The 282,160-nt window shown below is 34.3% G+C and overlaps 34 protein-coding genes, 1 long non-coding RNA gene and 1 other non-coding gene across 58 annotated transcripts in view; 21 read left to right on the top strand and 15 right to left on the bottom strand.

Annotated features, from left to right (window-relative positions):
• The window catches only part of LOC100266444 (uncharacterized), a 2,759-nt gene extending 2,474 nt beyond the window's left edge, over positions 1-285 (top strand). The window contains exon 4 of the mRNA XM_002285114.5: positions 1-285. This exon is cut by the window's left edge and continues 870 nt beyond it. Coding sequence (XP_002285150.2) covers positions 1-44 — 44 coding nt within the window. The 3' untranslated portion in view covers positions 45-285.
• A 2,847-nt stretch (positions 286-3,132) lies between these two features.
• On the bottom strand, positions 3,133-6,817 carry LOC100264556 (uncharacterized). Its single transcript, XM_002282656.5, has 4 exons — positions 6,400-6,817; positions 6,147-6,299; positions 4,583-4,972; positions 3,133-4,210 (listed from the first exon to the last, which is right to left on the bottom strand). The coding sequence occupies exons 1-4, from the start codon at positions 6,721-6,723 to the stop codon at positions 3,287-3,289; spliced, it is 1,791 nt and encodes a 596-aa protein (XP_002282692.3). The 5' UTR covers positions 6,724-6,817; the 3' UTR covers positions 3,133-3,286.
• Positions 6,818-22,240: 15,423 nt separating this feature from the next.
• LOC100242272 (G-type lectin S-receptor-like serine/threonine-protein kinase SD2-5) lies at positions 22,241-26,318 on the top strand. Its single transcript, XM_002282648.4, has one exon. The coding sequence runs from the start codon at positions 23,229-23,231 to the stop codon at positions 25,674-25,676; it is 2,448 nt and encodes an 815-aa protein (XP_002282684.1). The 5' UTR covers positions 22,241-23,228; the 3' UTR covers positions 25,677-26,318.
• Positions 26,319-27,301: 983 nt separating this feature from the next.
• Positions 27,302-35,797, top strand: LOC100247405 (L-ascorbate peroxidase-like). 3 transcript variants are annotated; one of them, XM_010650368.3, is made up of 11 exons: positions 27,302-27,567; positions 28,420-28,534; positions 29,114-29,241; positions 30,457-30,527; positions 30,714-30,756; positions 30,850-30,946; positions 31,221-31,304; positions 34,046-34,167; positions 34,308-34,442; positions 34,544-34,610; positions 35,231-35,276. In XM_010650368.3, exons 1-9 carry the CDS (start codon positions 27,405-27,407, stop codon positions 34,319-34,321), a joined length of 837 nt encoding a protein of 278 aa, XP_010648670.1. In that variant the 5' UTR covers positions 27,302-27,404; the 3' UTR covers positions 34,322-34,442; positions 34,544-34,610; positions 35,231-35,276. The 3 variants fall into 3 exon arrangements, with proteins under 3 accessions (XP_010648670.1, XP_059592236.1, XP_002282677.1); XM_059736253.1 differs by having other exon boundaries at positions 34,046-34,176; XM_002282641.5 differs by lacking the exon at positions 34,308-34,442 and adding an exon at positions 35,520-35,797 and having other exon boundaries at positions 27,304-27,567; positions 35,231-35,407.
• A 9,073-nt stretch (positions 35,798-44,870) lies between these two features.
• On the top strand, positions 44,871-53,045 carry LOC100244101 (protein WVD2-like 5). Its single transcript, XM_019219370.2, has 9 exons — positions 44,871-45,720; positions 46,583-46,858; positions 46,947-47,189; positions 47,332-47,393; positions 48,079-48,147; positions 48,353-48,449; positions 48,540-48,611; positions 48,713-48,823; positions 52,244-53,045. Exons 1-9 carry the CDS (start codon positions 45,703-45,705, stop codon positions 52,613-52,615), a joined length of 1,320 nt encoding a protein of 439 aa, XP_019074915.1. The 5' UTR covers positions 44,871-45,702; the 3' UTR covers positions 52,616-53,045.
• A 1,810-nt stretch (positions 53,046-54,855) lies between these two features.
• On the bottom strand, positions 54,856-59,294 carry LOC100249270 (EIN3-binding F-box protein 1). The gene is made up of 2 exons (XM_002285090.5): positions 58,919-59,294; positions 54,856-57,649 (listed from the first exon to the last, which is right to left on the bottom strand). The coding sequence occupies exons 1-2, from the start codon at positions 58,941-58,943 to the stop codon at positions 55,671-55,673; spliced, it is 2,004 nt and encodes a 667-aa protein (XP_002285126.1). The 5' UTR covers positions 58,944-59,294; the 3' UTR covers positions 54,856-55,670.
• A 12,590-nt stretch (positions 59,295-71,884) lies between these two features.
• Positions 71,885-78,894, bottom strand: LOC100254371 (uncharacterized). Of its 11 annotated transcripts, none has more exons than XM_010650363.3 (6): positions 78,730-78,865; positions 78,418-78,552; positions 73,932-74,193; positions 72,618-72,729; positions 72,161-72,227; positions 71,885-72,066 (listed from the first exon to the last, which is right to left on the bottom strand). In XM_010650363.3, exons 2-6 carry the CDS (start codon positions 78,493-78,495, stop codon positions 72,013-72,015), a joined length of 573 nt encoding a protein of 190 aa, XP_010648665.1. In that variant the 5' UTR covers positions 78,496-78,552; positions 78,730-78,865; the 3' UTR covers positions 71,885-72,012. The 11 variants fall into 11 exon arrangements, with proteins under 11 accessions (XP_010648665.1, XP_010648668.1, XP_010648667.1 ...); XM_010650366.3 differs by having other exon boundaries at positions 72,642-72,729; XM_010650365.3 differs by having other exon boundaries at positions 73,932-74,188.
• LOC132253623 (uncharacterized) lies at positions 73,046-73,807 on the bottom strand. The gene is made up of 2 exons (XR_009465480.1): positions 73,565-73,807; positions 73,046-73,445 (listed from the first exon to the last, which is right to left on the bottom strand). It is a non-coding gene; the product is annotated as an uncharacterized LOC132253623 (long non-coding RNA).
• A 1,595-nt stretch (positions 78,895-80,489) lies between the features above and the next one.
• Positions 80,490-84,455, bottom strand: LOC100257647 (phospholipase D alpha 1). The gene is made up of 5 exons (XM_010650360.3): positions 84,080-84,455; positions 83,894-83,996; positions 83,340-83,411; positions 81,376-83,248; positions 80,490-81,287 (listed from the first exon to the last, which is right to left on the bottom strand). The coding sequence occupies exons 2-5, from the start codon at positions 83,987-83,989 to the stop codon at positions 80,851-80,853; spliced, it is 2,478 nt and encodes an 825-aa protein (XP_010648662.1). The 5' UTR covers positions 83,990-83,996; positions 84,080-84,455; the 3' UTR covers positions 80,490-80,850.
• A 977-nt stretch (positions 84,456-85,432) lies between these two features.
• On the top strand, positions 85,433-86,475 carry LOC100259484 (ethylene-responsive transcription factor SHINE 2). Its single transcript, XM_002285071.5, has 2 exons — positions 85,433-85,712; positions 85,806-86,475. Exons 1-2 carry the CDS (start codon positions 85,630-85,632, stop codon positions 86,305-86,307), a joined length of 585 nt encoding a protein of 194 aa, XP_002285107.1. The 5' UTR covers positions 85,433-85,629; the 3' UTR covers positions 86,308-86,475.
• Positions 86,476-91,896: 5,421 nt separating this feature from the next.
• On the bottom strand, positions 91,897-112,715 carry LOC100262771 (RNA-dependent RNA polymerase 6). 2 transcript variants are annotated; one of them, XM_059736246.1, is made up of 4 exons: positions 112,497-112,715; positions 106,602-106,877; positions 94,011-96,786; positions 91,897-93,013 (listed from the first exon to the last, which is right to left on the bottom strand). In XM_059736246.1, the coding sequence occupies exons 3-4, from the start codon at positions 96,723-96,725 to the stop codon at positions 92,135-92,137; spliced, it is 3,594 nt and encodes a 1,197-aa protein (XP_059592229.1). In that variant the 5' UTR covers positions 96,726-96,786; positions 106,602-106,877; positions 112,497-112,715; the 3' UTR covers positions 91,897-92,134. The 2 variants fall into 2 exon arrangements, with proteins under 2 accessions (XP_059592229.1, XP_010648660.1); XM_010650358.3 differs by lacking the exon at positions 106,602-106,877 and having other exon boundaries at positions 112,497-112,567; positions 112,654-112,715.
• A 13,319-nt stretch (positions 112,716-126,034) lies between these two features.
• LOC100264658 (SPX domain-containing protein 1) lies at positions 126,035-129,699 on the top strand. The gene is made up of 3 exons (XM_002285058.5): positions 126,035-126,518; positions 128,531-128,654; positions 129,011-129,699. Exons 1-3 carry the CDS (start codon positions 126,237-126,239, stop codon positions 129,457-129,459), a joined length of 855 nt encoding a protein of 284 aa, XP_002285094.1. The 5' UTR covers positions 126,035-126,236; the 3' UTR covers positions 129,460-129,699.
• Positions 129,700-130,214: 515 nt separating this feature from the next.
• On the top strand, positions 130,215-130,287 carry TRNAR-CCU (transfer RNA arginine (anticodon CCU)). The gene has a single exon. It is a non-coding gene; the product is annotated as a tRNA-Arg (tRNA).
• Positions 130,288-132,319: 2,032 nt separating this feature from the next.
• LOC100242373 (probable carboxylesterase 17) lies at positions 132,320-133,676 on the top strand. The gene has a single exon (XM_002285054.5). It carries the CDS (start codon positions 132,415-132,417, stop codon positions 133,477-133,479), a length of 1,065 nt encoding a protein of 354 aa, XP_002285090.3. The 5' UTR covers positions 132,320-132,414; the 3' UTR covers positions 133,480-133,676.
• Positions 133,677-134,580: 904 nt separating this feature from the next.
• Positions 134,581-135,733, top strand: LOC100247510 (probable carboxylesterase 17). The gene has a single exon (XM_002285052.4). It carries the CDS (start codon positions 134,675-134,677, stop codon positions 135,605-135,607), a length of 933 nt encoding a protein of 310 aa, XP_002285088.1. The 5' UTR covers positions 134,581-134,674; the 3' UTR covers positions 135,608-135,733.
• A 1,253-nt stretch (positions 135,734-136,986) lies between these two features.
• Positions 136,987-138,107, top strand: BIG8.1 (serine hydrolase-like). Its single transcript, NM_001281193.1, is given in 1 exon segment — positions 136,987-138,107. A coding segment is annotated over 1 exon segment (933 nt). The 5' UTR covers positions 136,987-137,033; the 3' UTR covers positions 137,967-138,107.
• Positions 138,108-140,678: 2,571 nt separating this feature from the next.
• LOC100257754 (probable carboxylesterase 17) lies at positions 140,679-142,080 on the top strand. The gene has a single exon (XM_002285049.5). The coding sequence runs from the start codon at positions 140,970-140,972 to the stop codon at positions 141,897-141,899; it is 930 nt and encodes a 309-aa protein (XP_002285085.1). The 5' UTR covers positions 140,679-140,969; the 3' UTR covers positions 141,900-142,080.
• A 929-nt stretch (positions 142,081-143,009) lies between these two features.
• Positions 143,010-144,536, top strand: LOC100262880 (probable carboxylesterase 17). Its single transcript, XM_002285047.4, has one exon. The coding sequence runs from the start codon at positions 143,101-143,103 to the stop codon at positions 144,031-144,033; it is 933 nt and encodes a 310-aa protein (XP_002285083.1). The 5' UTR covers positions 143,010-143,100; the 3' UTR covers positions 144,034-144,536.
• A 7,570-nt stretch (positions 144,537-152,106) lies between these two features.
• Positions 152,107-154,115, top strand: LOC100268028 (probable carboxylesterase 17). Its single transcript, XM_059736245.1, has 2 exons — positions 152,107-153,762; positions 153,902-154,115. The coding sequence occupies exons 1-2, from the start codon at positions 152,850-152,852 to the stop codon at positions 154,009-154,011; spliced, it is 1,023 nt and encodes a 340-aa protein (XP_059592228.1). The 5' UTR covers positions 152,107-152,849; the 3' UTR covers positions 154,012-154,115.
• Positions 154,116-155,015: 900 nt separating this feature from the next.
• Positions 155,016-155,720, top strand: LOC132253605 (probable carboxylesterase 6). The gene is made up of 2 exons (XM_059736105.1): positions 155,016-155,039; positions 155,160-155,720. The coding sequence occupies exons 1-2, from the start codon at positions 155,016-155,018 to the stop codon at positions 155,718-155,720; spliced, it is 585 nt and encodes a 194-aa protein (XP_059592088.1).
• A 2,279-nt stretch (positions 155,721-157,999) lies between these two features.
• LOC100245713 (probable carboxylesterase 17) lies at positions 158,000-159,061 on the top strand. Its single transcript, XM_059736244.1, has one exon. It carries the CDS (start codon positions 158,042-158,044, stop codon positions 158,972-158,974), a length of 933 nt encoding a protein of 310 aa, XP_059592227.1. The 5' UTR covers positions 158,000-158,041; the 3' UTR covers positions 158,975-159,061.
• Positions 159,062-159,304: 243 nt separating this feature from the next.
• LOC100854903 (protein BUNDLE SHEATH DEFECTIVE 2, chloroplastic) lies at positions 159,305-161,201 on the bottom strand. The gene is made up of 5 exons (XM_003631747.4): positions 161,044-161,201; positions 160,897-160,949; positions 160,703-160,769; positions 159,763-159,859; positions 159,305-159,532 (listed from the first exon to the last, which is right to left on the bottom strand). The coding sequence occupies exons 1-5, from the start codon at positions 161,165-161,167 to the stop codon at positions 159,454-159,456; spliced, it is 420 nt and encodes a 139-aa protein (XP_003631795.1). The 5' UTR covers positions 161,168-161,201; the 3' UTR covers positions 159,305-159,453.
• Positions 161,202-163,360: 2,159 nt separating this feature from the next.
• LOC100250852 (DEAD-box ATP-dependent RNA helicase 15) lies at positions 163,361-173,522 on the top strand. The gene is made up of 12 exons (XM_002285036.3): positions 163,361-163,467; positions 163,561-163,681; positions 164,637-164,737; positions 166,768-166,940; positions 167,065-167,296; positions 167,426-167,544; positions 168,145-168,201; positions 168,283-168,467; positions 170,260-170,404; positions 170,510-170,593; positions 170,678-170,741; positions 173,062-173,522. The coding sequence occupies exons 2-12, from the start codon at positions 163,566-163,568 to the stop codon at positions 173,070-173,072; spliced, it is 1,287 nt and encodes a 428-aa protein (XP_002285072.1). The 5' UTR covers positions 163,361-163,467; positions 163,561-163,565; the 3' UTR covers positions 173,073-173,522.
• A 1,480-nt stretch (positions 173,523-175,002) lies between these two features.
• On the bottom strand, positions 175,003-176,124 carry LOC100854866 (putative clathrin assembly protein At1g25240). Its single transcript, XM_003631746.1, has one exon. It carries the CDS (start codon positions 176,122-176,124, stop codon positions 175,003-175,005), a length of 1,122 nt encoding a protein of 373 aa, XP_003631794.1.
• A 589-nt stretch (positions 176,125-176,713) lies between these two features.
• On the top strand, positions 176,714-180,139 carry LOC100245599 (probable L-type lectin-domain containing receptor kinase S.7). The gene is made up of 3 exons (XM_002282593.5): positions 176,714-177,722; positions 178,285-179,004; positions 179,128-180,139. Exons 1-3 carry the CDS (start codon positions 177,305-177,307, stop codon positions 179,973-179,975), a joined length of 1,986 nt encoding a protein of 661 aa, XP_002282629.2. The 5' UTR covers positions 176,714-177,304; the 3' UTR covers positions 179,976-180,139.
• Positions 180,140-181,044: 905 nt separating this feature from the next.
• LOC100250732 (lysM domain receptor-like kinase 3) lies at positions 181,045-184,790 on the top strand. Its single transcript, XM_059736104.1, has 10 exons — positions 181,045-181,630; positions 182,006-182,209; positions 182,342-182,496; positions 182,613-182,702; positions 182,829-182,934; positions 183,239-183,390; positions 183,784-183,881; positions 184,012-184,162; positions 184,284-184,373; positions 184,650-184,790. The coding sequence occupies exons 1-10, from the start codon at positions 181,045-181,047 to the stop codon at positions 184,788-184,790; spliced, it is 1,773 nt and encodes a 590-aa protein (XP_059592087.1).
• A 3,851-nt stretch (positions 184,791-188,641) lies between these two features.
• On the top strand, positions 188,642-190,209 carry LOC100255990 (probable sugar phosphate/phosphate translocator At4g32390). The gene has a single exon (XM_002285029.5). The coding sequence runs from the start codon at positions 188,785-188,787 to the stop codon at positions 189,835-189,837; it is 1,053 nt and encodes a 350-aa protein (XP_002285065.1). The 5' UTR covers positions 188,642-188,784; the 3' UTR covers positions 189,838-190,209.
• A 6,189-nt stretch (positions 190,210-196,398) lies between these two features.
• Positions 196,399-202,509, bottom strand: LOC100255899 (pentatricopeptide repeat-containing protein At4g21065-like). Of its 2 annotated transcripts, none has more exons than XM_010650353.3 (2): positions 197,228-202,509; positions 196,399-196,869 (listed from the first exon to the last, which is right to left on the bottom strand). In XM_010650353.3, the coding sequence occupies exon 1, from the start codon at positions 202,507-202,509 to the stop codon at positions 200,620-200,622; it is 1,890 nt and encodes a 629-aa protein (XP_010648655.1). In that variant the 3' UTR covers positions 196,399-196,869; positions 197,228-200,619. The 2 variants fall into 2 exon arrangements, with proteins under 2 accessions (XP_010648655.1, XP_019075101.1); XM_019219556.2 differs by lacking the exon at positions 196,399-196,869 and having other exon boundaries at positions 197,043-197,742; positions 197,923-202,509.
• Positions 201,433-214,909, top strand: LOC100266182 (uncharacterized). 6 transcript variants are annotated; one of them, XM_002282563.5, is made up of 14 exons: positions 201,890-202,817; positions 203,887-204,023; positions 204,138-204,280; positions 204,969-205,114; positions 205,530-205,609; positions 206,496-206,753; positions 208,539-208,649; positions 208,952-209,074; positions 210,732-210,853; positions 210,932-211,001; positions 211,553-211,645; positions 212,405-212,532; positions 213,426-213,567; positions 214,600-214,909. In XM_002282563.5, exons 1-14 carry the CDS (start codon positions 202,688-202,690, stop codon positions 214,732-214,734), a joined length of 1,818 nt encoding a protein of 605 aa, XP_002282599.1. In that variant the 5' UTR covers positions 201,890-202,687; the 3' UTR covers positions 214,735-214,909. The 6 variants fall into 6 exon arrangements, with proteins under 6 accessions (XP_059592224.1, XP_002282599.1, XP_010648657.1 ...); XM_019219557.2 differs by lacking the exon at positions 201,890-202,817 and adding an exon at positions 203,452-203,569; XM_010650355.3 differs by lacking the exon at positions 214,600-214,909 and having other exon boundaries at positions 202,547-202,817; positions 213,344-213,437.
• Positions 214,910-215,044: 135 nt separating this feature from the next.
• On the bottom strand, positions 215,045-216,586 carry LOC104879020 (EG45-like domain containing protein). The gene is made up of 3 exons (XM_010650352.3): positions 216,140-216,586; positions 215,427-215,706; positions 215,045-215,320 (listed from the first exon to the last, which is right to left on the bottom strand). The coding sequence occupies exons 1-3, from the start codon at positions 216,243-216,245 to the stop codon at positions 215,314-215,316; spliced, it is 393 nt and encodes a 130-aa protein (XP_010648654.1). The 5' UTR covers positions 216,246-216,586; the 3' UTR covers positions 215,045-215,313.
• Positions 216,587-217,724: 1,138 nt separating this feature from the next.
• On the bottom strand, positions 217,725-218,469 carry LOC104879019 (EG45-like domain containing protein 2). Of its 2 annotated transcripts, XM_010650351.3 has the most exons (3): positions 218,308-218,469; positions 217,940-218,219; positions 217,725-217,845 (listed from the first exon to the last, which is right to left on the bottom strand). In XM_010650351.3, exons 1-3 carry the CDS (start codon positions 218,408-218,410, stop codon positions 217,839-217,841), a joined length of 390 nt encoding a protein of 129 aa, XP_010648653.1. In that variant the 5' UTR covers positions 218,411-218,469; the 3' UTR covers positions 217,725-217,838. The 2 variants fall into 2 exon arrangements, with proteins under 2 accessions (XP_010648653.1, XP_059592064.1); XM_059736081.1 differs by having other exon boundaries at positions 217,725-218,219.
• Positions 218,470-227,329: 8,860 nt separating this feature from the next.
• Positions 227,330-232,742, top strand: LOC100261079 (adenine nucleotide transporter BT1, chloroplastic/mitochondrial). The gene is made up of 4 exons (XM_002285014.4): positions 227,330-227,844; positions 227,986-228,604; positions 231,639-231,800; positions 231,923-232,742. The coding sequence occupies exons 2-4, from the start codon at positions 228,047-228,049 to the stop codon at positions 232,394-232,396; spliced, it is 1,194 nt and encodes a 397-aa protein (XP_002285050.1). The 5' UTR covers positions 227,330-227,844; positions 227,986-228,046; the 3' UTR covers positions 232,397-232,742.
• A 472-nt stretch (positions 232,743-233,214) lies between these two features.
• On the bottom strand, positions 233,215-243,275 carry LOC100266288 (uncharacterized protein At2g34160). Its single transcript, XM_002285010.4, has 5 exons — positions 242,988-243,275; positions 241,916-241,964; positions 235,119-235,181; positions 234,957-235,021; positions 233,215-233,486 (listed from the first exon to the last, which is right to left on the bottom strand). The coding sequence occupies exons 1-5, from the start codon at positions 243,105-243,107 to the stop codon at positions 233,391-233,393; spliced, it is 393 nt and encodes a 130-aa protein (XP_002285046.1). The 5' UTR covers positions 243,108-243,275; the 3' UTR covers positions 233,215-233,390.
• A 561-nt stretch (positions 243,276-243,836) lies between these two features.
• LOC100254408 (cellulose synthase A catalytic subunit 1 [UDP-forming]) lies at positions 243,837-252,741 on the bottom strand. The gene is made up of 14 exons (XM_010650350.3): positions 252,404-252,741; positions 250,753-250,948; positions 250,467-250,648; positions 249,848-249,968; positions 249,552-249,738; positions 249,031-249,297; positions 248,559-248,904; positions 247,718-247,855; positions 247,467-247,592; positions 246,583-246,795; positions 246,211-246,475; positions 245,794-245,990; positions 245,312-245,662; positions 243,837-244,818 (listed from the first exon to the last, which is right to left on the bottom strand). Exons 1-14 carry the CDS (start codon positions 252,482-252,484, stop codon positions 244,234-244,236), a joined length of 3,255 nt encoding a protein of 1,084 aa, XP_010648652.1. The 5' UTR covers positions 252,485-252,741; the 3' UTR covers positions 243,837-244,233.
• A 4,462-nt stretch (positions 252,742-257,203) lies between these two features.
• On the bottom strand, positions 257,204-260,339 carry LOC104879018 (transcription factor HY5). 3 transcript variants are annotated; one of them, XM_010650348.3, is made up of 6 exons: positions 260,156-260,261; positions 259,929-260,019; positions 259,744-259,818; positions 259,419-259,602; positions 259,137-259,293; positions 257,204-257,416 (listed from the first exon to the last, which is right to left on the bottom strand). In XM_010650348.3, the coding sequence occupies exons 4-6, from the start codon at positions 259,598-259,600 to the stop codon at positions 257,345-257,347; spliced, it is 411 nt and encodes a 136-aa protein (XP_010648650.1). In that variant the 5' UTR covers positions 259,601-259,602; positions 259,744-259,818; positions 259,929-260,019; positions 260,156-260,261; the 3' UTR covers positions 257,204-257,344. The 3 variants fall into 3 exon arrangements, with proteins under 3 accessions (XP_010648650.1, XP_019074928.1, XP_010648648.1); XM_019219383.2 differs by lacking the exon at positions 259,744-259,818; XM_010650346.3 differs by lacking the exons at positions 259,744-259,818; positions 259,929-260,019 and having other exon boundaries at positions 260,156-260,339.
• Positions 260,340-265,895: 5,556 nt separating this feature from the next.
• On the bottom strand, positions 265,896-274,734 carry LOC100254226 (protein OVEREXPRESSOR OF CATIONIC PEROXIDASE 3). The gene is made up of 4 exons (XM_010650345.3): positions 274,404-274,734; positions 268,787-269,200; positions 267,460-267,786; positions 265,896-266,221 (listed from the first exon to the last, which is right to left on the bottom strand). Exons 1-4 carry the CDS (start codon positions 274,599-274,601, stop codon positions 266,072-266,074), a joined length of 1,089 nt encoding a protein of 362 aa, XP_010648647.1. The 5' UTR covers positions 274,602-274,734; the 3' UTR covers positions 265,896-266,071.
• Between the last annotated feature and the right edge of the window lie 7,426 nt (positions 274,735-282,160).

The following is a 282,160-nucleotide window of genomic DNA, read 5'->3' as shown; positions in this document are numbered from 1 at the left end:
CATATAACTACCTTCCTGGAAGAATGAGAAATGCAGGTTCGTAAACTAACTTTTCCTTTAGTATGTTTCTCCAAAAATTTGAAATGGCTCAGCAAATATGTATTGGAGAGGCTTTTGTTGTACTTGACAGTTCTATTCATGTAGTGATGAGTTGCTTGTTGCAATGTTGCAAATATGGGAAATGTAAATAGAGACTCAATTTAAATTAGATGATGTGATTGCTGACCATCTAGGAACCGAACAGTTTGATCTACAATGTATAAAGAAATGTTATATTTAACTAAATGCTACCTGTGGAACTTAAGTCCTTATGATGCTGCCTATAAAAAAGATGTTATACTCGTCAGTAGTATCTGCTTGATTAAAATTTGGGTGAATAAATAAATTTAAACAAATAGAAAAGGATGAATAAATTGAAGTGCCTTTGTGGGTCATGTGAAAATAAAAGGAAATACTGACAAGTAGATGAAGGGAGGCAGATCAATTGGGGTTTCCTTCGGCATAAAGAGAGGTTAATGAGTGTAGTAATGATAATAGTGGTGGTAGTAGTAGCTCCAGCTGTGTGGGTCAGACTCCAAGATGGAAGCAATGCTGCTTAAACTTGAAAGGCAAATGCATGCCCAGAATGGTAGTTTGGAAATAAGAGAAGAGGAAGGCTGGAACATCTGAGTTTTATGAGAAATGAATTCCACAGCTTGAGTGGAAGATGCCATACCAGTGTGAGGAATGTAGGAACTAAAGTAGTATTTGAAGTCAATCTCACCTTTAACGGGGTACATACCCTTGAACAGCCTATTCAGCTGTTTGTTTGAAATTGTTTGCCCTTCAGGTATGCCTTGACAATTTGCAATCACACAGATCTAGTTTCAAATACGGTCTGGGGTATTCTTTACAGGTATAATATTAAGTACCCTGTGAAATAGTCTAGCAGACGTGTTTGTGTGAGTAACCTTGAACTTTAGGGCAGTTAGTTCTTGTAGATTTGTAGTTTAAAGTTTGGGTTGTATGAGTTGTCGATCTATTCAAATGATTTGGGAGTTAGGTTCATTAGTCTCTTCCAGGCAGTGCTTGGGATATTATTTATGGTATGGAATCTATCCTTTATGTGGATTCTGGAAAGGAAGGCAACAGATGTACTTTCTTTACCTATCCTTAAACTTGGCTGTTAAAAGAAATAATTTTGTGTCAATGGACATGGGAGGATCAGTGGAGCCCAGTTTGATTGTTCTAATTAAGAAGTGGGGAGGAAATGATTAATGATCAATTGGATTGTGCTTTTTTGCTTGTGTGGAATGGGGGGCAAGGAGGCATCCCTTTACCCATTACCCACTTCTAACTGTTATCTTATGTCAATCGGCCTGGGGTCTGTGGACCCCCATTCTACTTGATCTAATTGAGAAAGTGGAACAAATGATTAACCCAATACTGGATAGAGCTTTTTTATTTTATTAGTGGTGGACAATGTTTGTAGAGGCTGTGGATGTCATCAGCCATAACCAAGGATTTATCATAGAATGGCAATATGGGCCTCTGGCTGGAGGAGGTTCAAGGGTTTGAACCATGTCAGTTTTGGTTTGAGGAGGGTAGTTAAGTCCAAAGCAATGAAAGGTGCTGAATCTATAAAGAAGGAAATTCTCTGGCTTGGAAAGAGGTGTTTATCAAAGGTTTACAGGAATAATATTGTTTTTTAGTCAAGGCTTAAGATGATGACTTTTCTCTTTTTCATAAGATGGTTTTTAGTAGAGAAAGCGGCCAACATGCTTCTGGCTACTGCGAGGCAGAGCAACATGCTGCTTTTGACCCCACACTTATTCCATTTCCATTTCAATAAAGGGTCCCTAAAAGAGAAGCATATGAGTTCGGACAAAGGCAATCCTCTCTATCTGCCACCCATGTTTATTTTGGCAGGAGAAGCTTTATTTCTTTGTCTTGCGCATAAGCAGAAGAGGATGCAAATTTTAAAGGTGTTCCTCTGAAAATGATAGTTCCATGTATTGGGATTGTATTCCCCGAAATGAACTATTTATTTTGAATTTCAGTGTATATCTTGGATAAGATGTATCTATTTTAATGCATGAGCTTGTACGGAGGACTTCATGGTCATCGATTCCTTCCAAATTTGAAAAATTAGTTCATAATTACAAAAGAAAGTAGATAATCCATTTTGGTTTATTGCAAAACATAGTTGTTTTAGTGTGGTTTTATTTACATGGTTTTGGGTTTGAATCTTATCACTAATAATACTTTGAATTTACTTGGTATTGATTGTTGCAAGGCGGTCAACACCCGAGATTTAGGTCCCATGGAGAGTCCTATGGGCTTGACCATGGAATGTTATCAGTTAAAAAAAAAAAAAAAAAAAAAGACACATAGTTGCGTGTTCTTATTTAATGTGGTTTGACTAGTTGAGCTTACAATTTAATAGTTGCTTTATTATTTAATGTGGCTTGATGAATTGAGCTTACAATTTACGCATTGGCACATGTCATGTTGAATAGGGATCGTTGATTGTTGACTAGACGACGATGTTAGATGATTGTTATGAAGTGTTATACTTGACTAGTTTTGTTAGGAAGGATTAATGGATTCGGGGTGCGTTTTGATTTACTAATATCATATGTATGATTTTAAAATCTACAACAAGAGTACAATTGGGTGTATAGTGTATTGGGTTTATGGGTTCAATAATTCAAGCAAGGAATTCATGTGGAAAATACATTCCTGGTTGTCAATGTATAACCACAAAAATCTTAGCTTAATGGTCTCATTCAAAGAAAATGACTTGAAAATTTTCTTTTCATTCAAAGATTCGAGAAGAGTACAAGACAAACTTCCTTGAATCGATCATTGTCATGTAAGACTCGCTTATCTACTAACTAACAAGTTTTTTATCTTAATTATATGTTCTATTGTTTGGAGTGTAGTCATAACAAAAGCAGAAGATTGCTTTTGTGTTTATAAATAATTTTCAAAATTAAAAAGTCGAGATTTTTCATCAAATTTCCGCCTTTGTTCCACCCTCATCTTCTTCACGGCTTCACCATGTACCCTTGAAAATTCCAGGCAACATCTTAGATTGTGTACAGCATCTGAATAGGAGGAAATTGGGAGAAATTAATAAACAGTGTCAGATTTGAAGCGTGCCAAAACCATCTTGTGACGAGCACAGGAACTTTTCTTTTATTTTCATTTGAACCTTTGTGTGATCACAAGAGCGTAAAAAAAAATAAAAATTACACTCGAAAAATATACAATTAGGCTGCCTAGCTACCATAGCTAAATGTACTCACTCCTTTGAGGAGAGTGAGGAAGTAGAAGAGGTAGCAGGAATAGAAGGAGAAAAGGACGATGAAGGTGAAGATGAAGTAAAGTGGAAGTCGATCTGCAGTCGCCTATATAGAGTGACAAGTGAAACTGTCCCTTTCTTCTGTTCCACCTCAAGCTCCCCAACTGGTATAGCTGCAAGAAACCTTTTAATGAACTCCTTACAGCACTCTTTACCCCTACAAATTATCTCTCCTTTCTCATTGTTAATGGCACCATCTTTCTTTGCTTTTCCATACATTACAGCAGAGCCATCAAACTTGAGTATATATGCCTGGTTGCACCCTTCAAACAAGCGCTTCCCCAATGAGTCAATGATGTAACAAGCCTGGGCTTCCACCTTCAAAACGAAAAAATGATCATTCCAACTGACTATATAAACTCTTGGTTCCTGATCTTCATTCTGGCCATTGATCTCATTCCATATACCTTCAAATGACACGGTTCCCTCCAAGGACACAAACTTTTCTGGGCTAAAAAACCCGACTAAAGATTTATCAGGCAAGACGGATAGAGGCCGAAGATCAGCCTGTAGAACTGTTTCAAGATCAAAATGCTTGTCAGGGAAGCAGCCCTGGTAGATGTGGTTATTACAAAGCTTCCGCCACTCTGAAGAACCCTGTGTTAAGAGATTGTCGAACTGGGACCTTGTTGGCAGGATGTATTGGTTGGAATGAAGCCAATGGGCGACAACCGCAACTAAAGCGGTGCAGGCGCTCTGTCCTGCTGCTTGCACACTGCATTGGTCGAAGGAAGCAAAGAAGACGCTGGCTTTGAGCTTGGCTTGGCCATCTCGACTCTCCACTTCCTTCACTTCCCAGCTGCCTGTATTGCATTTTGGGTACTGAGAATCTGATTGAAAAGTTGGCTTCTCAGAATCTGTTTTCTGCACACAAAAAAAAAATATGGGGCAGAGCATTAACTCACGAATTCTACCTATAAATTTCCCTTTCCATCAGTTTTTCTCACTAGAGCGTTTGATGTTGATTTTTGTTGATTTGTTAACGTATTCAATTTAATAATCAGAAACAAAATGAAACGGAGTCTACTCGGCGAGTCATGTAAAACGTGAGACTTTGGGTTCGGATGTTTTCAAATTCGAAGTCAAAGATGAATGAGCCTGAAAGGGCAAACTGGTCAAGAAAGTCAACTAATCCTGACACGCTCAGTCACACGCGTCAACCAAGTAAACTACAGATCGTAACTTATTAAAAATATAGGGTTATTTTAGGTATTTTATTGAAGCGACAGTGCGTACCCTTGTTGAACCGCTGTTCGTCTCGTTCACATCCTTGACTACTCTAGTATTCTTTATCAACGGGTCTACTTTCGTTCTCGCCGGTGTAAAACACCGCCTCCTCTTCCACGACCCAGTCATCCGGACCGGGTCCGACTGAGTATCAGAACTCGGAGACGATCCCGACTCAGTCGAAGAGCTCGATTCCATGCTGGGATCGTCCGAGTCAAATAGGGCCGACTCGTCCGAATAATCCGTACTCACCTCTTGATTCATCTTTTGGTTATTCGCATTGGGGTTCAGGCCTTCCAGTCTTCTTGAGAACCTGTCTCCATGGTCTGACTTGGTCGGGTTTTGACCGAGTTGGGTCGAGTCTTGAGCATTTCTGAGCTCCATGAAGCTCACAGATACCTACATTAAATTCTACATCAATATCTACAAATATAATTTTAAAATACAGAGATGAGGGAGAGACACATGACAAGGTCAATCCCTAAAACTATGAATTCGTCTAAACTTAAGAGTTCTAACTAGAGTTGAATATAACTTCTTCTCTTTCTTTTTTTAATTTAATAATGATAAATTGGAATTTGTATAATTTTCTTTTTCTTATCTTACCAAACTATAATACTTAAATTATATTAATTAATTAAATATAACATGAGATAGGATGTTTGATGAATGATGAATACAGAAGTTATTCTATTAATTATCTTATTTTATGTTAAAAAAATAGTGAAATATATTATTCATGGTATTTTTTTATATAGGATATATTAATTCTAAATTAAACATAGGATATATATATTACAAATTTATTATTTTTATTAATATTTTATTTTTTACATTACTTATATCGCAAAATAAAAAAATTTATTATAAAATTTGTGGTTAAAAAAACTAAAATATATGTTAAAATAAGTAATAACATATATAGAATTTATTATTGAATAACTATTTATAAAGTTTAATTATGAATATTATTAAATGTAAGATGAATTATATATTTTTAAATAAAAATATTAAAATATTATATCATTTTTATTTTAAATATTAAAAAATATTAAAATCATATCCTAAAATATATATTTTCATATGATATTTTAAATATATATTTTTTTTATCATATTGATCAAACTAAGATAATTTGATATGTATCATTTATATATCTCTAATTATTATTTTTTATTTTAATAAAATAAAAAATAAAAATGCCTCTAGCTTAAAAAGAAAAAATCTTCAATTATTTTTCTTCTTTATTGGACTATATGCTCTTAATAAAAATTTATGCAAAATACGTATTTTTCAAAGATGTTGCCTACCATTAATAACCTAAAAGAAATTTCTTAAATTCCATTACTACGAATCGGACAAACAAAAGCCTTCGTGCGAATTCATGCCCATGTCGTATTACACCTAAGAAACGAAGGACTTAATTAACAGACTCCACCCACACGATCAAAAGCGTGACCAACACTCTCCAATTACGTCTCCCACCCACGCTTTTTCCTAGAAGAATATTTCATAACATCGCAGAAAAACAACAGGCGCTAAAGAAGTAAAAAAAATGTAATTCAAAACTTACCGAAAGCGTAGCTTCCATGGCAATTCCGGCGACCTGCAAAGAAATCGGAAGCTTTGTTTGAATATCCGTCTCCATCTTTGATGCCAATTCCGCTAAATTCAGCGAAACCTTCCCCAAAACCACTGACTTTGCCTTCAATTCTCGGCCCTCTCCCTGTATTTCCCCCAAATTCGTCATGAACTCGACTAAAAACTAGGTATTAACAGAGCACCAATGCTGCCTTAAAATGGAGAGAAGGAAAAAAATAACTTACATGTAAAATACTAAAGGAAACGTGGCGCGGTCGAAGGGAATGATCCTTTTGGGAGACAGAGAGGCTGCAGACAGCATCGAACTCCTGGTGCCATTCAATGGATTCAGCTCTTGTCAAGAAAACTTGGCTGCTAAATTTTTGGTATTTTCGATGAAATGAGAAGAGTCCGGAATTGCAAGGGCGTTTGAGCTTCATCGCAAGTACCATAAATTTGTCTTGTGAAGATTCTGTATCCTGTAAATTGAATCCTTGGAGCTTGAATCCATGGACCTTCACTTGGAAGTTCCTGCTTGCGGAGGTTGACGGCCATGGCAACCACTTCATCAGCTCCACTGCGCGCTAGCTACTCCGGACTTTAATTCATAAAGGAGAAATGGAAATGAAGCTGTGAGAGAGAGGGTGAAGTTTAGGAGTTTTTATGAGTGAACGAAGAAGAGGAAGCGGAGAAGGAGGGCGACGCGTGAACGCGGTCAGGGAGTAGGACAGGAAGAAGACGCGCTGTGGGAGGGTGGGCTTTGCGCTTAGGTTTCCAGAGCAACCAATAACCACCTGTTTTCATCGTTGCCACGCGTCCTATGACTTGTTACTTTCATTCCAGCCAATTCATGGTTTAATGGATCCCATTGGATAAATTCGTGGAGTTGGGGCCAAACTGACCTTCCCAAATTTAGTATCAAACTACCCATTCTATGCCACCTCAGAGCCACATAATTTTTTTATTTTCTTAAATTTAGGTTAAAATGACTCTCAATTCTGTACTCCGACCATATTTTGAGAATACGACTTTTGTTTTTTAACTAAAGGGTACTAAATATAATATATATATTTTGACTCAGCTAAGGTAATTTGATTTGTCCCAAAGCAGGACATAGGATTAAGTTAAGACCTCTTCAAAACGTCCTATAATCCTACAGTCATAATTCATGAATGAGTCTTGAGCTCCAGCAATCTCTATTAACTATTTTTAATCATTAAATCATTGGACTGTTCAACTTACCTAAATTTCAAATTCTACCCTTTTACTTTAAAGATTTTAGTCAAAAATAAATAAAGAAATGCATAGGATGAGTATATAGATATTAACATGACTATATTTAATTTCTCTACCTATGTTAATGAAAGAGACGGTTTTTTTTTTTAATATACATATATATGTTTTACAAAATTACTGCAAAAAGGCCCCGAGAATTTGTGGCAGCAGACTGCAACGAGGCCCTTTTTACGAAATCTGAGGTACATATGAGGTTTGGGCCGGTCCATATCCATATCAGACCCAGTCGAATTTTCTTGGGCTATGTAGCCCAAAGTATTACTATTGCCCAATAACAAGACCACTGTTTGAAAGCTTCTTCTTATTATGAAAATATGGTAAGTAGGATTTCATGAAAATATCGAGAAATATTCTCATAAATAATATTAAAAATATTCAAATTATATTATTTTACAAAATAATATATATATATATATATATGAGATATTAGGATATTTTTTGAAGTGGGTTAAATGTATCGTGTGCTCTTTTATACGCAAGGACAAAGTTGCCCCAAAGGTATGGGGCCGCCTTTGTTCCAACATGGAGTAGGGTTCGAGCCCAAAAGTCACCATAACTCGGCGATTCGCCGTGGGCCGACATTCTATTCCAAAAATCGTATGAGGTGCGTTGATTGACCAAGATTTTAATCGCCAGAGGCATTTGGTTGAATAACATTTGTACCCTATTTATTTAATAAATGAGTTTGATTGAATCATGTTTATTGAAATGGATAAGCTATTAATATGATTTTAATCTATTAAAATTGAAAGTTTAACTTCTTATATCATGGAAATACTTAGAGGGGTGAATTAATATTCTTTAAATATTAATTCAAAATTTTACGATCTATTTGGTCATTTTTTTTATGCTTGTTTTTAAAAACTGTGTTAAGTTAATAAATAAATAAATAAACCGTTTTTTAGTATTCTATAAAAATAAAAATACTTGTTAAAATAAGTTGTTTTTAAAAATATTTTTTTTATTTTGATAAAAATGTTGTAAATTTAATTTATATAATATTAGTTAAATTTAATTCAAGTCTTATTAAAAATAAAAAATAGATTTATAATTATAAATAAATAATTTTCTGTAAAATATGAATATTAATATTACAATAAAATCATAAATTATATTTTTTTTTAAAGAATATACTATTTTAGTATATATTAGAAACATAAAGATATTTTTTATTAAAAATAAATAATAATTGTTTTCTACTTGTTTTGTAAAATTGTTTTATGTTTCACTTTATTTTTAAAAATTGAAAATAAAGAATAACAATTTTTGAATTTTTTAAAAACAATGGTTTAATCGCACAACCAAATTGACTTTTAATTCTTATTTTTCATATGTTTGATATAATTAATCAATAAATAAATAAATAAATAAATAAATAACATTCAATCACAGATATGACATATGATTTGCATGGAAAGGACTATTGAAAAACTAAATCCATTGGAAATGAAGAATACGTAATAGTTTTACTTAGTAGTTACTAAATCCATATTTAATTTATTTTAATTTTTTATATAAAGGCTAAATAATTTAAAATTGTATAAGTTTCTTATGAATTTTAATTATATTTAATTTTCTTTAAATTTCAATAATATAATCAAATATGATAAAAACATTTTTCTCAATATTTTCTTTATTCTGTTATAATTTTTTAAGAGTCAAACATAATTTAGTTTTCTACACAACTTAAATCATATGAAAATATATAAAGTCTTAAACTAGGATGAATAGTATAAATTTAATCTATGAGTTTGTTTAATACTAATTTTAGGAAGCGTTTATGATCTTTTTAGCACTTGAAAATGACTCTATTAATAAAAAAATTTAAGTGTTAAAAAAATTAGAAACGTTTTTTAAAATCACTATCAAACAAATTCTAAAATTTTATTTGATAATAATTTTGAAAAACACTTCTAACTTTTCTAACATTGAAAGTTTTTTTATTAAAAATTGTTTTCAAAGTGTCAGAAAAACTAAAAATGATTCCCAAAATTATTGTCAAATAAACTCTTTAAAATGTGTTTAATAGTGATTTTAAAAAGTACTTTTAATCTTTTTAATAATTAAAAATTTTTATTTATCAAGTATTAAAAATGTTAAAAACACTTCTCAGAATTACTACCAAACGCACTCTTAATAACCCATATTCTAAATAACCTAACACCCTAACTAAATCTATTAACAAAAGCATCCAAAGAGACTAAATAGAACAAGTGTTTTAACCGATATTTTGGATTGTTTGGTGGGGGGCCTTTGTCTAAGCCCAATTATTAGTTGGACCAACTTTTATTACTGGCCCACTCCTTTATGATTTTGGCAAACCATTTAGATATCAACTTCCAATGTCTACAAGCCTGGCCTTATTCAAGCCCAAATGAAATAAATAAATATATGTATAGGATTGGGAAGCATGAGATCACAAGAGTCCCAAGTGACAAGGTATAAGGACGTGGACATGGATGATGTAAAAGTTTATTGGCCATGGGCCCATGTCATATTACTTTTAATGTATTTGTTAATTTCTTTCCTTGATCTTGGTCAGTGGTCACTACATTCAATGATCTTGGCCACTCCCCATCTGCTCTCAAAATCCCCGTTTACAGTAATATTATTAATAAACCACCTTGAAATCATGTTATTAAAGCAATTAGGTATGAGTTGATGGCCTTAAAGTGCTTTCCTTTCACTTTTGTTTGTCGGATATGTACGAGAAGTCGTCTACAAATAATAAGATTATAATACATAAATATATATAGATTTGAAAAAGTGGTTATGGATCCGAAATTTGGATTTGGATAGACGTGTACATTGATATGGTAACGTATTATATGAGTAATTTAGTACCATGGTTATACAATCTCGTGGTCCATAATGACATTCCTAGACAGCTTAGAGTGGGATGAATCATTTCGCTCACAAAGTCTTCCTTAAGATCAATATCTTCATGTCAGCAAATTAAAATTGTGAGATGTAGTCGATATGAATAAATGATCCCATGTGGCCAGCCCATAGAATGCTGTCACATAGCCTCATGTGCCCTAAGTATAAATAATTCACCTTCTTTTATTATAGAATGAATGTGATGCACAAATTCTATTGGTTGTTGATTTTTTTTTCCATGTTTTTTGTGTAGCAGACAGTTAAAGCACGTTAGGTGAATAATATCACCTTTCTATTTATTTGTCTTTGATTTTGTAACAAAGAGAGATCCCAAAAAACATCATATATCAATGTAAATCCTTATAGAATTTGCCTCCTCTCTTCCTTTTGCCTTGGGATTATGTTTTGATTTTTTGTTTAAATTATCCATTGGTTCATCAAAAAATTCTATTAATTAATTAATTAAATTAATTATTCAAATGAAAAATGTTATTTAGCACAAATCACTTTTAAGATTACTTAGTTTTCAATTTTCATTGATTATAAACCATTATGATCCCACTGATATCGATTTTTGAGAATTCAAAAAAAAAAAAAAAAAAAAATTGAAAATAGCTTTTATATCTGTTTAACTAATTTTATTCCAAAAAATTTATGATTTATAAAAAAAAACAAAACAAAACAAAACACTTAATATAAAAACCCGAAACATATTGTTGTGTTTAAAAACTATATTTTAATTTATACAAGAAGGGTTTTTAATATATGAAAGATATGAAGTTCATATTTCATATCTTGCCCTAGCTCCACCACTACTCAAAGCTTGATATAATTGATTAATTTTGATTTGATTACAATTGACATATCATGATTAAATTACTAAATTGTGAACATTATTTTCTTTATTACCATATGAACTTCTATCAAAATTAATCAACATAATTACGAATGTTGTGTTAATGGAAACTCTTATACCACTTCTGCATATGGAGGTTTTAATGTTGTTCAATGGTCCATCTTTATATATATGAATGAGAGATAATTATTTTATTTTGATAATAGAAATCAAATATAACTATGAGGTCTTAAACATCTTGTATTTCTTTGTTTCTTGTATCTATGTCTCGAACCATGACCCTCACTTCACAAGATTTCTCCCACTCTTTTTAATATATCTATCATATATAGTCTTCACGAACTTATCATCATTTCATAACTTTGTCTCATTATGACCTAACGATATTTATAATGGTTTTTATTATTTTGTAAGTAAATTAAATATTACAATGACATATTAACATCAAAGGTCCATATCAAGGTTAAGAATTAACTTTGATATTATTTTAAACTAACGACTCTCTATATATTAATTACTTTGAGCCTAATAAGCTTTTGTGCCTTTAAAAACGTGTCTACATTTCATGCAAACACGATATCCTCATCATATACTTGTGAGGCCAAACAAAAAGACATCATTTGTAGACCCAAACAAACAACTTTGATACCATTTGTAACAGTCCACCCCCTTCCATTTAAATATTATATGTTTTAAACCCAAGTGATCATCATGACTTTAAAACACATCTATAAAATTGAATAAAATCCATATATATATTTATCATAAACTTTTTTTTTTATCTAATGTGAAATATAACAATTACCCCTAATATGTTGGGATTACCAAATTAAACAAATAAACACTTCTTGTCAAACAAAAACACATATTAGGGTTGAGGATGAGGTATAATATCATTTACAATGACTCACCCTCTCTCATGTAGATATTGTCCACTATGAGTCGTTAAAAGGAGTTTATGCATACATTAGGTCATGAACTTTTTCACCTATTTAATGTGTGATATCACAATCACTAATAATGTATTTATTGTGTCTCACAAGATTGTAATGTCAAACAGATAAACATCCCTATGAAAGCCAAACAAACACAGACACATGTTAAGGTAAATGATGGACTTTGATACCATTTACAACAACCCACCCTTTTCCATGTAGATATTGTCCATTTTTAGCCTAATAGGTTTTTATGATTTTAAAACTCATTCACATAATTAGAAGTTCATACATGTATAATGTCATAAACTTTTTCTTCTAAATGATATGAGATATCACAATCACTCATCATGCAAACACGACATCTTTGTTATGTCTCACAAGATAAGGATTGTATGACCAAATAAATAAACATCTCTTGAGGGTCGAATAGATAAAGGCTCACATTGAGGTTCATGATTGATTTTAATACCATTTAAAATGACTCACTTCCTCTCATGTGAATGTTGTCTGCTCTGAACCTATAAACCCTTATAACTTTAAAATATGTTTATATATATATATAGTGTAAGATATCATACCACTCCTTATAATATACTCTCAACCACGAGTCATCACTGTGTTAGATATTTTCCACTTTTTAACACATCTTTGTACATCATGTATAATTTTTATCACTCATCTTCATTTCATAATTTTTTTCTTCTCGTAATTTATAATATTTATAAATATATTCATACTAATTTTTCCAATAACGTATCAACATTAGAAATATTCTATTTAATATTTTTTACAACAAATAAAATTTTGAGAGACTTTCTAATAACCACATTTAAATTGATTTTATATGGACGAAAAAAATCAGGCATGCATCACATTACGTAAAAGAAAATGACCTTACAGTAATTGGCTGGACCGTCCCTGTCACAATTAAAGCTGTGGAAATTAACCGGAGGTAGGGAGAAAGGCAGGTTGACTTGAGCGTCCATGGTTGATGGTCAAAGGGAACAGAAAGGCAGGTTGACTTGAGCCTCCATGGTTGAAGGTCGCTATTAAAGAAAATAGCAAGGGTTATTGTTGGAATTGGAAGGTGATGAGGGGCTTGGTTTTGAATAACACCATTTCTCATGGAGTCGGTGGCAGAGTTGGTTGCAGGACCTTGACCTTCCTTCATTTCCTTCCAACTTTGCATTTAATATTTTTCACGGCATTTATTTTGGACTGCCCCTCTAACTTCCTCATATAAATTCAATTAATTTGTTTCAATTGTTTTTTTTTTTTGGGAAAAAAAATATAATATATATATGTGTGTAGGCCCTTTTGTACAAGGACGACGTCACCCCCAAGGTGTAGGGCCCACCTTGTCTCAACATAGAGCAGGTTCACGATCAAAAAGTAAAAATAAAATAAAAAATTGATTTAAAATCAACATATTATTTTTATATGTGACTTCAGATTTAATTAAATTTTTTATATAAGAATTAAATAATTTAATATTATATAAATCTTTTATTAAATTTAATTATATTTGCTTTTCTTTAATATTTTTAATAATACAATCAAATAAACAAATTATTTTCCTAACAACCAAACGTAACCTTAATCTCAATAACCTATGCCCTAACAAAATTTATTAAATAGAACAAGTGTTTTAACGGATTATATGGATTCCGTCATGGACAAATCCGATCATCCCTCAAGGGCCACTTTCTGTTTGATGGATGGTGTCAGTTCTACTAGGGGCCATTGTCTAAGCCCAATTATTAGTTGGATCAATTTTTGTGACTGGCCCACTCCTTTCATCATCATCCCATTCCCTAAACAATTTAGATTTATTTACTACAGATTTCAACTCCCTACCCCGACAAGCCTGGCCTCATTCAAGCCCACATGAAATAAATAAATAAATATGATGGACTTTTCTCAATAGTACAGTAATTTAAAAAAGTTATTCTTAAATTATTGTAGTGGAAGAAGTTATTACAAATATAGGGTAGTTTTTGCCACATAGGAGAGAGGAGAGAGGGTGAACGGTAAAATTTTTAAAAAAAGGGAACTCGTCTCTTGAAGAGACGAGTTCCATGAAAAAAATATATATATAATTTTAAAAAAATTCTCAAATCAAATTAAAAAAAGACAATTATTCAAGGAAACTCATCTCTTCAAGAGACGAGTTCCCATTAAAATATATATATATATATATATATATATATATATATATATATATATATATATATATTTTAAAATTTCACAAATTAAAAAAAAAAAAAAAAAATTGGAACTAAAGGGAACTCGTCTGAAGAGATGAGTTCACATGGGAAAAAAAATATATTATTTATTTAAAATATATTTTTTATTTAAAAAAAAATCCCAAAAAAAAAAAAAAAATCCTAAAGGGAACTCGTCTCTTGAAGAGACGAGTTCCCTGGGAAAAAAAATATTTTTTTTTAAAAATATATTTTTTATTTTAAAAAATCCCAAATTAAAAAAAAAAAAAAAAAAAAAAAAAACACAATTCCAAAGAGAAATCGTCTCTTGAAGAGACGAGTTCCCTTTAGGAAAAAAAATAATTTTTTTTAAAAATATATTTTTTATTTTAAAAAATCCCAAATTAAAAAAAAAAAAAAAAAAAAAAAAAAACACAATTCCAAAGGGAACTCTGAATTTTTTTTTTTAAATATATATATTTTTAAAAAAAAATTATTTTTTTTACATGGGAACTCGTCTCTTGAAGAGACGAGTTCCCTTTAGGAATTTTGAGGAATTGTTTTTTTTTTTTTTTAATATATATATTTAAATTTTTTTTTTTTTACAAGAGACGAGTTCCTTTGGAATTGTGGTTTTTTTTTTTTTAATTTGGGATTTTTTAAAAAAATTATTTTTTTTCCTAAAGGGAACTCTGAATTTTTTTTTTTAAAATATATATATTTTTTTAAAAAAAATATTAAGAGACGAGTTCCCTTTAGGAATTTTGAGGAATTGTTTTTTTTTTTTTTTTTTAATATATATATTTAAAAAAAATATTTTTTTTTTTACATGGAACTCGTCTCTTCAAGAGACGAGTTCCTTTGGAATTGTGTTTTTTTTTTTTTTTTTTTTTTTTTAATTTGGGATTTTTTAAAATAAAAAATATATTTTTTAAAATAAAAAATATATTTTTAAAAAAATATATATTTTTTAAAATAAAAAATATATTTTAAAAAAAATATATATTTTTTAAAATAAAAAATATATTTTTTTAAAAAAATATATTTTTTTAAAAAAATATTTTTTTTCCTAAAGGGAACTCGTCTCTTGAAGAGACGAGTTCCCTTTACTAAATTTTTTTTTTTTTTAAATATATATATATTTTTTTACATGGAACTTGGGAACTCGTCTCTTGAAAAGACGAGTTCCTTTAGGAATTTTGAGGAATTGTTTTTTTTTTTTTTTTTTTAATTTGGGATTTTTTAAAATAAAAAATATATTTTTTAAAAAAATTATTTTTTTTCCTAAAGGTAACTCGTCTCTTGAAATTTTTTTTTATATATATATATATTTTTTAAAAAAATTATTTTTTTTACATCCCTTTAGGAATTTTGAGGAATTGTTTTTTTTTTTTTTTTTCTAATATATATATTTAAAAAAATATTTTTTTTTTTACATGGAACTCGTCTCTACAAGAGACGAGTTCCTTTGGAATTGTGTTTTTTTTTTTTTTTTTTTTTAATTTGGGATTTTTTAAAATAAAAAATATATTTTTTACATGGGAACTCGTCTCTTCAAGAGACGAGTTCCCTTTGGAATTGTTCTTTTTTTTTTTTTTTTTTTTTAATTTGGGATTTTTTAAAATAAAAAATATTTTTTTAAAAAAAAATATTTTTTTTCCCAAGGAACTCGTCTCTTGAAGAGACGAGTTCCCTTTAGGATTTTTTTTTTTTTGGGATTTTTTTTAAATAAATAATATATTTTTTTTCCCATGGGAACTCATCTCTTCAGACGAGTTCCCTTTAGTTCCAATTTTTTTTTTTTTAATTTGTGAATTTTTAAAAAATATATATATATTTTTTAATGGGAACTCGTCTCTTGAAGAGACGAGTTTCCTTGAATAATTGTCTTTTTTTAATTTGAGAATTTTTTTAAAATTATATATATATTTTTTTTCATGGAACTCGTCTCTTCAAGAGACGAGTTCCCTTTTTAAAAAAATTTTACCCGTTCACCCTCTCTCCTCTCTCCTCTCTCCTATGTGGCAAAAACTACCCTATATTTATAATAACTTCTTCCATTACAGTAATTTAAGAATAACTTTTTTAAATTACTGTACTATTGAGAAAAGTCCTAAATATGATTGGGAAGCATGAGATCACAAGAGTCCCAAGTGACAAGGTATGAAGATGTGACGTAAAAGTTAATTGGGCATGTCATAGTGATGATTGATGTGCCCACTCTTGAAATAAACCCCCTATTATATTAAATTTAAGCAATGAGACATCCATGGATACTTCTAAAATTATTAAATTTTGCTTATCCCATACATTTGTCACCATATGTAACTAAAGTTGTACCATTTATTCACTTTTGTCCTTTTTAAGTCATTATAATGACACACCAACTTGCAAGCAAAGTTGATCCAAACTTTGATTCTCACATTATTATTATTTTAATTAAAAAAATAAATTTTAATTTATTAGTTTGATCTTGGCCACTACTTTCAATTCCAAATCCAATGACCTTTGCCTCTCATCTGCCTTCCTGTTCTCAAAATCCCCATATTAAATAATATTATTAAATAAACCACCTTCAGAATCATGTGATTAAAGTAATTGGATTTGGGTTCATGGCCTCTAAGTGCTTTCCTTCTTCTTTTGTTGCCACCAAAATCAAGACTTTAGAGACAAACTATGATTAATTATTTATTAATCCTAGTTTGCTTAGAGCCTTCAAAGCTACTTTTTAGACTCAAAAATACGTTTAATAAAAATAACTTTTTGAAAGTTTATTTTAAAGTATAATTTCTTTAAAAACATATTTTAATTCTTTTAATTTATTTTTTTAAATAACTATATCGATGAAAAATAAAGTGTTACATATAAAAATCATTTTTAAAAACATAATAAATATGCGGAGAGCATTTCAAGTTTACGAGCAAATTTTTATTTTTAAAAACATTACAAATTTTTTTTCTAAAAACTATTAATAATTTATAATTATTTTTCTAATATGATATGGTAATGTATCATATTAGTAAAGTAGTACCATGTTTATATAATCATTGCTACATGTTTAAAAGTTCTAGTCCATGCATGACTTGGTACAAAATGTGTGCCAATACCCCACCACAAGAAAACTTCAAAATTTTTCTGATTTTTTTTTATTTAGAAATAATCAAATCCTTAAATGTAAATAAATTTCGATTCATGTGTCAAGAAACATTAATATATATTTTTCGAACAAATCAAAAGATAAATAAATCTCATGGTCCATTGTAACATTCCTAGACAACTTAGAGTGAGATGAATCATTTCACTCACAAAGTCTTCCTTAAGATCAAGATCTTCAATTTTTAATTTTTTTTAAATTTTTAAATAAAGTTAGGAGGCAGTGATTATTAAATAAAAAAATGAATAAATGATCCCATGTGGCCAACCCATAAAATGCTGTCACATTGTCCCATGTGCCCTAATAATAAATAATTCACCTTCTTTAATCCTAGAATGTGATGCAAAATTTCTGTTGTTGTTGATTTCTGCCATGTTTTTTGTGTATCAGACAGCTTATGCATGTTAGGTGAATAATATCACCTTTCTATTTATTTGTCTTTGATTTTGTAACAAAGCAAGATCCAAAAAAGACAACATATTTCAACGTAAATCCTTATAGCAATTGCCTCCTCTCCTCCATTTGCCTTGGGATTTTGTTTTGATTTTTTTTTATTTATTAAAATCACCTATTGGTTCATCCAAAATTTATATTTAAGTAAATAAAAATTAAAGTAGAATATTTAGGTTGTGTTTATTTTTTAACAGAATAAAAAAATTAAATATAATTGATCTGTTGATATCAACTAAAATAATTTAACTAAACCTATTCATAATAAGTTGATTTTAGTTATGTCGATTGATACAATATGTTATTTTTAGGTTAATAGGAAAAATAAAATATTTTGAATTTTTTTATTTAACCAAAAAACAAACATCATTTAGTACATACCGAAAATTTTGTTATTTAATACAAATCAGTTTTAAGAATATTCAATTTTCAAAGGTCATAAAGTATCATGTGTTAAAAAATATGATATGAATTTTGAGTTCAAATTCTATAAATTTAAATTTTAAAAAAAATTAATAGTTTAATATGATATTGGAATTTTGTTTTATGAGAGTTTGTGGATTTGAACCTTTTTCCACGTGTGGGTATGGAACCCCACGTGAGGGAGGGTATCACATGGGTATTAAGCTCAAATTATACAAATTTAGACTTTATACAAATTGATAGTTTTACATTATGATCCTATTTATATTGATTTTGAATAAGTGAAAACTATATTTTTTTTAATATCAAGAATAACTTTTATATCTGATTAGTTAATTTTATTAAAAAACCTTATAACTTATAAAAAAAAAGCTTAATATAAAACTCCGAAACATATTATTATTTTTAAAAACTATATTTTAATTTATACCAAAAGTTTTATTATTTAATAAAATTTTAATAATATCAATATTATCCTCTAAAAATTATAACTTTAGTTTCAACTTCAATTTCAATTTTCAAGTAAAACTAAAAATAATAAGTTATCTCATATGAAATCTCTACTCGTTTTTGTTTGTTTTAGTACAAATTATCTAAAATTTGATTCATCATTTAAAAAAAAATGTAAAAATCATTAAACTTGTTCAAATCCTTAGATCAATTCAGAAAAACAATTACCTTAATCATTAAATTTTGAAAATACAAGATAATAGTTTCTTGGATTGTAGAATTAGTGGTCCCATGGGAAGCAAAATATCAGGATCTTCACCTATCCCATATGAGCTCACGTTGAATAGTAGTATTTCACGTCTCTTGGATGATTATTTTGGTCAACCCATTGATTATTTGCTGGATGAAAACCCTAAATAAGTTTGATTTTCACAATAATGATCTATCACGGGATGATGAGATTTGCATACATTTTGATGCCTTGTCTTGACTGGCAGCTACAATTTTGTAGCCATCAAAATGAAAATTAGCAAAATTAAAGAAAAAAAAAAAAAACCTTCTAGAAGCTTGACGCCGACGGGCTTGTGACCAACCTCTGATTTGATTGTTATGTTGATGTTCATAAAAGTTTTCCTCTTTTATGAAAGTATGAAGACGACCTTTCTGGTGGGGAAAAATGTCAATCGAAGGCGGCTAGTCCGATGATAGGCATTAGGCACCCTCCCTCATTGCTTGTTTTCTAGGATTTGCTACATTAGTCACATGATTTTTATATTAAAAAAAATAAAAATAAAAATAGACAGACATTGATATTGTAAGGGAATACTACCTTGATGAATTAAGTGAATTAGACTAAAGTACAACTAGGGTCACATTTCGGATCCATGAGAATCCTTTGATAATGATTTTCTAAAAATGACTTAAAAATAGTAAATCAAATAAGTAACAATAGACCGCTTTAAGACAATGAGAAGTGAAAGAAAATACATAAAATATTATGTGTTATTATGACAAAATGATTGATCTACATGTATCTATTATTTACAACAATGTTCACGAACCCATCATCATTTCATAATTTTTTTCCCTTATGATCTATAATATTTATACTGATATTTTTAATAATTTGCATTATTTTATAAGAGAATTAAATATTATAATGATATATTAACATCAAAGGTAAATATCAAGTTGAAAATCGACTCTCATACTATTTATCACCCACTTATTTCTATATAAAAATTATATGTTTTGAGTCCTCTCTTAACCTAATGAATCGTCACAATTTTAAATCACTTTTACATTACATGCAAACATAACGCTCTCATCATAGAATTACAAAGCCAAATAAAAAAACATCCTAGGCAAATAAAGGCCCATATCCTCAAAATTTATATATATATATATAGTGTTAAAAACTTTTTCCCATATTCGATTGAGGAATAAAGTCAAAACTTTTAAGTTTATGAAATCATCCCATCTTAAAAACGTGTGTGTATATATATATAATACAAAAAACTTTTTTCTCTTATAAATATCCTATCATTCCTTTCATTGTACTCTCAATTATGTGCTCTCGTTAAATTATATATCTTTCATTTTTTATCACATCTTTATATACCTCGTGTAATCTTCACAAACTCATCATCCTGGTCTCATAATATTTTTCTTCTCATAATTAAAAAAAAAAACAAAATAAGCTTAATAACTTTTCTTATACAACGTATTATAATATTTCTAACACTGTTACGGTATTGTAATATTCGATATTTTTTATATCAAATACAAATTTGAGAAACTTTCCCTTAAACAACACTTAAAGCGATTTTCTGTGGACGTAAAAATCAGTCGTGCTTCACACTTGATCGACATGTCACATCAACGCAAACCGTACGATAAAATTGTGAACAACCCAGTGGTAGGGGAGATGAACCATGTGGCCTAGCTGAGCCGTTGTTTAAAGGTGGGTTGACCAACTCCTGCAAGGGGTGAAAGGCCAAAGAAAACAGGGGTTCATATACCATTAAAGAAAATAGTAAGGGCTATTGTTGGAATTAGAAGGTGATGAGGGTATTTGTTTTGAATAGCACCATCTCTCATAGACTATGTGGTCATGGGTGGCAGGGTTGGTTGCAGAACCTTAGACCTTCCCAAACTCCCATCCAACCTTTCATTTAATATTTTGGGTTAATTTCGTTGACCTCTCACATGTCATGGCTAAATATATCTAGTTGCATAAATTTGAAATTTCATCACAACACCTCATTATTTTGATTGAGAAGAGAGATAAGTGAAACTAAAATAATAATAATAATAATAATTAATTAATTAAAATAAATGAAATAATATTTGTATTTGTGATTATAATTTATTTTATGTTTTTTTTTTAAAAAAAGTAATCAATTTTTGATGTAAATGATCTTAATTATTTTAAATATTTACATGTATGTTTAAAAAAAATGATTTATTTTACTAGAAAAAAATAATGATATTTTAATCAAACCGTGACAAAAAATTGTGAAAGGTTAGCTTTCTAAAATTAGATTTTCAATGGTAATTTTAATCAAATAACTTAAAAAAATTTGATGAGGTATTTGATGAAATTTCAAGTTTATGAGGACCAAACTTATTTAACCGAAATTTCATGGAATGTAAATGAAATTAACCCTAATTTTTTTCTCCTGCCTTTATTTTAGACTGCCTTCTCTAAATTCCTGGTATAAATTCATTAATTTGTTTCTAATTATACAATAATCCTAAGATGAGAAAATTGATTTGACATAAAAGTATTTTTTGGAGTATGTTTGAATATAATAAATAAAAATAAAATTTATGATTTTGGTAATATCTTATATGATTTTTGAAACCCTATTTAAGAATTATTTCAAATTATTTTTCTCAATTTTTAAAATTTTATCAAAAATAAAGTTTTTATCTAAATACTAATAAATTTTTGTTAAAAAAGCATGAATGACAAAATTGCTGTGGATAAAAGTCCAATGTGTAAAAGCCCTTTTTGGAAGCAACCCAACTTTCAATGGAATTCTTATTTCAGCATAAAATGCAAAAATAAAATATTTTTGAAAATGAAAACATCTGTTTTGAAAAAGTATTATGATATTCCCAAATGAGCAGAGGTTGTTCAGACTGCTTTAATACCTTGATGGGTCCAATTTGGTTGCTAGCCCTTGACCTTCTCTACTCTTTCATAAAGCTTTGCATTAAATAATGCCAACTTGCTTTCAATTTGGCCACCCTCATAAACCTCCCCCATAACTATGAACTAAAATAATTTTAAAAAAATTAAGAAATAAATTTAAAATTATGTCAGTAAAATAATAAAAAAATAAAAAAATAAAAATAAATTCACTGTATAAATTATGCTTAATCCATAATTTGAGTAGAAATCATCTTAATTACCATACAATAGTTTCTTCAAGACATGAGGACTTCTGCTACAATTTGTATGACTCAGGTTCTAATATCAAACACATAAATTTATGGATCTGTCATCCATATACAAAGGAAGTCCTGTTCTGACAGCTCTTCGTGAAGCTTTTTGAGGTTCAAGCCCACCCAGATCTCTCCAATCTTTTGAGAAAAAGAACAACAGATTCCTATGATTCTCTTTGGTGTCAACATATATCAGGATAAGGCCAGACACCCATGTCTCCCCACCCACATGTTTCTGCAACCTTAGAAAAGAAATGAAGTGGGAGCTTCCTTTGTATGGTATGTGCTTTCTGTATTCCTTCATCTGAATCCTGCTCCTTTCCACATAATCCGCAGAGTTCCTGCAACTTCCCCCACATTTCATGCCCAAATGAAGAGTGCCCGTCTGTTGTCATTGTTGATTCTCTTCTTTCTTGCCTGAATTCTGCTGGGTCTTTGTCAGTTTTTTGTGTTTTTTTCTTTGAGTCAGAAAGATATAGAAGGTATGTAATCGCTGTTACTCAGCTTGCCATATCTCCTTATCTGCTTCCTTAGTTTTGTAATTTAGGTTTAATTTTTTCTTTTTTTCAGTTTCTGCAATTTTCTCCCATTTCATGGCGGAAGGAGTACATGTTAGTTTTCATATAGATCTCTTCTTTTGTTACCTGAATTCAACTGGGTTGTCGTTAAGTTTGCTGTGCCTGTGATTAATTTTGCTTAAGTCAGCTCAATATAGTTGACAATTTTGAGTTCTCTAGCACTGTAAATTTCACTGCACAGTTTCTGAAGATTCAACTGCAACTGGTTGGCTCAATTTCAAAATTTACAGTTTGTTTTCTTCTAGTTCAATTGTAAACAGTCTCTCCTTTCTCATCTTTCCCCTTCTGGTCCTTTTATTGTCAGAATTCGGTCCCTTTCATTCTCTCTGATTCTTCTGTCGCCACAAATCTTCCCAAGTTTAGCTGAATTTGGGTTCTTAATAGGTACAGCCATGGTAAGTTTTGGTCTCATTCATTCTATGGGCTCCTCCTTGTGTTTGTTTCTTCTCCTGCTTTCTGAAACTTGTATGGCTAGTGTTCAACGTCACGGGAAGGTTGAACCTGGCTTTGAAGGGTCTCAAATGAATTGGATTGATAATGACGGGCATTTTCTTTTATCAAACAACTCAGATTTTGCTTTTGGATTTGAGGCCACGAATGATGTCCAATTGTTTCTACTAGTTGTTATCCACCTTGCTGCTAAGAAAATAATTTGGACTGCAAATAGAGGGTCCCCAGTTCAGAATTCTGATAAGTTTGTATTTGATGACAAGGGAAGGGTGTTCCTCCAAAAGGGGAATAGGACTGTTTGGTCCCCAGATACTGCTGGCAAAGCTGTTTCTGCAATAGAAATGCAGGACTCAGGAAATTTGGTTTTGGTAGGGAATGAGGGTCAACCAATTTGGCAGAGTTTTGATCATCCTACAGACACTCTTTTATCCTACCAGAATTTTAAAGAGGGAATGAAGCTTGAAAGTGATCTTACCAATGATAATATCAGCTATTATCTCGAAATCAAGTCAGGTAATATGATTCTTTATGCAGGTTACCGAACTCCTCAGCCTTATTGGTCTATGAAGAAGGAAAACCTAAAAATTGTAGAAAAAGATGGAGACCCCGTTTCAGCGTCGATTGAAGGCAATTCTTGGAGATTCTATGATAGAAACAAAGCCTTATTGTGGCAATTTGTTCTCTCACAAAATGGTGATACAAATTCCACTTGGGCTGCGACTTTAGGAAGTGATGGCTTTATCTCTTTCACTACTTTATCAGATGGGGGAATTTCGCAAGTACAGAAACAGATACCAGGGGACTCTTGCAGTTCGCCAGGATTTTGTGAAGCCTATTATATTTGTTCCAGTAACAGGTGCCAGTGCCCTTCAGTTCTTAGCTCCAGGCCTAACTGCAACACGGGGATCGTCTCTCCATGCAAAGATTCCACAGAGCTTGTAAATGCTGGGGATGGATTCAACTATTTTGCAATTGAGTTCATCTCACCCTCTCTTCCAGATACCGACTTAAATGGTTGCAAAAACTCTTGCCTCAGTAACTGCTCATGCCTTGCATCGTTCTTTAAAAACAGTACTGGGAATTGCTTTCTGTTTGACAGTGTAGGAGGTTTGCAGAGCACTGATGGACAGGGTTTTGCTATGTATATTAAAGTCTCAAGTAGTGGAGGTAGTGATGTGAACCCTGGTGGGGACGGGGGTGGAGGCAGCAAGAAACACTTCCCATATGTTGTGATCATAGCTGTTTCTACTGTACTTGTAATTATTGGCTTAGTTTATGTGGGATTTAGATACTCAAGGAGGAAGAAGTCGCCTGAATCTCCTCATGATCATACTTCAGAGGAGGATAATTTCTTGGAGAGTTTGTCTGGGATGCCAATCCGTTTCAGTTATAAAGATCTCCAAACTGCAACTGATAATTTCTCTGTGAAGCTTGGGCAAGGAGGATTTGGATCTGTATACCGAGGGGCGCTCCCTGATGGGACGCAATTGGCTGTGAAAAAATTGGAAGGCATTGGTCAGGGAAAGAAGGAGTTTCGAGCTGAAGTTAGCATCATTGGCAGCATCCACCATCTCCACTTGGTCAAGCTAAAAGGCTTTTGTGCTGAAGGAAGTCATCGGCTTCTTGCTTATGAGTTCATGGCCAATGGGTCTCTTGATAGATGGATCTTCAGGAAAAACAGAGAGGGCTTCATGTTGGACTGGAACACAAGATTCAATATTGCATTGGGCACAGCAAAGGGACTGTCTTACCTTCATGAAGATTGTGATGCCAAGATTATTCACTGCGACATAAAACCAGAAAACGTGCTTCTGGACGATAACTACCATGCCAAAGTCTCAGATTTCGGTTTGGCAAAGCTGATGACTCGTGAGCAGAGCCATGTTTTCACCACTCTGAGGGGCACCAGGGGTTACCTTGCACCTGAGTGGATCACAAACTATGCCATATCAGAGAAGAGTGATGTTTATAGCTATGGGATGGTGTTGCTTGAGATCATTGGAGGGAGAAAGAACTATGACCCCTCCGAGATTTCAGAGAAATCCCATTTCCCCACTTATGCCTTTAAGATGATGGAAGAAGGGAAGCTGAGAGATTTACTGGACTCGCGGCTGGAGGTCGATGAAGAAGACGAGAGGGTGTCTACCGCAATTAAAGTTGCAATGTGGTGCATACAGGAAGATATGCATCAGAGGCCATCAATGATGAAAGTAGTCCAAATGCTAGAAGGCCTCTGTGCTGTTCCTCAGCCGCCCACCACTTCCCAAATGGGATCCCGATTTTACTCCGGCTTCTTTAAATCAATCAGCGAAGAGGGGACTTCATCAGGACCATCAGACTGCAATAGTGATGCATACCTCTCTGCCGTGAGGCTTTCAGGACCAAGATAACAGTTGCTCAAGAGTTCCATTCGAATTCAGAAGGCCTTCTTGGAAGATTAGTTAGGAGTCTTATACTCATTTTGATCTACCTTTTCTTGTATAATTTTTTGGAATTGTATGTGCTATAATCACTCAAATTTTGTTAACACCCAGTTCACCACTTGTTTGCTTAGGTGCTTGCTCTGTAAATGAAGAGTTGTAACAATGCTTCTGCTTGTATGAAGTGCCATGATCATTCAGTATGAGTTTAGCTGTCTTCTAGTTCTCTGTATAATCTGCTTTCAAGGCTCCAATCCACATATCCAATACATATTCCAGAAACTTGAAAGTATTTTTAAGGAAGAAAGATGTCAGGGATTCAAGTTATCAAGCCTCGATACGATTTTAAGGTGATATATTAAGGAGTATGAGGAGTGCTTCGTCAAAGACCTGACAAAGATGTGTAGGTGGAAGTGGAACATCAATACAAGACTATAGGGTAGTTGCGTCCAAACCAGGTAAGACTTAGAGGCTACTTTTAAAGTTGGTAGAATTTTATTAAGGTCAATAGACTTGTGGCCTTACATTGTTGGGTTGAGATATCTCTACGTGAGATTTTTTGTATTTAGTATCTCCCAAGTTGATGGAATATTTTTGAATTATCATGACTAATATCAATTCTCATAGAGCTAATTAAAAAACCAAAATAGTTTATTTAATTTAATCAATTTCACTTAGCACGTACGATTAAGGGTGTAAGCAAATACAAAAAAAATCGATAAACCGATCTAACTCAATCAAAATCGATCATATTAGTTCGGTTTTAAAAAATAAAAAAGGTCGGTTTGGTTTTTGATTTTCTTGTCTCTTGACTGATAAAAATCAAATCAAGCCGATATCCTAAAATTTATATATAATTATTTGATATTTGATAAAAAAATTTATATTAGATTCTATTAAAGTAATTCATTCTTTTTATATTATGATCAAATTAATTTTAAATACATTTAATATATTTTTAACATCAAATTCAAGTTAGTTTCAATTAATTTTAAAAATAAATTAAAAAACAAATAGAAATCTATAACTAGGTTTAGGACTAAAAAAAATTAATAAGTTAGGTCAAAATCGATTCACAAAAATTAAACCAAACTGATCTAAAAAGTTTGATTTAATTCAGTTTTTTCACTTCAAATATAATTAGTTCGATTTTTATCATATATAAAATTGATTATATTAGTTTGATTCATTTTATTTTTTTTAATCTAAAAAGTGATTGAACCAACCTTATTTACACCCCTACTTACAATCTTGGATTTAGACATGATACTTAGAACTTGTTGGACAAAGTGATTTTTTTAAAAAAATTATTTTTAAAAATGGATGAAAACAACTTCTATTTATTATTTAAAAACTATTTTATATTTTATTTTATTTTTAAAAATTGTTTTTAGAATAAAGTTTTTTAAAAATATTTTTTTATTTTAAAAAATTGAAAATTACTTTTAAATTGCCGTGTGAAACAGGCTTTAAGTTTTGAAAGTAATGTAAAAATATTTTTTATTTAATTAAAATTTTAGCATGTTAAAATTATCTACAATTTTCAAACAACTGGAATTTGTGGTGAAGCACATAGACTTGGGCCGACCTTATCCGCCATTTTTCCGTGGACTTGACCTCATCTGATCCTCTCACCTATCGACTTGGAAAAGACTCCCAGCAAATGGGGAAGCACTCTCAACAGCCCGTTTGTTGAAGATGGCTTCCTATGGCTTTGACCACTCTCTCCTTTGCCCACTCTCCCCATTCTCCTGCTCCGGCAAATTCAAATTTCCCGCCAAAACTCCACTCTCAACTGTCGAATTTTGTGCCAAAGCCTCCAAGTCTTCCTCCGTCGCCACCACCGCCATCGAAGATTCGAGTAAACACTATCCCTTTTGGTTTCTACATACTGTGTTTGGCTGCCGAGAAAATCGAAGAAAATTAATAATTCATACTTTTGTTTTACCTTTTCTCAGCCACCAAACTGGTTGTTAACGTTGTTTGGTTTTAAAATTTGAATCTCATTTTATGTGTTGGTTTGGCTTTGTGATGCAAGTCAGCCAAATAGTTGTATGATTGTATTAGACATGGTTAAATGGAGTCTTTTGAATAAAATAAAATATTTAAGATTTAGTGTTTTCTTTTCTTTTCTTTTTTCCTGCTTTTTCTTAGCAAACGATTAAGGCATTTATTAAATTGTTTGCCTTCTCAATGGAATTTTTATGAAAAAATATTCTCAATCCCAGCTGCATACTTCTTAAAATGATTTGAACTTCAGAAATAGTCAGACAATGTCTCAAGTGGAAAAATTGTCCCTTCTAATTTTTACCTTGTTGGGGTTAGTTTTCCCTTATATTCTGTTGGTTCCAGAGAAAACTCTGGAGGATAAATTTTGAGTTTTAGGTTTTGGTTGTTGAGTTTCTTATGAAAAGGAAAACCTCTTTGTGAGCCAAATAATGATACAATGTGTAATGGGTGATTGTTTCCTTCCTTTTGGTTTCTCAGCAACTAACATGACATTGTTTCAATTATTTGTATTTTTTCTGAAACATTCTTCCTTTTCTATGCTCACATTCTTGGGTCAGTTTGGAGTTTTAAACATAGTGGGTTGATTATAAGAACTTGTTAGGGTTTCTGAATTTGCCATTTTAGATTCTTCATCATGAAATAGGAAAATAAAGATCTTCATTTTGACTTGTGTATTTATTGTGTTTGTTTTATTTGATCACAGATCAACCCTGCTTTGATGTTTCATATGGACGAAGGGAACTTATACTCATAGCCACACTACCATTTCTTCTTCCCGTGCACGAGTCTATGCAGAAATTTGGTGTAAAGGCTGCAGAGTAAAAATTAAAGAAAATCCTGCTTTTCCCAAATTTTATTACTTCAGTTTGAATAATGGCTTAATTTGAATGAGAAACAAGTTATTTATTTACTGTTATAGATGGCTCAAATAGATGTATGAAATATCACTTCCTTGGTGTTACTTAAAGTAATTCCACTGGTCAAACGGCTATAGTTTGTAAAGGCTTTTATGAGCACCCTTTGCTGTGGGCTTATGGGAGCTCCCTCAAAAATTGGTCTTAGTGCCATAATCTAATCCACATACCACATCATGATGTCAGACCTGGCTCTAGGTGTTCAAATTTTACATTTGGGACCAACTCGTGGTCCTTAAATGATACCACGGTCTCCATTAAGAACTATGCCAAAATCATGCTGATGAAAGTGAAAGCTTGTAGTGTGACCATGGAAGCACCCTCATGGTAGCCTCCTCCTCTCTCATTATTGCCTACTTGCTTTTGTTTGTGTGTGTGCGCACGCATACATGTGTGTCATGTGGAGGGTGGGATGCATTAGGTTTACAATTGTAGGCATTTTGTGTTACTTCATCAACTTCTTTTCCTGAATTGACATTGTAGGTTAGGTACTACTGAATATCTGCTAATGAAAGAGGAGGTAAGGAAGGTTTTGTCGAAGGGCAAGGCTGCTGGTGTACTTCGCCTTGTTTTTCATGATGCTGGGACCTTTGAAATGGATGATAATTCAGGTACTTCTTTGGTGGTAATGATGTTGGGAAAAGATGCTGATGTTATGATAATATGTTTGATGCTTATGTTATCATATACTTGGTGTGGCCTGCCTTTAAAACACTTTATTCATTTTAATTTAAATCCTTTGTCTTGTTAGTCTTAACTGTTGGACCTAGTTTGTTTGCATTAAAAATTTCAATTTGGCATTCAGGCTAAGTTGGTTGATCTGAACTTGCATCATATTATATAGGTTCTTTAAATTTCAAGAACTTGAAACACCCAATAAATAATTGATGAATTTCCTGGATTTCATGATGTCAGACTAGCCACAACATCTAACCATGAAAGAAACAAAGAAAATAGGGCAAACAATCTTACAAATAAACAAGACTTTTGTTATTCAGCGGTGCATATACATCCTTGGATGGTAGGAGAACAAATTTACTATCTTTGAGAATTAGGATTGTTAGAGTCTCTCACCTCTCCTCTCACTTTTTGACTTCCTTCATTTGCTAAGTACTAGAAGATCCTCAATGGGACTCTGGTCAATGCATCAAACTGGATCAATTAATCCATTTCTTCATGGTATGTGACACTGTAATCTTGTTGGTGTCTTACATTCATGGAGGCTGTGGTGGCATTCACCTGCCCAATGACATATTGTGTTTTGCCTTCTTGTCTATGTGCTACTTTAATACCTCCCATATGGCACTAGGTGCAATTCTTAAACTAGCCTGACATCCCTGGACATATCTCTTCTAGTTACCACCAATCAAGGCTAGTGAAGTGAAGGTGGCAAAGACCTATGTGAGCGTTATTGAAAAGGCCCCTTACTATGAATAGGTTATTTAAATAGGGTATTAGAGGCTTATTAATAACAAAGAAAGATTTTCTACAATCTTAAGCAGGCTAATTGCCATTAAACTACAAGATCTTATTTCAGTTGTCTCATAGAGGCACTGAATGGGAGTGCCTATTAATCATGAGTCATGACTCTCATTGATGCAAAGCCGTGGTAATAACTGATTGTGGGACAAAGAGCACTGAACTTTTTGTGGTTGAAATGTTTCCAAATCAAAATTGTGATATAAGATTTCATGTTCCATTTTTTTTATGTTTCATATTTCTATTGGTTCTTAGTCCAATTATTATTTGCAGTTCATCTTTTGTCAAATTTCTATTCATTTTCTTGTTCCGTTGTCTAGTGATCTGCTCTGTTATTTCCTCTGCAGGTGGCATGAATGGTTCCATTGTGTATGAACTTGATAGACCAGAAAACACAGGTCTAAAAAAATCTTTGAAGGCATGCTCTATGATAAACCTTTTGTTTTTTATGCACATAATTTGTGTCCACATGCATCCAGCCATCTCAGTATTTTTCTTTTCTCATGTTTCAAAGTTCTAAAATTACTTGAACATATATCCAGACTGGTCAACTTTTATAGGATCTCCTACCAGCTAACTCCTAGGTGGATGCATTGTTGTTTAGATTCTAGAGAAAGCGAAGAGTGGAGTGGATATGGTACAACCAGGTTGTTGTTTTCTGCAATGGCATCGTTAAATCGTCTTAATGTTAATGGATGATGCAATCAGAAGCTAACTTCTTATGTTTGCTCCTTAATTAGTATCATGGGCAGACATGATTGCTGTGGCTGGAGCTGAAGCAGTTTCAGTATGCGGTGGTCCAAAAATCCCAGTTCAGTTAGGCAGATTAGACTCAATGTAAGGGGCAACCTTTTAACATACAATTTGACAAGGAATACAACTTACTTAGCTCAATTAAACTGGGTATCTTAAGATGGTATATGTAAATAATCCTCAAACTTGAGCTTTGAATGCGTATTGGAGTTATTAACCAAGCATGGCTAATTTTGGTGGAAAAACTGTCAAAATTTCTCTCTATCAGCCCTGCAAAGTTGCTACTCAACATTATAGAACTTTGAAGAAAAAAACATGGAGTTCATATCTTAAGTAACTACTTTTGTTTTCCTTATAGGGCACCTGATCCTGAAGGGAAACTTCCTGAAGAATCTTTGGATGCTTCTGCCTTGAAGCAATGCTTTCAAAGAAAAGGCTTAGCGTGAGTTCACATATTTAACATATATTCTTAATTCACATGTTTGACATATAAAAGCTGTTTAATAAATTTTTCTCTTGTTTTTATAATGAGCTCAATTAGAATTGCTATAAATAGTAGTATCCTAGTGTTCCCAACCAGATCTTATGCCCCCATACAAAATAATTTTGTTGTAGAACACTGATGTTAATGATTTAGAAACTCTTCTTTATTATTAGATGAAGGCTATCATTTTTATCATTATCTTTTTAGATTATAAAACTGTGGCTTCCTGATTCTCTTGTTGTTACTTCATTTTTTTCTACTTACCCACTATAATTCTAGCACCTGCATGCTGTCAAGTGATTGGTTCTTATTTCTTATATCATGGTTTGACTCATTTATTTCTGGAATGGACCTGACATTTATTTCTTGAGATCTGAATAGATCATTTGGAAAATAGTATAATACCTCCAGCAGTATCAGTTGTGCGATGTTTGAATGCCAATCTCAATTGTTGAATTTCAATGATTAGGATAGCTTCACTTTCACGCTATGGTCCAGGATCCAACCCCTGCCATTTCTCCAAGCATGAAGGAGGAAGTTAAGCATTTGAGAAGTTCTATGGTATCGAAGTGGTATGATACCTCCAACAATCTCAGCCATTCGATGTTTTAACATCAATCTCGACTGTTAGAATTAATGACTAGGTTTAACTCACCTTCATCATGGTCTATGGTAAGGAGGTATTGTACTTCCACTGTGTGGTAGCATGACCCTAAGCATTTCTAAGAGCTTGTATAGTTAGCTTTTTAATAGAAGCATGAAAACTCTCATTTTTATGTTTGGTCTTTAAGCTTCAGCATTGTTATCCACTTTCTTTGACAGCCTCCATTTCCACACATAAAGAATGGAAAATGATCTCTTTAAACTTCAGGGTAAGAACCTTCATGTAAAATATTCTTCTGTTCATGTCTCTTCAAATGCTCCAGGCCACACAAATGGGGGGTTTCCTCCATTTCTTCCTTTCCTTTTGAGTAAATTGTGAAGCCACACCATCTTCATTTCTCCCTATTCTCCAATAACAAGTGTTAGCCCAAGGGTTCTCCTAATCAGGTTTCGATGATTACAAACCATAGTTAAGTTATTAATTGGTTTGAATTGTAAAGAATCTCAGGTATTAATTTGGAAATTCATCAGGACCTAATGGATACAATATCAAGACATTTGGAAGACCTTTAATCATAGGAAACAAATGTAAGATGAATGCATGGGTGCACTTAGGTTTTACATATCATTTTATGCATCTTTGGAAAACTCGGTTTATTCTTTAAAGTTACAATTTCATTAAAACCCAAGTTTTATCAAATGTACCTTAGGTAAAACGTTTCAAAATTGGCATATTAATTTACCTAAAGACCTTGCCTAAGTGTTAGAAAAGAAAAGAATAGAAAAAGATAGGTTTTCGGGGCCAAAAGGTTGAATCTATCGAGGCACTGGGCCAACCGGCTCAACTGGCCAGGGCACCGGTCGACCAGTTCCCCTTGCCCGATCGAGGTCCAGTCAAGGAGTGCTAAAAACACTCTCTCTCATCCAGTAGTCTTCCCTTCCCGGTTGAGGTATCCTTCTTCCTGGTCGATCTCTGGTCGCGGCCTGGTTGAAGTAACGGTAACCTGCCAAAACATTAAATGCTCCAACGGCTAGTGAACCGGTCGACCCCCAACTCGACCGGTTGAGGCTGATTTTTGTTTTTCTTGACTCTCGAGGTTAGAAACCTATAAATTGAGAGCTCCACTTCATTTATGACTTAGAGAACACTTGCATTTAATTGTCTACCTACTTGTTCTTGCCTTAAAAGCTCTCGTTTCTTTCTTGGTGCATTAAATCTTCACTTGTATATCCTTTAGTGCACCTTTGTGTTTCATCCTAGCTTTGATTTGTATTTGAGCCATTATTGAGCTAGGTTGAGAGAAGATCATTCTTGTAAAATTGAGTGTTAAAGCCTTCAAGTCAGTTGAATCTTGAAAAGATTGTGTAAGAGCCCTTTGGAGCCGGAATCCAAGTGTAAAGAAGATTAGAAGCTTGGTTGAAGCTTCAAGTTAGTGGAACCCTCACTTGGTTAGGAGCTTGAGGAGAGTGAACGTAGGCAAGGAAGTGCCGAACCACTATAAAATTTGAGTTTGATTTCTCTAACTCTATCTCTTTATATTTGCTTCTATTGTGCTTGGATTTGTTGTGTTGAAAAAAATTTTGAAAAACACAATTCACCCCCCTCTTGGGTGTTTTTCTCATTTAAGATTAACCTTTATTTTCTCAACAAGGATAGGTATTCTTTTGGTGGATGGCTGAGTTGTATATTTATTCCACAAGTGCTGCATTAAAATTAAGGTGTTTTTGTAATGCCTATATCTAAGCTATATTGCTTACTAATCGGTGAAACCATATCAAATTGTTTGTTACATGCTGCAGTACTGTGCCCATGATGTTTAAGATATGTAGGTTTGGCAATTCTGACTCTTAGATTCATACATGCACTCAAAGATCTGCACCAATGTAGCATAGTTTAGAAATTATGACTACTAGAAACCAGTATGGTGGTTAGTGAGTTGTATATATGAATGAAACCTGTCTAGTCTGTCAGAAACCAGTATGGTGGTTAGAGGTCTTATGTCTCAGGCATGTTTTTCCATAATTAACTTGTCAGAGATATCTTGTTTTTAGACTTACATGCATGATGCTGTGGTTTTTTTTTTTTTTTTTGGCAGAACACAAGAACTTGTTGCATTATCTGGAGCTCATACTCTTGGAGGTAAAGGTTTTGGAAATCCCACTGTTTTTGACAACTCATATTTCAAGATACTTCTGGAGAAGCCATGGAAGTCTTCAGGTGAATAATGTAATTTGCTTGTCATTATATCAAAGAAATGTCTTGGAAATATGCTGGTCAAAGGGACTTATAGGAGCAGTATTGGTTCTACTAGCTGCCTGCTGAAAAAGGAATTTTGATAAATGATATAATTGGAACAGGGGAAGCAAGATAGTGATTTGGAAAGCCAGGAGAGAACTCCAATACTTATGTTTGTTCAAGTGAAAAATGCTGCTTTCTTTGTCTAAAAATAGTGGCCATTTACCTTATCAGTTTTGCTGTCTCTGATATATTCTGTATGTATCCGCCTACAGTATTTCAAGTGCATCAGTTTGCTCTTGTTCTTATCAATTTCTTTGTTTCTCAAATTTCATACGTTGATTCTATTCTGATGCAGATGGTATGTCAAGTATGATCGGGCTTCCTTCAGACCGTGCACTTGTTGAGGATGATGAATGCTTGAGGTTGTTCATCTTCAAAAACCTTCTAAACTTGCCCTTACTCATGCATCATGATATTTTCTTTTCCCTTTTTCTAAGCCCTCTGATTGGGGTGGAAAGAAAAATTCTGAAGCATGCACAGTTCCATATAAATCATTTGATTGGTTCCCACTTAAGATGTCCCTTTAATTACTAAGCATGGTTGCGGATAATCCAAGGAAGTAAATGGAATAGGTTAATACTTCTGATCAGGGCTCCTCTTTTTGTGTGTGTGGACAAAATTATATGATTTGATCATGGTAAGGTTGACTGCAGTTTCCTGACTAAGAATGCCATTGCTTTTTGTCTGCCCAACCAAAGTCATTCTTGGAAGTGTCCCAATTTATTGAGAATTTCCTCCCGATTAACTGAAGCTTTCCCAGCTTTCCCAGCTTTGAGTAACTCATGAATCCAAATTTGTTTGTATAATGAGCCTGATGCGGATGGCCCAACACAATGATTACATGTGTAGAGTGTTCCATAGTGGGATTCATGGTGGCTTCCTGCTGATATAATTCCTAAGTAATCTCATTTTACTTTTAGAATATTCATGTTGGCCCATTTATCTTTGTTTCTCAACTAAAAGCAACTTATATTATGGACAGATGGATCACAAAGTACGCCAACAATCAGAACATGTTTTTCGAAGATTTCAAGAATGCCTACATCAAACTTGTGAATTCTGGTGCAAGGTGGAAGAATTTATGATTATTCCTGAACAACAACGTTTCAACAGAACTCAAACTCATAACAGAGGCTGCCTCCACACGGTATAATGAAAGGTATTCTGGAACGATTATAATTTTGTTCATTCCTGTCATTTGAAATACATGTATTACGCGTATCACAGAAATAAACTAACATTAATAAGTCGAAATTTTTTCGCTTTTTCAGGAAGCTAGAAGAGCTGGAAAGTGGTTATTAAGCAAGTATCCATATTATGCAGCAGAGTGATGGTATGTACCAATCTTGAACCATTTTTGATACCCACTTGAATTGAGCTACTAATCTTGATTGTTATAAAGGGTTTTGAATGTTGTCCTTGCCCACAAGAAAAATGAGAATGTCTTTTCCCACCAAATATTTGGTGCAGCATTTAGTAAACAATCATACCTATGTGCACATGCTTTTATTATTATTATTATTATTTTGACCTTTTTTTGCATTTAGCAAACAATTATGTCCATGCCCACATGGTTTTATTATCAATTTCTGAACTTTTTTGTCTTAGGAAGAAACTAGGAAGAGCTCTTTTTCATGGCCCTGAACCCTGATGGAAATGGCAGTCAATTCTAGAAGTCCTGATACAAATCCCTAGTGAAATCTATTTGTTAGTTTTAGCAGGAGCCATTGATAACTCTTTTTATCTTAATGGCTCCGAAACTGGCTCCATTGAAGGGGTTTTGGTGCTTCAGTCACCATCAATGTTGGAATCTATCATAGTCCGGAAGTCATTTAGATGAGACTTAGCAATCTCTTCTGCTTTTTTTATAGCTGTCTTATTTGTTTTTGCACTCAACCCCAAATGTAGATTTGAATCAAAACCAAGGGAGTGGGAGCCAGCAGCCATGGATCAGCTGCGGGCTAGCTTGGGAATTTGTTATTTATAAAAAGTTTAAAATAAAAATAAAAACATTGGAAAATAGTAAGGCTCTGTTTCATGACTAACCGTTTTTAAAAATAGTTTGTGTTCTCCATAACAAAAAGAAAAATGGGAAAACGCTTTTAGTCATCATAAAACAAAAACGGTTTTATGTCATTAAAAATAAAAAACATGATGTTTTTAGTGAACATTTTTTAATTGTTTTCACTCATTTTCTAAGGGATTTTTTGAAAAATAATTATACAAATATGAAAATTGATTTAAAAATAAAGCACTATATATAATTTTTAAAACATATTTAAAGACATAGAAAACAAGTTGAGAATATTTTAGGTTTCCAAACATAATTTTGTTTTATAAAACATTAAAAAACAATTTTAAAAATCATTTTTAAATATATTTTTCAAATAGAGCCAAAGATATTAAATCGATACCTACTACACTATCTCAATTATGGAATGTGGCACAAATAAATGGAATCAAGATACGAAGTTATAAGAACGAAAGTGTATCTATAATTTTACTTGATTGATGGTATCTTATTGATGTCAGTGAAAAAATGTGTCTATAATATTACTTGATTGATGGTATCTTATCGATGTCGGTGAAAAACATACCGTTGATTATAGTATTATAGTAGGACAGGATGTTAAAACGTAACAATTTTTATAAATATAATATCAATAAACATCCAATAATGTCATCCAAGATGGATATTTAAATCTAAAATCATCCCTACCATAACTTATCTAAAGAAAAGTGAATGAATGTGATATCAAATCATGTAAAAATAATTAGCTTTATCTTACTAGCAATTAATTGTTTTTTAGATAAAATAATTAAATCCTTGATCTTAAGACATTGCATTTAGATCCAACCCACCAACCCATTAAATTAACGTTTAAAAACATTTAAAATTCAGAAACATGAAAATATATTTTAAGTTGCGTAAGAACCAATCTGGCAGATGTCAACCAACAGGGCACAGATTTAAATCCCTTCCCTGTAAGGTCTGAAAATCCCATAATAATCACTTGAATTCAATATTTTAAAAAATTTAAAGAATTCCCAGAATTCGAAGGTTAAATGCTATCTCATCCAATTAAGTTTTAACTTTTTTTTAATTATTTTTTAAAAATAGTTTTGGGAAAATAAATAAAAAATATTTTATTAAAAAAATTATGAATGTGGAAAGATAGACATGAGAAGATGTGGGTGGGTTTCGTTGTTGATGACTCCATCGCCTTTCAATTATGGCGAATATGTCCATTCATGAAACGTAAACAAATGGGAAAGTAATCACACAAAGCTATGGACGGAATGAAATGAAAAATGAGAGGAGGCGACACAACATAAATAAAGAAATAAGTAAAATGTGAGCAAAATAAAATATTTTAAAATTAGAAAACACTCAGGATTGGAATTTCCCAATAATAAAAAAAAACCTGACTTAATATTGGGGAATTAAAATTGCAGAATTGATTGGGAATTTAGAGCTGCCCACTAATTCATGAGGTTTTCTATGAATAGGATAGTTAGAATGGACAGTAGGGGTTCAATCACTTTGGCCTGGCCTTGCCTTTTCAATCTTTTAATGTTTTTTTACTTTATAAGCTAAAGAAAAAAGCAGTCTCTTAATCAAGTCCCCAATGATTTTCAAAGTTAAAAAGCTTCTGTTTGTCAACATTTTCAAAAACAGTTTTTAAAAATAATTTAAAATAAATAAATAAATAAATATGAAACACAGTTTTTTTGGGTTTATTCTGTCAATGTCTCCTTAAAGATACTGTTCTTCATAGCTATAAGCATAAAAGAAAAGTTCTAAGAAGTATTTTTTATATTTTAATGATTTCTTATGGTATTTTCCCAAAAAAAAGATCTAAAATACTTGAAAATGATTCAAAAAGATAACATGCTTTAAAATAAATTTGAAAAAATAAAAAACCTATTTTCGATTAAAATTTTAACGAAGCATGTTTTCTAAATGAGAAAATTATTTTTTCAAATAAATCACACCCTTTTTAAATTTAAAAATACTTTTTATCTTAAAAATGTTTCTTAAAATCATTGTCAAACGAATTCTAATATTAATCTAATTATCATTTCAAATAATTTTGTAAATGATAAAAAATAATTTTTAAAATATATTAAAAAGACAATTTTAAGTTATAAGTTATAACCCTCTTAAAATACTCACAAATACACACTCTTAATGTATCCTAGTAAAAGGAAAACAAAACCCTAGGCCTTTATACAGAAGTCTTATAATTCCTTCTAAGGAATAGGAAACTACTAGGGTGTTAGGGATCATAACTTTAAATTGGATACATAGAGAAATGAATAGAAGTGGGTTAAAAGAGGTGGGCATAGATGCAAAGGCATGGGGACAGAGTAATTGATTTGGGCATAATGATAAAAGCAACAATATGTGTCCAAAGATGTATGCTTGTGGGTCTAGCTTATAATTTCCTAATCCTCAACTCTTTATGTCCTAATCTTTGGCTCCCTTCCTTCTCAAGCTTATCCAAATACACCTCAATACAAAGCCACATACAATTTATATTGTATTCTTCGCCTTAGATTCTTCTCTTTCATCATATTTTCATTTGACCACCTTTTTTTTCGGAAGTATATGTCTAAAACTCAAACAAAATAACCCTAACCAACAAAACTACGTATATAAAATTACAATCATCAATTTTATCTGATGTAGAAACTGTTTATTTTAAGTCTAATAAGTTTTCATATATTTAAAATATTGATGAAATATTTAGAATTCACTGAATATTTAATTGATAAATGTATTTTAAAGTTGTAAGCGTAAGAATAATATCTATAGAAATATTTTTGCTATTATTATTATTATTATTAATCAAGAGCACAAGGGACATAGGAGATGGGAGGGTGTATAGGAGTGATGTTTGAGGGAAAGTGACTGGTCTATGAGTGGTGGTCTGGGATGAATTGTTCAATGTATCCCTTTCCAACATTCCAAAACATGCATCTAACAAAACAAATGGATATCCTTTATCTTTCTTTCGGTGTTTTTTTGTTCTTACTCACAAAAAAGAAAAAAAAAATTAAAAAATTTATGGGGTTGATGTGTGCCACTTATTGATGATTCTGATCCCACATTTGCTATTTTTTTTTAATCTTATAAATATTGTTTCTTCTATTTTCCTCAAATTTATAATATTGGAAAATTCCAAGTTATATACTTGAAATCATATTTCCATTTCATTTGAACCATTCAAAGCATGCTTGAGACCTTTAATAAAAGATAAAAATGAGAAATTTATTTCATTTTTTACTATTAATATAAAGTGTGTTTTCATGTGTAAATAGATATGAATATGGATAGGGATTGAGACGTTACCATAATCGCAACTTGTCATGTTTAATTATATCTACTACCATCTTCATCCCAAAAAAATATTTAAATAGGACAAGGTGAGATGGGTGAGTATAAGAAATTCTCATACCCACTCCATTGGTTTAAAATTTTTTAACATTTTTCAAAAAAATTTAAAATTTTATTTAAAATAATGTAATTTATAAATCCAAATATTATAAATATTTATAATTTAATTTTATGAAAAGTAATATTTTATTTATGTTCAAGTTGAAAATGACAAAAAAAAAAAATCAAGTAAAATAATTTTTTATTTAAAATTATATATAATGGAATAAGACAAAATTATACTTGAACCACCTCAAACTCATCTTAGTTTTTAAAAACTTTTCAAACTCGCCCAACACATTTATCTTTATTCCAAACTCTTCCTATTAAAGGGGCTGGTACAGGTACCGAGCAAAACTCGTCTTATTATGTTATATCAATATTAATATTAGGAAAATTAATATACATGCATACTTATACCTAAATTATTATTACATAAATTTGTATTTATATGGTTTTATAATTTTAAAAAAAAAAATTATTGTCTTCCATTGGTTAATTTAATGTACATCCTCATCTATTTTAATAATCCAAGCTTTTTAAATAATCGATTATCTCACATAACATGTAGCACATTTAGGAATGATTCTAGGAGTGTTACAAGCACTTTTGCATGTTCCAAAAAATTTTCATAGAAAAATGATATTTTTAGCAAAACTTCAAAAAAAAGTTTCAAAAGTATATAAAATCACTTAAAATAATATATTAGATTAAGAGATCGTTCATAAATTATTTTGGTAAAAACTCTTTGGAGTGATTTTGTTAATAATATTTTTAATAGAAACATCTTTAAAAATGATCATTATATTTGACAGTATTTTAAAAAAATATTTCTAATGTAAAAAAATTGTTTTAAAAGAAAAATCAGACATTTGATAAAATTTAGAAAATATTTTTAAAATTTTTTGAAAAATCAATTATTTCTTCAAGAAGCAGTCAATAAGTAATTTTCCCTTTAAAAAAATAATTATTAAAAAATATTTTTATTAAAAGCACTTTAAATACTTGTTGAATAACAATTCTAAAAAATATTTCTAATTCTAATACATAGAAATAACTTTTTTTATACAAATTTTTAAAAGCCAAAAAACTTAAAAATGTCTATTAAAATTATTATCAAAACCAATTCATAGTTTTTGAATATAAAAAATATGTTTTCAATATTATTTTTGATAATATGCTAAAAAAAAATAGAAAAATCATATTTAAAGTGATTGTCAAAAAATCACTGTCAATATTTATTTTTTCGAAAGAAATTATTTTCTTCATATTATAAAAAATATTCTTTGTCTACATCCAAATATGGAAACATTTTCCCACATTGTTATTATCAAAATTGGTACAAGTTAAAAGCATTTTTACAATAATTACTCTTAAAAGTTCTTCATAATTTCAAATTAATTAATTTTTTATTTCATATATATATATATATATATATATATATATATATATATATATAAATTCTACTGGCACTCAAATATTTTAAATAAGAATCTAGTCCATACCCTTTTTCTATTTAATTTGCCCAATAACTTTTTCTTTTTATTTTTTATTTTCATAATTCTCCATTTTAAAAGATTCCCAATATATCATATTCAGAGAGGAATAGCCTGAAAATTATAAGGCAAGAGGAATTTAAGTAAGCAGAGTGAGGGTCCACTCCCCCACCTGAAAGCAGCTCTTCACATTTCCTCCCCTTTCCCTTTCCCTTTCCCTTTCCTTGAGAAAGACAATTCCATGGATTTCTTTTTCTTTCTTTTTATTTATTTATTTATTTTTTATAATTGGGAATCCACTCTCATAATCATGGCAGCAAATCCAGGATGTTATGGGCCTACTCCTCTAACCTACAGTATTTTTAAAAATTAATTATATAAATAAAAAAAATGTTGAACTGTTTACTGTAAAAAATTATTATGGAATTGTATTTATTTTTTATAATTATTTTCATGAAGTGGGCCCAAGCCTCTGAATTATTCGGGTGATAAGCATATACCAACATGGATTGAAGAATTCCATATGGGTGAAGCATATCCAATGATTCAAGCTCATGAGGTGGGAACACGCCACGTGTATGGTGTCATCGGTAGGACCCACGGTGCCACATCACACGTGGGAATGCTGGAGAATGTCTTTTTAGAAGAGGGGCGCCGAGAGCCGAGCTGCCAAGAGGCAACCTTCATTTATTACTTCCCATGCGCTCGTGCTTCCCACTGCCCCCTCCCTCCCTTCCCTTTTCACATATTCGGGTCTCGCACGTGCCATCTGGGCCCAATTTTGTCCGCATTCTTCAATTTTTCTTCTCTACTTTTTGACTATTTTTTTTTCTTTTCTTCATAATTATTATCTTTACGAAAAATATGAAGATAAGTATAAATTTATTTTGGAAAAAAAAAATCAGTAAAATAATTTCAATTTTTTTATTTTCATATTAAATTATAATTTATTTAAAGTTAGGACTTAGAAGCTACCCTTTCCTTTTAAAAAATTTGGGTAGATAAATAAAAAAGCATCGTTATCATAAGAGGGCTTATGCCGCTTATCTTGACTTCAATTTCAATGTATTTGTCTTTTCAAGTAGGCAACAGATTTCAGTAAGCTAAGCAATCTGTTTGGTTTGACCATAAACTACTCACTTCAATTTGGTATACATATATGCAACTTGAACTCAGAGCCATCATGTCTTTTCAAACAATTCACTCCATTAAGCAAAGCAATCTTTTTAATTGGCTTATGGGTGACAGAATTTGATTGCTTCTTTAATACAAATAAAATCCATACGTTGATTGTACTCGTATTTAAATCAAATTCATCTCAATTTATATTAATTATTTAATAAATAAATTATTTTGGGTTAATAAGTATGATACGGATTTTATTCAAAATGACTTACTTTGAATTTATTTGGACAATTCATATTTCTAACCCGATTATCATTTTTATCGTGTTTAAGTTAACCTCTGGGTTTGAAAATGACGGGACCTAAGTCGAAATATGGAGTCATGATATGTATGAATGCACAAAAATTCAAAATATGAATTGGGTTGATGTACTTAAAGAAATCTTTGGATGTAGGACAAAGAATCTTTGGCATTGAAAAACCATAATGCATGCATGGAATGGTTAGTTTATGCATTGAGTAGTGTACTACGAAACATGAGGCATCCATACTTTAGTAATAAAGTATACTTAGGATAGTAAAATTTGAATTAGATTCTGACAAAAGCATAGTGAGAATCAATTCAGTAGGGCAGTCCAGGCTTAAAAAGGAAACCAATCAAGCATTGAGTTGGAGTTGGCTGGAGATCCTCAGACAAAGGAGGGTTAGTGCTTCATTTATTTAGATAATATAAGGCTAGGCTAGCCCACTCCACTCTTGTAATTGTAGTGGCTTTAATTAATTAAATCCAACAGTTTCTTTTCTTTTTGAAATTTTATTTGGCTCTGCTTCTGCCCAATAAATTCCAACTTAGGAGTCTTGCCACCGACACACCATTGTTTTACTTGCGTATGGACGCCTCTCCCACTACCCTCCACCTACCTATCTATTCTATAATATCGCCTCTCTTCCCTTTCGTTTCAATAAAATTGCAACCATTGAAATAGGGCTTAATGAATGGGAAAATCGTAATCTACCGGAACTGTGCCCATCAAACTTCTTGTGTTAATGTTGTATGTTTACCGTTGAACGATAATACAAATAAATGATATTAAAATATAAAATATACAAAAAAAATTAGATTTTATAATAATAAATGAAACTCCAAAGTGTAAGTGATATGACTTGATTAACGGTGTCTATAGTTTTTGGTGCTTCATAACAACCCAATAAAAAAGGAATTAAATTAATTTTAAGGTTCTATTATTACATGTATTAAAATATACTGTTTTTGGTATTTAATTGAAAATATGTTACTACTAAAATGATATTAAGTATACATTAGAAATCTCTTTATATTAAATTCTTTGTATCTTAGTTTTATTTATTTATAATTTGATATGATATATTTAAAGATATCAATGAGTTGGACAGATCACCCTCATCCTAATCCTATTCCGATTATTTATATCTATTCTTATTTCTATCTAAAAAACTTTATATAGATGAATTTGATGAGGTATAGAAAATTTTCATAATTGCTAGAATAAATTTTTTTAACATTTTTAAATTTTTTTCAATTTTTATTTTTAAAACTTTAAATTTTATTTAAAATAAATATAATTTATAAATTTAAAATATTTATAATTTATTTTTGTGAAAATTAATATTTTATTTATGTTAAAAAAATTTAAAAATTTAAAAATCAATTAAAATAATTTTTTATTTAAATATATAATCGAAGCATAAGATAAAATCGTACCCATACCCGTCTTGAATTTTTAAAAACTTTTCAAATTTGTCCCAAAACTATTTATTTTTATCTCAAACCATTTCCATGGGTGAAGTTGGATATCCAAAAAAAACGACACAACCATCCTTACGCATATTTATATTTTTCTTCAATCATAAAGATTTCATGGTACCTTACCAAGTTCGGCTGCTATGATAATGGTATCGTAACATTTCCTTTAATTGTAACATGCTCAAAATACAATCATCTCCATTTTAACGTGCACAAATCGTAATCCCCCTTGAGGAGATCAAGGTTTCTCCACAGCGCGTGGATCTTTATGTTGTTGTCGTTTTCAAAGGTCAAAATTATAACTTAATTTGATGTAAAATTTCAACTACATTTCTATTTAAATAATGATTTTTGCATTATTAAAAAAAAAAACCAACCATATAAAATATGTGTCCACAACTAGATTATTGGTTGAATAATTCATTCTTTCCCACCTAACAATATTCTTCCATAAGACTGTTTAAGCAAATATTCTTACATAAGATTTATTACACGAGTCAATGGTGGGAATGAAAAATCACACCCCCACAAGGACCCATCCAGTAAAAAACTAATTTTTTTAAAAATAAATAATAATAATGTATTAAATCCTATATTTATAATAAAAAAATTAAAATTAAAACTAAATTTAGGTTACAAAAAGAACAAAAAAATGTTTAAAAAAGAGGCAAAAAAATCTACGCAGGTAGTTATTTAACTGTCCGTATTTTCCTTAATGAAAAACTGTATAACCGTATCTCCCTGGCTTCTCTCTATAACCGTAGCCCACACAGTATGTTATTCTCTCTCTAAAAACCGTATCCATTTTGATGAGAGAGAGAGAGAGGGTGGGGGGGAGAGAGAGAGAGAGTGACCTGGAATAATGGATTTGAAAGCCACTCTCACACACAGCAACCCTTGAGCGTTTTGAACATCAAACACGCAGCTTCAGGGTGTTTTTGAAAAAAAATAAAGGAAAATAGTACTGTCGAGAAGATCCGTTTTGTCGATTCGGGCCTTTTGAACCCGAAATATCGCTGCATTAGGGTTCGGATTCTCCGATCCGCCGAGCCAACCTTATCTCTCAGATCCTTGGAAGCCGCTCTGCCGATGGTGTTTTGATGATCGTGTATGCGTTGTAGGTGAGTAGAGTTGTGCCGTTTGGTTTCTAAGGAAATGTAGGAAAGGGAAATTTTGAAATGTTTTTGTTTTACTCTTGGTTTTATGGCATCGGCGGTTTTGTTTCGCTTTCTGTTGTTCCCTCCGCACGCAAACGGAGTGGTTCTTTTTTTAGTAGTAGATCAATGTGAAAAGATTAGTTCAGTTTTAGGAAATGTTTTGGCGTTTTCGCTGTTGATGTGGAGATGCTGTTTTTTTGGTTGAATCGTGGTGTTTTTGAGAATCGGATAATTTGATTCGTAACGATCTAATCGAGTATATTCCCCTTTGTGCTTTTGTTTGGTTCATCATTCATTGATTTGATTTTGTTGGTTAATTTCACTGTTCTTGGATTAATTCATGCCCTAATCAACTTAGTGCTTGGTTTGGTTGCTGAGGAAATATAGGGAATTGAATGAAATTGAAATTTTTGATGTTTTGGAGTTTCATTGTTCAGTGCACAGGCGAAATAAAATGACCACCACTTTGCTGGTAATGACGCAACCATCTAGTTCAGTTGAAGTGTTCTTAAGCACAAGGTTCATTCTGCATTTTTCTAAATGTATAAACACAGGGCAAATGTATGGTATTCGTTTCATTTGACTTTTGCTGCAGAATGGCTTATTGTTGCCCTAGTATTTGGAAAGTTGTTTATGTGTAATTTTGCATGCTCTGACTGCAAGCTTAGGGTGATAACTGATGAATCATAAACTTTATTTCAGAAACATTTCTGTGGAAACTGTTTAAAAAACCAGTTTTATGTAACTTCCTTTTTGGTTGAGTTGTAGATGGGCTTACAGTGGTAGCATATTAGATAATTCACATATCAGTTGTAGAGTTTTGTGATTTTAATTGAATTTTAGTTGCAAACATTATGGAATTTGTAAATTTCATGCATTTCACATTAAAACAAATAATATGGTGGACGTTTTTGAGGGTTTGCACTTTGAAATGTATTGACATGGTGCAAATGTTCATCTAAGGGGTGGCCTTCTGAAATATTTTTGGTCTATGTTTTCAAAATTTTCCCTCTTTGCCCGAATCATTTTTACCTGACCTATACTTGTTTGGCTTCTGTTCAAAATTGGGAAAGAAAATAAACTGAAAACTTGAATTTTTGAATTTTTGTTGTTGAGGACCCTATGAAACAAAAAGCTCCACCATTCTAAGCCTTTAGGAATACCCATTTTTGTTTATTGGGTTGGTATATTCCTTTTTCTGGTATAGAAGGAGTAAGAAGTAAAAGACTCAATGTTATCTTTTCCTTTTTTTTTTTTTTTCTTTCCCGAGAAACCAAGTTGGCCATTAGTGTACAAAATTTAGTTTTATATGCCCTGCCCTTTGTAATTTGCAGTTTGTGATGGATGTGGATGATCTTTTACCTGTTAATGGGCTTGAGGAGGGCCATCAAAATGGAATTCATGAGCAACTTTCTGCTGCTGGAGGGGAAGGTGTTATTCCAGAGAAAGTGAATGGGAATCTTGATCTTAGCACAGAGAGTGCAGGGATGAATGGAAATGCAGAAAATGTTGGCATGTGGGATGACAATGGAATCATTAACGCTTCTACTGCAGAAGTTGGAGAGGGATCACATATCCGTGCAAGAGTCAATGGATTGACCATTTCTGAGGTAGGACTAGTTCCAGTTTACCTGATTGCTTCATCAAATTAACTATAATGTAATTTGGAGCCCAACTCTTTGTGCATTTTATGTATAGGATTTGGAAGTGGAAGATGCTGATCCATCAAAGCATTCCAAACCACAGAAAGGTCAAGGGAAGAGCAGTAAAGAGAAACTTTCGAGCCCCAAACATGCAGGGACTACTTGGGTGAAGAAGAAAGATGGGAAAGATGAAATTGTGACTTCTGCTAGTACCAATGGTTCTCTTGCCTCTATTTCACGCCCAAAACAAACTCTCAAAAGTAGATCGTTCAGTGATAAGCAGGACCATCTATCCAAGGTAAAAGTTGATGAACAACTTTGCTTTCTACTTTTGAGCATGGTTATATGTTGACCCCCAGGTATAACTGCATTCCATTTGTTTTTTTTTTATAATCATATTACTACTATTGATTATTGTTTTCTCTATTTTCTTCTTATAGCAATCTAAAAACTCTGAGGCAGCATCTTCTACCTCAAATATGATACAGCCTGAAGGCCGTGCGTATGTTCTGCTTGCACCCATGATTAATTTTCTTACATTTTTCTTATTCTCTGAATTTCTATGTCTATGTCAAACATTTAGCTCTATTAACGTACCAATTTGACTGAAACACATTTTCTACATCAAATATGATACAGCCTGAAGTCCTTGTGTATGTTCTACTTGATCTCGTGATTGATTTTCTTGCATTTTTCTTATCCCCGGGGTTCTATGCCTATGTCAAACTGTTTGCTCCTGTTAAGCTACCAATTTGATCTAAAAACTTAAGTTGTTGGGTAATAAACCAACAACGTTTATCAGTTAGGCAGTAACATCCTGCCTCGGGTGCTACATGTTCGCTCTTGCACTTGAGCTCGATACATGTAGGACATAAATGAACAGTGAGGTTTGGATTCAGGACTTCTCCAAAACCAAAGTTCTGATACCAAGTAAGCTAACAATTTGATTTAAAAACTTAAATTGTTAAGTATGGGTCAACAATGTATATCAAGCTGTTATGAGCTAAAATCCTTAGAGCTTCCATGATGATTTTTAAGAAAGGACATGGGAGGACTATTGTAGCCATTTTGAGATGAATGCTATATTTTTTTTTTTTTTTTAATAATTTTTGAAGTTCTTTATGTTTTATTAATTGATGGCAGCTCTTTTTTCCAGTGGTTTGTGAACTGTGATTTCCTGACTACAGGGAAAAGACAAGACTGAAGCCTGTGAAACTGGGAGCCCCTACTGTGTCTGATGTGAACACAAAATCTCCGTATCCTCATTATTATTATTTGTCTTTTTGAACTTTTGTGCATAGTAAAATCTTTTTTCTTTTGTTGGGGGAGAAATTGAGAAGAGAGGAATCCTTTTTCCTTTTTTTTTGGGTGGGTGTGGTGGTTGGTTGTGGTTTCTAGATCTCTCTACATTAGCCTTTTTTCATGGATATCTCTCTCAGTTTATCCTTAAGTACATTATAGGAGTCCCACAGAAGATACAAAACCTCGTAGAGTTGCTGCACTTCCATCCTACAATTTCAGCTTTAGGTGTGATGAACGAGCTGAGAAAAGAAGAGAGGTTTGTTTTGTACTTAAGTTATTGTTCTTTTGTTTTCAGCAACATTTTTGTTTTTCAACAGAAGACAATGTGTATCATTTTGTTGGGCAGTTCTATACTAAACTTGAGGAAAAGACTCATGCAAAGGAAATAGAGCGGACTAACTTGCAAGCTAAGTCCAAGGTTGTACTATTTTATGCCTAGTTCCATAATGCAATTGTGGAGACTCTAATTTGTTAGTAAAGTTTGTTCTTTTTCTGACAAGTTCTTCTATTGTTTTACAGGAAACTCAAGAAGCTGAGATTAAGATGCTTAGGAAGAGTTTGACCTTTAAAGCAACGCCCATGCCAAGCTTCTATCAGGAACCCCCACCTCCTAAAGTGGAATTAAAGAAGGTATATTTTATTTCTTATGTTGTTTGATTTCAGGCAAAATGAATGTTATCATTTGTTCATGACATTAAAGAATTTACTTCATAGCAAGTATCTAAATTGGTTCTCTGTATGGTTGCTCTTCAACTTCAAATCATGTTTAGGGGGGGTTGTGATTGCATTTACCATTCCCTTTTTCTTTCTAGCTGCTCAGTTCATTTTATTCTGTCAAAACACAAGGCATTGGTAGATTGAAAATAAATTTGTTTGGCTAACAAGTATTTTGTTAAGAATTTGTTAAATTTTTGTACTTTAATACTTGTGCTTGAAAACGAATGCCATGACACTGATGCACTTGAGTCTGATGTTTGCATTAATAGTAAATCTGGCTCAAGGTTTATTATTATGATTGAGTAGGCGAGCCAATATGTGCTAAGATGCTTTTCAAGTTTTTCAATTTGGTGACTCTGCAGCTTTGCCATGTGTTTGGTAATGAAAATGGCAATTTAATGCAGAAGGTGAAACTATTTAGAATTTTAAAAATAGAGTAAATTATTTATAACTTATAAACTAATCCCTGAGTGAATGAGAGTGCAATCTCTCCCTTTATTGCACTTTTTTCTTTTCTTAATTTATGCTACAGAATTTGCTGAAGAAAGAGTATCAAAGATCAAAAGGAATGAAAAAAAGTGAATAAGCAGGGAAAACACTTACCAGAAAAAAAAGAAAAAAAAGAAAAAACAAGCAGGGAAAACCCTTTTAAGGAGAAGGAGAAAAACCAAGGGACAAATCTAGAGGATATCTATTGTGTGAAAATTAAGGTACAACGCCTTAAACTGTTCCATGCCAATCTAAGATATTAGAAGGAAAGTAAATAAGAAGATTATCCAGTTACCATTTGCTATGGGAGTTAATGGCATATCAGATTGATACTAACACATTTGAAGATGCTGTTAGGGAGTAGCATATGATTAGAAACTCGTGTGAATAGTGATACAGCTGATCAGATTGGTGCATTATGTGGAGCTTGTCTGTGGCAGTGAAAGTAGCTGCATGGATAGAACTGTTTTTATATCTTCTTAGCATGAGGGGAGAGTTCTCTTTGGATTGCCTTGGTTGTTTTAGGTACTCAGGTGTCTTTTTTGGCTCTCTGAACTAGTAAGATTTGTGCCTATTGCTTTAGTGATGACTGCAGAAATCAGTTCTGTTAGATGTTGGATTTTGATAAATCTTAATGTTAACATACCAAGATCTGATTGTTGCATCAGAATTACTGGACTGGGTTCATTAGAGATGAGCAGATCTCATAGTAATGCAGAACGAGGACTGGCCTAAGCCTATGACCTTGCACTATTAACTCCTTAGCGTGGCCTCCAAAAGTGTTTTTTCAAGCTCTCAAAATTGCTGTGGGCTTCTTTACATTTTCAATCCTAGCAGCTACAGTGGGCATGTCGTGACAAATTTCAAACTGCAATAGACTGATGATTTGGGGATGCTTTCTCCCATATACTTGTGGACCTTGTAGTTTAGTCACTCTACACTCTGCTATGAGAACAAGAAGAAGCAAGAAAACAATGTTGGTTTATCAAAATTAGAAAAGAAAAGAAAAGAAAAGAAAACTTGATAACTAATACTTTTATGTCAAAATGTATTCAATTATGGGGCTAAGTGACAGAATTTACCTGTGAACCCTAGTAAGTATTGGTTGCTCTGGAAGTGTACCCTCCATAATGGGTACTTGAAACCTTCAAAGAAGATTTACTCATTTTATGTATTGGATTAAGCTAGTGGTTGTTAGGATATTCGATAATACCTACTACACTCTGCTTATTCTAGTAATGAAATATGAGACTTATGATCTCACTTTACCCCTAGCAGATGATTTTTCTCAGGTCAACATTAATAATATTGAACAGAAGCTTAAGTGCATCACTCTCTCTATCTATCATAACGATTGGAGGGAAGATCTGCGACTAAGACGTATTTACCTTCTCTTGTTGTGTCTCTCAATTTTCCACCTTTTGCAGACTAGTTTATTTTCACTTATAAGCCTTTGAAGGCTTATATTAATTTGAATTGAATGAAGCAAGTCGATTCCTTTTTATCCTGAGATTTTTTAAGAGAGAATTTTGAAACATATCCTTTTGCAAAATTTTTGGATGCTTCTAAGCCTAGAGAAGTGACAGGGAGATGGATGCTCTTTTATGGATGTGTGATGTCACGGTTTTGGGAATGTCCCATACCTTGTGAAGTAAGCTGGGACCTATCCCTAAATATTCATATGGATGATCTGAAGTCGCCTTTGTAATCAAGATACCCTTGTAATGATTTCTGTAAACTGCATGACTACCTTAGAAGCCAAATACCAACCTGACTATTTCCTGACTTTCTGGAGATATCTAGGTATGGAATCCAGGCACATTGGATATTGGCCAGTTGGTTTATCAACTTGCAGATGTAGCACAGTGGCAGTAGACGCTAATTGTTTGGGACAAACTAGGCACATGAGGGAAGAAATAGATTCTGGGGTTTTCATCCTCAACAAAGTTTTTAAAACTTACTACATATGTTTTATTATCTTTTTCTCTGGAAGATATTACTCTATTTAGTTATGATTTGGGGTAGAATAATGATCTATGTACTATTATACTGACATGTTTTGTGTTGCTGTTAGTTAACTTCGTCCATTTCAGATTGCTGTGGATTAGCTTCTTGAAATTATGATGACTTCATCTTGAAATAAAGTTTTATCCATTTTCTTATCTGTTTTACTTTCCTATCCTGCACATAGTGATAGGAAATCCTTATGTAAATTATCTCTTATTATGCATATTGGTGTTTTACAATAATGATTTTAAGTTCTTATTCTCATTTGTAGTAGTTAATGATGGCAGTATTCATGCTCCTTCTAAAATCATCTTTGCCATCTGTTGTCCTCTTTGTCCATTTCAATCTCCATTGTGGAAGCATCTTTCATACTACGTTATGGTTTTTTGAGCTTGCTATAACAATGAACCTAAGTTTGGTTTCTGAGAAGATGGAAAAACCAAACTTAATTCGAATCTCATGACAACCATTTGAACCCTAACCAGTTGTAAGGTTCTAGATTTCTTTCTTCTCCTCCCATATTCTTGGCAACCAACTGGGAACATTATTGTTGTTTTTGTTGAAAAGGTCAGGATTGTTCTTTGTTCTTGGGCCATAGCTATTTTCTCATTTGTATAATTTTACAACCACCACTAAAACCTGTAGCCGGAAGGTTAGAACCTGGCTGATTGTTGAGTGAAACCTTCTCAATGCATTACCATGATCCTGAACCAATGCTTGTGCTGAATGCATGTAAAATTTTCATCCTAAGTAAACATAATTTGAGATTCTGATTTCTTTGGTGGGCAAGACTATAACATCAATAGATGGCCTTATATGGTTTCATTACTTATGCAGATACCACCAACAAGAGCCAAATCTCCCAAGCTTGGTCGAAAGAAGAGTTCTCCTGCACCAGAATCTGAGGGAAGCAGTAGCCATCGATCAGGCCGGTTAAGTCTGGATGAGAAAGTGTCCCAGAACAACCCTGCCAAAGGAATTTCCCCTGGCCATCCTAAGAAACCGCTGCGGAAGTCCCTTCCCAAACTGCCTTCTGAAAGGACCAACTTATCCAAATCAACAAATGAAGCTGCATTTCTCAGCCAACAGCAGGAGCCGGTTCAAGTTCCTGATCCTAGCAAATCTCAGCCTGATGCAGATGACAAGTCAGAGGTTGAAGAGCAAGCTCAGCAGACCATGTTTCAGGAACCCAGTGCATTGGAGTGTTAGGCACAGCAGCTTTTGAATTGGATGCGCATTTACAGAGCCCTTGACTCCATTTCGCCTAAAATAAGAGAGGTATAAATAAGATTTAAATCATCTATTGATGAAGGCGTGAAGGATTATGCATCATTATGGGTTGTAACGTCGTCTTGTCCATAGTCAGCAGCAAGGTTTGGTTGTTTCGTGTGCTTTCTTTCAAGATTGCTGGTCTGGTTGTTGGAACTCTGCATTCCTGCTTGCTGCTCTGTATGTTGCTTATGTCAAGTTGTTGTCCTAAATTATGTTGTTTCAGTATGCTTTAGTTGGTTGGTTATTGAACGAGTTTGGGAAAATTTTGGGAAAAATGTGGCCTTAGATAGTTCTTAATTCAAAGTATTGCCTGTTACTCTGATGAAAAATTCAGGTATTGTTATTTTAAGTGGTGTTGTTAATTTTAGTAGGGCTGATGCTTTGTGTAAATTTTAGGAATGAATTCTCCACTCTCCCTCCCTTTCCTTAAACCCACAAACCACAACCACCCAAATCTCCTTTTTCTTCAATCCAGCTCCCAAAATATACCAAACAAACAAAACCGCATACCAGACTCTTAGGAGCTTTTCGGGAAGTTGTTTGTTTGGTAGGAAAATGAAAGAAGAGAGTTACATTAAGTCCACTTGGAGGGATGGTTGATTTTGAAAATATGAAGACGGATATGATTGGGGTTGGGGAAATTGGAAGACAGGGATGATGGTTGTTGCCTCAAGAGGACGAGACATTTCAACATTTCTCTTGTGCCACTGCAGCTTCACCTATTAAATCAACCCCACTTTTTTGGACTTTTACATTGGTAATGATATATGCTTTTCCAACAATTTTTTTCTTCAAATAAATATATTCTATGAATATCATTTTATTTTGTCATTAAAAACCGTGGGTGGGTTTCTACAAGATTGCACTAATCTTATAGAATCTCAACATGGATCCTAAAATCAAGCTTTCTCATCACGCACTCTATTTTATTCTTTTTTATAATGGACACATGAAATTATGAATGTTTCTTCATTTTTTTCCTCATACTTGACTTCTCAAGAGCATGAGAGGAAGATGGGGAGAGGACTTTGAAAAAGGGTTTTACAGGAAAATAAGAAAGGGTTTCAGGTTGGTGTATTGATGAACTTAGCCATCAAAGAGATAATTAGACTTTTGACTGATAAATGATATTTTTTGAGGTGCATTGACTTCATCATGGGCCTAATATTTTTTCAAAACCATCAAAATGAATCTTCTTCAATCACTCATGGCTGTGCCACCAAAGCAAAGGACATGGCCTAGTTGCTTATACCGCACCATGCCTAGTGAATTGATAATTATAAAACGGATTGAATTCAAAGAGGTATATTTAAATTAAAACCTTTTTAATCAATAAATTGAGGATGTCTTAATAAAGGTGTGTTTGGTACGTGAAATATGGAAAAAAAAAAATGATGAGAATGGAGGTAAATTACAACACCATACAGAAAAAAAATTAAAATTTTATAAGAATTTGATTTTTAATTCTAATTCTCATTCTAAAAAATAATTTAAACACATTTCATAGATGAGAATGGAATCATTTCATTTCCATTTTCTATCCCAACTTTCCAAACGCTACCGACACTTCCGACAAATTAAGAGACAGCAGAAATGTAGCTGGAGCAAAGGTCTAAGAAATTTACCATTTTTCCACGCTGGCTCCCTGTAAAATGTCAGGCTTGCCAAACCATCCTCTGTTTTTTTTTTTTTTTTGGGTCTGGGCAAGTCCATGTGCTTAGATTTGTGAATCCATGATAGAAGATTGAATAATCCAATTATCAAAGGAGACTCTAGACCACATCTTTGAATTGATAACTCAATCTTTCTTTAATGGATTGCATCGACGACCTAACAATCTTCTCAAAACCCCTAGAGATTATGAGGAAGATATGGATGTTCTTTCTAACTACTTTGGAAAAAAAATTCTTGCTTTTGTTCTTTTATAATCATAACCATATCTCAGCATAATCATCAAGAGATTTTTAGGAATTTTATAATTGTAACTTGTTTATTTATTAGTTAGGTGCTCACAATTGGATTAGTTTAATGCGGGGATTCTGTTTTATTTGCTTGATTAAATCTATTGAAAAACCTTAAATATAGTTCATGCTAGGGCTTAGTGTGTATGTGAAAAGCTTCCACTCTTCCACTACGCCAGCACATTTTGTAATGCAGATGTTATTAGAATTAAGATATGAAAGACCCACAAAGTTTTATTGATAATTCCAATGGATAAGAAGAAGCATACAACACAAAAGAGATGTGAATTTCATTACATAATAAAGAGGTTGCGGAGTACAGTTGAAGGAAAGATGAGAGGCCTGAAAAACTAGGGTTTGACAAAAGGGAAAAAACAACCTCCCCAAAAAAGAGGAGGGTTGTAATGGCAGACTAGTGCTGCCACAGCCAAAACCCATGAACACAAAGGCCACCAAAATTCGAACTGCTAAAAGCAACCACAAACAAAAGGTGACTGACTGACTACGAGATCTTAACCCACCCTATGAGGAAAATAGCAACCCAACCCTCAAGTAAGCGAAGGGTTGTAAAACCTACAGTGGACAGACTCCAAAAGTTTACTGAAAGGGGTATAAAGCTTAGTTGAAGCATACTGGCAAGACCAGCGAAAAGCTAAGCTAAAACACCAGGTACCGATACCCAGCAACACAAAACCATGAACATAGGAAACAAATCCATAACCTGGCGACTGTATTCTCGGGGAAATATGGCCACAAAGAATGTGATACCCATCATTGGGGACCAAAACTCTTGCAACAGATCTTCATTGGGTGAAAACCTGCAAAAAAAGGGGAGGAATTGGCCATACTCCCTGCAAAAAGAAGCCAGGTTACCGATTGACAAGACCCATAGCTGATGGACCCAAAAACTACACAAACTGCTGCTACCATGAAAGCTGACTAGAATGCTGAAACTTCCTGATTAGTTGATTACCCTCCTTCGCGAATCTAACCATCCTAATTCTGAAAGGGGGCTTTTGTTCCTTCCCTGCTTAGAAAAGGATGTCGCACCTCCATAGCTGCTCCACAAGCATGTTAACCATGCTGCTGCTGATTGTATTGCACTGCTGAAGGTTCAACCCCAACAGGGTCTGACCCAATTTTCGCAAGAATGGGACACTTTGGTTTGATATCAAAGAGCAACCAGACAGAGAGAGGATCTGCACATTGAGATGTTTTGCAGAAGCCAGAGCTGCAACGCCATAGTCAGTGATTGCAGTCTTTGAAACATCAAGATCTGAAAGCAATGCACAGTTTTCTGCAATTGCAAACATGCTGGCATCAGTGATCTTCTGGCAACCATCAAGATTCAGCTGTTCAAGAGTCCCACCATGCACCTTAGCCAAGGCTGAGACCACATTGTCCGTCAAATTCATGCAACCGCTAAGATTAACCTTTATCAGACTAGCCTCACAGCTCTCAAGCAGTGGCAGAAACCCTGCATTTGTTATTCTGAGAGCCCCACTGAGGTCCAAACGCTGCAGTTGAGGACACAGCTTCCCCACCATACACAAGCTAGCATTACCAAATCCAGGGCAGTTACGGATGGACAAGGAGCTCAGTGATTTGCAAGGAGTCATTAGAGGCAATCCCTCAACAGTGTCCTTAATCCCAAAGCAGTTCACCAGAGCAAGGGATTTCAACTTCCCCCCACAGCTTACAAGTGCACCAAAAACTCCATATTGGGTAATGTGGTGGCACTCCTCCAGTTGTAGACTCTCAAGGGAAGCTGCAACTTTGGCTAGAGAGACTAGGCCATTGTCAGATAAGAATGCACATTTTCGGAGGCAAAACTGTTTCAAATTTGGGCAACCCTTTCCCACAGCTTCAAGTCCCATATCTGTCACACCTTGGCAGGATGTAACAGTGAGGGACTTCAGCTTCTGCAGTCCATGACCACTACCCATGACCCAGAAGCCCCTCTCGCCCACGTTTTGGAGGCCAGTAAGGTCTAGATCAGTAATGGCTTTGCCATAGTGTCCAATCACAGCAAGAGACACATCAGTGATGTTCAAAGCATGGAGCTTAACCTTTGTCAGGGCATACGAGGCTGATGATAACAAGCTTGCAACTCCTTGATCCCCAACAAGAGGGCAGTTCTTGATTGAAATGGACTTCAAATTGGGGCAGAACTGGCCAACAGCTTGCAAACCCGCATTCCCAATTCTTGGGCAGGACTCTATTGTTAAAGCAGTCAAATTATGGCAGTTCTTTGCAATTGCAACCAAAGCCTTATCAGAAATTGTGGGACACCCACAAAGGTCAAGCTTCTCTAATTGGTGACATCCATTAGCAATCTCAATCAGACCTTCATCAGCAATTGAAGATACATTCCATAGAGACAGAACCCTCAAAGAAGGACAACCACGAGCAATTGCCCCAAGGCCAAGGTTTGTGACCCTGCAACTAGAATTGCTTCCACGGATCAAAAGCTTGCCTAGCCCTCCGTGGCCACCAGTTCCAACAGCAATGGCAGCAAGTCTGACATCCGTTGCTTTCTTCCCTTCCAAGCATCTGGAAAGGTATCCATCACTTTCAATTTCCAGATCTACAGCCTCAGGTGTCACTTCATCACCACCCTTCTTTTTAGCCTCAGAAGACTCATCTGTGTTTCTTGAAATCAAAGTTTCCTTAGGCTTCAAAAACCCAGTTGTTTTGTTACTGCAGATCTCGTCTCTCTGGATACTGCTTAGAAGCATAAGCCAGCGCTTGGAGACACAAGCACAGGCACTCTTCTCTTGGCCTTCAGGCAACCGTCTGAGGATCTCAAAAAGACACTCATCAGGAAGAACATCAATGGAGACCTGCTCCTTCTGCTCAAACTTGTCTCCGCTGACAACAAATGGGGCACTGATGCGAGATCTCTTGCGAGGAGGGAAATACACATCCACATGGCGACCAAGGGACAAAAAGAGGCTGGAATCCTTGATGTTTGAGTATATTGACCCCCCGGGGCAGAAGGCATCATTTCCTGAGAATCCACACACCAAAAAAAAAAAAAAAAGATTCAGCTCAAACTCTTCCATTAAATTCAATTAAATAATCAAATGTTTACAAAATAAAATCTAAAACAAAATAGATTTTATGAGCAACAACAGGATATGTATATACAAACTAGAGTTTGCAATAGAACTTTCATCAGCAACCAGAAAATAGTTCACCAATATGTCCATGAATGATAACTGACATATGACAATTACGTGAATCTCAAAATTTATCACTAACACATCAGATCTAGTAGATTATAATTGAAATTAGACAACATAAACAAAAGCTCAGCAGAAACTAGAATTTATCATAAAAGTTTTTCCCAACCAAAATCTCGTGTTATCAAAAAGGACTTGGACTTGTTCATGACGATTACATATTCATCTCATGTTCCTCACTTCGATCTGAAGTTCTAGCATATGATATCAGATTTTAAGGACAGCCACCATAAATTGCAAACACCCTCCATAAGATCAATTTATCTCAAGCCATAACCATAAATCAATTTTCTCAATATTTGAAGATCCTACATCAGATCAACCAGTAAAAGGCCCAACACAACCAAACCTTTATCCAGCTCACACCTAGTTTATTTAACAAAAATACCAGGCAATTCATGAAAAAAAATCATTACAAAACGGAAGCCATCAGACCGGCTGCTTAGCCATCTAGGACAAACGGAACCAAACATGTCCATAAAACACACCTAATCGCTTAGACCTAAAATTCATATCTAAAATACTCACAAGTCTCAAATTTATCTCTATATATTTGATGTAAGGATTTACGGAAACAATCAACCATCTACGCTTCCTTCATGCATGATATGAGAACAAAGAAATCTAGAGAAAAAAGTGAGGTGTAAATACATATCATTTTCCTAAGCTAACCAGGAGCCATGACAAATTAGCTTACCCTAAATCTACCACAGAAATCAAGATGTTTTCCGGAGAATTTTTCCAGATATCGTTTTCCACCAAAATCAACAAGGTCTAAGTCCGGTCCCCCAAAATCGTTTTCCTATATATGTTTCCAGAAAGGATTTTCCCTTTAAACATACAAGAAAGAAACCTGGCTAAAACTAAAGCTTGCTATTCAAAATTAACAACTATTAAGAACCTTTAAGTAAAAACAATCAGAAAACCATCCGATCTACATCAAAACCAGATAAAAAAAAACCACAAACCCACAAACAGAAATTCCATCAACAGCTCTAAAACAAAAGAAAAACCAGGAAAGATCGGAGAAATACCGGTATAATCGAAGAGCTTTGACATGGTTGCAGGTGAAGGAACCCCGGGAGGTCAAATCGGACGCGTTCAGAGCCAAATAACCCTCGATCAAGAGCAAAAAGGCAGGAGAGAAAGAAGAAGACGGGTACGAAGAGAAGAATCAGAGGTTCAAAGGTCATAGAAACCCTAAAAAGATAGGGCAAAAAGAGGGACGGAAGAGCAAAGACGACGAAGTGGTCTTGGGGCGATGGCTGTGGGTGGTGTGAATGTTTTATCTTTTTAATGTAGAGGAGGCGAAGTTTGGGTACATGATAATACACCCTAAGAAAACCCAAATGCAATGAATCCAATCCCAAAAAATGGCTCCTTGCTTTTTTTAATATTCTCTTTCCACCAAATCCACTAATACCAGAAACCAGACTCTGGTTTTCATGAGATGGGGTTGTTTGGATGTTGGCTTATTCCTGTTTGGCAATATGGTTTAAAATATTCTCGTCTTGGACCAATACATAAACTTATTTGTTTATCCTATAGGGATTTGAAAAAAAATAATAATTATTATAAAATTTTATTTTATTTGATTAACTATTAAAAGGATGAGAGAAAAAAAAATTCCACAAATTTATTTTCCTTAAATTTAATCACATTTTAAAAAACAAAACCTCAATTAATAAATATGAAAAAGAAAAAAGAAAAAAGAAAAAAGAGGGCCATTCATGAGTGGTAGTTTGGTAAATAAGGGGTAAATAAGGGTGAACTAGGAAGTAGATTGAGGGTCAAAGAAAGTAGGAATTGGAAAATGAAGAGACGGGGGGGGAGTTTGGTTGATTGGAATTGGAATCGGAATTGGGATGATGGCTTTTGGAATTGGCCCCTTATTTCAAATTCCAATTCCTTACCCTTTCACGCTTCCAAGTTCCAAGTTCCCAATCTTGTCTCCATTATTATCAACTCCCCTGGTGGTATAAGCAAATTTTACAATGATTTTAAAAAGTATTTTTAATTTTTTTAATAATTAAATTTTTTTATTATTTAAATATTTATAAAATTAGAAATGTTTTTAAAAATCACTTTTAATATATTTTAAAAAATATTTGGATATAATTCTTAAAAATTAAAATTTATTCTTATTGTGAAAACCTGGAAAGACCTAACATTTGTTTGATCCAAATTTCCGATTCCTAAAAATATGTTTAATAAATTTTAGATTTAAAATAATTTTTTAAATTTGTTCTTAAAATAGAGTGATTTTTAAGAATAAATTTAAGATATTTTTTTATTTTGTCCAATATTTTAAGAAAATAATTAAAAATATACAAAATAAATCAAAAAACTTTTATATTATACATAAATGCACGATGTCTTATGAAAAATGAATCTAAAAAGGTTTTTTTTTTTTATATTTAAACTTTCAAACATAATTAATTTTATTAACAACCATTTTTAAGAATTGTTGTTAAAAACAAATTTTTTAAAACCAATTTTAAAATATTACAATACAGACTCTTACATTTTTCCTTAATTTCCTTGATTTTCTAAAAAAAATAGAAGTGTTTCCATATTATATTTACCAAAAATAAAATGTAATTCAACAAAATAATCAATAAATTTAATATTTTTTCCTTGTAAATAAAAAAGTGTTCATAAATGCAAAATCTACGAGACATGAGAAAACATAATAATGTATAATTAAACACAAATTAATTATGATATGATATTTTTTGGTATAGCATACATATTTTTTTCAATAGGGAAAAGAAATAACAATCAATCAATAAGATTGAGTAAAAACTATTCATTGAAGATTAATTCCCAAAATTTAGCATGTTTAATTGAATTTAAATGCAATAATTAGAGTATATATTTCAAATGATAGAGGGTGGGGGGTTTCCAATTGTTTTCATGTTGAAATGATGAGATGATTTTTTAAAACAAAAATCAAAGAAACCACCACATGTGGAAGTCAAGGCTCCTTGCATTAAAGCAATCAAAACATGACTTAGCATATGACTATAATTAATTAGTATGTCTCCTAGAAAGAAAGAAAGAAAGATAGATTTTTCTAGCCAGTTTCTCTTCATTTTCCTACTCAACAACCATGGAGGCTGCATGTGTGTCTTCATCTATTTTCAACTTCTAACACATCTAGAAGAAACCCTAGTTTTAGTCTAAATTCAGGACCCTAAATCTCCAACTTGAAGTATTCTAAATTTCTAATGGATTTCAATACATCCACTTGGAGTATATAATGATAATCATGACCTAGGATCCAAGTCCACGCGTGAATCACAAGTGGAATGATTTTTTTTTCTTATATTAACCCATTAATTAACTCGATAATTATAAGGTATCATTCTTAAGAAACATCCCTCAAGCGCCAAATACGTGGATTTCATTTTTTTTATATTTATATTTGTACTATCATGCAAAAGCCTTGTCATTTCATAGTTTGTTTGTTTTTTGTTTTTGTTTTTGTTCTTTTGTTTTTTTTTTCCTGATGGTATTGTAACATTGGATACATCGATTAATTCATTTTTTGACCGACCTTGTTTTTAAAAGGGTTAGCTTTTTTAGGATAATATTAAAGTGTTTTCAATTGTTTTTCTATCATAAAGTTTTATGAGCAACCATTGGAAAGACGAAGAATATTTTAAAAACTTTTGCATGATGCATAGAATTTTAGATTTAATTTAAATAGTGTTTTTGAAAATAGTTTTGGAGGATGGTCTTTGAAAGGAGTTCCCTAATATTTTATAAAACAAAAAATATGTTTAAAAACTTAAAATGTTTTTTTTAATGTATTACTTTATTTTAATCACTTTTAATATTTTTATAGTTGTTTTTTAAAACTATTTTATTTTAAAATTTTTTAATATTTACATAATTATTTTTTAAAACAATCTTAAGAAAAAAAATTAACTGAAAGATATTTCAAAACAACTTATTTTTTATTTTAAGAATAAAAATTTATTTTTATTTTTATTTTTGTTGCCAAACACAGTCTTCTATTTTTTACTATAAAAAATAGAAAATTATTTTAAAAAATAATCATCAAACAGAAGGTTATCATCTAAAATAGCTTTTTAAAAATGTTTTGTCACATTACTTGAATCCCACCTCATTTGGTTATATTGCAATTTTTAAAATCATTGAAACTCTTGAGACCCACTTGGGATTTTCTAGGTATTTTTTTTCCCTTTCCCTCAAAAGCATCCACTTGAGATTAAAATAAGCTCTCCCATAAGCTAATAAACATTATTATATAGTTTCCCTTCTCCTCAAAGCATGCATCCACTAGGATTAATTTATGAATAAAATCTCCAATAATTTTAATTTTTTAATTTTTTAATTTTTTATTGAAATTCTCTCCAACCCATCCCTCTTCAAGTGCATGTATGTTCATACACTGCTTGGCCAAATTTAGATAAGAGAAATATTAGAAAAATATGAATTGTTTGAGGATGTCTAGGGTTAGGTAACTCAATCACTATCTTAAGAAATTGAAAGATGATGTTTCACGAAATTCAACATTATTATTTCTTTTGAATTTTCTACCACCTTAGCTCATGCTGACTTTGGATGCAATTATGGTCTAATCCAAGACCCACCATAAATTATCTCAATAAGTTCTTGTATACTTGTTGCATTACATTGATTGGGTATTAGTCTAGGTTCAAGCAATCCTATTTATGACATGTTTGGAGGGTTGAAATATTCAATGAATTTTTTTTTTTTTTTTTGAGTGGCACATCAAATGGATTGCAAAATCTATGGTAGGCCATCTTGTTTATTTCATACTTTGATTCTGGGGTCATGTCTGGTTGCAATCACTGGGCTGAAGATGGGTTGGGTGCTTATTTCATTCTCAGGATGTGACACCAAAAAAATCAGCTTTTATTTTATACATACGTATGTGTATATACATATAGACATACATACATACATACATATAAATATGGGTGTTGATAGTATAGATGTAATGGACCTTACTTATTCAAACATGCAGTTTCCCAGGATTCTTATGATTAACAAATATGATTAGGGTTAAGTTTGATTGGAGTCTAGGATGGATTGAAAAGTCATGTCAAGGAGAGCCCACAGACAGCCTCAGCATTTCTAGAATTTATGATGCAAAATGAGGATGTGGACCAGAGGCATCATAGTGACATCAGATTTTTTCCTTTTTCTTTTTTTTTTTTTGTTCCTGAAAAAGGATAAGCAATAGGAGGACTGGGGAACACTCGTCGTCAATTATCATGTTGATTGCCTTTTATGACCAAAAAAAAAAATTTGGGAAATTTGAGTGATGGAGGTTGAACATTGTACATCATGGCCTCAAGGGTCTGCCCCCTCCTTATCCTGCAAAGTTGAACTCATTCTGGCCCACTCCCACTTTATGTGTTGATGAGCAGGTCCAATTCACTGTGGCCCAGCCCACTCTGGCCCACCGGGGCCCACTTCCACCATCATTTGTTGAATAGAGAGAGAGAGAGAGAGATTTTTTAATTTTTAGTAGTTACCCATTTGGAAGCAGAGCAGAGGTGTTGAAAAAGGCAGCGCTTCACATTCACTCAATTATTTGTGTGTCAAAGTATATTTTTATAGTGACATCGAACCTAAATCATAGTGTGAATCACATTGCTTTCAACTACATGGTTAGTTGAACGAAGGGCCTCTGTCTTGGGCCCTTTCATACTTCTATACAATAATAATAATTTTCTTGGGAACTTTCCTTCCAACTTTCTCGTTGGGTTCACATACATTGAATCCCGTACATTTTGGTTTATATTCTCTATTTCTTTATCATATAAGTCATCACTCCTTTTAATACTTTAATGTTAATTTGTCATATGCTTAATCTTTATTCAACCTCGATATCTTACCCAGGAAAAAAAAAAAGAAAAAAAAAAGGGACAACTCATCCAGTTGTTAGGGGGTGATTTTGAGATTTGATGAAAATCTTCTCTTTTAGAAATTAGATTAATCAAAATTACTTTTGAACGGATTCTTAATGTTCCACTTGTCTCATGGAATATCGCTTGTTTTCGTGATTGATTATTTAATCAAATTTCCTTTTCATGACAAATTCAATGATATGAAATTATGAATTTTTTATAAAATTAAAAATATTTAGACCATGGATTAGTTGGGAGCTTATCTCATCTCAAGGCATGAGACATGTGGTGTCCACATACAACAATTATTAAGCACTCAGCCACCATCAAAGTTTTCAGATCACTGTTTTATTTTCATTGGGGTCCATAATTTTTTTCAACTTGCTAATTTATTTATTTTTATGTGAATTCGTGATTCCAACTTCCAAGAGAATAAACATATAGAAATGTGAATTCTTGTTGGAAGTAGGAGAAATAAAATATTTAATAATAGGGGTGCAATGTCCCATCCCATCCCAAACCCAACTTGATTTTCGGATGGGTTTGGCTAAGTTGAACTTGGGTTATGTTTTTTCAACCTAAGTTTAATTTGAGTTAATTTTGGATCATGATTCAGATAACCCGAGACTTATTGAACTTGATTTAATATTTTTATAATATTTATAATATGTATTATTTTATATAAAATTATTCATTTTCTTTTTAGATTTTTAGGCTATGTTTAGTTCAAGGAAAATCTTAGGGAAAATGCAAAGGAAATAAAATACAAAGGAAAAGTAGAAGAAAAGAAAAAATGAAGAAAAATAAAAAATAGATATAAAGTCGATAAGTTATTTTGATTTGTTACTTCAAATTCATTTTATTTATTTTAACTCATCGATATAAAAATTAAATAATTTAAATATACATAAAATTTTAATTATATTTGATTTTCTTTTATATTTTAATAGGACAACCAAACATGAAAAAATAATTTTCCTTTGTATTTTTTTCTTTCTTTAGTATTTTTTGGGAACCAAACACAACTTTATAGAAAAATATCAAAGTCTATTATATTATATACATTTTTTTTTTCATTTTTTAGAAGGAGATATAATTTTTTTTTAACTTTTTTATTGCTAATTTAAAATTTTGTCATTTTTACCTTTCATATAAATATATGAATTTTTTTTTATTGAAAATATTATACATGAATTTTGAATTATATAACACGATCAACTTGATAACTCGAGTCTAACCCACCAATCCAAACTTAAAAAAATGGGATTGGACTGGGCTTAAATTAAATGTCTTTGGTTAGAGGTTAGGTTAGGTTGCACATATTTTTATTATTTAATTTGGGTTGAGCTCAAATTAATCATCAATCCAACCAACCAATCTAAGTTACAACCCTATTTAATAATAAAAATGAGGTTTAATGTTTATTTTTAAAATTAAAAGAATCTTGCAAAAACTCTATTAGAACTCCCCAAATAGGAATTCTCTTTTGAAATATTAAACTTCAATTTTTAAACATGAAATCATTAAAAAAAAAAAATAATCTATTCTCGTTTGTTTAATAAGAAAATTTATAGTTATTCAAGTAATCTTATTTAAATAATTTATTATTTAAAAGAAATGATTTTAATCAAAGTTAAGAGATTCTTCAATATATATTGAAAAGACAGTACTTGCTCAAGTTGTGTCCCCCATATGACCCGACTCAGAACTTTGGGCTTTGTCCATGCTTCTATTTGTTTATATCCTAATCTGATTTTTTCCATAATTTATTCCACTTTAATAAATGCAATGTCCCGACCCACACTACCATAAAAGAGAGTAATTCAACATTTCAACTGGGCTATCATTGTCTTATAGACCTTGAAAGGCTGGTAAATGACAATGAATATGAAGATTTTTCTGAAAAAGTAACAAAGCACTAGCCACACCTTTCTGTGGGAAGTCTCCAAGGATCAAACAAGAAGCAATGAGCACATCCACCACAAGATTGACTGGTAAAAATTAGAGAGCAAACACCCACCACCCAGTTCCAGGCATTGAAAGATCTTTTTGCTCCTTCCCTAACAAATTTTCTCCATAATTAGCCATATCTTCATTTGTTGTTGTTTCCTCGTAAAAAGGGAAGACAGATTTACAGAATGCACTGCTGGGCTCAATCTACAACCCTAGAAGGTAGGACTAGTAGAGAGATGCACATTATCATCTCCATACTTCCTACTATCAAAAGCATTCATTGCTGTCTTACAAACAAAAACTATTACTTAGAAATATAGCTAACTGATAAGAATTTAGGAGGACTATTTATCCAAACTTTTAGCTACAATAATACATGCCTTCCTCATTCCTCATTTCAGGTGTTAAAAGTGCAGAAATGTAAAGAAAAGCACAGAGAAAGAAAGGCTTCTACCCATTAAACCTAATGTTCTTCCTCTGCTATACCTAATCTTAATCCTACAACTAACCCTATGCCTAACCAATTGAATTCTATCAACAAAAATACTGAGCTTGAAGGATGGCTTCGAAGGCGACTGTCATTGGCAAGAAAACGAAGAATGGTATATATAGTATCTTCTGTTCAACATGTTTTGGACTTTTGGAACTTCACTCAACCAACCACATAAGTTACATTGAGCCTAACCATGTCCTTGAAGACTGTACAAATGCTAGAATCAACCTTGCTATGTAGGATTGGAGGATTAAATCCTGCTGAAGTTATTCCAACCCAATATCCAGGTGACAATCTGATAGGCCTCCTATACGTTGTGTGTATAATAGAAAAGGGAAGAGGAATATACTGCCACCTGGCAGTTAGTTGTAACAGCGTGAGTGGAGGTTAGGTCACAGTTGGATACGGGTTGAGGGGAAGGTTTAAATAGAAAAGGAGGGGGAATTACAGAGTAGGGAAATATTGTGGATCTGGTAGGGATTTGAGGACCGGTTGGGACTCTTGTTTCTTGAAATTCTTGAAATTCAATAATAATTCTCCATTAGATACCTATCAATTTGGTATCAGAGCATCGATCTAGATGGCTCAGAAAAGGAATGAAGGTCGCGTGGATTGTCTAGAGAAGGAAGTTGGAGAAATCAGAGAGGAGATGCAACGCTTACCAAGAATGGAAAAGACGGTGATGGACCTTGCTCAGAACGTAATGCGAGTGCTGCAGTCGCTGGAAGAGACACAGAAGGCAGTGGCGGAGTTGTCATTAGGGCGGAACACGACGACTGCTGCTCAACGAGAAGATCGGGCAAGATGGATCCCTGGAGTTGGGGAACCCAGTGGGAGGGGGGGAATGGCGTTGGATGAGATGAGGCGAGGCGAAAATGGAGAATGGCGCGGCAGCCGACGGGTGGAGATGCCTGTATTTATGGGAGAGAACCCGGACGGCTGGATCTTTCGGGCCAATCGATACTTCGCAACGTACGGACTCACAGAAGAAGAGAAATTAGTCACCGTTGCGATGAGTTTGGATGGGGACGCACTCTCTTGGTACCAGTGGACTGATTCGAGGGAGGTGTTTGGGAGTTGGGAAAATTTGAAGAGGCGGCTGTTGCTTCGCTTTCGTCCGACTCAAGAAGGGAGCCTTTGTGAACAGTTTTTGGCGGTGCGACAACAAAGGACAGTGGCAGCATACCGGCGGGAATTCGAGATTCTGGCGACTCCATTGAAAGGGATTTCGGAGGAGGTAATGGAAAACACGTTTATGAATGGGCTGCTTCTTGAGATCCGGGCTGAGCTACGTCTATTGCAACCATATAGGCTGGGCCACTAGATGGAAATGGCCCAAAGAATTGAAGACAGGAATTTAGCCATGAGAGCAGCCCGTGAACCAAATGGCCCAAATGGCCCAAAGAGCACCAAAATGTTGTCATCTGCAAATCGAGGTGAGTGGAAGATTGAGGAAATTTTTCAGACTAGGGCAGTGGTTGTCGGCGAGAAGACGATGAGCCAGCGACGTGAGATTCTGATAAAGAAACTTACGGAATCGGAGCTTCAAGCCCGTAGAGAGAAGGGGTTCTGTTTTAAGTGTGAAGAAAAGTTCTCCCCTGGTCATCGCTGTAAGAAAGAATTACGGGTTTTATTGGTGCACGAAGATGAGGAGGAAGACGATAACCAGTTTGACGACAGAGCAACCGAAGAACTTGCACTCATCGAGCTGAAAGACGCTGTGGAATTATCTCTAAATTCCGTGGTCGGTTTAACTACGCCGGGAACTATGAAGATCAAAGGGACGATCGGGTCAAAAGAGGTAATCATCCTTGTAGACAGTAGGGCTACCCACAATTTTTTATCCCTTGAATTGGTTCAACAATTAGCACTTCCATTAACTACAACAACGAGTTACGGGGTGATGATGGGAACCGGGATATCCGTGAAAGGGAAGGGCATTTGTAGAGGAGTTTGTATTTCAATGTAGGGGCTCACCGTAGTGGAAGATTTTCTTCCACTTGAATTAGGCAACACTGATGTGATTCTAGGAATGCCTTGGTTGGGGACCTTAGGAGACGTGAAAGTAAATTGGAAGATGCTAACAATGAAGATCAAAATGGGGAAGGCAGTGATAGTGTTAAAGGGAGACCCGAGCCTTAGTCGGACTGAGGTATCTCATAAAGCAATGGCTAGAGCACTGCAGCACCATAGCCAAGGGGTATGGGTGGAACTCTGTCAGACTTCCACCACTTCGAATTTGAGTGAAGGAGTACAAGAGGTCCCGAAAACAGTTAAAGAAGTATTAGCTCAACATCAACAAATTTTTGAGTCGATAACAGGGTTATCACCAAGTCGTGATATTGATCATGCCATTCAATTAATTCTGGGAGCATCTCCGGTTAATGTCCGACCCTACCGGTATCCACATATTCTAAAGAATGAAATAGAGAGATTGGTGTAAGAGATGCTGGAGGCAGGAATTGTTCGGCCTAGCTTAAGCCCATTTTCTAGTCCAGTGTTGTTGGTGAAAAAAAAAAATGGAGGATTGAGGTTTTGTATAGATTACCGCGCCCTCAACAAAGTTACAGTCCCGGATCGGTTCCCCATTCCGGTGATTGATGAGTTACTTGACGAACTTCATGGCGTGACCATTTTTTCCAAACTAGATCTCAAATCAGGTTACCACCAGATTCAAGTTTGGCAACAAGACATCCCCAATACTGCATTTCGCACCCATGAAGGTCATTACGAGTTCTTGGTGATGCCTTTTGGGCTAACCAATGCACCAGCGACTTTCCAATCATTAATGAACTGTATATTTTGGCCACACCTTCGAAAATTTGTGCTCGTATTTTTTTATGACATATTGGTCTACAGCAAAGACTTGAAGGAGCATTGTGACCATTTGCAAAGTGTGTTGTCCATTCTGGTGAACCACCAACTGCACGTTAATGGAAAGAAATGTCTCTTTGCTAAACCACAATTGGAATACCTGGGCCATTTGGTTTCTGCCAAGGGGGTTGCTACTGATCCCAACAAGATTTCAGCCATGGTAGAGTGGCCCACACCCAAATCCCTTAAAGAATTACGAGGATTTCTCAGATTGACTGGATACTACCATCGATTTGTAAAGGGATATGGAGCTATTTCTTAGCCTCTCACTCAGCAACTCAAAAAAGATGCTTTTAATTGGAACCTAGAGGCTGAGGTAGCCTTCCAAAAATTGAAAACAACTATGACAACAATACCGGTTTTAGCTTTGCCCAACTTCAGCCAACTCTTCATTGTAGAGACGGATGCCTCGGGGTATGGTTTGGGTGCCGTTTTGATGCAAAGTCATAAACCAGTAGCTTATTTTAGCCAAGTCCTCACAGCAAGGTAACGACAAAAGTCCATATATGAAAGAGAGTTAATGGCTATTGTCTTAGCAGTTCAGAAGTGGTGTCATTACCTGCTTGATCGCCACTTTATTGTGCGAACGGATCAAAGTAGCTTGAAGTTTCTACTAGAGCAAAGAATAGTGAATGAGTCGTACCAAAAGTGGGTCGCAAAGCTGTTTGGGTATGATTTTGAAATTCAGTTTCGGCCGGGAATGAAGAATAAAGCAGTTGATGCCTTATCTCGCATCCCTATTTCTATGGAGTTAGCTGCCCTCATGGTTCCTAGTCGCATAGACACTTTGTTGATCAGTTCACAAGTTGAAGCTGACCCACACCTTGGTAAGATTAAACAGAGGCTGCTGGATGATCTGGATGCTTATCCTAGGTATTCCTTGGACCATGGCATTCTCCTTTACAAGGGGCGCCTAGTCCTTCCCAAGGCCTCACCCCTTGTTCCAGCACTTCTTCAAGAGGGCCATGCTAGCGTGGTTGGAGGGCATTCCGGGTTCTTGCGGACTTACAAACGACTCACAAGAGATTTCTTTTGGGTTGGCATGAAAAATGATATCAAAGAGTTTGTGGAGAAGTGTATAGTATGTCAACAAAATAAGACCCTAACTTTGTCGCCTACTGGGTTACTACAACCACTGCCTATTCCAGACAAAATATGGGACGATGTGACAATGGACTTTATTGAGGGGCTTCCTAAGTCTGAGGGTTATAACTCCATTTTAGTTGTTGTGGATCGATTGAGCAAATGTGCTCATTTCTCATTGCTCAAGCATCATTTCACAGCTCAAACGGTGGCTGCTATCTTTGTTCGGGATGTTGTCAAATTACATGGATTTCCCCGTTCCATTATTAGTGATTGTGACAAAGTATTTCTTAGCCGATTTTGGACAGAGCTATTTCGGTTGCAGGGTACTTCTCTCCGCCATAGTACCGCATATCATCTGCAAACGGATGGACAAACGGAAGTGGTCAACCATTGTGTGGAGACATACCTTCGATGTTTTTCATATAACAAGCATAGACGTTGGTCTACATGGATTTCATGGGTAGAATACTGGTATAATACCACATTCCACTCCTCCACTAATACAACACCGTTTCGAGCAGTTTACGGACGAGACCCACCACCGTTGATACGTTTTGGATCAGATTCCACCTCTGTTCTGGTCGTGGATTAGTTATTGCAAGAGCGTGATCTAATTTTAAATGAATTAAAGGATCATCTCTGCTGTGCCCAATCCAAAATGAAGTCATCTGCAGATGCTCATCGACGTGCAGTCCAATTTGAAGTTGAGGATTTTGTCTATATAAAGTTTCGTCCGTATCGTCTTCGTTCCCTTGCCAAGCGACCAAATGAGAAGCTCTCCCCACGATATTTTGGTCCTTACAAAGTAGTGCAGCAAATTGGTCCAATGACGTACAGGTTAGAGCTTCATTCTTCGACAACTATTCATCCAGTGTTTCATGTTTCCCAGCTCAAGCGGGCTCTTGGTTCAGCTGATTTGTGTCAGCCACTTTCCCCTATTCTTGCTGAGGATTTGGAATGGCTTGTGGAGCCTGATCAGGTCTTAGATATACGCCAATCTCCCAATAACAATCAGTTTGGTATTGAAGTACTTATTCAGTGGAAAGGACTTCCTCAGTTTGAAGCTTCATGGGAATCAGTTGACACAATTAAAGAGCACTTTCCTGACTTCCATCTTGAGGACAAGGTGTCTCTCATTGAGGGGGGTAATGATAGGCCTCTTATACGTTATGTGTATAATAGAAAAGGGAAGAGGAATATACTGCCACCTGGCAGTTAGTTGTAACAGCGTGAGTGGAGGTTAGGTCACAATTGGATACGGGCTGAGGGGAAGGTTTAAATAGAAAAGGAGGGGGAATTACAGAGTAGGGAAATATTGTGGATCTGGTAGGGATTTGAGGACCAGTTGGGACTCTTATTTCTTGAAATTCAATAATAATTCTCCATTAGATACCTATCACAATCATATCCAAGTTAGCCTGGTAGGACATCAGTATTGATTCTACTCCTGATCAACGTTGATTCTAGACACCAGCTATTGGCATTTCTATACAATGAAGCCCTAGCAAGTTCTAGGATAGGGTGACTAAGACCTGACCAGTAGAACAATAAAACCTAGCATGTTTTGCATGGCAAGTTGCACCTCCTCATTCTTCTGTGTGAAACGCCACCCAAAATGGCCACTAATGTGGCATCTACTATGGGCAGATCAAGCAAGCTTGTATATAAAGAGGGAAAAGCTCATATGAACAGTAATGGAAGGACATCGTAGTTCATGCTTTGTCTTTGATCAACATATTTTCAGTTATCAAAACCTTGTATAAGTTACAACTGAGAACATAATACTTTGAAATGTTTTTGTGCTTTTGCTTGCTCAATCGTATAAGCCCTCCTGCTCCCAGACATCAACAAGAAAATCTACCATTTCCTGTCAATTGAAATCAAATGTACAGTCAGGAAACGCATGCTTTATTGCCCAAAAAATAACAGGGCCCAAAACCACCACATCCAAGCAAACTTACAGGGAGAGGGATAGGCTGGGGGAGAGGCTTGTTGGTCCCCAGTAAACTCTCATATGTTGCATTCCAACTGCAATACATTGCAATAGAATCAACTATAAATAGTAAGATCAGAAAGGAAAAAAATGGTAACAAAAATTATTACAAATAAGGCCTGCTTAAGCAACCCTTAAGTAACTATTACAGGAAAGTGTTTTCTATATAGGATTTGGCTAGCTTTAATTGTAGTGCATGAGAAAAGCAAACTGGATAGAGTTGATAAAAAATCAAGTGTTACTTGGTCAAGTCCCTGCATCAACTGGAATCTGGATTGGCTCTTAAGTAGATGTTCCATGCCTCAAAAATGATCTTCTAGCAATTTGGAAGATGGATTGGTTTCAAATAAACAAGATTGAGGTAAAGAATTTTGGTTGCATTAAACATCCCCAGGACATTTTAAACCAAGGTACAGTTAACTAACCCATGGTCAATAGAAGTTTCCGACCTTATTCTGGGTTCTTGAACTTGTTTCCTGTTCTGAGACTTTTGATTTCCAATCCATTGCTGCCTTGTCTGATTCCAGAGAAGCAAACCTGCATTAGACGAAGTTCCATTGTCATATTCACTCCATCAAAAAGGTACATATAGATGCAGGTGGGAAGGTGTCAGCTAGCCAGCTGGTAAATTCTCTGGGCAATGTACCAAAAACCTGGATCAAACCCTGTCTTTCAGGTTGCAGGATTTTTGGTTATCAGAGAGGACCACCCTCATCTATTATGTAGGCAATGGTCTTTGAAGAACACAAAAAATAAAAAAAAAATGAAAAATAAAAAAGAAATAAAATTAAATTAAAAAACCAAAATGAAGAAGAAAGCAGATACAAAGTAACCGCAAAACAGCAATGTGAGATATCGCATGAAAGAGGACCCTCAAAATCTTTTTTTCCCATGACAAAGACATGAAGGTGTACAACATGTCCGATTAGCTTCATAAACCCCAACACAGATCCATGTACCAAAAAGCACAAAAGCAAAATAGTACAGAAAAAACAAAATGTTGAATGGCCATAGCAATCCATGCATTTCACTTCAGCATCTTTCTTGAATTTTACTTTATTTTTTTCAATTGCTATTGAATAAAAAAGACAAATAGAGGCAGCATCTTATAGGAGCAGGGCCACAAATTGTTGCAGAAGCCATTAATGTTAGTTGGATTGTAGCCATTGTTTTATTAAAACTGGACCAGGCACCAGACTGGAAAAATATCTGGGTCAAGGTCCCATGGTTCTCCTTTCAGTCCAGCTGACAGCCTGTGAAGCAGAAAGTAGTTTTAAACAAAATAAAATGGGAAATATGATAACTCCAAAATTCCAAAAATTATCTAATGTGATTTAAAAGCATGATACTAAAAATATGTCATAGTTTGTACCTCAAACTATTTTTTCTTGATATTCAAACACTCAAACAATTCTGTATACCAACCAAAATGGAAGTGGGAACAGCTGAACCATCTGGTTTATCCAAAAAGATTGGTAGGAATCTGAATCTTGAAACAGCTGCAATCAAATGACCATCAAATGGCCCTAGCTACAGTACTCTAGGAGTCCTCCCACAAACTACAAATGTAGATAATATTGATAGGAGCCCTCAGCAGCATCCTAAATAGGAAAAGCTGAAATGGTGTGCAAAACACATAATTTGGGACACATCCATAATGGTCCAATGGTTGTAAGTATAGAAATCAAACATGAGGCTTGGTAATATATCGATGCAAAAGTTAACAGATAAGGACTTGCCATGATTTACAAATTCAGGAGGGTTGCTTGTGCTGCCCGCATTACTGTGGGGATCAAAGGTTTGGTTTGATGTGCTGATAGATGAAATGCTTCCTTGGGACTGAACTGCACTATTATCCATCTCACCTGTGCTAGTGCTCCAGAAATCCTCTACTGGGCTAGGTCTCATTGCTGTTCTTCCTTGAATTGTCAGTCCCTTTGGTGACTCATACACACCAATAATCTCTGTGGGCTTACTACAGCATCCAAGACAACCTCTGCTCTGTTACAAATCAGGTTTAACCAGAAAATTGATTAGTACTAACTACCAACTTCTCCATTCTTTTTTGATTAGCAAATGATAATATATTAAAACCGCCAATAAAAAAAAGAGGCACACATCGTTCACACGAAGTATACATCTAAGAAGAAAAAGGAAGAAAGAAACAACCAACTATTACAATCCTAATTTAATATTTAGTGCTCGACCACACAATGAAATCTATCAAGGATGGGAACCCATCTTGAACATCATCCTGAAGAGAGCAACAAGACCACATGTATACATATTAGAAACTAGGGAGTCCTTAAGAGATTTGCAAGCAGCCAGAATTATACATATTAACAGGCAGAGTAGTAATATGAGCATAAAATACAAAATATACACTTTCTAGATGCTTAATTCCTTTTCCTTCTCCTCACCCTCCCCCCTCCTGCCGCCCACCAACCACTCATTTTCAATTTGGCAGTTTTTATACACCACTGGATACCACACACACGCACACATCTACATGTACATAAACATCCTATAACTCCAGAGTTTTCACTCCCACCACAAGAAAGGAATTTTGTGGAAAACTTATCATAGTGTTTTCATGAGATTATTAATGAAATTTCACTATAAAAAAAAATTATTCAATAAACATGAAAAAATCACCATAAAATTTACACAGGTCAACTGTTGTAAGACAGATGAGTATGCAATCCTGAAAACAGTTCCAAAGAACATTTGGAATTTATGCAAAATCAAAACAGTTCACACATTCACCAATCTCGGCCATAATACCTTTAAGTATAGGCAAATGATATAGATTATATTAAAGATACAATTGTATTGGAGAACACCTAGTCTATCAAAAAAAAATTGAAGCACACTTAGCAGAAAAGGGGCCACACCCTAATACACAGGAAATAAATGCCTCCGGGCAGACAAACTGAAACAAAATTTACATTTAGCATCCCGTGTCAAATCTTTCACCAAAAAAGGAATTCTAGGGATAAAAGGCTAAACTATGTACTTTTGAAATTGGTGTGATACAAGGGAATTAATGATTTGAAGGACATGTGAGTTAGACAATATCATACCTTTTACAGGCATTAGTAAAGGGGCAGACCCTAGATGATATCATAACCCATGTGCACATTCCTACCAGTAAATTAGACCAAAAATAAAAAAATAAAAACCAAGTCATAAATCACCAAATCATTCATATCTAAAATGATAACAAAATCTATGGATCATCATCATACCCTTAAACTAGTCTAATTAATGCAAAGTAAATGATCGGATAAGAATGTGAAAGTTAGACAGTAGTACAATGTATTCACATTATTGAGTGAACTCTAACTCAACTGAACTAACCCAACTCGTTAACAAAATGGATACTCACCATACGAACCTGAAATTTACTTCTCAATTGAATCACTTGAGTTGGCTTAGAGTAATTCAGAAGCCCTTTGAGTTGAGTCAACTTGTTAACATTATGCAAACAAGAAGGAATCAGTAAAAAGATTCCTTTTCCGACTAATTTGAGTGTCCCAAGACAATAATGACCACAAACTATGTCATGAGAAAACCTAATTCATGTAGAAGACAAGAGGTACCCTCTTCCAACCTTTTTATAAATGCTGAACATCTGCTCAGATTACATAATTACGTGTACATTTGTATCAGTGTATTTCACTGAAGAAGTGTATGTGTATTGTAACCATGAGGTGGCTTGCAAGTCTCCAAGCAAGCTCAACTCACTAACCTTAGGGTATGTAGAGCTTTTAAAAAGTCACATTGCTGAGCTAGGTGACGAGATCTAAATCAGAGATCCCAAAGCATAAGTAGAAGATAGGAAAAGTGAAAGAGCTATATAAGCAAGGAGATGGACCAGGAAAAAGAAAAGGTAAATGAATTTCCAGTAATTTCAGCAGAGTTACCAGTTGCTCAGCAAGGAATCAAGTTCACAATTGTCAAGTCAAACAAACGAAAGCAATTAGTTCCTTATGGACCTTTAGGAGAATAATAGTGCGTATTGTTAGGTCCACTGGCAACATTAAAAGAGAACCTCAAGCATGAGGACAAAGCATAAAGGAATAATTTGTGGAATTACATAACCTAGAACCTCAAGCAAGGAAATAAAGAATAAAGGAATACATGGTAGAACTACATAAACTAAAAACATAAGCAGGAAATCGCAAATGCTATTATTCTATGGTGAGGCATTAAAAAAATAAGAAACTACAAAGGTAAGATGCACATCCTCCATAGAAGTTTCAAAATATTATTATCAGTACCAACATTATTGAAGTTCAAAATTTCTTCCAACTATTGGGTCCTCCACATGAATTCCATCCATTCAATTTGCTTTTTCCAAGACTGCATCATCCACTATAGCATATGCCTTTAAATACATACTCAGTATCAGTTCTGTTAAGCAGAGACTGTCTCTATTACAGCTTGCCACTGCATTAGTGGACTTCTTCCAAGCTCTGGCAACTAATTTGCAGCCTATACTGGACTATCCAATGAGGTCTTCCAAACTTTTGCTACTCATCCATCATTCTCAAGCACTGCTACATTCATTAAAAGCTTCTATCTAGCCCAGATTTGTTTTTGTCTTTTTTTCACAGTTACAAGAACATCTAGCCAAACCAGTAAATGACTCTAAAACTGTCACCCTATCCCACTCCCCACAACTCTTTGCTGCAGGCAACCTTCTCACATGTGTGCAGCACATGTCTGCTTCTAGCATAAATTAAATTGCAATAAACTAGCGCACATCTAGTGTTATGAGCTTCCTGAAGAAAAAGACTCTCAGTACACCAAAATCACAATAAATTCCAAAGGATCGCGTTTCAAGAAATAATCCCTAACTTTTCCTTTGCTTATCAAAAAAACCTAAGCCCTAAACCTTTCCACTATCTAAAACAAGTTCCTTGTTATAAGAACAGAAACATACTTTATTCATTTTCAAACACAAATTAGGAAAGAAAAATCATATCTTCATTTCTTACACTGAAAAGAGCCCTGCATTTATCCTTAAGCATTTTTATCATCAACAGCGCAAGAGCACGAATATAAGCTCCAGAAAATCGTAAAAACGAACAGCACGGTTTCTTTCCAAGGCATCCCTCCACTTGAATAAGCAGACAACACCTAGAATCCATAGCTTCTATGACATCTAATGTAAAAGATAGGTATTCTATGTATGGAATAATCAGTTTCAGGGCTTCAAGAAAAGAATGGCCAATAAAAGAGGCCTCCAACAGGTCCCTGAGTTTACTCACTCTCAAGCTTGCTTACAGAACAAGCAAACCCAAGATTCCAAACAAAGAAAAAGCAAACTTAAGCTACACAATAAAACCACATCACCACAATTAAGCCAAGTAGCTTCTTTTAGGCATTGTTGAGTCCTGATTTTCAGTTTCTAAAGTTACAATTAGTTAAGGAGGACAAATCTAAGATTCATTGTTTTGGTTTTTCTTTTATTACCTTTTACTGACAACCAAACTTAAAAATTTATTTACAGTCCAGCTTTGCTCCTGTTGAAATTGACAAAAATAAAAATAAAATAAAACTTAATCATATGTTTCATTTTGTTTAGATTTCCCAGAATAAAAAAATAAAATCTCAACCATAGCAAAAGGGTAGCATCAAGTTCAACTAAGCAACGTTTTGGCCCTCCTAATCCCAGAAAATGAGAAAACTAAAATTCATAAGTTCAATTTTTTTTTGTCCCTAACTTTTCTCACCAAGCAAACAAAACCCTAAAAAAGATAGCATGACCAATCCGAACAGGCCATGTTAGTTTCAGTTAAGCTTGTCACATCCAAATTTTCATTTTTCATTTTCTAAATAACCAAACAGAACTTGACAAGAACCAACTTAAGTGAGTTTAGTATAGTAGATATCTTTGCTTCCATAATTGAAAATAATAAAAGTGAAAAATTCTACTTTTCTTCTCCTTTTTGTTTCAATTTTTCCAGCAATGAACAAAACCTAAGCAAGCATCTCAATTAATCCAAATAATCGTATTAATCTCAAATGAGCTGATGTATATTCTAAAATTCATAATTTTTATTTTCTTTTCATTTTTCCTTCACATCTCTGCAACCAAACAGAGATAAGGATTAAAAAAAAAAAAAAAAACACCCAACAACAAATATAGGGTACCTCAAAAATAAATAAAATAAAAACAAGTAGATTTTCCCGATCAGAGAAAACTGAATAACTCACCCCATGCATGCAACGATATGACAAATCCAAGACGGAACAGATCTGCAGATTTGCATTTATGAAGGAAAAACAAAGCATCACAGCAGATAACTTCTGAGCGGAAGGTCGAGTCCAGAAAGAAGAGATCTGAAGAATCTGCAAGCAAGAGGAAGACAAAAACAAAGCGGTTTCAGATTAATCAAGAGCAAACATAAGAGAGAGAGCTGTAATTGCTGTTTGGTTCCCGAGAAAAAAAGAATCATATTTTGATTGGACTTTTGTTCCCCGGAAAACTAACAGAGGGATGTGTAGTGTGTTATTGAAATTTGAAACCTCAGAAATGGCATATTGGATGGGATTAGGGGGCGCTTTCGACGGGTCGCTCCTTCGTCGAAACGGTTCCCCCCTTCAACCCAAGAGCCGTTTCCTTCGCCTTTTTCTGGGCTGTTATTATCAGATGTGAATGAAAACATGCTTTGGCAGCCAAAGCTTTCAGTTGCTTCAGTTGAAAATTTTGCCACCTGGCAAATATCTTGGAATTGGATCTCCTTTTCATCGTTATCATCTCAAAATTAATATTATCACTTTTATATTCACATTTTTAAAAAATCAATAACTTTAATTATTTATTTTTTATTTATGGAAAAATATTGTTTATTATTATTATTATTATTATTATTATTATTTAAGTTATCAACTCTTCAAATTATCAATAATTAATTTAAAATCTAAAATAGTATAAAATAAAATCTTTAAAATATTTGTGTGACCTCTTCTATGAGATTAATTAATTGGAAAATAAATACATAAATTTAAGTTTTTGACTTTTCTACTATGGTGTCCTGCATCATGGGTATTAATATCTTCTAAGTGTGATTAGTGTTTCACAACTATGATTATTGTCGGGCGATCATCACCCGTACCAACTTCACAGATAGGACCGACCTAGCACAATAATAACGGTGGAAGCTTATGAAAACACCATAGTTAGGATTGCCTTCAAATGTGGTCTACCTCCTAACTTTGATTTATATAGATAATTACACAAGAAGAAGGTTAAAATTATGGAAGAGTCCTTTTTTGGGGCTTACAAATATGTCGACATAGAAGAATTCACGGCAATGTAATTTCAATAAGAATAACCTAATTACTTGTCGAATTACTAATTTTCCATTTTGGCTATTTCAGTCAACTTGGATAAAGAAAAAGGTTAATAAGTAATTCCCTTGAGACATAAAAAATTCAGCCTTGTAATGGATTTGCAAAAAAGTAGATTTTATTATTAATGCAAAGTAAAATTAGTGTCATACTTTAATTGGTGTTCTAATCCTTCTTCACGTTGTCATTGACACTCTTAGCAACAACCTTCTCATGTTTTTTTCTTTTCATCTCAAGGAACAAAGATTTGCTTAGAAGGGTTTCCTTGTCAACTACCCACTTGTCTTTGGCACGATGTTTCTTAGGGTGGCAACGACATAATAATACGAAGCTGCCCAAAAGTGGAGGCTGTCTTGAAGTGAAAACTCCATGCGCTCGACATGAGAGTATAAAAGTATCAAGACACAATGCTTACTAGGGTGGGAACAACATAATAATGCGAAGCTGCCCAACAGTGGGGGCTACCTTGAAGTGAAAGTTCCGTACGCATAACATGAGAGTATAAACGTATCAAAGTATCATTACATTTTGGACACACTTCATCTTATAGAAAGGAGGGAGTAGTGTGGTATTACTTACTTCTTAGGCATTAGTATCTAGAAACTATGTTTAGTGTCTGATAACTTTGATGACACTATGATTATTGTCTAACAATTTTGGTTATTCTTCGATAACTATGAATATTACTGTGTGAAAACTATGATTCTTACCAATTTGGTACATACAAATCTACCAAACACAATAAAAGGGCCAATAACTTAATTGATTATTTCTCAAGGTAAGCTCTCATGCCTGCATAGGATAAGGATGATACATGTCTCATGTACAAAATATTTAGGAACAAATCCCACATTCCAATGATCACTATTATTACCCATGTAAAGGAAATGCATAATAAATTTGAAACAAGCATAATAAGAGGATTCAACTTCTTCCAATCAAATAATCATAGAAAAGGATCTTCAATCAAGCTAAATATATTGAAGATCTTCTCAAATGACTTAATATAAAACATACAAAGGGTACGACAACTCTCATGAGCTCATCGGTTAAACTTGACAATTGATCTCATCTTTGCATGAAAACAAGGTAAATTTAAGATTTTTATATGAAAATAAATATTTTTTTTCAATTTTTTTAAAGCTGGCATCAAATGAATATTTCCTATGATTTATTTTCTTCAACACAATATATTATTTCCTATTTAGTTTCATCTTTAAATAAAATAAACTAGTGTGGCTTAAGTACACTATTTATTTATTTTTTGTTTTTTTCCAATGTATAGAATAGTTCATGCTAGGTGGTAAGGATGGGTGGAAGGAACTCAGATACGGTGCCAAGGACACGAGCCTTGGTGTCAGGAAAGAACTCAGTCTCCGGCAGCGCAGTGACGGTGCCATTCTGGTTGACTTGGACTGGGTAACTGAGCAAATGCCCTGGAAGATCTGCCACCAGCGTGTCACTTGAATACGCTCTCCAGTTCCTCTCAGCAGACTCGTTTACTACTCTCACACATTCCACGCTTTCTGGATGGAGGAAGGAGGCATCGTGCCCACCAAGGTGCTCATACCATAACGCCAATCGAAAACCATGGATCGCACCCCTCCCCCCCTCCTCGGTTGCTGCTAAATGATGTGGCTGGTACCCTCCCATGGCTATCTCTGTGTCTCTCCCACCATCCATTGACCTCTGGTTGATGTTGGCCGACCCAATGATTATGTACTCATCGTCCACTGAAAAAACCAAACACAAACACACACATGAACATAGTACCGCAAAGAATGCAAGTTGAAGGAAATAGAAGCTGCAGTTATGACTTACCTATCATCATCTTTGAATGAACATAGATCATGAAACGCCGAGACTGCTGAGCTCTCATGTAATCACTACCCTCTGCTGGTTTCTCTTTAGGCTTATATTCATCGGCATTGATCAGCTCACGGTTGCCAAGGCAGAAGAATGTTAAATAGTCCCTCGGGTTTGCGTGGATTCCCCTGGCTTGAAGAGCTTGGACAATATCAGTATACATCATTTCCATTGTTCTCCTCTGCCAATCTAATATTGCCTGAACGGAAGCGCTCTCGGGTATGCCTTCTGGCCACAGTGGGATTACAATGTAAACAGTGAACCTCTCCCCTGCCTCAATCTTGCTGACAATCTTTAGTGAGAGCTCCTTGGGTATGAGATTCAATGCATTTATATCTTCAACCTTGATGTCTTTTGCAGCCCAGTCAAAGGAGCTTCCAATGAAATACTGATTCTCTATGTAAATGAAATGCCTTGCCCGTCGAATGGCGTTGATATAAGCATCCTGAATGCTTCTGTCGATGAGACTATTCTTTGCAGTAATAAGGCCACGATCTGCTGCCTCTCGGGGCTTTTCAGGGAAGGGAAAAGCAGCAGCCCCGCCATCAATGGATCTGAATAGCTGAACATTCCATGTTTCAGGGTCTTCCAGTGTGGTAACTGGGGATGGGCGGACTGTGATTTGTTCAAGCTTGCTCAGTGGAAAAAGACCATCTTCTCCGACTTGCTTCCTCCACCTCTGCTCAAAGTTATACAAGACATCCCAAGCAACAGCGCCTTCTAGCCTGCAATGAATATCATGCCAGGGCTCCCTTGGTCCACCTTTGGTGATGGAAGCTCCCGGGAAATTGGGCTGATGGAAATCATCATGATGGATTGTGCCCAAAGTCCTGAACAGGGGATGTTCTTGTGTGTCATATCGCCCACCACAAAGATCAATGCCACCAACAAAACTCACAATCCTCCTCTTCTCGTACCCTATATCAGCCATTTCGCTGTCTACCACAACTGTTTTCTGATGATGAGTAAACATAGTAGAAGTTTCAAATCCCTGAACTGTACTTCGTCCCCTGTCAGAATAACGGGGGCACAGAACACAACGCACCTTTGTGTCCCGGAAGTAATCCGCAGTTTCTTGATCATGGGTTTCCATCAAGCCATCCTTCTTTAGCGCCTCAACTGAAGTTCTGTCGTCCCAAATAAGCATAAGGACTCTCACACCTTGATCCGCCTTCAGTTTGAGCAATTCCCCAAGTGTCATCATAATTTGAGCTGGCTTTGGCTCCATTGAGTCCCTTACCAAGGTGATCTTAGTATACACAGACCATCCAGTTATGTATATCAAGTGTTGGGCACGGTATATAGCATAAAAAATGTCCTCCCAGCACCTGTGGTATTCATGAAACCTTCCTCCGGAAAGAGGGAATTGAGGCTTACCGCCATGGGGGACATGAGCATCTTGGTAGAGTGAAACTTTGCAACCCTGCCTCTGCATGAAGAATGTGCACGGGACTTCCCCCAACTCAGGATTGAGAATTCCTTTTGACCAATCGCTCTGTTTCTTGGCATGGAAAAAGTGCAACTTCACATGGATTCTAGAATGGCCTGGTAAAGGATTTCTGTCTTCATCCAATATCTCCACCTGCAGATCCACTTCATGCCCGGATTTGATTGCCTCAACAGGAACATAGGCTCTTCCAATCAGTCTTGCTCCAACAGGATTATCTTCTTTGATTGTGAATATGATGTTGGAAATCCGGTGGGCACAGTATATTCGAAAGGACTCGAACCACCGGGGCTTGGAATATGCTCGATTTTCTATCAGCCTGGTCCGCGCCACCCTCGCCTTTTCAAGATCCACTGTTGCATAGAGTTTGGAACCAATAACCTCCACAGCATACTCAATGAGTAAGCATCAAGAAAGAGAAAACTAATAGAGAATTTAAAGATTGGAAAACTGTAATCTAACAAAGGAATACCTCAGGCCTGCACAGTACCATTCTCTTCACTTCCCCTAACAATCTTTTTGGTAAATTCTGTGTCCTGCTTGTCTGCACATTTCCACAAAGAAAACAAATAAGGACCCGCTCCCTCTTAAGTAGATATTGATATTGTTTTTATTATATATATATATAATCCAAGAATTTCCCCCCAAATGAAAGCCCATATCAGAATCAGTTATATAATTTGTAATGGTCTATTCCCTATTTTGTACATATTATCCACTTTGTTCCAATGAACTTTCTAGGCATTAAAACATGTCTACACAATTAAGAGCAACCACTAATTATATGGAATCCAAAACTTTTTCCCTATTCGCATTATAAATATATTCAAACTGAATTGTAGCTGTGTTAAAACTTTGCAATCTCATGAACAAACTTCATTCATCTTCTTTAAACTAAAATTTCTTAAATTCCCATTTAACCTTATGCATGGTTTGACAAAATTCAAAGTAATCAAAAGGCTAAATGACCATTGGATTCATAAAATATTTTATGCTTCGACTTGATATTGTGATTCAAGTATGTACCTTGATGATGTGACCACACTCACATCCGCCGTATAGCCTATCAATGTCAAATATGGTGGCATAAAGGGTGCCGTGGAGTACGAAGGGAGCAGCCATCAACCACCTGAATGAAGCACTTGAACAACGTGAACAGTTATCTAACCAAAACAAAAAACAAAAACAAGAAGACAATCAGAATTAATTTACCCTTTGTTTGGTTGCCGGGACTACTGCAGAAAAGGAAATTCCAGAAGTCTTTTCAGTTGTTAAGCTAATAGAAAGAAAACCCAACACGGCCCAGCAATTGTATGGGACTTGTCCCCGGTTTGGTTGCCAAGAAAATAGGATTGGAGGATTATGGAAGTCTTATAATCTCAAAACAGAGCACATAAAAATATATATACGGACAGAGAGAATATCAAGCCTTCTTGGCTTGAAGTAAGAGATACCTTGGTAAGAGTAGAGAGAGAGTTTTAGAGAGAGAATATGTTCCCGCCTTCTTCCCTGCTTACATCTCCAGAAAGGAAAATGTTTTCTCTTCTCAAGTAAAATGTTGTCTTCACTCAACAGATTTTCCATGAACTCTGCTTCCTTAAGATTCTGCTAACAAGCATGAATGAAATGTAGGCCTTTAGATTAAAAAAGCAGGAAAATTTCCTACAAGGTGACAAACCCCTTAAGTCTGTCTTTTTTTTTTTTTTTTTTCTTTTTGGATTTTTTCAATATTTTTTATGGGTTGGGCTTGGGCCCTTAATAGCCATAACCCATATTGATTCATTATACCATGGTACAAGTTTATTTAAAGGAAAAAAAAAAGGTATTAAATTGATATCTACTACATTTTCAATGGGAGCATTGAAGTTAACAATGACACAAAGACATGTAATCAAAGCAAAAAAAAAAAAAAAAAAAATGATTAAAATATGAAACCATATGATCCGTATGTTATACAAACAAACAATATTAATATAAAGAAATATAATTAAGGTACGAGGAGATGAGAGCAAAATAAATGATATAAATGAATGAAATTCAAGTATAAAAAATCACGGGATTTTGGTTGTAGATGTGACAAGTGAAACCTTTATTTAAACTATGAAATTAACCCCTCATGTCCTTTATTACTATTTAATTTCATAGGTCATTTTCCATGAATGAATGGTTTGGATATGGTGTCCTTTTCATTTGAAAATTTTCATTAAATTATCATAATTTTTTTAATTTATATCATAACTACCTCCATTACATGCGTCAAAGTAATTTGTCAAACCAAATTACCTCAGAAATTTCCTTTGTGTTAAAAAAGGAATGCAGTACTTAAACCAATCCACCTCTGCCAACAACCTTACCTTTTCAATACCATTCCCATTAATCTAAACCCTCATTTTCTTAGCTTCCAAACAAAGAGAAAACACTTAGTTTTCCACACGATACACTAGTCTCATTACCCAGTAAAGCACATTTCTTATCGTATACGTTGGAGCTTTGAAATGAAGTTCGAACTTGATTTTACTTAGCTTTTTACATAGTAATGAAGGGTGTAGACTTGGAGGACAATGTAACTTGGGAGTCAACATGGGAAGATGGATGTGTAGTTGGAGACTTTTATTGCAACCAAGTACTTGGAGACGTCCACCGACAATTCATTTTCTCTGCAGCTTCATTATACTCTCTCATAATTCATCTCTCATCATCCATCACCCCCCGTACTTCATGCTCTCTGCAACTCCTTGAATCTTTCTCTTTCTCATTTACAGATGGTGTCTGCTACTAAGAAGTTCAGGGGTGTCAGGCAGCGTCAGTGGGGCTCTTGGGTGTCAGAAATCCGCCACCCTTTACTGTAAGTTTCGATAAAAATATCACTGGAAATACCATTGTATTAGTTATATGTATACGTGTTTGATTATTTGCTTTTCTTTGTATGGTGAGATAGGAAGAGGAGGGTGTGGCTAGGGACATTCGAGAGCGCTGAGGCAGCCGCGAGAGCATATGATCAGGCCGCCATACTGATGAATGGACAGAACGCAAAGACCAATTTTCCGGTTGTGAAGAATGATCAAGGAGAAGTTAAGAGTAGTGCTGGTACTGATCATGAAGATGAATCCCCATTATCGCGCAAGGCGCTGTCTGAAATCCTTACCACCAAGCTGAGGAAGTGCTGCAAGGACCCTTCTCCTTCCCTCACTTGCTTGAGGCTCGACACTGATAATTCTCATCTGGGGGTATGGCAGAAGCGCGCTGGGACACGCTCAGGGTCCAGCTGGGTGATGAGAGTTGAGCTTGGGAAGAAGGATGGTCAAGTTTCTGATGAAAATTCTTCGTCCTTTTTACGGTCACCGAGGGGCGGAGCTGAAGCCGGGGATGGTGTGGATGGAGAAGAAGATAGGATGGCAATGCAAATGATAGAAGAGCTTCTCAACTGGAATTGTCCTTGATCACACCCACAAGTGGGGCATAGCTAGAGTAAGTACTTACATGCAATGCAACAACATATATGCCATAGTTGCCTGTAAAGTAATACTATGTTTTCCTATACATTCCCGTGATATTACAGTGTTTGAAAAGACGTAATGCATAAATACTTTTAATTTTATCAAAATAAATCATATAAATAATATTATGAAATGCCATATTACCAAAAGTTAGAGAAGACAATACCTGGTGCAAAGGGAGAATTTAAGCATTTGAGGTAGAACCCTAATATGGGTAATGTGAGAGGGTCCTTACTCCATGGGAAGTCCTCAGAGAAGTTACCATTAATTGTAATTTGAAAGGGGTTAGTTATATTGGCCGCCATTGGTAAGTGTAAGAAGCAGAGTAAGGAAAAGAGAGAGTGTAGATGATGTTGTTTTCTGCACATGTGGCTGGTTGGTTAGGGTTGTAAATGAGAGAGTTAAATGCTACGGACCCACCAGTGGTCCAGTGGGTTGATGCAAACCCTCCATAAATGAAGTTTTGTATTTATGTCTGAAAGCAGAAAAAAGTATACTTTCTCAACAAACCCTATGCTTCACTGCTATGTTTTCATGTCAACACTTTCGTCACATGCAAGCCCTCCGTATATGAATCCTGGCTTGGTTGATGATTAAGAATTTGTGTGGAATTTGAAATTTTTTTTTAGATGCCTGTCTAGATATATCATATATGTAATGTCTATACTGATTCTATAAAAGAATTAATACATGCTTTATGTTTTTATTTACATTTGAGATCCAAAACTAATTCATAATTATTTTTATTTTCACTGAATTGGTAAATACAATGACACTTTGTTTGTATCTAGAAAAAAGTGTAGAGGAAAAGAATGAAAAAGATTTATTTTTTTTAAATGGGAGGTAAATCATAACATAAAAATTAAGTAAAAAATTATATATATATATATATATATATATATATATATATATATATATATATATTATGAAGGAATGGTAAAATAGGAAAATAATAAGAGAATATTTGAAGAAATTAATTTTTTTTTCCATGATATGTTATTTTATTTTTACTTTTTTTTTCTTTAACTTTCACATGCATTATGTTTGGTTCTTAAAAATATTAAGAAAAGAAAAAATAAATACGAAAGAAATTTAAATATAATTAAAATTAATTAAAAATGCATATATTTTCAAATTATTTAACCTTTTATTAAAAAAGTGAAATATAAGTAAAATGAGTTTGCATTTTTTAAGAGTTTTTATATTTTTTTATTAATATTACTATTATTTTTTATTTTTTAAAAACAAAAATAGGAAGGTATGGAAATAGCCGTTTACAATTTTTAAAATTACTTTCAATATTCTAAAATTTGAAAATAAATAATTTTTTTTTAATTTCAAAATTTTTAAACAAATTTTGAAAATCATTAATTTTTAAACAAATTTTGAAAATCATTAATTTTTTAATACAAGGGTTTGAAAGTTCTTATATTTTATATCAAAATTACTATTATTTTTTATTTTTTAAAACAAAAAATAAGAAGTACATGTAAAGAGGCACTTAAGGCCTGTTTCACAAATGTTTTTGAGAATAAAAAAAATTAGAAAAACTCATTTGATAATCAAAAACTATTTTTTGTTTTTTGTTTTTAAAAACAGAAAACAAAGTATTTTAAGATAACACTTTTTAATCGTTTTCATTTTTTTTTTATGATGTTTTAAAAAATAATTGTATAAATATGTAGAATGATTAAAAATAAAACACTTTATATAAAAATTATTTTTAAAACGTATTTAAAAATATGAAAAACATATTAAAAACATTTTAAGTTTCTAAGTAGACTTTTGTTCAACAAAATATTAAATAACAGTTTCAAAAACTGCTATCAAAAACGATTTTTCAAAATTGTTTTCGAAAACAGTTACAAAAACCGGTCCTTACTAATCCATTTATAATTTAAACCAATAGGTAGTATGGCAATCAAGGAATTCCACATCAAGGAAGCTACACAAAATCTATCTTATAATTTCGTATTTTCATTTTCATAAATATTTTATATGTATTGGTGGAGGGCAAAAACATCAATAATGAGCTATCATATTACAAAAGTTAAGAGGTGAGAGGATTGTCATTATCTATATATGCAAATCATGAATATGATAAATATGTCTCTATATCCATATGATTGATTGAAAAAAAACTATTGAAATGATGAAATGACAATTACATTTTTGTATATATAATAGTAATAAAACTAATAAAGGGAATATGCATAAGCACATTAATTGGTAAAAGTACATGTAGAAATTCAAATGTTAACCAATTGAAAAAGTTTCTTTCTCATTAATTGAGAAAGAAAATCAATAGTGAATTTATGGTATGAACTAACTTGATGGGTTCTCTTGTTTCCTTTTCATGTAAATCCATTTTTTTTAATTTAAAAAGGATATATTTGGACCATATTTGATATCATCATATGAAGATTAATTAATATGAATATAGTATGCATGAGATAATGACCTTTAACATAATGTGCCACATTTATGGTGGCTGATTTTTCAGATTAGGCATGGATGGTCCTTCTTTGTATGTCCCATTCAGATATGTGTAATGAACATTAACCATCAATTTTATGGGAAATTTAGATTGATGAAAATTAATGTTATGTTTAGTTTTAGGAAAATACTAAGGCAAAACATGTTAATTTTTTTTTTTTTATATTTGATTTTTACAATAGAAAATATCAAAGAAAATGAATTAAAATGAGTTATAAACTTACTTATTTTTAAATTATTTAATTTTTATATAGAAGAATTAAAATAAGTTAAATTTTTTTTAATATACATTATTATTATTTTTCTTTTACTTTTATGTTATGTTTAATTCCAAAAATATATATATTTAAAAATATTAAGAAAAATGATTTTTTTTATTTGATTTTACAATGGATAATATGAAAAAAAGGAGTCAAATATAATTAAAATTAATTAAAAATTTATACATTTTCATATTATTTAATCTTTATATAAAAGAGTCAAAATAAATCAATTAAACTTAAAAATATAAAATAATTTATTAAATTTAAATCTATTTTTTATTTTCTTTCCCTTGAATTTTACCAAAAACGTAAACAAATGCTAAATGTGCTTCATTTTTTAGTGTTCTTTTATGACTGAAATAAACCTCAACCCAAGGCACATGGTTTCTCTGATTATGTGGTTGGTTCTAAAAAATTATGGTAATTAACTACCCAAAAATACAAATAAAAAAGCATTAAAATATAGTAGTTCTCTATTATCATTATTATCATGAGTCACACAGAGGAGAGACCACTCGAACATGAATCAACCAATGAAATGACTATGGCCATAGAAATTTGGAGGGACCCTTACGGAAAGGCCATGTGGTGTAGATTCATTAAAAATCAAGCTAAGATGCTGCTAACAAGACCATAAAGACAGAATAGACTTAAGGTGGACACAGCCCAGAGTGGTTGAGAAACAATCAATGCTTCCATTCACGATGCAGCAAGCTTTCTTAATGTGCAATCAATTGAATGGAGTAGGACACATTGTTAGGGCTTTTTTAATGTAAGGGTTAGGTGAGAAGGAATGATCATTTGACCTAGATGTGTGTGGCATTATAATTTGCTATGTGTTTTAGGTTGTTTTTTTTTTATTCCTGTGGTTCAAAGTCATCCATTGTGATTAATCTCCAATCCCTCTCCAAGTTTTCCTTAGGGGACCCTTGAGGATTACTTTTCGCCATTATAAGATTCTCCATTAAAGAAATTGAATCAGAAAATATATATACATATCAAAAGATAATGATTCTGAGAGCTACTAGTCCATTCACTGCCAGCATTTTCAAGGCACATCCCATTTGCAAAATGGGTTCATATATTCAAAGATGTCCTGAACTTACTTGAATTAAGTTTCAATTGGAAAGAAAGAAAATAGATGGCATGGTAAAGTTACTGCATCTGCTAAAAATACAATACAAATAATCATTAAGCTACAAAATAAACTCATATACAACATGATTATTAAACGGGTAATCGAACACAATGTATATAACCGATGTAACAATCAAGTCAATAGTCTTGTTCGAAACAACATGTTTAACCTCCCACCACGATATATTTATGATTCAATTGAACTATTTATTTAAAATCAAATTTTAAATAATTGAAATATGAATCAAATAGGTTACAGTTATAAATTTGATTAATCAATACAATTACTAAATTGATCAATTCAAGTTATAGAAATTGATCCAAAAATAACATGTTTATTAAACGGGTTATGACGATCAACACAAATTTGATTCAAACATCTGTAAAAAAAATGTATCAGCTTCAAGTCATATCAATGAAGCAAAACAAACTTTGCCATCCCATTTCTAAGCACTGCTCAGGCTTCTATTTTATGGAAGAGGATTGCTTAAAAAACCAAACCATAAGGAAAGAGTACCCAAGAAATTCAAATATCAAAGCCCAACCTTTTATCTCAAGCTCGGACTTATACTGTTAGCAAAGCAGTTCTCCCTCCTTTTAATGTACTTCAAACAAGGTACCTGCCTTGGCAGTTTCCTTAATCATATTCTTTTAAATTCTGGTATTTTGAAGGAACTAAAAGAAGAATTGGGAAGAATTATCAAGATCTAGTTCCACCAATTTGGCAAGAGGCGACAGCTTCTATTGTTATAATCAAGCCATGCTTTGGGTGGTGATGATGGGTTTAGAAACTTAATTGAAAGGGGTGATCAGACATTGCAAAAACAATTCCACCCTTGTGGAAGCTCCTAAAAAATTACACCTAAAGCTGGACCCCTATGAGAACTACCAAAGGCTTTTCACATATAGCCAAACAGTAAATTAATGCAAAATATTTAGAAGAGAGAAAAAAAAAAGACTAAAAGTTGAAAAATAAATAAATAATAAACAATAGAGTTACAAATCTTAACTACATATTTGCAATTAAATTCATGTTAGCTTTGGAAATTTCATTGCAATTTCTGCAAATTTGAAGACATGAAACTCCAAGTTCTATAGGAATGGTAAATGACTTCAGGCCCTGGTCTCAAAATTACATTAGGCTTAAACTAATTGGATTTGCAATGGAATTTAAAATCAAACAAAATTAATTTTTGAGACAAATTAAGCAGTGATTGACTGAGCCTTGGATTCATATTATATTCTTTGTCCTTCTATTTATAAGTGCTGGGCTGCTTTCATATTTAATATCTGCATATTTATTTTGAGCTTGAGCATAGATCTACAACTTTTTATTGAACTAGTTGTGAATATGACCAAGACAAAGCAGGAGATTTAGCTTTGAATTTAAGGTATAATAAATCAAATAAATTTCATACAGGATACCAGCCCTTTCACAGTTGGACCTCATAAATTTCCCCTCCATGAAGCAGCATTTAGTTACATATTTGAACTATGTTTTTAACTCATCTGAAACAATTCATTTCAGATCAGTTCAAATTCCACAAGTCTACCTCATTGTATATCAAAACAGATAAAGCAGATTAGGAGTTGAAAATTTGATTGTTTACTTGGAGAATTCACTAACAACAACCAATAAATCAAACAAAGCATGAAATTTTAAATAATCTTCTGATAACAATCAAGTAATATTACATATGGCATCACTAGACAACAGTTCAAACAGGAAGCATAACATGATAGCTTAGCTACTATAGAAATTATTCAAACCAAAAACAGAACACAACAGCTTACTTCTAAAATGGCAGAGTGGCCTTGCAGCCAAGAGCTTCAAACATCCAAAAAGGAAAGCATTTAGCAGCTCCAATTCCCAGTCATATCCGATCAACAAGAAACCTTGCCAAAGAATTGATTGGTTTAGAAGAATCAACATTTCCAGTTCCTTTTCGCCTGATTTTGATCCTAGCAAGGTAATCAGCTGTGATCCAGGCAAAACTCAACATCACCCTCTCCCCGAAGACCTCATCTGGATTTTGCAACTCCAATGACTTTTTCACCCATGTGGGATGATAAGTGACCTGATACCATGCTGATGCCTTCTGCTCATACAATCTGTTCTTCTCGTCATCAGTAAGTTGATCAAAATCTGAGTTCATCTTCTCAAAAATTTGCCTGAACTCTTTCTTCAGGGAGGAGTAAGCATGCTTCAGCCTCTCCGTCAGTTCCCCTTGCTTTCTGCTTTTGTACTTTGGCATGGACCAAACATGCCCAGTTACAACCTCTTCTTCCCTCTTCACTTTATACTGTCCCAGAAGACCATTTAGCTGACCATCATAAGAGCATTTATGAATCCATGCATCATTGATGAAATCAGCAGATCCTGGAATGCCAAGATCCTCGTCAAAAGGAACCTTATCAGCACCAAATATTTGCTCAGAAGATTCTGATACATCTTCATTGTAAGCATCTTTGATCTGGCGATACATTTTGCCTAGGATTTTATTAGACCTGTATGTCTGAAATTCTTCTTTTCCCATGAAATCTGGATACATCTTTGGTTTAAGATATGGTGGCAAGGTCACAAGCTTGCCAGTTTTAGGAAAATCAACAGCAGTTGCAGCACGCTCTGCCAGATCAAGGCAGGCTTCATCCAGTGCTCCATATTCACTGCGGTCAGCATGAACCACATGAGCATTGCAGATTGCACCCAGGTTCTCATTCACCATGTTCTTCGTGAAGAAATCTATTATGTCCTGCAAGATAAACACAAATATAACAGTTGCATGGTTTTCCTCCATGGCCAGCTTGAAACTTTAAATGGCATAAGAAACAATAAAAGGAACAACAAATTAAGCCTAGAAGCTTCAGTAAACAATCAGAAATTTACAAAAATATAACGTTTGACACTATCTCCTATATTATACTATTTGAACATCTCAGCATATCACTTCAAAAGTAATCCCTCTACATCAATATGTCATCTTAGATATCCTTGTTGATTTTTTTATCTACTCTCAAGTCTCAACTTGACAATGCCCTGGGAACTGTGTGATCCCAATTATGCATTCTCAGTAGCACCATTAACCAACACTTCAGCTATATTCAAGTTCTAAGAATTCTGATTGCCAAGAAAATCACTTATTGTTAGGCCAATAACAACAAAAAATCTCATGTGAATTAGCCAGATCAATGTGTTCTAAGAAAGTATCAACTAAATAAACCAAGGGTATGAACATTAGCATCAACATTGTCCTACTCTACCAGGAATATTTTTCAAATTTTGGAATCATGAAGCTTAGCATCAACATAGCCAGTAATACAGGTTTTCCCTTATCCTACTCTACCAGGAATATTTTTCAAATTTTGGAATCATGAAGCTTAACATCAACTTAGCCAGTAATACAGGTTTTCCCTTATCCTACTCTACCAGGAATATTTTTCAAATTTTGGAATCATGAAGCTTAACATCAACTTAGCCAGTAATACAGGTTTTCCCTTAAAGAAGGTGAATAACCGCTTTCATCAGTGAAACAAACTAAAAGAATGCTAAGGTGGTGCTCATGAAAGAATTTGAACTTAATAATATTTTTTTTATGGGAAACAATTTTTTTGTCCCTACTAGAACCCAGAATCTCCCAAAACCCCCACCCCAACTCCTTACCACTTAAGCCCAGCCTCAAGAGCTAACTTAATGATGTTGTAGAAACTAAATTCATTGGAAAACAACATTTGAACAGTGTAGATAATTACCAAAGAAGTAACTTCACGTGCCAGTGCTTTGGCTTCTGCAGAATCATACTGCATGGGTGGCCAACTTTGCTTACTTGGAGGAATAAGGGTTTCCTCCCAGGTCACGAAGTACAGATCCCCATCCAGGTCACTTCCTGATGCTTCATTGGAGTGGGGCCTATCCCCCTTTTGAGGAAAAACCAGACAGTCAACCAGGTGTTCCAAACCTGGCGCATCTACTGCTTCAAGAATCCGTACGTCTCCAGGGTGAAGACAAGGATTCTTAGCTATTGCAACAATTCCCTTGATTACTTTTAGGTTTTTCTGTGCAGAAAACCGAGATCCATGCTTTAAGAAACAATTCTCCAAGGAAGGGCTTGAAACCTGGATAAAGCACTGGCCTTGTTCAAGCACCCCTAATTCATCTAGGCAGCCCATCAGCCACCTCCCAGATGGCACAAAGATCCTAGCCTTTTCTCTGAGGCCCCAAAACTGTGCAGCTCTTATACAAGTTAGCATGCCCTGTAGATGAGGTTCTGTCTGAGGCTTGAAACCCGCGCTTAACATTATTGCTGCAGTATTTCCTTGCTCAGCACATGATGCGATAAGAACATCAAAAGCCACATCTGTGTCTGTGAGCATTTGATTTAGTTTAGAAATCATTGATTCCTGCATTTTCCAGAATATTTTATCTGGAACATTCAAGGCCGAAAGCAATGTCACTATCTGCCTGTTTAAGAATCCTGGCTGAAACCTTGTCCATGAACAAATTTCAAGGATGGTATGGTCTGAAAGGAACTTGTTCATACTAGGCCTCCAAGACAGACGAATCCCATCATTGTCACTTGGCCAACACGCAACTACCCCTTTGCAGCCAGCGTATCTTATCTGATATGCTGATGGTGTGCCTTCCAGTTTCAATTTCTCTGCAACTTCCATTGCAAGATCAGGGACTATTTTGCCAATCCCATCAGAGAAATCATAGCCATTCCTCTTGATATCCGGAAGTTCCTTCACCTCCCATGATGGAACTTCAACCGTGGCATAAGTGGATGAAAAGCACTGCCCCATCCTGGCAGCACACTTGGCAACATTTCGGTTTGTGAACTTTCCCATCCAACTTTTTATGGCCCTGACACTTGTTTTCTTGTCTTCAGCAAAAAACCAAGCAGAACGATCCCTCAACTGGTTAGATGAGAATGCCAAGAATGAGTACTTCCGACCACATAAATAGAAGCCATCAGTCAAAATAGTTTTAACCCTTTTGAACACTCTAGTTTTCTGGGGAAAGGAATTTGATGTGATCACTTTCACAATCGGGGCAACATAATAGTTGAGAACATTAGCATTAATCGTCTGCATGCCTTCATCCATGAACGTAACCCTTAAAAATCGATCAGAAACTTCTTTATAATTCCTAAGAACCCTATTAGAGAGTTCAACTTCAGGTGGAAGACAATACGCTTTGGACGGGGTAATGACCAATCTCCTAACTTCCACAATATCATCCAACTCTTTCGGGCTCTTGAGAAGCTTAGGGTTCTTTAGCAACCATTTATGGACAAGCTTAAGCCTCTGATATGCATCGAAAACTGGGTGCCTGTAGGAACATATGTGCTTTAATGCTGCTATATTGATATCCTTCTGTTGGCTTCTCAATAAATCAAAGAATTTGTCAGACAACTGATGCTGGTTGATTATGCCTTTGTGCATGACAGCATTCACTAGAAACATTACCCGAAAATCTATGCCTTCCTTGTGTTGAATACAGAAAAAGGGGTCTGACATAGGCAACCCAAAATCAGGTTCATCCCGGACCCTAAGCTGCCATTTGGGACTGTCTTCTAATACATTGACCCTACGTGCCCTGAGGTAGTCCATGGCCTTCTTCAACTTTGCACCATAACGAGGTGGGATTGAAATTCTATAGGAATTACATCTCCCAATGGCTCCACTAACTGTAAAATCAGTGGTTCGGATCCATGGATCATCATCATCCAATAGGTCAAAGGGAACTGTTTCTTCAATATCATCATCGGCAGTTCTGTAATAGACAAAAGGAGATGAAGATAGCTGCAACAATAATATTAAAGACGACATATCTCTTCGTTGTCTGACCTCATTGATTTCTCTCACCAAGAACTCCACTTTAAAATTGCATTTTATCACAGCATGTTTGGGCATGCCTTTGAAAGAGAAAGCAGTATCCTTTGTGAAAAGAAACTTACATGTCCCATCAAAGGGATCCACAAGAAAATCAACCCCAGAAGAGGGTCCTCTCCAACCAGCAAAGTACTCATCACGGCTAACCAAGATCCCAATCTCAAGACGCACATCAGGAAACTTAAAAGGAAATGTAGTCCTCCTCCTCTGGTTCAAGTGGAACGGAGTCTCAGGCCCCAAGCTTACTTTCAAGGGCTTGCCATGCAAAAAGAGTTCACTCTTGCCAGCAGCATCCAAAGCCCAAGTTGCTGCTTCAGGGGACACAAAATGCACAAATGCATGCGGCTCAACTTTTTTGTAATCTTCTGTTCTTTCAATCTTTGCGGTGTCAATGATCTCAAAATCAGGATAGGACTCAGGAGGAGTTGACGAAGTTTTCAGTCTGCACCTATCAACACTTCCAATTGTATCTTCCAAGTAATACGTTAACTCTGTTGCAGTGACATATTGATCGAATCCACCAATACTAATTTGCGTTACCACCATATCCTTTTCACTTCCCTCTGACTCCATTTCTTACGAATGTTCCAAATCCAGGTCCCAAATATTATAGACTATAGTTTCTCAGCTCCACCTGACACAGCCAAGCAAGTTTATGAACACATGTAAAAACAATCACCTTGATTTAGTACCCCTTCCAATCAATTTCATTGTTCACTTTAGTAATAAAATTAAGAATATGCTCAAGACAGAATCCCACAAAAAGATCAGTAGAAAAATAAAATGAAACAACCACAGAAAAAACTATTAATTGATTAAAATTCATCGAATTGAAACTTTCCAATAAATAAAAAGTTCACCATCTTCATTGTCACAAACCTCAGAACATGTAAAAGAAAACAATCATATTTGAAATACTTGATAATTGGGATTTACTAATGGCAGAAAAGTTTCAACTGTTATTGCTTGGATAATTAGAATATGTTGAAAAATAAAATTTTGATTCTGATATTTGATTATTTGCTCCCTTTTTCCCTTTTGGTCTTTCAGTGCCCTTTGTACACTCCCTGCGTACTTGGGTATGCCCCTCTCTTTTTGTTAGATGTTTATTTTAGTGAATTTTTCTTCACCTATCAAAAGATAAATAAAATTAGTTCTATTCTAGTTCTATTCCAATGATTTTTTTATTTTATTTTGCTGAAATTTAAGTTTTGATAAAAACTTCCATTTGATTTAGTCCTATTTTGAAGGAATGCATAATTTTTTTATGGATCTCCTTTTTTTTTTTTCTTTTTTTTCTTTTTTTAAAATTAGCACATTAAACCCTAACAATCAAATCCTTACATACAGCTAAAAATAAACGTAAGAGAGGACCAAAAAAATAAATTTACATCAAAGAATAGGGTTGATCAAATTTAAGGAAAAGGACAAAAACCTGCCAGCTTAGAAGAAAACTGAGCATCAAAGCTCAACAACAATTGTAAGAGGTTGATACCCTTACTGATTCTCACTCTTAATGTTAAATGAAAAGATTTTCAACTTTGGTTCCTATTAAAAAGAGATTAAATGGTATGTGACTTGAGACAAGAATTGGTACAACAGTAATGTTTTGGGTATATGTTTGGAATTGATATGTCAATATTGGAGTAGTCTAGATCTCTGAAACACAAGCATGACTGGTCTACAACTTGAGATAGGACTGTCCAGATCCTTCAATTAAAATCCATAAAGAAAAGCAAGTAGGATCATGGTCCCTCAAGGAAGACATTTCCATATATATACGAGTTCAGAGGTTTATATCCATGTGTTTAAGTCGTAAAGACGGGGAAAAGGATGATGTTAGTTGAATGATGACTATACATTCTTGAGGTTTTGACTATGAATTATATGCCTGATTGTATGGTTTCTATATAGACTGGCGTAAGTGTGGAAGAAGGTAATTAGGGAAATTATAGGTGTACAATTTTGTAATTAAGGAGAGAATTAGGACAATCCCATAATACAGGGGCTCTAATGTAATTAGATTGGGAAGGTTCCTATTTTTGGTGCTAGGAATAATTGTATAAATATGTAAGTTTGCACAGATTGAAATCAAGGAAAAATTCATTCTCTTTATTCCTTCTAATTTTTCAAAATTTTCATGATATGAGAGCCTAGGCTCATAACTTTGGGAATCAAGAAGAGAAGAATTTTCGGTCTTCCTTGCCAAGTTTGAAGATCATAATCGACCTTCATTGTCGGCCTTAAGGGTTTCCCTCTTGTCTGAATCACACCATTGTTGCAAACACAACCTCATACTGACACTACAAACCTAGATTGCAAACTCATCGCCAAAGCAACTGGAGACCTTAGCAATCATCTTCATCATCACTTTTGCCTCTGCCTCGCGAACCAAATATAGATAGCAAAGTCTTTGCGAAACAAAGATCGTGTCGTTGCCCTTGTCTCTGCTTTGTCATCATCCTGGTCTTTGCCTCACACTGCCATCCTTGTGCAATCACCCTTGCAAACTCCTCACACTACCATCATTGTGTCATCACCCTTGAGAACTCATCGTGAATGCAACAACCACCCTAATCTTTGTGTCATTGGTACAACAAAAGACCGCAAAGCTGAAGCTCCAACGTAACCACGACAACCTTAAGATGGTTGCCTACACTTAAATAGGTGGGCTACAGTTTTTACTTTTAGGGTGTAAGAGATGAATAAGGAATAAAGTTCATGATAGAGAAAAAATAAAATAAAAAAATAGATAAAAAGAAGATACAATGAAGAAAAGATGGAAACCTTAGAGTTTCACTAAGGCCTTTTAAGAATCTCACCTAAAAGAAAATTAATAGAGTCTCACCATTGAAGATTACAACACTTGTAATAAAAAAAACATAATATCATTAACATCAATCAATTCATTCTTTTGATTTACATTGATTAGCCATATTTATAGGCTTCTCTAAGAAATCCAAAGTCTACTAGGATTTTAATAACCTATTATGACTCTAATTCCAATTATCTTATAAACTAATTTAGCTAATCCTAATTTGACTCCAATAAATATTAATCCTAATTTAATTCTAATTAATACTAATTCTAATTTAATTACAAGTAATACTAATCTGAATTTAATTGCAACTGATACAAATTCCCTTTTTTGATGTATATTTTAGAAATTCATCCTCATCAATGCCCCCTGACTTGAAAAAAAACCTTGACCTCAAGTTTTAGTGATTTTCCATGATCAATTGAAATTCCAAGCAATGCCTTCCACCTTTTCTTTCTTTGTCGATTATTTACCATGATAAGAGCAAATCTCAAGATCTCTTGGATTTGTTCAATTTCATACAAGACAAATACAAAACTTTGAAAAACTTTTTAGTGTTGTAAAACAAGTTGATAGTTTTGGAAATAATTATGTGTCATTAACAAGCTTGGGCAAAGTTGTTTCCCACACTTTTTTTGTAAATTGTCTTGCAGAGGAATAAGATTTTTGAACTCCCAACATTCAAGAGAAATTTTAGAAAATTCTTCACTTTTGCCCCTAACCATGATAATGTTTTGCCTTGGAAATTCAAGCACCGATTCTTCTAAAGTTTTTACAACTTCTTTGAGCTCTCTTAAAGATTGTTCTAGGATTAATTTCATCACCTCTTGTATTCTAGATTCATTATTGACGATTTCTTACTCCTTACTAGTAACTACAAATTGCTTCTTAATTGGAGTATGATGAGGATCAATCTTCAAGATATATATCAAGAAAGGGAATTAGTATTAGTTGTAATTAAAATAAGATTAATATTACTTGGAATTAAATTAGGATTAATATTTGTTGGAGTCTAATTAGGATTAGCTAGTTGAGTTATAATATAATTAGAATTTGAGTCATGATAGGTTATTAGAGTCCTAGTAGACTTTGAATGTTATAATTAGAATTAGAATCATAACAGGTTATTAGAGTTCTAATAGACTTTGGATTTCTTAGAGAAGCCTATAAATAGGCTAATCAAATGGATGAATTTGATGAATAATATTATACTTTCTTTCATTGCAAGGTTGCAACCCTCAATGGTGAGACTCCTTTGATTTTCTTCTAGGTGAGACTCTAAGGTTTTCCATTTTTTTCTTCATTGTTTCTTCTTTCTCTCTATTTCTTATCTTATAATTTTCTCTACCATAAAATTTATTCGTTGTTCCTCTCCTTACACCCTAAAAATAAAACCCTAGCCCACCTACCCTTGAGTGTAGGCAACCATCCTAGGGTTGTCTTACATCAAAGTATTTGATGGTTCTTATGGTTTCAAGGATGCTAATTTTTCCTCTGCTTGCTTAAATGGTGGAATTTCCTTCAATAGATGAAGGATCTTCTTACGCCTATTGTGCACAAATGTGTAAGTGTTCTCACATCCATCATGTTAGACCCTTTCATAAAAAAATCACGATCTTCCAAGCATAATATGGGCAACTTTCATATGCAAAACATCACACCATGTCGATAACTCAAAATTATTACTAAAATTAAATATCACTATACAACAAGAACTCACCAAAATATATTCATTTACCCATGTTATTTGATAGGGATTCGGATGCTCTTTTGTCTTTAGATTAAGTTTCTCAACAAGTTCTTCTGAAGCTAAGTTGGAACTACTACAACCATCAATAATCATAGTACATAGTCTTCTTTGCCAAGCAACACAAGTTCGGAAAATGCTAGTACGTCATCAATCCTCTTCTTCGTTTAACCTTGGTATGTTTACCAGGGGTTGAATAAAAAAAGTTGTAGCCTTCAACCATGTTTGCATACATAGCTCCACTCCTCAATTGCATATGCCTTCATACCAAAAACTTTTGCTCTGATATCAAAACTAATTTAGGACAACCCTGAGATGGTTGCCTACACTCAAATAGGTGGGTTTGGGTTTTTATTTTTAAGGTGTAAAGAGAGTTCAAATACTTAGCAAAGAATTCCCGACTTTCAATAAGACTATCTCTATTATCCTAATAGAAGAAAGTCAAAGAAGTGTTATGCTCAAACATCAGAATTTGAAAGGCTTAACTATAGTTGCTAACAAGGGAAATGATTAAAAGACAAGCATTGTTGATCACTAAACAACTTATCAATCAAGGGACCCAAATCGTCATAACAAGGATAACTTATGATGCCCTTATTGCCAAAAAGCAAAACATACACGAAAATGATGTTGGAAGCTCCATGGCAAGCTATCAACATCTAGCAAAGAATGGAGTTACAATGGAGGGCAGCAAAGGGTTAATGGGCAAGCACACTTATCTTCTATACAACCAGTTGAAGAGAGATACCTAGAACAAGGCAGATTCAACCCAAATGAGATTGAAAAACTAAGAACTTGGTTGGGAACTCTTTTAGGTAAGTTTCCTATTTCCATTGAATTAAAGTCTCGAATGAAACCTTTGTCAATTCATGGGTTATAGATTCAGGTGTCACAAATCACATGACTCATTCATCACACAAATTTAACAACTATAACCCATGCCCAAGTAGTAGGAAAATAACCACATCTAATGGTTCATTAACCATCATTGCAGGTGTAGGAGATGTCCAAATTAGTCCTACACTCACACTTAGATATGTGTTTCATGTTTCAAAGTTGTCCACTAATCTTGTCTCTATACAAAAGCTTACACAAAATTTGGATTATAATGTGATTTTTTATCCTATTCACTATGTATTTCAAGACTAGGATTTAGGGAAGTTCATTAGACTTGCTAAGGTACGAAATGGTTTATACCACCTTGATATATTCGGCAAATCATCCTTATCACTTCTTTCTGAGCACCATCTTTTCAATAAAGAAAAAATATGGCTTCATCATTGTAGACTTGGACATCTGTCGTTTAAAATCCTTAAGGTCTTGTTTCCTTCTTTATTTAGAAGATTAGATGTTAAGAGCTTTCATTGTAATGTATGTGAATTGGTCAAACACAAGTGAACCTTTCTAATAAGCAATAAAAGAAGTTCAAATCCTTTTCATCTAATTTATAGTGATATTTGGAGTCCAACTATAACTAATATATCTAGAGCACATTGGTTTGTGTATTTCATTTATGATTATACTAGGGTCTCTTGGATCTTCTAACTTAAAACAAACCTAATGTGAGTTTAGTTCTCCTCAATTTCCATAACATAACTACAAACCAATTTGGCGTCAAAATCAAGAGGTTTCAGTCTAACAACGCTAGAGATTATTTCAATCAAATCCTAAGTCCATACTTTCAACAGGAAAGAATAATTCATGAGTCATCATGCATAAACACCTCATAGCAAAATGGAGTTGCTGAGAGGAAAAATGGTCACTACTTGATACAACATGAACTTTCTTGTTCTAAAATAATGTACCTAAATCTTATTAAGGGGAAGTCGTTCTAACCTCCACACATCTTATAAACCGCTTACCCTTCAGAATCTTAGGTTTCAAAGTCCCATGAAAATGTTCTCCATGTTTTATCCTCGTATAAGAACCACAAACCATCTCATTCCTAAGATATTTGGTGTGTATCCTTTATTCATGTTCACAATCAAAACAAAGGAAAATTAGATCCAAGAGCAATCAAATGTATCTTTGTGGGATTATTTATTTTTTTTATAGGTAAATTTTTGTCCCCATTGGAACTTGAACCTAGAACCCTCCCATAAATCCTTTCCATCCCTTTACCACTTGAGTCTCGAGCCTTGAAGGCATATTTTTGTGGGATATTCTTCAACTCAAAAGGGATATAAGTGCTACCATCCACCATCCAAAAATTTTTATGTCTCTGGCAATATTTGCTTTCAATGAAAGTGAGTCTTATTTTACCACTTCTCATCTTCATGGAGGAATTCCATCAAGTAAGATAAGGATCAAAATTCCTTTCTTGTTGATCCATGTTCCATTGACCTTCCCAAAGTGTTTGAGCCATCTGAAACCCCATCCGAACCCCCTTTTCTATTTCTGAGTCATCTGTATCATCTCTTAAACCCACTAGTGAACAAATCGGTGAGCCCATGGTGGTTGCTCCTAAGAATAGAATGATTGGCCATGTGTTCTCAAGGAAAAAAACTACAATCCTGAAACTTATACTAGTTCAAGAGTCTGAATCAACTTATGGAAATGAGGTAACTATTTCTTGTTCTTCCTTACAAATTGAATTAGAACTTCATTCTAAAAAAACCATAAATCATAATCTCCCTTTTGTCATTAGAAAGGGAACTAGGGAATGCACTAAATGTCCTTTGTATCTACTTTCTCATGTTGTGTCATTTGAAAAGTTTTCATTGTCACATTTCTACCACCCTATCCAAGGCTTTATCTAATGAGAATTGGAAACAAATCATGAATGCAGAAATAGAGGCCCTATAGAGGAATAAAACTTGGTAGTTGGTGGATTTGCCTACATGGAAAAAAGCAAGTGGGATGCAAGTGAGTTTATACTATTAAGTATAGAACAGATGGGCTAAAGGATATACTCAAGATATATGGTGTAGATTATCTTGAGACATTTGCTCCAATTGCCAAGATGAACATGGTCAAAATTCTATTATCATTGGCAGGTAATTATAATTGAGATCTACAACAATTTGATGTAAAAAATGTGTTTCTGCATGAAGACTTGGAAGAAAAAATTTATATGGAAGTCCGTCCTGGATTTGGAAGTAAACTAACCATTGAATAGGTGTGTAAACTAAAGAAAGCTCTATACGGGCTGAAACAATCTCCAAGGCAATGGTTTAGAAGGTTTACCAAAGTGGTGAAAAATGTGAGGTATAGACAAAGTCAAGGAAATCATACATTATTTATCAAGCACTCAAATTCAAGGGGAGTTACGAATCTTCTGGTATATGTAGATGACATCATTGTGACAAGAATGATGAAAGGGAGAGACAAACTTGAAGGCAATGTTTGACCAAGGAATTTGAGATTAAAAAGTTAGGAAGGTTGAAGTACTTCCTAGGAATTGAAATTGCACACTCTAAGTAGGGAATTTTTATTTCTCAACATAAATATGTAACGAACCTTCTCAAAGAAACAAGGAAGTTGGCATGTAGGCCAGCAAGCACACCAATAGATCCTAATCATAAGCTTGGAGAGGCTGAGAAAGATACCGTCGTAAATAGAGAGATATATCAACACCTAGTAGGGAGACTCATTTATCTTTCTCACACAAAACTTGATATAGCATATGTTGTGAGTATAATTAGCCAATTCATGCACAATCCAAAAGAGGTTCATATGCAAGTTGCTAACCAAGTTCTACAATATCTTAAAAGGTCTCTAGGAAATGGCATTCTATTTAAATGAAGCTTAGGGCTAGTACTTAAGGCATACACAAATGCAAATTATTATGGATCTATGGTTGATAGAAGATCAACCACCAAGTATTGCACCTTTCTTGGTGAGAATTTGGTAACATGGAGAAGTAAAAAACAAAGTTTGGTGGCTAGATCTAGTGCAAAAGTGAAATTTCGCACAATGGCTCAAGGAGTTTTTGAACTACTATGGTTGAAGAATATTTTGAAAGATTTGAAGATTAAATGGAATAACCCCATGAGACTTTGCTGTGACAAAAAATCTATAATTAGTATTGTACATAATCCAGCGTAACATAATTGAACAAAGAACATAAAGATAAACAAACATTTTTCTGAAACCAAGGTTTGGTTAATCTTGATTTTGATGATAACAAAATAAGGTTTAGAACTAATGATTATATTTCAAGTGTGATTAGGTAAGACGATTTCCAAAGTGGCAATCACAAAGACAAATCAAGTCAAGGAGAAATCATAAAGAAGAAGACCACCTCAAAGAGAAGTGTTTTTTAAGACCCGAGCTTCATAAGATTGTAAGGTTGTTGGTGCACTAGGATTTTCATGCATTACATTCTTTAGTTATGCACCAAAATCATCCAAGAGTTATTTTGTTTTAAACATCTTAAGAATTGGATGATTTCATGTTTTCAACTAAAACCTTGTATTAAATATTTTTCAAACTTGTTTTAAAAGGTTTTAAGTTGAAAAAGGTTGGGTGTTGAGCCAAAAAATGGCTCAACCGATTCAACCGGTCAAGAACCGACTAGTTGTGCTCGTCCGGTCAAGGACCGGTCGAGGGAGGCCAAAAAGTTTCTCTCTCTCCCAATGGCCTTCTCTTCCCGGTCGAGGTGATTCTCTCCCCGGTCGAGGTCCGGCTGAGGCCCAACGGTCACCTGCCAAGCATTTAATGCTAACGGCTAGTCAACCGATCGACCCCTAGCTCGACCAATCGAACCCTCAAACGGCTAGTTTGGCTTTTCTCTTCTATAAAAAGGCTTCAATCTTCATTGTTTAAAAAAGCTTAACCTTCCCAAACCTTTCTTGAATATATTTGAGCCTTGGAAGAGTGTTTTTGAGTGCACCATTGTTCTAAAACTTGCATATCCTTAGTGCACCTTTCAATCTTAGTTTTCTTGTATCATTTGAGCTTAAAGTTCTTGTGCTAGGATTTTTGTGAGATCATTTTATTTGTAAATCTTTGAGATGAAGTTTTTCAAAAGTGGGATATCTCTTGAGAAGTGTAAAGGGTGCTTGGAGCCAAAAGTCCAAGAAGGTGAATTGGAACCATAATCCAATTGTATTACTTGAAGGCTTGGTTTGGAAGCCTTGAATTAGTGGAACCTCAAGCTTGGGATTGAAGCTAGAGGAGAGTGGATGTAGGCCGGGTTGCGCCGAACCACTATAAACTCTTGTGCTTGCATTCTTTCTTCCCTACTCTTTAATTTATATGCAATTGTCTTTATATTGCTTATTATATACTTGCATATAATTGTCTCTTACATTCACATAGTTTACATTTTCAAAAAGAGACCATCACCCTATTCAACCCCCCCCCCCCCCCCCCCCCCCCCTCTAGGGTGATTACCATAGGTTGGATTAGCCTCATTTTTCTAACAATTTTATTAAAGAGAAACTAGATGGTGGATTGATCTATACTCCTTATGCAACTACTGACTGTCAACTTGCAAATACACTCACCAAAGGTTTAAGCAGTATAGCATTTCAAGCAAGTATATCCAAGTTGGGAATGGAAAACATCTATTCGCCAACTTGAGGGGAAGTGTGGAAGAATGTAATTAAGGAAGCTATAGGTGTATAATTTTGTCATTAAGAAGAGAATTAAGACAATCCCATGATCAAGGGGATCTGATTTAATTAGATTAGGAAGATTCCTATTTTTTGTGCTAGGAATAATTGTATAAATATGTAGGTCTGTACAGATTGAAATTGAAATCAAGGAAAAATTTATTCTCTTTATTCATTCAAATTCTTCGGTAAGCATTATACTTTCAGGTAAATAAGAGGTGGTGTCTTAAATAAAAAGCACCTAATGAAAAATGGAGGCACAACCCAACTACAGAAGACAGCTACAAAGAATGATGTAAGCAACCAAAATAAAGGAAATAAAATACCATAGACAAAAAATAGCCTTTAACTGCTGTTCAGTGTATTTAAAAAAATCCATTGCCTTTTCTCCACTTAACAAATCCCTCAACCAAGCAAACAAAGCTTTGAGGAAGACATTTTAAATCCAAAACAGAATGCTCAATCCTTTAAAGGTCCTTCTTCAAGTACTCCTTCCAAATGCACATGAGAACAAGTATGAGGGAACTAATCTCCACCATGGTTCAAAGCATTGGTCGAGTCCCATGATTTCCTATAATGAAATCAATTCCTCAACCTATATCCTGTTTCACCAACAGCAGTTTCTGCAAAAACTCAGGCATAGCCACAACATACCAGAGAGATATAGGCAGTAACTAGCTTAACTCTGACTAAATCCACATTTTCTAGAAAATAAAACCTCAGATGCAAAATCGGAATCAGCAGTGCTCATCCTAACTATCTGAGATTTCCTATATGGGAAAACCTGAATCTAACAGCCATGAATTGAATATGCTAAAAGGGAAGTATAGACATACAGCTGCAAAGGAGGAGATGAGGAAGGCAGCCAGACCCAAATTAGCAGAATAGCATCAATAGCCAATTCAAACAAAACAAAACCCCAAAACATAAGACCACACAATGTTGTTCTAAAATTAAAACAACATAATTCCAAGATTTTTTGCCACCAAGATAGTAAAAAAATTAAAACAAAATGCTCGAATTATCCAACTTTTCCCCATTTATTCATGTAGCAAAGATATAAAATAAATTTCAACCTTTCCCAAGTTATTCCTGAATTGCATAAGAGCCAGAAATACAGTGAGGATTTCCAAATTGTTCCACATCACTGTGATTTGGAATATTTCTTTTTCTTTTTCTTTTTTCTCACAAACTTTGATTTTTCTCTACTCAAATTCATTCTCATATTTTCTCCTTGCACTCTTCAATATTTTCCAATCCAAACTATAAATAAAGTTCCAATTCAAAATTTCTCTGTATGAATACAACCATCACTACCATCACCAGAAACAACAAATCATTCAGAGGTAATTTATATAGAATAACTGAAGTTCAATTTCAAAAGAATGCAGAGAAATAACTCAAAAATCACAGGATTTACTGAAGAGTTAATGTACCAGCTAAGAAGCAAGAAGAGGCTCACTGTGACAAGAATCAGGAAAATCACATGAAGTGTTAAAGCAGACTCACTAGAAGAGAATGCTAAGCCAAGCATAACAGCCAGACTCAGACCCAGCATCAAAAATGTTGTTTTTAGCGTGTGGTGACTGATGTGATGAAAAACATCATATCAATTTCCTCCATTGAAGTGAGTGGCAATTGCTGCAACTAGCCTCTCCTCTCTCTGTTTTTGGTCTCTGTGGTGTCACTAGTGTGGTTCTGCAGCAACAGCTGCCCTTCTTTCTCTCTTTTTCCTCCTCTCCCCCCTCCCCCAAATGCTCTTGGTTGTGTTGGTTAGTAGGTGTGCACTGTGAGTGAATTAGGGATTTGAAGAAAGGGTGATCATGTGTTATTTTATATGAGAACTGTTTACCATTTTATATGTCAATGTGTGGTATAAATCATTAAGTATAGAAAGAATTGCATTAATTTAAGGTAATATATTACCACATTTTATAATCTATTATTTTATATGATAATAGTTTATTATGTTATACGTTAATGGTGTCGTATAAATTATATTAGTTTAGGTAATGCATTATTTTATATGGTAATGGTAGCATATATGGTGTATTAATTTATTATTAACAATATATTGAAAGCATTTAATTTATTATTATATTAACATATTAAAATCATTAAATTAACAATATATCATACTTTGTTTGATACATATATTTTTATATTTATATTTAATTATAAAGTGTTGTAATCATCTAATCAAAACTAACAATGGAATTAATGATTGAATTGTATATCTTTTAGTAAAAATATCATTGTATTTAAAATAAAATAATTTTCAATTCTTAGCCTCATCATAAATTAGTTTGTGTGGAGACTTTTATAACTATTTAAACAATGTTAAATGTGAGAAAATTTTATGTTATTAGTTCTTTAAGCTTATTTAATTGTATTTATTCTTCTAAAAAAAATTTCATAATATTTTTATAATTTTTTAAACTTTTTAACAATCTTATTTTGCATCGGGACCTTCCAAATCAATGGCCGAGACCACAACTTTGAACCATGATCTCCACACTCTTTTACCTTTGTCAATGAAGCTACCATGGCAACTGAAAAGAGTTGTCCTAGTAGAACGAGGAACAACCAGGAACTCCAAAGAATGTAAAAACCAAAAGCAACAAGCTAAGGATGAAAACCCAGTGAAGGAAGATACGGGCCCAGGACCAGCTTTTTCTAATAAGGTGATCTAGTGTGAGAATTTTCTCCCATGCTGCTTCCCAAATGAAGAACCCAACCTTGGAAACAACATTAAAACCCCACACCTCTCTAGATAGGCTAGAGGCACTCAAATCACAAAGATTTGAAAAAAGACTTCTCTTATAAAAGATAAGCTTACTAGCTACAAATCCTTCAACAGCCAGGGAAGCTCCCAGGCAATATTAAACACAAAAAATAACAAAGCTTGGAAACTCCACACAAAGCCACAATGAATAAGAGTATGATTAGGGCCACATGCAAATGCAACATCGATTAGTTAAAAAAAAAACCATCCCCTTTTCATTAGTAACAATTTTATCTTATACCACCCTCCATTCTCCAACATAAAGAAACTGACTTGCACTGGAACTAAAGGATCCAAACTTCCTCAGCAGGAAAAGAACCAAAAGTCCCATTCTTCACTAACATTCAGACCCACTCATCTAGGCAACCTTCCTCACAGCCACCAGTTAGCGCACTGAAAAGAAACTTGCATGGTCAAGGCCCCTATCATGGAATGATGGAAATAATTTTTCTTTGAAATCCACCACACTAATCTATCCCCACTCTCACACTTATGTGTTTTGTCTGTAACTATGTTGAATGAATGTGTAAAGCTAACCCTCAACATGATCCGCCTATACTAAGCATCAAGTCAGAACTTAATTCTGAAATCATTACCCACAAAATGCAAGTGTGAGAATAAAAATCCTCTCAACCACTCATAGTTTTCTTAAAAAACCACCCTGTAAGTCTTTTTCCCTACTCTAGAAACACCAACCACCCTCCTCCATCTATGCAAGCTCCCCAAAATTATTTTCCTCCACAAACCATCCTTTTCACCAGAAAACCTCCACGATCAATTACCAAGCAACATCTTGTTGAGCTCAACCAAACTTCTAATTCCCAACCCGCTTTTGGACTTTTTAGAATAAATAATAGGTCAGTTAACCAAATGTAATTTTTTTTTTTCTATAGGCCACTTATAAGTTTTTTTGTGCACCCAATCTTACTAGCATGTTTTTGTATTTAAAAGTTGCAAGACCCAACAAAATTGAAAAGAGAGATTTGTCTTTTTAGTCTAGAGATTTTCCTTTTTAATGGGGATAGTTAAATTAAAATTAAAGGCTTCAGGCTTTAAGAAATCAGAAGATATTATATATTGTTGATGCATTAGATTTGGTTGACAATTTTATTCCATCATCACATTAAATCCAATGTGTCATACTTTCAAGGGTCTAATCGGTTAAAATTGATTTCAAGCTACTTCAAAGTCAATCCAAATTCAAGGTACATATACATGGGATGGATTAGAATTTAAGAAATGGCAATTAAACTTGTACTAGATAAAATTTCGAAGAGAATATATTGAAAAATGGAGCCAAAAATGCAAAATGGAGCATGACAATTCAAACGCCACATATGGGATGTTCAAATGCGATACATGGGATGTTAAAACTCCACATATGGGACTATCAAACACCATACATGGGACGTTCAAACATTATCCTAGTTTTAAACATCCCTTACAGGATGTTCAAACATCAGCTAGTCCTTTCCTATTTCAAAACCCATATTTTTCCACTTTTAATGGCTTTTTGATAAATTTGACTTTGAAAATCTCTCCAAATATTCTTCCATGGTTTTGATATAAAAACTACGTTTTCTAAGTTGAAAAATAAGCACAAGAAAATATAACCATCCCTCTACCCTGCAATCCATCCTTTTAGAACTTTCGAAAGCAGTCTTGATAGTATTTTTGGCAAAAAGGAAGATGCATCAATCCACTAGCCTCAACACAAGGTTGAGGTGATCCACTAAAGAGGACATAGTGTTGTGTCAAGGATGTGAAGGAATCGTGTTGGTGCTGACCAATATTAAACCCCTGGAAATACGTGCATCCAGATCAAGTAAAATTGTTTACATTTTTTTAATAGTCAGTGAATCTTATTACGGTCGTGTGACCCATGATTTTTTTTACATCTACAACGTTTATGAGAGACTTTATAGGTAAACTTTCCATGTATGTTTGGTGTTCTTGTGTGGTGCTTGAATTTCCCTCTTTATGATTTGAATCATTGAAAATATTAAAATCCGAATATAATTAAATAGATTATATCAATTTCTTGGACAAACTATTCACACCCCTCCTCTCCCCCTCCCCCTAGGTAGTTCCATAATCCAAAACATATCTAGTTTACTTAGTTTAGATTATTATTTGACGCGTGAGAACAGTAACCTGATTATAGATATTACACTCTTTTGCTACAAAATCATTCCTTACAACCTAAATTTCCTTTCTTTTTTCTTACTTAAGATTGTCATCACACTAAGATATATAATTTGCATGATTTTAAATGTCATAAATTCCTAATACACAAGGCAATTCAAGATAGATTTTTTTTTTTTTTTTTTCAAAAAAAGGATCCCCTTAGATGGCCAACAAAGCTGGCTTGGAGATTTTCTTGATACCAACAACCAGTCTACATATTAAGCAAAGCCACTGAAGAACTTTTTTATATCAATTTAGGTGTTACAAAACACAAGTATTATGGACTATTCTGTTTATTGGTCAGAATTACAGTTCTTTTAGTGTTTCCAATCTAGCATTTTTCATGTGCTAAGTTTACAATTTTTTACAAATTAAAATTTTCTCCAGCTAAATGTGTGTTATCCTCTAAAGAATCAAATTTCATTTTAGTTTGAGTCAGAATTTTTGAAGCAATCATCAGAAACTGCTTGATTTTAATCAGTACATTTACTTCATGTAATTTAATGTTTTAAACTTGTACCTTTTGTATTGGAGAGAAATTAGACCTAATGAATGTAGATCAATTTGCTACAGGTTCCGAAATCACCAGTTAAACCCAGCATTTTGAGTCAGGTCTTGGATCCAAAAATCTAGGATGTGATAGCCCACTTTTTTGGCTTGGTGCCTCAAGATGGAGCTACAGGAGAGGCCTTTTTTTTTGGGAATTTGGGATTTCAAAAAGGGTGATGATGCCTCCTTGTATATTTTTAAGGAAGATAAAAGGTAATAAAGGGCATTCTTTGTGAACTTTATAGTTGCTGGGTTCTAGAGGAATCAAGGTACTGTCTTGGTATGTTATATAAACCCATATGTTACAGAGCTTTAAAACTTATTGTACTATCATTTACGCTGCCTTGGCTTCTGATAAAAGATGGGGAAAAAAAAACAAACAACAACTTATTTCGTTAGTTGGGAATCGAGAAAGCAAATACCTCCAACATCCTAAGCCTAATACAGCTATTTATTAGTTGAGGCATTTTTCACAATTTAAAATTCAAAATGTCCATTTTCTTTTCTTTTCCAACATGTTCTCAGCAATCAAAAGGAACTTCGGTTAAGGAATACCATAAACCAATAGCAGAAAATGAAAAATAGATCACTGATTCCGAAAACGATCACAAATTCAATCATCCCACAGCGAAAAGCAACAGTATACAAAAAGCTGATCTCATTCGATCGCAAATTAAACGAAACTGAAGACCCTACTAACCTCTTCCAACCGTTTCAGGCAACAGCAGAGACCATCTCCAGGGGTTTTCACAGAGAGAGCTGTACAAGAGACTGAAAGAAATATATGATATATATAAAAAAAACATGGGAGAGAGTTGGAAACAATCATGAGAGAGAGATGGGGATGGCTACTTTACTTAAGCTGGAAGTTTACAGGAGTCTAGAGAGAGAGTGAGAGGAGTAAACGTGTTTGTTTCCCGCGAGAATGCTTTTAGTCCGTCTCTTCGGTACGGAGGAGATTCTGATTTGAGAACGTCTGATTGGAAGCTGAGAAAATTGGGCCCACTGCTTGTTTTTCTTTTCATTTGATTGTTTCCCGAAAGGAGAAAATTGGACCCGGTTGAGCTGGGAGTCTGAGACTTGGATTTTTTATTTAAGTATAGATAATTAAAAAAAATATTTCTAAAGTATGGCACTTCTCCAAATAATTCTAAATCTGCCGCATTTTTGTCCACGTAGGCCTCCTACGTGAAGAAATTTCTCACTCCTCCTCCTGTGACGGCCATGCAAATGTCCTAAGAAACCAAACACAAACGGATTTTTGATAAAAGTACGACAATTTTTAAAAATAATGCCTAAATTATCATGATAAAAAAAATAATTCCAAATCTACGTAGTTTTGTATAACGAGAAGAGAAAAGAAATTTGTAAGTGAGAAATCGTCTTTTCAACAGACGATTTTCATCAAAAAAAAAAAAGAGAGTGAGAAATCGTCTTTTGAAGATTTCACCAAAAAAAAAAAAGTGAGAAATCGTCTCTTAAAGAGACGATTTCCACAAAAAAATAATAATAATTCTTACTTTAAAATAATAAATAAAAAAAAACACTTAAGTGGGAAATCGTCTCTTAAAGAGACGATTTCCCACACAAAAAATAAATAAATTCTCACTTTAAAATTTAAAAAAAAAAAAAAAAAATCATATGGGAAATCATCTCTTAAAGGGACGATTTCTCACAAAAGTCATTGAGAAATTATCACTTTAAAATTAAAAAAAAAAAAAAAAACCATGTGGACACAAAAAAAAAAATTAATTCTCACTTAAAAGAAAAAATCTAAGTGGGAAATTGTCTCTTAAAGAGACGACATCCCACAAAAGTCACCCTACCCCCAACAAACCCAAAAGTGAGAAATTCTCACTTAAAAAAAAAAAAAAAAAAACCAAAAACAAAACCTTTAAAAATCTTTTTTTTTCATTCACTTTGGAATTAAAAAAAAACTTATTATCAATTTTATGTGAAAATTGAGTTTAAAAAAATTGTTATTAATTTATTATATAAAAAATAAAAAAACAAAAACGTCGATTTTCAAAAATAAAAAACTTTAAAAATCCATTTTTCTATTTCATATTATACTTATACAATAATACAATTATTAAAAATATATATTATAAAATTAATTAATTTAATTTAATTTAATATAAGATAAATAATATTTATCTTATATTAAATTTAGTACACTATTTATAAATTAAATTTAATAAATAAAATTAATTAATTTTATAATATATATTTTTAATAATTGTATTATTGTATAAGTATAATATGGAATAGAAAAATGGATTTTTAAAGTTTTTTTTTTTTTTTAAATCGTTTTTGACCTTTTTTGGTTTTTTATTTTTTATTTAATAAATTAATAACAATTTTTAAACTCAATTTTCACATAAAATTGATAATATTTTTTTTTTTAATTCCAAAGTGAAAGAAAAAAACAATATATAAATATTATTTATCTTATATTAAATTTAGTATATTATTTATAAATTAAATTTAGTAAATAAAATTAATTAATTTTATAATATATATTTATAATAATCGAATTATTGTATAAATAGAATAAAGAATGAAAAAAAAAAAATTTAAAGGTTTTGTTTTTGTTTTTTTTTTTTTTTTAAGTGAGAATTTCTCACTTTTAGCTTTTGTTGGGGAGGGTGAAAGAGACGATTTCCCACATGGTGTTTTTTTTTAATTTTAAAGTGAGAATTTATTTTTTAGATTTTTTTTGTTTAATTTTAAAGTGAGAATTTTTTTTTTTTTTGTGTCTCTTTAAGAGACGATTTCCCACTTCGGTGTTTTTTTTATTTTTTATAATATTAATTTTTTTTTAAATGGGAAATCATCTCTTCAAGAGACGATTTCCCTTTGGGATTTTTTTTTATGGGAAATTTACCTTTGAATATATATTTTTTTAATTTAGTTTGGATTTCCATTTTTTGTAATATTGATTTTTTTTCAATGAAGAGACGATTTCCCTTTTGAATTTTTTTTTTTTTTGAAATGGGAAAATCATCTCTTGAATAGAAGATTTCCCTTTTGAATTTTTTTCCTTTGAATTTCTTTTTTAAAATTAGTTTGGATTTCCAATTTTTTGTAATATTAATTTTTTTTAAAATGGGAAATCGTCTCCTGAAAAGACAATTTCCCTTTTGAATTTTTTGTTTTTTTTTAAATGGGAAAATCGTCTTTTCAAGAGACGATTCCCTTTTGAATTTTTTTTTTTAAAATTAGTTTGGATTTTCAATTTTTATAATATTAATTTTTTTAAATTTTTTTTATAATATTAATTTTTTTAATGGGAAATCGTCTCTTAAAGAGACGATTTCCATTTTTTTTTTTTAAATTGTCTTTTCAAAATATGATTTTGCTTTAAAAAAATTTTATCCATGGATCCTCTTTCCTACTTGGCAAAAACTACCATACATTTGGAATAACTTTTTCTCCTACGATAATTTAAGAATAATTTTTTTAAATCACCATATTCTTGTCAAAAGTCCAAACACAAACATCCTAAACAGGGCATAAGCAAAACTTTTTCCCAAATAAAAGAAACCCTACATTCAGAAACTCCATGGTCGTTTCTCTTCCTCGCCAGTCCCCGACGACTGCTTCCTTATCTTTTTCGATTGAAGTTCCAGAAAATCAGAGCCAGCCTTTCTCTTGCGTCATGACGAGCACCGCCGATCCCAAAAAATCACTACTGGATCTCCTCCTCTTCATCGCTGCATCTAAAAAAGAAAGCTCACCCATCATGGAGTCTCTCGCGAGCCATGGTGTTGACACTCGGATGGTTTCACTAGGAATGATGAAGATGGAGAGAAGGAGTTTGAGAGTTGGGTTTCAGTGGAAGGAGAGAGTGATGTTCGGAAGAATGATGAAGGAGAAGAAGGTATTGTGGGTTGGAAGAAGTAGAACCAGTCCCAATGTTGGAAGAAGAAGTTAGAAAGGAACAAATAGTCTTCTAGCTGAAGTTGAGTCTTATTAATTTTTCCTTGTTTTTCATTTATTCTGATTAGCCCAGAATACAACTACTTTTGTACTTTGTTTGGTTGCCATGAAAATTCATCAAACTTATTAAAAAAAATTCTTGATTATGCTAAGTACGGAAGGGAATTAAGCCAAATTTCCAACCTGTGAGAAACAAAAAAATAGAGAAAACACACGCCAAAGAAAAACAATCACACACACAAGACAATATTTACATGGTTTGGTAATTTGCCTACGTCCACGGAGTTGTAGGGATATCACTATTATCAGGGAAGAATAGAGAGTATAACTTACGGCTATAATATTTTCTCTCTATATATAACACAACAACCACACCACACTAAAAAACCCTAATTACAAAAGGCGGTTCCACAATGGGCTAAACGAGCCTATCGGCCCAAGCCTTCGCTCCATGGACTAAGCGTCAGTAAATCTCCCATTAAAAAACCACGCAATATTATTCAAGTCAGGTCATCAAACCGGATTAAACAAAACTAGACTCCATAAAGCCCAACAAATCTCCCACTTTGAGACTAGTTCAATCACCAACATCATACCGTTATCCTCCAAGAGACAATCCCTCATCCCTGCAACTCATCCTCATGTCCTCAAGCTAGAAGACCAATTGAAGCTGTGCACAACTTCAACTTCTCAATAGTGACACCCTTAGTCAACATGTCTGTCGGGTTCTTAGATCCACACATATTCTCAAGTATTACTAGTTTATCTTCAACAAGGTAACGGATAAAGTGGTATTTTGTTTGTATATGCTTCGACTTTAAATGAAAAACCGAATGACAAGAAAAATTGCATTCTGACTGTCACTGTGTAGAATACCCATTTCCTGCTTCTTACCTAATTCATCTAAGAAACCATGTAGCCAAATCATCTCATTTCTAGCTTCAGTTACTGCAACATACTCAACTTCTGTAGTAGACAAAGTAACAATCTTCTGTAGATTTGAAGGCCATGATATAGCTGTACCACCTAAAATAAAAACAAACTCAGTAGTAATCTTTCTACTATCAATATCACCAGCAAAATCAGCATCTACATAACCCTGTAGTTTCAAACTTGCACCTATGAAGCAAAGACATGTATCTAATGAACCCTTCAGATATCTTAGAATCCACTTGACTGCCTCCCAATGCTACTTTCCAAGCCTACTCATGAATCTGCTCACAATTCTCACTGCATGTGCAATGTCTGGCCTTGTACACACCATAGCATACATCAAGTTGCCAATAGCTGAGGCATAGGGCACTTTACTCATATGGTCCCTTTTTTCTTCTGTCTTCGGTGACTGTTCTTTGCTTAGTTTGAAATGACTACCCAAGGGTGTGCTCACTGGTTTAGTTTCATTCATGTTGAACCTGCTGAGAACTTTCTTCACATATTCTGACTGTGAAAGCTTCAATGTACCATTAGTCTTGTCTTTAATGATTCTCATACCAAGGATTTGCTTTGCAGCTCCCAAATCCTTCATTGCAAACTGTTTGGACAATTGCTTCTTCAGATTATTAATCTTCTCAATGTCAGACCCTGCAATAAGCATATCATCTACATACAACAGTAATATGATGTAAGAATTGTCAAAAGACTTAACATAGCAACAGTGATTAGTTTCACATATCTTGAACCCAATTTTATGCATAAAACTGTCAAACTTCTTGTATCATTGTCTAGGAGCTTGTTTAAGGCCATACAAGCTCTTTCTCGATTTGCAGACTAGATTCTCTTGTCCTTGAATAATGAACTCTTCTAGCTGAACCATGTAAAGGTCTTCATCCAAGTCACCATGGCAAAATGTTGTCTTCACATATAACTACTCAAAATGTAAGTTTTCTGCAGCCACCATTCCTAGTACAAGTCTGATTGTTGACATCTTCACAACTGGAGAAAAATATCTCTGTGTAGTCACTACCCTTCTTCTGCTAGAACCCTTTAACAACTAATCTGGCCTTGTAACGTTTGCTACCATCATGCTCATTCTTTATTCTGTATATCCACTTGTTGTGCAAAACCTTCTTTCCTATTGGCAATTCAGTTAGTTCCCATGTCTGATTCCCCAACAAGGAATCCATCTCATCCTTCATGGCTGACTCCCACTTGCTTGAATTCTCATCTTGCAAGACTTCATCATAACACTCGGCTCACCACCATCAGTCAATATGAGATAATTTAAAACAAATGAATAACGTTGTGGAGGTCTAATGCTCCTGGAAGATCTGCGAACTTCAACTACAGGTGTACTCAGATCTACCTGTGAATTTACATTCTCCTTATCTTCTTCACCCCCTTTTTGGACAGTACTTTCAATCAATTCATCTAAGTTGACAAACTCAGATTTCTTTTGATCTATCTCTGTAACATCTGACACTACGGTTGACCTGTCCTTGTACATAACCTATTCATTAAATATCACATTTCTACTTCTGATGATTTTCCTATTTTGTTCATCCAAAACCTATAACCAAATTTCTCATCACCATAGCCAATGAAAAACCATATTTTAGACTTTACATCAAGTTTACTATGAGTATCAGAATCAATATGAACATAAGAAACACAACAAAAAAATTTTAAATGTAAAAACTTTACCTCTTTACTGCTCCAAACCTCCTCAGGAAGTCTAAACTCCATGGGAACTGATGGTCCTCAGTTTATCAGGTAAGCTGCAGTGTTACCAACATCAGTCCAAAAAGTTTTTGGTAGTCCAGCATGCAACCTCATACTTCTAACACGCTCATTGAGAGTTATGTTCATGCGCTCAACCACACCATTCTGCTGTGGTATCCCATGAATGGTCTTCTCCATCCTAATTTCCTGTGCAGCACAATACTCACTGAACCCTCCATCTATGTACTCTCCTCCATTATCTGACCTCAAACATTTTACTTTCAAACTTGTTTCTGTCTCAACCATGACCTTCCACTTCTTAAAAGTTTCAAATGCATCATATTTATTTTTCAAAAAACAAACCCATACCTTTTTGCTTGAGTCATCAATAGAAGTGATGTAGTACCTTGAACCTCCAAGGGATGCAACCGGATAAGGCCCCCACAAATCAGTGTGTACTAGTTCTAATTTTTCAGTCTTAGGTGTCCTGCCAGTTTTCAAGAAGCTCACCTTTTTTTGCTTTCCTAAGATGCAACTTTCACACATGTCAAAATCAATGGACTTCAATTCTGATAGTTTTCGTTTTGACAACAGCATCTTCATCATTTTCTCACTCATGTGACCAAGTCTGCAGTGCCATTGGCTTGTATTAGTACTTACATCAGCAATTGCAATTGTGTCTCTTGAACATGAGGTCATATACAGAGTACCAATCTTCTTTTCACGAGCCAATACCCTAACTCTCTTTGTAACCTTCCAAGTACCACCAATAAATAGTATTGCATGTCCTTCATCATCAAGTTGTCCAACAGAAATCAGATTCCTCCTCAGGTCAAGAATATGTCGAACTTTCTCCAGTAACCAAACAGACCCATTAGGCAACAATATCTGGACGTCTCTCAGACCCACAACATCCAAGGCTGAACCATCAGCCAAATACACCTTACCAAAATCACCAGCAACATAATTCCGTATGATTTCTCGGTGTGGAGTGGTATGAAACGAAGCTCTTGAATCCAAAACCCAATCATCAAGTGGACTGTCTACTGCAAGAAGTAATGCATCATGTACCTCTTCTGTTACAGCATTAGCAGAATCATCTTCATTCTTCTTCTTAGGACTTTTGTATTGCCTTCTAAAGAGACCTGTTTTCCCACAGTTCCAGCATTGTACTTGTTGGCCTGATCTAGATTTGCTTCTCTTCCGATTAGAATTTATGAATTTTGATTTACCCCGGTTTGAATTTCTGTCATTACCTCTACCTCTTGTCTCAAGGTTTAGGGAAGAACTAGATACTGAGGTTTCGCCTGCATTTCTTCGACGAATCTCCTTAGCCAGAATTAAATCTAGTATATCATTATACTTGAGTTTTTCCTTTCCCGTAGAATTGCTTACTACCATCCTTATTGCCTTCCAAATAAGCCAAGACGATCAGAACACGAATCTCATCATCAAAATCAATTTCTACAGACGACAATTGATTTGTGATTGTATTAAATTCATTCAGATGTTGTGCTATTGATGCATTCTCTGTCATCTTCAAATTGAACAATTTCTTCATCAGATGCACCTTATTGTTTGCGGACGACTTTTCATACATACCGGACAAAGCCTTCATCAGATCTGTTGTGGTCTTCTCCTTTACAACATTGTGTGCAACAGACCTAGATAGAGTTAACCTAATAACTCTTAGAACCTGTCTGTCAAGAAGCACCCATTCCTCAACTTTCATACTTTCAAGTTTTGTCCTCAAAAGAGGCAGATGCAATTTTCTCCCATAGAGATAATCTTCAATCTGCATCCTCCAATACGCAAAGTCTGTGCCATCAAACTTTTCTATTCCAAAATTTTTTCCTGCTTCCTCTGTCATTTCTCCCACTCAAACCTAACCCTAGGCTCTGATACCAGTTGAAGGGAATTAAGCCGAATTCCCAACTTATGAGAAACAAAAAATAAAGAAAACACACGTCAAAGAAAAACAATCTCATGCACAAGACAGTATTTATGTGGTTCAGCAATTTGCCTACATCCATGGAGTTGCAAGGATATCACTATTATCAGGGAAGAATACAGAGTACAATTTACGACTACAATATTTTCTCTCTATATATAACACAGTAACCACACCACACTAAAAAACCTTAATTACAAAAGGCGGTTCCACAATGGGCTAAACAGGCCTATCGACCCAAGCCTTCGCTCCATAGACTAAGCCTCAGTAAATCTCCCATTAAAAAACCACGCAATATTATTCAGGTCGAGTCGTCAAACCGGATCAAACAAAACTAGGCTCCACAAAGCCCAACAAAGTACCTTGTCTTCCCTTGCTTGTGCTTCTGGGTTGGACTTTCCTCAATGAGAATTGAACCTGAGTTGCAAGAAATCTCAAACATCGTCAATTTACAATTGAATATGGGACTTCTGATCGAGCTTGATCCACTTTGTTTGAAATTTATGAAAATATCAAGTTTAAAAATATGTTTAAATTTTATTTTACGCTTTCATTTCCTTGGAAGCTAAAAGTTCAAACAAACACCAATTACGTGTTTCCAAAAATTTTTTTAAGAATATTGAAATTTGTTTTTTAAAACTTAAAAAAAAACATATTTTAATGTTAAAAATAAATTTTAAATTTTATAACTTGGACAGATAAAGTAAATTTTAAATTATTTATTAAATCTAAATAATTCAAAAAAAGATATATTTGTACACTTAATTTTTTTTCCTATTTATATAAAATTTGTCTTTTAAAATAACAATTTTAGTGAAAATTATAAGACAACTCTAAAGTTGTCTCTTCAATGAACAATTTTTAAATGTATTTATAAATCTTTCATTTTATTCTTATAGCATATGTCTTCGATCTTGCTTGGCACCCCTGCTTTGTACCATTGCTTAGTATATGTGGAAGATTTTCGTCTTTGCATGTTTGTTTTTGTACTTGTTAGTGGTTTGATTTCTACTTAGCTTTGGCACAAATTTTTAAGCCAATCTTACAGATCTTTTGCAAAGATTTTTATATCCATAATATAACTTTAGTAGCACCTTAGGAGCCCCTAAAGTTTCAGTGCATTTGAAGCTCAGATTAGACTTTATTTGCATGAAACAGATCTTTCAATCATTTTTTTTTATCCTTTTATGGGGATTATTTTTGGTTAGTTTTATGGAAGTTTTTTGTGGGCTTAAAGGTTTTGGGATTCCTTGGTTGAGTTTTAATTTGAGAGAGTTTTAGAGATAAATTTAAGCTTGGTGGAGATGATGACATGTGTCAAAATCTCTACCCTCCATTGGCTTGTAAATAATAATATAAATCTTAGGCTTGGCTCTCTCCTAGTTTTCTAAAAGGAAACTCTACCCTTTTTGAGATAGAAGAAAGATAAAGAGAAGATTGAAATATTTGGAGGTGAACTTGGCTTTGAAAAGAAGATTTGTACATAATAGAAGCTAAGTATTGTACTAAGGAGAAGTTTCTTTCATAAGTCCTTAATTTTAATTTTTTTTTTTTTGGTTTATTGATTCTTAAGATGATTTGTGGATATTTAAAGACCACATAGTTGGTTTTGGGTATTTATTTCATCTTTAATTTTAATATAATTTTCTTCATGTCTTTTTTTCACTTTGAGTGCTTATTAGATGTTTATTTATTTGCTTAAATTGATATTGGATATTCCTCATACCTTGTTTGACTTTGACTTGTTCATTTCTTGGATTGACTTTTCCTTTTCTGAAGCCTATTGAGTTAAAACATAATATGGGTCTTATTTTGATTTGTGATTTATGAGTTTTCTTTGTTTATCCATTGTAGATTTGGACTTTTCTCTAGTTTTAATGCTTTGTGGAGATATTTTCGACTCGAAGATTGAGAGCTTTATGTATATGTTCTTTAAGTTCTTTTTACATATCTTTAGTTTCAATTTCAAAATTGATTGTTAACTCTTGTTTTCAATTTATGTTTAGTTGAACTTCAAACTCATTTTAATGGTCAAATGTTAGGTTTATAGCCATGAGCTTTAACCTTATCATTTTGCTTGAAAAAATAAATAGTTGTTCTCAATCTTATGATTTTTCAAAATTGATTTCTATGAGTCATTTTTAACTCTTGTTAATATCCTTCCATGATCAGTAGGACTTGAATCAACAACTTATTAATGGTTATCATATGTCTTGGCATACATAACTTGAATTTACATAAAAGCATACCCTCATAGATATTTTTATATGCATTTTAGTTGTTTTTCCCAAATTTGAGTGTAATTGGGCATTTCATGCCTTAAGTGAATTTAATTTCATGTTCATTTGAGGGTTAATTTCACTCATTTTTCAAAACTTCTAATTTTCGGTTTTTCTTATTTTGGAAACATAGAATATCCTTGCAAATATGATATTAATGAGATTATTACTAATCCCTATGACCCTCTTGTCATGCTCACTAGGGAGTTAGAATGGTGGATTATCTATGCTAAATAATTTGGGTTAGTGATAAAGTCTACATATCTTTTATTGCAAAGTGTTAACTACTGGTGGTTGTGTTTTTCAGTTCCAAAATGTTTTTTTTTTCAAAATTTGGACTATTTGGCATGTTTTAAATTATTACTTGAAATGTATTTTTGAAGATATTGAAAATGTTAAAAGAATTTTTGTCTTGTTAAAAAACTCTTTCCCAAATTTGTTGAATAATTCGTTTTTCTCAAGTGTTTATTTGCTGCCTTATTTACATATTGAAATGTTTCTGTAAATCAATTTCAATTCTTTCATTTTTAATTATTTTTTAGGCTTGAACTTTAATCTAAAAATCTTAAATAAACTTGGGAGTTTTGGTCTTATTGAAAATTTCATTGTCATACTTGTGGAATAAATTAATCTTTTGTGTACTTGTATGATGTCTTATTTCTAAGTTATGAAATGTTTATTGAAATCACTTTAGATATGTGTTTCATATATATTGTACATGTTAGAGAATTTTTGCCTTAATTTTTCTCTCGCCTCTAACTTTGTCAAATAAATTCATATTTCACATAATAATATGTTGTATTGTTTTGTATCATTTGTATGTCTCATTGAATCAATCCTTTATGTTGTATTTTTAATCTTCCTCGATTCTTTATGTAAATAGTATACATCTTATACAAGTCAAATAAGCCTTTCTCGTGTCATGATCACATTTTAAGTCTTTTGAACTAATTTATTTTGTAAATGTTCTATTTTGCTCTCTTTACATGTTTGTATACATCAGTCCCATTTGATGCTAGCTTTGCCATTTTTTACTTTTGATTTGAATTGTAGACATTTTATACATGTTGGGTGATCATTGATTCGATGATAGGTCATTTTTTATATTTGTAAATTAACTCATTCTTTCTTATGTAAATTCGTTATCCGCATTTTAGGTATTATTGAGATAAGTTTCCTTCTCCCTTGGATTGTTTTATTCTTTTACTAAGCATATTGTGTTGCTCGGTGATTTTTATTTGTTTTGCTTTGATTCTATGATTTCTTTTTGTGTACGTAGCTCATATATTCATATCAATTTCTTCTTCTTTTGTTATCATATCTTATGGTATATTTATACTTTTATTCTTAATATCCACGACTTACTAATTAATTGTCATAGTTCATTTCAATTGTTTGGTAAATACCTCTTTAAGGCTTAAAATGCTACCCTATAACACCTTCTTAAAAGTAATTTGACTTTTGAACTTAAACTTGGTTTTTTATAAATGTATTTTCTTTCAAAAATGAGTCATTTTATGATTTTATTTTTTTTATTTAAAAATAAATAAAATTAAGTAGTGATTCAAACTTTTTCAAAAATTAATTTTTCATAATAAAAAGTCAATTTCGTTGTCAAGTGAGTACACACATAAAAAATGTTGAGTTACAATATTAAAGTTGTTCATTGAATAAACAACTTTTATATATAAGGAAGTTGTCTCTTGAAATAATACTTTTAACAAATAAGTTGTTTATTTTTTATAAAAATGATCTTTATATTAAAAAAATAAAAATCACTTTAAGATTTTAATTCTTTTTTTTAATTGTCTCTAAAATGAACTCATTTTATGAAATTGATTATTTATAAAAAAAATTAATTTATCAAAAAAGTTATAAAAAATAATTGTCATGTAAATTATTTATATTTCAATTTACACTTAAATTGTTTATGAGAAAGACAATTCTCATGAAAAGAGTTGTTTACTTTTAGTAAAAATTGTATTTTTATAAAAAAATAAAATAAAATAATTTAATAATTATTAACTTTAAAAAAAAAAGTAAATATCTAAAAAAGTTATAACATTTTTAATTAAAATTGTGTATTTTTCAAAAATGTTTTCTTATAAAAAAAAATGTTTATATTAAAATTGTTTTCCCAAACGACGGCGTGTTCACCAGTCATAAATTCCTCAATATTTTGCAAGTCTTTTTTTAAAAAAATTGTTTTTTACTAAGTTGCTGTAGTCTGTAGATGTATAAATATTTTGCAAGTCTTCCGAGCCGTTGGATTGAATGACTTTAGTCAAACTCAGCTCATAAGGCAAGTCATTGATATTGACTTAGAGTGAATTTATTACACTGACACGTTAGAAGACATTTTCCCTACCTCCTCTCCATTTTATGCTCATGCAATTTTTGGAATTTTTTTTTCTTTTATCTTTGTCATTATTTCATTTTCCTTTTTTACGTCATTCTTAATCTGAAAAGGTTTATTACTCCCGAATCCATATCATGTTTTTCACATTATTTTTTTATATTTAAAATTAAAATAATATATCTTTTATATTTTATAAATATATATAATTAACACGTAATATGTTTAAGGGAGGACAAAATCATTATTTTATTTTTAAATCCCAAAAACCTCAACCTAATCCTTCTCTCTCCTTTAATTATTGAATGAAAAACTTTTAAATCCCTAAATTACCATCAAAACCCTAAAATCCAAAACCATTTGTACAAATGTTTCTACTAAAAGCATTTTGAAAAATAATATTATCAAACACATGCTTAATTCCACAACGAAAAATAACAAAAATAGAAAGTATTTTCATAAGAAATATTACATAATTATATTATGGGTGTCAAATTATTATGATTCATTTTTCCAAGACCCGTAATTAATAATCTCACTTATTTAATGATTAATTTTTACTTTAATTAATTCACTAATTGCATGCAAATTTAGGTATACTTTGATGGCAAAAATTGGGTTATAATTGAAACTCTACTTAGCTAGCTTGCTTTCTAAATTATGATCATCTATTTTTGGGGTTGAACATTACATCTTTTAACATTTGTGGATTATTTGGTAATAATGAAAATAATTTGACATTTCAATTTTTCAATTTTTAAAAATTATTATACAATGTTTTATAGAAAAAATAATTTTTATTTATAATATCTTATTTTTAATTATTTTTATATTTTTATAATTATTTTTTAAAACAATATTTAGAAAATAAGTAAAAATAATTCAAAAATTTAAAAATATTCCCTAAAAATATTTTATTTTCTATTTTTAAAAATAAAAAAATCTAAAAATTATTAAATTTATAGTTTCACTTTTTTTTATTTTTATGATTTTATGAATTTGACAATTTTTGTTATATTTATTTATATTTCTAATTTTAGCGGTCACACCGAGGAGGAATCAAACCGATAAAACCAAGCTAGAATATTCTTATTCCGACTCCCGAATATTCTTTTTCTGGAATTAATATAAATATTTCTATTTCATCTTTCTTTTCTTCCCCTGTTCTTCCATTTGTTGCTATCCTCATTCCTCACATACACCTGCCGGCCTGTACCAATTGTCCGGGAAATTTGCCGTTGACGGCGAAGGAAGATGAAGTTCTGGAAGAGCCTGAGCAATTTGATTGAAGAGACGCTGCCTGCTTGGCGAGACAAGTTCTTGTCGTACAAGGACTTGAAGAAGCAGCTAAAGCTGATCTACCCTAAGGCCGATGATGCGCATCCGAATAAACGCGCCAGATCGGACGGTGGAGGCGGAGAGGCCAGTGACGTGACAAAGGAGGTGACCGATTTCGTGAGGCTGTTGGAGGACGAGATCGAGAAATTCAATATTTTTTTTGTCGAGAAAGAGGAAGAGTACGTCATTAAATTGAAGGTATTGTTTGAGTTTCGATCTTAATCTTATGTCGTGAAACAAACAGAGCGTACTTTCGAATTTATTTTATTTTTCGATTTTTTTTTTTTGGTCTTTTAGGAGTTTTGTTGCTGTCTGCATGGAAAAGGAAATTGAGAATTTTTAGATTCGAAAGAGTATATATGTTCTCTGCATAAAAACAGAAATTAGGGTTTCCTTTTTGCTGAATTCTGGCAGATGATTTCGTGTAGATGTTACATATGCACCAAAATAGGTAAACAAGAGATTGTTTCCGTATTTCAGCATTACTGAAGATTGATGAAATATAAATTGTAATATCTTAGCCATTTCAAGTTACAGGACGCGAAATATATGAATCAAAGCTTGACATGGTAGACATTAATTATTAATATCAAATTATGAACATCTAATGTTTAGAGGCCAGATTATGGTTATCTATGATCTTATTGTGGTACTGAAAAGTACAATTAGTATATTTTTTGTTAAGTTTTAAAAAGGAATCATCAATCAAATCATGTATACCTTGGGTCTTAAGACTATATTTCTACAGGAATTATATTTGTTTATACAATATAATTTGATGTCATTTATTTGTATCCTATCTACGAATTAAATAGCCCACACTATCTATTCCATCAAAACTTTACTCTCTCATCTCATCTCATACAATAAAGTAAGTTTTACTTTTAAAAACCTCTCATTTGCTGCTTATTGGCTTCCACAATCCCATTTACTCATGTTGCATTGGAGCAACTATCATCCTTTTCTTCCTCAAACTTCCCAATAATGACCTGCATCCATGGGGACGATTTTTTTAGTTAGATCTCTATCTCCACTTGCTTAAAAGAGTTGTATTAAAAACTTTTTTTTTTCTTTTTTGGCAAGTATGTATTTCATACAAGCATGTGGGAAAAAAAAAATAGGAACCAAGTTTATAAAATTTGAGTGTAATATATATATCTTAAAATAATTAGGATTTTATGTACTTTTCAATAAAGGGTACTTGCTTTGACCAAGTAGGTGTTATCTTTTAATGATATAGATACTACCTTTAATTTAAGAGCATATGAATTACAAATTATAAGGATTCCCATTTTGTGGTTTTTTTTTTCAAATGTATGTATGAAAACACAAAAAAAATTGTATTCCAAGTTCCCCTTTATTCTTAACCATGCACACAATTGACAAATTTACTAGATTGGGTTTTGCCTCAAGAGCTCCACCCTCGCAATAAATCTTTTTGAATCTTCTCAAACTTTAGGCTCACCTTCCTTGAAATCACTGGTAAGAACGTTCAATAGAACAACCAGTATGACATTCAATATATCGACAAGCTAAGCAAAGTGTTTTTAATCATAGTGAGCCTACCCCATACTTTCTTCCACATCCCATGTAGCCGTTGATTGGGATGGGGTGCCCAAATGAAGGTGTAGGTAAGTGGAAGGAAACTCTCCCTTTCAACAATCCAGTTCAAACACTAGCTCCTCTAAATTATCTACCATCCCAAGGGGGGTTAGCTTATTTTTCTTCATGTTGATTTTCAGTTCAGAAATCCGCTTTAACCACATGAAAGTCCAATTCAGATAATAACAACTCTTAGCTTGCCTCACAGAAAATGATCATATAAGGAGAATCCCAAAAATCCAAATTCAGTTTCTCAAGGGCTCTGTTGGGATAGTTTCATACTTCCTAATTCACTGCAGGGAGAGAGAGTGCTATATATGTGGATCAGTGCTGATTCCTGATTGCTTTGTTTTTCAGTATGTGCTAGTGAGCAGGATTTTTAAAATTTTTATATAATAATTAAAGTAATGCTTTTTTTTATTTGCATGCATATGGTTTGCATCTATGTCTGCTTACAGAGCTTGTAATCTGCTTATATGTTGTTGCTGCATGTTTATTTTTTATGCTGGAGATATATGTATTACTTAAGGCAGGGGCATGCATTCTGGTATGGAGAGGAGCTAAGATGAATGATTATTTGTTCTTATATAAATTTGGTTGAAGTGCAGGAGCTGCAAGATGGAGTGGCAAAAATGGACTCGAATGAAGAGTTGATGAAAATAGGTAGAGAGATAGTAGATTTCCATGGAGAGATGATTTTGCTGGAGAATTACAGTGCCCTTAATTATACAGGTACATGTCTCTTTTTCCTAGCTCAGAATAAATGCTCACATGAATCAATGGGTAATTTAATGTAGAATGGTCAAAAATCAGATTTAATGGTTTGGGTCAAACCCATAATTCTGACTGGGTTAATGTTGTATGATTCTTTTAAAGAATAAGAAACAAATAAGTAAAACACACCACCTTTGAAATATTATTTCCCTGTTAGTCAATAGAAGGTGGCAAAATGGGGCAATAGCCTGCTAACTGCCTTTAAAAAGGGGGTGTTAATTCAGTCCTCTGCACATACAGTCGTATTCATTTCTTTATATTTATGTATGAACTTGTCAGCGGAACTGACGGTGTAGTATGTTTTGTTTGCTCAGGCCTTGTGAAGATACTGAAGAAGTACGACAAGCGAAGTGGTGCTCTCATTCGCTTGCCCTTCATCCAAAAGGTCTTGCAAGAGCCATTCTTCACGACCGACGTGCTTTACAAGCTTGTGAAAGAGTGCGAGACAATGCTGGATCACCTCTTCTCTATGAACAAAGAGCCCTCAGCCTCCTCGTCTAAAGGGACTAAAGGAAAGGAACCGAATGACCCAGATACTACCACAGAAAGTAAAGAAAGGCAGCTCAAAGTTCCTAAAGAACTTGCAGAGATAGAGCATATGGAGAGCATGTACGTAAAGCTCACTCTATCAGCGCTGCGAGTTCTGAAGGAGATTCGGAGTGGAAGCTCAACTGTTAGCACCTTTTCATTGCCTCCTTTGCAGACGAATTCCATGGAGGAAACGTGGAAGAAAAGTACTGTTTTAGAACAAGCAGCCAAGTAGTCATCCAGCTTTCTTCTCTTTTTTGTCGTTTGTTTGTTTTTTTTTTTCTTTTATTTTCCTTCTTTTTACGTCTTCACATTTTCTTTATAGTGGCCTTAAATATGTACACAGTTGTATGCAAGAATATTGGCTGAAGCTCGGATTTCCCTTTCCTTTTTTGTAGTATTGTTCATTTGGCTTTGTAACGCTAAGGGCATGTATGGTTATTAACCTTATTCTAACCCCAACAATTTTAGCTTCGCCCGAAGCCCCCGCAATTATTCACTTTTAAAAACACTAAGTAGGAAATGTAGGCTTCGATCGGGTATTTGAAAATATAGAAAAAATGCCGAGAATGTTTTAAGTCCCTTTTGTTGTAAAAACTTTTTATAAAAATTATTTTTTAAAAGTTGTTTTCAAAACGTCTCCAAACATACATGAAAAAATTAATATTTTTTTTTTAACATTATTCATTTATTTATTACTTTTTAGGGAAAAAAAAACCCGAACCATCGTCATTCATCCACCAGGAGGAAAACTTGTGCTATTGGCAGTTTACCTCAAGCCCCCAAGAATTTAGTGAAGATGAATGAGTACATGACTACTTCCATATTCACCAACATTTATTACATTACTCCAACCGTGGTTAACAAGCGCACGTGCCTTTCACGCTCCAATGATAGATGAGAACAAGTGATCTTTGTTTCTTTTCCAGGCCTCTTGTCTTCAGAGGGGTAGGAAATGATTATTCTTTTATCTACGCAAGCGAGCGCAATGCGCCTGTAGCTCAGTGGATAGAGCGTCTGTTTCCTAAGCAGAAAGTCGTAGGTTCGACCCCTACCTGGCGCGAAAATGAAATCATGTTTTGAGATATTTTGCTTTTAAAAATAGTTTTTCTATTTTCATTTTCGTACAAACATTGCAAATTTAATTTATATTATATTTTTAAATTTTAATTTAAATCTTATTGAAATGAAAAAAAATTGTAATTACAAATATATTAAAAAATAAATAATTTTTAGTAATAAACAGTAATATTATACTAAAATCAGAAAATTATATATTTTTTTTATAAAAAAAAACCTATTTTAATATATTTTCTGATATTAACATCTTTGTAGGAGTATAATTCCTTTTTGGATTTTTTTAAATGAATAATAATAATAATTAATATGAACAAATGAACAAAAATGAATTAAAATCTTAACAATATTTTATTTAAAATGAATTAAAAAAATAAACAAAGGTTAACTTTTTAACATTGTTTAAATTCCAATTTTTTTTAATTATTAAACTCATTAAAAGTTCAATATAAAATATCACCTGATTTAAAGTTCATTTTTCTAATGAGAAAATGAGAAAATTTATAAAAATATATTTCTACATAGAAAAAAAATAATAGAGTTATTATAAACTAATTTTTATTCATAAATTTATGACATTAATCGAGTTTTTAAATATATTTTTTTAAAATATTGTACTCATTAATGAATTTAATGCATTAAGTCTTGTTAATTTGAAGTTTTTTTCATTTAATGAAAAAACTTTTAAAAAAAATTATATATATAAAAAATAATATTCATTTTGAACCAAATTTTGTCAACAAATTTCTGATATTGATTAAATTATCATTTGAGTTTTAAGTTATTTTAAAAAAAATCATTGAACTCATTCTAAAATTGAGGGCATCCTACATTACTTGATTTTGAATGATTATATTAAAAAAGAAATTATGAATTTAATGTATAACTTTTTAATATTATTGAATTTCATGACTTTTTTAGTATTAATTAAATTTGTTTTCAAATTTTAAATTATTTTTAAAATTTAATAAATTTTTTATATATCAAGATAGTTTGATTCAAATATTTTTGCTTAATAATTTTTTATTAAATTAAAAAAAATTCATAAAAATGTGTATAATTTAAAATAACATTTTATTTTGATTTTTCTTCGTATTTAATTTTTCTTAGCATTTCCTCCATTTGATTTTGAGAGAATTGTGTTTTGGGCTCAAAAATTGACCAAATATCTATATATCATGCACATTTAAGTCTAATACCCAAAAAAAAGTGTAAAAATTAAGTTGAAGGATATTATCCTCCATTAATCCCTAAAATACTCTTAACCCTTACATAGACACATAGACATGAGTGTAAATTTCAATTTTTTTTTATGTTTTTTTCCCTTTTCTATTCCAAATTAAATATTACTCATTTCTAACTTTTTGTTTTTATTTTTATTTTTAAAAGATATTGAATCTTTTTACTTTTATTATAACCAAGGATAAAAAAATTTCATATAAAATTTAATGGATAATCAATGAATGAAATTTAATTCTTTTTATTATTTTCATATAAAAAATATTACTAATCAAGGTTTTCAATTTTTATTTTTAAAAATAGTTTTTTAAAGTAATTTTTATTTATTTAAAATTTAAAATATAAAATAATACTGATTTTCAATTATTTACAAAAAAAAAAGTTTTAAAAAACAATGAAAATTCAAATTGTTAAAATAGAATTATTATGATTGACTAAATAGTGGTGCAATAAAAATAAAAAAAACTTATGTGAAAGGTTAATGGGTATTTTGATATTCACATGGTATCATCAAATGATACAAGTCTTAGATAAGAATCTACAACGCACTAAAACACCCTTGTTGACGATCATTTACTCCGACAGCATCTAGAGTTCCTCGAACAAATCATATCGGTAAATCCTTAACCCTTCCCCCTCTTACTAAGATTACAGAATGTTCTTATAAATTATGGTCAATACCAGATATATAAGTAGTGATTTCAAATCCAGAGGTTAATCATACTCTGACAACTTTACATAATGGAGAGTTTGGATTTTTGGGGTGATATTGGAAAAGTTGACACAATTTTCCCCTTTATTTTCTCATTTCCATCGATCTGACAGATTTTGTTTGTATTCATTGGCTTTTTGCGTGCAATCAACCTCTCTAATAATGTTCTTAGACTTGACCAAAATTTTCACATCATTGTCATCCACAACAATCCTGTCTAACAGCATCAGAAAACTCTGCAATTTCACAGAAATTTGCCACTTTCAGATCATCCCAACTAAAAAGGTTTTGATAACCATGTCCATGGTTGCAGAAGAGCCAGGCTTCATTCAAATCTTCTCTGATGGTTCAGTAAAACGCCCTGAACGTGAAACCTCCCCTGCCTCAGAAGATTCATCATCCACTGGATACAAGTCCAAGGATGTGATAATTGACTCAACAAAACCAATTTCTGGGAGGATTTTTGTCCCTGATACTCCGGCTTCCTCTAGCCTCCTGCCAGTTCTAGTTTACTTCCATGGCGGCGGTTTCTGCATCGGCACAGCCACATGGCTTGGCTACCACACTTTCCTTGGAGACTTTGCCGTGGCCGCCCAATCAATAGTCCTCTCTGTGGACTACCGCCTTGCGCCTGAACACAGGCTCCCTACAGCTTATGATGATTGTTATTGCTCACTAGAGTGGCTAAGTAAGCAGGTGAGCTCTGAACCATGGCTTCAGAGAGCTGACCTCTCTCGTGTGTTTCTGTCAGGGGACAGCGCCGGAGGGAACATTGCGCACAATATTGCTATCAGGGCCATTCAAAAGGGTTGTGATGAGGTAAAGATTAAAGGGGTGTTGCCCATACATCCATATTTTGGGAGTGAGGAGAGGATTGATAAGGAAAAGGCAAGTGAATCAGCCAAGGATGTGGGGTTGACTGACTTGTTGTGGAAACTAAGCTTGCCAGAAGGATCAAACCGTGATTATTTTGGGTGTAATTTTGAGAAGGCAGAGCTGTCCAGGGAAGAATGGGATCGGTTTCCGGCAGTGGTGGTCTATGTGGCCGGCTTGGATTTCTTCAAAGAAAGGGGAGTTATGTATGCAGGCTTTTTGGAGAAGAGAGGGGCGGAGGTGAAGCTGGTGGAAGCTGAAGGAGAGCAGCATGTGTATCATATGTTCCATCCAAAATCCGAGGCTACTCGCTTGCTGCAGAAGCAAATGAGTGAGTTCATACACAGCTTTTAGCCTCTCACTTTGCCATGGTCGATTCATCAGCTTCTCTTCTAGTTATCTATTAGGCATGCATCCTATCAGCATAGATATGGGATTTGCAGCAAATACCAAGTTGTAATTCTGCTCAAAATTTCTAAGTGAAACTCATGTTGTAGTAATGTAATCACAATAAAAGTTGTTTTCTGGTGCTCTAGCCTGAATTTGGTTCACACTCAAATTGCAGTGAGCCACTGATTTCTTACTGCTTAGAGAGTAGTTCTTTTGGAGATGTAAGAGTCTTCAAAACAACTTCCTATACAATTGAATTAAATAAAGAGAATCCAACATGATAGACCAATTCAGAGACTGTGTACAAGTCTATGAAAGTATCTCATTAAAGGGGGACAAATTACAGAACTGGAGATATATAAGTTCACTGTAAAACTTGTACTAATAATATGGTCCTGTGCCTAATCAATTGCTCTGGATATGTTCATATATACATACAAAAATATCACCTGAGGCACTCTGTAGCCAACAGACCGGTAATATTTGGCCCTACACACTCAAGTTCTATTCATCAGAAGTCCTCATAAAACCACACATGAAGCCAGCAGCACTGCGATTTCTACATGAATGCTGCAGAACCGTTTCGATCTCCAGCTTTGAATTGCCCATGGAAGAGAACTTGAGGACTATCAGTACAGAGTCAATGTCATCCAAATCCAGATGTATTAGTACAGGGGGGAATACCATTGATTCCACGGCATACAAGAGGGCATATCAAGCAAGAACTGCAAATACAAAGGAGACGAAGAATCACTGTTTCTCCCTATTCCTATCTACCAGTCACCAACAAACTTTTCTCAATCGGACTTTCCCACCTTGTTTTTTTGGCATGAATTAAGTGAACTACCATTTTTCTTTGCATTCCTTCATTTAATTTTTCCCTTCTTTTTTCAATCAACCTAACTCATTTTCTTGACATTCATGGAAATTTTCCCTTGCTTCACAATCAACCTACTTTATTTTGTAGGCCCTCATTGAATTTTTCTCTCCTAAATGTGCCTTAAGTTCGCTTTACATGATCAACCAAACGTCATCTTTTACATGATATAAATGTTAGCATTCATTGACATCCCTAAAGATCCTATGTGACTTTCCCACAAACTCTTTGAAATTTCTCAGAAATCTTCAACTTTCAAATTATCCTACCAAAGTTTTGGCAATGTCCATAGTTGCAGAAGTGCCGAGTTTCCTTCAAGTCCTTTCCAATGGTTTAGTAAAACGCTTTGAACCTGAAATCTCCCCTGTCTCAAATGAGTCATCATCCCATGGATACAAGTCCAAGGATGTGATGATTGACTCGACCAAGTCAATCTCTGGCAGAATGTTTCTGCCTGATACTCCAGGCTCCTCTAGCCACCTTCCTGTTCTAGTTTACTTCCATGGTGGTGGCTTCTGCATTGGCTCAACCGCATGGCTTGGGTACCATACTTTCCTAGGGGACTTAGCAGTGGCCTCACAAACTATAGTTCTTTCTGTGGACTACCGCCTTGCGCCTGAAAACAGGCTCCCTATAGCTTATGATGATTGTTTTAGTTCACTTGAGTGGCTAAGTAACCAAGTCAGCTCTGAACCATGGCTTGAGAGAGCCGACCTCTGTCGTGTGTTTCTCTCAGGGGATAGTGCTGGAGGGAACATTGCTCACAATGTTGCTCTCAAAGTAATTCAGGAAAAAACTTATGATCATGTAAAGATTAGAGGATTGTTGCCCGTACATCCTTATTTTGGGAGTGAGGAGAGGACTGAGAAGGAGAGGGAAGGTGAAGCAGCTGGATATGTTGCGATGAACGATTTGTTATGGAAACTAAGCTTGCCCCAAGGATCAAACCGGGACTATTCTGGGTGTAACTTTGAAAGGGCTGCAATTTCCAGTGCTGAATGGGGTCGTTTTCCAGCAGTGGTAGTATATGTGGCTGGTTTGGATTTCTTGAAAGAAAGGGGAGTTATGTATGCAGGTTTTTTGGAGAAGAAAGGGGTGGAGGTGAAGCTGGTGGAAGCTGAAGATCAGTCACATGTGTATCATGTGTACCATCCTCAATCTGAGGCTACCCATCTTCTGCAAAAGCAAATGAGTGAGTTCATCCACAGCTTCTAGCATCTTAGATGGCCATCACAGGCCCCTTCTTATCAATAAAACATGTATGCTTTCAGTGAAGATCAGAAAATATAAAGCTGTACTCATATTTCTAAATAGCAAGTAAAATTTAGGAATTGGTGCAAATATTGTTCTTCTTAAATTTCCCCACAGTCCATTACTCATTTTCTTGGTATTTTATTTGCCTTGACTAAAATTTTCCCTCCCTTTCCAAATCAACTGTCATTTTCTTTTTCTTCACATAAAACTTCCCTTGCTTTCATAACCATCTTTCTCACTTTCTCTGTCTTGACTGAAATTTTCCCTCTAGATGAATATTAGACGAGGAGAAGTTGATCACTGTTTCTCCCTATTCCTATCCACCAGCCACCAACTGACTTTTCTCAATCAGCCTTTCCAACTTAGTTCTTTTAGGCATACATTAATTAAACTTTCATTTTTCCCAGCATTTGTTCATTTGGATATTTGACCATATGATTTAAAAATATTTTTAAAAAATTCTTAACTTTATTTGGTTGTTGTTCTCTTAAAATAATTTTTAAAAACAAAGTGAAATAGAGAACAAGTAGAAGTTATTTTCACTTGTTTTTTAAATTGACTATGTTTTCTGAAAATTGTTTTTTGTTATTTAACTTAAAAACAAGTTTTAGAAAACATGGCCAAATGAGCCTTTGGTTTCTCCCTCATTTCGTCAATCAATCTAACTTGTTTTCCTGACATTCCTTAAATTTTTGCCGCCCCCCCACCTCTCCTAAACATGCCTTGATTTCACTTGACATGATCAACCCAATGTCGTCATTTAAATATGTTGTTAGCATTCCTTGACATCCCTAAAGATCCTATAGAACTTTCCCACAAACTCTTTGAAATTCCACAGAAATCTTGGACTTTTCAATCATCCCACCAAAGTTTTGAGAACAATGCTCATAGTTGCTGAAGTGTCGGTTTCCTGCAAATCTTTTCCAATGGTTTAGTATAACGCCTTGAACCTTGTAGACAAATTTGATTGAAGGAATCAGAGAATATATCTCCGGTATTTTCAATCAAATGTAAAAAATTAGGGAGTTAATTCTTGTCTTGATTGGACAGGGAGAAGAAGACCATCATATTTTTCTTGGGCTGCACCAATTGGATTTTCATTTTGCTGGTGTTAATTGTCTTAGCCGCCCATAACTCATTTTGTTGGCATTCACTCCAACTTTTTCCTTGCTTTCATTGTCAACTATGCCAATTTATTTGTCCTGACTGAAAATTTCCTCCATGCTGCAAATTCACTTTTAGTGACCAATCCAACATCCTCGGTTGCGTGAATAAATGTTAGTCTTCCTTGACATCCCCAAAACCCTATATAACTACCCTAACAAACGTTTTGCAACTTCACAGACATCTTCAACCTTCAAATCACCCTTCCAAAGCTTTGAGAACAATGTCCTTTATTGGAGAAGCATCAGCTTACTTCAAAGTTTTTTCTGATGGTTCAATAAAACGTGTGGAATGGGAAAGCGCCCCTGCCTCCAATGATTCATCATCCAATGGATATAAGTCCAAGGATGTAATCATTAACTCAACCAAGCCAATATCTGCACGAATATTTCTGCCTGATGTTCCGGGCTCCTCTGACCGGCTTCCAGTTCTAGTTTACTTCCATGGTGGCGGTTTCTGTTTAGGCTCAACGACATGGCTTGGGTACCATACTTTCCTTGGAGACTTTGCGGTGGCTTCCCAATCAATAGTTCTTTCTGTGGACTACCGACATGCACCTGAAAACAGGCTCCCTATAGCTTATGATGATTGTTATAGTTCACTTGAGTGGCTAAGTTGCCAGGTGAGCTCTGAACCATGGCTTCAGAGAGCTGACCTCTCTCGAGTGTTTCTCTCAGGGGACAGTGCTGGAGGAAACATCGTTCACAATGTTGCTCTCAGAACAATTCAGGAACAATCTTGTGATCAAGTCAAGATTAAAGGGTTGTTGCTAATACATCCTTTTTTTGGGAGCGAGGAGAGGATTGAGAAGGAGAGGGCCAGTGGAGAAGCTGAGAATTTGGCATTAACCGACTGGATGTGGAAAGTAAGCTTGCCAGAAGGGTCAAACCGAGACCATTATTGGTGTAACTATGAGATGGCAGAATTGTCCAGGGCTGAATGGTGTCGGTTTCCACCAGCTGTGGTTTATGTGGCTGGTTTGGATTTCTTAAAAGAAAGGGGAGTTATGTATGCAGCCTTTCTGGAGAAGAACGGGGTGGAGGTGAAGCTGGTGGAAGCCGAAGGAGAGAAGCATGTGTATCATATGCTCCATCCTGAATCTGAGGCGACTCGTTTGCTTCAGAAGCAAATGAGTGAGTTCATTCATAACTTTTAGATGGTCATCACAAGCCTCTTGCGATCAATAAAACACGTATGCTGTCAGCATGACGAGTATGCATAAAGTTGTACTTCTATCTAAAATATAGCAAGCAAAATGCATTTCTAATAATGAAATTATAGCGATCCTAAAATCTAAGTTGTAAGGTGACTCCCCACTGCATCTCGGGTGCTCTGCCCAGAATCATCGCCAAATTTTCATCATCTGCTTTCCAAAATTGTCATATCCTGCTCATTTGGGATGTACATCACCATTAATCTTCTACTGCTTCACGGGTAACAGCACCTCAAATAATTTAGCTGGTGGAAGCTGAAGGAGAGCAGCATGTGTATCATATGTTCCATCCAAAATCTGAGGCCACTCGCTTGCTGCAAAAGCAAACGAGTGAGTTCATACACAGCTTTTAGCCTCTCATATGGCCATCCACGATTCATCGGCTTCTCTTCTAGTTAGCTATGAGACATGTATCCTGTCAGCATAGATTTGGGATCTGCAGCAAATACCAAGTTGTATTTCTGTTCAAAATTTCTCAGTGGAACTCATTTTCAAGTAATGTAATTGAGCAGAATGGATGATGTCATGTTGATTACACAACTAGTATATTTCAAAAGAAATTTTATTCTGGCAAACTGAGAGAAATTCCTTTTTTTTTTTTTTAATTAAAAGAGATTTCCAAATAAAGATTTTCTTCTCTTTTAACTTAAAAGTTAATAAAACTATAAATATTTCTCTAAGTGAAAAGAAAAAGAAAATATTATACTTATGTTTTGAGGTATTTTGCTTTTCAAAAAATAGTTTTTTTATTTTCATTTTCATAAAAACATTGCAAATTTAATTTGTATTATATTTATTAAATTTAATTTAAGTCTTATTAAAATGAAAAAAAAATTAATTACAAATGTATTAAAAAATAAATAATTTTTAGTAATAAATAGTAATATTATACTAAAATCAGAAATTATATTTCTTTTTATATAAAAAAACCTATTTTAATATATTTTATGAATATTAACATCTTTGTAAGAGTATAATTCCTTTTTGTTTTTTTAAATGAATAAGAAATAGTTTTGAGATATTTTAAAATAAATTAAATTTATTATTTATTAAGAGTATAATTAATTTTCTGATTTTGCATTGAAGTTGAATTTCAAAATATGTACTCTGTTTGTTAAATGTTTTTTAAAACAGTTTAAAAAAATATTTTTTAAGAACAGTTTTTGAAAATTGTTCTTTAATGTTTTGTATCACAAAAGTTTATTAGCTAATTTAAAATGTTTTTAATATATTTTTAATATTTTTAAATGTGTTTTAAAAATAATTTTATGTTCATAACTTTATTTTTAATCATTATATATGTTTATATAGTATTTTTAAAATAACTCTTAAAAAAAAAGTGAAAATAACTAAAAACAAATAAATGATATTATATGAAAATATCATATTTTCTGTTATTGAGAATAAAAAATAAAAAAACAGTTTTCTTTTTTGTAAAACATGTTTTTAAAATTTTTTGTTTTGAAAAATAAAAAAATGTTTTCGGAAAATGTTGTCAAACAAACCCATAGCTTCTAATTTTGAATTGAAGTTGCATTTAAAATATTTGATTTTAGATTTTATATCGAAATTGCATTTTCAAAGTGGGGTTTCAACACAAAAGCGAAAATTTAATTTATATTATATTTATTAAATTTAATTTAAATCTTATTAAAATGAAAAAAAAATTGTAATTACAAATATATTAAAAAATAAATCATTTTTAGTAATAAATAGTAATATTGTACTAAAATCAGATATTATATTTCTTTTTATATAAAAAGCCTATTTTAATATATTTTCTGATATTAACATCTTTCTAATATTATAATTCCTTTTTGGTTTTTTTAAATAAATAATAATAATAATTAATATGAACAAATGAACAAAAATGAATTAAGATGTTAACATCTTATTTAAAATGAATTAAAAAATAAACAAAGGTTAACGTTTTAACTTTTTAACATTGTTTAAATTCCAAATTATTTTTAAAAATTATTAAACTCATTAATAAATTCAATATAAAATATCACTAGATTTAAAGTTCCTTTTTCTAATGAGAAAATGAGAAATTTTATAAAAATATATTTCTACATAGAAAAAATAATAGAGTTATTATACACTAATTTTTATTTATAAATTTATGATATTAATTGGGGTTTTAAATAATTTTTAAAAAAAATTGTATGTGTCTTGTTAATTGAAAAAACTCCAAAAAAAAAATTATATATATAAAAAAATAATAAAGTCATTTTGAATCAAATTTTGTCCACAAATTTTCGATATTGATTAGATTATCATTTAAGTTTTAAGTTATTTTTAAAAAATCATTAAACTAATTAGTAAATTCAACACATTATGCATTACTTGATTTTGAATTTGTTTTCTTAGTGAAAAAAACTTACAAAAATATGATTATATATAAAAGGAAAATTATGAATTTAATGTATAACTTTTTAATATTATTGAATTTCATAACTATTTAGTATTAATTAAATTAGTTTTTAAATTTTAAATTATTTTTAAAAATAAAAAAAATTATATCAAGATGGTTTGATTCAAAGTATTTTTGCGTAATAATTTTTTTTATTAAATTAAAAAAAATGAGTATAATTTAAAATAACACCGTATTTAAAAAATTTCCGGATGAAGATAATAAAGACAAGACCTCAGACCGGCCGCCCTTTGTGTGCCATCAACCTCTGTAATTTTCTTGGACTTTCCTTCCTATTCCCACCCACCCACCAGTCCATTTTATTTTCTCTTATCCATCGATCCACAGATTTTGTTTGTATTCATTGGCTTTTGCGTGCAATCAACCTCTCTAATGTTCTTAGACTTCTCCAAAATTTTCACGGCATTATTGTCATCCACAACAATCCTATCTAACAGCATCAGAAAACTCTCTGCAATTTCACAGAAATTTGCCACTTTCAGATCATCCCAACTAAAAAGGTTTTGATAACCATGTCCATGGTTGCAGAAGAGCCAGGCGTCATTCAAATCTTCTCTGATGGTTCAGTAAAACGCCCTGAACGTGAAACCTCCCCTGCCTCAGAAGATTCATCATCCACAGGATACAAGTCCAAGGATGTGATAATTGACTCAACAAAACCAATTTCTGGGAGGATTTTTGTCCCTGATACTCCGGCTTCCTCTAGCCTCCTGCCAGTTCTAGTTTACTTCCATGGCGGCGGTTTCTGCATCGGCACAGCCACATGGCTTGGCTACCACACTTTCCTTGGAGACTTTGCCGTGGCCGCCCAATCAATAGTCCTCTCTGTGGACTACCGCCTTGCTCCTGAACACAGGCTCCCTACAGCTTATGATGATTGTTATTGCTCACTAGAGTGGCTAAGTAAGCAGGTGAGCTCTGAACCATGGCTTCAGAGAGCTGACCTCTCTCGTGTGTTTCTGTCAGGGGACAGCGCCGGAGGGAACATTGCGCACAATATTGCTATCAGGGCCATTCAAAAGGGTTGTGATGAGGTAAAGATTAAAGGGGTGTTGCCCATACATCCATATTTTGGGAGTGAGGAGAGGATTGATAAGGAAAAGGCAAGTGAATCAGCCAAGGATGTGGGGTTGACTGACTTGATCTGGAAACTAAGCTTGCCAGAAGGATCAAACCGTGATTATTTTGGGTGTAATTTTGAGAAGGCAGAGCTGTCCAGGGATGAATGGGGTCGGTTTCCGGCAGTGGTGGTTTATGTGGCCAGCTTGGATTTCTGCAAAGAAAGAGGAGTTATGTATGCAGGCTTTTTAGAGAAGAAAGGGGTGGATGTGAAGCTGGTGGAAGCTGAAGGAGAGCAGCATGTGTATCATGTGTTCCATCCAAAATCCGAGGCTACTCGCTTGCTGCAGAAGCAAATGAGTGAGTTCATACACAGCTTATAGCCTCTCATTTTGCCATGGTCGATTCATCAGCTTCTCTTCTAGTTAGCTATTAGGCATGCATCCTGTCAGCATAGATTTGGGATTTGCAGCAAATACCAAGTTGTAATTCTGCTCAAAATTTCTAAGTGACACTCATGTTCTAGTAATGTGATCACAATAAAAGTTGTTTTTTGGTGCTCTAGCCTGAATTTGGTTCACACTCAAATTGCAGTGAGCAGAGTCACTGACCTCTTACTGCTTAGAGAGTAGTTCTTTTGGAAATGTAAGAGTCTTCAAAACAACTTCCTATACAATTGAATTAAATAAAGAGAATCCAACATGATAGACCAATTCAGAGATTATGTACAAGTCTATGAAAGTATCTCATTAAAGGGGGACAAATTACAGAACTGGAGATATATTAGTTAACTGTAAAACTTGTATTAATGATATGGTCCTGTGCCTAATCAATTTCTGTGGATATGTTCATATACACATACACAAATATCATCTGAGGCACTCTGTAGCCAACAGACCGATAATATTTGGCCCTACACACTCAAGTTCTATTCATCAGAAGTCCTCATAAAACCACCCATGAAGCCAGCAGCACTGCGATTTCTACATGAATGCTGCAGAACCAGTTTCGATCTCCAGCTTTGAATTGCCCATGGAAGAGAACTTGAGGACTATCAGTACAGAGTCGATGTCATCCAAATCCAGATGTATTAGTACCGGGGGGAATACCATTGATTCCACGGCATACAAGAGGGCATATCAAGCAAGAACTGAAAATACAGAGGAGACAAAGAATCACTGTTTCTCCCTATTCCTATCTACCAGTCACCAACAAACTTTTCTCAATCGGACTTTCCCACCTTGTTTTTTTGGCATGAATTAAGTGAACTACCATTTTTCTTTGCATTCCTTCATTTAATTTTTCCCTTCTTTTTTCAATCAACCTAACTCATTTTCTTGACATTCATGGAAATTTTCCCTTGCTTCACAATCAACCTACTTTATTTTGTAGGCCCTCATTGAATTTTTTACTCCTAAATGTGCCTTAAGTTCGCTTTACATGATCAACCAAACGTCATCTTTTACATAATATAAAGGTTAGCATTCATTGACATCCCTAAAGATCCTATGTGACTTTCCCACAAACTCTCTGAAATTTCTCAGAAATCTTCAACTTTCAAATTATCCTACCAAAGTTTTGGCAATGTCCATAGTTGCAGAAGTGCCGAGTTTCCTTCAAGTCCTTTCCAATGGTTTAGTAAAACGCTTTGAACCTGAAATCTCCCCTGTCTCAAATGAGTCATCATCCCATGGATACAAGTCCAAGGATGTGATGATTGACTCAACCAAGTCAATCTCTGGCAGAATGTTTCTGCCTGATACTCCAGGCTCCTCTAGCCACCTTCCTGTTCTAGTTTACTTCCATGGTGGTGGCTTCTGCATTGGCTCAACCACATGGCTTGGGTACCATACTTTCCTTGGGGATTTAGCAGTTGCCTCACAAACTATAGTTCTTTCTGTGGACTACCGCCTTGCGCCTGAAAACAGGCTCCCTATAGCTTATGATGATTGTTATAGTTCACTTGAGTGGCTAAGTAACCAAGTCAGCTCTGAACCATGGCTTGAGAGAGCCGACCTCTCTCGTGTGTTTCTCTCAGGGGATAGTGCTGGAGGGAACATTGCTCACAATGTTGCTCTCAAAGTAATTCAGGAAAAAACTTATGATCATGTAAAGATTAGAGGATTGTTGCCCGTACATCCTTATTTTGGGAGTGAGGAGAGGACTGAGAAGGAGAGGGAAGGTGAAGCAGCTGGATATGTTGCGATGAACGATTTGTTATGGAAACTAAGCTTGCCCCAAGGATCAAACCGGGACTATTCTGGGTGTAACTTTGAAAGGGCTGCAATTTCCAGTGCTGAATGGGGTCGTTTTCCAGCAGTGGTAGTATATGTGGCTGGTTTGGATTTCTTGAAAGAAAGGGGAGTTATGTATGCAGGTTTTTTGGAGAAGAAAGGGGTGGAGGTGAAGCTGGTGGAAGCTGAAGATCAGTCACATGTGTATCATGTGTACCATCCTCAATCTGAGGCTACCCATCTTCTTCAAAAGCAAATGAGTGAGTTCATCCACAGCTTCTAGCATCTTAGATGGCCATCACGCAACCGAGGATGTGGTATCGGTTGCGTGAAAAAACTTAGCTCAAGCTCAACTCAAGTAATAAAAATGTTTACCTAAATTTGTCCAAACATTGGTCTGTCCAAGTTACACCCCTATTTAAGGACACTTCAAATTAATTAGCTGGTGGAAGCTTAAGGAGAGCAGCATGTGTATCATATGTTCCATCCAAAATATGAGGCCACTCGCTTGCTGCAAAAGCAAATGAGTGAGTTCATACACAGTTTTTAGCCTCTCATATGGCCATCCACGAGTCATCGGCTTCTCTTCTAGTTAGCTATGAGGCATGTATCCTCTCAGCATAGATTTGGGCTTTGCAGCAAATACCAAGTTGTAATTCTGTTCAAAATTTCTAAGTGAAACTCATTTTCTACTAATGTAATTGAGCAGAATGGATTAGGGAGGAGCAGAATGGATGATGTCATGTTAATTACACAACTAGTATATTTTGAAAGAAATTTTAACCAGCTAAATTCTCAAAAAATTGATAAAAATATTGATACATATCGAATTATCAATGAAAAATCGATAAAAATATTGATACCTATCACCCTATGTCCTAAGTAGGCTAGGGTCAATTTTGTTAATTTCACATATCTAGCTGTGGACCCTGTATTTTGCTCGATGCGTTCCCACTCGATGGCGAGCTCGATTTTTATTTTGTTTAGTGAAAATTTGATTTTTAGAAAAAGACTTGGAGTCGCTACTTATTTTTGTTTTATTTTTAAAAGGGTAAACAAAATAAGAAAGAAAACCCTAAGTGTGACTCCTTATTTTGAAAAAGGTGGTCTGTGAAAAACCGGATCGGGCTCGAAGGTAAGGTTACTTATCGGGAAGGTACGATAAAGACCGTAGCACCCCTCCAAGTCCCTAAAGTCGGGTCTCTGCTAATAAAATGAAGTTGACGTAACAATCAATAGGAAAATCAATGGATACTCAAATCGATCATGCACATATAAGAATCAAAACATGCATAGAGAATGACTAGAATGGGAGTGGATGCATACCTAGGCCACGAACGAGCAATGCGCTATCATAAAAATGGGGTCAGTGTACAATAAAGAGCACAAAACATATCATATGCGTTACCAAATAGAAATTAAAATTGTTCGAGGAAAAACTGGATTTTTGAAATTTATTTGAAAATTGGAGTTTTAGATATTATTTAAAAATTGGATTTTTAGAAATTAAATGTAAGAATGAGAATTTAAGAAGTTAAATTTGAAAGAAATTGAAATTTTGAAAGTTATTTGAGAGATTGGGATTTTTTTCAAAAAATTAAATTACGAAAATTAGGACTTTGGAAATTAAATTTTGAAAGAAATCAGAATTGAAAATTATTTGAGAAGTAGAAACTATGAAAATTGAATTATAAAAATTGGAAATCTCGAAAATCATTCGAAGACGGAATTTTTAGAAATGAATGAATAAAATGATAATGATAATAATAAATGAGTAACTGAATAAATGCGAGAATTGAGTTCGAAGATAGGAAAATTGGAATTTCAGATAACTAAATTTGGAAATCGAAATTTTAAAGAATTATTTAAAGACAGAATTTTAAATAAATGAATGAGTGAACAAATAAATGAATGAAATAATAATAATGACGAAATAATAAGGATTGGATAAATAATTGCGAAAGTTAGAATTTTGGAAATTGGAAATCAAATTTAGGGATTGGAAATTTAAAGAATTATTTAAAGATAGAATTTTAAATAAACAAACAAATAAATAAATAGAATAACGAAAATAATAACGATTTGATAAATAATTGTGAAAGTTAGAATTTTAGAAATTGGAAATTGAATTTAGAAATTGGAAATTCGAAGGATTATTTAGAGATGGGATTTTAAATAAACGAACAAATTAATAAATAAATGAATAGAATAAAGAAAATAATAACTATTGGATAAATAATTGCGAAAATCAGAATTTTAGAAATGGGAAATTGAATTTAGAGATTGGAAATTCGAAGGATTATTTAGAGATGGGATTTTAAATATATGAATAAGTGAATAAATAAATTAATAGAATAACGAAAATAATAACGATTGGATAAATAATTGCGAAAGTTAGAATTTTAGAAATTGGAAATTGAATTTAGAGATTGGAAATTCAAAGGATTATTTAGAGATGGGATTTTAAATAAACGAACAAATGAATAAATAAATGAATAGAATAACGAAAATAATAACGATTGGATAAATAATTGCGAAAGTTAGAATTTTAGAAATTGGAAATTGAATTTAGAGATTGGAAATTCGAAGGATTATTTAGAGATGAGATTTTAAATAAACGAACAAATGAATAAATAAATGAATAGAATAACGAAAATAATAACGGTTGAATAAATAATTGCGAAAGTTAGAATTTTAGAAATTTGAAATTGAATTTAGAGATTGGAAATTAGATATGAAAGTCAGATTTTTGATGAGTTGAACTTTAATAATTGGAATTTTTAAAATAAATAAATAAATAAATATGAAATAATAATAATAATGACCAAAATAATATTTAAACGAACGGAAAGTGAATAGTGGACTTTTTGAGATTGAAAATTAAATTCGGAAGTCAGATTTTTTAAGAATTGAACTTTAATGATTGGAATTTTTAAAAGAAATAAATAAATGAATATGGAATAATAATAATAATAACAAAAATAATGTTTAAATGAATGAACGTGAATAGCGGAATTTTTTTAGATTGAAAATTAAATTTAGAAGTTAGATTTTTGAAGAATTGAACTTTAATGATTTGAATTTTTAAAATAAAAATAAAAAATTGGAATAATAATAATAATAACAAAAATAATGTTTAAACGAATGAACGTGAATAGTAAAAATTTTTAGATTGAAAATTAAATTCAAAAGTCAAATTTTTGAATAATTGAACTTTAATGATTGGAATTTTTAAAAGAAATAAGTAAATAAATAAATATGGAATAATAATAATAATAACAAAAATAATATTTAAACGAATGAACGTGAATAATGGAATTTTTGAGATTTAAAATTAAATTCGAAAGTCAGATTTTTAAAGAATTGAACTTTAATGTTTGGAATTTTTAAAAGAAATAAATAAATAAATATGGAATAATAATAAAAATAATAATATTTAAACGAATAAACGTGAATAGTGGAATTTTTTAGATCGAAAATTAAATTCGGAAGTCAAATTTTTGAAGAATTGAACTTTAATGATTTGAATTTTTAAAATAAATAAATACACAAATATGGAATAATAATAAAAAATAATAATAATATTTAAACGAATAAACGTGAATAGTGGAATTTTTTATTTCGAAAATTAAATTCGGAAGTCAGATTTTTTAAGAATTAAACTTTAAAATGATTTGAATTTTTAAAATAAATAAATAAATAGATATGGAATAATAATAACAAAAATAATATTTAAACGAATGAATGTGAATAGTGGAATTTTTTAAATTTAAAATTAAATTCGAAAGTCAGATTTTTGAAAAATTGAACTTTAATGATTGGAATTTTTAAAAGAAATAAATAAATAAATATGGAATAAAAAAATGATATTTAAATGAATAAACGTGAATAGTAGAATTTTTGAGATCGAAAATTAAATTTGAAAGTCAGATTTTTGAAGAATTGAACTTTAATGATTTGAATTTTTAAAATAAATAAATAAACAAATATGAAATAATAATAATAATAACAAAAATAATGTTTAAAAGAATGAACGTGAATAATGAAATTTTTTAGATCGAAAATTAAATTCGGAAGTTAAACTTTTGAAGAATTGAAACTTAATAATTTGAATTTTTAAAAGAAATAAATAAATAAATATGGAATAATAATAATAATAACAAAAATAATGTTTAAACGAATGAAACGTGAATAGTGAAATTTTTTAGATTGAAAATTAAATTTGGAAATAGGAATTTTGAAGAATTATTTAAAGGAGAAAATTTAAAAAATAAATAAATAAAATGATGAGTGATGATGATAGATTGCATGCTGAAATGGCCATGCAACGTGTGGCCCTGGTGCAAAAGTGATAGGTTTAGTTGGAAAATGACCAATTGCATTATGAGAACTGGTGAAGCCTTATTTTAATTGTGCCTCTGAGTTGATATCTTTAGTGGGATATTTTCATTCCCACCATATCATAAATAGAACTCCTCATGAACTCCAAGAATACATTTACAGTAGCATAACGAAATCGGTCAAGCAACATCAAGTGGTTTATTAAAGTCGATAGGCTTTTAAAAACAGAGGCATCTCACCATTATCAACGTTTTTATGTAGATTTCCAAGTCTGAAACAACTGTAGCTGCACCAGTATCCGAGAGATCGAACGGGCGCTCGCATTACAAATTCTATAATATTCAACCATGTGTCAACATCAAAAAAAAATTCTATGCATAAATATTCAATCACACCAACCAAAAGAGAGAGATGTGTGAAGAATTCCGTTCAGCTCAGCCAAAACATTTTCCTCCAATCCCCAGATCCAACACACTCTAAAAAGTTGATGTACCCTTGGAAACATAGCTAAGAAAATCGAACCATCGTCATCAAATCGCCTCGTCCTTCTCAATTTTCAGATCTCAAACTACAAAAGAACAAGGACAACGGAGAGAAATGGACGAGAGAAACTGGGAATAGCAACAGAGGGGACTGAGCAGAGCTAAGCTAAGCTAAGTTGAGCTGCTGCTTCTTTTTCCTTTCATCAAAGCCCAGCCTTCACCTCACGAAGTTTTTGTTTTTTTTTTCATGGGCTCAAAAACGGGTGGACTAAACCAGGAGAAATGCATGTATGTATATATATATATAAAATAAGAGATAAGAAGATTTCCCAATATGAAACAAACAATTGAAGCACAGTTAGATCATCCATGAACAAAAATAGAGAAAAATGGGATGAAACTACAATACCAAGTCAAGGCAAACTCACAAACAACGCAGAAATAATCACATGGAAAATAAATGAGAAAAATATGATGATATAATGAACGATGAATCCAAATAATCCTACCGGGCAATGCTTCTCTCAAACAGGAGTTTCCTTAGCTCCAGACCAACTTCCTCTACCTGGTTCAGAATGGCGAACTCCTCCCCTGTTTCCCCCCCCTCTAGAAAACGAAAATATCCCCCTGTCACCCACTTGCAGCGCTTGCCCCTTCTGTCTCCCTAGGCCATCACCTCAAGCTCTTTGGGCTGCCCAAGAACGGCCCACCTCATCAGTCCCATCTAGCCGTCCCCAAGCCGCTCAACCTCGGGGTGGCCAATAGAAGAAAGAAAAAAAAATGAGGAGGAAAGAGGAAAACGGGAGAAAAGGAAAAAAAACAGCCCTCCCCCCCCCCCCCCCCCCCCAATCTAAAAACGGCTAAATAATAAAACAGAAAAAATGTTGTAGATTCTCATTAAGAATGAGTTCATAGAGTTAAAAGTATCTTTACAAGATAGATATTTCATTATTCGCATAATTATGAAATACTAATTCTATTCAAATTAACTTGATAATTAAAACATAGCACATGATCCAAATCAATATATCTAAACAAAAGCTTTAAAGCTAAACATAAATTAAATTAACAAGAAACTCTTCTTATCCCTTACTCATACCTAAAAGAGGTTTTTAAAAATAAAGATGATAAGCTTTAACTCAATAAGGAAAATACTAACAATTTCTTTTATATATAAAAAAAAAAGTAACATAGCATATAATATTAGCTTCAACCATGCATGCAAAGTATAAACAAATTTATTTTCCTAAACTAGCAGCACAAAAACAGATGACCCTTCTATTTAGAAGGGACTAGCCAATCAGATGGTACCATCTGATCGATGATTACCCCACGAATAGGTTTTCAAATCATCATAAAATTAGGCAACGAGGGTGGGTCACTACCCGTTGACTAGGTTTTTTAGACAATAAGGGTGAACAACATACTGACGGTTAACTAGGACAAATATTAGAATATATAATAGACGTGATATTTTTTACAATATAAATATTCTTTTTATGATAAAATATTTTCCTCTAGTAAAAAATAAATTCATTAAATAAGTTGATTAAACTTAAGATTCACTTAAACAAAAAAAAATCTTATTAATAGAAACATATTTTAACATAATATAAATTTTATATCACATGCTACTAATTTATCCCTATAATAATTAAATTTAAATTTAAGAATTTATTATTTTCTTTCTTCATACATTATAGTGAGTGCTAAATCAATATATATTTTTTCAATTATCCTTATTAATAATTTTTTTCTCTACTTGCATATTTTATTTTTCCTATTTTCTCCATTTTGCACTATATTAACAACTAAAATGAATTTTATTATTTATTTATCTTTATATTTTTCTTCAAAATCTTATTTCTTAAATCTATAGAATTTTCCTTTAAACTAAATACTTATCTTTATTTTAGAATTGTATTGTATATAAATTTTTTCCAAATAATAATAAAACTCTCACATGGAGACCCCGTTTTTGTCGAGGGATAAATTAATAGGTACATACAACAATTAATTTTTTTTTTATTTTCTTACTCTGTAACCCTTTACTTATTAAATGGACAACAAGAATTTCTTCCTCTTTTTTTAACATCTAATCTAGAAAAAGATCTTATTATTAACATATATCTTCAAAAATCCAAAAAAAAACCAAAAGAATAAATTTCTTGAAAGAGTCATCTTAAATTTTATTATAATCTACAGTCAAAGGTTTATCTTTTTGTTTTTCTCTCTAAGACTTTTTTTTCTTCTCATGATTTTTCATAACGTGGTTTGAAATTTGTAACTCCCCATCGTGATTTAAAATTTAATTAACATCATAATATTCAATTTATTCTTTCATATCTATAATCAAAGTGTTTCTTACTATTAATCCAAATCAATTTTTTGAAAATATTTGAAGGTATATTATATTAAAGGCAAACTTTAAGATAATATATATATATATATATATAAAAGAAAAAAAAATACTTATTAAAAGGTAATGTCTGATTAAACAATAAATATTTCTCTAAGTGAATAGAACAAAAAATATTAATGAGCACATGGAAACTCACTTTTCCCGAGATTAAATGAAAGATAAAAGAAAAAAAATTGTTTTTCTGACAGTTGGGAAATCGTGCAAATATGATCCGTTTAAATTTCCCCACAGCCCCGAGGTCATTTTCTTGGCATTCACCATTCACTCCAACTTTTCCCTTGTTTGCATAATTAACTATGTTATAATTTTATGTGCCTTTGACTGAAATTTTGTCTTGCTTTCCTAATCGTCATTTTTTTTTGTCTTGGCATGCTCTCGTGGCCAAGGATTAAAATATCGATTTTTACGGATATATCGGTACTTCGATTTTAAGAATATATCGAAAATATCATAAAAATATCGATGGATATTTTTTCACAAATATCGATAAGTGAAAATTATTTAAAATTAATAAAAATGCTTGAAAAAACTTCAAAAAAATAATAAAATAAGTAAAAATATATATTTTAAAATTATCTTGTAAATATAATTGACATATATATAATTAAGAAGAAAAATATCGTAAACAAAGATATATTGGTAGATTCGATAATTAAATTTTAAAAATAATATATATGAATTTTGAAAGTGTATAAAGTTAGAATTCAGTTAAAAAATATTTGATTTATTGAATAAAAACAATTTATACATAAATATAATACATATGAGATTGTAATAGTCCTTATACTAAGGAAGAAATCGATGTGGTTTCATTATATTGTTAGATGAAGAGGACCCAACTTGTTAAAAATAATATTTATTTAAAAAAATTTTACATACATTTATTAAAACATGTTTTATTATATTTTAAATGAAAATTAAATTAATTTATATAAAATATTTTATTTGAGATTTAATTTTTAAAATTTTATATTAACAACTTTTTTTATTAATATTAATTTATTTAATAATCAAAATAAAATTCAATAATTTATAATTATTTATATGGATAGATGAAAATTGTTCTCATGAATTTTTTTTATTTTATTTTTTTTTTACCTTACTAAATCTAAAAATTAAAAGGGCCACCCACTTCTGAAGTTGCCCTCCAGCCGAGAGAATTCCCCTTTTCTGAAGTTGCCCTCCGGCCGAGAGAATTCCTAAAAAAGACCTATTTTCCTCTGCCACTCTCAATCCTCGCAGGTACTAATCTAATCACGTTGATATTATTTTTTTTGCAACTCCCGTTTGATTCCCAAGAAAATCCATCCCCCATTCGATTTCCGGGGAAATTCATCCTCGTTTGATTTCCGAGAAAATCCATTCAAAACCCCCAAAGAAAACCAAAAAATTTGCTTTTCTTTTGCTTCCTGTGTTTTCTGGATCTGTTTTAAGGGTCTCTTTGCTGTTGTGCCATTGGATTTAAATTTCATGAACCCTAAATCCACGATTTTTGAGCCAGATTTTGTATCCTGTGCGCGGGCTGGACTGGTAGGAAATATCGGGAAATTTTCCGAAAAATCGGTAAAAATACCGAAATTTCGGCGATATTTTCGGCGATTTTTTGAAATTCTCCCCCGGTTGCTCCGCGCGTCAGATCCACTCGCGAATTTATCGGTGCTTCACGGATATTTCGCTTCGGTGCCGCCCGATATCCGATATTTCCCCGATTTTTCAATCCTTGCTCATGACCAACTTCGTCATTTTCTATGTCTTGACTGAAGTTTTCCCTCTTAAATATGCCTCAAACTCACGTTATGTGATCAATCCAACATCCTCAAACTCACCTTACCAAAGTTTTGACTTTTGAGAACAATGTCCGTAGTTGCAGAAATTCCAGGTTACCTCCAACTCCTTTCTGATGGCTCCGTTAAACGACTTCAACAGCAAACTTCCCCTGCCTCCAATGGTTCATCATCCAATGGATATAAGTCCAAGGATGTGATCATTAACTCAACAAAGCCTACATCTGCAAGGATCTTTCTGCCTGATATTCTGGGCTCCTCTAGCCTCCTTCCAGTTATAGTTTACTTCCATGGTGGAGGTTTCTGCGTAGGCTCAACCACATGGCTTGGGTACCATACTTTCCTTGGAGACCTTGCGGTGGCATCCCAATCAATAGTTCTTTCGGTGGACTACCGCCTTGCACCCGAAAACAGGCTCCCTATAGCTTATGATGATTGTTATAGTTCACTTGAGTGGCTAAGTCGCCAAGTGAGCTCTGAACCATGGCTTGAGAGAGCTGACCTCTCTCGAGTGTTTCTCTCAGGGGACAGTGCTGGAGGAAACATCGTTCACAATGTTGCTCTCAGAACAATTCAGGAACAATCTTGTGATCAAGTAAAGATTAAAGGGTTGTTGATAATACATCCCTTTTTTGGGAGCGAGGAGAGGACCGAGAAGGAGAGGGCCAGCGGAGGAGAAGCTGAGGTTTTGACATGGCTTGACTTGTTTTGGAAACTAAGCTTGCCAGAAGGGTCAAACTGCGACTATTCTGGGTGTAACTTTGCGATGGCAGAATTGTCCAGGGCTGAATGGTCTCGGTTTCCACCAGCTGTGGTTTATGTGGCTGGTTTGGATTTCTCAAAAGAAAGGCAAGTCACGTATGCGGCCTTTCTGGAGAAGAAGGGGGTGGAGGTGAAGCTGGTGGAATCTGAAGGAGAAATTCATGCGTATCATATGCTCCATCCTGAATCTGAGGCGACTCGTTTGCTTCAAAAGCAAATGAGTGAGTTCATTCATAGCTTTTAGATGGTCATCATAAGCCCCTTACAGTTGTACTTCTATGACTTTATTTAAAGTATAGCAGGCAAAATGCATTTCTAGTAATGAAATTATCGTGAACCTAAAACCAAGTTGTTTTTCAGGTGCTCTCAGAGTCATCTCCAATTATTCATCAGATGAAATTCATGGTTGTGTGTGCATGGTTTTGGCATGGAAAATGGTGGAAAATTCAACATCTACTAAATGGAACTGAGCCGATTCAATTCTTTGGAGATGTCCATATGTATACCTCCATGAATGATCATATTTCATATACATAATACATAGCTATCCTTTCAATGCACTTTATTCATATCCATTCTCAAGTTCTATTCATCAAAAGTGTTCATAAAACCGGCCATGAAACCAGCTGCCTGCAGTTTCCACATGAAATAAATAATATGACATACCACACAGCTGATTTCTCCAGCTTTGAATTGCCCATGGAAGAGAACTTGAGGACAATCAGACTTCTGCTCTGCCTCGACAGCTTATTTTATCCTAACATGTCAATGTCCTCCAAATCCAAATATATTAGTAATTAGATAATGTTGTAATATTATCATTAATAGTAAATAATAAGGCATACTCACAGAGACAACATGATTCTCCAACTCTGCATCGACTGTTGAAGACATCAGTCGAGTTCACTCAACTTCCTCTGCATTGAGAGCACTGAAGTACTCAGCAACAAGAAAGGCTCATTCGCTTTAAAATGGTCGTTCTTTCACATATTGGTTGACTAAATACCATTGTTTTCATTGTCGGTTTGGATGAAGCTTTCACAGAAGGGGTGTGTGACTTCAAGGTAAGAATGTGTTTAAGCTTATCACAAAAACATTCCTTAGGATTTAGTATGCTAACCAATGATTATTGGAAAATGGCCATCAATTTGTACGAAGGGGCCGGGAATACAATTTGACGGCATGACATAAGAAGAGGGTCATATCAAGCAAGTGAGAACTTCAAATACAAAGGAGGAGAAAAATCACTGTTTCTCCCCATTCCTATTTACTAGTCACCAGCAAACTTTTCTCAATCAGCCTTTCCAATTTTGTTTTTTTAGGCATGCAATATTAATCGAACTTTCATTTTTCTTAGCATTCGTTCATTTAATTTTTCCCTTATTTTTTCAATCAACCTTACTCTTTTTTTTTTACATTCATGGAAATTTTCCATCCTAAACACGCCATGAGTTCACTTTATATGATCGACCAAATGTCGTCATTTACACATATAAAGGTTAGCATTCCTTGACATCCCTAAAGGTCCCACACAACTTTCCCACAAACTCTTTGAAATTTCACAGAAATATTCAACTTTCGAATCATCCCACCAAAGTTTTGAGAACAATGTCCATAGTTGAGTTTCCTTCAAATCTTTTCCAATGGTTTAGTAAAACGTGTTGAATGGGAAACCTCCAATGATTTATCATCCAATGGATATAAGTACTCCGAGGATGTGATCATTGACTCTACCAAGCCTATATCTGCACGGATATTTCTGTCTGATACTCTGGGCTCCACTTGCCGCCTTCCAGTTCTAGTTTACTTCCATGGTGGTTGTTTCATTGTAGGCTCAACCAAATGGCTTGGGTACCATACTTTCCTTGGAGACTTTCCAGTGGCATCCCAATCAATAGTTCTTTCTGTGGACTACCGCCTTGCACCTGAAAACAGGCTTCCTATAGCTTATGATGATTGTTATAGTTCACTTGAGTGGCTAAATTGCCAGGCGAGCTCTGAACCATGGCTTGAGAGGGCTGACCTCTCTCGTGTGTTTTTCTCAGGGGACAGTGCTGGAGGAATCATCTCCAAGCTTTCAGCAGATGAAATTGATGCTACTTCCCAAAATTATCATCCCCTGCTCATATTGGATTTCAGAATCATTAATCTTCTACTGCTTAGCAGCACTTCAAATTAATTAGCTAAAGGGTATTCATTACAACTGGATACGATAGTAAAATTGTATTGCATAATTGTAAAGAGCATTGAATACCATAGACCAAATTCAGAAATTGTGGCACAAATTAATGATTATAGCAGCTTATTGAACAAAGAAAAATAACTAGAGATACAGTTTCATATAAAAACATTACCCTGCTAATGATTTCGTTGTAGAAATTAGTTTAAATAAACGGTTGTGCATCCACAGGTTTGGCATGGAAAAGGGTGGAACATTCAACATCAATGGACTGAGCCTCTTCAATTGTTTGAAGATGTTCATATATACACCTCCATACATGACCACATTTCCATATATAGAATACATATCTATTATTTTGACGCAATTTATTCATATTCATACTCAAGTTCTATTCATCAAAAGTGCTCGTGAAACCGCCAATGAAACCAGCAGCACTGCAGTTTCCAGATGAAATATATCATATGACATACCACAGAGCTGATTTCTCCAGCTTTGAATTGCCCATGGAAGAGAACATGAGGACCATTACACTTCTGCACTGCCTTGACAGCTTATTTTGTCCTAACGAGTCAACATCCTCCAAATCTAAATATATTAGTAATTAGATAATGCTGTAATATTAGCATTAATAGTAAAGAATACGGCATAGCCACAGAGACGATGTGATTCTTCAGCTTTGCATTGTCTGATGAAAACATTAATAGAGTTCGCTCAACTTCCCCTGCATTGTGAGTGCTGACCTGCACAGCAATAAGAAAGGTTTCTTCACTTAAAATGGTCATTCTTTCATCTTTTGGTTGAATGAATACCATTCTTTCATGAAAGATCGTCAGTTTGGATGAAACTTTCACAGAAGAGGTGTAAGACTTCAAGGTAAGAATGTGTTTAGGCGTATTCTTACAGAAACATTCCTTAGGCTTTAGTATGCTAACCGATGGGTTATTGGAAAGTGGTCGTCAATTCCTACAGGGGAAAACAGTTTGACTGCACAGCATAAAAAGAAGGCCATATCAAGCAAGTGAGAACTGCAAATCTGGAGGAGAAGAAGAATTAATGTTTCTCCATTTTCCTATCTATCAGTCACCAATTGGCTTTTCTCAATCAGCCTTTCCAACTTAGTTTTTTTAGGCATACATTAATCGAACTTTTATTTTTCTTAGCATTCGTTCATTTAGTTTTTCCCTTATTTCCTCAATCAATCCAACTTGTTTTCTTGAGATTCATTAAATTTTTGGCATTCATGGAAATTTTCCCTTGCTTCATTTTGTAGGCCCTCATTGAATATTTCCCTCCTAAACATGCCTTCAGTTCACTTCACATGATCAACCAAATGTCATCATTTACACATATAAAGGTTATAATTCCTTGACATCCCTAAAGATCCTATGGAACTTTCCCACAAACTCTTTGAAATTTCACGGAAGTCTTCAACTTTCAAATCATCCCACCAAAGTTTTGAGAACAATGTCTATAGTTGCAGAAGTGTTGGGTTTCACAATGGTTTATTAAAATGCTTTGAATTAGACAAATCTGATTAAAGAAATCAGGCAATTATATCCCTGGTATTTTCAATGGAATCTCGTAAATTAGGGAGCTAATTCTCTGGAATTACACTTGAGCTAAAACCAAGTTGTACGGTGATGTTGGACATAGTTCCCCTGAAGATGTTAGAGGTTTCACAGCAACACTTGAATAAATAAACTGAAGAATATTACCTTATCACCCTGAAGAGGTGCCTGAACTTAGGCTTTTAGTATGCTACCAAGGGATGGGAAGTGAGAATAATGAATTGTTGATTTGTACAGAGGACAATATATACAATTTGACAGAGTGGCATACAGGAGGCTAGTTATTGAAAACTGCAAACAGCTCCGGAAAGTCCTGTTTATCATGGATTGGATGAGGAGAAGAAGAATTCTTAGGATTCTATGCACCAGCCACCAACATATTTTTCTTGGCATGCATTGACTGACTTTTCATTTTCCTAGTGTTCATATTGAATTGCCACAGTAGCCCATAACTCATTTTCTTGGCGTTCACCCCTAGTCTTTCCTTGCTTTCATAATCAACTATGTCATTTTATTTGGCTTGAGTCAAATTTTCCCTTCTAAACATGCTTTTCCCGCTTCCGTAATCAACTGTCATTTTATTTGTCTTGACTGAAATTTTCCCTCCTAAACATGCCACAAATTCACTTTATGACATCCTCACTTACGTATATCATCCCAAAAAATCCTATATAAATCCCCTAACAATCTTTTTGCAACCTCACAGACATCTTCAACTTTCAAATCACCATTCCGAAGTTTTGAGAACCAATGTCCTTAATTGCAGATTTTCCAGGTTACTTCCAAGTTTTTTCTGATGGTTCGGTAAAACGTTATGAACGTGAAACCGCCCCTGCCTCCATTGATTCATCATCCAATGGATATAAGTCCAAGGATGTAATCATTAGCTCAACCAAGCCAATATCTGCACGGATATTTCTGCCTGATACTCTGGACTCCTCCAGCCACCTTCCAGTTCTAGTTTACTTCCATGGTGGTGGTTTCTGTGCAGTCTCAACCACATGGCTTGGGCACCATACTTTCCTTGGAGACTTTGCGGTGGCATCCCAATCGATAGTTCTTTCTGTGGACTACCGCCTTGCACCTGAAAACAGGCTCCCTATAGCTTATGATGATTGTTATAGTTCACTTGAGTGGCTAAGTTGCCAAGCGAGCTCTGATCCATGGCTTGAGAGAGCTGACCTCTCTCGCGTGTTTCTCTCAGGGGACAGTTCTGGAGGAAACATTGTTCACAATGTTGCTCTCAGAACAATTCAGGAACAATCTTGTGATCAAGTCAAGATTAAAGGGTTGTTGCCAATACATCCTTTTTTTGGGAGCCAGGAGAGGACTGAGAAGGAGAGGGCCAGCGGAGAAGCTGAGAATGTGGCAAAGACTGACTTGCTGTGGAAACTAAGCTTACCAGAAGGGTCAAACCGTGACCATCCTTGGTGTAACTTTGAGAAGGCCGAATTGTCCAGGGCTGAATGGTCTAGGTATCCACCAGTTGTGGTTTATGTGGCTGGTTCAGATTTCTTAAAAGAAAGGGGAGTTATGTATGCAGCCTTTCTGGAGAAGAAGGGAGTGGAGGTGAAACTGGTGGAAGCTGAAGGAGAGGTTCATGTGTATCATGTGCTGCATCCCGAATCCAAGGCTACTCGTTTGCTTCAGAAGCAAATGAGTGAGTTCATTCATAACTTTTAGATGGTCATCATAAGCCTTTTGTTATCAATAAAACATGTACAGTGTCAGCACAGATTCGCAAACGTAAAGTTGTACTTCTATCTAAAATATAGCAGGCAAGGTACATTTCTAATAATGAAATTATAGTGAACCTAAAATCAAGTTGTAAGGTGACTTCCCCCTGCATCTCGGGTGCTTTGGCCAGAATCATCTCCAAATTTTCAGCAGATGACATTGTACTTCCCAAAATTGTCATATCCTGCTCATATCAGATGTACAGCATCATTAATCTTCTTCTGCTTAATGGCACTTCAAATTAATTAGCTAAAGAATATTCATTACCGCCGGATCTGATAGTAAAATCGTATTGCATAATTGTAAAGATGTCCATGTATACACCTCCAGACACGACCATATATCTATATACAGAATACATATCTATCATTTGAATGCAATTTATTCACAATAGACTCTTAAATTTGGTGCTTCTTGCTCAAGTTCTATTCATCAAAAGTGCTCATAAAACCGCCCACGAAACCAGCACCATTGCAATTTCCGCATAAAATATCCTTTTTGCCTCTGCAAAAACAATCTTAAGCAATTATACATCTAGAATCATCCCGAGGGATGGTTTATCAAAAATGAAGTAGAGATAAGTGGGTATTGAGGAAATGAGGACAAAAACTTCCGCACTGCATGGACAGTTGTGTTTACCCTCAGAAGTCAATACATTCCAAATCTAAATAATTCAGTTCTTGGATAATGTGACATTATTGTTTATTAGCATTGTATTAAACAATATGACATACCCACAAAGCCAACATGATTCTCCAGCTTTAAATTGGCCATTGAAGAAATCAACAGAGTTCACTCCACTGCCTTTGCATTGTGAACATAGAACTGCACCTGATAATTGGAAAAAAATAACAAGGTTTTATATACGACGAATGAAAATTCTTTGAATATTGGTTGTCACTTCGAATGGATCTTTCACAGAAGGGATTCATGACACATGGGCATGAATATTGGTTAAACATGCTTACCAGAATGTATCCTAGTCTTAGCATTGCACCCAAAGGGATAGCAAGTGAGAATACTGTGCTGGGGTGCAATAATGCTGCTCTTGAGACTAAGGATTGGTCATCCAAATGCCATAAAAGGAAGCCTACCCTTACCGGACACAAATTGATTTTCAGATGAGATAGTCAAAGCCCAATCCAAGAATTTGTATCAAAGCCAAGACTCATGGTCTTGAGTCACTAGAGCACCATGTTGGGGGGTGCAACAATGTCACTCTTAAGTTTGGGGATAGGTCACCCAAGGCACGATCCAAGATAATGATCAGTTGTTGATCTGTGCAAAGGGCAACATAATTTTACAGAATGCATACAAGGGGGAAATATCAAGGAAGTGAAAACCACAAATAGCTCAGGAAAATTTTTAATCAAGGATGAGATAGGAAGAGGAAGAAGAACCACCGTTTCATTCTTTGAAGTAGCAAGTTCTATGCAATTCCCTAAATGAAAAGGTCAGTGAAGCATGGAAGTGTCTACTCAATTCATTTTCACAGCACACCACATTCCAAGAAAATTTCCTAGAAAATCTCATCCGGGGGAATCAATTCTTCCTTTTAGGGAACTATACACAATATAACGGTGCCAGTGTTCAAATCTACTCACTATTGTGAAGCCCACAGGCATTCTCTTTGAATACAAAATAAATAAATAAAACAAATGGAAAGGGGCTTACCATTTCCATCACAATCAGCACACACAACACTGTTTGGTTTTGTGCCTTTTGAATTACTTTGTGCAGCCTATCATGATAATTTAAAAAAAAAAGAAAACGTAATTTAGAATACAACGCGCATGGATCTTGCCTGTTTCTGGATTATAAAAAGAAAAGAGTGAAACCCATATCAGAAATGAAACGGAAAAACTGACCTTGGGAGGGCTGAATTTAGTTGCAGGAAATTTTTGAAAGCCAGGACGAACCCCTGCTCATGCAAAATTGGCACAAAAGTAAATGCAAAGAGATGGGAAAAATGGAATTTGTTGAACAGCTTAGAGAAGAAAGACAGAGAGAGATGCCTGGTTTGAGTAGGGCACTAAATGGGTTTAAAGATACCAAGCATGCGGCAGAAGCCATTGGAGTAGGAGAGAGGAGGAGTACTTCCCCACCATCAACAAGCAAATAGATAGAGAGTTCACTCATTTTAGTGGCTTGGATTTATTGGTTTCCTGATGTTGCTTTACTTCAAATATCTCCTCCACCTGCTGAGTTTAATTTTTGAATTATTATTTATTTATTAAAAAATAATTAAGTTTGAACATTTAAATAATTTATTAAATAAAAAGTTTAAACCAAAATTGTCCGACAAATTTTCTTTCACTTCTCACATGTTTAGACTGAAAAATGGTTAACAAAAGGTTTAAAGCCGATAAGGAAGATTGATACGGTTTAATGGAGGAAATTTTCAAATATAATTACAAATAAGAATTTATAATTTAATAATCATAAAAATGTTAAAAGTTTAAATATGTTGAAATATCCAAAACTTTTCAATTAACATTTTTCATATTTATATAAATAACAAATTTATATCAAATCAAATCAAATATTTAAAAAATATTTTTGTTATGAGTATTAAATAATAAATGGTGTTTGATTAAATGAGATTTTATAAATGAATGACTGTTTTGAAAAATGATTGAATCATTAGTCAAACAGGTCCAACCATTGGATAATCAAACTAGTTTAACCATCAACTGAATACCTTTTCGAATCAATTCCCTCTCTCGAACTATTTATCAATTGAATCCACCTCAAATCATTTAAACCAGCGATTGAACTAGTAAATCGAGTGGGCTAAATAATTAACAGTTAAACTTCCCTTGTCTTTTGGTGGGCCACATTTTCCCTCCTAGCCTAGCTCTAATTGCCTCCATTTTGCAAAATAAGTTATGTTTCATTTACACTGCCTCATGGCCCATAAGTCATTCACCTTTGATGGATGAAAGAAGTTCATAAAACTTTATATCTCCTCTGTCTTGATGTGGGATCAATGTAATAGTTAATTTAAAGAAAGAAATCAAATGTTTAAATATGAAAATATATTAAAAATAAAAGAAAAATCATAATATATATATATATATATATATATATATATATATATATATATATATATATCTACTTAGTAGGTCTATGGCCTGCCTCCTCAACAAGAGCATAATCAAATGGAAATGTGGTTGGGCTCAGAAAGAAAGGACGAGTCGAGATTTAAGGTTTGTATAAGGAATCAATGAGGTGAATTGAACTAGGTTACAGTACTTTGAAGAGAAATCCCTTACTTACACTCTTTTAAGCCTTTGAAACTACCCCAGTTGTATGAAAGTTCAGTGATCACTTTATAACAATCTTTTCTAGAGCTAAATGCAAAGAGATAAATTAGATTGCACACAAAATGATTAACTGCGAATCCGTATAGGATACGCGGTGCGGGACGGTTCTAACAGGTTTTAGATATTATTCGGATGATCCTTACAAATGTGAGAAATTGTTGTAGGGCGTGGAAAAACTTTCAAGTAGAATCACATTGACCGAATGAAGTGGCTTCATACCCTGGCTATAGGGGTATATATATATATATTATGATTTTTCTTTTGTTTTTAATATATTCTCATATTTAAACATCATACATGTTTTGTTTAATAAAATTTAAAATATTAATATATTTATATAAAATAAATAAATAATATTAAAAACATTATAAAATTTTAATCATATATACTTTTTAATTTTATATTTTATTTTAATATAATATAAATTTATGACATAGATTCAACTACGTTTTAACCATCGATCCGACCGTTGAACCATGAATCAATAAGTTTTTCTATTTAATCACTCATCGAGTATGAAAAACATTGATGACTCGCCTTAAATATAATGTGTTTAAAATAAATAAGAATCAAATAATACCAACAACATCTAATCATACTAGTAAATATTGGATTTTATTTTACATTATCCACTAAGGAATATAAAAATCAATAATGATATCCCTATTGGCTAGGGCAAAACAAATTAGGGTTAAATGATTTTGTTTCATTTATTTCAATTTATAAAAATTAATAAGTTTTTTTTTTCATGTTTCTTTTTTAATTATGTTTAGGACCAAATATATATATATTTTTTTCCGTGGTGAACAATAAAAAATTTCAAATGTTGATTGTTTAGTAAGTTTGACAAAACATCTTTCCTAGGACTACGATCCTAAAGCGATATCCGCGTGACAGTGGAACAGCGTCAACTTGCAAACAAACACTACCCAAATGTGATGTTGTAATTATGATGAACAGTAAGGGTATCTACGGAATTTCAGTCATCAAATCCTACTCCAATCATAAAACCCTATCCATCTCCCTTGCGAGCACTCACTTTCTCATCCTCTCTAACATTTTCTTGCAGACTATCCAAACCCTAACCCTAGCCAACTTTGTCGGCGACTCTACGTAAATCCTAAACCCTAAAAGCTCTTTCTCTCCTCAGATTTCTTATCTTTAAGCCTTAATTTGATGGAGATTTTATTTGATTTTTGCATACAGAGATTATGGGAGAAACAAGGGACAACGATGCTTACGAGGAAGAGCTTCTCGACTACGAGGAAGAAGAAGACAAAGCCCCCGACTCCGTCACCGGAAAAGTCAACGGCGAAGCCGCCAAGAAGTGAGACTCCTACTATTTGATTTCCATATGTTTTTTTTTTCCTAATTTTTTTTCTGTTTGGTTGCGTTGAAATTTTGGAAGAGTGGATATTTTCTTTTGAAACGATATGGTTTTTGCATATATATATGCAATAAAACGGGGAAAAAAATTTAACAGTGAGCCATATAGTTGCTTTAGGCTTAGTTGAGGGCGATCTACATTTTCTTGGGTCGCAATGGTGAAAAATGTTGCCAGTATCTTAGTTTCTGGTATCTACCAACATTTTGTCGGCAACCAAACGGAGGATTTTGAGTTTCATTTAAATTCAGATTTTGGGCCGTTCGGATGTGGGGAATTTCGGGGAAAATCATTAAATTAGCCATCAATTTGATTGCTGGAAAGCAAGTCTTATATTGGTCTATTATGCCTAGACTGTCTACTTAACGGATCTGACTGTTATCGGAATGTTTCACTTTTTCCCTTTTCTACGAGATTAAGAATTGTATGATATGGCTCAAAAAGGCATTTCTTGATATGTTTCCTTTCGCTACAGCTAACTGAGTAAAAGGATACAAAATTTTGTAGCTTATGCTAGAAATAATATGTTTTGGTTTCTGAAATAAAAATTCTTCTACCAAAAATAGAAGAAGGAAAAATGTTTTCTGCAAAAAAGATGAAATATCATCTCAGGTAAGAACAATTGTAGTAGTCTCAGCTAAGCAACATTGTTTCCTTGGGCTCTTGAACGGTAGAAGAATCTCATACTCAAGATTTTGATTTCTTTGCCTATATTTTCTCAGCAATGAAAAAGAAGTCAGTTCTCTGTATATGCCATTGCAGTAGCATGCCCAATTGTGTGCTGATGTTGTGCTTCCATTTGTATTCACAGTCAAGTTTGTTTCAATAAATGCATTGTGGAGCTCCTGTTGTATGTGAAGGTAGCTTATTTCTCATTGTTTATTGTTGTTTTTGTTAGGGGCTATGTTGGAATTCACAGTTCAGGATTCAGAGACTTCCTTTTGAAGCCAGAACTTCTTCGGGCAATTGTGGACTCGGGGTTTGAGCATCCTTCTGAAGGCATGTTATTATTTCATTTCTTCTGTCAATTTCATTGGTTGAAACTTGAAACTAATGAATTCATTGAGATACTCCTATTGTGGTGTTATTCTTCCAGTTCAAGCTAGAAAACTGGATTTAAGGATTTTGACAGCTATCAGAATATCATGTATTTGGTATTTCTATGAAGTGTAATGGCTGTCTTAATGCAGTGGTGGAAAGTGCTTTATATTATGGTTGTCTCAATACAGTGGTAGAAAGTGCATGGAAATTAGCATTTATTTGTCATGAAGTTTTACTGAATTGTTTTCTATGTTTTTGATGAGATTTATGAGCCACTCAAGAGTTAGAATTCATCTTTTCATTTAATTATTTATTTTTGAACAAATCTAGATTCTCTGGATATCCTTGTTAGCCTGCTATTGTTGAATACAGTAAAATTGTTATGACATATGACTCTTGGGACCAAGAGAAATTATTATCCTAGCAGGGTTATTGTTTTATCAATAGATGAATAATTTATTAATTTATCTGTGAAATTGATTAATTTGGAGAGAGTATTATGTTTTTACTGTAAGTACTTGTACAAATATGACTTATAAATCCAAAAACACTGGATGTGGTGTAAAGTTAATACATAGAAGCCTAAAGTACTCTAAAAAAGAAGAGATGACTATTAATTGTAGAAGATAGAAAAACTTCTAAAAGGAAGAGATGCAGTGTCAAAATTTAATCCCCTAGAAGGTAAAGAGGTTTCAAGTATGTGATGGTTATGATAAAGAGTTGAATAGAGAAGATTAGAAGTTGCAAAAAGTTACTCAATACTGAATTATGACTTTTTGTTTGCTATTTTTTATGGACTTCATCAATTATTAATTTATATTTCCTTGAGCCCTTAAAGATTTCTAAAAAAGTTATTATTTTATGCATTTAGCGAGGTTATTAATTTAGTACATTGGTCCGATTTGGGACTAGAAGATTTTATTATTTAAGCAAGATCATTAATTTATCGAACATTTATTTATTGAGGTTTTACTGCAGGACCTTTAGCAGGTACCAGTTTTACCTATTTCTATGGTTAAAAAAAATGTCACTTGACATTTTATGTGGCCTCCAGTGTACTTTTCCTGTAGTTGTATGTTTGTTTGTTATTATTATTTTTTTTCCCTGGTTTTTGTTGGTACTCAACAGACTTCTTATTTGTGTGTTTCCAAAATGGTAAGACCAGTTAGGCCATTTCAAAGAGGTAAAGTAGTAGAACTGGCATTTAGTTGACTCTTCATATCTGCTTCATTTTTTCCCAACTATTGTGCTGCTTTCCTTCATTCTGCTCTTTGGTTTTCTATTTTGTGGTTTTCTTTCTTTAGGTCTGTTTGATAACAAAGTTAGTGCTAATGACTGAAATTTTCAGTGCTAAATTTGGATGGTGACTTAGTACCATGCAATGTTAATCACTGACATTTCTGTATTCACTGAAAATGGCACTGCAAAATTCAGCTTGGACCTGTTGACTCGTTGCTGAAAATTGAATGCTCTTCCTTTTTGTGATTTTACACTGTTAAACCAATATTACCATCCACTCTCATTTTATTCGCCTAATAGTGAATTTACCTTTTATAGGCTAAAGGTTTCAGTTTTATCAAAAAATTGCCTTGGTCATGAAGTTTGGTTTTTCTCCCTCTTTGTCACTTCACATTTGTCTGGCTCTTACTTTGACTTTCATTTGGTCTTTCAGTATTATTTTCGTTTGGTGGTGATGACTTCTGTTAATGTCTGCTAGAACTAAACCTGTTGGCAAAGTATTGAATTTTATGTTGTTTTATGCTTGTGTTAGATGTTTGTCCATGTTGTATCTTTTGGTAAGTCTGGCTTGCTGGCATTGCCCTTCTAAATTACTGTGATGTTCAATTTTCAGGTAATTCACTATTATCATACTCTTGATTTCGGAGAAGTAAAATGGTTTAGTAAACCTTTCAATTAAAAGGACCAGGGAGGTCATATTTTACTTACTGAGGGTTCCTTCGCTCCGATTTTCTTTGGTTCTTCATCAGTGCAACATGAGTGTATCCCTCAAGCTATCTTGGGCATGGATGTTATTTGTCAAGCTAAATCGGGGATGGGAAAAACTGCTGTGTTTGTTCTGTCAACCCTGCAACAAATTGAGCCTGTCACAGGTCAAGTCGCAGCTCTCGTTCTATGCCATACAAGGGAGTTAGCTTACCAGGTATGTTTCAAAACCAAGATCTCCGTTTCAACTCATCTCTTTTAAAGATTTTTTTTTTTTTTTGTTTAAATTAAAAGAATGAAAATGACTTATTTGTTTCATTATTTCTATCTTCCAACTGCAGATCTGCCACGAGTTCGAGAGATTCAGTACTTATTTACCTGATATCAAGGTTGCTGTTTTCTATGGTGGCGTCAATATAAAAATTCACAAGGATCTTTTAAAAAATGAATGCCCTCATATTGTTGTTGGAACACCTGGAAGGATACTGGCACTTGCTAGAGACAAGGACCTTGCTTTAAAGAATGTGAGACACTTTATCCTTGATGAATGTGACAAGATGCTTGAATCACTTGGTATGTTTTTTGTGCCCAATGTTCATCTTTGTTAAATGTTTGATCTTCAAGATGTTTTGATTTCTTGTCTATATTTTAACTATTTTCATGTTTTATTTTCCATATTTCTTTGCCCTGTTTGTTTTGCAGACATGAGGAGGGATGTTCAAGAGATCTTCAAGATGACTCCTCATGATAAGCAGGTTATGATGTTTTCAGCAACCCTCAGCAAGGAAATCCGCCCTGTTTGCAAGAAATTTATGCAAGATGTAATGTCTCATGGCCAGTACTACTTGAATTTAGAAGTCATCCTTTTTCATAATGCCAGCTTTCTGCAGGAGTTAACTAGATATCTGGGAATCTGGTGGTCCCAGCACTGTATGCTTGCCATTCACGTTGTGTTAATGCAGTGCCTTTACTCAAGACATTTCTGTTGGGAAATGTAGCTTCATAGGGAAGGGTGGTAGCTAGAAGAGGGTAAAATAAGCATGGATCCCTTTAGAACGTTTCATAGTTGCATAGGATAAATGTCTTAACATTTTCCGCTTATTTTTCCTTTGGGTCATGTTCTGTAGTCCATTGATGTTTTCTTTAGTCTGATGGTGTGGTAATCAAGTTGGGGTTGATGCTGGTTGGTGGGGTATGTGGGTTGCATTGTCAGTCTCATATAGTTCTTTTCCCCCTTTTTTTTTTATCGATTTGGTTGAGCGACAGTGGGACTTGTTTGGTGTGACTTAAAAAGTTACCTGGATGGAGGCAAATCAGATGGACCAGAATCTTGATTCAAGGGATGTGCGTCCATCATTCATTTCGTACTTGCCTTGAAGAAGGCTCCTAATATGCTTTACTGTGACATTTGTTCCTTTCAGCCTATGGAAATTTATGTTGATGACGAGGCCAAGTTGACCCTTCATGGTCTTGTACAGGTATAATTTTAACCATTAAGTTTCTGTTGGACTGTTGTTGGTGATTTGTATTTATCTCACCTTGATACCTTTTGAGGGCAGCACTACATCAAACTGAGTGAGCTTGAGAAAAATCGCAAGTTGAATGATCTCCTTGATGCATTGGACTTCAATCAAGTTGTTATCTTCGTCAAAAGTGTGAGTAGAGCCGCAGAGCTGAACAAGTTACTTGTGGAGTGCAATTTCCCGTCTATCTGCATCCATTCTGGGATGCCCCAGGAAGAAAGGTTGGTATCATTTGTATGGCTACTTCTCTGCTTGTCAGACAAAAAAACAGGTGTATTTATATAATTTTAACTTGATGCATGTTAAGCTATTGATTCTTTATTGTTTGGCTAGGACTTGTTCACATTGACTTTTAAACGGAGTAGTTACATTGTGTTGAAAACTGTCAGCTTCCAAAAAGTGTATCTTCCTCTATTCTATGTTTCTCAGTGCCAAACAGTTAAACGTAGCATTTTAACACTTTTTTGTTTTTAAAATTTCTGACTCCAGATTGAAAATTTTATATTGGTTCATTGTCTTTAGTGGGATGCTTCTTTTAAATGCTGTGAATCTTGATTTATTGTTACCTGGATTGATTTGGATGGTAATTGGTGATAAAAGAGTGCATGACAGGTGTTTTCATGTCAAAATTTACTATACATTTTATAAAAGCAGGTGTGTCCTAGGTTGGGCCTCACATAGCTCAGTGTGCCTTCTATCTAGGCCCTAGGAAATTTTTGTGCCTTTCAGAACTATGATTGTGCACTTAAAATTCTGATTGGTCATTGCTTGCTCTACCTGTATTCTCCAACTTCTATCTTCCTATCTTCTTTGGTATTTGCACCATAATGGCTGTAACTTATGCCCAGAGTTTGGATGAAAATGTGGTGCTGCCTCCTTGTAGTGCTCTTGCTAGGCTGGAAAACAGGTAGTGCTGAAATAGAGGCAAGAATAGAAAACTGTCTGTATTCTTATCTATGATCCTAAAGGCTAGGATGCAAGCCTTATTTATGGATGGAATGATTCTGTGATGCAAACTGAAGTTTTTAAATATATTTGTCTCCATTTGAAATAATAGTGGTGGTTATTGCTGAGAGGGGATTGAGATATTCCTGGTGTAGAACATTTAAACTGCTAACTCTATACCGCTTGCAACTTAATTTGGAGATTGACTAGGTGTGATTCCCACATGAAGTGTAATGAATGCTGTAAACATGCTTTATGCCTTATTTCTTGGATTAGGACATCTTTCTAATACTTGGCCTGTAATAACATTGGTGATGAAAGGTGGAGGGTTCTGGGCAAAAGAGAGGATTTTTCCATTGGTTCACTTGATGTTTCAAGCAACATTAAGATTCTAGACTAATGATGCGGCCTTAAAGTTTTGTTCATGTTCTGGATTTTGCCATGATTGGAAGAATTCTATGGTTGAGCAATTAAGTTAACAAATCAGAAGCAGGTTGATTTTTTCTTATGAACTGGCCTAAGCCAATGGATAATTTTTCTTTCTTTAAACTTTTTTATTTCTGGGGCTAGGCCTGGGTATTAGCTGTTTATGTTGTTTATTTTTGTTGTGTTTTTTGTTTGTGTACTTTTTAGTTGATGTCTCGAGCTTGGGATTATGAATGCCTAAGCATTTATTTATTTTTATTGGAGCCTTTGCTATGGAATTTGTGATGAGTGCATTCACTCTCTAGATTCAAGACAATTTTTTTCTTAATAAATGCTAATTGTTTCTACTGCTGAGGTCATATAACTTGCTTGGGACCAAATCGAAGAGATGTTTTTTATTTATGCGGGACCAATTTTGCCAATTTTTAAGCCTCTATTTTTTTATTGTTCTGTATATCTGATTTATTTGGTAGTTGAGATTAGACTGTAACTGGCTTGGTTGTATATTCTCTTTGCTTAACGAGAATCATGGGGCTTCCTCCTCTACCATCCATTATAAACAGCTGTCTTGTTGCTTGACAGAGTTGTTTTCCCCGATGTCATGATATTCCATTGAGCTGAATGACATGCCTTTTGTTGTAGGTTGACACGCTACAAGGGTTTCAAGGAGGGGCATAAAAGGATTCTTGTGGCCACGGATTTGGTTGGTAGGGGAATTGACATTGAGCGTGTCAATATTGTTATAAACTATGACATGCCAGATTCTGCAGACACTTATCTGCACAGGGTATGCCCAATCTAATCATGTTATTTTATCTAAGACCAGTGTACCTCCCTTGTACAGTGCTCTCATAGCTATATGTATTTTACTTGATTATTATATTCTTGGCAGGTTGGTAGAGCTGGAAGATTTGGCACCAAAGGACTTGCAATTACATTTGTTTCATCAGCTTCTGACTCTGATGTTCTTAATCAGGTTGGGAATTATTGGGTTTTTGTTTGCATTGTTTTGTTGATTAATATATTTGTGAATCTAATTTGTCTGGTTCAATGATTACAGGTCCAGGAGAGATTTGAGGTGGATATTAAGGAGCTCCCTGAGCAGATTGATACCTCTACATACAGTATGTCTTCTTAAATGTTAATGCGATGTTTTTGTTGATTTACTTGATGATTGGTATTATGCTCACTGATTAGCTCAATAAGTTTGCACAATATTCACTAACTATGAAGATGCTTTTTATTTTTATTTTGGGTTTATTACACTTTACCCCCTCAACCTATGGCTTGTTTTGCACATTGCCCCCTCGAGTTTAAAATTGAGCAATGTACCCCCTATCCTTTATAATTACATGTAATGTGCATTTTTTGAGAGAGGGTGTTAATTTTTTTAACAGAAAGGCATGTGCTCTTCACGTGATCGATGACAAAATGGTCAATTTTTTGGGTTTATTACACTTTACCCCCAACATATGGTGTGTTTTGCACATTGCCCCCCCTTGAGTTTCAAAATCGAGCAATGTATCATCCATTCTTTATAATTGAATGCAATGTGTATTTTTTGAGAGACTGTTAATTTTTTTTTACGGAAAGGCATGTACCCTCCTTGTGAACGAGGGCAAAAGGGTCAATTTTTAAAAAAACCCTAACCAGCCTTATCTTCCTTCATTCTTCTTCTTCTCTCTACTTTTTCTCTTTCATATTTCCACTATGGTCTATGCTAGATAAGCATTTGGACATCTGTTTTTTATCTATAAAAAGATACCATCAAGGAAAAGTTTGGTTTTGTTAAAATTTTTGTCAAAAAATTTGCAGAATTGTGTAATGTGGGTCTTCCAGATTCTTGATTTGGGTTTTTTCAAAAAGCTTGGTTTTTTTGGATGTTTGGTTGTGATTGGAGGTAATCATACCAAATTGAAGTGTTTTTTTCCCTCTTTTAATTCTATCTTTTGGAGGGTTTGAGCTTTGACATTGAAGTTGGATTTTCAACTCCTTATAGCCATAAACCCGATTATGTTGAATTGTGGGAGCTGTCGGTTTGAATAAAATGGAATATGGGTTTGGAATTTGGGTTTTTTTTTTGTTGTTTTCATCACATCCTTCTTTAAAGCCTATCTCTGAATACTTACCCTGGTTTGGTTTTAAGGTTGAAATTTCAAGAGACATAGTCATTGATTGGGGGAGGAGAGAAAAAGGGTGAAGAGAAAAGAAGAACGAAGGAAGAGGAGGGCAGACTGGTTAGGGTTTTATAAATTGACCATTTTGGCCTCAATTACGTGGAGAACACATGCCTTTCTGTAAAAAAAAAAAATAACGTTATCTCTCAAAAAATGTACATTGCATACAATTATAAAGGATGGAGGGTACATTATTCGATTTTAAAACTCAAGGGAGCAATATGCAAAACACACTATATGTTGGGGGGTAAAGTGTAATAAACCCAAAAAATTGATCATTTTGCCCTCGATCACGTGGAGAGTACATGCCTTTTTGTTAAAAAATTAACGTTCTCTTTAAAAAAATGTACATTGCATGCAATTATAAAGGATGAGCGTTACATTGCTCAATTTTGAATTCGATGGGGCATTGTACAAAACACGCTATAAGTTGGGGGGTAAAGTATGATAAACCTTTTTTTTTTTCTTTTTTTAACTTGTCTGATATGTTTTCATGTGATATTGTTTTTGTTTATTCACATATGGTGTTGTATTTGCCTTTTAGCTCAATGGTTTTGCTTTGTATTTACTTCTGTAGTTTTTGGATGTTTCTTGCATTGAATTCATGCCTGTAGCTCCTTTTCCTTTAGATCCTGCTGATTTGGGGTGATTTTGCAAAATGTGTCTCATGCATAATGCAACTAACAATTTTTTGGTATTTTCTTTCCCCGCTTCCTCTTTGAATGGTAGTTCTACCCCCCTTACCAATTTCCTTACCCGAAATTGTTTGGGTTCTGTAAACAAGCAATTGTGATTTCATGTTGTCAAGATGGGCCCAAGTTATCACTGTGTTGTGTAGTTGGAACCAAATTGTATTTGTCAAGTATTATGTCTTTCTCTTGGACCAACAGACTCTGTTCATTGGATGAGTTTTTGTACATGCTCCAGTTCATTTGGATATCTTCCACTTAAACTTTAAAAATTGCCCTCATTCAAAAAGCAGCATAATGATCACAGAATTATTATTTTCCTCTTTAGGACAACCAGCTCGTTCTAATTGGATGGATTATATTCTTATTAATGTGTTCTATTGTTTTTTTTTTTTTTTTAAATTATTATTTTCTGTTTTCTTAATTTAATATTTCGGTGTTCAGCTAATATGTGCAAATATTACTGTTTAATGATAATAAGGAATGCATATTAAATTTTTGCCCAGTTCTATTATCATTTATTTTTGCACAACTCATCTCCAAGTTGTGCTTATGTTTTAAAAATTTTTTGTATGCAGTGCCATCGTAATGAAACTCGGGTGGGCTACACAGAAGCTTCATAGCAGGGAAAGCGTTTTTGATCAGCTGGTTAGGTTTTTGTTGGAACTTGGTTGCACTAATGTTGAATATGGTTAAAACCCAGATGCTTTGCAGAGGCAGATGGCCGACTATTTGATTTGCACTGCCTTAATGAGTTATTGTAGTTATATAAAAGACCCTGGGTTGGGGGGGATCCCAGCTGATCATGGAGAAATAGCTAGTTTTGCTTATTAGAACAAAAAAGCTATAACACTTAACTGCAACAATTGCGCGGCATCCACATGCAGTACTTGGTTTTTTCTAAAATTAGATTTGCTGTCTCCTATGTCCTATCATATCATGATTGTCATTTTAATTATTTGATGATGCGAAACAGGCTTTTTGTATTTTTTTTAGAGTTTTTTATTAATGTATTTTTCACGGCAGCATCTGTAACCAATATTCTCGTATGTTGTGAGGAACTGACCAGTTACTGGTAGAATGGCTTGCTATGCAACATATTTCAGGAATCAGGGTTAGCTGGTTATAAAATGGCTGCCCTGTTTATTTTGTCTGAGCGGATCCAACATATGTGGGAACTTTTTCAAAAACTATTTTATGTAACAGTTTTGCAATATTGTATCCAGATGTTTTCTAGAGCAGTAGTATGTTTAGGGATTTAGAATGTTTTAAATATGCTTTCTATGTTTTTAAAAATAGATATTATATGTAATATTGTATTTTGAATGATTTTTGTCTCATGGTAAAATTGTATTTAGCGTGCGTTGCTTTTTTGTCAGTTTCAAATGATTTTAGATTTTTGAAATTTTGTCAAATGTTGGACTGTTGTAAAGAACTTAAACAAGATGGGCTTTCAGCCTTTAAGAATATATATATTTTTTAAACTACATAGGTGGTTTTTACCAGCTGCAGGTTGAATGGTGGATCTGTCAATAACACTCAATTAAAGTGATTTTTTTTATTGTTTAATGATTTTTAGATATAAATAAGAATGTTAAAATATTTTAATAATGTTGAAATATGAATAAAAAATATTTTAATGTTTGGTATGGTGATGCATGATGAGAGGTAACTTTTTGTTGGAAGAAATACTTATTAGGTGTTAATGTTAAAATTACTTAGTTTTAACATTAAAATGAGGAAATGAGTTTAAAGTTAACCGTAAGGGAAACTTATGGTTTTTTTTTTTGTAAGAACTTTATAGTGGTCATGCATTCTGCCATTTCTAGTTCTCTAAAATGTTTTTACAATTATTTTCAATCATGAAATATGAAGAAAATGGGTTAAATTGATTTCCAAATTCTTGAAGAAGAAGAAGAAATTGTTAAAAAGGGGAATAAAATTTATTTATTCTTATTTTTAATTTTCCTTTCTATTTTTTGCCTCACACAAAGGTCTGGCATTGTATAATAGGAGGATAAGATTAAAAGAAATTAAAAAAATTGTATTAAACTTTAAGGGGATTTATGTAAACATGCACTATTTATAAAATATGGATGAAAAGTAAATCCAAAAAAGTTATTTTCTTGGAGAGTACATTGTGATGAAAATAATTTTCATTTCATGCTTGGGAATGATGTTTACTTCACATTACTTGAAAATGGCCTTCTATGTGTACATGGATTGCCATTCATAGCAACTTAACTCACATGAGGATGTACACCATTTCACCAACAAAAGTACATATATATATAAATAAAAGAAGAATAAGAAGAAGAGATTGAATTTGGGAAACAGCTGCAAAATATTAAGCTGAAGCCTCAAATTTTCTTTAAGGAAGTGAAAATCCCGTTTTTGAGTAATTTTTCTGTTTGATACATGGAATCAGACATGAAACCTCTCCATTCTCACCCACCTCAACCCTCTACTCTGCAAGCCAGGCCTGTTAAGACAAAATTCAGATACAAGTCTCACTCCAACTACAAGAAACTTATTAAATCTGGGAAATCATATTTCTGGCCATGTGTGTTGGGTGGAAATTTCAAAGGAGCTGCAGAAGGATTTTGCCCAACAGTTGTTTTTCCTGGAATATTAGAGAAGCCAATTCCATTGCTGTCTGGGTCTTCATCAAAAACCTCCCACGTTTCAGTGATTATGGTCTTTAAAACCCTCTTGGGTTCCTCCTGCTCCTCTTTGGGTTCAATTGTCTTCACTACCGTGGCTTGATTTTCTGAGACTCCACTGACAATCCGCTCAAGCTTTTGGATATCCTTTTTTGGGATCTGTTCAACTTCTGGGAATTTTGACTCATTGAAAACACCAATCTTCCTGCAGAAATTTAAATATAGAGCGAGTTGTTCACGCTGCTGTGATGCTTTCTGAAGAATCTCAAGTGCCATGGCTGCTTCAACCTTTTCAGCTGCATATATCCCGGTAAGAACTCTTGCGACCCTATTGCAGATTCTGTTGTAGAAACTGAAAATCTCGATGATCACGCAGTTCATAGCTTCATAGACAAGAGCTATATCCATTTCCTTGGCCTGTGGTCTGATTTGAAGTAAGATACCCAGCAATGACTGCCATTGCTGCAGCTTCACAAGCTCTTGCACCAGGGCTGATTCTGTTTCTTTGCTCTCTTCCTTCCGTTCCATGTACAAGAAGGCAGATGTTTGATCCAGAAACGCAAAGTAAGATTGAACAAAAGTGTTTAAACCCCAAGTTCTTCCTGATTTCCTGTAACTATCTCTGAAATTCGATAGATCAAATGGCAAGCGACCGATGTTCTGCACAGCGGGGATGTTACAACGGAGAACACCATGCATGAGCACCAGACCCTTTAAGGCCACCACCCAACTACATGTCTTCTGCAGACGCGTAGAGAGAGAAGAGAGAAGAGGCTTTAGGTAGGCTGGAGAAGCATGCAGCCATGCAAAGACTCGTTTGATGTTCTCATAATCCACTTCTGATTCGTCATGGCTTGTAGCTTTTATGATTGTCACCTCAAATCTTGGGTTCCAGGGAGCATTCCTACTTGACAGACTTGCAATCAACATGCTGTTCTTGTCTTTCAAAGTCCCAGAAGCCCTTCTCCAGAGCTTCATGGTCGTCTCCCCTCTTGTATATATATATATATATATATATCTCCCCCACAAATTATTGTGACTTAGAAGAACTGCTCTCAACCTGTCTCACTTTGCTTCTTTCTTTTACTTTCTGATCTTCAACATCTGAACAATCAACCAATATATAAATCCCAACCAGGATGAATGGAGCAGTGCATTCCAGAATAAGAAACTGCTACAAGCTATGATGTGTGGTGCCAATGTTTTCTCATGTCTTTGCTTGGCTGTCAGCCTTTTGTCATCATTGTCTGGGTAATCTCATCAACAGAAGTTGTTACTTAATTTTAGCCCTTCTGTTGCCTGTTTGGCAGGCATGCCAATTTTGTTTCCCATCTTTTTTTTTTCCTGTAAAAAGCTGTTTTTAATTTAGAGTTTATTTCCTTTTATTTTTAGTGTGATGGATATCCTAACATTTTTTTCCTGTAAAAAGCTTGCTTAGTCCACGTGGCTAGCTATTTTTAATTTAGAGTTTATTTCCTTTTATTTTAATTTTCCGTTGCACTGGTCCACCTGAAAGATATCCAATAGATTTTATTTTTAGTGTGTGATGGATATCCTAAGTCCTAACAAACATCAGTGTTAGGATCCAACGACAGCCATAATATTGGCTTGACCACCCAACACACAGTTGCAGACCTTTCCTATTCTGGGATTTACATGGAGAAAATTAACTGAATAGATAGTCTTTACTTTTTATTTTGGGAGGGATTTGATATAATTCAATTGGAGGCCATTTCTTTTCATGGTCATCACTTGCATGCATAGTTGATTAGAAGGACAAAGGTGGAAGAAAGCACTTAAGGTGCTTTTTTCTTATATCTATAGGGTATTCTTTGGTAAGTGTGATGGACTAATATTTTGTGATTCTTGTTGAATGGGATTTTGTCTATTAACGGTTTTATGTTTTAAGAGGCCAGAGAAGAAGACAAGAATTTGCATCTCTTGGTCAGAAGTCAATAATGTTGCTTGAGTTAGCTCTCAAAAGCATACAAAGAAAGGAATTTAATTTTCCTCATGGTTTAATACTGGTTTTTGTTTTCAAACATCAACTTCGCTCAAAACAACATAGGCTTCAATTGATAATAGCCTACTTATATCCCCTACATGTACATGCCCATAAGAAGAGTAGTGCCTTGGTCTCTATCATCGATCGGTTGCCATGTTTATGCTTCTGGTTGTCTGTGGCTTTCTGAACCAAGCTGCTTTTAGTTTAGCAGAACCCATCTCCTTCTCGTTCTCCTCTTTTGATCCAGGAAATTGTGGCACTGGCAGTAAACTGATCTGCATGGGCTCAGTGACAGCAGGTGAAGGGTATTTGAACATCACTCCACAACCCCCACATGAGAATGAAACTTCACCAACTTCATCAACAAACATGGTTGGGAGGGTTTTATATCGTCACCCTGTGCAAGCATGGCCGGCACTTATCACTACCACCTTCACAGTTAGGATCTCCCCCTTCCCCAATTCAACTGGGTCTGGCGATGGAATGGCCTTTATCATGGCACAGGATAGCCAACCCTCCCCAGCTGGTAGCTTTGGCTCGTTTCTTGGAATCCTGGACAGGTCAACTGAAGGTATTGTGAATACTCCCGTTAGATATTGTGAATTCGTTTAGATACTACTGTACGTTCTAGGTTGAAGGGCTCCTACACTTTTAAAACGCGTCCACTAAGGGGAGTCTGTATATGTGTAGTTGTTAAGAACTTTTTCCCTAATTTGATGACGCCGGATATCATAATTACCTTAATAGACACAAAGTCCTCATTCTATCCCACAAAATTAGGGACCAAACAAACCAACATCCCTTATGGACTGAAACAAACTCTCATACTAGAGGGGGAATCGACCCTATGAGTATGACCAGTCAAACTTGAAGGTAAGGACGCTATGGTCATTTCACATTCATATGTGATGATATATATGAACTCTTTATAACTTTATAGAAGCTTTTTAAAGCCACGGGTCTTTCAAATTCAAAATAGATAATATCCACATGATTAAGAGCAAAGCACTAGTAATACAAATATAATTTATTTTTAAACACTGAAATTCCAGTCGATGGACTGATTTCTTTATCCAAGTCATGAGTTAAAGTTTTAATTTGCAAATAATATTTTGATGGTTTTGCAAATGCAGGTGGGGTTGTTCGTCAGCTAGCTGTGGAGCTAGACACCTATATGAATGAGTTTGACCCAGATGCTAACCATATTGGGATTGATACAACAAGCATAGCGATTCCAATTGCAGCAAAGAGCCTAAGTGGCACTGGGGTCGATCTTAAAAGTGGAAGAGAAGTCAAGGTTAAGATTGATTATGATGGATGGAGAGAGACCCTTCACATTTCTGTTGGGTATGCAGGGAATCCTCTTCTGAGCTTTCTCAACCATTCCATAGCCTTGTCAGATACGGTTCCAAGCTCTGTCTATGTGGGCTTTACAGGCTCCACTGGGACTGTTTCAGAGACCCATCAGGTCCTTGACTGGGCATTCACATCAATACCGATAACATGTAGCTCTTCCAAGTGCAGTGGAAATGATAAAACAAAAACCATATTGATCATTGTTTTTCCAGTCACCGTGGCTATGTTGGTTTTGGTGATGTGTGGGATTCTTTCAGTCCTGAGAGTTGTCAAGAGGAGAAATGGGAGGATTGACAGAGAAGATTTCGAAAGCCGCTCAAGGTCTGCTGCAAATGTCCCTAAAATGTTTACTTATAAACAGCTCTCAAAGGCTACCCACAACTTCAGCAAAGAAAACCTGTTGGGGGCTGGTGGATTTGGAACTGTTTACAAAGGCATTTTGTCTGATCATCCTTCCCCTATAGCAGTCAAGAAGATTTCAGCAACCTCAAAGCAAGGTATATGTTCTAGCTGAATCATATTACTTTTCATGAACTAGTATGCCAAACGACAATTTTCATGGAAAGTTTTCAAACACACTTATCTGTTATTTTTTTTTGAACTACTTCAAATGTGAATAGGCGAGAGGGAGTATTTGGCAGAAATATGCACTATAGGCCGCCTGAGGCACAAAAACATAGTACAACTCCAGGGATGGTGCCATGAGGGCAAGCATCTCCTCCTAGTATATGAATATATGTCGAATGGCAGCCTTGATCGCTTCATTGGCCGGTGTTTTCTTGACTGGAAAACCAGGTTCAAAATATTAACAGGGTTGGCATCTGCATTACTCTACCTCCATGAAGAGTGTGGCAACCCTGTGGTTCACAGAGACGTCAAGCCCAACAACATCATGTTGGATTCTGATTACAATGCTCAATTGGGTGACTTTGGGCTTGCAAGATTGCTCCAAAACGACGCCTCGGTTACAACTATGCTTGCAGGGACTCCAGGATACTTGGCTCCTGAGGTGGGCTTCACTGGAAAGGCGACACCAGATTCTGATGTCTATAGCTTTGGCATGGTGGTACTGGAAGTGGTTTGTGGAAGGAGATCAAGAGGAATTACAGAGGAGACTAGCTTGGTGGATTATGTATGGATTTTGCATGGAAAGGATGCATTGCTCCAATGTGTGGACAGCATGCTCAAAGGCGAGTTCGATGAGGAGCAAGTGAAGAGGACTCTAGTGGTAGGCCTTGCTTGTCTGCATCCAGATTTTATGCTCAGGCCTAGGATGAGGAAGGTGATTCAAATCCTTCTCAATCCAAATGAACCTCTAATGGATTTGCCAGAAGCTCGACCCAGTGGAATCTTTGTACCAGTACCCTCTTCTGCTGCAACCGTTACTGATTTCGGCTCCTTTGCTGCCTCTGCTTCATACTCAAATGGGAAGATGGCAGATGAGACAGAAGTCCAATACGGCCTGTGAAAATCTATACAAGATATATTGAAATGGGATCCATGTTGTTTGATGCTTCCTTTGTATTATTTTCTTGTCATCAATTGTTTCTGAGCGAATTCACATATTGTAAAAAAAAATTCTAATAATTGATATACACTGTAATATTAAATTAGATTTTGCTGATAGATTTAGAGATGATTATTCCATTATTTTCCCAGAGATTCTTGTTTTAAGGAATGTGATTTTTTCAAACTCAGTGGCAGAAAGAATTGAATTTAATGATTGATTAGAATCTTAATAAATACAAAATGACTTTTCAAAGTTAATAAAATATTATTGGAAGTTATTTTATATGGAAAAGCTTTTCACATTTTCCCTCCAAACAAACAGAGTCCTCAAGAAGAAACAAAGCCGGCGTGGGTACGCTGACATGGGTTTCATGGAGAGAGCAAACCCAGTGTAGTCCAAGTGGCTGTTTTAAACCGCATTTTCTGGAAAATTTGGATCCTCTCTTATGTTCTCTTCTGAAATGTCAGGAACAACTCCACTTCCTTAACACCCATCACCTCACATTTTTCTCTTATACACCTTTCTTCGTTTCTATGGTTTTTACTGTCTTTCTGTGTTCCGTTGTTGTTCATAGCCACCTCTGTTTTCAATACTTTCAAATTTTAATTTAACATAACTATCTTTTATCAGTTCTGGGTCGTTTTTGCTGAAATTGTTGTTTGCATTGACTTATAATTCTGTTTGTATCAAGGGAAATTTTTTCCGGGTGAAGTGTTTTTGGGTGCAGAAACTAAATTTAAGTTGTAAATTTATTATTATTGTTACTTATTATCCTTTTGTGCTGAAACTACTTCAAAAAAAATGTTGAGTTTTGGATGAGTTTCATGCTAAATGGAGCCATAAGAGAAGAAAAAGAAAAGAAAAGAAAATTTCCCTTGAAAAATTCTTGTGGTTGTCCTGTTGGGAATTTGATATCAGGGGCTAATGTAGTTGGCCTTTTCAATTTAAACTTATTTTTATTGGGCTCTGTTTGTTCTCCAACTCTTGTTCCTTTTTATACTGAAATAGTAAATTCAATAAGTGGAAAATGGGCATTATGTTTCCTGGAATAAAAAAAATTCTGGTGGCCTTTATGATCTTTACACTTCTTGCTTGCATAGGCCACTGTTTTCATGTATCTTCCTTGCCATGCAATGTATCTCTAGCCCAATCTTGTCCTGCTTCACTGTACTATGTTCCAAATTCCCCCAAAACCCTAGCAGCAGCAGCTTCTTTATTCCATGTGGATTCAAATTTAGTCAGACAGACCGTCGAGGGTTACCTGGTTAATGTGAATTGCAGCTGCCCAGCAGGCCACACTGCATTCACCTGGCACATGGATTACACAGTCCAACCTGGTGATACATGGGAGCGAATTTCATCAAGTTTTGGGTCATTTGTGGTGAAGAAAACTGATAAAATGTTGATTTCCTCACAGAATGTTACTTTAGATCTCTTGTGTGGTTGTTCCAAGGATAATAAGGTGATTGTAACCTATAGAGTTAAACATGGGGATACGCTTTATACCATTTGTTCTCGGTTTAGTGCAGATTTAAACCAGACGGTGCAGTTGAATGGGATTGATAATTCAGGTCTTATCCATGATGGAGATGTAATTTTCATTCCAGAACCAGGTAGGAGAGATGACTGTCCCTTTTTTGTTACTTTAAGGTTTTTAGATTCATTATTTATTATAAAAATATTTCTTCAACCACTAATTATTTCTTGGATGTTTTTTCATGGACGTTTCTCAATAGGAGGCCTTGAAAATCTTCTCATGAATAAAAATAAAGGTTGGTTACAAGTTTCCTTCTTATTCAAAACACCAATTACAAAATCTTTTGTTTGGAATGATTCACTATTGAGTCATAGAGCAGAGGACTTCTTTCATGTTCATTGAGAAACAGTATTCAAGAGGCCTGTGTGTGTATGCATGTGTTCTTTTTCGGTTTTTGATGTTTAGATATGGATCTTTCTGAATATAAGTTCTTCTTTATGCTATTTTTCAGTTTCAAAGGTCAAGAAAACTCCAAAACCTCGAATCAGTATGATAGTTGGAATCACTTTGGCTGCTGTTTCTGTTGTGACATTGTTAGTCATGAGTTTTGTGTGGAGTTACTGCTATAAGAGGAGCCGAATTCGACAAGCAAAAGCTTATTCAAGGAGAACTGAATGCTTGCATTGTTATCTTACCACATGCTCTTTCCATAAAAGTAAAGACGGTTCATTGCTGGGAATTTTATTTCTTTGTTGAAAAACAGAATTGGTCATTTTAGTGAAACCATATTCGAGACTATTTTTATCTGTTACCATATGAGATAAGTCATGGGATCCTCTTTCTGCAGAATCTGAAGAAAGCATGGCTTCATCATTCAATTTAGATAAAGCCACTGTCTTCTCCTACATTGAAGTTTGTGATGCAACTTGCAACTTCAGTATGTCTTTAAAGATTGGCCAAGGATCTTATGGGTCTGTTTACCTTGGAAAATTAAGAGGAATTGTAAGTCTGACGAATTAGTTTCTTTTGACAACTGATATATTGAATTTTTGTTGGAATAAATTCAATACATACTAGCGGATATTTTCCTATTATTGGTTCTTCCTATATTCATGTAGGATGTGGCCATCAAGCAAATGAAAGAGACAAAGTCAAAAGAGTTCTTCTCTGAGCTCCATATTCTTTCAAGAGTTCACCATACCAACTTGGTATGTTCTGTCACATTTCATCTGATGAAAGATTCATTTCTGTTCTCATTAGATGCCATGCTCTTTGAATAAACATCTGATGTTCAAATTTTGATGCCTCTTTTTCTGGTCTTCTTTTACTACTAGATTAAGCTTATTGGATATGCGGGTGGTGGCGACTCTCTGTTTCTAGTATATGAATTTGCCCAAAATGGAGCATTGAGCCATCATTTGCATAGACCCACTGCAAGAGGTTTGAATTTACAGACTGGTCAATGATTTATACTGCAAATAAATGTCAAATTCTTTCCTTATTTCATTCCTGGGAAATTATTCATTTGGCCATTGGCCATGAAGCTCAGGCTGCTTTCTCTACTATGGAAAGTTAATATGGGAATTGGTTCTAAAAGATGACTCCTAATTTTACTTTAACATTGAGTATTTGATCATTTTCTACCTTTGGAACCAATTCTATATTTCCCGAGATGGAATCAACTTATGCATTATTTCAAAAAATTCTTGCTGTCTTTACATGCCAAGCTTTGATACATTTACAGGTTATAAACCTCTTGAATGGACCACACGACTTCAGATTGCTCTTGATGCAGCAAGAGGCCTTGAGTATATACATGAGCACACAAAACCATATTATGTTCATCGAGATGTGAAAACAAGCAATATTCTCTTAGATTCCAATTTTCGGGCAAAGGTGTGTGAGTTAACCCTTAACATCATTTGTAAAGTTTCTTTGTCATGACTGTTATTATTGCAATTCTAGAGGTAATTCTTTCCAAGCTGAAATAGTATTTGCTGAAGACGGGATTAAGAACAGAATGAATCTTATTCTTATAAGTTATACTACCTAGGAAATGGAATTTTCTGTCCAATATGTGCAGTTGAACATTGAACTAAAAACAGTTCTTATTTCTACAACCAAGCAGGCCCTTAAGTCATTCAGATTGCAATTTAGCTGGATATCTCCCCTGAATCAGCAGCCTAGACAGAAAGCATATGAGCCTTTGAATACTAGTCATCATAGAGTTTAGTCTTGTTGGAAGTTTCTGCTTTTTCTTGTTGTTTATGGTCGATTTCTTTCCATCAGATCGCAGATTTTGGACTAGTGAAACTATTTGAACATTCTCCAAACTCAGCAGCTGCAGCATCTAGAATTGTGGGCACATTTGGTTATCTTGCTCCTGAGTGAGTTGGCTTCTGTTAATAGCAAGTAGTAGAAGTTGATTCTTTCAGTGTCATGTAATGTGATGATCTAAAATTAGCACTCTGACTATAAGATCCTTCAGGTATAATTTTTGTTTTTGGGGAAAACCAGGTACATTCGTGACGGGTGTGTGACCACAAAGAGTGATGTCTATGCTTATGGAGTTGTTCTTATGGAACTACTTACTGGCCAACCAGCACTTAGTAGAGATGCAAATCCTGGAAACGATCAGTACATCGAACATCGCTCTCTGGTGGAATATGTAAGTCCACATCAGATTCCAATGTTCTGTCGAATTGCTACAAGATATTGATTGCCTCTAGATATAAGATCATGTTTAGTTTTTGCTAAATATGGCTTTATGTGAATCCTATACGTTTCAGCTGCTATCAGCTTTAAATGACAGTCATGATTCCCTCATGCAATGCATTGATCCAAATCTCATTCACTATCATGCAGATTCAGTTTTTCAGGTATGTCCCATTTTCCCTTTTCCTTCTTACCTTCTAAAAAACTACCTGGGTTCTCCTTGAAATAAAGAAAACTCCACAGTCTCAGTCACTGCATTTACTTATTACAGTCTGGTCATGAGCAGGCCAGACTGTAGGGGGCAGCCATGATTTTTTTAGGGTCTAGCTTGGATTGCCAATGCAGCTTGGTTAAGGCTTAGGATGAATGCATGTATTTGAACCATACAATCACCCAAGTGGATCTTTAACCCATTTTCTTCTGGTTTGAATTCTTTTGAGATGGCTCTCTTGTCCAAGGACTGCGTAGATGATGACTGGAATCAACGTCCAGACATGTCCAGCATTGTGATCCGTCTCTTGCACCTTCTTGCCCGCTCCAGGGAGTGGGAGAAGCTAGAGTGCAGCCACCCCATGTCCTGAAACTATATGTTTAAATCGATGCCTTCCAAATCTCTGCAGTTCATTAGGTTGTAACTTGTTAACTTTGAGGAAGTATTTATGTATGATGTCTTTTTATAAACTTTTATAGACAATGTTTTTATGTGGAAACTTCATGTTGATTCAACAAATAATGACTTCTAAAACACAACCCGTTTCTCATTTAGTAGATGCATGGTGGATCAGCTGCTTGACTTACTTCAAAACTATCTCAGAAGCTTTTCAGAAATTGAAGAAAATTGATCAAGAGAAGCTGAGTGTTTGAACTTTATATATTAGATTTAGCTAATTGTTGGTACATTTGATCTCCTACATGAGATGGTGTCTCGAGAACTCTAATACCTTATCAGGATTTAAATATGGTATGCCCAGGCATATTCAGCTAGCCTGATGGCTAGATAAGAACTCATGTGGTAGTCTTTGACCTACACCTCTCAAGCTGAATTGGGTAATTGATTTTCCCTTATCCATCTGACTTGAATCTGTCTCACTATTTCTTGGTCCAGGACTCCAAACAGATTAGGGGCCACCCTGGAGGTTCCCCAGACTTGGCCCATTTCCAGTGCCTAGCCTTTACACACTACTAAAACTTTTAAAAACTGAAAAAGCTCAATATGACAAAGAAGACACTTGCAGCATGAGAGACAAAGAAAAAGTCCTTGAAACATAAGCACTAAAAGGAACCTTGAGGGTTTGTGGCCTTGAAATCACAGGGAGGCAAGAAAGTGAAAAACTTTCAGGGGACATATGTTCAACTTTTTATTTGTTAAATGACAAGTTTGCTCTTCTAACTATTTTATTTAATTCTCTTATAATTTAGAGTTTCATTCAGAAGTTTAAAAATAAAAAAAATAAAAAAAATATGTGTGCAGCCCTGATTGAGAGAAGGAGAGCCTTCACCATTGTAACCTTTCTATTTTTATTTAATTAGTAGATTCTTGAGTGTTATGTAGAGATTACATTGATGCTTAAACATTGTAACCTTTCTATTTTTATTTAATTAGTAGATTCTTGAGTGTTATGTAGAGATTACATTGATGCGTAAACACGTTAAAATTTCTTATCTTTTTCTTATTTCTTCTCATATATATGACCGAGTTAACAATGATGACCTAATGTGGGAGCTTGAGATGAGGGAATGGCCAATGAACTTATAAATTAAGCTTTGTTTACAACATAATCTTCTATTTAAATCTGAATTAACATCAAAATATGAGTTCATCAAGGCTCTTACTTAGGGATTACTTTTGTGGGGCTTCAAATCTCATATGCACTGATTAAGCTTTTTTTCTTTTTATCTGCCGTCACCAGATAGAATTATGAAGTAGTTGGTAAATTGTCCCATTCTTGCCCATTCAGAACTTGAACATTATAAGGCTCCATCTAGGAAATTGAGATTGTTTATTGCTTGTGGAATTGATCATCCTCTTATCCATCATTGGACTAAGTCCAAGAATTCAACTAGAATATGTAATTAAAAAAGCAGTATTGGGTGAGAACCCATTAATTTAGTGGTCAAGTAAGCATATGGTCCAAATTGGCATTTGGTTTTGGGGTGGCAACAGACCTAATCAATTATGCTAGTGGACCTGAAAAATCAAAATACAAACTTGGTGGCCTCCCTCTTTCCCTCTGAGTCTCCTCATTGTATGAAAACCTTTCCTAATTTTCAATACCATAATCTTAAAAAAAAAAATCTTGTTTTATTTCAATAAACAAAATATCTTACCCTATGTTTGGTTCCGAAAAATATTAAGAAAAAAAAATACTAAAAAAAATGATTTTCTTATGTTTGATTTCACTATGAAAAATACAAAAGAAAATATAATATAATTAAAATTAGTTAGAAATTTATGTATTTTTAAATAATTTAATCTTGCTATAATTAATATAAATAAGTGAAATGAGCATGGAGAATTACATAAAAATAATTTATTGAATTAAATCTATTTTTTATTTTTTTTTACTTTTTTATTTTCTTTTACTTTTCTTTTTCCTTCACATTTTTCACCAAATTTTACGAGAACCAAAGATAGCCTTAGGCTCTGTTTAGTAATTGTTTTTTAAAACGGTTTTCTAATGTTTTCTAGAATAAAAGTTTGTTTGAAAATTTGAAATATTTTTTACCTGTTTTTAATATTTTTAAAAATAATTTTTATATCTAGAATTTTATTTTTAATCATTATACATATTTGTATAATTATTTTTTAAAACAGTTATTAAAAAACACCTTAAAACAACTAAAAGATATTTTATGAAAATACTTTATTTTCTATTCCCAAGAATAGAAAACACTTTTTTTTTTGTTGTTGAACTTGTTTTCTAGTTTTTTTTTTAAAAAAAAAACAAAAAACTTTTCGAAAACAATTGCGAAACACACCCTTTGACCCTATTTGAGAACTGTTTTCAAGAACAATTTTATACTTTTTAGAAAAAAAAAACTAAAAAACATATTTGACAACCAGAAAACTGTTTTTTATTTTTTGTTATTAGAAAACAAAAAATAAAGTGTTTTTAGAGAATATCTTTTCATTGTTTGTAGTCGTTTTTTAAGAGTTATTTTAGAAAATAATTATACAAACATATGTAATGATTAAAAATAAAGTTATGGACATAAAAATTATTTTTAAAACATATTTAAAAATAGGTTAAAAATATTTTAAATTTTCAAACAAACTTTTATTTTATAAAATAATTTTTAAAAACTATTTTTCAGAATAGTTTTAAATAAGGCCTTAGTTTTTCTAAAATTTGTTTTATTTTTATTTTTATTTAAATAAACCACTTACTATGTGAGGAGGCATTAGTGGAGGGAGGGCATGACTGTTGACTTTATGTGAAAATGACAAAATTCATAGCTTGGGTTTGGTATTATAGTGGACCATTCTGCACACCAAACCCACCCTTTTTTTCTCTTTTTGAATGCAACCTTGGATGGAGATTGTGATCAATGATTTGGGTTGGCCTCCACACCACTATATATATATTATAATACACAAATATTCAGATATTAAAACTAGCAAATTAAAATATTAAACTACTCTTAAAAAAAATAAAAAATTCAATGCCTTACACTGTGACCAAGTAGCCACTTTTTGGTCAAAAGGTCTCACTAGCCTTGTCATAAAATATAATTGACAAATATTTTTTAATTTTTGTAAATTATATATCACATTTCCAATAAATAAATAAAAAAAAGTCAAAAAACCTTAATGACCAAAGAATTTTGAACATGGGTTGTCTACTAGTAAAACTTGGTATCATGGGTGTTGTTAAAGCAATCACCCATTTCATTTAGGTTTCACCAAATCAGAAGGCATGCAATCCCCAAACTCCATAGGGGATGAGATTTGCTTGTATGATTTTGTCTCCATTTTCAGATCTCATGGGTAAAATGCACTTTGCTTTAGCTTAGAGTTACATTAAACTCTATTTTTTACTACCTAAATATATATTATTGGTTCCATTGATATAATTTTTTTGTGGAAAAAAAGAAAAAGAAAAGAAAGAGTGAAAGAAATAAAGTGGTGTTACATAATAAATAAAATTTTCAGTTATGGTTGGAAAGTGGGGCAAAAACCACGCAGACGTCACGTGCATAGGGGGGTCAACCATGCAAAACTGCAAAGCCCATGTGACACACAACTCCGTCTCGCCAACCCTGCGCCTTCCATCTTTTATTTATTTTATTTTATTATTATTTTCTTTTTCGCATGTAAATCCAAAAAATTTTGTGTTTCTTTCCGACAAGAAAAAACCACTTAAGGATTTTTTTTTTCTTAATGGGCCGTAGCCCATGTATGAGCCCAAAAATGGGGCCCATATAACGTCTACTTGAACCAGAGCGTGTTTCCCTTCTCACACCGCACCAAACAACTCTACCGCCACCTTTCTCCTCCTCCTCCTCCCACCTTGCTCTATCCTGCGCACCCCCCTGCCCCCTCCGTGTATCCTGCGCACCCCCTGGTCCTCAGCTATGGCGAAAGACGGCGGTTCCATCTCGGACGGCCTCCTGAGGAAGATCCTCCTTTCGTACGCCTACGTAGGCCTCTGGATCTTCCTCAGCTTCACCGTCATTGTCTACAACAAGTATATCCTGGACCCCAAAATGTACAATTGGCCTTTCCCCATTTCCCTAACCCTCATCCACATGGCCTTCTGCTCCTCCATCGCCTTCTTCCTCATCCGCATCCTCAAGGTTGTGGAGCCCGTCTCAATGTCTCGTCAGCTCTACATCTCCTCCGTCGTCCCCATCGGCGCTCTCTACTCCCTTAGCCTCTGGCTCTCCAATTCCGCCTACATTTACCTCTCCGTCTCCTTCATCCAAATGCTCAAAGCCCTCATGCCCGTCGCCGTCTACACCATCGGCGTCGTCTTCAAGAAAGAGGCTTTCAAGTCCGACACCATGTGTAACATGCTCTCCATCTCTCTCGGCGTCGCCGTTGCCGCCTACGGCGAGGCCCGATTTGATTCCTGGGGGGTTTGTCTTCAGCTGGGTGCGGTTGCCTTTGAGGCGACTCGGTTGGTCTTGATCCAGATTTTGTTGACCAGCAAGGGCATTTCGCTCAACCCCATCACTTCTCTCTACTACGTTGCACCTTGTTGTTTGGTGTTTTTGTTGGTGCCCTGGATTTTCGTGGAGTTGCCCATATTGAAGAACAATTCGAGTTTTCAATTTGATTTTGTGATATTCGGTACCAATTCCTTCTGCGCATTTGCCTTGAATTTGGCTGTATTTTTGCTTGTGGGGAAGACATCGGCATTGACGATGAATGTGGCCGGAGTGGTGAAGGATTGGCTGTTGATTGCTTTTTCTTGGTCGGTGATAAAGGACACGGTGACGCCGATCAATTTGTTTGGATACGGTTTGGCATTTTTGGGAGTTGGGTATTACAATCATTCAAAATTGCAGGCATTGAAGTCGAAGGAGGCTCAGAAGAAGACCACCCAGACAGATGAGGAAGCCGGGAGGTTGTTGGAGGACAGGGAAGGGGAAGCGGCTGGGAAGAAGAGCGATTCTGAGGCGTAATTGCATAGCTAATTTAGAAGAAAAGTCGGAGAAAATAAAATCCAAGGGACTGAAAGGAATTGGAATTAGAGGCGAAAGAAATCATGGGTTTCGCCTTTTTTTTAAGATCTTCGGATGAATGTGGGTTCATTCGGTATGTGATTTAGTCTATCCATTTCCTGTGTTAATTGTGGCTGTTTCTTCGTGATATTAGGAATTCAGGATTCCCATTTGCATGAGATGCTTGTAGCCAATTTGTGTATTTTAGTAGAGATGGAATCTTGAATACCCTGTACTTTTTTTTTTTCAGATTTATCTTTCTCTCGTCTTTGTAGGAATTCCTTCTGATGCACTTTTAGTGCATATTCAAATATTTTTATTTACTTGTTCAAATCATTTCTCCCGTTGATTTTGATATATGATATCATTAGATCAGACACTGCCCTGGATCACATTTTTGTTTCTTTTAATTGTTGTTTAGCCTATATAAAGTTTTGGAACTTGAAAGTGAGGCTTGGTCCAATTTTTCCTTGAAGCAAATTTTCCCGGATAAAACATATTTCTGCCGCTAGAGACAAATTCTTAATAAAGTAACAGTGAAATGGGAATTACTGCACCTGTGAAGAAAGTTTGCCTGACCAACAATAATTTATTAGAGGAAAAATCCCTCGGTTGCTCAATTAGATGTCATTCTTTGGCAAGGGATTCACATTTTTTGACATGCTATGCTTATGCTCCCTTTGTTGGCTCTCCTCTTTTCATACTCACAATGGTGGATGGGTTTTGAACGCTTATGACGCCCGTTGTCATCTTATTTTTTTGTTGTTAATTCTGGGCTAACAAATTACTATTTGGTTTTTGCCATATGTGGCTGTTGAATTATGGGTTGTTGCTTCATGTTTGCTTCATTATCTTTCATGCAAGCTAGCTGTTGCTGTTTGCTTGCACTTGGTACCATTGAAAAAATATAAAAGGCTAAAAGCACTTTAATTTAAGCAAGAAAAATTGTTGTATATGGATTTTTCAATTGATAAACCATTGCTTAAATTAAAGCAAACTAACATGTTCCTCGAGTAACAAAATTAAATTGCTACAAGATGAGAACTATGGAACTTTGTCTGGATAATGTGATGGTAATATTTCTAAGCTTGATGAATGAAGCTAGTGATGAGAAGAGAAAATTTGGGGAAAAATGATACCTTTCTAGATGAAAAAGGACTGGGATGCTCTCTCCTCAAGTAGTACAGTATAATGGTATTCTTGTTTCTGTGGTTGATGGTACACATTTCAAATTATGAAGTATTTTTAGCTGCTGCGTTAGGTATCACCTTTAATTAATAGAGATCAGGGATTTGCTTGAAAGACTTGCTGGCAGGTTCTCCTAGCTTTTTATAAACTTGGTATTTAACATATATGAAAGAAAGTGAGCATATGATGATATGATTTTTTAATTTTGTTGATTCCCAACAGAGATCATTAAATTTCCAATTTTTGCTTCTGATCTGTTGCCCTCTGTATTAGCAATGTAACCAATCTTTCAGCTGTGTACTTTTGCATCTTATTGATGTAGCCACTAAGTTCCTATAAGATCCCTAAGGGTCTAGAGTCTTGCTACCCTGTGCTTACACCTATACTTATGTGTGTGTGTGTGTGATGCTCAATGTTGTCCTTTTGCACTTGTCTCTTGCCTAGTCTGAAAAGCAACAAATAAGAACTGGGAAAGACAAGACTTTGTAGGTTACACAATTGTTCTCAAACTTTCATTTGTTGGGAGATGACCCACGCCTTGATACTCTTCCTTTATAATTTGGATCTAAAGCATAATGCCTTTCTCATCCATTAGAACTTGAAGACATTAGGTTGAAACTGCAGATCATGAGAAATCCTTCTGGATGTTAATAAGAAAAAAATGAAAGAATCAAGACGCATAAGAAGTTTACATTGTTCTGTGCCCACATGCACTAGGGAAATGGCAGATAATTTCATCCTCTAAGGAAACCAAGTGAAAAATTGCCTGTTACTTTGTCCAAAAATGTATACTGCATTTGGGTGTTGGTGCATGTGAATTTAGTTCTAGCTTACAAAATTGAGTCTGACTTGCCAACTGCCTCTTTCTGTATGCAATGGGGCGGGCATAAAGTGCTAATATCATCAGGCAAACCTTTCAGCATAACCCATGTACTCTCCTGTTTGTTGTTGATTTTGGTTTGTCATGCTACCCTCTCTTGATATGCCATATCTGCCTAAACCCATACCAGCCTAGTTATGCCTTGGGTGCAACTCACAGTCAGCTTAATCTTGTTCTGTCTTAGATAATCGTGGTTCTTTTTGCAAGGTAAGGGCATGTCTATTTTATGCTGAAAATACATATAGGTCATCCGATTATTCAACAGTATATTAAGGTGACTATTCTGGCTCATACTTGCTTGTTTTGAAGTCTACATTCTTGTTTGAATTCACAGACTGCAAAGTTGATGCTCTATGGCATTTTGGATTTCTGTTTCTTATGTTCAGCTTTTTTAGCATGTGATTTCCTGCTCAAATGGAATTCCTATTTGCTTTCTGTTTCATTGAGAAATCTAGTCTGGCAGAGTTATCTTCCTGTCTTCTACAGATTTAGTTGATCTATATATGTACTCTTCTACTTTCCATATTTGTCAAAATGCGGTTCACATCCTTCAAATTAATGGCTAAATCTGTAATCTATATTGCTCAAGGTCAACTAAGCTTGTGTCATTTAAAATTTCTTGCATTGGTTTTTTCTGTATTGCTCTGCAATGAGTCAGACAGGTGAATATAGGCTATTCAGATCTGACTTTTTTTCAGCCAACTTAAGTATCACTTGTTATTGCACTACTTCTGACCTTGTTCATTGGTGAAAGTTAATTGGTGATTCAGATCTGTATTGATTTCTACCTCTAAGTTATTGATGAAAGTAAATAGCAATCAGATGTTTTGTGCAGACTGGAAAGTAGCAGGTCGTAATGTTTCATATTCTGACTTCCAAATTAAATGGGAAATCAAGAAAATGTTTACTGGGGGCAATTAAATGACTACTTATATCCTCCAGTTCATGAATGGAGATGAGCATTGCCTTTGTCACAGAATGCAGGTTAGCATCAGCTCAGCTTTTCTTCGATCTATTGAGGTAAGGTTAAATTGCTTATTGTTGTATGCTTGAGTTAACCTCACTATTGAAGCCTGTTGAATGAATTTAGTGAAAAATTGGAGTAGATAGTGTGAAGGATTTTATGCAGTTCTTGGCGTTGACCAACATGGCAGTATGGGTTTTGGGATTATGCATCTGGTTAAGTATAGGATTACCAAAAAATATTGGAAGTATACTACTTTTAGACAGATATTGTGAGAGGATAAATCTGAGTAGCCCCCTCGAGAAACCCTGCTCAGGGTCCATTCTTTCGGCTCACGAGGCTAGTTCTGACTTCAGAGGCTTGGACAAAGAGGCTCACTTTTGCCCTGCATTTTCTCCAACTGGACTTCATCTCCAAAATACCACATGCTACTTGTGTTAAGGTTTAATTAACAATTATTACATGCACTTCAGAATTTCCATCCAATTGCAATCAGAGACTTATTGAATCAAATACAAACGGTTCAAGAATTTTGTTGGTATATAGAGTAGAAAGCCAATATAATCAGCTTAACAAATAATCTCTTCTGGGTGTTGGAAATTTCATTTCAACTTACCCTTTGTCTTTCCTGCCAATTATCTTCTTTCTCAGTGTTGCTGCGTCTCTTCAATTAGTTTGATGCGTTTCCTTCTGAGCTTCTCATCTTCTTGGACTTTCAAAGCTCGAAAAATATCAAGTAACAAATAACAACTTCAGATATCAAGGCCTAGACTACATATATTTGATAGAGATCTTTCATGAATATTAGCTTCTTATCTAAACTTAGCAACCTTGAATGGGAATGAGAACAAGAATGGAATGGAAGATGAATTACAAATTACAATACAGTGTGGGAGAGTGGAATATTCTCGTTTCTACGAGTAAACCAATGGACCGGATGAATAAAGAAATGAATTCTTCATTCTCATTTACTATTCCAATGTTCTAAACATGACAAGTGATCACGTCGGCAAATTAAAGCCAAACAAAACAGTACCCTTTGCTCGTGTGGCTGGATTCCGTCGGAAAAAAGCATGGACAGCATCAACCAAATATATCATCCTAGGTTAATACTGATTTTCTCATATTTTAACTTGGAATGTGGAATAGGGAATAAAAATGAAAAATTAATTTTATTTCCACCCATTATGTATTTTTCGAATGGCTTTAAAAATAAAAGTAGGAAAAAAAATTATTCTTATAAAAATCAAATCCCATTTTTACTAAAATTTTGATCCCTTGTCCTCATAGATGATTTAATAGTAATTACATATTATATAGACAATTGGGAAACGAGCACGCAATGTACGAGGCTAATATCATATGTGGTTGATGTAGGATTAATCATGAATTCCCTGAGATCTCTCATTTTGTGTTAATTGGTTTTTCTACAATTGAATGGAAGACTGTTTGTAGGTGGAAGGCACTGTTTTTGCTTCTGTTTTTATATCATTCTTCTCTACCCTTCCTTTGGCTACAGAGAAAAGCTTAACGTTTTTTGGGACAAATTTTCTGATGGGTTATTGACCTAGAGTGGGTAGAGGTTATGATTGAATATTTTTTTACATGGGGTTGATATTTCCTTGACAAAGACTTAAAGTTTAGCACCTAGTGTTTGTCACAAAAAAAAAAAATAGTTGTACTATTTGTTGGTTCTCAACCCAATGTGATGATCCGTAGGCTATTCGGGTCACTAGTAAATCTTTTAACTATCACCTTTTTTGTTGATGGGTGTTTTGGTTATGCAAGGAAATGATCTCTCCTTATTTTGTTCTTTTTCCTCTTTTACAGCCTTCCCAAACCAAATCTTGATTGATCGGGTTAACCTTCTCTCGGGGAAATGACATGTCAGGAGTCAGACATTGGAGGTTTCATGATGCTTATAATTGGTTGGACAGATATGATTTAGATGACATATAATTGATTTTCCTGATAGTTCCTATTGATGTGACGGAACAAGGTTTTCCTTTGAGATTTGTTCCTCATACATGTCTTGTCATCATCCTCAGTATCTATGCTACATGATCCATGTTGGTGATTCGATGGCTTCTTCCTGATGCCATTTTTGAGTTCTTCTAGGATCAATTAGGACGAGTTCTCGGATCACTATAGATTTAAACGACGCCAGGAAGACTTCTCGATTGTGAGACAATATTTGACCAATACAACATTTGGATACTCCTTTCCGATAGAATCCGACACCCTCTAGGAGATAGTTGTTGAAGCGAAATTCACCACCCAATCTAAATGAGTGGGAAGACCCATGGGTTGGCCGTCCTCTATGGCCGATACCTCCACTATTTAAAGATAATTTTTCAAAACGTAATATCAATCAAGTGATGTTATGTATGCATTTTTGGATTTTATTGTTTGCACATGAATCTCCTTCGTTTATTCTCTTATATCTTGATGTCATTTATTTATATCTTTATGCAATTATTTAGATTTTATTATGCATATTCAATAATTGAGATGAAGTAGTTCTTGATTGGTTGTCTTTATATTTTTTCAAAAACATATGGGAGAAGTAAGATTCCTTGGTTCTATTTTCCCCCTATTGACAAAGTTATTATAATTATTTAATTATCATATTAAAATTATTATCTTTTTTTAAGAGTAAGAATAAATTAATCTTTTTTTTCTATTTCCATTTATCATAAACCTAACTCAATTTTTATTATTGATATTTTTCAAGTACAAGAACCCTAAACGTTCTTTTCTCTTTCTATTTGTGATTGTTTTGAATCTCAAAAGTCAAATTAGCATAAGGATTTGAGCAACATTGTATAATCATTTCAAGGACTCAAGCTGTCTGGCAACCATTGGTAGCACATGCAAAAGCTGTGCCAGGTACAGAGACAAGATCTATTAATACTTTTTAGTGTGAAGAAAGGTGTCCGCCAATCTTGTATGTAAATTATGGAGTAAAGAAAAGTTATACGTCACTTCAATGAGTGACATTTGAATAGTCAAGAACATCACTGTAACATCCATGGAAAAAGGCACATTGAGGACTGGGACTATGACCCACATTTTCTCTGCTCTTGCATAATCTGAGGGGAAAACATATTGAAGATTGGGAGTATGAACTTTATTCTTTATTGCTACCTCATAGGAACTGTGATTACTTTCTATGCTTTACCCTTGCTGCCTTTTAATATAGCTAATGTTCATCTCAATGAGTCATAAGCCATAAATAATAATCAAATTTCAGAAGCTGGTCAGGTTCCAACATTCAAGCATTTGAAGACTTAAAATTCAATGCACACATACTGTATTGTAAGATCCAGTTTAAGATTCTGAGCAGCAGTTCATCCTTGCCTCTCCCCACTTCCTGTCACCTCCTTCATGATTGAAGCAAAGAAGCTACTAACAAAGAATTCCTAGTGAAAGAGTTGTGAGAAAGAGGCTGGTGGTTGGGTGATAATAGAGTTGCTAGGCAAAAATGATAACAAACAATTGAGATGACATAGTTTTTTCACACGCATCCTGAAAATGATCACATGAACCATGGAGAACAGAACTGAACAATGTTTAGTGTTTACTTCCATAGGGCTTCCAGAAATCAGATTCTTACCTGGTTTCCCTTTCCATTTTCTCCAAAGCTGTATTAAGAAATGGTCATAAATTACCAGAGTGACCAGTATGGCCTCAACAAAAAAGACTGTAAGTGAGCCAACTGGAACTTGGAAATCCCCTATGGATCTCTTCATGATGGATGCTTCCTTTTCTCTACTGAAAATGTTTCTGCATTTGTGCATATGTGGTCCATAACATGATTGTTGTTGGCCCAATTGGTAGAAGTCTGATCATCATTTTCACCTCCACCTTTGTTACTGGGCACAATTTCCATGGGTTTGGAGCTGTGAAACCATTTATGTTATAGCTGCCTTCTACGAGAATAGCAGCCTTGTCCAAGAAACTACACCAGAAAGCATAACAAGCTAGTTATAGAATAAGGGAAAATAAATCAAATTCAAAATTGTTTCATGTTCTTATGTATTTTTGTTTATTTCCCCTCCTCTTTTTTTTCCACATAATTTTGGTGTCAAAAACCACATGTTCACTAAGGAGTGAGGATGCTGAGATGGATAGTGATTAGAAAAGAATTGTTACATTGAAAATGAATGCTTTTGTAAGAAGGCAAAGATAACTAAGGTTTCAATATGAGGATGAACGCTCATTGCAGAAATAAGGAATCAAAAAGGATAAAGGAGCTGAGAAGATAAGAGGAAGAGCAATATGAAAGTAATAAAATGCTGTGCTACATTTCTGCTCACTTGAATTCATCTGTCTGGTCAATTCTTGAAACTCCTGGAAAATCCTCATACAATACACCACCATTAGAAGGTATCTTCAGTCTTCATCTTCCTTGTGGTAGCCACAATAATTTGGAGGATGTGGACTATGGGGCTTCCTGGGCTTTTCTTGTATCTGTATCTTTAATTCCTGATAAAAATATCAAAATAGCAGCAAACATCGGAACAAAGCAGATCCCATAACTCCAGCTTCGACCCACTTCAACTTGAATGCAGACAAGTTCAATAACTGCCATCAAAGTTCCAAAGCTAATGAAGAAGAACCTATTGAAGAAGTAGATTATTTGACTGATCAATTCCAAAACCTGATACACTTGATTTTAGACCACCTGTTCTAAGTGTAGTTGGATATAAAGATACATAAGGAATTTCCACCCGGAATTTGCTAGCTTGTTTGCATTGTTGGTTGCAGTAGCATGGCAAGAAGCTGGGCGTAACTGTGGCACTTTGGTTGATACTGCTAACATGCTGGTACCCTGATTCACCATTATTACGTCATTTTCGCATTTCACCATATTAGAAATCCAGTAGAAGTAAAGAAGAAAAAGCAAAAGTTATTTAGAGGGTTGTATTTTTTCATTTTCCCTTTTTTTCTTCTTTTTATTTGATGGGGGTGGGTAAAACATAGCAAGAAGAAGAAAAGAAGATTAACTTACAAGAACTTGCACTATAGACAAAGTTACTATGGTCTTGTATCTGCCTAAGGAGTCTGTAAGGAAGCCACCAAGCAAAAACAGAAGAAAAGAAGACTCATGAAATCAGTTATAGTATTGGCAGAAGTAGCATTTGGCAGATGCATTGTCCTAGCCAAGTATGTTACAAGATTCACTGCTATTCCCATTGTGGAGAGCGTCTCACATATTTCGATCCCCAGAAGAATTTTGATGGTTTAGTCAATTGAAATTTATATAAGGTTTCTCTTACATTGACAATTGTACAAAAGTTAAGTTTTCACTGGTCAAACAAATATGTTTTTGTACATATGATCATTTGCTGGTGGAAACACTGAAATTGTGTAATGTAAAATAACCTCATGTGTTTATGTGTGTGTGTGTGAGAGAGAGAGAGAGAAAGAGAGCTTATATGTTATCCAGGTCCTTAGTGACCCTGGATAGCAGTTTGTACCTACAACTATCTCATGGAAAACAAACGTTATTAACAAGAGTAACAGGAAGAATTGGATTTGAAGTGCAATCTCCATTAAGGTAAAAAGTCATGACTGAAAAGAATACTAAAACCAATATTTCATAACCTCTGGTGTTGAATTGATAGAATACTCAAGACAATACCTGATTAAAATGAGTCATCTCGGGAATTCTTTTGCATACTTGATATGAAATGGAGCATAGATTACTATCAAAATAAGTGTTACGATTCATGAAAATGGAGCATAGATTATGAAGCAACAAAAGAGTCAAAATTGTGTACCTAAAATAAGGGCAGCAGATACCCAACCACTAGTTTAGGATTTGTCAGCAGGGAATCCATTGGAATCTATGATGTCAGTGATAGACCAAATCATCTTTCTATCCTTATAGCAAAAATAAAGTCAATATTTGTTTGTCGATAATGAGTAAAAGCTTTCATGGTAAAGCTTTCAAAAACGTCTTCAACTGAAAAAAAAAATAAAATTGAAAACTAGGAAGGAAAGGAAACAAACCATAGCATCAAAATTAATAGGAAAAGAGCATGAGAAACACTAGAAATTAAGGTATGGAACTAAGGATCTTCCCTTTGCTATACTTGCACTGGCAAAGTTAAACGTCTTAGGACGTTCTCTTATATGCAGGTCCTGGCATTGACCTCCACCACAATTTGTGACAAATTAGATTGTTTTGGCATCATTTGAGATGTTTCTTGTGTTGCAAAATTAAAGGTTTTAGTCATTTAGAAGGATTTTTATTTATCTAGTTTTCATCTTTTACGTTTCCCTATTCATCCCACTCCATGTTGTGTAGCAAAACACAAGGCAGTTAAATGTCATGGAGAGTCATTGGAATGGAAGGTAAGAAAAAAAAAAAATAGGAATATTGAACATGCATTATCACTGGAATATATACTTTTGGATATAGCAGTGGCCCTTCTGTTTTTCCTTGTATGAACATTATCAAAACCAATATTCAGAAACCACACACCTGTGCCCTGGGCCCCTATCCCCAGAAAGAAGGGAGAAGAAAAAATATCAAAACTGATACTGTTACAGTTCTAGAACATGCTGGGTGCTTGCCAGAAGAAATCAGTTTCCACATGCAAAAATTAATGATTGATCAAAGAAGTATCTAATCATTGTGGAATAATGCCTATGAAACACCCATATGACATGCTGAAATACGATTTATAGAGCAAATTATTTTGACCAAGGGAATTGAAAATTTGATATGTAGAGATGATTGACAAATCTAGCTCCTCCAAGGAAAGAGAAGGACATGACCTGAGGATTTGGAAATGGACTTCATATAAAAGTAAGTAGTATATTCAGGGTGAGTGTGTACCTGTAGGATGATCATGCTCTCTCATGCAAGGTTATGTTGGAGCCTGCAACCATGCTTATGTTTGAGTGTGCATCATATTGATGCATGAATGGCCTATACTTAGTAATATATAGCTTAACTCACAATTGGTCTGTGTGAATTAGATATGATTCCTGGGTTTTTCATTCACTTGCAGGTTTAAATTTCATTGATTGGTCACTAACTCCTATTGCCAAATCAGTTCATATTGATCAACTCAGCTGTAAAGGCCAACTCCATTTCTCCAATGCAAATTCAAGCAGAATACACTACTCTTGAAACTTTGATGATTAAAGTCATTTGCATCAAAGGCTTCAATTCATAAATGAATTTTTGGATCGTAAAAAAATTTGGATGAATTGCTTTGTAACATGTACATAGATTGTTAATAGTAAGCTTTGATCCTGTTCCTGGACAAACCTGGTGCAGCCATGAAAACATCTTTCAGGATATTCCAGTACCTGATCACAGTATGCCTCAACCAGACCTCTGAAAATAAGGTAAGTGACGGTAGAAGCATTACAGTGATTATTGAATATAAATACAGGAGAACCCCATCCAACCTTGAATTGCATATTCTGTAAGATTCTTCCAAAATGTGACCCATTTGCTGGAAATCCTTATGTATTAGCTTGCATCAAACTTCACTGCAACAGAATTGTCCCATTGCTTGATCACACCATCTTGTCCATAATTTTGACACCACCATACTACCTGCTGAATAATCATCAGGGATATCTGGCACACAATCCCTTGCTCTGTAATAGCCTCTAGATCCTATCTGATCAATACAACATGGGTTCATAGAGAATGTTGCTCAAGCGCAAAACTGATGTTCATTTATCACCAGAAATCTCCACATGAACATTGCCCATCTCTGAAATGGTGAAACCGGCTCCTGTCTCTCATCACAATTTCTCGATTATAAATCTTGGAGATGAACTTAGAAGCAGAGTGACAATCACCACAAACCCGCAAATTCTTTGTAATCCGAATAGGAGATCCTGGTGGTGTGTTCAGAAGTGCAAAAGCAATAGCCAGCTTTTCGCTATGTCTACTTAAAGCATCTTCTTTATCTTCTTCATCAATATCAAGAAACACCTCTGTTGTAGTAGGAGCATATCCAGCCCTCTTCATTTCCCTCCCCATCTCATTCACCATCTTAATAATTTCATTATATTGATTATGTGATCTATCTCCTACAATAAATTCATGAATTTCATTGTCTAGTTCAATCATGGTGCTTCCTGGGACCTTTTGGATCCCTTTCTTCCCCATAGCAACTCTAATCTTGGATTTCTTCTCCCAATCTAACATTTTTCCATAGATATTGGAAAGTAACACATAGTTTGACTCATGCATGGGTTCATTTCTGATTAACTGTTTACTGATGCTTTCCCCAAGCTTGAGCTCACCATGGACGCGGCAAGCACTAATCAGAGTTCGCCAGATTATTGGGTTTGGCTCAATGGGCATTCTTTCAACAAACTCTAGTGCCTCAGTGACAAGTCCAGCCCTGCTTAACAAATCCACCATGCATCCATAGTGCTCTATCTTAGGTACAATGCCAAATTGCCTAGTCATTTCACTAAAGTATTGCCTGCCCCTTTCAACTAAACCTGAGTGACTACAAGCTGAGAGCAACCCAATAAATGCAATATCTTCTGGGACCATCCCAGATGCTTTCATCTCCTCAAATAAAGAAACGGCCTCCAATCCTCGACCATGCATAGCCAGGCCAACGATGACAGAAGTCCAAGAAACAATTGTTCTCTTGCTCATGTTTCTAAATAACCCCAATGCTTTATCAACATCCCCACACTTTGCAAACATGTCTACGAGGGCATTAGAGAGCTCTACAGTTTTTAAAACCCTTTCCTTCTCGATATAAGACTCAATCCATTTTCCAAGCTCAAGGGCACCTAAATCAGTACAAGCAGACAGAACGGAAACCATGGTAACATCATCTGGGCAAACACCTGCAATCTGCATCTTCCTAAACAGCCCAACAGCACCAGCAGACTGGCCCAAACGTGCGTACCCGCCAATCATTGCAGTCCACGTAACCGGGTCCAACTTTGGCATTTCATCGAACAACTTCCTAGCAAACTCCATCCCTCCGGAACAGCAGCAATACATGTGAACCATAGTGTTCTGCACAAAAATATCATCATCAAACCCAAATTTTACCAATGAACCATGAACCGCCTTACCCAAATTCAAGTCCCTAAGACCTGCGCAGGCCTTTAGAACGAAGGGAAACGCATATTTATTGGGCGAAATCCCATATCCAAGCATGAGGTTATAATAAAATATAGCATTGTGCTTGGATTGACTACTTTCAGCGTAAGCTCTAATGATAGTACTGAAAAGGAAGGCGTCATAGACACGGGCATCTTCCACTGAGAAAACAAGCGACATCGCGTAGGGGATGGCATCGAGATTGGACGAAGCAGAAGTGAACTTGGTGAGGACTAAAGGGTTATTCTGGAAACCCAATTTGATAATGTGGGTATGGAGTTGAGCGAGTTTGGGAAGAGTGTTACAGGCTTGGAGGATATCCAAGCAGGGTTGTTCAACAGCTCTATGGTTCATGTTGGATTGATGGTGAAGGGTCGTCGTTTTGAGCTTTGACGTGTTTATGCTATGTAAAAGCCTTGGTTTGAGGTATGAGAATCGCATTTTTGAAAAGGCACAACGGCTTTCCTCTTGGCCTGAAGGAGGCATTTGCATTGTCTACAGAACGACGTCGTTTTGAATGAATAGCTGCGTCGTTTCAAACATGATAGACGTGGACAACCTGGGGTTCACTCTTCACCGCCTACATTTTCGAGCTCTTTACTCCACTCTGACAATTTGGTTTCTCTGAATTCTTCTGAATTCTGATTAGGGAGAGACACGGGCTCAGAAAATGAGAAGGGTCTCTTCGAAAATCTCTTCTTTTATATCCCAACGGTTTCTTCAGCCGAAACCTAAATTTCAAATCAATGTGTTTCGCTTTTACTGTGATCATCCCCATCTTTCTTCGCCAAAGCGTCCAGGTTCTCCTTCCCCCTCTCTGTTACCTTATTTGGGTCATGTTGGTTCAAACAGTTAGTTAGTTTTTTTTTTTTTTTTTCCTTGATTGTTGATTGATGGTGTCAATTTGATGGTTTTGTCAGAAGCTCAGCATCTATATTGTGTTGTGTGAGAAGAGTGTTCTGTTATGGGATTAATAATTTTCTTACATTTGGTCGCTGAGAAAATAAGAAGAAAAGGAGCTGGAGTTTTGGATATTCTGTAAAGCATCCACTCAATTTAGTTTAACAAATGTTTTGATCTATTAGGGTTTTCATTTTCTGGGAAACATGAGGATCTGTCTGGTTGCAGAGTAGTTTGTAGGAAAAGAAATAAAAAGTATGATTCTTATAAAAGGTTGGGCCTCAAATGAGCTGCAAAGTTTATTTGCTTTCCTTTTTGTTTTATAGTAATCAAATGGAACATGGTACTTGAACCAGCCAGAAATTTGAGAGGGCAAAACCAAAGCATATTCAATTTGAGGACCTTAGCAAGAATTTCAAGTGGAAAAGCCTTCTCATATTAGTCAGTATGTGGATCTAAGCCCCAAGCTCAAATAGATTATCAAGTAGGGGTTAGGCATTCCACACCAAATTCAGTTGTTCAGTTCTGTTTGGTTGCTAATACTGATTTACTTAGCCAACTTTATATTGGCAACCAAGAAAGCTCCTGTCTGAAGAACGGAGAATGATTCTACCCAGGGAAGTTCCTATAGGAGCAATTCTTCTTTTTCTGGGTCCGATTTCATAACTTTTATTGATTTTTTATTATCTTATAAAACCTCTTGAAAAATTATTTATAAAGTTTTTTTTTATAAATAGCTGAGTATATGATTAAATCTGCATTGAGTGGTGGACAACCTAACTGATTGAGCTTCGGGCTTGGATCCTTGTTGATTATATGGTTTTGTTTGATTCTGCTTAAGCTTTGCATCTTTTATGTTCTTAATGCTTCTTTCTTGATTTTCCTTCAGAGTATAATGTAAAATTTAGAATGTTTCTCTAAATTGTATATCATTCATATTTGCAAAAAATATGAATGTTTCTCTTTCAGGACCTCTCACACGCTATAGGAATCTAGTTGAGCAAGGGAAGCTCCAACATGATCCTGACCAGGAAAGAGTTGCTCTGGAATTGGACAATTTACTTGGGAGGTTAGAGCAATATGAGAAAGAGATGGAGGAATATCATGTACAATTTAGATTCCAATGATGCACACTGTCTCTGCTAATTTTTTTGCAAAATTTAGATCTTCTCATATAATGATTTTCTTTGATTCTGAATCCTTTTTCCTACTTGTTGAAGGTAACCCTAGCAAAGTGGGAGAATCAAAGGGAGAATGAGCGACGCAGGCTTTTGATGAAGGAAGCTGAGCTCAAACAACAGGGAGACATAGGGACAACTGTAAGCAAGTACCGGAATAGACTTGTTGAGAGATGGATGTTTCGGTGAGGCACACTACACTTCCAAAATTCCTATCTGAAAATGTTTAAATTTATCATAGTGATTTCTATTTGACATAATAACTACTGTGTTTGTCTCAAATATTTAAGTACTGGTACTCTCAGCTATGAGTTGTCTAATGTTTGGTTGTTTTAATTTGCAGGCAATACTTCTATGTTAATTCAATTTCGATTTACATTTTAACCTCACATCACAGTGCAGTTATTTAGATTATTATTTGCATTTCCATGGATAGGTTTTCAGAGTTAATCAATGAGACTCTCACGGGTTCTTTTCAGAGCTCTTACAACCTGAGAGGCAGGGGATCCTCTTTCACCCTACTCATTTGTTCTTGCTGTGGAAGCTCTAAATTGCTGTATCTTTAGGGTGCTTTAGGGAGGTTTTATGACAGGCTTTAAAATCAGGGAGTAGGGAAGCGAGAGTCTGGAGATTTCACATTTACTTATAAAAGATTCTCTCCCTTTCTGTAAGGTAGATTGTGAATAAATATCATATTAAGAAAGAAAGAAAAGAAGGAAGGAAGGAAGATTCTCTAGATTCATATCGGTAAACTATGTCCAAAACTAGCCGATGGAAATCCATACAGACATCTTGTGATTTTATATCATGTTATGCTTTCTTCTTTGGTCACCCTTCTCAGCTTCTGTATTAATGAAATTTCGTTGGACTCAGGAAAAAACCTGACAATGTCGAACCAGGAGTGGGAAAATGGGTTTCATACCTTAATCGAGAAAAGAAGTTGGATACAGTAATTGGTCGGCGCCCAACTCCTCCTCCAGCTCCAAAAGGTTTATATTTGTATGGTAGTGTAGGAAGTGGTATGTTTCTAACTCTTTCCCATATCTACCTGTAAATACAATATGTGAAATAAAAATTATTTTATATTATTCTATTTCCTTGTTAAATATGATCAAGTGGAATAATTTGTCATCCATACAGCAAAAATTGGAACATTGATTCCCATTTAACAGCCTGTACTGTTTAATTTTTTTACTCTATGCCACCCTCTTGGAGAAGAATAAATTGCCGAGGAGATAGCTTCTCTCCTTCCATTGGATTTTTAATCATCATTATAATCATTCATCACCAACACTATCACCAGTAAGATAGTCACTGTTGCCATCATCATCATCTACTAATCTTTATTACTTGCTTAATTTCACTTTTTTAACTTATTTATCATTTTTTTCATATGAAGAAACTAAACTGAAGCCATGACTCTGCAAACTGTAGGAAAGACAATGCTTATGGATATGTTTTATAGTGCTACTGAAGGAATTGTTAAACATCGAAGAAGGTTTCACTTTCATGAGGTGAAAATTAGTTTACGCTTTGATTGATATCCTTGAAATTATTTTTATGGTCACACTCATAAAAATGAACTTCTATGTTGGTTTGTGTTATTAAGGAAATGCATCAGGCTATCTTGATTCTTGAAGGTCCAGGTCCAACTAAGTACCTAACACTAGTTGGTCAGCCTTTTTTTTTTTTTTTTGGAAGTGATTAATGTTTTTGAGGTAATTTGAGTCGGTTCCTTGCCAATTCAGTTTAAGGGCCTAAATCCAAACAGTTTTGTCTCAGAGGAGTTGGTTTCTTTGGGTATGGAACAAAGTGGTCATTGGTTTTTTGTGGAAAGTAATGGATTGTCAAAATTGGATTTTTCAAGATTGACCTTAAAGAATAGATATATAAACGTACATATTTATGTACTAACATTCATAAGTATAATATGCCTGTTTTGTTCTATTATATTAAGAGCCTCTCCTTATGGATGCTCAACATGAATCACTAAAACATCCATATTTCTTGTGCATGTGAAGGTAGACAGTAATTTAGAGAATTCAAACTTTGCTCAATCATCCAACATCCCCACTGGATAAATTCCGATGCTCTTTAGACCCATTTGTACATAGTTCAGAAAAAATAGGTAGGCGAGAGTGAGAAAGAGAGAGGTGGTAATGAAAGGTGGGGACAATCGGTTATGTTCATGCGCATGCCTCTAAGGTTTTGTGCATGTATGAGCACTCATGCCAATGTCTTTAGTGTTGAGTGTGTGTTTGGGTTTGCACATCAATGGGAACAATATGTACTTTTTCCCAAAATGATTTAGAAAAAAAATGTTCATCTGCTAGTTTTTACTTCGTTCTGTCAAATTTCATGCATTGTATCAAGATGGTGTTTTTCCATCTTAATTTGCAGGCTATGCTTGAAATAAATGAACATATGCATAAAGTATGGAAGAATCAAGTGGAGGAAAAGTCTTTGCAGTCGAATATTTCTAGCTGGATTATGAATCTTCCTTTTGATACAAAAGTTAAAGAATGGTTAGCTGCGGAAGAAAGATATAAGCATGAGGTACAGATGAAAAACATTCTTCCTGCTGTAGCAGATAAGTTTCTTGTAGACCGAGAGATGGATCAAAGAGGGGCTAGCATTCTTTGCTTTGATGAGATTCAGGTAAGATGAAAAACATGCAGAAGTGTTTGTTCTAAATTTACAATCTGGCATCAGAATTTCAGAATCTGTGCACCAACACACGTTCATTGTTACCTTGTCCTTTTCAGGAGCCTATCTTTTTTTAATTCACCTTTTCATTTATAATGCATGGTTTAATGATACATACAAGGTGTTCAACTTGTTAAAGAGGTTGCATTTATTTGTTTAATGCTCTTTCAAGAACCAATTTATCTTGCCTAGCAACTTTTTTGTGGTGGACTTACAGGAGAATAGAATGTCTAGCATTTTATTTGATGTGTTTGTATGATGAACAAACATTATCTTGTTATAATGCTTCCTTGCCTTTGATTTGTTAAATGGCTTCAATGTCTAATTTTGATCTTTGCATAGATTTTGAAGTGATGGAATATATTTGTGTTCTACTATTATGAAATCTATTGCTCCTGTATTCATAATGTTCCTTGAGTACAGACTAGCAGAGGCGACATTCTATGCCTTTTTTGAAGAGTAGGTGGAAAGTATCATCTTTGAAGGTGAAGAAGGATTTGACTGTTTTTCCAAGAGTACAAAGAGCACGTCTCTAATTTCTATTTAGTAAATATAGAAGTTACACATGAACTGTTGATGTGGTATTACTCATACCATATTATTGTCAGTGGTGAAGCTGTCCTATAAAAGAAGAGGAAGGCACTCTTGATAAGATTTTGCAGATGGCTGAGAATTCTATGGTATTCTTGAAAAAATGATGATACTATTTCATGGTTGAGTTTTTAAACCACCTACTGAATGTAAAGATTAACATATAATTATCCTCTACTGGATAACGAGTTTCCCCAGATGTTTTATAAAAGAAGACACCCCAAGGAAGTAATATCTTATCTTGTTTGTTGATCAAAATTGAAAGGGGAGTAAAGGTTTTAACAAGCCTGGTCGTCTGATAATCGTTCATCTAGAGCAATCAACTCTTCTCTTGCAGTCCGGTGATATAAAAAGCCACAATATGTCATGGTCTGATTTTGGATCACATAGAATTTCTTGACTGTAGTAGCAGTGATAGAATTAATGTTTGTTGTCAAGTAGTTTTTCAGTGCACGTAATTTTTCATTTAGGAGTTACACCGAGTACTCAGCTATTTCTCTCCAGGTTTTAGACATGGAACACAAATGCCCCTTTTAAACTTAAGATTGTAGCTCCATATCATCTGCGTAAGCTCTCTGAAGGCCGCCTTCACATTATTGTCTAAATTACTGCTAGACCAAAATAGAATGCAAAGGAAATAAATGCTGACTCAAAAATGCATTCTTCTTCAGTCTCCTTCAGACTTCACAAACAAAGAAAGTTGGCCTTTAGACTTGCTTAAGCAACTTTGCCCTAAAGGCAACGAGGGGGCCACAGCTTTACTTGGGGTTTCTTTCTCAGTAGATGGAACTAGAGATGATAGATGAAGGAAAAAGTCCTCATCCTTTTATTGTCTCTGGGGGTACATAAGTTCTGCTGTCCTTTCTCTCTAGCCCTCCCTGTATGAGATCACTTTCAGAAGTTGGATGCTAAACTAGTTAAGATACCCTTTTTGTGGTTGAGTTAATAAAATATCATCTATATATATATATATATATATATATCATTATTTTCTGCCCTATTGTCTGAAGTTATATTATTAACTGCACCTTCACTTGATGTGGAACACTCAAATTTACGCTGCAAGTTCATTTTTTATGAAGTATAAGTTTCTTATTAACTTTGCAGCTCATTTCTTGAATTAAAAACTATTGCTTTCTATTGCAGACTGTTGATGTATTTGCTGTTGTGGCCTTATCTGGAATTATAAGCAGATTGTTGAGTACTGGAACTGTTCTTGTGGCCACCAGTAATCGAGCACCAAATGATTTAAACCAGGTGTGTTTTCAAATGGACTCACTGCCAACTCCTTTTTTCTAACACGTGATGTCAGTTTATTTTATCAGTTTAACTTTTATATATTGTTGGGCAAGAATTCTTCAAGGCATTTTTGGCTCAGTATTTGTCTGCTAAAACACGTTGACAATAATTTATGGACCTTGATCATGCTGTAGATATTTCTTGGTTTTCTATTCTATGTTTACTTACAAATGATAAGAATCACCCACTTTTAGGGTTTCAGAGTTGAAATGCTTTTCAATATTTACATTTCCTTTTCCTCACAAATCTTGCTCTTGCAGGATGGCATGCAGAAGGAGATCTTCCTAAAGCTTGTTGCCAAATTGGAGCGGCACTGTGAGAATGTTTTGATTGGAAATGAGATTGATTATCGCCGCCTTATTGCACAGAGATCTATAAACAAAGTGAGAGAGCCTAAGCAAATTCTACTGTTGATTCTAATCTTATCTCAGATTCATGACTTGATGAAGTTTTTTCATGATTTAATTCTAAACAATGAATAGAACATCAGTGATTGATGATACTATCAAGGTTATGGATATATCTATCTTGAGTAGAAAGAATTTTACCTAGAGTGGAGATTAGTTGTAAAATATGAAATTGTGTGATATAACTTTAAACAGTGCCAAAGGAGACCACATTTGAAGAATTAGGCAACATCTGTAAATAAATACATGACTAATATGTATTTTATGCTTGCTAGTAGGTATGTTTGAGAAAATTCAAGGATAGAATGACATTTATGTAGTCATTTATTCTAACATCTGAATGCAAGACCAATAGAATATATATAGGCACAAGGAATGTATACCATACTACCACAACTGTTCTGTCTATAACATTTAGTATCAACAATTTCTTGAAATAAACTACATAAACTCGCTTGTTTTGTTAGAATACTATATTTTGTTAAACTTAGTTTGTTGACAAACAGTTTATGTTCTCATATTAAAAATAATTGTTCAAATTTAACAATGATTTATGATTATTAAGCATAAAAACATATTTAATATTTTTCTATTTATTAAAATCCTCTCAAGATATAAACTTTTAGTAATAAATTATATATCACAGCTTCATTACCACTCTCTTATTTTTAAACCTGGTTGATAAAAAATGATCTATTCAGAAATTTGGACTCTTTTTTCTTTTCTTTTTTTTTTAATGGGAGAGTTTAAAATCCTTTACTACACTAGGCCAATTACTTATTTATGTAGTTTATTACAATGTCTACTATTTATTTCAACTTGGTTGATACAATTATCTGCACCAATTATGAAAGGAGAACTATCTTCTGATTAGTTTTGCGGGTAAAAAAGAAAAAGGAGATGATTGGGTTCATGTAGGGTTTTAGGCTGGTGTTCTTTTGGGTGTATTTTGGTGCTCTGTTGTACAGTTTGCTCTTTTGGCCTCCTCATTCTTTTTAGCTTGAAGGATAACCCATCCTTCCTTGAACCTAATTTTTTTAATGATACAATTTCTCGTCTCACTTTCATATAAATAAAACGGTAACAACAACAAAGCCTTTACTTTTTACTATTTGGGGTGTCCAAATTTCATCCTCTTTAGGGTGCATTTAAATTCAAAGGATGAAAAATAAAGAGAAAAAGGCAGATCTGAGAAAGCAGGGAGATCATAAGGCAAAAAAAAAAAAAAAAAGAGTCAGATCAAGTTGAGAGATGATGGAGATATTAGATAGGGAGAGAGAAAGAAGGTAAGTAGTGGTTATTGGTGGAGCTGAGGTTTAATATAGTCATGGAGCTGTGGTTATTGTACTGGAGTTGTAGGTTTTCATTCCATGTGGGAATACTATCTTATCATTTCTTGTCTTGTCACTTTCTGGTGCTTCTTCGAACTTTTCATGGTGCATTCATTTTTATCCAATTCATTCTTGTATTTTTTTTTTTCTCATCTATGTCTATGTCCTTATTCAGATACATTCATTTAGGAACAACTTATTTGATCATCTAGTTTGGAAGTAACACTAAAAATACACCTTTAGTCTCTGTGTTTGACCAAGTCTTTCTTTCTGCTGGTTAAAATCTAATTGCATAAATGCAGGCCCATTACTTCTGGCCTTTAGATGGTATTGCTTTTAAGAAATTTGAGGAAATGTGGCATGAGGTCATAAACCAATCAGGAGGAAAGGTTATATCTAGTACTATTCTGGTGATGTTTGGCAGGTATTTTTCAAACTGAATCTTGTGAATTTAATAAATGCACCCTATCATGCTGAAAGACATTCTTGTAATTTAAACTAGAACATTGGAGGTTCCTGAGAGCTGTAATGGAGTGGCACGGTTCAAATTCGATTATTTATGTGGTCGGCCGGTATTATTCTTGACTTTGTATGAATTCATAATCTTGTTTAGAAATTAAACTTTTGCTGTTTCTAGATATGTATTCATGCTTTTGCATTTAGTTTTTAAAGCCAATAGCAAGCTAATCTTATGAAATTGTACTTATCCCCTTCCAAGAGATTTTGTTAGATGATGTCTTATTTAACCTATTTATCTAGCATGCTGTAGGAAAAGTTTACAATCTTGAACTGCAAGTCACTAGAACAAATTTGCACATTGGAAGTTTTGAAGAAGGAAAACGTAACTATACTCAAGTACCTGGCTGCTAGAAAGATAAATGACCAGCCTGCGAACTGCCCTCATTTAGAATGAAAATGGACTGTTATTCAATGACCCTCTTCCTTGAGGCTTACTAAACTAGTCTTAATTTTCAAGAACTCATTCAGTCATGTTCTTGTCCTTGAAGAAGAACCATGAGATTGCTACACATGCAAACTATTTGTTGACTTATGTTCTTAGTAGATCTCATTAATCATACTTTTTTTCTTTCTCCAAATGTTTACTTCATGTGATTGTCTTCAGGTGGGTGCAGCAGACTATATTGCAGTAGCTAAAAACTATCACACTGTTTTTATATCTGACATTCCTGTGATGAGTATGCGTATTCGTGACAAGGTAAGCTACTCTTGTGCTAAGATTTCCACCAAAATGTGCCAATGTTATAACTAAATTGGAATGATTATCACAGAAATCTAGGTGTTGGAAATGTTATATGATCCACCTGAGGTTCATTGAGCTTCAACCTACCAAAACTTTCCCTATCTGAGCTGGAAAAAGTTATTTTTGGACTAAATTGAGTAGCACTGAGGCAAATATGGTGTTGGGGCCTACTCCACAAACTATATTTCACCACTTTGAAATATCAGTTGACCAAAGCTAATTAATTATATTGCTGTCTTCTTTTTTACCTCATCTGGATCATATATAGATTTGGATGCATGCATTTTCTATAAGACTCATTGAGCTTCAACCTACCAAAACTTTCCCTATCTGAGCTGGAAAAAGTTATTTTTGAACTAGATTGAGCCCAGTTAATCCTAGCACTGATGCAAATATGGTGTTGAGGCATACACCACGAACTATTTTTTGCCACTTTGAAATATCAGTAGACCAGAGCTAATTAATTATATTTCTCTCTTCTTTGCACCTCATCTGGATCATATATAGATTTGGATGCATATATTTTCTATTCGATATTTTTCATATGAATAACATATGTTGCTATATCATTGGGTTGGAAACTTTGGATCAATCTCCATTATCAATCAATAAAGTGAATTCATTATTATTATATTCATTATTATTATTATTATTATTATTTTTTGTGTACATCCTTGTCATAGTTCCAAACATCAACATGGTTTCACTTGTCAGGCAAGGAGGTTTATCACCCTTATTGATGAGCTATACAATCATCATTGCTGCCTGTTCTGTTCTGCAGCTTCTTCTATTGATGATCTGTTCCAAGGAACTGAAGAGGGAACCCTTTTTGATTTGGAGAGGCAAGTAGTCATTATCCTCAGCTTGTGCTCGACACCTCCTGATTGTCTTCTTGTATTTTCTTCAGTTTTTTTATTTTTAATCACATCTTCCAGCCTCTTAGTTCTTTTGCACAATCAAGTTCTATTACATTTTTGTGTGATTAGAAGACATATCTTGGTTATGCATATTCATTTCCATTTTATTTCCCAGAAAAAGTTTCAGGTTATAGTTCTGTTTTGTTTGCCAATGAAATATTACATAGGGAAAGATTTTGAAGAAAGGTGGGGATTAGGCTTGACATCCCCCACGGGAGAAGGTGACCATTGGATAGCATCCTCCTTTAGTATGGAGGTTTTCCTCAAAGTTGATATAATTGATTGGGATGCATTCCATGATTTATAGAAGGATGGTCCCACTTTTGGCGAAATATCTAGTGCCTTTATGGCTTGATGGTACCACAGAGAAAATATCTTGCGTCTTTATGGTACCACAGCATTATGCTAATGTGGTACCACAGAACATTCACATTGTGCCACTTACTATATAGGTGTTGAATATCATTCACATGTACTAATATTTTAAAATTTTCTTTTTCTTAGATTCTTGAATCCAAGGAGGATACTCTTAGTAACTTAATCAACTAATTTATTTTGATGGTATCTAACATCTAGTTTGAAGGAGGGCTGAGTGCTTCATGTGTTTCATCTTGTGTTCTCTATAGCAACTTCCTCAATTGTTACCTCAAAAAGGGCCCCATAAATAGCTTAGTAATTTGAATAATTACTTTCTTTCTCCATTGCAAAAATTGAAAAATTATTTTGATCATATCAGCTCTGTCATGGTGGTAATCTGAGAGGAAAGAATGTGTTTGCCAATTGCCACTATTAACAGCAGGTGGACTTTCCTTTTCCAGTTTCCAATTTGAAACAGAGACAGAAGGTGGGAAACTTCGCCGAAATGTTTTAGCAGAAGGTAATGTAGGTTCAGGAGGTGCACCAGCTGGCATAATATCACTGCTTTCGGGTCAAGAAGAGATGTTTGCCTTTCGCCGTGCAGTAAGTGATTCTCTCTCTCCCCCCTCCATTACAAGGGAAAAAAAAACCTTTCCACACACTTTCAATGCAATCACCCAACTTGTATTTTAGATGGGTCCCACCTCAATGTGCACCATCTGAATGGTACTGGGTGCTTGTGCAAGCAGTCATGTGCATACAAGAGATAAGATTCCTTATTTTCAAGATGGTTGCGGCCTGGTCAGGGTTCATAAATACTTAATACATTAAGTTTCTTGTTTCATGGTCGCTGATTTCTTTAACTGTAATTGTTTTCTTTTAAATTTCATTCTCTTGATTTTGTGCGTATACTATTTAGTTCCTTTACATTTTCTCTCTCTTTCCAAAAAATCTGATGCTTTAAGAATGGACAACTTAAATGAATAGGAGGCCTAGTAAACACAAAATATTTTACTTTCTTAATGTTAGAAATCTGAATCTGCATTTTGGGCCAAAAGGGATAGCAACTTAATTGACTTTACTGGATTCAGAATATTTTCCAACTTGGTAAATGGATAAAAGGATTTGGTTACTTGTGAGGTTTTTGCAAGCAGAAAAAAAATTTGGGTTCACATGATATCTTAAAATTAGAATACTAGGATTATTATTCTAATGAACGAAATATTATAAAATCTAAATATAGAATCTTAACCTGAAATACATAATCTTTGGACAGTATCATTTGCCCAAATTCTAATTTTCGTATCAGTCTTTAGATGCAATTAGGCAATGCTAATTAAAGGTTTTAAGTTTGGCATAACTAGCTCCTTTTTTATTGAGAAATAGAAGGTAAAATTGAAATAGGAAGTCTGATCTATGTCTGAAAAAGAGAACTCTGAACTTTTACAGTTATCACCCTTACTACTTAAGGGCTTTTCTATTTCCTTCTTTCAATCTGATCGGTATGATATTATCTTACTGTTCATAGTAATTATTCATTGATTTTCTTTTAGATTTCTTCATCCTGGTTCTAAAGGTTGAGAAATACACGATTCATTGCAAGAACAATGTTTAAAAAACAAGCTACTTATGCAGGTCTCGCGCTTGATCGAAATGCAGACACCTTTATACCTGGAAGGAGTTTGTGATCTTCATCCTTATTTCCAGATACAACCCCAGGAGCTCAGGGATGATAATGCAAGAACCTTACAATCTCAAACAACCTGCTGAGAAGTAAACTTATTGTACTGATACCATACCTCAAGTATTGATAATGCTCATTCTTCTTCTCTCCTACAGGTTTAGCTGTTCTATTCATGTGCCTTTTCTTTTATTACTTGAATAAATACTGAACATGTTTCATATGAGGTTGAATTAATATAATAAAAAGCAATTCTTTTTTCCAGTTTTATCTCTGATACAATCAGCATAATGATGCTGTCTGTTCTCTGAATTCACTAAATCTGGGACATCTACCTGATTTTGTCTATATGTAAAGTGTTGCAACTTTTGAACTACTCAAATTTAATATGATTTATAATTGAGAAATGGAAAGAGGGAAATTCATTGTTTCTGCAAATTTGAAAGACAATGTTGTAGCTATGATCATTGGGCAACTGAACATCATGGAGGAAAGTTCTCTTTTTCCAAGTTAACAACAGAAGAAAGGTAGAAAGGTATCCCTCGTTTCTGCTTTACTAAGTTACACAGATTGTATTCAAGTGAGTCAATTACATCTTTATGTCCTTTGGTAAGAAACTGAAACAAATGTTATGGTACTCATTTGAATTTGCCTCTGCTGCATTCCAATCAAATCCTGCAAGCATGCAAATCTATATTAGTATGCCATTCATATTTAATGAACTGAGTGTATGTATGTACAAAATCTATGAATCCGAATAAGAAAAATGAAAAATCATTACTGTGCATATTCAATGTTGATTTTGGCACTTGGGATCCTTGAGATTGCATCAAAAGCTTTGTTTGATAGAACCATTGTAGCTGGGCAGGGACGGTGTTGACAAAAATCAACAACCTGCACAACTATAGATCCTTCTTTGCATGGTCGCCTTAGACCACTGATACACCGCAACCGATATCTCCGGCCACAGGCTGCTCCATTGTCCCATAACCCATCACTTGCTGAAACAAACAGTCCCCCTTCTGGGAATTGGTTTTGGTCGTAGCCCTTGCATTTTGTTGCTTCATTAATACAAGAAAACAAGGAAAAGAAAATCAGCCAACTCAAAACCATGTTACTGTACAAAGTAAAGAACAAACCTGATAGCAACACATATCATGAAACAGTGATAGCAAAACATATCATGAAACAGTGTTAAAAAGTAGTTGGATGGTAGGGACTAGGGAGTGGGTCATTCAGCAGGAAGCACTATATGTGATGATCAGTCCAAGAGGTGGCCAACAACCTTACAGGTGAACATGTGTGCTCACATGGAATGTTGGTTTGGCCTGCGTATCACATGCAGTGTCCTGGCTTCTTCCTCATATAACTAACTTCATCAGCTACCTATCAACTTGGTAAAATATAACTAGGCATAAATCTGATTACATAATGTAACTTTGTAATATACAGCCAAAGACTATTAATGTATAATGCAGGGTATGTTTTACATACGCAAGTATGGAGGATCGTACGACGTTGCTGTGCCAATATCCCCCAGAATTCCAGGAATATCCAAACATGAACAAACCAGAAGCACATATGTCAAGAATGACCTCATCCTGGCTTACTGAGCTTAGAACACAAAAGCGCTTATAACACCAAAGCGCTTGTATGGTTGTTTCTTGGGGTCTCCATAGGCAGTCCAATTTATACTAACAAGCATGCAAGACGGGACACCCACTTGAGATCATGCAATCTTGGGTTCTAATGATTTCTTCCCTGTTCTTCACTGCTTTTCTTTGAATGCCTTTGGTGGGAGATGATGAATGCCATTATCTCTTGGTAAAAATCAGAGTTTTGGAGGTTTACGGCAGCTGAAGGGGGTCTTCCCACTAATATAAATAAAGCATATACGCACATGGTCCTCTCAGTCAGCATATTCTAAATGCAGAAGCTTTGAGCTTTAATGGTGAATGCCTAAGAAGTGCCATTATTAAGATTTTGTTAGTCCCACACTGATTGAGATGGAGTTATTTGCCAATTGCAAATCTATGTTATGATGTAGCTTTGTTTAGGACTAATGCCGGTTTTGCTGTACATTCTCTCTTAAACAAATCATCCTTCATCTTTATCATAATCATTTTAAAAAGGAAAGGCATGTTACTGATGCAAGCTAGACTACAAAAGCTTTACAGCAAATTCATTCATTTGAACAATTTCTTGCCGTCCCCACACCATTTGAAGATAACTATTCTGTCACTCGTATTAGGATAAAGCAAGCCAGTATTATTATAATCGTGACTTGGGCTTCTCCATTAGTGGCTGGAATTCTCTAGTTGATCTGTGAACCGACTTTAGGATAACTATTTCATCACAGAGTATCTGATATGTGATCCAAGATTTATTCGATTTCATGGTGGCTCCATTAGCATAGATGGCATGCCCATAGATTGAATCATTGCTGCCAAATACACCGTAAAGCTTTATGAAGTTGCATATATTCAAAGCCATAATGGGTGTATGCTATGCAAAAATACAGATAAGCCCCACCCACTAATGTAGTGATTTGATTATACATTACATATCATTATCAGTACATCACCAGAGCTTGGCTTTTGACTTAGTGCTCCACATTATGTGGTCAACCACAAACACATCCCATACTCGTGTTAAACGGTGGAGAAGTCAGAGATGAGAACTAACTCTGGTTGAAGTCCAAGCTCTAAGCATGCTTATGCTCACATTGTGACTGGGTCAGAGCATGCTACTACTAGAAGAGGTTAATTTGATGATTTGTACAGGATGAATCTAGAATTCGTCTATGAATCACCTCATTAATTAGTAGTGAAATAATTCAGGATTTTGGGATACTTGTAAATGGATTGACCAAGCTGCTGCAGTATATTATGTCTGCTGGAAATTATGTTGGTTGTGAGTGGAAATATGCCTTAAGCACCATCAATTGGATTGAAGTCGGTTTCCAACATTTACGCATACTGCGACTTTTAGGAGCAGTTCAGCTACTTTTGAGTTTGTATTATAGATGCTTTTACAAATTTTGCATGTAGTATGGGCAAGTTCCATAGAGAACTTCATGACAACAAATTTTAGATTCCGTTCTTTTATTGAAAACTGTTACATGACCAAAGTACACACAGAACCCTGCTGCAAAATTTACATTACAATGCAACATTTCTTTCTGCATTTGGTGTCAAATCCTGCAAAACAACAATGTTGAAAAATAAGTCATTAGGAAGAAGGAGAGGAGAAGAGAAGGAGAAGGAGAAAAAGGAGGGATATATGTTGTTATACTGGATGTATTCGATGTTGATTTTAGCATCGGGAGAGCGGGAGAGAGCGGAAAAAGCATCATTTGACATGAGGATAGTAGAAGGGCAGGGTGATTTTGTGCAGTAATCCACCACCTTTACATCAATTGTACCATCTTTGCATGGCCTATTATTGCCACTCAAACACCTCAGCCTGTACCTCCTCCCACAGGCAGCTCCGTTGTCCCACAGCCCTTCACTCACAGCAATGAACAGATTTCCGGGAGGGAATTGATCTTGTCTACTGCCATAGCACCTAGTTGCTGCACAAAGATGACAACAAAGAAAAAACACCCTTACAACTTTATACTGTTTTGGTGATCAGACTAAGAATACATGTAATGAACTCACGTGTGTAGGGTGGTTTGTAAGAGGTGGCTGTCCCGATATCCCCAAGGATTAGGGTTACTTGTTTGCAGAAGGTTAGCAAGATAATTGCCATGATGAGCCTCATGAGAGGAAAAAGGAGAGCTAATTTCTTTGTTGTAGTTGATAGTTTCAGAGTTATATATATAGTTAGGAATGCTAATAAAGTATAATTAGGTAATCAAAATTGAATCGGTATCAGAATCATGTGGCCAGCCCATATGTTCTGATCATATACCTATCAATTATCAAAGCAATCACTTTTGGCCACACTGACAATCCTCCTCAAGTGATGAGGATGATTTATCCATTATTTTATGACTTGTTTGTTTGAGTTCTAGAGAAAGAATCACAGAAAGACAAAAAAGGAAACTTTCAAGGTTCTACTGCGGGTCCACAAAACCATTTTCCACCAAGAAGGAGAAGCTCACCTTTCACACTTAAGAATTTGAGGGTAGAGTGCACTCTTGTATATCCATTTATGGTTGCTTTGGCTTCATACGATAGAGAGTGCATATGTCAGTGCTTTCGTGGATTTGGTTTGATTGGAGCTCAGAGCCAGAAGGATGGAAGTGGATAAGCTAAAACTGCCTTTTCCTTTGCTTCTACACACGATGTTGCTTATTGATCCATCCCCCACTCTTTGCTTGTGCACCCTCATTGTTGTTTCCTCACAGCCTGCAGATTGAGAATTTTGTAACCTTATCTTTCACTTAACAAAAATGGAAGCTTCTCTTGTATAGGTTGTAGCCATTAGCCAGCAAGAAGTTTCTTCCAATCCATCCAACTCTCTAATAAAATATTCCTTTCTTCAAGGAAAAAACAATTTTTAAAACAAGTTTTCAGCAAAATATTTTCAATAAAAATGTTGATAATGGTGTTTAAAATATTACTTCTAGAAATTTCAATTTTTAAAAGTTTCTCATTACCAATCGACACAAGTCATCAACAATCAAGGCTTGACACATGGTTAAATCGTTGATGTGCGTGTGGACCTTGAGGGGTGATATTGCTCATATTTCTTGACCGACCTACCATGGGTTAGGTATTTATAATTTTATATCACAAAAGTTTTCAAAGATGTTTAGAAAGTGTTTTTAAAAACAGTTAAGAAATATGGTTTTTGAAAATTATTTTTAATATTTTGTAAAACAAAAATTTATTGCAAACTTGAAATATTTTTAATAAGTTTTTTAATGTCTTTAAATATGTTTTAAAAATAATTTTTATATATATTGTTCTCTTACTAAAAAAAATTAAAAATAATTATTTGAAAACATCTTATTTTCTATTTTCAAAAATAGAAAATTGTTTTATTGTTTTTAATTACGTACCCAATGTGTTTGTGTGTTTTTTTTTTTTTTCTTTTAGAGAACAAACACTATTACCAAGCATAACATTATGATCCTTTGCTCTTCTTGATTTTCTCACATGACTTAAAAATTTTCAATTAATATGAACAAAGGCGAAAAGATGTATGACCAAGGCCAAAAAAAGGTAATAGTTCAAATTTGATATAGAATAAATATCTATTGAAATGTACAAGTACAATCCATCATGATATCTCATATCACAAAAGTTTTCAAAGATGTTTAGAAAATGTTTTTAAAAACAATTAAGAAATTAGTTTTTGAAAACTATCTTTAATATTTTGTAAAACAAAAATTTATTTCAAATTTGAAATATTTTTAATTAGTTTTTTTTTAATGTCTTTAAATATGTTTTAAAAATAATTTTTATATATAGTGTTCTCTTACTTAAAACAATTAAAAATAATTATATGAGAATATCTTATTTTCTATTTTCAAAAATAGAAAATTGTTTTATTGTTTCTAATTACATACCCAATGTGTTTTCTTATTTTTTTATTTTATTTTAGAGAGCAAAACACTATTACCAAGCATAACCTTATGATCCTTTCCTCGTCTTGATTCTCTCACATGACTTAAAAGTTTTCAATTAATATGAACAAAGGCCAAAAGATGTATGACCAAGGTCAAAAAAGGTAATAGTTCAAATTTGATATAGAATAAATATCTATTAAAATGTACGAGTACAATCTATCATGATATCTCATATGTGTATTTAAATTTTATTATTCTTTATTCATCATTTTATATCTTGATTTTATTTATTTATATCTAATCCATATGTATAGATAATTCCATAAATATAAAACAAATATATTAGTTTGTTTTCAAAAGGTAAACAAGAATATGCAGTAACTAAATTTAAAGATGCATAAGCAAATGATAAAGAAAGTTAAATATAAAAGAAAAATAAAGGTAAGTTGAAGTAAAATTAATTATCATGTGGTAGAGACTAATAAATTATTCTACGAAATTAGTATTTATAGATTTATAGTCTATTTAATAGTTATTTTAAAAAATATTTTTAATTTTTATCTTTTAAGTATTAAAAAGATATGAAATGCTTTCTAAAATTACTTTCAAAAATACTTTTAATTATATTGAAAAGATAATCTTCGAAATCATTACTTCAAAATTTTGGCATGCTCAAAATATATTGCCCTATCCTTGCCAAACTCGGCTTCTTTGCCAAGTAGATTTCGACTACTCCACTCAAATAAAGTGACAACCTTTTATATATATATATCTTGAAGTGGAAGTCGGTTATAATCAAAGTCATCATTTCAAAGAGATAATCTTGGATGAAAGTGATTAAATAATGTTTAAAATACTATTATATTAGCTTTTAAACCATTTCTCTTTTAAATTATAAACATTTTTCACAAAATTAGGTAAGGAATATACATACTAAGCTTCTTTTTTTTTTAATTGAAAAACCGATTAAAAGTTGATTCTAATAAGATCTTGTATAGTTTGATAGTATTTTTAAAAGAGCAATTTTTAATGTAAAAAAGTGTTTTTGAAGAGAAATAAGAAATAAGATGTTTAATAAAATTTAAAAAACGTTTTTAAAAGTTTAAAAAATCACTTATAATGTTTCATAAGTGCTTGATATGCTATTCTTCTTAAAAATATTTTAAGAAAAACACTTTTAATAAAAACATTTTCAATAAAAATATTATTCAACATATTCTAAAAGTACATTTGATAATATTTCAATTCGAAGTGTTTTTAGTGAATGTTTTCTTTATCGGTGTCTTTAATAAAATTATCCATCAAATATTTTTCTAAAAAATATTATAAATAATTTTTCAATATTTTATAAATTTTGTCAAACATTTAAGGTCCATTTGGTTATGTTTATTTTTTTAAGTTAAAAAATAAAAAATAATTTTTAAAAATAAGTTTCACAAAACGTCTTTGTTTTCTTTTTGTTTCTAAAAATTTACAAAAAAAAATCTTATTTATTTTTAAAAAATTATTATCTATTTCACTTTGTTTTTAAAATAAATTCTCAAATATAATGGCAAAACAGTGTTACAAATTTTTAAAAATGATTTTCTATTTTTAGAAAACAAAACATTATTTTTAAATCATACGAGTAACCAACCTCTTAATTTAAATATATATATATATATATATTTGTATGCTAAAAGTAGTTTATAAAAAATTAAAAATACTACTTTCATACACACGTTAAATAACAAACGAAACATTTGACCACTACGATTCAAACAAACACGGTAAAGAGCTCGAACAACTCGAACCCAACCCATAGAGATATATAACATGTTGCGTGAAACAGGGGCTGCTTTACTCTTCATGCATTGAATCATTGATGAGGAGGGGAGGTGGGCTTTTGACACTTGGCAAATCAAACTATCAAAGTGGAAAATGACATGGAATCCCTTCAATAAAGTGGGCCACATCTTGGGCTGGGTTGCCATGGTCTCGGATCCTTGTTCCACGTCCATCTATTTCGAATACAGAGACAAAGGGCTCTTAATGTTTGCAACAACTTTTAAAGAGTTTTAAAATAATTTTTTTTTTTTTGTGAATTTCAATATGAAAAATAGCTTTTTAGACTTATTCTTTGTAAAGATATTATGCATCATGTAAAAGTTTACAAAATATTTTTCATATTTTCAATGATTTTTTTAGAATACCTTATAAAAGTAATTGAAAGCACTTGGAATTTATTTTTGAAAACAATCTATTTTCATAAACAATTTGTTAATGTATTAGTCTAATTGGTAATTTTATTTCATTTATGCATTAAGTTTGACAATAGTCTAATTAGTTATAGTCGACTTTGAGCTGGTTCAAAGTTGATTAATTTTCAAAGTATATATGCATTTGAAGTAATTAGAATTTGAGGAATGACTTTGATACATTAATTAGGTGAAAATTTTGAAGGAGAATAATCTATATATATAGATAGATATAAAGTTTGTTATCCACAAAATGAGTAGAGAGTTCAAAAATCATGAAAGGCACTTGAATGTAGTTTTTGGGACTAGCGAAATGTAGTTTTTGGGGAGTTGATTTGTGTGCAATTTGTATGGTTCATTGAAGCTAAAATGTTGTTTTTCTATTGGAAGCTAATGAGTAATTGTGCAAACTTAATATGATTTCAAGTTTTGACATTAAGCTAAAAAGAGCAAGTAAGATAAAGTGAAGATTTGCAAGGAGTTGAGGACGGAATGAGGTTTTTCGATACCTTATTCAACACCTTAGTGAAGAATTGATTCCTTGCAATAGAAAAGGTGTCATGTCGAAAGGCTTTTCGATAAGAGGATTAAGTAATAAAAATTGAAGGGAGAGTTGTGTTTACAGGCTATTATATGAGAAATATATGATTTTGGAAACTCATATAACTCAAATATGAGATTTGCCTAGTAATGAGAAAAATATTATGTGTTTCATGCACTATATACTGTGTATATTTGTATTTTCGAAATTACCCTTTATGTCTCCCAATCAGCAACCATCACCCGTGTCCAAGTCACCGGAAGTTGTGCATTTAATAACCTTCAAATGGGCCTCCCGAAACACAACTTTCCCAATATTGAAGCTTGATGACAATTCAATACACTAGTGGTATCGAATTTATAGTTTGACAAAGGGTCAAAGCTTCTAGTGGACTCATACCAACAATACATATATTGAATCCATATTTTGATACTAGGTGATATAGAGAATTTATATTGAAAGTTGTTGAATGGTATTTCAATAGTAGCTCAAATTCATTTGAAGGGATTATGCACGCATTTGACATGTGATTTGGCATTCGACACAAGACCACATGCTAATCATCATATTGAATTGTATCAACATGTATCGAATTGTATTTTGATGACAGACCGAACTCTTTGGAACTCTTCATGCACATAATAGATAGGTGAATGCAATTTGAGATTGCTAGATATCTCAGACCATGTACTGACCTATATCAAGCCCTATCAAAATGGTAATTTTCTTACCTTGAGATGGTATTCTTCCTATGTTTGCTGTAGAATTCACATATATGGTATTCATTCAAGCTTTTTCAAACTTATAAACTCAAATGCAAATTGGATTCCCATCGGTTTTAAAATCTCACTTGAAGTAAATATGTAACGACCCGCTCCCAACCATGTAGATATTGTCCGCTTTGGGCCCAAAGGGGCCCTCACGGCTTTAAAACGAGTCTACTTGGTTAAGAGGAGCCTCTACATATATAGCGCCAGGAACTTCCTCCCCTATCCGATGTGGGACATCACAAATACCCCCCCATGCAGACACAACGTCCTCGTTGTGTCCCATGGGATTGCGGGGCCAAACAGACAAAGCCAAACAAACCCCCACACCGGGGTCGGGGATCGGCTCTGATACCATTTGTAACGACCCGCTCCCAACCATGTAGATATTGTCCGCTTTGGGCCCAAAGGGGCCCTCACGGCTTTAAAACGCGTCTACTTGGTTAAGAGGAGCCTCTACATATATAGCGTCAGGAACTTCCTCCCCTATCCGATGTGGGACATCACAAAATATTACACTTGCAGCTCTCATTTAATGCTATGTTGGTAACAACCCAATGAAGTTATCAACCAGGCCACAATGAAATGGCTTCAGCTATGCCTAACTACCGGCTTGTGAACAAACTTCTTTAAAGCTTCATAAAGGCCATTTATCCAAGTATGAGCATATCATTATTGTGATGTATCTTCCTTCCTGCATCTACAACTACCCACTTGCATATGACCATTGATTTCACCTTTGCAACTAGTCGTCTTTTCCCTTGTAAAAAATTTGTGAGGTTAAGGTGATGTTTGTTTTTTTACTTAATTCTAAATAAAACTTTAATACTCAATAATGTTGAATATTAGGTTGTTTGCTTTTTAATATTTTATTTCTATTAAGTATTAAAAAGTAAAAAAAAAAAAAAAAAAACCAATATATTATTTTTTCTATTTAAAAAAAGTTAACATATTTTGATTTTTTCAATTTAGTAAAAAACTTATAATAAGTCATGAAAAAATAGAAAAACAAATAACCTAAATTCTGAAAACAAATTGTTTTCAATAAAAAACCAAAAAACCAAACATCACCTAATTTTTTATATTTCCACTAATTTTTATTAATTTCTATTGTTTTAGAGTGTTGGGATGTTTGTGTGAGCACTTCAAGTAATTATAAAGGTCTATTGATAGTTAAAATCAAATGTAAAGTATATTGTTGAACTTAAATCAAGGTCAAAGTCAAATCATAGCGCAAGTTATATTAACGTCTAAATCAATCACTTCAAGGTCTAAATCACATCAAAACCCAAGTCAAAATAGGACTGAAACTAAATCAAGACTTAAAATTAAATTAAGACAGAATCTAAAGCAAATTCAAGTCATTCACGATCAAGCTTTTTCGAACCCTTAATTAATAACTAGGAAAGGAAAAATTAGAAATTTTAATATTTAAAAACATATTTAATATTAAAATGATGATCTATTCGATACAAATATACCTAAACGACATAAAAGAAATAAATTCTTAATAATAATATATCCACTTATTGATTTTCAGAGAAGGATGTACAAAATTATGAATAAGAAGAAAAATATTTGTTTCACCACCTAAAAGGAAATAGTGTTTTATTATATTTTAAATAAATTAAAAAAAAAACGTGGTGACAATTTTTTTTTTCCGAGTTAAATGCTTCTATAGACATTAGTTTATTTAAATAATTAAGATTATTAAAAGTTATGTTAATAATTTATCCTATCAAATTAATTTTACTTTAGATTTATATTTTATAAAATATTAGAAGTTCATTAATTATTCGATATTTTAGTTAGTTTTAAATGAATTCATCCTCTCAATATTTTAAAATAAAAAACATTACAAATTAAACAAAATAAAAATGATAAATATATAAAAAAAATTAAAAATAAAAAGAGAGAAATTTTTTATAATTTTTAAAAATAGAATTAATGTGATAAATATAGAAAACAACTAAAAACGAATAGAAAAAAATATAGGGTATGTTTGGTAATTGTTTTCAAAAATAGTTCTGAAAAATAGTTTTTAAAAACTATTCTTTGATATTTTATAGAACAAATTTTTTTTTGAAAATTTAAAATATTTTTAACTTATTTGTAATATTTTTAAATGTATTTTAAAAATAATTTTTACATCTAATATTTTTTAAAAAAATTATTCTACATATTTATATAATTATTTTCTAAAACAATCCTCAGAAAATAAGTAAAAACAATTAAAAGATATTCTTTAAAAACACCATATTTTTTGTTTTTTTTCTATTTTTAAGAAGAAAAAAAAACAAGAAACAATTTTTTATTATCAAACATGTTTTCCTAAGTTTTTTTGCTCTAAATAACATAAAATTATTCTTGAAAACAGTTACTAAACAAGCGAGATATTTTTATACTCATATTTGAAAAATATCATAAAATCAGAACTTCTAAAATGCACTATGAGTCAAAGATTATGCTTAGAATTATTTAGGTTATCAAAGGTAATATCTTTAATAAAAAAATATATAAAATCCTAATCATTTTTATACACGTGTATAAAATTTAAATTTTAGTTCTTATTTTATAGTTTTTTCAATAAAAATAAATGAAAAATATAAAATAAAAGGGTAATATAAATAATAAAAATAAAAGATAAATAAAAAATAAATTTAAAAAATCTCCCCTTTTTTCGCCAATCATTTATTTTTTCAGGAACACAACCAATTTTTCCAACAAATCCACCCTTTTGCTGATTATTTCCACTGCATTTCCCGGATTTTTACCGATATTTTCACTTTTCCCTTGTAAACTTATCTCCTCCATTTTCGCTTCGGCCACTTTGATATTTTTGGACGAAATATTTCGAAATTTTTAACTATAGGAAAGCTTTAGTTTGGTGATTTTTTTTTCTCACAATTTATATTTGGTCTTTGTTAGAAATAAAATTTTTTAAATTTTTAAAAAATCTATTATTAACAATATTTCTTATTAACACATTTGATAAACTTTAAAAAGAACTTGTTCTAATATTATTTTTAAGAGTAAATTTGAGATTTTTGTTAATTATTTTTTGAAAAATGTTAAAATAGCAATTAAAAATATAAGAAAAAATTTGATAATTTTGTTACCATATATAAGCATATAATTAAGGATGATAATAAAGTAAGTTTTTGGGTACTGGTATTAATAGGACGAGTATTACATATAATAAAAATAATAATTTTTTTTAATAAAATAAGTTATAAAAAATAATAATAATTTAATTATTTATAAAATATATTAATTTTAATATAATTAAATATTTTCAAAAAATTAAAAGTATTATCATCCCATTTAATTTTTTTAATGGGAGGGGATAGGAATTATTTTAAATGAGAGGTTGGGATGAAAGTGATGGTTTCGTCCAATTGACATCCTTATATAAAATATTCTCAAAAAAACTATTTCTCCTATTTAAAATAATTAAAAACTATTTTAAATTTTTTAAAACGTGGCCATGTGGTCCTCATCTTCTCTCTTATTATTTCTCAATCAAGGGCCGTACTTACAGATGTGCAAGATTTTCAACGTACAAGTTTGGATCAGATTCCATATATATATATATACTACTATTAAGTATGACAGTGTAAGTATAAGCTTGGTCAAGAAAATTTGAGAGAGAAAAAAAATATCCTCCAAGAAAATTGACTAGAAAAGCAAGAGCCAAAGATTCCAAATAGAGGGGTGTTTGTTTGCCGAGTTGCCATTGGAGAAACACACCTACCTCCCAGGGACAGCAATGCAAAGCAACAGGATTTCATTTTATTATATATAGACACCAAAAACGTTCAGCTGCCTTTCTCTTTCTCTCTCTCTCTCTCTCTCTCTCTCGCCCTGGGTTGAAACGTTGAAAGGGAGAGGCAACAGAGAGAGTCCCACCTGTTTCTTACTGTTCTTCCTGCGCAAAATCCATTTGTTTTCTGCCCCTCTTCGCTCTGATTCTTCGACCAAACGGTCAATATCCGACTATCTTACACGCCCAATATTCGGACACCTCCTCCATTGCGGTTTTATCCTCCCAGAAACTTGAATATATTCTCAATTTTCGCATTTGCATATTTGGTGGAATTTGGCTTTTTGGTTACCCACTTGTCACAAATCAGGTTCATCGCTGGAAACCCCTCATTCTTTGATTCCTTTGCTTTATTTATTTTTTTGTTAATTTCTTGCTTACCCATTTAGTTTGTTTTCCTTTTTTGGTACCCATCTGGCCGAAATCGGATCTTTTCTCTGAAATTGTGAAGACTCTGGATGTGGGTATCCATTAAATCATTGCGAAAAAGCTTAATCACAAGGTTTTGAGTCATGGGCAGAAGAGGATTGCAGGTGTTTGATGATAATAGAAAAGGGGTTTTCCCTAATTGTGATTTGGGGCTCCAATGGGGTCTCCAAGAAGGGGCTTTTCACCCCGGAGGCCTATTCGCAAGCGTTGGTCAGGTGGGAATGGGGTTCGGAATTTCGCCGAATTCCCCAAATTCTCGAGACAACAACAATGCTGGTTTGAAACTTCCGTGTATGGACCTGTATGTGAAGTACGTATCCTCACCTGATGGGTTTAAAATCTTGGGAATTCCGGAGGCAGCGGAGGAAGGGAGTTCCAATAAGGGGAAGGTTGGTCTAAAATTGAAGGTCAAGGTTGCAAATCCTTCATTGAGGAGGTTGATAAGCGGTGCAATTGCAGGAGCGGTGTCACGGACAGCCGTTGCACCATTGGAGACTATAAGGACGCATTTGATGGTTGGAAGTAGTGGGCATTCTACGACTGAGGTCTTCAATAATATCATGAAGACTGATGGATGGAAGGGGTTGTTTAGGGGGAATCTTGTTAATGTGATCCGGGTTGCACCAAGCAAGGCTATAGAGGTACTGAAATCCTTGGCTTTTGTACGGATTTGTTTTTTTTTTTTTTTCTTGGTGGAGATGTGATTTCCATGGTTTAGAATTTTGAATACTGATATCAATTGCATCTTTGTTAGTTATATTTGTTAATATATTCTGCAACTACTTATATTTTAGTTTATGCATTACAACTATGTGCTTGACTTCTTGAGGATTAAGTGTATTGTGATGGCTTGCATAACTCATTTTTCAATTCTATTATTGCTTTGTGATGGCGGCTTGTTTGTTGTCTATCTTTTATTGTTTTCTGTTGTCATTATTCATTTGTTTGTTTGGTCAGTGATTTATGAAACTGCATTGAACCATTTTTCAATTGCACTTGGTATTTTTGTATTAGAAATTTCGTAATGGTTGTCAAAATTTGAATAATTTGAATACTTTGAATAAGTGTTTACATTTGAAGTGGTATATATTGGCTCCCATTGGGCCCATAGTTTTAAAAGGTGCAAGACACACCCCAGGCTCAAAAGTCTCCTAAGGCTTAGTGCAAGCAGCAATACATGGCACACACATGAATGAAGTGAAACACAATCTAGGATGCATATCAAATTTAATGAAATATAATCCAAAATCCAATCCAAGAACAAAAAATTTAAGATTCTAAACATTTAAAAGAAACATTCAATAAAAAAAATGAAATTATATAAATTTCGAAACAATTAAGAATTTTAAGAATAAAAGTGTCAACAAGGAAAATTTAAGTAGATGAGATGTGCCTCTCCAACAAGGCACACACCTTGGCAAGCAAGGTGCTAAAACTAGGGATGGTTGGGCCTTGGGCCTCAATAGGCTTTAAGTAGTCCTTTAACGACTATGTTGGTCCACAATTCAAATTGTTGTCTATAGTTTTGCGGTTCAAAAATTGGATCAAGAAAGGAAGAATGTTTGTGAGGCCATTCACTCTTTGCATTTGTTTGTTTCTTGAAAAACATGGTTTGATGGTATTTCCTTTGGTAAAGAGGCCAATGTCCTCCCTACTTATGATTTTTTCTGTTTAGATTAATCAAGATTATGAAGAATTCCTAGAGGCCATTCCTCGTTCTCCTTTATTAGTACATATCCTTTCATTATTATCAATCCTCAGAATCCTTCAAGCTTTAATTCTTCTTTTAAGGTACTAAATTTTGTGAAGTCGGACGTTTAGGGGAGAAACCACAAAATCATTCTTTTTATCGTCTCAACCATGGCCCTTTTGGCTAACTATAGTTGGCTTCTGAATCCATTTAACATTTCAGAAAATTAGGCATGTTAATTTAAAATTTTCACTTATGAGAGAAAGAAAATGTTCAATTGTACATGTGAGTATCTTTGAGTGCTGTTTTGTTTCAATGATAGCATGTGGTTCATAGTTGTAGATGAGCCCTTTTCATATGTTGGGAGAATGTTGAATTCCTGTGCTTGTGAGCTGCACTGAATAAACTGCTTGGGAGAGTGTTGCATCATTTGTGCATGTGATTTGATTGTTGATTGAAGTTCTGAGAAAAGGCAAAAACAGGGGAAGAATACAGTTGTGGTTCAAACCATTAAAAATTTTATGAGGCACCTATTCACCCCAACCCAACCCCAAAACCCCCACCCCCTTCTAGGTGCTATTCCATCACTGAGATTCATTTATGGGAGGGTTCATGATTTGGTTGTTCTTTCCATATAGATTTCTTTATGAAGCCATCTTGCTTCTAAAGTTACAATTCCTTGGGTATCTCTTACCATATTCTTCCCCCTTGTTAAGAAAAATGAATGATAAAGATATTTGGAAACTTATTAAAATTTGTGGAAGCCTATACCAGAAAAAACTTGATAGGTTGGCTAAGAGAGGAACCACTTCTCTTGTTGAATCGTTGGAGATCTCTTGCCAACTTGAATTTTGGTAATATGCTTCTTTAGGAATGGGAAGGCAAAGGCTTTATATTGTGGGGAACTGTGTCTCTCTTTTAACTTTTAGTCATGTAAATTTCCTCTTAGAGGGATTTTTCATCCTTTGTTTTCTTATACAATTTTTTCCTTTTATTTGACACAATATATTTTTGGTATCTTATCTAGAAAAACATTTAAATTCCTCCCTCTTACTTGATCTACTTGATCTGATTACAAGAGAATCCATTGTTTATTTAGTACCATCAGAGATTTTTTGAAGGATGGCATTTCACTTGCCTGAAAAGGCATCTTGTGGTTGTCCGCTAGCCCTTTCATATAAGAAGACACTATTATTCTGTAAGTGAATACAAATTAGGATCACCAGAAAACAGAGGGAACTTACACTCAATTTAGTCAAATGGGGATCAAGATGACAATAACTTGGAATTTTATTTCCATATTCTATTTGACCCATATGATTGTGTATGCACAAATTAGTTATAATCTGATGTGCTGAGTTACAATGAGACTAATAATTTTCTCTTGTTTTCTTTTCTTTTCTTTCCTTTCTTTTTTTTTTTCTAAAGAAAATGGAACTTTCTTTGAAAAAGAATACATGGAAAGTCAAAGGAATGTTTATGTATGAATGTTTGGTATCCATAGGTTGCTAACAGTCTATAAGTGAATGGGGAATTGAAAACTAATTATTCTTTTTTCAAAAGGGTGAGTAGAACCCATAACCATGGTATTCTATGAGATTAGTTTCAAGGTCATAGCATTTGAATACAAAACCTTACTAAAAAAATGGGATCAGGTTCAGCTTTTTCTGAGCCATTGTGGCATGATCACTTCCTTATAAGCTTGCAAGGATTTGATGTAGCTTTCTTTGCATGTTCTCCCTCAAACATTTGACTTTCACTATAGAAAAAATTGTCTTCCCATTGCTCTTGTGGATGCAATTTTAACTACATTTTGAATGTAAATGTCATGTATTCCAAGGAATGTGATTGTATAGTTGGACTGGATAATACATTCAAGGTACCTGATGGGACATTCCGAATGTAAATGTCAGTCTTCTTTGAACTGGTCTTGGAATTGCATGTTATTTTGAACCTTCATTTTAATCCTTTATTTCTCCTTGCAGCTATTTGCTTATGATACAGTCAACAAGAACTTGTCACCCATACCTGGAGAACAGCCCAAAATTCCTATTCCAGCATCCCTAGTCGCAGGGGCTTGTGCAGGAGTTAGCTCCACCTTGGTCACATATCCTCTTGAGTTACTCAAGACTCGATTAACAATACAGGTAAACAAAAACCTAAATTGGTAATTAGGTTTAGTATTTTTACTCAAGTTTTTTAATGGTACCATCCAAATTAGACAAATTGTACTTACAACAAATTTTTAATGATTTTGTTCAATTTTCAGGGAGATGTTTATAATGGTCTACTTGATGCATTTGTGAAAATATTGCAAGAGGGTGGACCTGCAGAGCTCTACAGAGGCCTCACCCCCAGTCTAATTGGAGTAGTTCCATATGCTGCCACCAATTACTTTGCCTATGATACATTACGGAAAACCTACCGGAAAATTCTCAAGCAGGAGAAAATAGGTAACATTGAAACCCTTTTAATCGGGTCTCTAGCGGGTGCTATTTCAAGTAGTGCAACATTTCCCCTTGAGGTGGCCCGTAAGCACATGCAGGTAGGGGCTCTTAGTGGGAGACAAGTGTACAAAAATGTATTACATGCTCTGTCAAGCATACTGGAACAGGAGGGCATCCCGGGTTTGTATAAAGGCCTTGGCCCGAGCTGCTTGAAGCTGGTTCCTGCAGCTGGGATTTCATTCATGTGCTATGAGGCATGCAAGAGGATATTGGTAGAGAATGAGGAGGATGCATAGAGAAGAGTTTGCCCTCCTGTTGGAACCAAGGGAAAGAGGTGGGGGATAGCATACATTGCTATGGATGCCACTTTAATTTATTTTGCATTTCCCTTTCTGTTTTTGGTTTTTTCTTCTTTGCTTTTTGCAGCTGGGACTCGATGAAGGAGCCTTGTTTTTTAGGTTAGAAACTGAGCTGTCTTTTTCGAAGACAATTTTAGCTGGCATTGGTTTGGCTTTTTATTGGGTTAAGGAAACAATTTTTTATGGCTTTGGTTTTGCATTTTATTGAGTTAAATAATGAACTAGTAATTGAAAAATGTGATGAAGGCCAATGGCCGTTGAAATGAGATAGCTTTTTATATAACCATTCCATGTCAGACAGGTGCTATGCAATCATTTATTACATGCTTCTCTTACAAATTGTTAGAATGTGGCCTTGCCTCATGATCTAGATGCTATGCATAATGCATCCAAGCCTGGCCCATGGAGTGATGATTGATTTACAATGGTTGTGATGACACAGAAATAAGAACTAAAATGACTAGATTTATTTTTCTGGCTGTGGGCAGCAGCGTATGCACAGTACTAGGATCAGACCAGTTCTATGGCTGGGACATGATTGGCCTTGGATCCATGTCAGAAGGGCCTAACGCAGGGCCGGTGAAGGGGATGATACAAGGCACCATTCCAAAGTCATCACTGCCCTCAGGCGGTGGCTCCATGTTACTTTAATTATGTAATCGTATATAGAAGGGGTCCTTCCAATTATATCCAGTTATAGTATGGTTCCAGAATGCATTCAGACCAATTTTCAAGATTCTAAATACAACAAGTAATTGACCAACATGTCCATTATGTGGGACTAAAGTTTTATTAATAATGCAAATGTGAAGATTGAAGCTATGGTAATAATGAAAAAAACATACTGAATTTTTTATATCAATTGATACTGTTTTTTTTTTTAATATTTAATTAAAAACTCCTAAAACAAGTATGATTAGAACATCTTAATTCAGCTTTGTTCCTTGTAGTCTCTAATTTCCCTTTCCTCCGCTGCAACAGCCATCAACTCATCAAAGTTTTCCGTCTTTCCAAGCAAAATTTCAATCTGAAAGGGAACAAAACAAAGAGGGTAATGTCAGTCTCTCATCCTCCAAGGTACCTTGAAACTGTAGGAATAACTTTTTCATAATAAATTAATGGCCTACTATCACAACTTAGGTGTTTTCTTGGCGTTTTTTAAGCACACATACGGCACTTAGATAAATCAAGGCATTTTGAAGTTACTAAATCACTCGAAATTAATTTGTCATGCTAGGCAACATTATGTAACATGGAAGCCAAGGAGGATGAACATAGGAAGGGAGGTTTGAAAGAATAAAGTTTTAATTAATCAATGGTGTACTTTACAATGTTTTGGAAGTTTTCAGTACTTTATAGGCACCATGGGAACTACCTAATAGTTCCCACAATTCTAACCTATCAGGAAGAAAATAAAAATAAAAATTGTTCTCACAAATCTAGAATACTCTGAATGCTACTACGTACAAGTACAAATTGTGTATAAGAATTCTCTAAACCTTCTACACTGCTCCAACAACTTTCACCTGTCTTTAGAGGTATGTAGAAGGCCTTGGGTTCTTCTAGAAACTTCTCACCCTTAAATAAGCTCAATTAGGACAAGTTGGGCATGGTGCGATGCTACAATCTGGTCCAGCTTGTCAACCAAGCTTGGTCCAACCATCGATCTAGAAATAACCAACCAAAGCATCAAGGTGATATGCTAAACCTACAAACAACCTATTTTAAAATCCATGATCCTTGGCACAGGTTGAACAACAGCACACTAAGTTACACACAGACCATCGCCTTTCAGGTGTAAACTCTAGGAACTTCATGAAGGCATGCATGGTTATGTAGACACTGATGGAAAGTTTCCAACTACAAGAACTTAATTTTGGAGGCTATGTAAAATTCAACGCTCAAGAGGCTTGATAAAGCATGACATCATTGCTCCATTCTTGAATTGCCAATAAGCATACGACATAACTTTCTAATAACTCGGACACACTAACCAGTATGTCCCAAATGATCACATGTCACAAAAACTAATATGGTTGGATGAGTTTTAAACTATCTGCTCCTATAAAAAAAAAAAGTAAGTTTTAAACCATCTGCATGCACACTCTTAACAGATCTCAAAATCAATAGAGATTGTATGACAAAAAATCCAATCATACTGATCTTTTTGTAAGGTTGCTCTACTAATTAGGATCCAATAAATGGTGCATCTTTTAACTTTTACAAACATAAGCTACATCTGCCACTAGGTGATGCCGCATTGTCAGTAGAAATCTAGAGTTTTTAAATAAAGAATGCCAATGGGCCCAATTCATTGTAGGTATAACTGTCGGATGTCATCTAGCTGATTCTCCTTTATGCATGCCATAAGCACCAGATAACTATCCAACAGCAAGTCATTGAATTCACATAATGTAAATGGCATTCACTTCTTTTTTTTCCCTGTTTTTGTGAAAGATAAAAGTAATAGATTAAAGCACAAGTATTCGCAAATGACCTTTGCTTTTTGAAGAGGTCGCCCTCCAAATTCATCCCTTATGTCAACAGTTGATGTTGTGATCCCTGTATAAGTTAATACATATCACAATTGTTAAGTACAAGATTGAAAAATATTGCTTGAAACCAAAAGGTGAAAGTGGGAAAGAAGAAAGAATCTCACTCTTCTCAACAGCCAGTCCATTGTTCTTCAAAATCTCAGCAATTGTCACAACGGTGGCAATAGCTGTATATATATGATAAAACCATTTTAGTGATGAAATTGACAAGGGAACTGCAATGCCTCCATGACAACAACATAAAAGTTTTGTCTATTTATTTATAATTTTTTGTTTTTTCTAGTGAATGTGGAGCAACAGCCACCAAACAACACAATTTTGTTCACCCAAGGAATTCAGTGAAATTTACTTTACAATATGATAATTAGCCAATGCCGATATCACACTAGTTCATTGCCCATTCAACAGCCGAGAACTAATTGATGAAGGCAGTTTTCTTAAGAGCTCATTACAAAGGTCCAAACACAAAACCTCCCTGACTTCCTGACACTGTCTGAACTAACTAAGCCACAGCTTGTAGGAAGTGCAGGAAATTTCATTGCAGAGGACCCACATCTCTTCTTTGTGAAATTATACGGAAATTAAAATGTTTTATCCAAATCCAACTGAACAACATAGCCATATTTATCATGTAAGGAGGACACCTATCAAACCCATTGTCCATGGACTTATCATATAAAGGACATCTACCAAACCCTTGCACAGGGACAACCTAGCAGCCTAAGGAAAGAAATCTAAGCAGTTAATGCCAATACTTCTGAACATTTTTTTTTTTTTTGATTGGCAAACACACAAAGAAGCATATATTACCAAGGAGCCCCAAAAACAGGCCCAAAAGCATACAAGGAGTATACAAGAGACGCCCTAGGGCACAAAAAGAAGCAGAAATACAATACCAGCCCTCACCTAACACCTAGCCAATCAAAAAAACCGAGTAAAGAGAGAGGACCTTCATTTACAACTGGTTTAGACCACACCCAAAGATTACAAACAAAAGAATTTTTCAACCTATTCATCAATAGCTCCTTATTGTCAAAGGCAATCCTATTTCTTTCCTTCCACACCGCCCAAAAGATACACGAGGGGGCTGCCTTCCACACCTTTCTGCGCTTCTTGCCCATATTAAAGTCACTCCACCCACTAAGGGTATCTCTAACCGAATAAGGCAGGACCCAAGAAACACCAAAAAGAGCAAATAATAATTCCCATAACACTCTAGCCTTGGAGCACTGAATAAGAATATGATCAATAGATTCTTCTTCCTCACAGCAAAGAAAGCATCTATTGGCTAAACACCGACCCCTCTTTTTGAGTTGATCCAAAGTTAACACCTTACCCCAAAAAGCTTCCCAAGCAAAGAAACCCACTTTAGTAGGCACACAAGGATTCCATATAATGTTGATAGGGAATTGAACACCTCTTCTTGAATCTAAAATGCTATAAAGAGATTTAACTGAGAAAATCCCATCCTTTGTCTCTTTCCACAACAAACAATCTTCCGCAAGAGGATTAAGCCTCCTCCCCCGAATTATCACAAGTAATCTCTCCACCTCCTCCACCTCCCAGTCATTAAAGGGCCTAGAGAATCTGGGACTCCAAACCCCTTCACCTCCAGAATGATCCCACATCTCCTCTATCCAAGCCTCTTTATAAGATGCAAAGGCATACAAAGAGGGGAATGAATTACAGAGAGTGGAGTTCCCACACCAATTATCTTTCCAAAATTTCACCCTTCTACCATTCCCCACAGAGAAGCCCACCCTGTTTTGCAAAAGAGCACCTTCCTTCCTTATATCCTTCCAAAAACCAACTCCAAAGCCCTCCCTGACCTCTTTAGAGTACCACCCCCCTTCTTCCTCCCCGAACTTCCTACTAATGACACGCCTCCATAGTTTATCCCTTTCATTCGCAAAGCGCCAATTCCATTTACAAAGAAGGGCCCTATTGAGAATAGACAAACGTCTAACTCCCAAACCACCCTTACTCTTATCCAAACACACGGTATCCCATTTTACTAGATGAGGCTTTTTCTCCAAATCTCCCCCTCCCCATAAAAAATTTCTTTGAATTTTTTCCAATCTTAAACTAACCGCTCTAGGAATTCGAAGTAACGACATCAAATATATAGGCATACTTGACAAGGTACTCCGAATAAGGGTCATTCTCCCGCCTTTAGAGATGAATTGCCTTTTCCACTTGGCAAGCCTTTTCCGGAACCTTTCTTCCACTCCATCCCAAATGGCCACGGACTTATGATTCGCCCCCAAAGGGATCCCCAAGTAAGAAGTTGGCAGCCTACCCACTTTACAACCAACCTCAAGAGCCAACAACTCCAAATTCTCTACTCTCCCAACCGGCAAGATTTCGCTCTTATCCAAATTGATTCTCAAACCTGATAAGGCTTCAAACCACATCAATAGCCAGCTTAAATAAGCCATCTGATCTTGGGATGAATCATAGAAAACTAGAGTATCGTCAGCGAACAGCAAATGAGAAACCAACGCCCCGTCACCTCTTCTACTTTTTATCCTGCATCCTGAAAGGAAACCCCCTCTCACAGCCCTATGAATAAGCCTACTAAAGGCCTCCATCCCAATCACAAAAAGATAAGGAGAAAGAGGATCTCCCTGACGCAAACCCCTTGAACTATTGAAGAAACCCTCTGGGGTACCATTGATTAACACCGAAAAAGTTGTTGTGGAAATACACCAAGATATCCAACCAGTCCACCTCTCCCCAAATCCCATTCTTTGCAAACCCGACAACAAGAAATTCCAGTTTAGATGGTCGTAAGCCTTTTCTATATCCAGCTTACACAACACCCCGCTCTCCTTACTTTTCATCATTGAGTCAATTGCCTCATTGGCAATTAGGGCTGCATCTAGAATTTGTCTACCTTCAACAAATGCATTTTGAGTTGAAGACACCACCTTTCCCATGACTTTTTTGAGTCTGTTAGCTAACACTTTCGCCAACAGTTTATACAACCCCCCTACCAAACTTATTGGTCTAAAATCCCTAAGATCCTCCGCGCCCGCCTTTTTAGGGATAAGGACCAAAAAAGTTGAATTAAGGCTCTTTACGAATCTGCCACGCTCATGGAATTCCTTAAAGAAGCCCATAACCTCTACTTTCACAAACTCCCAACTAAATTGCCAAAAGCTAAAAGAGAAGCCGTCTGGGCCAGGAGCCTTGTCTCCATTCATATCTGATAAAGCAGAAAAAACCTCTTCCTCTGTAAATGCCTCCTCCAACCTGGCTGCCTCCTCACCATCAATCCTATTAAAAGCCAAACCATCCATAGATGGGTGCCATTCACCAGGATCAGTCAAAAGATTCTTAAATGCTCCAACCACCCCTCCCTTAATTTTCTGCTCCTCTGTTAACCAAGTTCCATTCACCTTAATCTTAGACAAGCAATTTTTCCTTCTATGAGAGTTGGCCATCTTATGAAAAAAACCAGTATTTTTGTCTCCCTCCTTCAACCACACCTCTCTTGATTTTTGCCTCCAAGAAATTTCCTCCATGAGAACCCATTTTTCAAAATTCTCTTTTGCCTCCTTTCTAGCCTCCAGCTCCTCCATGGATAAAACACGTCCCTTCTCCTGATTATCCCAGAAATCCACTTTATCCAAGCCAACTTCTTATTCACTCCCACCTTTCCAAAAACCTCTTTGTTCCAAGATTTTAAGATCACTTTCAGTGCCTTCAATTTCTCAGCAAGGATGAAACTGAAGGAACCACTGAATCTTAAACCTTGCCACCACCCGCCAAGCAAATCCTTAAATCCCTCCTCCTGAAGCCACATATTTTCAAACCTAAAGGGGACAGGCCCCCTCCTCACCCCTCCCCCGTCCAAGAGGATGGGAAAATGATCCGACACTGGCCTGGACAGTGTACTCTGCACCACCCCGTTAAAGTAGCCCTCCCAATCCTCCGTCACCAAAAAGCGATCAATTCTAGACATAGTTTGGCTGTTCAAACCTCCACTCCAGCTCATCAATCACCTCCGAGAATCTTCTCATTGAAGAAGACACTCTGCCTCCTCTTCTTCTCTCATTCGGAAACCTGATCATATTAAAGTCACCTCCAATACACCATGGATCAGTCCATAGCCCACGAATGGCCCCTAATTCTTCCCAAAATGCTTCTCTGTATCTTTTCAGCGTAGGGCCATACACTCCTGAGAAAGTCCATCTGAATCCATCTTCCACATTCTTAAAACGACAGGAAATGGAAAAGAGTCCCACTTCCAATCCCATTAGCTCTAGCACCCTGTTGTCCCAGAATACTACCACCCCTTCAGCTGCTCCCCTAGCATCCAAAGCTCCCCACTCCAGAAATCTCCCCACCCCTAGGCTCCGAACCACCCCTAATGACATCTCAGTCATTTTAGTCTCCTGAAGGCAGACTAAATCCACATTTTGGGATCTAATTAAGGCTTTAATTAGTTTCCTCTTATTTCTGTCATTCACCCCACGAACATTCCATGATAGAATTTTTACTTTCATTTAATACACAAAGCTCTGTCCCCTCCTCTTCTGACCGACCCTTTCTTTCTGCTCTCACCATCATAATTGATCGAACATTCTAGCTTTTTTACTTCCCGATCAAACCTAGTCAATCCTAAAGTTCCCTTTTTCTTGCCTTGGTATCTTCTGGTTTTCAGTTTTAGCAATAACTGTAGGATTTCCCCCTCAACACCTTCAGTCGAGAACCCCAATGCCTTACTGAATTTCACCAAACTACATTCATCCCACTCATTCCCAAGATCCATCCTTTCTTGCATCACCTCAACCACATCTGACATATTATTGCCCTTAGACTTTTCTTTCACCGAGTCCATCATCCACGGGCTGCCATCTTTCATCACTGCACACAACGGAGTTTGATACCCAACACCAACAATAGTCTTGTCTAATTCTTGAAGTGCCCCTCACCACCAAAGCCCTCTCGCACCCAGAAGAAGAAGAAGAGATGAAATCCCGAACCCCCCCAACCTCCACAAGATTTGACTCGTACCTGGATGCCTCAGCTGCTAGAGCGTCGTCGGTTAACCGTGCCCTAGACACCATTGAAAAATCCTTAGAAGCCCTCTGATCCCCTCCGTGACAGCAAGCGACCCCCTCGTCGTCTCTAACACCAGCCCGCGAATCCTCCTCAGTAGCCCTAGCTCCCATTTCCACTTCGTCAACGAGAGAGAAAGCCCTAATACCTTTTAACCCCTCTTTCGCGGGCCCACAACCTATCTCAGCCAAACCTGCCCAGCCCACTAAGGAACCCTTGATATAAAAGGGCTTCTCCTCACAGCCCATCTGCCATCCTTTTAATATAATGGGCTTTGCTTCCTCCGGCCCAAACAACTGGGCTTCCTCACGGTCTGGACTGCTCTTCATTACCCCAAGCCTGCTTCTAATCTGGGCCTCCCCATTATCAGGCCCAACCTTAATGGCGGCAGGCCCCAACCCAACACCACCTCTTATGACCACTTTACCTGCTCCCTGACCCCTATTCTCTAGCCTATCCTCTCCACACGTCTCCTCCACACCAGGCCCCCTTGCAGCTGGCTCCATAGAGAAGACTGTAGCTCCTTTCGAGGAGCTTCCACAGGGCGGCTCACTCTGAATTCCCATCTGCTCCACCAGCTGCGCCTCCTTCTCCAACACGTTTCCTCTGCATACGTCACCTAACCCACTCCCTTCCTCATCTTCAGTCTCTGTATCACCTTTCCGGCACCCGCTTCCCACCGGCATCACCTGAGAATACCAGGGCTGGACTTCCCACCACAGCTGGATTGAATAACATCCCGATCCCTCCACCAGCTGAACTGAGGAAGGGAAATCCCTTCCTTCCACCCTCACCAACAATCTAGCCCATTGAAGATTGGCCATAGAAAACGTTTTTTCATCCACATTAATCAGACCACCACAGCCATCCCCAATCAATTTAAACACCTCTCGACTCCATAGATGAAGGGGAAGGCCCACCACTCTCACCCAAGCCTCTTTAACCATGACTTTATTACCCAAGCAACCCACCACCGGATGCCATTTTTCCAGAATTAATACATTGTCTTTCACCCTTCTCTTCCCTCTCAACAAGACACGCTCAGCCTCACTTGAACATTCAAACTCAAAGAGCAAAAACCCTCCTCCCAAAACATCTATGTTCAAATTACCTTTTAGGAGCCAACCTTGACCCGCCCAATGCTTCAGAAAATCCAGCTCTAGTGATGGATTCACACCATTTTCCCACCTGCCCACTAAACATCGATCCAATAGCTCAACTCTTTCTGGCTTCACCCTCCTTCCCACCTCCAACCAGACCTTATCTCCTATTTTACCCGCTCTTGATTTTGTTACATCCACATAGGTCCTTGTTTCTAGTTCCAATTCCTTCTTCTGCACCTCTTTAAACAGAGGAGTCTTTAAGCTTCCAATGTTCTAGCCAAGTGAATTTATATGCAAACCAACCAAGATGCAAATTCCAATTTCTCCACAACCAAAACCTCAACAGGAATTTGAAGTGATATAACTAAGTTATGAATTGCTACTTTAGTGCCTTCCTTATCATAAGACAAGAGTTTTACTTTTCCCAAAATTGATGTCAATAAGCACCTTCACAGATGGAATAGAAAATAAAAGTTGATTAACAAAAAAATTCTGCATAAATGTTAACAATTCATGAGAAAAACCATCAAGAAAGATCATCTTGTTGCAACTAGACCCACGTAACTGCCAGAGAAGGTTGAATTTCTAATTTTACTTTTCACAGAGATAAAAGTGTTGTTTTCTTTCTGCACATAGGTATTAATAATCAAAATGAAAAGAAAGTAAAAAAATCATGTAATTCTAGAACCGAATATGGTAGAATATAAAACAGGAGGTTAAATAAAAGATACCCATCCCAAGAGCAGAGAGTTCCACATCATTGTATTGTTGCATGAACCTCTGCAAAGACAGAAAATACTCACTAACCATACTTGGAGCAACAATAATAATGGTAAGAATAAGAACCAATTAAGAATGTGGTGTCAACACTAACAATACTCAGAGCAACCTATATCCAAGCCTTGACCCAAAGCCTGATTTATTAAACTTCACATGTCTAAATTAAAACGAAATGGTGGTTCAAGGCACACCACAGGTGAGTATCTCAACTAGGAGATTATCTAGGTGAATCATGGCGAACCTTCTTAATACATTATGAATCTCTAGAATGTGACTAAGTTATAGGTGATTATCTACCAATCAGGGATACCAAGTATCATTTACAGAGGAATTTCCTAATAATATGCATTTCGTTTTAAGTCTTAATACCCGTTTTCACAACCCCAGAAAATGCAGAACATTTCATCCTCCTTTTATGATCATTAGGAAAGAACTCATATGAGCACTCAAGGATTAGGTTCTCCCAACAGATTAGTATGAACATCTTGCAATAAACAGCAGAGATTATATATTTTCGGTTTTTATTTGTCGCTTCAAATTGGATCAGGCTTTGGAATTTCAATTATTTAGAATCAGGAAACTAGCTTCAGTCTGAAAATGTTTTGTTGATACGGGGTCTACAGAATGTAGATTCTTCCAGGGCTATTTCAAACTCTCCATTTTCCATCCAACCAAACATATGAAGTGCAAAAGGCACATCTTCAGTTACAAAAAAAAAAAAAAAAAAAAAAAAAAAAAGCCCAACAACAACAACAACCACACAAATCAAAATAGAAAACGTTGATAAAACCCCCAATTGGTTGCTGAAAAACAATGGAAAAATAAAAGAACCAAAACCTCGAATCATAAATTTTATATTGCTTACTGCCTAAGAACGCCAAAGAAAAACAAACCAAAAATAAAAAATAAAAAATCTACTCATAACCCAACTGAATTCAAACAACAAATCTTCGTTTCTCTTTCCTTTCCTTATCCCATTAGTAGCCATTTTGAGCAAAACCCTAAAATGAGAAGAGAAAGTACCTTGGCGAGATTAACGTAAAAGAAGAGGGGTTTTTTGGTATTGGAGACCTGGATTCGATTTTTCTTGAGGGAAGAATCGGAGATGTTCAACTTGTTCACTCCCTCTGTTAAATTTTCCATTCCAACAAACACAGCCCTAAACCCCCAAAACCCTATTTCCCACTGCAAAAAGAACAACCAAAGGGCATTAATCAATAAGGCACACAACTTTAATCAAAACGACGTCGTTTTAAGAGCAAGCCGACTTCTAGTTTGTCATGTCCTCAGGTGCAAGCCGTACAATGACAAATGTTTTTGGGATTTCTTTTACTTATTTATTTATTTAGTTACTTTTGATGAAAAAGAACATTATTGATTTTTATAATTTTAAGTCATTTTAAATTTTAAAATTGATATTTTAGGATATTAAAAAGCCTTTATTATCTCAATTTTTTTAAAATTTAAAAATAATTTTTGATAACATAAAGAAAATTTATACACATAGTATACAAAAGGTATTAAATTTTTTACAGAATTTACTATTACATTTTATTTTTAAAAATAAAAAATAGAAAGTATGAGTATGTTTAGTCGTGATTTAAAAGCAATTTTCTTTTTTTTTTTTAAATTTATAATAATATTTGACCCTTACTTTTTGAAAATAATTTTTAAAAGTAAAATTAAAAAAATTAAAAAAAAAACTCATTTAGAGTTGTTTTTAAACTAAAAATAAAAAATAAAAAACAGCTTTTAAAAATAAATTTCCGAAAACATGATCAGTCATTTGAAGATGAAACAATCCAATTTTTGAGTCACTGCTTGATACCCATAATCCAAATAGTACAAAACCATAATCTTCAGCCTCTAGACTTTGAAAGAATAACAAACTTGATTTTCCATAGAAAGTACAGCCCATGAATGATTTGTATTAAGTTCTTGACAAAAAAAAATTCATCATAACACTACACAATAAAGCCTTTTGAGACACCTATTCCAGCACAGACCCAACACAAACACTTTGAGAGGAGAAATCTCCAAAAGGAAACAAGGCAAGAAGGAGATACAAATGGCTTCTTTCACATGCATCCATCCATCCATCAAACTCCCCCTTTCAGAAAATAAAATAGATAATACAGTATAACTTAGATCTTGCATACAACTTAATTATCTCAACAGCTTCTTATTTACACAGCACATGGAGAGAGACAGACATAGACGGAGAAGGGGTTTGTTCACTTGCAGCAAAACAATTCCATCCAAAAAAGACCTAGCAGTTGATGCCACATTGACCTGATGCGGCTTTTGTGGAGCTGCTGGTGAAAGGGTCGATCCGCACCCACAGCAAGGAGAAGATGGAAGCAAGGAGAATGGACCAGACAATAACAATTGTGGGGGTACGATTTTGGCGACCCAACAAACCCTTTAGGAAGGGGTAAAGATGGACAATCACCCATATGGCGAAGAAGAGCTTTCCAAAAAGCGGCCCCCATGACTGATACCCGCTGTTTATGGCATATGAAACTCCAGCCACAATGCCTACCAAGTTGACGACAAGCACAGTTGTTGGTGGGATGAGGAGAGATGTCCATTTGAACACATAGAGCTCTGCAAAGTCCCCATCATCATCAGATGCCTTTGAAGTGACAGTGAAGTTGGTGTCAATCCCAGCAAGCACTTTCAACAGCCCTTGGAAGACGGCAAAGAGATGGGCTGATGTACCACCAATGACCCAGAACTGCTCGTTTCTCCACCAGTCTTCAATACTGACACCACTCCATCTAAGCTCAAGTATTCCAGTAGCGAAAATGGAGACAAAGAGGAGAATAAACCACATGCTAGCAAAGTTACTTATCTGCATAAAAATTGTAAAAAGATTCTCACTGAGTGCAGATGAACGAGAAAGTATAATAGGGAAAAAATTATAATCCTAAAGTAACCTCTTCTAACCTACTACTTGAGCTCCATGAACACTATTTTTATTAAAAGAAAATAGAAAACAAGTGCCCTAATCAAGTATAATTAGAAAAAGAAAAATAAGAAGAAAAGGATAAATTTTGTTTGTATTATGTTAACAACCCAGCAAAACCCTATCAAGGTTGCATAAACGAAACATTTTGTGCATTCTAATGTCGATTTTTAACAAAATCACAATGAACCTCAATCCTGTGTAATAACCGGATAAAGCCTTGATCAACATTATCCTCTCTGGAAAATTTTCAAATCCAAATAATCCCTCACAGCAAAAGTGCAAGTGTACATGCATAGAAATGAACAAAGGTTCCATAAATGCTAGAAAAATGAATCGGAGATTTCACTACTAGGTGTTAAGTAGAACTGTCATGTACCTCAGGAATGATGAATTTCCCTGTTAGAAGGCAAATAGCAGGAAGGACACAGTAAGCAATCAGGGGGATAGAAGTGAGAGGATAAACAATGGTATTGATGTATGCCAGTCTCTCCAAGAGCTTGAGCCTCCCATTGTAGCCATACCATATGGGGCAATGCCTGCTCAGCAGGATCTCAATAGATCCCAAGGCCCATCGAAGAACCTGATTCAAACGATCAGAAAGATTGATGGGAGCAGACCCCTTAAATGCTGGGCGGGGTGGCATGCAATATATTGAAATCCAACCTCGTGCATGCATCTTAAACCCAGTCAAAATATCTTCAGTCACAGAACCATAAATCCATCCAATCTGGTTGTAGAAGCAGAAGCTCAATTAATTTGAATTCAAAACAATAATCCAGTTCAAAAAGTCAACTGTAACATGAAAATCTGATCCAAAATTTTTTTACTGATAGATCACATATTACAAAATCAACTAACCTCTTTGCCCCAGTCAGTCTTGTCTTCATATCCACAGCTAATAACATGGATTGCCTCTTTTAAAAGGGTTGCAGGATTAGTTGATGGAGGAATGCCACCCTGTTCCATGAAGGTGGCTGCAATAAAAACAGGGGACTGACCAAATCGCTTCTCTAAGCTTTTCTGAGACATAAGAAGTGACTTCTCATCATCATATCCTGGACAAGGAAAAACAGCATTTGATGATATGTTAGCATGAAAGTGGTAAATTTCAAATTATTTCAATTCGGTAAGATGGAAGGCCAAATTGGATAAATTATCAAATGAAGAGATCCTCAAAATGGCTCAAAAATAAAATAGAATGCTAAAATACTTATTGCAAATATAAGACTCGTTAAATTCAAAGAATGGAATGATAAATTTGTAATGAAGACCTACCTTCAACACCCTCTTCAATGTCTTCCATATTGAAAATAGGGATGGTTGATTCAGTTCTTTTCACTTGCCTCTTCTTATCAATGTATTTCTTGTTGCCACCCCGTCCCTTCTTTCTTGAACCACAACAACTCTTTACAATAATATTTGGCTCCAAATCTGCCTCAGTTAACACTGGATCATATCCATATAGCGCTTGCCTGTTGAAACAACATCCTGTTCCCACATAGACTGGCCCCTGGACGCCATCCAGCCCTTTCAAGTTGATCTGGAGAACAGAACAAGTATGAGAAAATATTTCTTAAAGTCCTAAGTATAACAAAGAATAAAAGAAATTTATTCTTCGTGGAGATGACAAAAAAAGTGGAAACCTACATCAAAGAAGACAATATTACGATTAGCATATCGATCATGCAAATCAATGCCATCAAACCGCTGTGGGAATTGTACATAACAGGTTTTCTTTCCAAAAGCTGGATCCATCATGAAACACATGGCTTCTTTAAGAGCTTTGCTGTTATTGAAGTAGTGATCACAATCGACATTCAAGAGATAAGCACCATTGGTCAAGACAGCTGAAACTCGAATCTGCATACCACAAAATAAACTCATGTCATGCTCACAACTCAGTCAGAAAATAAAATATGCAGCACAAGATAAACCAAGTTTGTGCCACCATGCACACTAAAAGAAAAGAAGATAAAACCCAAGTGATGCCTACAAATCACCTAGAAAACAAAAATGGATCCAATAGGTTGAGTCAAGCTTCCAAGTCCATCAGATTCCAATTACATTGCCCCAAATCATGGTACATGGAGCATGAATTTTTAATTTTTATTTTCACTAAGAAGGGGACTCTACTAATTAATGTTTCTCTGTATTCCTCTAGACAATGATGGCTACAACATAATTGGTCCTCCAAAATACCAAATAATGAGCAGGCTTGTAAAAGAAAGAACCTCCAATGAATTTGGAATTGGAATAGTTGCATAATGCATATCCAAAAATCAATACCATCAAATAAGCCCCATGCAGCCAACAAATTCCATGGATTTTCGTATATATATGCAATTAAAGAATTAGAAATAATCTGATAAGCAAAATATATGTGCCATTACATGAGTGAAGAAATAATCTAAAAAAAAAATATTTGTTGACTTGGGGCCAGTGCAGATTGGTATAAATTTGAAAAAATCATTGATACATATGTTTAAAGAACTACAATGAAAATTAAGAGAAGTGCTCTAAGGATGACAAACCAAAGCATTCATTGCTCCAGCTTTCTTATGATGCTGGAAGCCCGGCCTTTTCTCACGAGAAACATAAACTAGTCTGGGCAGCTCATTTCCATCTGTGTCAAGACCCCCACTGTGGCCTAAGAACACCTGTGAATCCCAGGGGTAAATACAGAAAATAAAATTAGAAAAGGAAAGACAATGAAGTGGTAATTCTCAAAAAGAAAAAAGAAAAGTGGTGTTGCCTTAAATATTCTCACTAAGGATGGAGATACCTGAATCATTCCTGGATGATCCCTAGGGTTATTTCCAGGCCAAGGAGTGCCATCCTGCATTGTCCAACCTTCTTCTGGCGTCTTCTGTGCTTTAGCAACAAGTGCATTGATTCGTATCTTAAACTCTTCATATTCTCTCTGCAAACAAAATGTTTACAATCATTAGCTTTTAACATAATTTACTAGCTTCATCTTACATCAAAACAAACAAGGATTTGGCAATAATAATCAACAAAGGCACCCTTGATACTTAATCAGAAAGCCTTTTGTAACTATTTCAGACAGCCAACTTAATGCAGTTCATCATTCACAATGATCATGTGGTTTTTTGTAAGCTTTTTCATATAGAATGCCAAACCATACGTGGAGGGCAAAGCAAAAAAATATCGATCCATGGTCAATACATTGTATAATTGTCTCAATGCACAATTTGTGTCAAGAAACAATTTTAACAGTCAGGATAAGCATCATCTTTGCATTTAAACATGTTATATCCTTCAGTTTCCATACCTTTATGTAATGTTCTCCACATTCCTAAGTCTAAAAAGGGCTTTTTGTTATACATTTTAAACAAAATTCTGCACAATGACCCAGATTCGCAAGAATAAAATGAAAAATGACAAGATGCATTCATCAGCTGTATCAAACATTCATAGGTGAACAAATATATAAAGAAAAAACTACTGAACAAACAACTAGAGAACATGGTAGTAAAGGGAATTTATTATCATTATTATTTTTTTATCACCATTACCACATAGTCAACATGCTAATCTAATGTGATGATCTAACATGGCAATAAGCAAGCAAATGTCATCCAGCACAGGCCTCCATCACTTACCTTCATAGCCCTGCGCTCTTTCACAAAAGAAGGCTGTATCTTGTCCTTCAAGTAATCGATCTTTTGGGCAAAATAAAACTCAGGGGCCCTAGGCTCGATGTTGTGCTTCTTGCAGAAGGGAACCCACTTCCTTGCAAATTCAGAAGTTTCAGAAAGGGCTTCAAAGGTCAACATTGCAGACCCATCATCTGAAACATAGCAAGAGACTTTGTCGACAGGGTAATCCACAGCAAGAATGGACAGCACAGTGTTAGCTGTTACAAGAGGAGGCTCTTTGAGAGGATCCACCGTACTAACAAATACATCTATAGGAGCCAGCTGTGAAGGTTCCCCTTCACGATCATATCTGTAAACAAAAATTATAACACAGTTACAGTACCATAGCAGCAAGAGATTACCCACAAATTCAAACAGCATATCCAAAAACACACCCTTCAAAAGAATGTTTACAAATAAAACAAAGTAAACTGACCTCAATGCAAGCCTTTCAAGGAAGGTCTCACGATTAATTGGATACCATTTTGGGAACTGATCCAACAGCCATGATAAGGCAAACCAAATCTCACAGATAACAGATGTTAACCACAAAGGATATGCATCTTTTACAGGGTGAGTTGTACGATATTGTAAGAAAAAGCCCAAGATTATAAGTCGAAGTATGATCACAACACGATAAGGCGTAAGGTGAGATGATGGAATAGGCACCACTCGACTCAAAGGTTGACGAGCATCATCAGCCCTGCAACACAAGGAATCTATCAACCATGTGGCGAAAGGAGCAAACAAAATGCTTGTTTGACTTAATTGGAAATGGGACCTTTCTTTTATATTTTCAGGATATTTGAAGAAGATAAAATAATGAGCCATTAGTTTCTGATAAAAGAAATAACCTCATTACCAAAAAGAGAGAGCTTCACCAGAAAACGACAAACTGAAAAAAATATATATGACTAATTTCTGGATCCTAGATATAATTTTACATAAGATGCTCACATTTGCAATTCCTCTCCATTTGAACCAGTGCCCTCTAAATCTCCCTTCCCTTCAGGGTATCTGCTAGTCACCTGCATCATATTTTTCTCCTGTTTGAGTTTCCAACCTTCAACCCTTTCCTTCCAGTCGACATTACCCAGGCCATAAGAATTCAAGTCCTTTGAAGGGTCCACAATTCTCACGGGAACTGCAATGACAGATGACATGATCAAGAGACTGTCAATAGAAGTCATACAGATGAAATAGCAACTTTTATGACAACTTTTACACAAATGGATTCAAGTTAATGCAGTTACCTGGCTGCCTGGGATCAACATAAGGCAGTGAATGCACATGCTTTTCGCCAGGGCCCAAAGGACCAGACGTGGTTCGCACAGATTGATTGTCAGGTGTACCACTGGGAATTTCTCCAGACAGCTAAGCCAAAACATCGGATGTGATCAGTCACATTAATCATATGTAGGACTTGAAAATGCAAAGTCAAGTGTTCAGACTTGCCAAATTAGTTACTTTAATAACATGGAAACTGTGAGGAACATTATATTGTGTTGAATCTATTATGTTGCCTCTTTTCAATTATCAAGGGAGAAAAAGAAGTAGATTTTAAAGCCTATCAAGAGGAGAAAAAAAAAAAGGAAAGGAAAGAAGTAGAAATTAAAGAAGATCCTCTTCACAGATGGGAGTCAATTTCTGTTGTGATACAAACCGTAAAACTCATTGAAACAAGCTAATCATTATTTTTATACACTACTGTACTTTTAAAAAATTCAATGTTTGCCAGTGCTTGATGAGTAAATAACATCTATAAAGAAATTACAAGCAGTCAACAATACTTAAAAGACCATCTTGCAGATCTGCACATCATTAGATATTACTGAGTGAAAAGAAGCATTGGATATGGTTTTCATCACTTACTGGCTGCCCATTGGTGAGAAGGGGAATAGGTTGTTGAGACTCATGTCTGGAGGAAGAGGAAAGGTCAGCATCTTCTCCCTGCCACTGGCGTCTTGCTTTGCTATTTCCTTGGGCATAATTGAACTCATTTTCTATATCATCAACATCATCCTCTTCATCATCTCCTTCAACTCGAGGGCTCCCTAAAATATACACAAATTTATTAACTTCAATCCCCAAAAAAAAAATATGGTTACAACCCATATAACAATGGGTTTCAATAGGATAAATGAAAAAGCATACTGACCTTTGTGTCTCTTATATCTAGTCTTGCACTGGGGACAAGACTGGTTTCCATCTTTGCGCTCATACTCATAACAAGGCCGACAAACTGGGAAGGCACACTCATTGCAAGCAACAAAGACATCACCAGCGGCTGTAAGGCCAACAGTATCTCCACAAATCTGGCATATTTGGCCATTCAAATGCTTCAGGGGCTTTGGCTGCATCATCCAGAGAAATAGACCGATTAAATTTCAGGAAGAAATCAACAGAAGATAGGGTAGTTTTTGAAAGAGAAAAAAAAATCAAAATCCCAAATGTGAAATCACCTACATTAAGGTCGAATATGTATTATGGCAATCTAATATGTGCAAATATATTAAATGCACTTCATCACCCAACAACAAACAGTCTTGTGATAATGATGCATGGCACATAAAAGTTAGCATTAGCAAATTCCTGATTAGAAGAAACCATCTCCAAAAAATAAAAACCACGAAAAACTCCATGAATGGTTTCAAATGCAGTCAAAAGTACTCAGTTTGAAAATTATCAATGCAACTAAACAAATCAATTTTAAATGGGCCTAGCCGATTAAGACACATAAGTTAACTTCCAAAACTAGAGTATCGAAGAAGCTGAAGAAACTCTTAAGACAGATAAAACCACAACAGAAAATGCAATGAACTCACTTAACATGATCAGACATTGGTATGTGCAGATCATTATGCACACCCCTGCTTATCACAAAAAGATAATCAAAACAGCCATAAAAAACCTTAGTTTAGAACAACCCAGTACAACCAATTAAGAACTTCAACAGTCCTGCTTTGTAGGTAAAAGAGGATTTGTCCGTAAAAAACAGTAAAACAAGATCTCAGCTTTTATGGACGTAAACTACAAACCACCAGCTGATTTGAGAACAATCTGTAAGGTCCCATAAAGAAAGCAGATCAACACAAAAAGAATTTTCAGATTTCACCAAATCCACCATTAAAACCAAAGCATCAACACTTGATTCGTATCTGAAAGAAAAAACAATAAGTGTACGACTAGAAAATATAATTGGAACAAGATTACAGCTTGAGCAAACCCAAACTATAACCCCACATTGCAAATCCCCAAATTTGACAAAGACAATTAGTGCACATTTCCTCATTTCTTGAAGAAGGGAAAAAAAAAAAAAAAACCAAAACCACAACTTTAAGTCAAAACCCACCATCATACAATCAACAGCGAGATCTACACACTGAAAAGCAAGCAAAGATTGAAGAATTAAAAAAAAAAAAAGAGTTCCAAATAACGATTATGATACTGAATATTGATAGCCCATTTTCAAAATCGCACATAACCTCAAGCTACTTCCTAGTCCTGTCAAACAAAAATTTAAAAATTGCGCACAAAACCAGTTTAATACGAACAACACTCAGATCTAAATAACACACTGACATAGAGAATAAAATAAAACAAAACAAAACAAAAAGGAAAGCAATTTGAGGCTAACAATCACTACCCATTCCCTTATTCAACAAAAAAAAAAAAAAAATTAGAAAATTGAGCTGAAAACACACCACACAGACAACTTACACTCAGATCCAAACCCCAAAACACAAGCAAAGAAATCAAAGACAACAAATTCGAGTGAAAATCGAAATGGGTCCGAGAAAAAAACAGACCCCACTATCAGAATCATGGCGAATCCGAACAAGCTCGTTCCTCTTGTGCGATCCAGCAACCATCCCCGCATTTGCTTCCATGATGGGGATTCCTCCGTTTCCTTAAACTATGGTCTAAATCCTCGGAAATGCACAAGAGAGATCTACGAATACATGAAATGGGTGTGTGTGTAGGTTTTGAGATCAATCGGTGAGAAGATTTGGAGAGGAATGTGAAGGGGGTCGTGCGGAGACTCTGATTCTTTCACCCAATCAGAACTCCATCTCTCTCTCTCTCTCTCCACTTCCTCTTCACATCCGAGCTTGCATTTTATCATTTGTTTTTTGCATTATTATCATTTTCTTCGATTTTTTTAATGACGTTGGATTTTTTTCTACCGGCTGAACCGGTTGTCTGCAAAAAGTACAGTCTGGCTTGAATATTGGATCTACTGCATAAGACGTGGCTTGGCCCTTCCCCATTTTTCTCTTCTTTACCAAAAATTTTGTATGCTTGTCCCACATAATGACATGTGTCTTTTATATTTTTCTTTTTTATTTATGAAAATAATTTTAAGACATTTATCCGAAAATAAAATATTCATCAACCCAAAATTAGTTAAAATCTCGGCACCACACAAGAAGAAAGATAACAGTTTCCTTTTTTTATTTTTTAAATTATTTTTTTCTATATTTTTTAAGATCGTTTTTAGAAATTTTAAATTTTAATAATTTATTTTTTATTCAATTTTTAAAATCATTTTTTTAAGAATTTACTAGGTGAAAAAAATTAAAAACAATGTGGATTTATAATTATATTTTTATTTCTAAATATAAAAAATTTTAAATTGTTGTAAAAATCCACTTGCTATTACAGTATCTAATAGTCTTGTTCATTCAATCTCCTCAAAATATCTAATAATACTTACTAAAAATTATATTTGGGAAGGAAATTACCAAAAACGGAATTTTGGAGACACTGAGTCAGCCCAACCGGCTCAAGCTGACCTGGGACTCATTAAACTCGAGCCACGTTAACAAGTCTCGTCTCACTCTTTCATTTCCAACGTACAATTTCTGACGTGTCAAGATTGGATTGGTAGTTCAATAAAAACGCTGCGGATTCTTCACCGTCTCCTTACTAGAACCAATAACATGGAGCCACGTACAACACGAAGTCCGTCCCTTTCAGCAAGGTGTATTCCCTCATATTTGAAAGCGTAGTTGGCCGTTTTACAGGCTGTACTGGAAGGTACCGGGTTTTGCCGGTCACCTTTTTCCGACAACTGGAGTGGCTGTCGGTGCTCAGTTTTTGCCTGTTTTACCCTAAATTAATGATTTCGATTTTTTTTTTTTTTGGTAAATTAGAATTACGTTTTGATTAGGGACAAAATTTTAATATATACAAAAAAATAGGGTAAAATCTATAATATCCTCTTTTTTTTCTTTTATAATTATTAATATTAAAAGCACTTATTTTTTAATTTATGTCTTAAAATTTATTTTTATTTAAGTAAACTCCAATTGTAATTTAGTTATATTTAAGTGTTACAATAAATAATCTAGTAAGATTTTAAAAGCAAAACATTTTGAAGGTTATCATTTTTATTTTTTTTAAATAGTCACAACAATCATTTTTGTATCTGCTTAGACTAAAAATACAGGAATTCACTTTCTTATTTTTATATTTTATTAATATAATGTAACCAAAACCCGATAATTATATTTAGCAGATTTGTTTTATATATTAAGTTGACTTTAAGTTAATTATAAAAAGATAATTAAAAATAAATAAAAAGAGGATATGAAATTAAAAATAAATTAATTATTTTTATTATTTTTAAAATTGTTTTGATTTTAAGTTATTTTATTAAATACATTAAATTTATTTAATAACTTAAATTAAGTTAATACCATAGCTTACAAATAATCAAAATATTGAATTTACTTTTTAAATTTTTATAAGGAGAGTGTCGGTCGTGGGGGGTGGCATGAATTTGTCACATCCTGAAAGGGAGGTGTCCCAAATGGCAATAGTAGTTAAGAAAGAGCGTGAGGAATTTAAAAAAGGAAGACATGGGGAAGTCGTTAGGTTGAGTGTCCATTGTGTTGGGTATACCTCTTTGAAAATGTGCTTAAAAGATTCATTTATGATTACTGGCTGGTAGGACATGCCATCAAAATATTATTTGAATCAGATTATTCATCACCAAACCTTCAATTTTTATTTATTTATTTTATATGTAGTAGTAATCCAGCCGTTGTCTTTAAATTTAATTGGACACACTTAGGGATCAATGATAATGAAAGGTTGGTTTTTTTTTAATATTCGTCTTACTCTAATGTAAATAGGACTTGGAGAAGCTTAAAAAGGTTAAAAACTTTATTTTTTCTGACTTAGGTCGGGTTTGGGACAAATTTGGGGCAATATTTTTATCCCATCCCTTATTATATAAATATAAATAAGTAAAAAATAATTTAATTGAATTTAACTTTTTATTTTTTATTTTTCTCCCTTTTAATATGTAAACTAAAAATAATTTATTTATCATAATAAATAAACAATTAATTATAATATTTAATTTATAAATAAATTATATTTATTTTTTAATAAGCTTATTTTAAAAATAAATAAATTTATAAATAAAATTAGATGAAATAATTTTATTTTTTTAATTCATCTTCTTGATTCGAGTTTTGACCAACTTATCTAAAAATAAATCGATATTTAATAAAGATGAACTAAACCTTTTTATGATATTCAACATCTCAAGTCAGAGTCTAAAAACATCATTTGGAAGATCCATCATCAAGCTTAAAAAAGTTATATCTCAACACATCTTCATCCCTTTAAGTCTTTTTAATTTTTAAAATTTTTTTACAATGAAAATTGATTTAAAAATAATGCTTAAAAAAGGGTGATCCATCCCAAATTCCTCGGTCACCATTCCTCCACTCAGAAACAATCTCATATTCATTCAAATTCTAAGAAAATATTTAATGAGATGGTAAATTTGTGTATTTAAACATTCTTACCAACCATCAATCAAGCCTACCCCTTCATCTGCTGCACATCAAATCTCATTCTCTAATAAATAAATTTTAAAATAAATATTCACTCCTACAAGCATTTAATAAAACAATTTAATACAATTTTAATGATTGATCAACCATATTAAGTGAAATCAATTTTTTAAAGTTCAAATCAGTGTGACTCCTTCACTAGTCAAATTTTGATTTTCTTGTATCATAATTTAGGCCTCTGTTATTCTTTGTATCATTTAGAACTTTGGTTAAATGAGCTTTCACATATAAAAAATCAATGTCTTTAGAACTGAATCGGTCATTGAACCGAAAAAGTTACAAGTTTATGATTCATTGGTCGGACTGATGATAGAATTACAGTCAAACAGGTGACGTCATAAATATATATTTTTATATAATATTAAAATTTTAAAAATTAATAAATAAAAATATAAATTCTATCTAAATTTTGATAGTATCTACTTTGTATATTAAGTTTTTTTAGAAAGTTTTTTACCTATAAATGTCAATTAGCCTAATAATTTCAATAAATTAAAATTTCAATGTGCAATAAATAAAATAAAAATGAAAATTTTAAATATTAAATATATCATTACAATTATAATCAACAAAAAAAATAAAATAAAAATTAAATATTAAGATATTAAATATAAAAATTATTTAAAAAAACAAAAAACAAAAAATGGAAGGCGATAGGAACTAGGGGATTTTGGGAGAGGAGAAGAGGGGAGATGTGAGAATTTTGCAATCAGGCTTAGGGGCACGCCCCGGGGGTATACAACCGACCGAGGGGGGGGGGGGGGGGGGGGTTTGCCACGACATGGAGGGGAAGAGGCGACGCTATAACAACCGATGGAGGGAGGTTTTGCAAGGCTTCTAGGCCGCCGATGGGAACTGTCCCGACGTGGGTATTGCGGCACGTTGGGGACGAGCCGACAACAACTATTGCAGTTTGGACTGAAGGAGGGTTTGGAAGGTTGCTTTTATAGCCTCCAAAACGGCATCGTTTTGATGCCGTAAAAAATAAAAATAAAAATTAATTGAACCATCCAATTTGGAGGGAATCAACCGGTTCGTCCAATTCATCGATTGAATTGTCGGTTCAACCGATCAAATCCCGATTCAACCTATTTTTGATCCAATTAATCAGACTGGACCAGAACCATGATCAACCAACGGTCCGACCGATCCTAATTTTAAAACCATGTAAAAAACTATTGAAAAAGAAATAATCGTGTCATGAATTCTTGAGGAAGAAGCCAATTCAATGTGAATAGTAGTGAGAGGGAGTCATTATTATTTCTTACTTTGCTGCAACATCTATATGTTTATTATTGCAAGTTAGAGAAGTAACTCCTTATCATAATGAGTTTTGCCTTCCATTCTAAGCCAATAATGAACAACTATTTCTATGGACACCAGCTGGCTGGGTTCAGTAGCTTTTTGTGGTCAACAAAAAACCAAACTCATTCCATTTTCAGTGGATCAAATCCGCTAAACTCGTCTGATTGATTACATGGGTTAAGAATTAAGATGGCTTGCATCCATTTCTCTCTATTCTAACACCATCCACAAAATCAAGCCAAATAAGATAACTGCCTTTACACAACATGTTATGATTTTTTCTATTTTTTTAGACGTACATTCCACCACCTAAATAGAAGCCCTCTTTATGTAGGACCGACCCCTACCACTATCAGATTGCACCTGCCCATGGCCTGTTACTCCTCCGCGGAACATGAAATGGATGATAAGAAGGAAGGGAGCAACAGAGGAGGCTGTAAGGAAAATAATTATTCAAGATTTAAGCGTTTCTCAAGGTTCTACTTTTGGTGCCATTTCATGTTTAAATTTATAAACTAGAAAATGCACAATCTCCCACCCTTCTCTCTCTCTCTCTCTCTCTCTCTCTTTCTCTCACAAAGACCCATCTGCGTTTGAATTATTACTACTTCCTCCTCTCCTGCTTGCTGTGGTGTTCTTCAATATCTGAAAAAAAATAAAAAATTGTTTGTCATAAATATTCAATAAAAGTTCAGCTACAATAGAAGAGCAAATTTTCATAAACAATGCCAATTTCTCTAGACTAGTTGCAGAAACTCTAGCCCCAGATTAGAGGAGGAACAAGCCCATCCTTACTCATAGCAATTGAATTGCAAGCACTTCATCAGCAAAGCAACAATCCAAGCCTCATATGGCACAAATTATCAATCTAGGCTAATGACTAGGACCAAAAGCTAACCTAAATATTAGACCCACCACCCCAAGCCTTCCAAGTATGGATGCGCAACAATCCACAGTCCACCTAAGCAACAACTTCAACTTGAGCCTAGGATTTTGAAACCCAAGTGCAAGCATTGATTCAAAGTTTCTTAATCGAGGCCCAATTGGACTTGGCCTTGGGCTAAGATGATGTTTGTTTTTTTACTTAATTTTAAATAGAACCTTAATGTTTAATTATGTTAAATATTAGGTTGTTTGTTTTTATAGTATTTTATTTCTATTAAGTATTAAAAAAGTAAAAAAAAACAATATGTTATTTTTTCTATTTAGAAAAAGCTACATATTTTGATTTTTTCTATTTAGTAAAAAATTTATAATAAGTCATGAAAAAGTAGAAAAACAAACAACCTAAATTCCAAAACTAAATTGCTTTTAGCAAAAAGCCAAAAAAACAAACACCACATAAGTCTCACCCTTAAGCTGCCACCACCTAGGAACCCCCAAAGAAACTTCAAATAATGTTTGTCAACTGAGTTAAAATAAGCCAAACTTACTAAAAATCATTTAAATTAGGGTTAATTTCATTCATCCCCCTCAAGTTTGGGTGAAATACACCTAGTCACTATTCACCTTTCTTTAGATTTAAAATAACGGAAGTATTTGATGAAATTTCAAACATATGATGTCCAATACAATGAGGTGATAATAAAAAATTTCCCATGCACTAGAAATCCTATACTCCAAATAAACTATCAAAGCAAGGAAAAATTAATCTCAGAAAAATTACAGCAACACATTCTGCGCGCCTTGTTTGATCATTTTCTGGTTGATAGTATTGATGGGCAATGCCTATAGCAACATACTGACCAGTCATGACTGACAAAACACCAATATATTATGGCATGTGGTACCCTTGGTGCAAATTGATTTATTCTGCATGTACACATGCACAAATTTTTATAGCTACCAAAATAAATACTAGTAATGAAGCTATATTTATGTGGGGTCACTCAAGCGCCCCATTAATGATAAGCTTATGGCTTGTCCTCCTTGCTCCCATGACAATGATAAAACCATATGCTCCACGACCAGGGGCCATGGCCATCACCAATCATATGTGATCATGATAGGCAATTCTGTCCCAAAATCAACCCTCCAATAGATTTCATTTCTAAGCATGTGGTGGAAAGGGTTTGTTATTTCAATGCATAGTTGGAAAACTTTAAAAATACTCGAGATGCCCTTCCAAAGGACATCCATTTTATAATGACCATGATCAATTATTAGTCATTTCTGTCACTAAATGAACACTCTAAAGCCCGGATTTCTTGTTGAAGTCATGTGGGTGCATGGGATTTGGCAACCCACCCTATAAGAATGGCATTATGATTTAAATACCCAAAATGCCCTTGATGATGATGATGATGATTATATGCTTGATGATGATGATGATGATGATGATGATAATGATGGAGAGTGGACATACATGTCTGAGCATCTGATTCTCATTTTGCAAGGTGGAGAGCCTCTCTTCAAGCTCAGAGTTCTTCCTCTCCAAGTCTTTGACCCTCACCTCTAGCTCATTCAAGTATGCTTTCTTCCTTTCCCTTGCTTGCTGTGCTGACACTCTGTTCCTCAACAACCTTTTTTTGTTCCAATTTTGGTCACAACAAACCACCATATTCACTTAACATGTGGCTAGCCCCACACCAAAATCCAAAAGGGCAAAATAGTCATATTAATAAGAAAGAGAACCGGTTCGGCTCACCTCTTTAACCGCTTGTTCTCTTTGTCAGCCGGGCTTCTTCCTCTTTTTCTCTGACCATCGCCTGAGGCCTGAACCCGGTCGGGACCGGCCACTAAAGCTGCCTCTCGTCCGGAGGCTGATGGGCCCGCCGGGTCCCCACTGCCGATCTCTGGCACTCTTCTGATCTCCTCGTCACTCTCCATTCCTAAATGGATTTAAAAAAAAAATGATATAAAACCCAGTTCGGAGAAGAGCAATGTAACAGAAGAATGGCGTTAATCTCGAGAATTTTCTCAGGAATAAGGTTCTCTCACGAAATAAAGGAATCTAAGTGAGAAAACCTCACATTCTACAAAACCCGGGTGGGAAGTTCCCAACGTTTTACAAATTACCCAGAAAGATAGTAGCTGGATACGAATTCCTGAAAACAAACCCTACGCAGATGAATTAATCTGAAATCTGTGAATACTAATTTAATGGCCTTCGTTCGGTGCCTGAGAAAAATAAAAGAAATTGAATCCAGTGTCTTACATGTTTCATCATATGGAATTCGAGAAACAACTAGTTCGCTTACTTCGGAACGAACAAAATAAAAAGGCCTCAAACTTCCTCCCATTTTCTTCTTTCATGTTCTCAGAAACCAAATATAGAATTAATTTAGATAACGGTATCACCCCAACAACTGAAAAATATTTTAGAAAAGAGAAAAAAGAGGGGGGGGGGGGGGGGGGGGAGGGAAACGAATGAGAAAATAGCACCTTCCTTTACTTCGGCTTGAAGAGCAGAACTAGAAGATCTCTCGCTACTAGAAGGTAAAGAGCTGGCCGCAAGAGAACTCGTAGCTTGTTCCTGCATTTTCTCGGCAACCAAACAAGGGTGAGAAAAGAAGTCTCTTGTTGCTGGAGCGAGAAAGTGGAAAAGGGCGGGATATTAATCTGACTCAGAGTAAGCACAGTGGCCCGTGGGAGAAGGGCTAGAGCTGTCACAACCCGTTGGATCATTTTGGATCGCACGGTGAACGAGAAGTGAGCGTGGAGGGCTATGAGCCATGAGAAGTGAATTCAATCAAAGATCGGTGAGATGGAATCGTGTAGATCCAGAAACCGTCGGATCAGAAATAAATCGAACGGATGGGAATCAGGTAGAGTAATGGGGAATGCAATGAATAGGGACCAGGACGTGTGCTGGCTAATGCGTGAAAGTGCTCAGTTTCTTGATTTTTGGGGACAAAAATTTAAAATTACAAAAATACCCTAAAATTTTGGGGATTGCCACTTGTTTTGGATAGGGTTGAATGGGTCATTTGGTCCCTCAATTGGTGGAGTTCCAAAGATATGGAGCCACATTTAAATTAGGTAAAACAACTTAGTACTGGCTAATGGGAATCAAATGATTTTTTTTTTATAGGCCCAAGAAAATAATATTTTTTTTTTAATATTAAGAATCAAATCATATTTATTGCTGTAAAATATCTTCATGAGGTCTATTTGTGTGGCCAAATGTTTTTGGCTACAAATGGAAATTTGAGTACAATATGTTCATCAAATATTTTTATCTAATTACGCTCTATTTTCCATGTGATCATGCCCTGTCTAATCATACCCCGTTTTACATATAAGCCTTGAGATGAAGTGCCTAAGCCTGTATATTCAAACACGAGTTGTCTACCTTATGAATATGAGAGCTAAAAATATCATGGTTTTAAAAATCAAATCAATTGGGTTGATTGGTCATGATTCCTATCTAGTCCGATGAATTAAGTCAAAAAATGATTAAATCGAAATCGGATTTGATGAACTGGTCATACAATCATGATTTTAAAAATCGGATCGGATCGATCAAGTCAATCGATCATGTTCTTGTTCGATCATATAAATTTGGTTAGAAAGTGGTTGAACCAAAATTAGATTAAATGAACCGATGAATCGACCAATTCTCTCTGAATCAGACAATTTAATATAAAAACTCATTTTCTCTTCCCCACACACACAACTCCTATGCAGTCGATCTAACTCCAGCTGCCCACTATCGTTGGCATCGAGCTGCTACCATTGATCGAACGTAGCTTCTCGACGGTAAGCAACCCCCCGCGTTGTAGTTGTCATCAATTCAATTGCGCAGTTCAATTAGTGAACCGTGAATTGATAATTTTTTCAATTCAATTATTGATTTGATTATAAAAATATTAAAAAATAATAATAATAACATAGCTAGAGGATGCCTTAGTCATCATCAAGACTTAGAGGTACTAGTGCTTAACATAATTTGTCACACACACCATGGTACGGTATATTACTAGCTGCTAGCACAGATGTGGTAGGAAAAGCCATCTTGTTTTGACAACTTCTGTGGAGCTTCTACCTTTGAAGTTGACATCGAAGGGAAATATCAAACATCGACGTATTCCATTACAAGGATACATTCTCAATTATTTGTTGGCAAGCAGATGAGCAATTCTAACCAGCCAATGGTTATAACTTATAACTAACACAAAGTGATCATGCCGACACTAAGGTCATGCTTTACTAGCCGATGATTGGTTGGGACTTTATTTCCATAAGGCTAACCAAGCAATATCAAACCCTAATTGTGGTTGACTAACCTTAATTGTTTTCAAAATTCTAAGTTTTTTTTTTTTTTAAATCTTCATGAATTTGATTATTTAATTTTAATTGTTATATATTTATGACATGGAAAATAAATTAAAATTTTAATATTATATGTATTTATAATTGTATTTAATATTTTAATTATAAAATTTTATAATGAAATATGTGACTATTTACTTTAGGCTTCCATATACTTTCTGTTTTCTATTTTTAAAAATAGAAATTTCTATATAAAAAATAGAAACTCTTATATAAAAATCATAAATTTATTTTATGTCTTTGAAAACTACTTTGAAAATTATTAAAATTTTAGGTGGTAATAAATTTTGAATATCTCATATTTTTAATCAATTTTTAAGAACCATTACATTTTAAATATAAACTTCTTAGAGTTTTTTTGTATTTTATATAAAAATTATTATTAATTTATAGTAATTTTTATATAAGATAAAAAAGTAATTGTTTTAAAAATTATTTGAAAAAAATTTAAGTATTAAAATTTTTCATTATCTCAAATTTTAGATTTTTTTGAAAATAATTTTTAAATAAATAAAATAAATTTATATATATTTTGTTTACAAAATAAAAGTTTCTAATTTGAAAAGCAAAAAAACAAGAATTGCCCTAAAGCGTATACTTATTTATTTATTAATTAATTATATAATATTCATAATTAGAAAGTATTTTAATTTTTTTTATAAATTTTAATATATAAAATTAATAAATTTATATATGTTAAAAAAACCGGATCATAAATAAGTCATTTTAATACAAATAAGTAAACAAGTCAAATAAGTTAGATAAGTTAAGTAATTAAACCCAAATACATGCTATTTATTATATCAATTACATGAGTTAAACTAATTATAAGTTAAATAGATTAGATAAATTAATACGATTATGATGCATATTCCTAATCTAAATCTACTAAAATTTGCATCATTTTTAAATTATACTATCAGATTATTTCAAAATTAAGTGGATGTTTAATAAATCAATTTAATAATTTAAAGTAACTTAATGACTTAATTTAAGTGATAAGTAAATTATCTATTGTGGTCCCAAACCAAAAGCAAAAAATCTTTGTATAGTCTCTATCTTGTATACTAGGAATCTGTATTCATCTGATGAGTGATGACTCTTTCTATTTGTTTCCTTGCCAAGAAAAATAAATGGCCTTGGTTTTTTCTACATAACAGATAAATTATAATTCTTTTATTTTTATTTTTATTTTATTTTATTTGTCACCAACCAACTAGACATGTCCAAATCAATAAAGCCTTCATAACTCAATAAAAGAAAAGATTTTTTATTTTTATGAAAAATATCAAGTTTTTCAATAATGAAAATTCATAGTTTGGATAAATCAATTTTGTTATTTTTAACAATAAATTTTTTATTTTGATTCAGTAAAAAAAAGATTATAAATTTAATTTCTATAATATTAATGAAATTTAATTTAAGTCTTAGTTTAAAAAAATAGTTTTATAATTAAAAATGAATTTGAAAATAACTAGTTTTAATAGAATATGAATATTAACATTATAATAAAATCATAAATTAGATTTTTAACAAAAACAAAACTGTTAGTGTTTTGGTATATATTATAAAGTATGGATATTGGCATGTTTATAAAATCATATTTGATTTTTTTGTTAAAAATAAATAATAATAACAATTTAAAAATAATAGCAGTTAATAAACTTTATTCAAAATAATTTTAAAATAAGCAAAATTGATTTATTTTTAAATATTTAAATAAGTAAGATTTATTTTATTATATCAACACATTTAGCTCTAATACTTATCATTTAAGTGTTAAAAATATTGGAAACATTTTCTAAAATCACTTCTAAATGCACTCTAAGAGTGCGTTTAACAGTGATTTTGAAAAGTATTTTTAATCTTTCCAACACTTGAAAATATTTATTTTTCAAGCATTAAAAATGTTAGAAACACGTCTCAAAATCATTGTCAAAAACACTATAAGAGTGCGTTTGAGAGTAATTATAAAAAGCATTTCTAACATTTTTAACACTTAAATGATAAAAATTTTCAAGTATTAAAAATATTTTCTAGAATCATTACCAAATGAACTCTAAAAGTGTGTTTGATAGTGATTATAGAAAATATTTTTAATATTTGAATGATAAAAATTTTAAAATGTTAAAAATATTAAAAGTGTTTATTAAAATCACTGTCAAACGGACTCTAGGTTTCACTTGATTTGAAATTCATTTATTCAATAAGAAAATTCACAAAGAAAAAAGTTATTCTAAATCAATTTTAATCTACAGATTTCTAAGGGTGATTGGGTTATTAGTAATGCTTGAAAGAAACAAAAAAACATTTCTATGCTTAGAAGAATACCAAAAAAGACATGAAGATGAAGATAAGCGGGGAAAACATAGACATATATGTTTGCTTCTGATAAAATTATTAGGAATTCAAGTCTGATATACTAAAACAGATTGTCAATAAATAGCAATTATAGTAAAGAAAGACACATTTCAGATGAAAGAAGAAGAGAAGTGAAGAACATGAAGAAAATTGATCCTGATCCCTGAATGGCCAAGAACTCAAACTATGGCCTGAAAATATGTCTCAGAGCTGATGTGCATCGTTTCCAGATGTATGCCTCTGCCTGGGTATTGGTCTCCTGAAAACACCAAGAAAACCAAACCCGAATGCCTTGTGGGAAGCTGGCTTGCCGGCTGGAGTTGATAAACTGCGAGGACAAATGGAAGGAGCCATGGTTGAACAACTGGGTCGAACGACACTTTGGCATGGCCTTAGCTCTTTGTGGTCTGCATTCCCTTGCTTTTGCATCATATTATGCATGTTTCCAGATGAGAACTTGTCTTCCCATACCGAGCCTGATGAACCTTGCCTCCTAAATGAAACTGCAGACCTTTGTAGAGTAGCCATGGCCTCTTCTCTTTTGTCTCTCTATTGAAGTGGATCCCAAGTGTTTGTTGTCTAGAAATACATACACATACATTTATACTGATAGGAAGAGAGGAGAAAATGTGCGAGGAAAAGAGGGGTGGATGTCATAGGATGGAATCCATGAAGAGGAACTTCTTTTTGTCATGTGTATCTGAAAGTGGTTCATATTGGGGTCCTCCACAGCAATATTATAACTTTAACTTGTGTATTTTTTGTCTGTCTTGTCTTTTGTCAGTTGCAGCCACTGGGACTTCCTCCTTAAAAAGGGCTCTAGTCATGGTCAAAGACTGTTTTTGGTGCTGGATATTGTAAATGTCAAATATGAACCTTGATGAAATCTGAAATGTCTTATTCTAAACAACTATTGAGAAAAGAAAGAAGTAAAGCCATCAGTAGTACTGACAAGGAAATAGTCAATTGATTTCAAGATTTTTATGAATATGTCAAGATGGAGAAGATGCTATAGTCATTGATTTTTAAAATAGACTGGCTTGGGCAACACTAAATCTCCCCAAAATTACTTGGAGCCGCTACTAGCAGTTTTTACAATGTTGTGAAAACTGTTGGTTCTCTTATAAGATGCAGAGTATCCCTCAAGAGTCACATACAGGAGGACCCAAAAACAAACCACCTCCATTTTCTTCCTCTTTTGAACTCGGTTCTAAGCCCATCTCTTCAGTTTTGCAACCAATCAAGACCATCGTGGCCCTAGTCTTGGAGAACCAATCCTTTGATCACATATGATGAAAAAATTTATCAACCCTTTTGTATTGGGCACCTACCAAGTACCAACACACCAAAACTTGGCACCACAGCCAACTACATGCTAGTACTGATCAAGTTTTAACCTCTACAAGGTAGTAGAGGATACCTTCAGTAGGAAGTAAAGTGAGTTTATGATTGAGGATATCTTGGGAACAACTGCTGCAGACTTAATATCTGAAGTAGATTTGGTTTGGAGCTTTACTTATTTCATGTAATTTAGAATTTCTTCTTGGGGTAAGCCAAGCTGTGGGTGGTTTTACAAAACCAAAAGAGGAACATGGGACATGTATAAAATACTTTATAAGATGCTATTATGAAATCATATCTAAATACATGCCTTTACAGATTGTCTCAAGGGGAAAAGACAGTTTCAGAAGTGGACCGTTGGAATGGGAGGCGATGCTCAGGAACACCATCTTCAGTGCGCTTATCTTCGAACCATTTCACAACTCTTTTTCTGGGTAGGTTTGTCACGTGCACAATGCTGCTAATCATTGCATTCTGCATCGTTTGTTAATGCAAATATAGTATGAGAAATATTAATGTCATAAAATGGAGGTCTACCCAGCAAACAAGCTTTTCTATGTAAAACAGCAAACAGCAATGCTACATTGTTCACCAGCCAATAAGAAATTAAACTCACCAAGGTCAGGAATCATGGAATTAGAGATCACTTAAAGGAAGTGTAGATGAAAAATGCTCAAGGCAAAAGGATTTCTTTAGGAGAAGGAATTCTAATAGTCTCTTGAATGAAAGTCCTTTTTCTTGACAGAATACAAGAAGAAATATTTCTCAGACTGTACTTTCAACTGTGCTCCAAACTTTTGTTAATGAACATACAAGCATATATTAATTTATAACCCTTAAAAGTGACCCTCTTTCTCCCCCCACCCAAAAAAAAAGTGGGTATCTCCATCTTGTATGAATTACCCAGCTGTAAGCCTGACCCTAAATGTTGCATTGTAACATTACACATTTGTTTAATAATTCCTTAGTCAACACAAAAAGTTCATGACACATTGCATATGTAACAAGGATACATTAGAATGTGTGACCAAAACATGGATATAAATGTTGACATCTGCCAGAAACACCCACTGTCAGATACATCCCAACTAGACAGAAGTATCTTGCAAAGGAAGAGAGGAATGCTTCCAAGTCATTATGAATTCCCCATTATCCCCCTATAATCTGTTTCTTAGTAACATGAATATTTCAAAACTAAGTGAAATACCATGTCCATCATGTTATATTAAATCCTCACTCTACGTTGAGGTAGAGATGAAAAAATCTGATACTTTTGATAACATGTCCAACGTGTTCTTCTTTAGCTTGTTATGCAATTCTCTTATCCATAGTTATACATGGTTTGGTGTTTTAGGCAACCCGACAGCTTAGCTAGGCTATTTTTTCTTATCCACGACTGTACAGAGTTTTGGATTTTAAACAGAACCCACAGCTTAAATAGTCAAAAGACTGAAAACATCATTAGTGCCTTATTTTGACTCCCAAAATCTGTTTTACCAACTCCCAATCAATCTCTAAAGATCACGTATCACCAAGTCCTTGACTCTATGGAACACAGCAAAATCTATGGTAAACATGACCCTGCACTAAATTAACTTTGTTGATCCAGAAACTGTTTTAGTATATAATAAGCAAATATCACCTGGTATTATGAATGTCAGATTCCTTTAGATGCACGCGTTTAAAATCACAATGGAGAGAACTTGACTTACAGTAGGTCGCTTTGTTCTTCTATAAACTCTTTCAAGGGTTTCAACTTGCACTTTCTTCAGTCTCTTTTGGGCAGACCATCTGCTTTGCATAACATGCACTGGCACCTTCCCCTTGACCTCAGGTTCTGCAGGTTCTGCAGCTTCCACAGCTCCTCTAGTAGTGTCCAAAGGAACAGCTTCCACAGGTTCAGTTTCAGGCACTGTGATTGTTGGCACAGGTTTATCCGGTAAAGCAGCACTCATAAGCAGAAGATTTGGAGGGGGTTCACGAAGCAATTCAAGAACAACTGCCCTATCAAGACAAAGCTCAGCAGCTAGACTTTTAATCTGCAAGAAGATAATAATTTCCTCTTAGCATATACAATGGTTTGGTACAGAGTATAGCTTTCTCATGGCCATGACCAGAAGTCCACACAACAAGGACAAAAAACAGCAACCATGTCATTTGCGCATGTCAATGCATGGGTACCAATAGAAAAGGAAAGAGAATTTTTATTTTTCCCTTTTCTATTCTTTCCCCTAATTCTTCCAAAGATTTTATTTACTGTTTCAAATTTATAGACTACTTTCCACTGCAATCAAAGTCAATAAAACTAGATAAACTTTAGTTAGCACTATAACTGTTTATGGCAATAAGACATCTCCCAAGATTATTAACTATATGGGAAAACCTGGGGGCTGCTTGGGAAGACAAGATCAATTCAGCTGGTTCACTCAGCTAGTCTGTTCACACAGTAACCATTTTAGCTTTGTCGACACCCTTTTCACAGAAAACAGCTTCTGAAATTTTTTGAAGACTCAGAAATGTAATAACTTAACGTGTTCCCAAAGAAAGTTCTGGCCATTTGGCATGAGGTGTGTTGAATTCATTTGGTCAGATTTCCTGTTTCCCAAGCAGCCTCTTAAGTTATTCAAGTGGAGAGTCTGAGATATGAAAGTGCAGACCCTATGGTCGGGAACCACTAGACAAGTCCCACAAAGATAATATCACACTTACAAACAGATTTTGCTTTGATGCTCCTTACTAGATGATCAGCGAATATTTTCATTTTTCTCAAACACTCAAAAGGTGTTACAGATTAGGTGGGTATATATCTCATCAGGAAAACTTATTGATTATGGCACCCACATGCTGAAGTTCCCTTCATATATGCGTGAACATGCACACACACTTCTATAACAAATGAAGAATGCCTTTCCAATTCCAACTCCATAAATGTAGATTACCTTGTATTTTTCCCAATCACATGTTTAAACCAAGCCATAAATCTTCTTTTTACCAATCAAATATCTGCCATGACACAAGATCAAAAGATTAAATGCTTACACTAGTTTTACGGCGGCCAGTTTTCAGAGCGGAAGCTAATCTTCGAAGTTGCCAATTTTTGAGCTTTACTGGTCTTTCTTCATCCTCATCATCCTCTTCCTCCTCCTCCTCCTCCTCATCTTCTTCTTCTTCTTCTTCTTCTTCTACTTCAGCACCTACCTCTTCGGCATCATTATTACTTTCTATTTCATCTGTAATCGAGTTAAACATTCCTAATAGCTCATCATCATCCCCCAGAGCCTCCTCTAACTCACGTTCAAGCCTAGCAAGGTCTTCTTCGCTTATCTCTTCGTCATTGTCATCTATGGATGGACTATCATTCTTGAGATCTTCTTCAAGCTGATTAAACAGTGCCTCAAAAGCATCTTCATCTAAATCAGCATCCTCCTCAGCATTATTATGAGCCGAACTTTTCTGTACAAAACAAATTACATCACAAAAAAGGTTAAAAAAAAAAAAACCATTTATAATGTAAAAGCCAAATGAAAGAAACAACCCTACAGGCTGCTAGTTATGACAAGAAATTGGGCAGAAGAAATTATGATGGAGATTGTGAAAAGTCTATACCATTTTAAAACTCCACATTTTATAACTATGAGGGAGAGGAAATTATAAGGCTCAAACTAGTAGTTCATTTTCCAGTCACTTTTCTCATTTTGCTCTTCCATTTTCCTTTCTTTTCTTTCATAGCTTCTGATTAATAGTCTAGCACCTAGTCCACTGCCTAGCCTTGCACCTGCTTGTGTGAGTTTTTTTTGTTCTCTTGTTTGCCATTGCCACAAAACGTTCAGCAACTTCAGCAAATGATTCAGTCACCATTCCATTTGTTTCAACCACCAACAATCTAACCAATTTCATATCTATTAATGCAGCTGCTCAACTTCAATTAAAACTCACACCTTGAAAATTATCCTTCTTGGAGAGCCTGGTTCAATTCCCTTTTGTTCAGTTACTTGCTGGGTTATGTAGATGACACCCTTGCTTGTCTTGTGGTGACAACAAATCTACTCCAAATCCGGACAATATATATTGGAAGAGACAAGACTAGTTGCTTCTCCTTGGAATTCCTGCCTCTGTATAAGAAACATTAATTCCTTCAGTTGCCTTCCACTAAGACCTCTCAAGAAGCTTAGACTTCTACAAAAATTATATGCCAATCATTTGTGCTCAGGGATCATGCAATTGAAGGATAAGCTCTCCTCCATCACATGTGGCACCAAAAGTATTTCTAAGTGCATGCAATCCATTAGAAGTCTTCTTGATGAACTAGCCATCATTGGTGCCTCACAAGATGAAGATAACTTAGTCCTCTACTGTCTCAAAGGCCTTGGTCCTGGGTACAAAGTGATTGTTAGAGCAGATCATGCTCGCGACAGTATTATTTCATTTGAAGAGCTCCATGATAAATTAGTGGAGCACAAGAGCTTGCTCAAGAGAGAAGAGACCCAATCTGAAAATCCTCCAATCATGGTCAATCTCACTTCCCAAGGCAGAAATCAGTCCAATAATGGAAACTAATCTCATGGGCAACATCCAAATCAAGGCAACAAGAACACAAAGAATTTCAACCGCGGACAACCTTTTCAAAATAAAAATGGACGATAGAATAACCATTGTCCCAAGCCAAATGGTCAGTCTTGGCAAAATAACACGACTTGCCAATTCTGTGACAAAAAGGGACAATCAACAGTGTCATAAATTGCGCTCTCTTGCACTTCTGGCACCCATAGCATACCATACAACGGCATGCACCTCTTTCACATCAAGTTGAATGTCGACACAGGAGCCTCTCTTCATGTAACCACCAATCTTAATAACTTAAGTCTTTGCTAAGACCATGAGGAGCTAGATGTCATTGTTATTGGAGATGAAATATGTCTTAAAATTACTCACACCAGTTATACCTATCAAGTAAGTTCTCTTTATGTGCCCAACATGTCAGAAAATTTGATCTCTGTTTCTAAATTCTGCAACTAAGATTGTATTTTTTCCTTCTCACTTTGTTATCAAGGATTTAAACACAGTGGGGGAACTTCTTCAAGGTCTCAACAAACACAATGTCAATGAGTGGCCTAATCATAGGGATACTATTGTGCAACCTCCACTTGCTTTGGTTGGCATTAAGGCTTCTCCTATTGATTGGCACAACCACCTTGGCATCCCTCCAATAAAATTATTTATCACCATTTTAACACAAATCTTTCTAAAATGTCTCCAAAATTTCTGAATAATTCATGTCACTGTAATAAAAGTCATCATCTTCCTTTTCAAATTTCCTCTCTTCAAAGTTATAGCTCGCCCAACTAACTTCGTACTAATGTATGGGGTCCTTCACCCATCAATTCCATGGATAGATTCGTTATTATATGATTTTTTTTTTAATCATTACACAATGTATATTTTGATTTAACCCTTGCACCAAAAATTCTATGTGTTCTCACTATTTATAGAATTCAAAAAGGTTGTAGAAAATTCTTCAAGACACCTATCGTCTTTGTTTTCTCATATGGGGGCTTAAATCCTCCTTTGAATCTAATGGGATTCAACATTTCACTATCCCTTCTCATACACCGTAGCACAATAGGTCTTGTGACGTAGTCATCATCACTTTGTTGAAATTGGGCTTACACTCCTTCACAAGGCATCTTTACCTCTTTCTTTTTTATCATTTGCTTTTCAAGTAGTTTGTTACCTCATAAACCATATACCCATTCTACTTCTTCAACTCAAGTCATCTTTTGAGTCTCTTTTTGACCAACTCAAAATATCTAAAGCTTTGGATTTTTTTGTCATTGCTACCCTTGGCTTTGTCCCTACTCACGCCACAAGCTAGATCCAAAATCATGTCCTTGTGTTTTTGTTGGGTATTCAAATTCTCAAAGTGCCTATTGCTGTTATGACCTAGCCACTAATAAAATTTTCCATCCTCAACATGTTCAATTCATTGAGCATGAATGTCCTTTTAGCATAAACCAATCAAATCTCCTACTTCTTCCTACAGTACTTCTCTGTGGCTTTCTCATGCCTACAATGCTATGTATGAAGCAAATCATTTTTTTGGTTCCTATGCAACTTCCCACTCATGCCCCGGTTCCCTCTCCTATGCATACATGTTCATGTGATAAAGGCAACTCAAATGCCACACATGTTGTTGCATCTTAATAAGGTGAGTCCTTGTCTCCTTCCTCACACCTTCCTTCATCTAAGACTGACTCACTATCGGGTTGCTTTTCTCAAACCACCAGTCAAGCCCAAACATGTACCCACCCCATGGTGACAAGGCCACAAAACAATATCTTCAGCCCAAACAATTGAATCTTACCACCAAACATCCTCTCCCTGCCACTCTAGAGCCTAATTATCTTTCCCAAGCTCGAAAAGACCCAAATTAGAGCATTGCCATGTTTTAAGAGATTAATGTTCTCCTTCAAAATGGTACTTGGGATCTTGCCCCCTACCCCCACCCTAATCAAAATGTTGTTGGGTGCATATGGGTTTTCCGCATTAAGCCAAATCCTGACATTCCCTTACTTGTTATAAAACTTGTCTAGTTGCTAAGGGTTATCATCAATACATAGGAATTGACCACAAGACCTTTAGCCTAGTTGTCAAACCCACCACCATTCATGTTGTGTTGTGTCTTGCTTTTTCCTATGGTTGGTTGTTGGCCAATTCATCAACTTGATGTCAACATGTTTCTACATGGCTCTCTTTCTGAGTGAGTGTTCATGATCTAACTACTAAGTTCATTAACACTAATATTCCCTCTCATGCGTGTCTTCTTTGCAAAGCTCTCTATAACTTGAAACAACCCCAGAAGCTTGGTCCCAAAAACTTATATAATTTCTTCTCCCTTAAGGGTTTGTAAATTCCCATTCTAACACATCTCTCTTCATTTAATATTTTCTTTGTTTATTTTATTGGTACGGTCACAATCTTCTTGTAACAAGAAATACTAGTGCTTCATTAAACAGTTTCCCATTGCCCTCTCCACCCATTTCTTGGTCAAAGACTTGGGTTTGCTTCATTATTTCTTAGGTGTTGAAGCTACCCCCACATCCACAGGTTTATTCCTAACACAACATAAGTACATGAATGATTTGCATGCTCATATCAATAATATAACAGGTGCAAAAGACATGGCCCCTGCTTTTTCCACCTCCTATTTCTTGTTCTTGAAGATGGATCCCCCCACCACTAATGCTACTGAGTTTAGAAGTGTGGTTCATGCTCTACAACATTTAGCCCTTACAAGATCTGATATTGCCAACCTGGTGAATAAGCTATCTTAGTTCATGTGTTGTCCAACTAGTACTCAATGGAGTGCTGTCAAAAGGCTGCTTCATCGCCTTAAGCACACAATGCACCATGCATAATTCTTCATCACAATCAGCCCCATAAGCATCATGCCTTTTCTGATGCAGACAAAGCAGGCAATATAGATGATTGAATTTCTATTACAACTTATATTTTTTTCCTTGGTGGAAATTCAATTTCATGGTGCTCAATAAAAGCAAAAATCTTGCTCTTCTACCTAAGCCGAGTATTGGGCTGTGGCTACCACAGAGGCAGTGTTGTGCTCACTACTTAGTGAACTTTGTCAAATCAGAAATCCATTGTGATAATGTTGGTGCCATGTATCCATGCACACCCAGTTTTACACTCTTGCATGAAGCATGTATCTATCAATTATCACTTTGCAAGGGACTAAGTTGAAAAAGGAAAGCTTCACGTATCATATATTTCCACCCAAGATCAGCTGGACAATGCACTGACAAAGCCATTACCCAAGCAACACTTTGTTCTTCTATGATTTAAGATGGGAGTCTCTGATGGACGCTCCATCTTGTGGGGGTGTAATAACCTAGCGCTGAGTCCACCACCTGGAAAGTAGCCTAATTTCGATGTATTGCAATGTCTCCCTCCAGATAATTCTCTCCAGCATTTCACTTGATCTTTCTTCTCCTATGCCAGGGACTCAACTTTTCCGTATCATCACTTACTGTAATTGTATCATTCTCAGTCCACGTCAGTACTCTATATATCTGTATATCCGAGTGAATAATATCAAGTCTCTAACTCATTGTTGTCGCTGTCCTTATACTGATAACTAAATGGGGTCCAAGAGTTTTTCCCTTTCTTAATATTGGTTCGGTGGCAGAGAAAAAGCAGGAAAATAAAAGAAAATGAAAATTGTAACGGGTCTTTTGATTTTGGGTACCAAAAGTATTTCTTGCATTCTCCCAACATTTCTCAGCGACAAACACAATGGTAGAAAAACAAAGCACCAGCAAAATGTAAGACTCCAAATTCCCATTTTCTCTTTCCCCCTTTATCCTAAATCTAAACAATTATAACACATAATTTCCCGAAACAGAGAATTTCCCACCTTCCAATGGTGCCCGAGAAAACCAAGTAAAAAGAAAAGTGTAAATAAAACTTTCCAAAATCGTCAACTGAATCCCAGTAACCCGAGTAATACTATTAGACCGGAATTTCTCACCCAAAAAGCAGTTCATTAAAAACAAAAACAGCAGAAAACGCGAAACCCCGTCTATACTTTCCCTTTTCCCCAAGTTTTCTCGGGAAACAAACAAACTGGTTAGATTATCTTTACCTTGTTTTTCTTCGAAGACTGGACTGGAGAGTTGGATTTTCGACGGCGTGAGAAAGCGAGCACAGAGCGAGATAAACAGTGATGAGGCAGAATTAGATTGGATGTGGGTTGAGCCGCCGAGAAGAGGCGTTGGTCGTGAGATGCTGACAATAAACCCTTGAACGCCAGTGAAGTGAGATTCCACGAAGCCAACGCCATTTCTATCCACCTGTTGAGTGAGAAGAAGAAGTAGAGAGGCAGAGAAATGAAATGTAGCCAAGGGTTTAAGGGGAAAAAGATAGTGTGTGAAAATATGCATGTTTGATTGGAACATTTGGAAGAGAATCAACGGCTCATGTCCATGTGATAGAAATAAAAAACAAATTTTCAGAATTCGATTTTTTTTTAGGAGTAAATAAATTAAAAGAACATGTTTTTTAATTAATTTGATCCCTCTTTAAATTCAATTAATTTGATTTTTAAAATATAAAAAATAATTAATTTGATTTCTCCGGTTAAGGTAATCCTCTTGATAAGGACTAATTTTCTTTGATGAAGAATATGGATTCTTATACTCGCTTTATTTAACTTTTTTTTAATTATGTTAAAATAAATATATTTTATAAATAATTAAAATATTATATTTTTTAAAAGTTATTTTATTAAAAATTATGTTATTATTATTACTATTATATATATATATTTTGATCTATCTTAGGAAGGTAACAATATGCATGAGTGCAGTCCCTCCCGAGTCGAGCCCATTGTTAGCTGGAGATAGGCGTTTGTTAGGGCTGTAAAAGGGTTGGGGTGATTACTCACTAGGTTTGTCAATCTGCTATTAGGTTTTAGATTAAGACCTTTGAGAAAACAAATGCTATGCTTAGTGCACTATGAAAGAAATGAGAGCTTTTTGATTAAAAACAGGTAGGTAGGTTATTGAATGCAAGTGTTCTCTTGTCAATAAATGAAGTGGAGCTCTCAATTTATAGGTTTTTAAGCTCGGGAGTCAAAAACAGCAAAAGGTAACCTTGTCCGATCGAGCTAGGGGTCGACCGGTTCACTAGCCGTTGGAGCATTTAATGCATGACAAGTTACCATTGCCTTAACCGGACCTCAACTAGGAAGAGAATCCCCTCGACCGGGAAAAGAAGGCTACTGGGAGAGAGATAAACTTTTTGGCTTCCCTCGACCAGACGAGAACAACCGGTCGACCGGTTCCTCAACCGGTTGAGCCAATTGGCCATAGCCTCAACCGGTTGAGCATTTTTGGCCCCGAAAACCTATTTTTTTAATTCCTTTCTTTTCTAACACTTAGACAAGATCTTTAGGTAAATTATTAAGTCAATTATAAAACATTTTGCCTAAGGTACATTAGTTAAAAACTCGGGTTTTAATGAGATCGACGTTTTAAAGAATAAACCGAGTTTTTAAAGATGCATGAAACGTGTGAAAATCTTAAGTGCACTCATGCATTCATCTTACATTAGTTTCATATGATCACAAGTCTTCCAAGCATCTCGATCTTGTATCCATTCGGTCATTTGATGAATTTTCGAGTTTATGCCTGAGATTCTTAACCATTAAACAAATTAGTTACTTAACCATGGTTTGTTATCATCAAATCCCGATTTGGAGAACCCTTGGGCTAACAACTTTAAAATGAGTTCGATTTTCAGAACCATGTTTAGCAAATCCATAGATTCTCAAGATGTTGTAGTAAATAGTGAAGAGATCAATTATCTTAAAACCCAAAATGATTTACATGATTGGAAGTTACCCAAGGTGTCTAATCAAGAAATTTATAAGAAATGAACCTTCAAGTTTTTTACAGACTACACCATCAAGACTTTAGAATAGACCATAAGCTTTGAACAAGACGATCAAGTCATAAGACTTTTGGATAGTAAATCCATATAGAGACATAAGTGAGACTACAACTTCATACACTTTGGTATGATTCAAGTTGCAGCTAAGCCTTTGACAAAAATAGGTCTAAACACCTCTATTGTCATGTGTTTAAGGGATAATAGACATCTTGATTATCGAGATTCTATTATAAGAGCAGTCCAAGCAGGATTGAATTATGGTCCTGTTTACTTCCAATGTTACCTTAACTTCACAATTAGATTAAGAGATGTCGATATCTTAGATTGGGTTGTCCTCCATGTTAAGACCCATGGATTTAAGTTCAAGGAATGAAACAATCATGTTTCCATCATCACAAGATTTGCCTATAAGAGTATGACCACAAACGTTGGATCTGGAGCACTGTGCACCAATCCTAAGGGTGAAACTATTCTCTTCCACTTTGATGTCCTAAATAAGTCAAATTTCATAATCCCCAAGACGATTATGTGGAATGAGGTTGAGTTTCCAGAAACTTGGCATGTTGCTAATGATGTTCTAGCCTTAGAGCAAATATCTGAAATGATTGAACAAATTGTTCAATATCCTGATGGAGGAAGAGATTTGGTTTTTTCTAACTTTTTTCGTCATTCTAGCAACCTTAGAATTTCATATTATGAACCCTTTAGAGTTTCAAGTTCATCTATCCCAGTTAGAACCACTAGGATAGAAGAATGATCCACTTCAGCAAATCCTAAGAACATTAAGCTAACAGGTGTTAGAAGTCACACCAATTTGGCCAGACCCTTTTACACGAAGGAAAATGAGTCTACCCAAGGTTCACATCAGGATGAATCTCCTGATATGTCTCCTACGTATTCTCAAATGATTAACACTGTAAGCCTAGATGATGAGGATTTTGAGATTAACAAGGAGCTCTTAAGAAAGGGCTTCTATTTTGAAGTCAATAAGGAGATGAGAGTTTGGTTCTTTAGCAAGGTCCCTAAGGACATTAAAACCCTCTACCAAGAAGAATTCTACACGTACTTAATACAAGAAAAGAGAAACATTAAGTATTAAATCTAATTTGAACTCTTCAAACAAAATGAATATCCAAATTACCCTAGTAAGCGTGTTAATAACACATCCACAGATACTAAGATATGGAAAACTAGTGACGAGACTCTCATAGAATCCATCCACCCTCCTGAAGCTAAGATAGAAAAGAACATTAATGGAACTATAGTTAAAGCTTCACCTTTTAAGACTAAGCCAAGGGATAAAGGAACTGTTAGTGCTATAGATGTTAGAAGAATCATGGAACAGAACAACTCCATTAACATGGTTCTTAAGACTCTAGGTGATCAACTCAACAGGGTTGAGGAGATCATTGAAACCCAAGATCACATTAAGACTTAGTTTGTTAAGAAAGATAATAAACCTTTATTTAAGCCTTTTGAATTCTCTAAAAAATTCCAAGAGAATCCTCATATTGATCAAGCTTTGATTGATAGGATTAGCTAAAGGGTTAAGGATAGTTTAATTGTCCCTAAGACACCTCAGCCTTCTCACAGGAGAATCAATGTTGTTAAGGAAGAAATTAGTTATGAAGTAGAAGCTGATGAACTAATCAAGATCTTTGAGGAACCTCCTAATCAAATTGTTTTGAGGATTATCCATAACCAAGAAGCACCTAAGACTAGGAATTACCACCCTATACCAACCTTTCGAAACATGCAATATGAGGAAAGAAACTACTATACTGTCTTACTTCTTCTTGAAGATCCTTAATGGTTACGTTTTTAGTAGATTGCTGGTTAAATCTTATTAAGATTTCATTTAAGTTATAAGGATTTATTGTCTTCTTAACTTCTTGTTTACCTACAAATTTCTTAAAAACTTCATAAAGTTCTTGCTTAGTTTTTTCATCTTTAACTTTCCTTAAAACATCTAGGACAAGTTCTCGATCCTAGCTTATGACATTTATAGTCTTAGGTTGGCAATCACAATTACCCTTAATGCAATTATCTTGATCACTAGAAGTTTGGCTTGAAATCTCACCACTACTATCTAGTTGATTAATGTCATATTCATTATCTGAATTAATCATTGATTCAGATTCTAAGGAGTTTAACATTACTTCATAAACCATGTCTTTTAAATATTCTGAGACATTCAAGTAGCTTTTAGGATACCATTCCTATCCTCAAATGTGAGATAGTTATCCCACTATCCTTTTAGCTATCCTGTAAACCCATCAACAATTGTCTAATCTACAGCATGGTTTGACAATCTATTGTTTAACTTATAGGTTGTGCTAACCATGGTCATTTCTTAGAGCTTAGTGAGTATGTTATACTTGGTCATACCATCTATGTTCCACTCAAAGATAGTACCACTAGTGTAGGAAGCTTGAGTATACTAGTTTCTTTCCTCATATTGCATGCCTAGAAAGGTTGGTATAGGGTAGTAATTCCTAGTCTTGGGTGCTTCTTGGTTATGGATAATCCTCAAAATAGTTTGATTAGGAGGTTCCTCAAAGATCTTGATTAGTTCATCAGCTTTTACTTCATAACTAATTTCTTCCTTAACAACATTGATTCTCCTGTGAGAAGGCTGAGGTGTCTCAGGGACAATTAAACTATCCTTAACCCTTTAGCTAATCCTATCAATCAAAGCTTGATCAATATGAGGATTCTCTTGGAATTTTTTAGAGAATTCAAAAGGCTTAAATAAAGGTTTATTATCTTTCTTAACAAACGAAGTCTTAATGTGATCTTGGGTTTCAATGATCTCCTCAACCCTGTTGAGTTGATCACCTAGAGTCTTAAGAACCATGTTAATGGAGTTGTTCTGTTCCATGATTCTTCTAACATCTATAGCATTAACAGTTCCTTTATCCCCTGGCTTAGTCTTAAAAGGTGAAGCTTTAACTATAGTTCCATTAATGTTCTTTTCTATCTTAGCTTCAGGAGGGTGGATGGATTCTATGAGAGTCTCGTCACTAGTTTTCCATATCTTAGTATTTGTGGATGTGTTATTAACACGCTTACTAGGGTAATTTGGATATTCATCTTATTTGAAGAGTTCAAACTAGATTTAATACTTAATGTTTCTCTTTTCTTGTATTAAGTACGTGTAGAATTCTTCTTGGTAGAGGGTTTTAATGTCCTTAGGGACCTTGCTAAAGAACCAAACTCTCATCTCGTTATTGACTTCAAAACAGAAGCCCTTTCTTAAGAGTTCCTTGTTAATCTCAAAATCCTCATCATCTAAGCTTACAGTGTTAATCATTTGAGAATACGTAGGAGACATATCAGGAGATTCATCCTGATGTGAACCTTGGGTAGACTCATTTTCCTTCGTGTAAAAGGGTCTGGCCAAATTGGTGTGACTTCTAACACCTGTTAGCTTAATGTTCTTAGGATTTGCTGAAGTGGATCATTCTTCTATCCTAGTGGTTCTAACTGGGATAGATGAACTTGAAACTCTAAAGGGTTCATAATATGAAATTCTAAGGTTGCTAGAATGACGAAAAAAGTTAGAAAAAACCAAATCTCCTCTTCCATCAGGATATTGAACAATCTGTTCAATCATTTCAGATATTTGCTCTAAGGCTAGAACATCATTAGCAACATGCCAAGTTTCTGGAAACTCAACCTCATTCCACATAATCGTCTTGGGGATTATGAAATTTGACTTATTTAGGACATCAAAGTGGAAGAGAATAGTTTCACCCTTAGGATTGGTGCACAGTGCTCCAGATCCAACGCTTGTGGTCATACTCTTATAGGCAAATCTTGTGATGATGGAAACATGATTGCTTCATTCCTTGAACTTAAATCCATGGGTCTTAACATGGAGGACAACCCAATCTAAGATATCGACATCTCTTAATCTAATTGTGAAGTTAAGGTAACATTGGAAGTAAACAGGACCATAATTCAATCCTGCTTGGACTGCTCTTATAATAGAATCTCGATAATCAAGATGTCTATTATCCCTTAAACACATGACAATAGAGGTGTTTAGACCTATTTTTGTCAAAGGCTTAGCTGCAACTTGAATCATACCAAAGTGTATGAAGTTGTAGTCTCGCTTATGTCTCTATATGGATTTACTATCCAAAAGTCTTATGACTTGATCGTCTTGTTCAAAGCTTATGGTCTATTCTAAAGTCTTGATGGTGTAGTTTGTAAAAAACTTAAAGGTTCATTTCTTATAAATTTCTTGATTAGACACCTTGGGTAACTTCCAATCATGTAAATCATTTTGGGTCTTAAGATAATTGATCTCTTCACTGTTTACTACAACATCTTGAGAATCTGTGGATTTCCTAGACATGGTTCTGAAAATCAAACTCATTTTAAGGTCTTAATCTAAAGCCTAATAGCATATTGACAAACCTAGTGAGTAATCATCCCAACCCTTTTACAACCCTAACAAATGCCTAACTTCGGCTAACAACAAGCTCAACCCAGTAGGGATCGCACTCAGGCACATTGCTACATTTCCTAGGATAGATTAAAAACTTAAAACAAACCCGACTTCCCTTCTCGTGGCTCTGATACCATAGACACCCAAGACGAGGTAATGTGCAATGAAAACATGAATTATGCAAAAACTCAAAATAAAATAAGAGAAATTGGAAATGTGCCATAATATTTAATAAAGAAATTTTAAGGAAAGGAACACAAACTTTATATTACATAGCTTGAAAATTACAAAACTTGAAACAACAAACTTGAAATACATACTTATAATAAGGAGAAATAGAGAAGCGAAATATCTTATAATGAGAACAGGAAGGAAAACTTTGAAGAAAGCTCAGGGCTTGAAGACTTACATGATGAGAGAAATGAGAGCTTAAGATAAGAGAAGGAAGTGTCTAATTTTTTTTCCTTACTTACAACTAAGAAGCTTGCCTCAATAAATAACTAGAAAAGGAATCTTAAACAGTACAAGGCAGTAGACAAAGTACTGTATGCTTTTTGACCTTTGCAGTGAATAGTGAACCCATGGATGAATAGTGAATAGTAAAAGACACTTTTTTACTATAGCACTTTAGACTTTTTAGCAGGGAATCTTACTTTTGACTGAGTAATGATGATTGACAGACTTTTTTTGAACAGTGGACTCACAAGCTTGAAACAAATTTGATTTCGGTGCTGAAAACTGATTAAAGCTTGTCGGTGGAAAATATTCTTGTCAGTGGAGTTATGAGAAGGCTTAAGGAATAACATAATCCTTACGATGTTCTTCAAGTAGCTTAACATCTTCTGTGGCAGACTTGGTTGGTAGATGATCAATCTTCTTATTGCAAAAAATCTGGTAAAAATGATCTGCAACAATGAGATACCCCCATGTTCTTTGGATATGCCTTAAAGTCTTTGCTGATAATCCTGACTTTCCAATATCTGATCTGATAAATAAGAGGCTCAACACAAATATCAGTAAATTCCAGAGGGCAAGATAACAAAGTTGACCTTCTGTTTTGATAGTGAAAATAGACATTGTGCTGTGCAGGCAGAAGACTACCATTGAATACCCCATTCAGGAGCTTTGCTAATGATAATGGTGTCAACAAACTTCTTGTTTGTCTTAAAACCTTGAACTAGTCCCAAAGCCATTTTTATTCCAAAATTAGCTGCTTGATTTGGATTTGAACAAATAATTTGATGAACTAAACCATAATCTAGAAGTAATTCTAGAGTTAGGATTAATTCCTCATTCTTAAAAGAGAGGGTGATTGGCAAATAGTACTGTAAGTCAAGGCAAACCCGACTGATTGTAAAATTCCTATTGCACTTGCAAGATATTTTCTTAATGCCTTGCTAGTAAAGAAGAGGTTCTTTGACAGTACTACAAAATTTATAATCATCAAATTCCCTATCTTTAACCAATTTTAATCCAGGGACCCGCAAACCAAG

The sequence above is a fragment of the Vitis vinifera genome, chromosome 4, assembly GCF_030704535.1.
Source record: "Vitis vinifera cultivar Pinot Noir 40024 chromosome 4, ASM3070453v1".
NCBI lineage: Eukaryota > Viridiplantae > Streptophyta > Magnoliopsida > Vitales > Vitaceae > Vitis > Vitis vinifera.
The sequence above is the reverse complement of the archived record's forward strand: the minus strand, read 5'-3'. Positions and strand labels throughout refer to the sequence as shown.

Bases quoted from the DNA above. Each gene is read 5' to 3' on its own strand.
- LOC100255990 (XM_002285029.5), top strand. From the start codon at position 188,785: ATGGCGAAAGACGGCGGTTCCATCTCGGACGGCCTCCTGAGGAAGATC.
- LOC100262771 (XM_059736246.1), bottom strand. From the start codon at position 96,725: ATGGAGTCAGAGGGAAGTGAAAAGGATATGGTGGTAACGCAAATTAGT. The intron at 93,014-94,010 runs GTAATTATCTAC...TTTATCTTGCAG, and splicing joins CACGTGAAGTTACTTCTTTG to GACATAATAGATTTCTTCAC.
- LOC104879018 (XM_010650346.3), bottom strand. From the start codon at position 260,252: ATGCAGGAACAAGCTACGAGTTCTCTTGCGGCCAGCTCTTTACCTTCT. The intron at 259,294-259,418 runs GTGAGCCGAACC...GAACAAAAAAAG, and splicing joins GAGAACAAGCGGTTAAAGAG to GTTGTTGAGGAACAGAGTGT. The intron at 257,417-259,136 runs GTATGTCCACTC...ATTTTTTTTCAG, and splicing joins AGAATCAGATGCTCAGACAT to ATATTGAAGAACACCACAGC.
- LOC100255899 (XM_010650353.3), bottom strand. From the start codon at position 202,509: ATGCAAATGCCTCCTTCAGGCCAAGAGGAAAGCCGTTGTGCCTTTTCA.
- LOC100250852 (XM_002285036.3), top strand. From the start codon at position 163,566: ATGGGAGAAACAAGGGACAACGATGCTTACGAGGAAGAGCTTCTCGAC. The intron at 163,682-164,636 runs GTGAGACTCCTA...TGTTTTTGTTAG, and splicing joins AACGGCGAAGCCGCCAAGAA to GGGCTATGTTGGAATTCACA. The intron at 170,594-170,677 runs GTTGGGAATTAT...CAATGATTACAG, and splicing joins ACTCTGATGTTCTTAATCAG to GTCCAGGAGAGATTTGAGGT.
- LOC100247510 (XM_002285052.4), top strand. From the start codon at position 134,675: ATGTCCATAGTTGCAGAAGTGCCGAGTTTCCTTCAAGTCCTTTCCAAT.
- LOC100254371 (XM_010650361.3), bottom strand. From the start codon at position 77,348: ATGGATTCTAGGTGTTGTCTGCTTATTCAAGTGGAGGGATGCCTTGGA. The intron at 74,194-77,195 runs GTAAGAAATGAA...GATTTGTAACAG, and splicing joins AATGCAGGGCTCTTTTCAGT to AGCAGAGGTTGTCTTGGATG. The intron at 72,228-72,617 runs GTTAGTTAACTG...AATGTATTGCAG, and splicing joins GAAACTTCTATTGACCATGG to TTGGAATGCAACATATGAGA.
- LOC100250732 (XM_059736104.1), top strand. From the start codon at position 181,045: ATGGGCATTATGTTTCCTGGAATAAAAAAAATTCTGGTGGCCTTTATG. The intron at 183,882-184,011 runs GTGAGTTGGCTT...GGGGAAAACCAG, and splicing joins TTTGGTTATCTTGCTCCTGA to GTACATTCGTGACGGGTGTG. The intron at 184,374-184,649 runs GTATGTCCCATT...AATTCTTTTGAG, and splicing joins ATGCAGATTCAGTTTTTCAG to ATGGCTCTCTTGTCCAAGGA.
- LOC100261079 (XM_002285014.4), top strand. From the start codon at position 228,047: ATGGGCAGAAGAGGATTGCAGGTGTTTGATGATAATAGAAAAGGGGTT. The intron at 228,605-231,638 runs GTACTGAAATCC...TTCTCCTTGCAG, and splicing joins CACCAAGCAAGGCTATAGAG to CTATTTGCTTATGATACAGT. The intron at 231,801-231,922 runs GTAAACAAAAAC...TTCAATTTTCAG, and splicing joins AGACTCGATTAACAATACAG to GGAGATGTTTATAATGGTCT.
- LOC100854903 (XM_003631747.4), bottom strand. From the start codon at position 161,167: ATGAGTGAACTCTCTATCTATTTGCTTGTTGATGGTGGGGAAGTACTC. The intron at 160,770-160,896 runs GTCAGTTTTTCC...TTATCATGATAG, and splicing joins CTAAATTCAGCCCTCCCAAG to GCTGCACAAAGTAATTCAAA. The intron at 159,533-159,762 runs GTATGTCATATT...TTGTTTTTGCAG, and splicing joins GAATCATGTTGGCTTTGTGG to AGGCAAAAAGGATATTTTAT.
- LOC100262880 (XM_002285047.4), top strand. From the start codon at position 143,101: ATGTCCATAGTTGCAGAAGTGCCGAGTTTCCTTCAAGTCCTTTCCAAT.
- LOC100264556 (XM_002282656.5), bottom strand. From the start codon at position 6,723: ATGAAGTGGTTGCCATGGCCGTCAACCTCCGCAAGCAGGAACTTCCAA. The intron at 6,300-6,399 runs GTAAGTTATTTT...GGGGAAATACAG, and splicing joins TTTCCTTTAGTATTTTACAT to GGAGAGGGCCGAGAATTGAA. The intron at 4,211-4,582 runs GTACGCACTGTC...TTTTGTGTGCAG, and splicing joins CGAACAGCGGTTCAACAAGG to AAAACAGATTCTGAGAAGCC.
- LOC100254408 (XM_010650350.3), bottom strand. From the start codon at position 252,484: ATGGAAGCAAATGCGGGGATGGTTGCTGGATCGCACAAGAGGAACGAG. The intron at 245,991-246,210 runs GTAGGTCTTCAT...TTCCTTGTCCAG, and splicing joins CATTGAAGAGGGTGTTGAAG to GATATGATGATGAGAAGTCA. The intron at 245,663-245,793 runs GTTAGTTGATTT...TTCTACAACCAG, and splicing joins AGACTGACTGGGGCAAAGAG to ATTGGATGGATTTATGGTTC.
- LOC132253605 (XM_059736105.1), top strand. From the start codon at position 155,016: ATGTCGTCATTTACACATATAAAG. The intron at 155,040-155,159 runs GTTAGCATTCCT...CAATGTCCATAG, and splicing joins CGTCATTTACACATATAAAG to TTGAGTTTCCTTCAAATCTT.
- LOC100247405 (XM_002282641.5), top strand. From the start codon at position 27,405: ATGGCTTCCTATGGCTTTGACCACTCTCTCCTTTGCCCACTCTCCCCA. The intron at 30,528-30,713 runs GCATGCTCTATG...ATTGTTGTTTAG, and splicing joins GTCTAAAAAAATCTTTGAAG to ATTCTAGAGAAAGCGAAGAG. The intron at 31,305-34,045 runs GTGAGTTCACAT...TTTTTTTGGCAG, and splicing joins TTTCAAAGAAAAGGCTTAGC to AACACAAGAACTTGTTGCAT.
- LOC100257754 (XM_002285049.5), top strand. From the start codon at position 140,970: ATGTCCATGGTTGCAGAAGAGCCAGGCGTCATTCAAATCTTCTCTGAT.
- LOC100268028 (XM_059736245.1), top strand. From the start codon at position 152,850: ATGTCCGTAGTTGCAGAAATTCCAGGTTACCTCCAACTCCTTTCTGAT. The intron at 153,763-153,901 runs GTGAGTTCATTC...GTTGTTTTTCAG, and splicing joins TTTGCTTCAAAAGCAAATGA to GTGCTCTCAGAGTCATCTCC.
- LOC100254226 (XM_010650345.3), bottom strand. From the start codon at position 274,601: ATGGCGTTGGCTTCGTGGAATCTCACTTCACTGGCGTTCAAGGGTTTA. The intron at 269,201-274,403 runs GTAAAGATAATC...TGTTTTGTACAG, and splicing joins AGTCTTCGAAGAAAAACAAG to AAAAGTTCGGCTCATAATAA. The intron at 267,787-268,786 runs GTAAGCATTTAA...ATCTTCTTGCAG, and splicing joins CTGGCCGCCGTAAAACTAGT to ATTAAAAGTCTAGCTGCTGA.
- LOC100245713 (XM_059736244.1), top strand. From the start codon at position 158,042: ATGTCCTTAATTGCAGATTTTCCAGGTTACTTCCAAGTTTTTTCTGAT.
- LOC100242272 (XM_002282648.4), top strand. From the start codon at position 23,229: ATGGTAAGTTTTGGTCTCATTCATTCTATGGGCTCCTCCTTGTGTTTG.
- LOC100266182 (XM_059736241.1), top strand. From the start codon at position 202,688: ATGAGAAGGGTCTCTTCGAAAATCTCTTCTTTTATATCCCAACGGTTT. The intron at 209,075-210,731 runs GTGAGAGAGCCT...GCATAAATGCAG, and splicing joins CACAGAGATCTATAAACAAA to GCCCATTACTTCTGGCCTTT. The intron at 210,854-210,931 runs GTATTTTTCAAA...AATTTAAACTAG, and splicing joins ATTCTGGTGATGTTTGGCAG to AACATTGGAGGTTCCTGAGA.
- LOC100244101 (XM_019219370.2), top strand. The intron at 46,859-46,946 runs GTAGGACTAGTT...TTTTATGTATAG, and splicing joins ATGGATTGACCATTTCTGAG to GATTTGGAAGTGGAAGATGC. The intron at 48,450-48,539 runs GTTTGTTTTGTA...TTTGTTGGGCAG, and splicing joins GAGCTGAGAAAAGAAGAGAG to TTCTATACTAAACTTGAGGA.
- LOC100242373 (XM_002285054.5), top strand. From the start codon at position 132,415: ATGTTCTTAGACTTGACCAAAATTTTCACATCATTGTCATCCACAACA.
- LOC100245599 (XM_002282593.5), top strand. From the start codon at position 177,305: ATGTTTATGCTTCTGGTTGTCTGTGGCTTTCTGAACCAAGCTGCTTTT. The intron at 177,723-178,284 runs GTATTGTGAATA...TTGCAAATGCAG, and splicing joins CCTGGACAGGTCAACTGAAG to GTGGGGTTGTTCGTCAGCTA. The intron at 179,005-179,127 runs GTATATGTTCTA...AAATGTGAATAG, and splicing joins TTCAGCAACCTCAAAGCAAG to GCGAGAGGGAGTATTTGGCA.
- LOC100257647 (XM_010650360.3), bottom strand. From the start codon at position 83,989: ATGGCTGCTCCCTTCGTACTCCACGGCACCCTTTATGCCACCATATTT. The intron at 83,249-83,339 runs GTATTCCTTTGT...TATGCTGTGGAG, and splicing joins TGGTACTGTGCAGGCCTGAG to GTTATTGGTTCCAAACTCTA. The intron at 81,288-81,375 runs GTAAGTCATAAC...TGGTTTTTTCAG, and splicing joins TCATTCAAAGATGATGATAG to TGGACGATGAGTACATAATC.
- LOC100249270 (XM_002285090.5), bottom strand. From the start codon at position 58,943: ATGTCAAAGCTCTTCGATTATACCG. The intron at 57,650-58,918 runs GTATTTCTCCGA...GTGGATTCTCAG, and splicing joins AAAGCTCTTCGATTATACCG to GAAATGATGCCTTCTGCCCC.
- LOC100854866 (XM_003631746.1), bottom strand. From the start codon at position 176,124: ATGAAGCTCTGGAGAAGGGCTTCTGGGACTTTGAAAGACAAGAACAGC.
- LOC100266288 (XM_002285010.4), bottom strand. From the start codon at position 243,107: ATGGAAAATTTAACAGAGGGAGTGAACAAGTTGAACATCTCCGATTCT. The intron at 241,965-242,987 runs GTACTTTCTCTT...CTGTCTTTGCAG, and splicing joins TTTACGTTAATCTCGCCAAG to AGGTTCATGCAACAATACAA. The intron at 235,182-241,915 runs GTATCTTTTATT...ATATATATACAG, and splicing joins ACTCTCTGCTCTTGGGATGG to CTATTGCCACCGTTGTGACA.
- LOC104879019 (XM_059736081.1), bottom strand. From the start codon at position 218,410: ATGAGGCTCATCATGGCAATTATCTTGCTAACCTTCTGCAAACAAGTA. The intron at 218,220-218,307 runs GTGAGTTCATTA...ATCTTTGTGCAG, and splicing joins TTACAAACCACCCTACACAC to CAACTAGGTGCTATGGCAGT.
- LOC100264658 (XM_002285058.5), top strand. From the start codon at position 126,237: ATGAAGTTCTGGAAGAGCCTGAGCAATTTGATTGAAGAGACGCTGCCT. The intron at 126,519-128,530 runs GTATTGTTTGAG...GTTGAAGTGCAG, and splicing joins AGTACGTCATTAAATTGAAG to GAGCTGCAAGATGGAGTGGC. The intron at 128,655-129,010 runs GTACATGTCTCT...TTGTTTGCTCAG, and splicing joins CAGTGCCCTTAATTATACAG to GCCTTGTGAAGATACTGAAG.
- LOC104879020 (XM_010650352.3), bottom strand. From the start codon at position 216,245: ATGAGGTCATTCTTGACATATGTGCTTCTGGTTTGTTCATGTTTGGAT. The intron at 215,707-216,139 runs GTATGTAAAACA...GTATTAATGAAG, and splicing joins GTACGATCCTCCATACTTGC to CAACAAAATGCAAGGGCTAC.
- LOC100259484 (XM_002285071.5), top strand. From the start codon at position 85,630: ATGGTGTCTGCTACTAAGAAGTTCAGGGGTGTCAGGCAGCGTCAGTGG. The intron at 85,713-85,805 runs GTAAGTTTCGAT...ATGGTGAGATAG, and splicing joins GAAATCCGCCACCCTTTACT to GAAGAGGAGGGTGTGGCTAG.